This window comes from Colossoma macropomum, unplaced genomic scaffold, assembly GCF_904425465.1.
Source record: "Colossoma macropomum unplaced genomic scaffold, Colossoma_macropomum, whole genome shotgun sequence".
In the NCBI taxonomy this organism is placed as follows: Eukaryota; Metazoa; Chordata; class Actinopteri; order Characiformes; family Serrasalmidae; genus Colossoma; species Colossoma macropomum.
Genome location: NW_023494789.1, coordinates 14808287 through 15058692, shown reverse-complemented (window position 1 = coordinate 15058692; position 250406 = coordinate 14808287). Strand labels below are relative to the sequence as shown.

General features: G+C 38.5%; 4 protein-coding genes across 9 annotated transcripts; 2 read left to right on the top strand and 2 right to left on the bottom strand.

The window, feature by feature from the left end:
• The first annotated feature begins 1539 nt into the window (after nt 1-1539).
• On the top strand, nt 1540-5221 carry LOC118807978. 3 transcript variants are annotated; one of them, XM_036570236.1, is made up of 3 exons: nt 1540-2050; nt 2710-2906; nt 5116-5221. In XM_036570236.1, the coding sequence occupies exons 1-3, from the start codon at nt 1561-1563 to the stop codon at nt 5140-5142; spliced, it is 714 nt and encodes a 237-aa protein (XP_036426129.1). In that variant the 5' UTR covers nt 1540-1560; the 3' UTR covers nt 5143-5221. The 3 variants fall into 3 exon arrangements, with proteins under 3 accessions (XP_036426129.1, XP_036426132.1, XP_036426128.1); XM_036570239.1 differs by lacking the exon at nt 5116-5221 and adding an exon at nt 3776-4265; XM_036570235.1 differs by lacking the exon at nt 5116-5221 and having other exon boundaries at nt 2710-3411.
• A 156-nt stretch (nt 5222-5377) lies between these two features.
• On the top strand, nt 5378-65105 carry jak1 (Janus kinase 1). 3 transcript variants are annotated; one of them, XM_036570232.1, is made up of 24 exons: nt 5378-5489; nt 12581-12786; nt 20712-20835; nt 23893-24046; nt 27141-27304; nt 34100-34448; nt 35900-36082; nt 36255-36412; nt 36598-36712; nt 37636-37834; nt 43163-43272; nt 46059-46208; nt 46589-46676; nt 48923-49050; nt 51000-51135; nt 53227-53378; nt 53524-53674; nt 56610-56698; nt 57088-57280; nt 57718-57842; nt 58012-58184; nt 61520-61637; nt 63151-63261; nt 63440-65105. In XM_036570232.1, the coding sequence occupies exons 2-24, from the start codon at nt 12588-12590 to the stop codon at nt 63542-63544; spliced, it is 3474 nt and encodes a 1157-aa protein (XP_036426125.1). In that variant the 5' UTR covers nt 5378-5489; nt 12581-12587; the 3' UTR covers nt 63545-65105. The 3 variants fall into 3 exon arrangements, with proteins under 3 accessions (XP_036426125.1, XP_036426124.1, XP_036426126.1); XM_036570231.1 differs by lacking the exon at nt 5378-5489 and adding an exon at nt 6827-7100; XM_036570233.1 differs by lacking the exon at nt 5378-5489 and adding an exon at nt 7147-7392.
• Nucleotides 65106-72146: 7041 nt separating this feature from the next.
• On the bottom strand, nt 72147-161625 carry raver2 (ribonucleoprotein, PTB-binding 2). The gene is made up of 15 exons (XM_036570234.1): nt 161359-161625; nt 145902-145968; nt 126473-126945; nt 106744-106935; nt 98674-98794; nt 97999-98078; nt 96729-96827; nt 92172-92283; nt 90982-91295; nt 87187-87298; nt 85777-85934; nt 79954-80055; nt 79600-79722; nt 77366-77557; nt 72147-72766 (listed from the first exon to the last, which is right to left on the bottom strand). The coding sequence occupies exons 1-15, from the start codon at nt 161605-161607 to the stop codon at nt 72629-72631; spliced, it is 2532 nt and encodes an 843-aa protein (XP_036426127.1). The 5' UTR covers nt 161608-161625; the 3' UTR covers nt 72147-72628.
• An 8179-nt stretch (nt 161626-169804) lies between these two features.
• Nucleotides 169805-245557, bottom strand: cachd1 (cache domain containing 1). Of its 2 annotated transcripts, none has more exons than XM_036570229.1 (27): nt 244908-245557; nt 220102-220164; nt 213444-213592; nt 203692-203798; nt 198550-198676; nt 197101-197245; nt 196235-196451; nt 195973-196122; nt 194224-194457; nt 193574-193723; nt 192355-192478; nt 192065-192182; nt 190229-190397; nt 189860-190002; nt 188176-188357; nt 187648-187758; nt 187045-187167; nt 185848-185947; nt 185511-185627; nt 184780-184940; nt 184446-184532; nt 183760-183876; nt 183249-183400; nt 181353-181517; nt 178575-178652; nt 177203-177304; nt 169805-172991 (listed from the first exon to the last, which is right to left on the bottom strand). In XM_036570229.1, exons 1-27 carry the CDS (start codon nt 245160-245162, stop codon nt 172744-172746), a joined length of 3894 nt encoding a protein of 1297 aa, XP_036426122.1. In that variant the 5' UTR covers nt 245163-245557; the 3' UTR covers nt 169805-172743. The 2 variants fall into 2 exon arrangements, with proteins under 2 accessions (XP_036426122.1, XP_036426123.1); XM_036570230.1 differs by having other exon boundaries at nt 172744-172991; nt 181353-181514; nt 244908-245162.
• Between the last annotated feature and the right edge of the window lie 4849 nt (nt 245558-250406).

Below are 250406 nucleotides of genomic sequence, written 5' to 3'. Positions count from 1 at the left end.
AATTCTACCATTTTTTCAAAATTTCTGAAAAATTCAACCGTTTAGATGTAAACAAAGTCATTCAGAGTGGTTTGATAAGAAATGCTCCATTCTGGAGAAACTTACTGGCACAAAATATTTCACAATGGTGGTGATTGGAACCGAAAGTCCAGAGTGTTTAATGCCTCTAAAAGCTCCTCTTACAGACAATTATTACATGAATTATTGTTACAAACACTTTGCCTTATGCTTGAGACATTAAACACTTAAAAAGTTTGGTTCCTGTTGCCACCATTGTGAAACATTTTTTGTCTGTAAGTTTGTCTTACAAACACAAAATTTTTCACAACGGTAGTGACAGGAACCGGATGTCTGAAGTGTTTATTGCCTCTAAAAACTCTCTTACAGACAATTATTACACGAAGCCATTACAAATACGTTGCCTGGTGCCTGAGACATTGTTTTATGTTTGTTTCGAGATAAGATTATGGCCTAAAATACCATTTTTAAAATCCATTAATAGTTCTGATTCAAAACAGTCCCCCCCTCACAAAGAAACATACTTTTTTTAGATTTACAACTATTTTACCATCATCAACATTACACTAAAAACTTAGAAGACACATATAGGTTCACTGCTAGGTTTGTATAGTAAATAAAATGGCTACATTTGAGTTGCAGATGTCACGGCTCCTGGTTCCTTTCAGGCCTACCATGACTGTAAAGAAAATTGGTAACTTTTTCTGGAACGGAGCTTTTCACATCAAACCAGTCATGTTTACATCTTAAAGATTTAATTATGCAGAAATTTTTAAAAATCGGTGGAATTTCCCTTTAAATAGGCTGGTACCCACTTCTGAAATAAAAAGCAATATATAAGCAATAGCAAATGAAACTGTTTAAGATGAACATGTGAAATGTGCACTAAAATGTAAATACCAGGTAAACTGTTATAATGACTCTTGAAAATTGAAAATAATTTTTTTATAGTTTACTTGAATTTACAGTTTTATTATGCAGTATATGACTATAGGTGAGAAGGCACATACGGATCAGAAAGTATCTATTTGGTCACCTGTACAAAGTAAAAATCTAATATATTCCTACATTTCTGGCTATTTATTAAGTGATACCACTTTTACTTCTCAAGTAGGAGAATGGAAGTAGAGACTTTTTTGGTAAGTGGTTGTTTATTGTTTTGTGCGATTTAGGTCTGTTCTGTGGGGTCATCTTCTGGACTGCTTTGCTGCTGCTTACAGCTTTCTCTCAGAGCTTTAACATTTAGACTGAAGGTTTCACAAAAAGAGAGAAAAACTCCTAAAAAAAACCCTACGTTCTTAGGCTCACAGAGTCTGATGGACTAAAAAGTTCTGCTGCACTTTTTTTAAACTGTTGCACAAATTGTTTTGGTACTTATTTCCAAAGCTATTATTTGACTGAAGTAACAAGACTTTTATGACTTTTATTTACTCCAGTGTGTTTTCAGGCCACCCTGCCGACCTGCGAGTGAGAGAGAAAGTTGTCAAATGGTGAGAGAGTTTATTGGGAATGTCTCGTCAGGTGACAAGTCGTCATTTCTCCATGGACCTGCAGGTGACCGTATTTCTGACTGCAGACGAGGCGCACTCACTTGTTGACAGAGCAGTCCGGACACAAAACAGTCTTCCAGATAGCTTTGAGCTTCCAGTGCCTCCACGTTTTCTTTCTGTTCGAGTGACACAGCACACACGTCGAGCACGCCGCTCATTTGCCATGCGAGTAAATGGACTTCTCAGGAGCCTTACGGTGGCGTCAGAGCCTAATGGATGGGGCTCCTGCTCACAACATTTATCAGGTGATGATTTTTTCCCCGCTTTGTTACAAGACAACGAGTTATTCTTCTTCACCAACGCCGCTGGGATGCACTTTTTCAGCGCGAGGAGCCGGAAGCGTGTTATTTTATTTTTGTCACATGGTTTGAAGATTTCAATAACAACACAAAAATGGCGACAGTCACGTTGCTCGCTGTGGGCTTGCTGCGTCATTAAAATATATTCACGTAAACACGAGCTGGAAAGGTGGAAAAACGCAGGTGAGTGAGTCTGCATTTTGGAAAATATAAGGTCTATCCAGCCGGAAGGCTGATATGGTGTGTTAAACGTTTGTTCTATAGATACGTGGTGTGTTTGTTTTGGACGTGAGAGGGGTGTGTGTGCTGCTGCTGGGCGTTAGCACACATTGCACTGTACGAAATGGGAGCGCTCACCTCACAACATGCAGGAAAGAGAGCGCCTTTATTTTTCCAGCACTTTTTTTTATTGCAAGTTGTATTTCTTTTTAGTTTGCTTTGCATCGCACTGGAAATGTGCTGCCTGCTTCATGCAAATACCAAAAAATAACATTTAAAAGTGCATGCGTGTATTATTTATAATTTATTACAGTCCTCTGAGCTGCCAGTGCTTGGCATACCAGCATGCTTGTAGACTAACGTAGCTGTGGAGTCGCGTAACGGGCTAAAGGTTATAACAGCTACCAATATTAATTTTCGCAACGTCGCTATCACTTTATCATTGTCACCTGTTGGTGTGAGATTTCTGTGTCATTGCGTCGTTCAGTATTAAGACTCTATACTTTAATGAGACACATGAACGAAATGCATGATGTGCAGTAAGTATGTGTGATATAAGCTCTGGGGAAGCATGTTTTGTTCTTTTTTCTCTGTCTTTCTTCCATTGTTTGACCGTTGCGCAGATGTTATGTTAGCTCGTTTTGGCAGGCGCTCGCGCCGTCCAGCCATGGCCAAACACGACGGAGCTGATCGAGTTGTTTACAAGAAGAGATTTGCGGGGAGGACGGGGCGGAGCCTCACTGAATGGAACACGCCATTGGACACCCGGAGAAGTGTCGCACACAGCGGGCGGAGTCTGGGGGATAATAACAAGTCTGACGTAAGGAGGATGGTTTGTATTAATTATTGAGAGGCCTGTTGGGGGATTCGGGTGTTTGAGTGTTAAGGAATTAGCCTGGGTGTGGAGTAGGCTAAAGGAGTGGCTGAAAGGAGGTGCAAGGAGGTACAGAAACCAATCAATAAAAAACATTATTATCACATGTATTGATATATATATATATATACACACATATACACACACACACACACACACGTATATATAGCCTGTATAGGCTATACGATCTATATTATATGTAAGTAATGAAGTCATCAGAGTGTTTGGTATTTTCTGTGGTTACATTAATTCCATATGATCATTATGCTGCTGTCAGGCCAAAAACTTATCTGGAGAAGGAAAATAGACGTTTAATATTTAATGTAAGTTAATCTAGCAAAATTTAATTTTATTTTCTTGGTCCATTCATCAATGTCATCAATGAAGATACATTGTCCTGAAAGCAACAATATAAATAATGAAATAATACCTAACTTGTTGTTATATATATATATATCAGTTATTAATCACATTTTAAGTGGTGACTGTCATTAGGCATGTATGATATTATGGCTTATAGATGATTGCCAACATAAGCTTATACAGGTTACAATTCTAGTTATGTAGTTATGGCAGCTTGTTGACGTAGCAGATTAAATTGCTATTTTTTCTGACTATACTGTAGTGTGGCAGTGTTTTTACTTGACAACATTTTCTTTTTGAGTATTTAAATATTCTACTTTCTACTTTAAATTAGTGCAGTAAGTCTAGAGTCCTAACATTACGTTGTTGCTTTTTCCTTTTCTTTCTTTTTTTGACATGCTATAAATAGTTGCTATAAATATTTCACAAGTTAAATTATTCTTCTCCTCAAGATTGATTTCTCCTGACGTTTACAACTCGTCTGAAGGTAAGCAATCTGAAAGAGTGGACGGACGGGAAGTCCAGTGTCTTGGCTCTGCTTGATGTGACAGGCTGCCCTGGTTCAGTTATCACAGTGCTGATGCTGTCCATCTTAAAGGTACAGTACTGTGATAACTGAAGGATGGCAGCCATCTTGACATCATGTTCTAATGAAGAAACTACCGATATCAGCACATATTATGCTTGTAGAGTTATAGTTTTATTTGTAGAATTTGCTTTTCTAGTCAGGCTTTTTTCCTTAACACATTAAAATGTTGTTTGAGCTTTTCTGAGTTGCTTTCTTGTGTAAAGTTAAAATTTTTCATACTAAATTAGAAATTACAGTTTGGTTACTTCTAAGAGATGTAAATGGTTTCTTTAAATTTACGTTAAATATATTTTGTTAACTTCTTGCTGTGTTCTAGTTGTCTTTTTATAATAAAACATATGGTTGATAACGTTTATCACTTGTCTCCTATTCATATTTTATATGTTTTATTTACATTAACATTTGCATAGGAATAATGGACATAGTGCATATGTATTTCTATCAAATGCTGTTATGCAAACTGTGTTGTCGCGTATCAAAACTGCCAATCCATGTTTCGTGCCTTTGTGGGTGGAAATCCCCAATGCTGATAGTAATGTAAACACTCAGGTCGTAGTATTCTTTTCTGCTACTTTCACCACCATTCTCAGATATCCCCTAAACTGACTCATCTGTACATTCCAGCTTCACTGCTCTTTCCTATCCAGTTAGCAAACACGTTCTCTTGTTCATAGACTTAATAGTATCTTGTACAATACTATGGAAGAATTTAATTTGAACACTTGGTAAACAAAGTTATCCAAGATTCACTTCCTCTTTCCCCTTGTTCTTTTTCCTGTTCTCATTTCCACTTATTTTGTGGTCTTCCTGTTGACGTTCACACATTTTTTTTAGGATCGAGAGGCTCATTTACCACTGCTGTGTTTTTTTAAGTTCCTAAATCCATGTGTGAAAGTCAAACGATATTGTTTTCGACAGAGCTTCATGGCGTTGCTCCACACTCTCACTGCCTATATTTAGCCTGTGACTCATCTAACGTTAGGAGTTTCCATTTGGACTTCAGCTTTGTTATTATTGTGTCACTGCACATTATTGTATTACATTACATGTATACTGCTGCATTTATGTGACATAGAACATCCATTACATGCTCACATAAACTTTGCAATCAATGAGGAATATCTAAACACAGTAATGCTGAAACATGATTATATAACATGAACTAATATGAGACAGCAGTTACAGTCATGTTTTTTTTCTCAGGCTATCCACAATGTTTCTGAGTGCTGATGTCGGACTGCTTTTGATGGGAATAGCTACAGTCTCTACATGTTCAAATCAATACATTATTGATCTGCGCCACAGTCCCTAAGTGCTCTGCCACACCAGCCTTCTTGTGAAACTGCAGCCCACGGTTTCTGGCAACTCGTCTGATTGTGAGGACGGGAAGTCCCTCCCTTTCAGGGGAGGCTAAACCTCTTGGTCTTAAAGACCTTCGACGTTGTGCTGGTCCGTCACAGTGGGACGTGAGATGCCTTGCTTTGCAGTGGCTTGGTTGGGACGTGCTGGAGCATTAAATCGGCGGATGAAAATGCTTTTTGGTTTGCTCCAGTTAGCCTACAATCATTTTGATGTTGGTAATGCATGACAATAATTCTCACTTAATTACAGGACTACATTTGGTTGAGTGCTGTTTGTTCTTTACTAAGTTGAATGTTTTATTATCTGATAGACAAAAATATAAGGAAGGAGAACTTGGACCTAAAATACACCTGAAATGTAATACACAGCCTGTCTAGATGAATTACAGCAAAATATATTAACTAAAGTAATATTTTAAATTGGTACTAGTTCATGTAGACAGAAACTAAATAAATAACAACAAACTAAATAAGTGACACTTTAAGTACCTGTTCATTCTGCTAACTTCACTTTTAAAAAAGATGGTTCTTTAATAAAGGGACTGGTTCTATTTAGAACCATTAGTTCTATATAGAACCATTACATGCTTAAATGGTTCTTTACCAAGTGAAATAGTTTTTCAGATTGATGGAGAATATGTTGTATGTGGTTCTTTATAGCAATAAAAAGTGTTATTGTTACAGGCTTGACATCAGAACCCTTTTGGTGCTACACAGAACCATTTTCAGTAAGGTTCTGTATGGAACTATATCTCATTAATGTTTTGCTCACCCATTTGGTAGAGAACATTTTGAGTCACTATATATGTTTTGATTTTGCCACAAAGTGTCATCTTGACAGTTTGGTAGACAAATATTTTAAAAACTGTGGGGTCAAAAAATGAAAAAAACAAACAATAAAAAAATCCAAAAAAAAAAAAGAAAAATCCATTGCTTGGTGAGGACATTAAAGGGATATACAACGTATTCTTCATCCATTTAAGCATGGAACGGTTCTAAACAGAACCATTCCCTTTACTAAAGAACCATCTTTCAAGACTGTTACAAAGACCAAGGTCTAACAGGTTAAACATTATATGAGACTAAACGGCTAGTAATAGGTAAAATCAACGCCATTGTCATTACATTCTTATGAGACAAAACGGTGACTAATAATAGGTAAAAAAGAATCAACTACATCGTCATTATATTGTTATAAAGCTAAAACCATGATTAACTTATCTTAAGCCTTTGGTCGACCAGTTATAACAGAATTATATTTGAAACAAGCCTTTCCTTGAGCTATACTGGCCGTGTCACTTGTCAACAGATTGATCGGATTAAAATAGAGGCGATTAGACCAGTTTATTGCCCTTCCCGATTTGAAAACAGAAAATAGAAGCTACGACTACCATCCATTCGTGACCACGCAGAACGCTTCTTTTCGCTATCAAGGCTCTTTAAAACGAGCGAGACTACAGCTCTGCGGTCCCCGCCTGAGGGTTGACACGATTGGCGCCACAGTTGATTGACAGGCCGAGCAGCCATTAGGCGCCGGGCCTCTAGAGCCCCCTATTTTCGGGAATCTTTAGACGCTTGACAGGAAGGTTAGCTATAGCTAGATTATGAACTTCGAGCCTGTAGCTAACGTTATGTCTCTGTAAGGCGAGCTCGGATATGAAAACATTCACATTGGAAAACATACAGACATATTAGGTAACTACAAACGCTGCTTTGGAGCGAAATTAACATCGTGTTGATACAAAGTAAAGCGCTCGGAGGAGTTTTTTACTCCAAACGTCTGTGATGATCGAAAACCAACGGAAGTAACTCAGCTTGCCTTGCGAGGTAAGAAGAAGAAACGCTTTCGCTCTCTTTCTTTCGCCCCGCTTGACTAAGATAGATCGGGACTCTGGCTGTAAATCTGTTGTTGTGAAGGCGGATGCTTTATCAGTCGTGAGGATGGCAGATTTGATCTTGTTTGGCCACCCAGCAGAATTTCTGACTTTCAAGCTGTTGGGCAGACTTAAAGCTCGCTAGCTAACCTAACGTTAGCCTGATGACAAATCCAGTGGTAGCCAGTTTAACCTAGCTTAGCTAACCTAGTTGACTGGTTTTCGGTCCTCCACTGCAGCTGAAGGTTTGTAAATACATTATATTTTTTTCTTTTTCGACTGAGTGTCGAGTATTACGAATTACGAGATATCTTAGCCACGTTGTTTTAACTCACTTTCGTATGGGCTTCTTGCTGCTTACTTTTAGCCTGCTAGCTGGGTTACTTTTTGTTTTGAAATGAATTCGCACCGAGTTTTGCTGGTAACTTGGAGTTGGAAAGCCCTTCAGCTTGTCCTAAAAAATACAGATTGATTTGTTTTACCATGTCACTAAACTCAGGGCTCTAACAAATGGCTATTAATTGCTTTAATTAAGTAATTGTTTTAATAAAGAGTTAACGTTTTTTTCACTTCTGCGCTTTAATGTTATGAATGAGGCGGAATAAAGTGAGGAAAATCCACTGGTCATCACCAGTCAGTTAATATGGACTGTTTTGTTTTGAGAGCAGCTTTATGCTGTGTTAGAGCTTTAAAAAGACTTTTTATTGCCAAACTGGACCATTCTTTAATGAGAACATGCTGAGGAGCAGAGAATGTGAACACAGTGTTCCTCTGACCTCTGAAAACACCACACAGATGTATGGGGGAGAAACCATTTTTTCCTTTGTGTTAAAATGTTTGAGCTCATTAAAACGCGTTAAATGGCTTTAATTGTTGACTTTGGTTGACACTGGATTTCAAATGACAGTCTGTTTATCCCTGTCAGTGGACTTTAGCTAGCAGACACTGTTCTTCCTTTTCCGACATAGACTGACGTATGTCATCATTTTTTTTTTGTGTTAGATTCACTTAGAAGTATTTAATTGTTTATATGAATGGCACACCTTCATTTTAGGTATCTAAGTGTTTTGTCCTCATGCCCAATTTATTAGCTAATAATATTACATAAAAAATAATAATAATTTCCAAAAGTAAAGTGTTGAAGTGAAATACATGTTTAAAAATTGAGGTTTTCACTGCAAACAAAATAATCAGATGATCAGACATTATACTTTTCTTTTTGAATTTTTCACCTTGATTACAGAGAAATAGATGATGGAGAAGGTTTAAGAAAGGACCTGAAGAGGTCCGCTCTAAGGCAGCAGAGGGTGGCACGCTTCTAAGCGCTTAGTCATTTCAGAAAGCTAACATGGTAACTGTATTCTGGCAGGAGAGTAAATATTACCCTTTCAACTAGGTTCATTGATTATCAGCCTGCTTGATAAAAAATTGTTTTAGAAAGATTGTAGCCAGTGTGTACACTGAAAATTGGTGTATCAAAGGCAGTGTTCAAACTAAGCCTGTTCTCATCCTTTAGAATAGGTAATATTTTTAATACTGTTATTTATTTAAAAGAAAGTCTTATTATATTGTAATAACCTGATAAGATAAGCTCTCACCCTCTGGATTGGGTCTTTTGGCTATTTGGATTATATAGTGTGTCATGTACGTGCGTTTGGTCAGGTCTTCCATGCAAAAAAGGCAGTAACCCTTCATAAGAAATTAAACAAACAAACCAGTAAGTGATGAGTGACATCATTTAACAGCTCTGGATATGATGAATTGCTTTCAGGGCCATGAACCACTGCAAAATCTGAAAAATGAATCAATATTTGAAGGAGTTTAATCATCATTATTAAGACCTTGCAAACAGGATGACCTTTAAGTTTGCTTGACGTACATGCAGACGTGTGAATCACTCGGGTACCACTTGTCAACCAAAAGAACAGTTAGAGGTTGAGAACACTGAAAAGATGATCGCGGCGGGGCTGTGTTTCGACACAGACAGGAAATGAGGCTTTGTAGAACAATGGTGACATAAATGGTACTCAAGAAGACTGTGGACTCCAGCGGAATATCATGCCCATAGTTGTCAGGAAAAGGAGTAAAGAACGTTTTGTTTCTTTTTGCAGATGTAGCCAAAGACTGTCAGTGTGTCATTAACATAACTTTCAGTGACATAAATGTTTTGTGTAATTACATAGTTACATACTCCTTTACATAATTAGTTACCTGATTGATTATATGTAGAGTCTGTAGTTTGTACTTTTTTCCGTTTGTCACAGTGTTAAAATTGCAAAAATGTAAAAGATGCTTTTGTTTCTGTGGAACACAACTGTATATACAACAACAACTTCAATCAAATTCAACCCAAAATAAAATATCTGCTCTTCTACACTTAAATCAAGTGTTTTGAATTAATGTGACTTGGTTGAAAATGAATAAAATGAAGAAAGAAATTGTGTTGATTTTTTTGTGTTCAAAATCTTGACTCAGTAAACTCATGAACCATTTTTTTTTACTGTACTTACAAACTTAAATATATTGATTGAAAGTTTAGAATCTGCACTTTCAAAACAATTTCTTAGCTTGTTTGAGCTGCAAGTGAGGAAAAAAAATCATTAAAAAGTCTACCGTTTTTTATTGTCAAAAACATGTTATAACTGCAGATTCTAAGGGTTAAAATGTGCAACACTGAACAAGAGGGCTTGTAGAGTATGAGAATGGCAGTTGTGGTACCCAGTATGTCTAAGTAATCTATAAGGCATAAAGGTTTCAAAACGTTCCATAAAAAAGCAGAATTAATGTCAACAAGTACATGTAGGCTGATTTTTTCTGTGAGTTGGTGAACTTGCGCATATTAAGACTGCGTGATACAGGCAAAACATTATGATAACGTTTGAGAATGTCTGAGATTAATCAGGATATTCACACTGTATATAAATGTAATTTGTCAGATTGCTTATTTGCATATTACAACCTTCTGTGTATGAGTATTAAAAATGCTAATATTGATAACGCTTATCAAACATTGGATTGTACAATTTTACCACAAACAAATTTGATGTAGAAAGAGTCTAGTGAGTGTTCTTGATTCATGTATGTTTGGAGGTTTTCCCACACCTTCTTGAGTTTTATTACATGTCCATTGTCATACACAGAACTGCAGATCATGTCTTTTTTGTGTTTATTATCTGTTTTCTATGTTATGATGCTTCTCATATGGTCATTTTGCCACTTTCTTATGTTCTTGATGCTGCTGCTGCTGCTGCTGCTGGTGATGATGATGATGGTGATGATGAACTTTTGTTGCATATTCTAATTTCCAGTGACTTATATTATCTAGAGTTGCAATACAAGTAACATTATTTGTAATGATGCCCTTTCAGACATAAGGAGCCTATGGGGATTACGCTGCATACATAAAGCATTTATCGAGGCATACATAATCAGTCCCTCACTTGTCAGCAGTCTCTTGTGTGTCATGACTGTTCACTGTTAACCTGCTGTTGAAGGCTACATGAATAGAGAATCACTGGTCATGCAAAGAACAAATGCAAATGTGTTTGCAAAGTGAGGTGTGTTTTTCCACCATCAGTTTTAATTTGGAACAGTAAGTGCATTTCAAAGGACACTTTTAAAGGACATGGCTTATTGGCTGCAATTAGAGATGGCTCTGATCTCGTACTAGGTGGTATAATTGGTATCAGGTTAGTGTCAGCAGAAAATGCTGTATTGGTAATTGAAGGGGGAAAATAAAAGAATGAGTCCAATCCTGTAACAAATCTATCCTGAAATAGTACACAGTCACGTTGTGTGATATGATGTTGTTAGCTGTGTAGTTCGTCCTAGGTGTAGAATGTTTGAGTAGTTTGAGAATGATATCCTTCCTTTAGATGTTCATCTTAAGTAAAGTGCTTTAATTAAATAAAAAGGCTCATTTTGAACCTTAAAGAAGAATTCTTGGATCGTTTCAATAAGGTTTTAAAGCACTCGGCTGCAGAGGCTGTGTTTGCCTCATGTTTACAGAAATTGACAAATTATGTGATTTGGCCAGAGTGCCTAAACTTTTGCATACAGCTGTATGTCACGCTATATGTTTCTTGAGGCATATTTAGAACATATACGTTTGTGTGTGTGTTTTTTTTTAATAATTTTCCTTTCTAAATGCACATCATATATTTCAATGTCTTCTGTGACAAATAATGTACATTTGCATGCATTTAAGCCTGCAATGCAGTTAATTCATTTCAGCTGCTTTGGGTTTCTAACATAAATTGCACCTCTCAGTTTTTGGCTGTTTTATTAAATAAATAACCAGATAAACGTCTGTATCAGACAACTCCAGTCAACATCACATTATTTATAGCTGAATGTTTGTATTCCCACTTTCAACAAAACAACATATGCAGTAACGGCAACTTCCAAGTTTTAAAACACTGTTGAATAAGAAGGAAGTTTAAAGACTAGATTAACATAGTTGCAGATGTAAGCTAGCAGTTCGCAGCAGTTGCAAAATATTTTTTATGTAAACACAATATTTTGCTGTGTTTTGCTGCCATTGGTGTGCAGAGAAGTGCTCTTTGTTTTTTTTTTTAGACTATCATATAAACAAGGTGCACTGATGATGAATTTTTATGGCATATTCTAATTTCCAGTGAATTTTATTATGGAGAGTTGAAATATAAATAACAGCATTTGCTCTTCAGCAGGCCAATCTTGCTTACATTGATTATGTAATAGAACTACAGCATAGATCAGCCAAAATAAAAATTATAAATTGACTGATTGCAAGTTTTAGAGCTAAAATTGGTTGATTCTGATCTCAGCCGACTCCAATCGTATACCTCTAAAACAAATCAGCTGCTTTTGTAGTGCTTTTCATTGTATGCTTAGTTTTTAGAAACCTGTAGATGCATCATTTGATGAATTTAGCCAACAATAGCAATGAGCCCTAATTGCCAGTTTACTGACTGGTTTGTGCTGTTTTCAGGTTTTTCCTCTGTTGCTAGTCTGTAACTGGCATGTGGGTATGTCTACCATCCCTGAGAAAAAATGCCAACTGGCTATGCTCCAAATTGTTGTACAAGATTATTTAGCACAGTGCTATTAATGATGGTACAATCAATTCATGTTTTAAAGACAATTAATATTGATCCCATTATTTGGGCCTATAAATCCCTAAGAACACATTCTTTCTTTTCCTTAGAAACCTTTAAACATGTCACATGCGTTATATACATTGTGGAAAAGGCCGTTATTTATTGCTTAAAGAAAGTGGATCAAATAGCTCTCATAATTTAAGCCTTATTAAATATACATTATCATCACTCATGGGCCTGTAAGGCCTCAGGCCTCTAGCATCATCAGCTCCAGGCCTCATGACTCATGGATGCATCTGTAAAATGCTGTGCTCACTCTCACTCTCTCTCTCTCTCTCTCTCTTTGTTGCAGTGTCTGGATGCCAAAGCTAGGAGTCATGGAGCTGGGCAGGCAACTGTGTGGGAAGATGAAGAAGCAGAAGAAGGCTGAGCCGACAGTGCCCGCTGTCATGAGAGGCCTGGAGATTCACTTTTACCTGCCCGACACCAACCAGCTCGAGTATTTTAAAGATTGCCACACAGCTGAGGACCTTTGTGTAGAAGCTGCCAAGAGATGTCGTATGTACACACTTATACAGACTGAGCGACACACATGCACATCAGCCTTATCTGAATGTGTACAGGATAAGTAGATGTCAAACAAATCCATAATGCACTCAGAGAAAACACTCACAAACTCTTAGAAGCTCTGCCAGTGACAAGTGTAAGACTGGCTCTGTATATGGGCCCCCGTTTTTGAGCTGTGAATCTCTTAGCACCTCATGATTAAATTTCATTACAATGTAGGTTGCCCAGATGTGATGATAAAACAATTCTATATACATTTCGATTTGTTATTTCTGCAGCCAACACTATGAATTTTTGTCCATCTTCAGGACTAGCATTGCTCAATTTTGAATGTAGCCCACAGTTGTTACGCCTACAGGCTTACATCTTTGCCATTTTTAAGTTTAAACCAAAAAATGAACTACATTTCTGTTTTTTATTTTTGTTTTTTTTACTTTGCATCTGTGTGTGAAATATAGTGTGTGTGGTGTGCCTATAGTTTTTTATTTTTGAATCGCTGTTGACATTTTCCAGTAAAAACATTTTTATTTAGTAAGTAAAACAATGAGGCATAAACTTAAACGTCAGATTATGTTTCATGCCTCGATGCAGAATCTTTCTAGAGAGAATCAGAATCTAAGCATTGATTGTTTTTCACCACTCTTAATCCTGATAAGTAAAGAGATCCGTTCTCTGTTGCTGTCTTTTATTTGCATTTAGTGTGCCAGTGAAGACCTGTATTGTCAATATCTATAGCATTTATAGCAAAATATTTATCGTTAACATATCATTCTTAACACAGATGGACATGTTAAGGTTCTAAATTATTCATTGCATTTGGATAATTGTACACTACGTAGCAAAATTCTACATCATTCAGAGCACATTGGCCATTATTCATTAAAGCTGCGTGAAAAAGATCACAATTTTGACTGCCTTTAATGAATGTTAAAAACATTCTGCATCTGATTCACTGAAACTTTTTTACAATGTGGAAACAAATGAGATCTTAGTGCAAACAACCACTCAGCTTCAGTGCGTAAAATCAAGCTGCCTACCTTTGCATATAATTTACGTTAAACATGCCCTAATTCATGCAGATGTCTTGATAGGGAGCCAATAAAATGTCAGCATGTAGTGGCTCGTGAGCCAATGGCTGTGCTCAAAGACGGAGTTTGAGGTTGAGCAGTAAGTGCGCTGCTTCCCTACTTTCCAAACTTTATCGTGCTTAAATTACAGCGACTGGAAAGAATAAATTGTGGATTAAACAAAATATCTTTTAGGTATGTTAGATTAAATTTTTGTGTTTTGTTTTGTATTTATTATTTTTTGGGCAGTGTCAGTAGTATCAAACAAAAGCACAGTGTAATACACTATATGAGCAAAAGTTTGTGGACACCTGACCACATGACCTTGTTTGATGTACTTTTTTCAAAACCATGGACATTAGTATGAAATTGGTCCCCTCTTTGCAGCTGTAACATTCTCCACTGCTCTGGTAAGGCTTACCACAAGACTTTGGATGGTCTCTATTGGAGTCAGTTCAATTAAAATAAAGCATTTGTGAGGTCAGGAACTCATCTCAGGTGGATGAGATGGCCTGGCTCACAATTGAAGTTCCAGTTCATCCTCACTTTGCACGCACGGGCACAGCAATGCACAAAGTTCGATGCGTATAATTGTCTAAAATGTCATTGTATGCTGTAACATTAACATTACCCTTCACTGAAACTAATGGGCCCATCCCAAAACCTGAAAAACAGCCCCGGACTCTTATCTCTTCTCCACCAAACTTTATACATTCCGGTAAGTAATGTTGTCCTGGCATCTGCCAAACCTATATTTGTCCACCAGACTGCCCGATAGTGAAGCATGACTCATCACCTCAGAGGACACGTTTCCACTGCTCCGTAGTCCAGTAGCAGAGTGCTTTACACCAACCCGGATGATGCTTGTCGTTGAGCGTAGTGATCTTAGGCTTATGTGCAGCTGCTTGCCATGGAAACCCATTTCATGAGGCTCCCAATGCACAGTTCTTGTGCTGATATTGCTCCTGGAGTTTGTAACTCTGTAGTGCGTGAACAGAGGACAGGCAGCTTTTACATGCTACATGCTTCAGCACTTGGTAGCCCCACTCAGTGTCTGCCATTTCACGATAACAGCACTTACAGTTGACCAGGGCAGTCTAGCAGGGAAGAAATTTCACTAACTGGCTTGTGACAAAGGTGGCATCCTTTGAAAATGCCACATTTAAAGTCACTGAACTCTACAGTTCAACTCATTCTGCTATCAGTATTGGTGGAGATTACATGGCTACATGCTTGATTTTATACACTTGCTAGCAAAGGGTGTCACTGAAACATACTTTTGGACATATAGTGTGTCTTTAAATGGAATGTGGTATATTTGTTTATATCAATGTACATATAAATTACAGCCATTTACATCCAAATTTTACTGGATTGCTCTGTGCAAAAATTATAAGTGTAATTGTTATTTTCTATTCTTATTCTTATTGTTGGTATTACAGATAATGTTGATAATAGTTTTGGTAAGGCATTTGCATTTGACTCAGAAAGCTGTTGGTGGAATTTGGGTGTGCTCATTTTACAATCAGAATTGATTTTATGCAACTTAGATGGATAAGAGCAATGGTGTTTTTTAGTCCCCAAAACCAAGCATGCATTTTCTGACCCAGGAACATTCAACAGTTTTAAAGACAGTTAGCTCAAATCAAAATAATGGTAATGAAATAACTTCTTTCACATCCATACAAACATTTCAGACAGCACCTACGACCACTTTTAGAGGCAGATTTAATAAAATAGGCTTTAATTATTCACAGTCTACTCTGCTGGTGCAGTTGGCGGGCTTAGCAGGTTATCTACAAAAAACTTCCATGCAAATGAACACAGGCACAACTTCATTATTAACATATAAACTGCACAATATAAACCCCTGTTTGGCTCATGTGCTTTTTGTGTGAAAGCTTGTAGCAGGTTTTTTTCATTTTTTCGGATTCCAGTTGTAACCCATTAGTTCAAAATAATGACTTAATCCTTGAGTTTGGTAAATAAGTCCTAAAAACAAGTTATTGTTCTTTGAGAAAGTATGCAATTATTTTGACATAAGAAGTCATTATTTTGAGAAAACAAGACATTATTTTGATGTAATATATCAGAAAAGTGAGAAATTAATTTGGCTTTCTGTTTCAAAACATGTTTATTTTCAACTGGAGGGATAAACTGAACTTGAGTTCCATGCTGAGTGTGTTTGGTGCAATACTATAAAATCTCTGTTTAATTTCACTGAGCATATCATTGTTCGGGAAATGTATGATTCTGAACTGGTGACCATGGTAACCTCTTAGCTACATGTAGTGCATCAAAGACTGCAACAATTCTGCAACAGAAGCCACAATGTTCACGAAGTAAGAACGTAACCAGTAGCTTTAGTAATGCAGCGATTGCACAGCCAAAGGTTTCAGTACATGCTTTTATCAATAATTTGGAAAAGAAACCTGTCGCACCATTATTTAGGCAGAACATACTTTTAAGACACTGTGATAAATGTTGTTAAATATACCCAAAGTATTAAGGAATAGCAGTTTAAAAAATGTGACATGATAATGTGACACGGCAGGCCTTCACAAATATTTTTTTTTTTATCCAAAACAAATAAAAGACTCTCTCTTTTCTCCCTGAGGACAAACAGTGGCAGCTATGTTAGTGCCAAAAGTAAGACAAGCTAAGACATGCGTTAACCAGCACACAGTCACTATTTACTGTCAGCCTTGGTAAATCAGAATAGGTGGTTCATTACCATCACAGTGTTTTGTGCTTTGAAAGGGAAACTTTAAATTCATATCATCACGTAAATGCATATCATTGCATCTTCAAAATGGCAGCTTTACAGGAGAAGGCAAAATGTTCTGAGATAAGTGAATGTAAAGAGATGTTATTCTAAGCAGTTTTGCAGCAATACTATTGATCTATTCATCATGAAATGTTCACACAATGTTAAGGGTACCTGCTGTGCTCAAATTATGAAGAAAAATAAACGTTAAAAAAATTGAGATACTTGTTTTTTTGGACAGTGATGATATGTAGTGATCTCTTAAAACTTATTGTGGATGCTAAAGGGCCTTTGCACATATTTTAGTAAATCGCTGCAGCCACTTTTTAACACCAAAGTAGGGTTTGAATCATCACAAAACGTTAGCAAATCTACCTCTTAATCTTTTAATATAGATAAATAATGATATGAAATGACCCATATTCTACTCTTTTCAAACTGTAGCCTGATGATATTTTGATATTTTGAACTTGCATTACGTAACTGGCAGGTGTTTATTCAATGCTCTGAATCAGTGATCGTCTGTCACAATATAGCTTTCTCTGAGTGCAGTGGGTTTGTCTGATATATGTGCTACGTTCTTTCATTTTAGACACCCATTTCCTCTGTAATTGTGCTGAATGGCTTCACTGATTTTGTGCCAAGCTTGAAAGAATGAAAGAAAAGGACTTAACTTTCAAATAACTTTAAATCTAATTTCTTGGTAGAGTGAGTGTTTTTCCAGCTGCAGCCAAAATCGTGGAGCAGATTGATTCTGTTTGTACCTGTAGAATTGTTTGATTTGCGGAAGCTTTTTTAGTGAAGTTCTTTATTTGTGTTTTTTTTACGCCTCTCCGTTTAAATATTTCAGGCCACTGGCTGGTTTTAGAAACTTTTGAGTTTAGGAAAATAGGGATGTATAATAATGCTAAAGGCTGCACGGTGTACTATCCCACAAGAAAGTCTGAAAATCTAAGCAGTAGATGAAAGTGCCGCATAACCGAGTTTAGTATCAAACTTAGTATTAACATTAGCAACTTCAGGAGGGTTTATATTAGAATGTTTCTTCTAGGAAAAATGGTCATGATCTTTTGATAGAAAAATGTAGATGTTACTGTGCCTGATTTTGTTCAGGTAACTTTGCAAACAAAAACATTACCAAAATTAGTGAGAGGATAGGTAAAAATATTCAAAGAGCAGTATGTCTTGGGTTTACAGGCATTATTTATGTAGAATCCTATAGCGAGTTTTTCCTACACTGGCTCGAAAGCAGAGTTATGCTAATACCATTGGTGCCACTGTTCTGATGTGGCCTCTGCAGGACTGCTCCGTTTGTTTCAGAACTATTAAGTGCACATATATTTGATTTTTGCTAAATGTAATTTTTTTTAGAAGTTTGTGTAGTATGCCTGGTTTGAGTGTTTTGCTTTTGTGCTGTCACAGAGAACCCAAATTTTTTAACATGTATCCACCTCTTCAGCCTGCTCCAGTTTACTCCCGACCATTCACACTGAAGTTATAAGAACTGGGTCTGCTTTTCAAATGAGGCACGATATAGGACAGCCATTCAGAACAGAGCTCATTTACATATATCAGTCTTAAAGGCACAGTAACAAAAAAAGCATGTTTAATTCTAATCAATAAAGAGAGGTCATAAAATGATCATGTAAAAATAAATTATAACTGATTTTGGTACCTAAAACGCGATGAGTGAATCTCTGCAGGGAAAATAAAATACAAGAACAATGTAGGGTATGGGCGCTTTAAAACATTAAGCCACAATAGGCCCTCACCCACATGTAAGGGGTGTTCTTGGGCATGTGAAGCAGAGTAATACTCAGCCTCAAATGCTTATTGCTATAAAATATGATAAAATACACACATTTTCAATAAAATATTTAAGTTGCAATTAATAATAATCACAATAAACAAGTTTTCCACTAAGAAATGTAGTTAGTTTAGAGTATACTGTGGTTGCCAGCAGCTGGCCTGCTAAAAGAAGACAAGAACTTCCAGTTGGTCATCATTGTATACTGCAGTCACTTCATGATCTTTTTAAATTTTCTGGCATCTAATAAGGAAAATATCATAATATAGCAGTTTAAATGCAGACAGCTTCACTTTCTAAGTAGTTTTTGCTCGTTACCACAGCAAAGATGCTTATTTGCACTTGTGCCTTAAAGTGATTTTGTGTGTTGTGTTAGCATCAAGCTATCGGTGCCACACAGTCGTTTTACCACATTGGGTTTAGTACTACTTAAGGCAAATGACCAGAAACACAGGCATTTTATATGTTCAAGTAACATTCAAGTAACATATTTTTTACTTTTAATTTTGCAGTTTTACAGTAAGTCAGTCAGTAAACACTTGGGTTTACTAATGCTATTTATGTTGTGTATTATATTTAATATAGAATCTTGGAGGAGCAGTTTAGCTTGCTAGCTGCATTTTAGCATAGTTGTTAAAATACGTTGTCAGTCCTTCAGTTTAAACAGAACTGGTGGTTCATGTCAGCAACACAACAGTCGTTTCACTGCACAATGGTTTTAGTGACTTTGCACATTAATACAGAACTCAGTTGTTGTGAGGCAGTCATAAGTGTGCATATATGGAGTATTTTACAGTGACTTTGAACACGGCTCAGCCAAGTAGGGTGTTAGAGCTTATTAGTACCTTGCATCATACTCTCAAACGAGTAAGGGAGAACTAATTATCTCTGCTCTTTAGACATTAACAGGCCTGCTGTTTAGGCACTGTTTATATGGTTAAATCTCGCTTGCCAGAGATCTATTTTCATTACGAGTACTTTTTTTCTGCACTGACTTAGCCTTGTCTTTTATTGAGTGTTTGTCTAACAGGACAACAGGCTACACTGTCTTAGAGCAGAAGCAGTTTTGCATAGGGAAATGGCACAATGCAAATTGCGATCTAGAAACCATACAATGAACTGTAGTCATACTAGTTATGTGAGAACAAAATAATTGCATACAAAGTAGAGAGTGGAAAAGAGGTTAAAGTATATTATTGTTCCTGTTTGCTGTTTGGCATGTAAAACTGCACAGTGCCCAACCCTCCCTTTCCCTTCCCCCATCCCTTAGTCTCCAACTGCAAAGGAATGTTTGTGCTTTTGGCTCCCAATCAATTCTTAGACACAAAATGGCTGCCGTGTTGTGAAGTCAGGCCCAGAGTTTCCTCTGAGCTGTGTTGTGGCCAAGACCACGAGTTTGCCTGGGCAGTGAGAGAGGAAAGGGAAGTTTATGCAAGACTAGAATTCAGAAAAATGCTTTCGATGGATGGGAGGCCGTCTGCCACTTCTTATTAGATACAGCCATACTCTCTAGAGAATACAGTACTAAATTAGCAAAAGGTCATTAGAGAGAGATCTCATGTGAGCACTCTGAAGTCTTTACTCATCCAGCAGTCATCACTGCACTCATGTATTATAAATGGGGCCCTTACTGTTGTTAATATGCGGATGTTGCATGAACATTTATCTCAGTATACCATACACCTGACACAGACAAATTAAATGTTGATTTTTATAGGCAAAATACCACTGGGTTCTTTGGGTTATTCTCTAGTTATTTAGAGAGTTTTGGCCTTGTTTTTGTGTTTTGATCCTGTTAATATAAACAAAATCTATAGTTCAACATAATTCAACTTGCCATTAATAAAAGGGTGTAAATGGCAAGTTGGATTATGTTGAATTATAGAGGAGAAATTGAAGCAACGTTCAGATAAATCAGTATTTATTTTGTCCTAACTGTCATGTTTTTAAATGAACAGTACAGTTTACTGATAATTTGATAATACCCCACAATCTGTTCTTCCTCATGACCTCTGACTTCACGTCCAGCTGTAGATTGTTGCTGAACAACATAAACTAGCATGTTCATCATGACAGGGACCGCTTAATTTAAGAGTTTAATAAAAACACCATGCCTTTAAATCTTGGATTTTTTCTATAATGCTATGTTAACACAATGTAAATTTTGACTGTGGTATTTTGTTGGAGCTTCTTTATTACATTAGAGATGCCCATGTGTATATAAATTAGGGAAATTGGTATCTCTTCCTCATTGTCATGTATGTCACTTTTTCAGGCATTTCACCCCTGTGCCACAATTTGTTTGCTCTGTATGAAGAGAGTCAGAACCTCTGGTATGCACCAAATCATGTTTTCAACATCACTGAAGACACCAGTATTAAGCTTCACTACCGCATGAGGTAAGAAACTACATAGTTAATAACAAAAACTTAACAAACCAACAGATTTTACCCTTCTCAGACAAATGTCTTTGCTGGAAAATATATTCATGTTGGCATTCCAAGATGGTTTATGATCATTGCAGTTTTTATGACTGTAAGAGCTTATGAGCTTTGGATCAGTTCTATATGATTATGAGGAAGGAAGAATTATTAGGTTTTGGCTTAGCCTGTAGCTTTCACCTTCCTTATCTTTGACATGTAGAAGCATTTAGACTTCTCCTCATAACACTGCAAGTTATACATAGTACTGTCTCTCCTTTCTGCCTTAGCTTCTCAGTCTCATCACCATACATGTTCACTCAAGTTCTTTAGCAAGTTCTTTTTGCCTTGTGGCCCCCAGACCAGACTTTCCTGTATGTGTGTATTATTATTGTATTTACAGTTTGCCCACATTACCACTTGAAACCAGCTAACCTCAGAGGAATGTTCTCAGGCATTTTATAATGTAACACATTTCCACTAGAGCTGATATTTGTGGTACTGAAGTGCTTACCCTTTAAGGTAAAAAACTGCTGTTTCTGCAATTTAATGTGCTCTATGGTATTAATAATGTGATGTCTCAAAGCTTCCATTGCATTTATTTTGTTTTGTTATTTCGTTATTTTAAGTCTCTGAGTGTATAGCCGATGAGTTGTTAGGCTTTATAGCCTTAATGGGAAATGTTACAAGCACTCTTTTAATTTTAAGATGACATTGTCTGCTTTGTAAGTAGTCATTGATGGATTTTGTCTTGAACTATTCAAGCTGGACTAGCTTTACCTGATTGATCTATACATCAGCCATAATGACACTCAACGACAGTAACAACGCACTGCATGGACGCGTCTGTCAGCAGATTTTGCTATAATTAGAGAGCAGGACTGCTAATACTGAGTGAGTTCTAGGTTTAGCATATTATAGAGGGTCACTGATAACTACAGATGTTACAGATTTATACTGGATTAAAATCACTTCAGTGACTTAAAATACAGCACGGCCTCAAGTAAAGCTAATCTAGTTTGAATAGGGCTTTATTTAGTTTGTTAATAATTTCAATGATAAGCATTTAAAGGAACCACATGAATAGAAACCTCATGCGTAAAATGTTAAGATCTTCCATTCCTGCAGAAATTACACAGTATGGGTTCTAAGTGTTCCTAGTCATAATGGCTACAGAGCATAAAGGATACCTACTGCTTGTGACATAACTGAAGTGCCGATCAAACGGGAGCAAACATGCCTGAGAGCCTTTTGCAACACAGTGCACAGCAATGAGAGCCAGTACCCTTTTCAGTAAAAGAATGTAAACATGGTCATGAAATGTTTGCTTACTGTTACCTCTGCTCTCTTCATGCAAAAACTCATCATCTCCATTTTAGTTCTGCTGAGTGAAATGCATCTGGCTTGAGTGGGTGTAGCTGTAAAAGAAGGTGTACTATTGTGGGACCTTTTTGCGCTTAATGCACCTCTTTGTGAGATGTGTGAGCAGAAAAATGACTTTAGATTAAATGTATGAGCACCAATTTTTATCTTTTAAATATATTAATATGTTATTCCCTATAATGACTTACAAATAGCTTTTTAATCGGAACATAAGTAGGTTAGATTACAAACAAGTCATTCTGCATTTTAATGTACACTTAATATCATTCTTCAATGCACACTTCATATACACAGTTAATATTCTCATGTAAGTAGGAGAAAAAAGACCCCTTTTCTTAAGTACATTGCAGCTTTGATTATGTCTCCTGCTTCATCGAAAGAAATAAAAATACCAAAAAAGGCAATAGCAGCTTTCCTTTCATCATAGGAGCTGTTATTTGGGAGTCATTTATATTCAGAGGTAATATTCAAAAACAACCTGTGTAACTGTGACCTAAGAGCAGTGGAGAAAGATAACATTTGGTTAGTAATTCTCTTTTGAGAAAATTAAATGAAGCTTTGACCTTTATGGCCTGTTGCCAGCTGTTTAGAGTGAGTCTTTTTTTATTTGAATATTGTCCCAGGTTTCCTTTTGAAAATGTAAATAAAGCATGTATAAATGCACTTCAAGATAAACGGAAGCTGCTTTTTATACAAAAGGAAAGCCAAATGCTTAGTACTGGTGTATTCATACAGTTTATATAAGTAGGTATTTGTTGATATTTGTTTGCAGGCTTCTAGTGGAAATTCTACTTTGGGACATGAATTTATCTGACATGTTTTCTGCCCACTGCCTTCCTGCCTTTTCATCAGAGCTTTCCCATTGTGTGCAGAACAAAGACTTTGCCTGCACTCAATTATTTTATTTTTCTTCTTGGACCAAAGAAGAACTGCTCATGTTCCCTAAAAAATATTTGCTGGAAACTAAAAGGAGAACTGTTCAAGGCAGATTATCATGCTCACTGAGATTATAGATATTACAAGAGAAACCTCCTGCAGCATGAAGAAAGTAAAAGCATTGCATGCAAGCAGAAACACTTCAAATCCTCCCCTTAAGTTCCCCTTTTACTACTGAAACTTAGATAAGAGTCAGCTGGAGAATTCAGAATTAGTATTGGGTTTGGAACCATGTAGTATACCTGTTGTGCACACAAACAGGTTATGGTCAACCTTTGCACTCACTCTCTTCCGCTGTGGTACACACTACACAGCTCTTTTTTTTTTACCTGTTTTACTTCCTGTTTACGATGATTCTCTGCTCATGTGGCACCTCTCTGCTGCACGCACCCTGATTATTTACATACAATACAAAAGAAGTCCCACTGTTTACGTACGGCAGCCAAATCCACTGTACAAACATATGTGTTTAAAGCAGTTGTTTGTTAGTATTAGTTTTTATTTTTACCACAGGGTTTGTGAATACGTAACTCATGTCACCTCTCGTCATAATATGTTTCTATTTCTGTCATGGTTTTGAGTAGTACGTGCTGACGTTATATGTGCAACTATACTGAGCTTACTTTTCTCTCTATTTACTTCTTTTTTGCATACAAGTGCACACATGCACTACTAAAGCCTACCAAAGCCTACTACTAAAGCTCCTTCTTCCCACAGGTTCTATTTCACAAACTGGCATGGCACGTCTGAAAGTGAGTCTCCAGTGTGGCGGCATTCTTTGAGCAAACAGAAGGGGGGTTTAAGCCCTCTGAAAGGCCCCGACGGGACGCCCCTGCTGGACGCTGCCTCACTCGACTACCTGTTTGCCCAGGTGGGTGCATGGGAAAAACCCACAGAGTCACCTGTCTGGGAGTAGAAGAAAGCGTTAATGTAAACGAGACTTTGATATCTTATATAGAGCCAATGAAAGAATTGTGGCCGGGTGGTTATTCAAATCACCTGTCATCTGCTTGTTTCCATATCAGTAGTTGGGTTATCTAGCATATATTTGTTTATTTTATGTACAATGCTGTGCAAAATTCAGAAACCATCCTTCTTTTATTTAATTTCTACTCAAAATGACCCAAGTTATTATTTTTTCGGTGTCAGAAAAAAAAGGCAGAAAACATAAATGTTTTAACAGGAAATTACACAGAAGCAGAGACGGCTAAATGTAACATCAAAATTTTTAGTGTTCAGTATGTCCACTCTTTGCTTTTGGTACAGCTTGCACTCTTTTCAGGAGATTTGCTCTCAGCTTTTCAAAGAAATCAGCAGGGATATTTTTCCGCATCTCCAAAGTTCAGTTTTATAAGTTAGTTGCATTTTCTGCTTCTCACAATACAAGAAATCTCAATTACGAATTTAGACTCATCAGTCCATAAAATCTTAATCCGCATTTCAGATGTCCAGTTTTAGCGTTCTGGTGCAAATTGCCTTTTTCCTTTTCTCAGTAACAACTTCTTGACGGCTACACATCCTTAAAGACTCATAGTGTTGAGTTGTCTTCTCACAGTGGAAGGATGAACAGAAACACCTGTGGGGTTTTCAGATCTAAAGCAAAAGTGAAGCTTGATTTTCTCCCAGAAATGAAAGCTTTAAGTGCTGTTTATCTGATGGTGACAGTTTTGGTGGTCTGCCAGGTCTTGCACAGTTTTTGAAGTCCCATTTTCCTTAGTTTTATAATATATAACTTTTTTTCATGTAATTTTTTAACTCCTCTTTTTTCCTTAATTTGCTTTGACTTTCCCCTTCCTTATGATAGTGGATTGCCTTATGTACCACCTCTCCAGAAATATCCCCTGAAAGTTGAATTGCTTGTACTTATTGGCCATTTGGACTGGAAGATAAATAAAGTTGGTCTCTAACTTTTGCATCATACCGTATCTCTTATTTCACTATGTGTGATTTGTGTTTAATTGTGAATTATCTGTGTTTAAAAGAATAGTTTGGTAAAAAAAAAATAATAAAATGTCCACAGGTTCCCCATTACTTCTATGTAATTGATTAAACCAAGACATGTTTGGTGTTTAATGTTTACTTGGTTTCCACCAGTTAGCACTGTTCCATGAAAGGACAATGGACAGATAAACTTCAGGCTTTAACATGTCTGCTTCTACTCTTTTTAGCTATGCAGTGCACTTTTGTTTATTTTTAGATGTTTGAGGCAGTTTGAGGCAAGTGTATGAAGCTTCTGTCATATGTTAGCTACATTAGCTTTTTAGCTTCAGTACAAAACTAAAGGAGCAAACTTCAGACACCATGCATCTTTTGGCTGGCTGATTAAATCTGGAGTACTGGGAACATTGTGTACACAAGTAAACACAAAACGCAGTTTATAAATGAAGATCTTTATTATTAAGGGAAAAAGAAATCCAAACCTACAGGGCCCGTGTGAAAAAGTGATTGCCCCCCCCCCCTTTAAAACATAAATTAACTGTGGTTCATCACATCTTTGGAAAGCTCAGTTCAATTTCCCTAGGCACACCCAGGCCTGATTACTGCCACACCTGTTCTCAATCAAGTAATCACTTAAATAGGACCTGCCTGACAAAGTTAAGTAGACCAAAAGATCTAGACATCAATAAAAACTAGACATCATGCTGCGATCCAAAGAAATTCAGGAACAAATAAGAAACAAAGTACTTGAGATCTATCAGTCTGGAAAAGGTTATAAAGCCATTTCTAAAGCTTTGGGACTCCAGCGAACCACAGTGAGAGCCATTATCCACAAATGGCGAAAACATGGAACAGTGGTGAACCTTCCCAGGAGTGGCTGGCCGACCAAAATTACCCCAAAAGCGCAGCGACGACTCATCCAAGAGGTCACAAAAGACCCCACAACAACATCCAAAGAACTGCAGGCCTCACTTGTCTCAGTTAAGGTCAGTGTTCATGACTCCACCATAAGAAAGACACTGGGCAAAAATGGCCTGCATGGCAGAGTTCCAAGAAGAAAACCACTGCTGAGCAAAAAGAACATAAAGGCTCGTCTCAGTTTTGCCAGAAAACATCTTGATGATCCCCAAGACTTTTGGGAGAATACTCTGTGGACTGACGAGACAAAAGTTTAACTTTTTGGAAGGTGTATGTCCCATTACATCTGGCGTAGAAGTAAGCATTTCAGAAAAGGAACATCATACCAACAGTAAAATATGGTGGTGGTAGTGTGATGGTCTGGGGCTGTTGCTGCTTCAGGACCTGGAGGACTTGCTGTGGTAAATGGAACCATGAATTCTGCTGTCTGCCAAAAAATCCTGAAGGAGAATGTCCGGCCATCTGTTCGTGACCTCAAGCTGAAACGCACTTGGGTTCTGCAGCAGGATAATGATCCAAAACACACCAGCAAGTCCACCTCTGAATGGCTTAAGAAAAACAAAATTAAGACTTTGGAGTGGCCTAGTCAAAGTCCTGACCTGAATCCGATTGAGATGCTGTGGCACGACCTTAAAAAGGCGGTTTATGCTTGGGAACCCCTTCAGTGTGGCTGAATTACAACAATTCTGCAAAGATGAGTGGGCCAAAATTCCTCCACAGTGCTGTAAAAGGCTCATTGCCAGATACCGCAAATGCTTGATTGCAGTTGTTGCTGCTAAGGGTGGCCCAACCAGTTATTAGGCTTAGGGGGCAATCACTTTTTCACACAGGGCCCTGTAGGTTTGGATTTTTTTTTTCCTTAATAATGAAGATCTTCATTTATAAACTGCATTTTGTGTTTACTTGTGTTATCTTTGTCTAATATTTAAATTTGTTTGGTGATCTGAAACATTGAAGTGTGACAAACATGCAAAAGAATAAGAAATCGGGGCAAACACAAACACACTCACACCACTGTATTCCTTTAAACATAGGTTAAAGTGGAAACATTATTAAGTATAAATACCTACCAGTAAGACTGAATAGACTTTTGTGTTTGTGTGCTGTAGGGCCAGTATGACTTCCTGAGGGGGCTGGCACCAGTGCGTAGTCCCCAAAGTGAGGCAGAGCTGCATGAGATAGAGAATGAGTGTCTGGGAATGGCTGTCTTGGCCATCACTCACCACGCCAAGAGCAACAACCTGCCCCTTTCTGGAGCCAGTGCTGAGACCAGGTGAGCTCTCATGCAACCTACTCAGACAGTAGAGATTAAAATAGAGATGGCATATTGGTATAGATGGGTATCAGTATTGCGCCAATATCAGCAGAAAATGCTGGATCAGATACTGGAGGAAAAAAGATGCAATGCAATCCTTTAAGAAATCTAGCCTGTAATAGCACTCACTCACATTGTGTGTTGTTTGAGCATGATATTGTACTTTTAGATGTTCACCTTTAGTGAAGTGCATAAATTAAAAAGTAGTTAAAACTAAAGCTTAGTAGTTTATAAATAAAAATATTGGAACAGTATCGGCTGACACTCAAGATTTCAATATTGGTATTGGTATCATAAAGGAAAAAGTGGTATTCTGCCATCTGTAAGTGCCACCTGTAAATCATCTCAGAGGAGCACATTCCACACATACTTATAAAGCCTTAATATGCGGACACATCTGACTGGTGAAAAGCATATACTTATTTTAATTTGTTCTGTCACTTTGCTTTTGACATCATTTTGCGAGTACTGTATCTATTGGGAAGAGGCACAAGATCGAGCAATTTAGCAGCATTTTCTCCACACATACCCAATTACAGAAAAATTGGCACAGTAAGTAAGTAAGATGCAAATAAATAATGTACTGGGCCAGAACAGTTCAAAGACAAGATATGTAATGTTTTATCATATCAGCATCACTGTTTTTTGTAAATATATATGCATTCTGAAATTGATGCTTGCAATACGCTCCAAAAAAGTTTGGACAGGGGCGATTTAAGACTAGGAACATTGAAATGTTCAAAAACATCTTAAACAGGTGATGCAGTCATGTTTGGGTATAAAAGGAGCATCCAGGAAAGGCAGAATCCTTTATATGCAAGGGTGGGTCAAGGCTCACCACTTTGCCAAAAATGCCAAAAATCCAACAGCTTAAAAATGATATTCCTCAGCCAGGGATTGCAAGGAGTTTAGGTATTTCACTCTCTACAGTGCATAATATCATCAGTGCATAATGACAAACCATTGCCAACAAAAAATGTCCATTGCCGCATCCACAAATGCAAGTTAAGACTGCACTATGCTCAGTGGAAGTCATATGTCAACAACGTCCAGAAATGCTGCCAACTTCTCTGGGCTTGGCTTTGGCTGGCCATCTGAAATGGACTGATGCACAGTGGAAACTGGTTTTGGGTCTGACAAGTCAACCTTTCAGATTGTTAGTGGAAATAATGGACGTCATGCTCCCTGGACTGAAGAAATAAAGAACCGTCCAGATTGATACCAGCATGAAGTTCCAAAACCTGTCTGTTATGTTATTAATGGCTAACCTGCACGTGTGGAAGCACCATTAACGCTGAACACAACAACAAAAAGGGAGCAACATTTGCTGCCTTTTAGACATTGTGTTTGTCTAAGACACCCATGCTTATTTCAACATGACAGCGCCAAGCCACATTCTGCACATTACAACAGCATGGCTGCGTAATCAGAGTGCAGGTGGTAGACTGTCCTATCTGCATCTCATTAAAAACCTGTGTCTTATTAAGCTCAAAACATGACAACACAGGCTGTGTATGGTTGCAAAGCTAAAAACTTGTAAAAAATCCACTTTCAAAACTGGATCAATTTGTTTCTACAGTCCCCAAGCGTTTATTCAGTGTTGTTAAAAAGAAAGGTGATGTAACACAGTGGTAAACATGCTCCTCTCACAGCTTTTTTGGAATGTTTTGCAGGCATTGTATTTAGAATAACCATATATTTACAAAAAAAAAACAATGAAGTTCATAAGGTAAATTATAAAATATTGTGGTTTTGTACCATTTTCAATTTAACACAAATCAAACAGAATTTATTAATCATGGTTTTCTGTTTTTTATTAACATTTCGCATACTATCTCAACTGTTTTTTGTAATATCGTTGGTAATCCGTGTCGTGGACCAGGATTAAACGAAACTCTTGACTAATTCTGTGGGGCTTACCTGCTTTTGCAGTCCGCAAGCTAGCACGTTAGTTTCTTTTGAAAAAAAATCTAAAGGTTTATTCTTCAGATGTGCATGTTTAAGTGCCACCTCAGATGTGCTGGATTCATGCCACAGCTCGTCCCAGTATAGGTAAACTTTGAAATAAGATAACTTGCTTTGTACCATCTTGTAGCCGCATTTCGATGTTTCCTACGCTAACGTTGCTGCCTGTGTCAGAATTAGCATCAGCCGTTGCATGGGCGGCCCATGTATCATCCATGTCTTACTAACCAGGTATCTCTGATTTATCAGAACTGGCATTGTTTCTCCTGGCATCCATTTCCTTCACCCATGAAATAATACTCATTCTTAGTGAGGTGTTCATTTTTTTTTTGGTTTGGGCAAAAATAGTAGGCTTACTAATAGCGTATTTCCAATGGGCAGTATAGCAGTACAGCATGGTGCAATCATAAATCCAAACCGAGAACTGTCCATACCCTGGTCAAGTACCTGTGTCTGTTTGCAGTCGTAAACAGGACCATGAATGCAGTTTTAAAAACGGTCATCTGGTTGTAGTGATAGATTGATGATTCTGTGACAACTGCATTTCAAACAGATCAGTGGTTTGCACCATTACTAGCTCCGCTCATAAGTTCTGGCTTGACACGGTAGAGAATGGTTACAAAATTCAGCATGAGTATTTAGGTAAGGTGCAGTTCACTCAGAAATCATGACAAAATGTGATGTGTGGTAATGTCGATTGAACTTTGTGGGTGAATTTGATGATTGCGAACACATTGAAAGAGTATTGAAAGAGAACTTAGTCAAAACATGGTGAATGCGGTGTCTTCCGAAGTGAATTCCGAAGGTGAATTATCTACTATTATCATTATATCTTCATCAGTATGTTGGTTTTGCATTTGAGACATAAACATCGACCCCGGACCTTTTTGAGCCTGTGTCTGTGGCATCAATATGCAAAGACATGTGATGCACAGACACCACATTGTAGCATGTCTCCTGAGCTGTTACTTCTTTTTATTTTAACAAAAATCTCACATAGTGGTGCCTTATCTTTAATCATTTTTTAAGATATGTTTAAGAATTGTTTATGCAATTGTTTACCAAAAATTTTCTTTGTTGCATTTTTGCCAAACAGTAGTCATACTAGTTTTTCTGTGTCTGATATTGACATTTCTTTGATGTAGCATGTCCCTTTTGGCACCCACACATTGACTATTGGTCATTAATATGTGTTACCTCATTAACATGTCAAATTTGATTGGCCTTTACCAAGGGCATATGAAAATGTATATTTTATTATTAAGATTTTATTTATCAAGCACTAAACACAGAAATGACACCTTTATCAGGCTTCTGAAATGAGTTTTGTAAATTACAGATAATAACTTTTTATAGATTTCACTTGTTACTTTTTTAAGTGCTCATTTTCCAGAGTCATCTAGTATACCACCTTGGGTGCCTTAGGTACGACCAGTTTGAGAACCACTGCCATAATAAAACACCTTTGGCTTTTGAAAGAACCTTTCAGTTTTGGGTATTAAGATGCATGAGTGCCATGAACCTTTTTAATTTCTAAAGAATCCTCCACAAAGTGCAAAGGTTCTACACCAATGAAAGGTTCATTACAGAAGGACAGTACAGTAGAGATGTTTAGGAACCTTTATTTTTAAGAGTGTATGATTTTAGAATGCTAGTAAACTCATACTTCTATATTTTGTTGAATGAGTTGTGAATGACTTCTAATATCAATGTCTTGCCTGATAATATTTGCCAAGTCTTTCTGTTCCTGCCATTTCCAGTTCTTACTTACGATGAGAGGTTCATAGTTCCTTTCATTTTCACTTCCCTTTGTGCTGTCGAGATACATGTTTGTTTGGATATGAATCAGAAGACAGACAGACTTTGATGAACTTTTGATTGCTTTGGCTTTGTGTTTGGGTCATTGTCTTTTCTGAATAGAGATGCACTGCTCTTTTCTGAAGTCACTGTACTGTTGTTCTATTTAAAGACACAATAAAGAAAGAGGAATGAGTCAATTCTAGGTTATGTAATGCATTCCTAAATCACTATATACTATCTTATTATCTTACAAAATACTGTCTTACTTTGCTTCAGTGGTGAGGAAGTGTTGAGTTGTGTGTGAAAGTTTTGGACACTCTTACAAATTATGTTTTCCTGTTTTTTTAAGTAAAAAGAAGTTAACACCTGCATAGAGCAAACCTAAATATGACGCATTTCTACAATTTTAATTCACAAATACCATGCGTATGTTTGGCCCGTTGGTCCACTAACATTAAAATGTTTAAAGTCTCAGAACATTAGATGCTAATCCAAGGTGTAGACAGTTTCAGAGTGTAAACCTCTCACGGTGTCATGGTAACACTCAACAGCCATGGGTATCTAAGCAGTTGACTGAGGATCTGAAACTAAAGATAATTGACAGTTACATTGCAAGACTATGAAAGATACCTAAATATTTTCTGCTTGTAATGATCACTCCCTTAAATGTCATTAAGAAATGTAAGTTAAGAAGAACTGCTGAGGTCAAAACACAATCTGGAAGACCAAGAAAAGTGCTTTTAGGCTGACCTGGTATGCAAAGCAAAACCCCCACGTCACTACCAGGGACTGACAGGAAAATTTGGCTGGCATGGGAATAGTGATGCATAAAATATTATCTTAACCCATGATTTCATCACAAAAGTCAATGTCTGAATTATGCAACAGAACACTTAGATAAACTAGATGCATTTTGAAATCAAGTGCTGTGATCTGATGAAACAAAGACTTCAACAGGAAATGTCGTGAGAAAGGATTGATGGAAGAATGAAAAAACGGATTCCACTAAATATTACCAAATCTTGGTTTCCCACAGTCAGGGAAGAATCTGCAGAAGAAAATACTTTGGCTATTACAAGAAGACAATGATCCAAAACATACATGAAAATCTACCTTTGAACTACTTGGCCTTCACTGTCCCCAGGCTTGGAAATCTGTTGGTGGATCTCAAACATGGTGTGCACACAAGACAGCCAAGGAAAAATGAAATCCTAAAAAATAAAAAATCAAGAATGTGAAGACTGTTAGCTGGCTTTAAGAAGCACTTGGAGTCTGTGATATCAGCCAAAGAGGGAGTACTGGCTGAAAGGGTGCCCATGCCATTTTATGTTTTGTTGTTCCAATATGTTAAATTCAGCAAATAAATGATGAATGTGCAGTAAAAGGTGCAGAGAAATAGCATATTTAATTTTTTTTCTTGCAGAGGTGATGTTAATGTTTTTTGAAAATCAGCAGAATTTGTAATTTGACCAGGGGTGGCCAAACTTTGGCATACAACTGTACTTAGATTGTTTCAAACTTTTTTGTCATCTCTCTGTAAAAAACTGAGAACAATGCAGGCTCTGTAGCATATTGTAATGTGACCTGATAGTTTTGGAAGGATGTTTTTTTGATGTTACGATTGCCGTTCTTTCAGTGATATCAGTCAGTAGGTCCTTTGTGCACAGTGGAGTTGTTGTTGATTTTAGTGACAGCTTTTCTTCTCTGTTTGCCACCTTCTTTTTCGGTGTGCATCTGCACTTGTAAACAACTACTGTCTGCTATATCGCTATTTTAATTTTTCAAAATACTTAAACTTACTGATGTTGCTATACTCCATTTTTGGGCAGAGTTATGCAGCAAATTATGCATGTACAATCGTACACATATACAATGCAACAGCAATTGTTAGAGTACCTGATGAGGAAGGTGACTTGATTAAGATTGAACATTAAAAAAAGAAATTCTGTAAGCAATACAAATGAAAGAGCACACTGTTAAAGCCGTAACTCATGGGAAGGCTACACCAATGCTCTGTGAATAATTTAAACACTTAAGAAATATAATTATTAAATAAATAAACACTTAAAATAATCACTCATTCATTCTTTTATAATCTAAGCTGCTTGCCCTCCTGCGTCTGGAGCCTATCCCAGTGCTCACTGGGTGGAAAGTAGGAAACACCCTGGACAGGTCCCCAGTCCATCACAGGGCTAAAATAATTATAATAAACAATTATTTGGCCAAACAGTGTAGTTCGATAACAGTAGCCTTTGGTGGCCAATCTATGTAACAGTCAAATATTATTTCATGAGCAGCACAATGCTGTTTAATAACATGGTGCATAAATACAGAATTCAAATGATTAGCGCAGTCATATATATGTAGTTTTCTACAACATTTTTGAATGTGGCGGTTTTTTACCAAATATTTAGAATTTAGAGTTTAGAATTGCTATTGCATTTGTTGACCAAACGTATATTTCCATTGTTACATTTTTACTGAACAGTGCTTCCTTTTTTGGAGTTCATAGCTCTGATTCTGAGATTTTAAGATTTTCTTTGATATAGTATGTCCGTTTCAGCATCCACACTGAGCATTGGTAGTTTATATGTATTACCTTCATTACCATGCCACACATTGTGTGGTGTAGTACAGTTACCATATAGTTTTGTGAATCTGGTGCATCATATTGAAGTATAGTACTAATGTGTTTTAATAAGATCTTTATACAAAACATTTTAAACGTTTTACATTAGTATGATAAATCAAAAAGTGAATTTATATTGAGCTGTCTGTATGTTTCATTCTTTTCCTGTTTTGCCCTTCAAAAAATTCTGGTGCTCACCTTTGACACCTGTACTTGAAAATTACGTTCAAAGTTTTACAATCCAATCAATGTTTAAATTGAAATTGTTCCATTCAGAATTGACATCTCACTTGCCTCTTTTCTGTTTTCCTTTTTATCTTATTTGTGCCCTTCATCCTGTTCTTCTTATTCACTCGCAGCTACAAGCGCTTCATCCCTGAGAGCCTCAACCGCACCATCAAGCAGCGCAACTTCCTGACCCGCATGCGCATCAGCAATGTTTTTAAGAACTTCCTCAATGAGTTCAACAGCAAGACCATCAAGGACAGCAACATTACCCTGTACGACCTGAAGGTGAAATACCTTTCCACCCTGGAGACTCTGACGTGGGGTCTGGGCCGAGAGGTGGTGGAGACCAGAAGCCTGCATGTGTCCGGGGAGGGGGAGGGCTCACCAGCCCACACATCCAGTATGGGAGAGGAGGGAGTAATCCATGAGGTGCGGGTGTCTGGTACAATTGGGATATCCTGGAGGAAGAAGCCTCAGCAGGTGAATGAGCATTTCAGATTAATAGAGGGCTGAAACGCAACACTGATATAGTAGACATGATTTAATGACATAATTATTTAAAAAAATAAATCTGTTAGTTTATATGACATAGTGTTATCATTTTTCTAGTTAACAGTATGTCATATAAACCTCTGTCTTAGCGGGTTAACTACAAGTGGGGTATGTGGGAAATATAGCAAATTAGATTTTTTGACAAACTGTTGCTTTAATAAGACTAATGCAACATACTATTGTATGTATTTTATTTTCATGCTGTGTGTTTTTATTGTCATGATTATTTTCCTCTATTCTTTTTCAGTTTAGTCATGGCTAGTTTCTTGAGATGTAGTATAGCAGTACTACTATGAGTGGGTGAACATCCACATATGTTTCCTCCAGTACTGTGATTACAGTCTTGCCAACATAATTGGCTGTAGTGTCATTGATAATTTTAACAAGCGTGAAGTGTTAATAATATACATTCACTGATCACTTTTTTGGGTACATCTACCTTGTATCTACACTCATTATCTGTTTTATCAGGTCCACTTACTTCTTATAGGTGCACTTTCTAGTTTACAATCACAGTTTGTAGTCCATCTGTTCCCTGCATCATCTGTTAGCCTATTTTTATCTCGTTCATCAATGGTCAGAAACCCCTCAGGAGCACCCCTCGAGTTGCAAGGAACACTGTGTCCAGTTACTATCCACTCTATTAGACATACCTACCTACCGTTGTGTAGATGTAAAAATAGAGATGAAAGCTCGTCTGTTGCTGCACAGTTTGTGTTAGTCATCCTGAAGTCCTTCATCAGTGGTCAGTTTCTGGCCACAGCACACTGCTGACTGGATATTTTTGGTTGGTGGACTCTTCTCAGTCTAGTAGTGACACTGAGCTGTTCAGTAACACTTGATGAATGAGGTAAAGTGGGCTGTCAAAGTAAGTGGAGAAACAGATGGACTATAATCTGTAATCGTAGAACTACAACTTGCACCTATAAGGCAGGTGGACCTGATAAAATGGTAGAGTAAGTGCAGATACAAGGTAGATGTGCCTAATAAAGTGACTGGTGATTGTAGATGCCCAGTTTGCTTGTTCTATGGCAGTGGGAGAGAGAAGGAATCTGCTTTTTGCCTCCTGCTGAGGACATGGCCAGCTATGTTCAACAAAGCAAATTATATTAAAACTGCAATCCCACCTACAGGACACAGGTATCTTGAATTAGATCAAGTCAGGTGGTAGTAGAGTCAGTTACATGAGTCAGATCTGATCTGTAATATTGTATACTGTAATAAGTTTTAATTTAATCAAATTTTAATTTTACTTGTGTGTTTGCTTTATTTTCAGGATTAATTGCTCTATATTTTTCTTTTGCCTGATGTGCACTATCATTTTGCCTTTACTTTTGTCCTTTTAGCATTCCTTTCTTTTTCTGTTTCTTCCTGAGCAGAATGTCCTGGCGATCAAAGAAAGAAGTAAATCGCGGAAGAACAAGACAGACAGCAAACTGAAAAATGACAAAAAGAAAGATGCCAGCAGTGGATGGATACTCTTTTCAGATTTTCATGAAATTACCCACATTGTCACAAAAGAGTCCGGTGTCACCATCTACAGACAAGACAACAAGACCATGGTACGTCCACCCTGCCTACTTTAATGGTGGTCTTTTAGGACTTTTAGTGTTTTAGTTGTAGTGTTTAAAAATGCTAAATGTTTTTTTTATTTACCGGCTGTCAGTAATTTTATAGTGAATTGATTAAATGATTGTCTGTAAGGAAAACATCCAACTGTCTGTTTTGGTGCAGGAGCTGGAGTTGGCATATCGTGGAGAGGCTCTGGCCTTTGCTGCTCTGGTGGATGGATATTTCAGATTGACCGTAGATGCCCATCACTACCTCTGCACTGAGGTAGCTCCCTCTTCTGTAGTCCAGAATCTGCAGAATGGCTGCCACGGACCCATCTGGTACAGTAAAACTTATTCTCCTAACACTCTCTTCTTCTTGTCTGTAAGTGCTTCAATAAATATATCTGTAAATGTCTCTAATGCATCGTCAGTGTCAGCGTGTGTCTCTAATTCATTGTCAGTGTCAGCAGTGTCAGCATGAGCGTCTTTCAATAGTTTTCGCCTCCTGTGTGTTCTGTCCACAGCACAGAGTATGCAATTCACAAACTCCGGCAAGAGGGCAATGAAGAGGGCTCCTATGTCCTGCGCTGGAGCTGTACAGACTATGACTATATTATCATGACTGTTGTCTGCATGGAGGTACTACACACAGTCTGTATCTGTGCATCATTTGTGAATTTTTGTGGTTGATTCTGATTGCTTTACAGCCCAATTCAAAGATTTTGTTGTCCTATGAACGTGTTTTAGTCTCCCACCAGAGGTGTTACAGCACTTCTAAAAAAACATGTACCAGCATGTCGAAACTGAGCTACCATGTTTTCTACCACTATATGAAAGATGCACAACACAATTTTTTCAGACAGAGTGCGAAAGCACATTTGAGTGCTGTTTGATTTGTTTAGAGTACTGATAAAACACGTGATTTATATTCTTGTTAATGTGTTTGCTTGTTCAAAAAGGTAGTTTGTGACAAACTAAATAATAATCTACGAATTAGTTGCTTTAGTTAGATCACATTTTTTACATATCCAATAAATGCAGTAACGGCATTCAGAAGCTGCGTTATTAACAGAGACTTAGAAATAGGCACTTTTCAACAGACACCTTTTTGTTAGCTTCAAAGGGTTAATGAAATGAAAATGAAACCAAATAAAGTGCCACATCGAAAGTAAGCGGCACTTTTGGTATCAGTATAGCACCCCTAATAATTATACATCTTAATCCCTTTAATTTTATGTTGGTCCATGCTTCAGTTCCTCACTTCACCTCACAACTTAGTTTTATGGTAATTACTAAATGCAACAGTGTTACATAGTGTGTGTGGGAAAATGTGTTTTGAGGTTTATGTGTTTGAGATTTAGTACAACAATAAAGTGATCCTAAAGTAATGTTTGTTGAGTCATGCCAGTCAGAACTGATTTTCAGCAGGTTCCTGTACAAGCTGTACAGGCACAGCCCAAGAGTCTGGAACCTGTATACCTGCCGTAGGGCAAAGGTCTAACATTCTGTCAGGTATACCCTTAGGTGTGTTTGCTTAGAATCTGTTTTTCTCTCTTTTCCAGTTGGACCTGTGCGAGTCCAGATCTGTCCCTCAATACAAGAACTTCCAGATCGAAGTATGCACACAGGGCTACAGGCTGGTTGGGACGGAGACGTTCAGACCAAGTCTAAAGGAGTTGCTGGATCACTTGCAGGGCCAGAGCCTGCGGACAGAGAACCTGCGCTTCCAGCTGCGCCGCTGCTGCCCACCGCAGCCCAGAGGTAGGGTCAGCATGCATCTGATCCACTCTGCAGTAACTCTGATCGGCCAGAAACATTTAAAAAACAGCATCCTTAATCAAAACACACACTGACACTTGTTTATCCTGGAGGATTATACAGCATAGTTGCAGCATTGCTTAATGTTTAAAGTCACACGAGAATGGTCTGTTGCTTTTGTTACAACAGTAAGATAAGGATCGTATGGTGAAACATGTCTTAGTGGTGCCTTCAACAGAAGCCTTACGTTTCACAACGTTATTCACCCACACACAGAACTTGTCCCTGACAAGTTCACATACTCTGAAATGTCACTCAGAACTCTTATTGTAGGGCCTTTTTTCCCTTAAGTCAGCATTTTCATCACTGATGACAAAAGCTCTCAGATTGTGTTCTTACTGTAAAGCTACTAAACTCTATTAGAAAGCTGTTACATACCCACTGAAACATTTCTGTATCTGTATCCTTCTTTCATTTACATGTTCAGATCTCAAGCCACTGACACACTAGCTGGCTAGCTGACTGCTGACACTGAAAGAGCTTTATCCTTCTTTAGGCTCACTGGGGGATCATCTCACAAAGTGTTGTTGTTGAATGAGGAACTTAAGTGCTTGTAAAAAGCCAGTTCCTTTTGAGGTTTTTGTGTCTCTTAATGTCACATTGCTCACATACACACTTTCTTTCACTCACACAAACTTGCATGTTGACACAAATAGTGCAGCTTGACCTTAAGCAGCTGCAGTGGCCGTTCAGTGTTGGCGCAAGTTCAGATTTCATGAGCTAGCGTCCTTGTCTAAGGTCCAAACCTCATGAGGGACTGAAGTCAACCAGACAAATTGTTCCTACCCAAGATGGGCAAGCCTCCATGTACTGAAGGCAAACTGATACTGCTGCAGTAGTCTTTAAAGGTACACTCAGTTTTTATAGGTGAAGTCTTGACCAACCTTTCAGATATAGATTTCTTGTTGTTAGTTGAGGTGTATTAAAGTCAACCTGAAATCAAAATGGTGATTTCTGTCCATCTCTAAATGTCGTCTGACGTTCAGTTGCGTAACCATGTGCCAGTGGCTAGAAAAAACAAGAATATCTTAGCATGTTTTCCCTCCTCGCACCTCACCCTGACCAGTCATCAACATTATCATCCGTCATCATCTCGGCTGCACATGCATGTATGTTGGTAGACAGCCTCCTTTCTTCTCCTCACTTTATTCTCTCAGTTTCAGTTTTTAGACTGGTTGTAAAATAATTGCTTGTGAGTTATTTCTTCTTGTTCATACTGAAAACTTGTGTTCTTGTTAACAAGAGTGAGGTATTTCATATATCTGGTAGCATTTGGCCAGTTTTCTGCTGCGCTGCAAGGCTGAGAGGCTATGAGGGGGTTTACCTGATGATGGAGCAATGTGCAGATGCACAGACACATACACGTAGTTCATGTCTTGCTCAAACATTAGGTGATTACACTTGTACGCAGATTTATTTAGCGTGACTTTTTTTACTGAAGTCTTTTTTTCTTGTTTTTTTTTTTGCTGTGAAAGTGTAAGAAAAGCGAGAGCAGTGCAGAAGCTGACAGGCTCACATGCCAACTGGCACTTTGCCTCATCTATGTCTTAAAAAGTAAAAAAAAAGAAATAAAACATTAAAATCATTTCGATTAATGTATCGTGCTTCAGAGACTACAGAAAATATAGATCAGAATATTGTAGTACTTCATTTTTTATGAATATATCAAATCCTGAAGAAAAATATCATGTCCCACCCACAGTTATTTCCTGCCTGAGTTGCACTACATCATGTTAAGGAGTAAACATACATTCTAATTTCCATGATGTATTTTTTTCATCAAAGATTAGAACAATGATTTTCTCTTTTAAATGATTCTAATTAATTTGGGGGTTTAACATGCATGACAATGGCAAAATATCAGTGCTGACTAACATTAAAAAGAAACTGTAGAAAAAAACAGATGGTGAAACAAATGTAATTACTTTTATGCATCTTAAAGCCATGGACAGACTGTTTGTGGACATTTAAATCATCCAACTTGATTGACCATTGGGATAGACGGAAACATTAGCAACTGGAGATACTATCGTCAATCGGCTCAGGCCTGCCCCGAGTAAAATGATAAGTTAGCCTGGTAAGTTTCTCCAGTAAGACTAGTGTTTAAATGCTGACCAACAGCATATTGGTGCTATTAATGCTGATTTGGTTCTGGCTTATGGAGGAAAACATGAAATCTTTGGCTTGTCTCGCTTTTCTTCCAAAATAACAACATAGCAACAGACATTTGATAATGTTGCTGAATATCAAATTTACATGTGATACAGTTCTGGCATGCCTAACACCAGTAAAAAATCCATTCTCATGACACGTGACCGACTGTAGAGTCTCATCTGCAGTCAGATGCCTCTTGTGTTTCTTCCACTTTGGGTCTTGAGTCTTTCTAAGTGTTAAGGCTTAAGTCCAAGTCAAAGTCGAGTCACAAGTCTTTCTCAGTCAAATTCATGACTCAAGTCAGACTCAAGTCCAAGTCATATGATTCGAGGCCACACCTCTGGAATATAGTCATAATACAAATAATAGCTGTCACAAAGAATGACAGTGATAATGACTGTAATATTATTGCAATCAGTATCATTAATGGTGATAAAAAGAAACAAGTATATGTTCTGTGACAGAATCAATGACTTTAGACCATAAATCATTAGTTTTGCCTATAGGTGCATGATCTGTCATGTATTGCAATGTACAAAAGATTGAACGTTTAAATATTAAATAAGGGAAGTAGGATTTTTTTTTAGTTTTTTGGCAGATGTGAGTGTGGCAGGGAAAAATCTCCAGTGTGGAAGTGAGAACCACACTAGTCATCATTTAAGAGAAACAGGGAGCCCTAATATCTAAACCCAGTGCATCAGATAAATCTGAGGCCACCTGAGACCAGAGCTTGGAGTTAGCAGGGCAGTCCCATAACATATGCAGTATTGTGCCAGCTACTTTGTTACTGCATCGATAACAGTATAGATTTTGAGTATGTTTCATTTGATAGTGCTTAACCATGCTTATTGTGGAAGCCTGTACTTTATGATTAGCTTTTGTTACTAACGCTGATTTCTGTTAGCCTGTCAATGGCTTTTCATATATTATGTTAGCATCAAGCTAACTGGTTTAATACTACACAGCTCAAGCCTACACACAGTCACACAGGGATATGAAGCTTGTAACAGGCATTCTGGTAACATACACATTGTATGGTGCAGTTTACAGTGAACTATTCTTCATACGTTTTAACCTAAATCGTTAAAATCAGTAAAGTAAGTTTGCATTTTAGCCTGTTAGCAGTCCTCTAAGTAGTTTAACAAAACTATTTAATGTTTGCTATGGTTTCAGGTCTTTTACCTTGTGAATAAACAGAATTTGCCAGGTGTCTATATGCCACACCACCAGATTATAACCTATATAGGGGAAACACTGAACGTGTTTGACTAAACTGCAGTAATGGTATTTTAGTTTCTGATTCTGTTACCCACGTTACCATACCTGTCCTACTATGTATATATACACATATACAGTCAGTCAGAACTGCCATAAAGTATAAGTTATTAATTTTTCAGTGTCAGGAAAAAAGAAAAATCTATTTAACAAAACAACACACAGAAGCCTCAACAACTAAATATAAATTCACTATTTATAGTATTTAGTGTGTCTGCTCTTTGCCTTTATTACATTTGGTTGCATTTTCTGCTTCTGATGGTTGTAGACTTGTTTCGAAGAGTCTTCAGTTGCTTCAGGGGAATACATACTGCCATCTGTTTCTTACACAGATCTCAGATTTAGACTTCTCAGTCCATGAAACCTTACTCCACATTTGAGATGTTCATTTTTGGTGTTCTTTCGCAGTTTGCAAGGCAGCTAAGTTGTGTTTGGGTAGTTTCTTGTTGGAAAGCTTTTGTTGAGAAGGCACAGCTGTAACTGGTTGGTTGTGAGTCTGTAAGGATGGAAGAGTTAAAAATGGCAGAAGCGTGCACAAATCTAAAGAGTGGGCAGATGATATATGGATAATGTTACTAATATCCTATATATATATATATATTGTCTGTGAAATGTATCGTCGCTGTCCAAAGAAAACCATGTATCTCCATTTTTGTCAATTTTTATTTTTCTACATCATTTTTAATACATCAGCTGTCCTTTATGTTGTTTGTAAATTTCATGATGAGTGGACCAATAGAAATGCTCTAAAATCACTTGAAATAAAAGCTCTATACATTAACTTACATTGAAAGGTAAGAGTGTTTTTGCCCTCTCCTGTAAAGTTACTATTAAAGAGATTTTGTTTTTCTTTGGACAGCGACGATATGTTTCCTCTTTTTCACTTGACAGTGAAAAATGAATAGCTTGTGCCTGACAGCCGTTTTGACAGGAAATAAATCAAGGGTGGTCTTTGACTTTTTTCACTGTACTGTATAGTGGACAAAATACAGAGATGTCTGTTGATTGTAAGATAAAAATGAAACTAGAGAAATAACAATTCTGGAGACAATTTGAGGAGCCTGGAAAACAAATGAAATGCACACACCCCCACGTAAATGGCAGCCACACTGTTTTGTTTACATCCACATGCTGTATGAGTACATGCTGAGGCATTGGTGTTAGGCAGGAAGTGTAGTAAATGTGGTTTTCCGTTGCTGTTCACTTTAAGATCTCAGATCTTGTTCGTTTCAAGCACTTCAAGATCTCAGCAGGTCATGTTGTGAAACACTTTTGTTTTGCCTTCAGGTACTAAACATGGGTGTGTGTAGGATGTGTTTTTAACAAGCTGTTAAGTAAATCAAGACAAAATCAAGATGATGTTGCAAGACACCTACAAGCAAAACACAAAACTGTCTAAGAAAGCTATCTTTCTGTCTCAGAACAACTTTACAGCATGTTTTTACCATGGTTTTCTGTGTGACACCGTGCAACTTCCTCCTTCCTCAGACAGCATCTGAAGAACACACACACACATAACAGCAGTGCAGAATTGAGACACCCACACATGCAGCAAGTTAACCACAAGCAGACACATTATATAAATACACTCACTTGTCTTGTTTACATGCATTTTTGACTTTTATACTTGATTAGGTATAACATAATGTAGTATACATTTAAATTAGGGCATTTATTTGTCTTATAATTTCTTCATATGCACATATACAATCTTGTAATTTGATCCAGGCTGTATTAGTTACGTTCTTTCCTAAGCAAAAGGACGACACAGAGACTGTGTCAGGTGCCCACCTGTGTCAGTGCTTCTCTTCTAATCAATGGCCATTCTCCTCTATCTTTCAGAGATTTCCAACCTTTTGGTGATGACCACAGACAGAGAGCCCGCCCCTCAGAAACAACCTCAAGTCAGCCAGCTAAGTTTCCACCGCATCCTTAAAGAGGAGATTGCCCAGGTAAAATCCAACACCACTTTCTGCCATACTGTATAAGTAACCTAACTAGTGTGAAATACTAATGCATAGTGGTGCGAACATTCTGGTTGTGCATAAATGTAGCCTGCTCTTGAGTTCAAAATTCGATCAATTTGGGGCTCCTGAGTGGGGCAACTGTCTAACATTGGCCCTATCATCAGGAGATCGCGAGTTCGATCCCTGGTGATGCTACAGCCATCTGTGGCCGGGAGTCCAAGAGAGCACAATCGGCCTCGCTCTCTGGGTGGATAGAATAGCCCCCCCCTCTCCTCCCATCATTCTGTGCTAGGCTTCACCCTCCTAGCGCTGCTAGTGTCATGTGACTGGGGGAGTCCTAACTAGAGGGTGGAATTGGGTGAAAATCCCCCCCAAAAAAAATCGATCAATTTCATTGATTTGACTGATTTCTGAGTAGGGGTGTAATGATTCTGAAATCGAGACCGAAAACACGATGCAAACGTCTACAGCCTCCCTACCCCCAACCCCAATCCACTGCCACTGCTGCTGGTGTAGCCTGTCGAGCTCTCATTGCGTTATTAATGTAACAAAACTAATTTTTCATTTCACAGTTAACACTATAACACATGAAAATCATCAAAGTGTTGTTCTATTTAAAGTTAGGGCAAGGTGTATACCATATTTTTTAGTTCTTATTCTTTTTAGTGTTCCAAATTGTTGCTGATTTAATAAGACCAAGAAATTTTTCCACATTTTTTCTCATTTGTCCCCCACCCACCATCCCCCCTTCCAAAAAAAAACAAAACAAAAAACTGAGATATGAACCAAAACGAATGTCTCAAAAATTGAGGTCTGAACTGAACCGTGGATTTGGAGAATCCTTTCATCCTTATAACTGAGCATTCTGTACTAGTGCCAAATTCGAATCCAGACCTGACATTTTTTATTGTCTCAGACTCAGTTTAGACTTGAGAGTAATTTTACTCAGACTTATCTTGGTTTCAGACGTCGGTTTTGACCAAGTCCGACTACGATTAAAAAAAAAAAATAGATTTTTTGTATGTTATTTTTTTTATCTTTCACCACCGCACACATGTACTCAAGAAACCCACAACCAGAGGTTAAACTGGGCCACAGTGTGATTGGCAGATAGAGCTGAACACTTGAAAAGTGGCGTTTTCTGGATAATCTGGCAAATGGTATTGTCTCTACCACAAGTCTGTATTGATGTGAGATGGGTGTCATCATTGTTTAAAACAGTTCAGTTTTCTAGTTTAAAGGCTTTAGTTTGACTTCTGTCTCTATCAAAAAAGAATCAGAAATGATCTTGATATAATTATGCAAAAACTGAATTAAATTAAATTAAAAATAATTACATTAAATTAAATGCCTTAAAAGTATATGAATTCGCTACACAAACAGATAGGCTATTAGTGTTAAACACATTTTCATGAATCAGGGCTCCCCCACCTCAGAATACACACACTGTAAACCTGCAAGTTAGCAGAACTCAAAATATTGAACACAGTCAGTCGCCTTATAATTTTATAATACAATCATGGAATCAAAAGTCAAATGTTGTAGAACTTATAGGTTTAATACCAGCTACACACATATATTTAAATAGGATAATACCTTAATTTGTTAGATAGGCAACACAAATATTGTCAGTTGATGCAACTCAAAATATTCATTTCCACCACTCAATGTAATTATGTTGATGTAATTAAAACTTTTAGTTTGTAGTTTCAGTAGTAATTATTACCCAGTATTTTATGGTAACTGATTGATTGCTTTACATCAATTGAGTTCCACTGAGTAACTTGAGTAACCCAAAAGATACATGTTATGAATAGACATGTAATGAAAATGAGTTCATTTGAGAAAAGTCTCCATTTTAGTGAATTTCTTTTTCATAAATCATGTTTTTTTAATTGTGCATTCCGGGTAATATCAATCAAATTGTATTGGGATTGCTTTGATTAAGTAAAAATGACTCAACAAAAGTAACTTCAAAACTAAATTTTATTGAAAAATTGTTCTGTTTTGTTTTTTTTTGTTTGTTTTTGTTTTTTTGGCAAAAAGAGGTAAAACTAATGGTCATTTCATGTTTCAGATTTAAACAAAGCCATGTAATGAATACAAGTTTCTTTTAAGTGCAGCATTTAACATTTTTTAACATAAACAAGCAGGTAAAGTGCTAAAAATTGCAACAAGAACAGCCCATTGGTTAAACATCTATAAGATCATACCTCTGAAAATCCTAAGGCTGATTCTCAGATAGTTCACTGCTTCCTATGTACACAAAAAAAATGAAATGAATGTAAAAAATGGCTTGTCACATCTACCTAAAAAAAATACTTCATGTAGTAACAAGTAAATTAACTAGTTTTATTCAACCTAAATAAATACTTTGAATGTGCGATTCTTTCAATCAAAGTAATGTTTTGAGTTGAATAAAACCAGTTCAATTGCTTGTTACTACATGAAGTAATTTTTTTAGGCAGATCTGACGAGCCATTTTTTACAGTGTAGTGCACTATGTGAGTTATGAATTTTTTTTTGTTGAGTATGCAGTTGTGCACACTTTGCTGAATCCAAAGTAGTTCTTTGTTAGACACACTGTACACTGGATAGAGTATTCATTGTTTTAAGACTTGCGTACTGCACTTTTTAGGGAAAAGAGAGTCATTTGAGATTCTGCCAGCTCTCCCAAATACTGTACGCTGATTCGCTGAAAGAATCTATCAGGTTCTGCTCCGCCCTGTTCTGTACAGAACTGATAGGATGTTTTTGCCATTGGTGTTCAGGGGGAGCACTTGGGCCGGGGTACCAGGACCAACATCTATGCAGGTGTGCTGAAGATGAAGAGCGAGGATGATGATGATTTTGGGGGCTCTTCTCAGGAGGTGAGGGTGGTGCTGAAAGTGCTGGGATCTGGACACAGGGATATATCTTTGGTGAGACCATCTCTCTTTCTTTCTCTCTCGATGCTTTAATTTCTCTGTTCCCATGAAACTAGAGATACTGGGCTACCTGGCAAGCCCCAGTTTGTCAGTGTGGACCATTTCCTTTTTTTACAAGAAGATATTTTTTGTATGAATAAAAAGTAATAAGCCAAGTTATAGGTTTATAGTGTATGATACAGTGTATGATAAATATATGTTACATTGTAAAGGTGTGCATTATCTTATACTAGTTTCTTCAGTGGCATATCTCGTTACTTGAGGTTGTGCTGTATATGGGGATGTATAATGCTTAATGTTATGGTCAGAAATTACCACATGGTCATGCAAAACACAAAGGATGACGAGTTTCTCTCTTACCCTTTTTTGCCTAGGCCTTCTTTGAGACAGCCAGCATGATGCGGCAGGTCTCACACAAACACATTGCCCTGCTGTATGGAGTATGTGTGCGTCACCAGGAAAGTAAGTGACATCCACATTTTTACCTGAAGTGCGTGTGGTGAGGAAGAGTGGCATGAAAAATCAGTTAATTTAAAAGATGTCGCAATATTATTGTTATTTTTTATTCTTGTCAGCTATTTTAATCATACACACATTAAAGGATGGTAAAGGTGCTGGTTTATGTCCGTAACTGACAGCTGAACTTTTTTTTTTTTTTGGTAAGTGTATAGTGACAGATATATGTATTGTTACCTTTAACTTAGGCCAGTGGAAACACACCTGTTTACATTAACCCTCTGGTGGAATATAATCAATCAACATGGTGATCTGAAAAACAAGCAGGCAGTAGACAAAACAAGTCTGTGTGCATGCATACATGCATATATGAGTGAGCAGTGGAAAGCTTGTTTGCGCTTTTGTTCAGTTGAGATTAACCCTTGAACCCTTTGAGGACTAAGCCTAGAAGCGGCTACCTGGGCATATCTCATTATTTTTAACTGTAAAGTAGTGATACAACAGATTCATCCAATTTCAAAATGATCTATTTCACTTGTAAATCATTTCAGAACAATGAAGTCAATTATAAATGGTTTAAGTGAGCATAAAGTTTATGTAATTTTACAAGTGCTCAATATGACGTCCTCCAGCTGACAACATCAACATGATAGTCAAATTCATCCCATACTCGATTGAGCGTATCAGGTGTCACTGTACTCAAGGCTCTTTCAATGCGATTTCGGAGGTCATCCAGTGTTGTGGAATCAACAACGAATGCTCTGAGCTGTTGGAGGTTCACTGCTCATTAAAATCACGTTGCCCAGTTATGACTGATTCACTCTTATTGAAGTGGAGAACGCAAAATGCTTTCTGCTCAGAAGTTGCCATCTCCTCGCAGACTGAAAGGAGCCATCTTTCAGTGACAGTCAGTGAAACTCTATGACCCCCTCTTTCAACTGGTATGTGATTGGTTCCTATGTGCCTCACAGTTGTAAAAATATGGCGCTTTGAAATCGGATGAATTTTTTCGAATCACCCTTTATTTCCATCATCTGATTCAGCACAAACTCAGGTTTTCTGCAATAGCAGTTATTGTATGCAAAAATGTGTTGCTGATGAAAATAGGCAAACTTTAGTAAGGCATTCGTTAGTTCACTTCATATTTTTTGTTGTGGTTGTAACGTTATACATTGTCTTATATTTTTCTGTGTTACCATGATTGTATTTTGCATTGAGATTCACTGGGTCAGTCTTTATGGCTGCCATGTAGTTAAACTGCGAGTGCTTTATACTGAGCAGCTCAGTGGCACAAGTGTGTAAGATTTTGCATTATTATTGGGAGTTTGTGAGTTCAAATCCGGCCAGCGCTACGTCTGAAAATGATCAAAAATGTGCTAATTATCACATAATATTGCTAACACAGGCCGAAATTTCAGTTAGATCCTGATTTTTACTGAAACAAACAACAAAAATATACAGAACTAAACTATTTGAACGAATAATCTGAACAGTGAACATGTTTATCAACTTAAAAAGATCACTTGCAGATCTGTGGTCTTACTGGTGATGTGTATTGCTACATTCCTGATATTTCTCAAGCATCTTCAGCCTCCTCATCACTGCCATTGACAAGCATTTGTAGGTTACACCCATCTCGAAGAAAATCTTGTTTTTTGAAAGTCTGAAGTCAAATGTTTTCAAGCTCCTTAGAAGTTGCACTAATTCTATGTCAGCAGTTACATTTTAAAACACAACATGGGTGGGTCTTAAAAGCTGGAGCTCTGCTTTACTTAAATCTGCTGGACGGTGTATTTTATTTTCACATTGGCTACCAAGCAATGACTAAACAAAAACATGTAGAAAAAATGGCCAATGTTGATTGATCTATATGCACTGATGCAATGGAGTGGCAATACAGTTGGCTGTATATGTAGTTATATCTGTCCTGTTGTTTCACAGGGAATTATGACACATAGTGCACACATGACATATTGTCGGAAAACTCTAGTACTCTTGTTTGAGTTAGAATTCATTAAAATCTTGAATGATTGTAAAGTTATTTAAGCTTATATACAAGGACATGCTGTTAAACCACAGGCTGATTAAGATTAAGGCTGCTTATTGTTCAATAACTGCTGTAACATTTTTTGGTAATATCTACAACACTATTGTGTAAGTTCTGCAGTTATGAGAGTGAGGGATTAAAATGTAGGTCCACATACAAACCAAGGCAGACTGTATGAATGTTATTCTGTCTGCTTTGTTTGTAGATATCATGGTGGAGGAGTTTGTGCAGTTTGGTCCGCTGGATCTGTTCATGCGCAGACAGACGACTCCTCTCAGCACTTCATGGAAGTTCCAGGTGGCCAAACAGCTGGCAAGCGCCCTCAGTTATCTGGTAAATACATACACACTACATACACTGAATTATTTGTTTACCATATGTGTCTAAAATATGCAAAGCAAACACGGTCTACCATAAGTTGGTCAGTGTTGTCATGGTTATGGCAGTAGTTGCTAAGTGGACTGTGGAAGAAAACCAGAAGAAGGAGACTCCTTGGCTTCCGAACCGAACCTTAACTGTTGGTAAAATTTGAATGAATTTGTATTGTGTGCGGAAACGAAACCACAAGAAAACCAGGTGTTAGGACCTGGTGTTAGGTAAAAAAAGAGATACAGAGATAGAGCATTACAGAAACAGAAACACTGACCTATATATCAACATGTGCCTCATAAAGAGAATGGCCCATCTTTGCTCTTGGAAGAGCTTGGGAGTCCTGTTCTGTGGTTTGTGCACCATCTTTTTTTGCTTTTGGTCTTTATTCTGCCTATCCAGTATGTATTTTCCTGCTGCTTCTTGATTTAAAGAGTTTCAATGTAGTCTCTCCTTTAAGCAAATACCAATTTACAAAATTACTATTCATTATTCGGCAATAAATATAATAAAATACTTACAGCAGCACAAATGCAGGCATATTTTTTTTATTTTAAGGCTTTTAGAAAAACAGTCCGCATTCCCTAAATAGCGTTTTCTGTGTAGTCCTACTGAAATGCAAAACAAATCTAAAAAGCTGCCTACAAGACTTATGACTTGTGTGTCAAAAATAAATAAGCTTTCAGGCCAGAAACCTCATTTTTTGTCAGAACGTAAGTTTTTATAAATTCATGTTACTTTAGCATGTGTAGTAACCTTAAGGCTACGGATATTGTAGCTATATGTTGTCTCTGTTGTTTTTAATAACTGATGTACTCACAACGTAGAAAGTCCCTGTTGATGATTTGTGAGGAAATGCTTTTAGTTTGTGGAATGCTGCTGCATGGCTTTGTAAGTTTAACTAGCACAACCATGGGTTTTTAAAAACCCTACAGAATGTTCTGAAGCCATATATACATATCACGACTGGTTTAAGACATGGACTGAAAGAAAACTTGTTTATCACAGGACAAAAATCTTAAAGCAGTGCATGGCTTGTTGCGCATTGCTTAACACATTTGAGACATTTGAGAACTTATTTCAATTAACCCCTTCACTCATGGACATACATTTTTGCCTGTTTTATGAAAGTGTCTTATTGGTGTTTAAGTGCTTTTTGTTTCTGGTGGCAGTTCGTTGGCTGTCCACTTATCTCAGCACAGCCATCTTTGTGGAGAGGTGTGGATTGTTTTTACAGAAAGGGGTCCTCATCTCTCCTCTTTCATCCCTCATTGCTTGCTAGCAACTGAACACAGCCACAACAATGCACACACACACACAGAGCCAAAAGTGTCCCAGTTAATCTGATAGTAGGATTACAAGGAAAATATTAATTTACTTATTTATTGAATAAAATTTGTTTAATTATATTAATTGAAAAATATCCAAGCCAGTGGAAGGATCACTAAGGGTCCTGCAGAAAGGGGCTACAGTGCATAAGAATGGCATAGTTGTTTAGCTGCGTATTTGTTACTGCATTGTAAGAAGCAGTGTAGGAGTGGACAAGACCATTCCTTTGCAATGTCTTTATCACAGAAACTCATATTGCAATCACAATAGATGTATCAAGAAATCATGCAGCCCTATTGGCCTTATATGTATCCAGTTACTGTACACCAATATTACCATTTATTACAGCTGTTTGAAGCTCATAGATGCTAATCAAATTCTGTGGTAAGTTTGGAGGTGATTTTTTGTGGTTGACCTAACTATCTTTTGAGCTTATCTTTGTTTTCGCAGTACATCTGTGTTTGGCATGTGATTTTTGAAATGTTTCAGTCTGGACTGCTGTCACTTACCTAATTCTCTATAACTCTGTGTCTGTGTTCTCTGTGTTAGTTCAGTAATCATCTGTTCGTGTGTGTGTCCTGTAGGAGGATAAGAAGCTTGTACATGGATATGTGTGTGCTAAGAACATTCTCTTGGCTCGGGATGGTTTGGAAAGCGAGAGTGGTCCCTTTATCAAGCTGAGTGACCCTGGCATCCCCATCACCGTCCTCACCAGAGAGGGTAAGAGCCTTACTCTGCTAATATGAGCATTACACTGGCAGTTGTCTAGAGCCTGTACCCAGAAGACTGCTTAAGTCAATGTAAATCAGAAATCAGAACACATACCCTACATTTTTCTTGTACTTTAACCTTTTCTCTGAGGTTCTTTTATGATGTGTGTGGATTTAAATACCATTAACAGCCATGTGACACTTCTTCACACTTTTTTACCCTTTAGAATGAAACGAGTTGTTTTTGTTACTGTGTCTTTAAGACTGAGATATGTAATTGAGCTCTGTTCTCATTGGCTGCTGTGTATTGTGCCTCATTCAAAAAGCAGTTAGGGCTGAAACACTTCTTATAACTTTAATGTGCAAGGACAGAGCTAAACTGATATAGGCTGAAAAAGTAGATGTTAATATCTTATATGAAACAACCTAATCACGGTCAGTGCGAAGATTAAGACTGTAGGGATGTTCACTGCTGCAGTATGGAGTAATAGCATCAGATGACTTGTTTATTTATCTGTTTCATGTAACAGCCATCAGCCATTGCAGGCAGAGAGTGCAATTTCTCAGTGTTTTGTTCTTTCTGAGAAGTAACTAGGCCTGTCACAATTATTACATAATTGCCTGATTCCAGTTATTTAAGTTGACCACAATTATTTTCCATAGTTGTTACTGTTCACAATGATTTGTTTACGTTTCAGCGAACAGAAGGTGAATTAGGTGATTTTCTACAGTTGGGTTGAGACAAATACATGTAAATAAAGGAAAGCAGAAGATGCACTTATTAAGGCACGTCATGCGTCTAACTAAACACGAGAAAAGTTCTAAATTCTGACTGGTGCTATACCACCTTTAGAGGGCAGCAAAGAGTAAGGTTTGTTTATCTGAGCTTCAGCTGTTTTTGCCATCAACTTAGTCAACAGCTAAGAAGAAAACTGGCGACTTTATTAGTGATCAGCAATTAGTGATCAGCCTACATTTCAAAATCGTGACAGGCCTAGAAGTATCATTAAGAAAGGATGGCAAGTGCATGCTGTTCTTTCAAAGCCTTCATTCAGGCGTTATAATCTAAATGCTGGTTAATGTAATACTTTTACTCCTTTAAATTCACAGCAGTAAAACACAAACATAATGCCAGCTTGTGTTTTGAAAAATTCTGAAGGAGGCTCATGTGCGATGCTTCCTGTAGTGTGTAAGACAAAGTTGTGGTGCTGTGGAATGAGATTAGATGATGGGTAGAACTTTACTGTAGGGTACTGTTCGTAAGGCTACATGACACCTGCATAAGCTTGTCATTAAAACTGAAATAACCCTACATAAATGTTTATAAATGCTTATTCCAATAGGCGTCATCTTTTGGCACACTTTAGCTAACTTTGATCGAAATTGGCAAATGTAACCTTTAAAGTGAATGACGCCTGTTGGAATAAGCATTTATGAACATTTATGTAGGGTTACGTCAGTTGTCATGACAAGCTTATGTAGGTGCCATGTATCATTATGAACAGTACCCTACAGTAAAGTGTTAACAGATAATGTAACCAACAGGAATTCTGCTGACCCTCATCCGGCTCTACTGTACTGTTTAACTTTGGGAAGACCTACAGTGCCCAGGATGACTTTTTTATTTACTGTGTATCAGGGCTCTGAATGGAAAGACTGGTTTTGTGTGTGTGCTTACATGTGTGTATGTAAGAGGTGGGTGCAGCGAAACAAAAAAAGGCGCAGTGCTTTGGGATGTATCCAGGAGATCATATTACATATTTAACAGCATAACTTTCACCCTAAACAGGAGTAGAACCAGCTCTCATATTTCCCGAACACTATCTTCGGGAAATGGCAGTGGTGCAGGATTTACAGCTTGGCTTCCACACTCATTTCTGTTCTGCTTGAGTGAACCTGCTGGGGACTGAACCTGATGGTTTTTAAAGTGAAATGTTTTTGAACTTACGTTCAAGATTATAAGTATAGATGGATAAATGATGTAAATTTGTCTTTTTTACAAACTACTGCTTCAGCTCAGCTTTGGAAGACCTAAATGTACAATTGTGAATATAACAATGTCTATGTCTAACAATGTATTTGTACGGTTATTTTCACACAGAATGTGTGGACCGGATTCCATGGATTGCACCTGAGTGTGTGCAGGACACAGCTAACCTGAGCGTAGCAGCAGATAAGTGGGGCTTTGGCACAACTCTGTGGGAGATATGCTATAACGGAGAGATCCCGCTCAAAGACAAGAAACTCACAGAGGTAAACAAATACACTACACACATTGTCTCATACTGAACAAAATCCCCAAAACTGGCCAAAGGTCAGTAAACTTGGGGAATGGGAATATCACTTTTCCATTTCTATTCCTGTTGTACTTTCTCTCTATCGCTCTCTCTCTGAGCAGAAGGAGAGGTTTTATGCAGCTCAGTGTCAGTTGGCCACACCGGATTGTCAGGAGCTAGCCAAGCTCATGACCCACTGCATGACGTATGATCCTCATCAGAGACCATTCTTCAGAGCCATCGTCCGAGACATCGACATGGTGGAAAAACAGAGTAAGGAAAATCTAAAGAGATGGTACAAAGCAAAACACACTAAGCAACGACTTAAGAAATGAGAACACTCTTAGCTCACATAGTTTTCTTAACTCTTTGAACCTCAGGCTTATGATTCAGTTGATAAAAATATAGCACTGTTCAGACAGGATTAGTTGTACATGATGAAGTAGGGTAATGCAATTTTTACTGGCATTTCAATGTGATTTTGGTCCCGTCTGAATGTTAGTTATTTTTGCCGACTGTGTATTCCTGCATAAGCAAAGATTCCAGCACCTTTTACCTTCTATTAAACTACAGAAATAACACGAGATCTGGTGCGAATCGAAATGTTGGCTGTCGTATCTTGGAGAGAAGGTGTTTCTTAAGTATGGAGGCACTTGAAGAAGTGTACTTGTGTTCTCTGTGGCTAACATCAAGCCAATATGTACTGTCCTCATCAAGGCAATTAAATTTAATTGAATTACAGGAAAAACTTTGACTTTATGTGGTGATGTTGACAGTTGGCTGTGAATTTTTCATGCTAACGAAAATGCTAATGACACAGTGAATTCACTTAAGACAGCAAGACAGATGGTTAAGGTAAATGAAAAAAAGGTAATGGTTTAATGTTTTCTACTCTTCTGGAGTTAAGACTCTGTCATTTATACCGAAATTTCTTACCCTGTGCAATCTGGTCATAAACGTCACAGACATCCTGTGGTAAACTGGCACAGTGGCTACCCCACCTCCTCATGGAAAACTAATCCCGTCTGGATATTACTTAAGATTATTATTCAGTAGTTACTGTGATGGTTCTTTAGGGTTGAGGGATTGAACGCTGAATCCTGTTGTAAGCTGAATCCTCTCAAGTTTCAGTTTTGAAAGGACTCAAAATTGAGTAGTTCCCTTAGGCACTAAGTACAGGATGGGGAATGTTTTGAAAATTCCTGTAAACGACATCAGTCTCCCTGACGAAGCCCCACATTAGTCTATTGCAGTCCTAAAAATAACGACCCCTTGTGGCTTGATCTAAGAATTGCAGAGAAGTTGTGTAGTTTCTGTCAGCGTTGATGTTGAAACCTCTTTTTTTTTTTTGTTATGTAAGTCTGTTTTGTAAAATTCATTAAGTTAGTGTTTGACAAATTTTATGTGGTTTAGGTGGGGCTTTAAAAAGCAGCACAGAAAAACAACAAAAACACAAAGTCTGGTACTTTCTCACGTGTCATGTTGGGTCATTTATCAGTGTAGAGTAATGAGTAATGGCTTTTTACCAGCTTATCTGTGAAAAAAACATTTGCAGTAGCATTAGATTTAGCCTAAGTAATTTACTGTAAGTGAGGGTCATGGCTTAAAATACTATCATATTTTCATGAAGTAAAATTAGCTTGGGTATGCTGGACTGTCAGTTTTGTTCTTCCAGCTAATGATTGTTGCTAGCCAGTTTACTTAGCTACCTAACTGTCTGTTATTTTACTATGCTGCTGATAGCTTAGCTGATGCTACTCTTTCCTTGGCTGAATCACCCCTTACAATAATTATGTTATAGTGAACAGAGGCTGTTAGCCCAGAACATTAAAGATACTGAGGACTTATAAAGTAAATTCAACATTAGCATTTTGACCAAACTATTCATTCGTAAACTCTAGTTCTTTTTTATAAAACTTGTGTGTTGAGACATGAATAAAAGCATTAAGCTCCATGATTTGTAATACTTCCTGTCTTCATCACACTGTGTAAAAGGCAAATTATATTATTATATTATATCATATTAAATTAACTCTAGTATAACATTACAGAAGCAAACTTTGGGCACCAAACATCTGTTTGCTGATTGACCATATTTGGGGCCAGGGAGAAAATCATGACAATATGTTGGTCTTCAGCTCTTGTGATGCCTATGCTGATACAGTATTCACACAGAAGCTGTATATGTGGCGGTATGTTATGGCTGACAACAAAGAAAATTCAGCGCTCATAGACAGCTTAGTGATTGTGTATGTGTAAGTGTCTCTTATATCTTGAGTTTGAAGCCATAGATCACGCTGAGCCATTACTGACTGCATAGATGCATCATAGACAACTTGTCGGCAGTATGCCTGCAGAGTGCTTGGTAGGATTGACTGGGCTAAAGTGCCCTGCCATGGTGAGGGCCTGCCTGACTGCAGAATGTTGTTACAAACCTGACCAATATTATGGCAAATGCCTAACTTTAGGAATCCTGCCAGTGAAGAATTTGATCCAGACAGGAATTTCTAGACCACATGAACACTCTAATCAGCTCTCTTTCTTGTCAAGCATGGCCTTTTAATTAGTGGAACAGGCCCTTTGATGCAGATTTGGACCACATACATGTAAACATAGCAACCTTAAAGGGTACTATTTTGAACTATTTTGACTTCATACCTGTAATCATATGGGTAAAGAAAACAGTGACAGGGCAAAACAGAGACCTCTCTTAGTTCACTTAGCTAACTTAACCCCTTGAACCTCAGGCTTATTATTCAGTTATCAAAATTAAAACTTATTATTTAGTAATTACTATGAAAGTAAGTGAAATGAAATATATGTATAGATATGAGAGTGAGGAACTGAAAAGTCTGCCCACGTATGAGTCTTTAGGGTTAAGGTGTTAAGTCATGTTAGTTTCAGTTTTGAAAGCACAGTACAAGAGGGGGAGTGTTCTGAAAATTCATGTAAACGACAGAGGAGTTCCTGGTGTTCCTGGCTGAGCCCCTCATAACTCTGTAGCAGTGCTCAAAACACTGACCCTTTGTGGCTTGAACTAGGACATGCAGGCTAGGGAAGTAGTTTCCAGACAGAACAGTTCTGCAGGTCTAATAGGGTTAATGTTAAAGCACCATTCTTTTTCTTTTGTTATGTATGTTATATTGTGTAAAATACAAGATGAGTCCTATGTGATTCAGAGGATTAATGCAGTGTGTTTCCACTGCAGACCCCTCCATTAAGCCTGTGCCCACTCTAGAAGTGGACCCCACAGTGTTTGAAAAGAGATTCCTCAAGAAGATCAGAGACCTGGGAGAGGTAATTTCTCATCTTTATCTCTTTTTCTGTGATACAGGATTTTTTTACACATAGGATAGGAATAGATAGATATATGCTGAAAATGTGCCTTACACCATAAGTTAATGTTTCCATGTTCTGTTTATTAGAGTATTGCACATTATAAAAGTACACTATTTGGAAGAAAAGTTGTGCTTTATACTGTCCTAATCTACTGCTGTAGCTTCAAGTTAATGTGCTAGTCACAATACAACAGTACAATACTTGCATTCCTACAGAAACCATAGAATGTTATAGGCAAACCACCATAACCTGCCCTGTTGATTGATATTGATTGATTGTTAACACCAGGCAATTGCTTCTGCCAGGTAAAAACATTGTGAGTTATTGTATGTGTGTGTATGTGACAGGGACATTTCGGAAAGGTGGAGCTGTGTCGATATGACCCTCGTGGGGACCGGACAGGGGAGCTGGTGGCGGTGAAGTCCCTGAAACCGGAGAGCAGAGAGGAGCAGAGCAGTAACCTGTGGTGTGAAATCGACATCCTGAGAGAGCTTTACCATGAGAATATTGTCAAATACAAGGGCATCTGCCAGGAGGAGGGTAATAAATACAAACCACATGTACACACACCTCTTGCATAAACTTAAACATAAACAGAGAACACATTAATTTGACTTAATCATATGTGACATTTGGAAAAGAAAGGAGGTTGTGTGAAAATGAAGTTGCTATTTTGGAAAAAATAGGGTGTGTCCTATGATTTGATGTTCATTTTATTCATAATGTAGATAAAATATACTGTTGTCGGTACATTTCTTAATGATAAACATAATGATTATTCTTCTATAACATTATGAACTCTGTGTAGTTCACTGTGTTCCTAGGCTATAATTCCCTTTGGCTGGAATCCTGCGATTTCGTATCAGCTATGTAAAAATGCCCTCCACAAGAGTAACCTTCGGTTAAAATTAGCCTAACAAATTGACATTTGGCTAACGTAAAGACTTCAATGGATTCTCTCTTTATCTTTGTTTCAGGTGGCAGATCCATCAAACTCATCATGGAGTATTTGCCTGCAGGCAGCCTGAAGGAATATCTCCCCAGAAACAAAGCCCAGATGGATCTAAAGACATTGCTCACCTATGCTGTACAGATCTGCCAGGTAAGCCTCTACATATGTCTTATGGAAATTTCCAGTGTCAATATGTTTTACCACAATAGTCAGTTATATTGGAGACCAAGTAGGTAGTACTATAGATTGTATTTCGTTCTAATAGTATAACGTAACAGCTTTTTAATTTGTTTCTTTTGTTTTGCTCTTTCTGCTGCAGGGCATGGATTACTTGGGCTCTCGGAATTACATCCACCGAGACCTTGCTGCCAGGAATGTTCTGGTGGAGAACGAGAACACAGTGAAGATTGGAGACTTCGGCTTGACTAAAAGCATTAAAGATAACAAAGGTTACTATACAGTAAAGGATGACCTGGACAGCCCTGTTTTCTGGTGGGTTCCTCTGATTTTAAGGAGAAGGCATGGAGACATGCAGAAACACACTCTAGGCAAGGGTTAAATTAGGCCAGAGCACACGAGAGCGTCGCTCTGGCACCTGTGGTTTATGTGAAGGGCCGGCAGAGCTAGGCTCCAGTCATATAACATTATGATGATAACTAATTTCTTATCTAATCTTTGTGCAGTCAATTTAAATATGTGGTGTGATAAACTGTGCAATATAAACCCCTAGACACTACACGCCATCTGCCCCTCCAATCTAACGTTACATCTGAAGTCGTTCCAAAGCATTCTATCGCATAGGTAGTTAGATGAATTTGCATAACCTTGTAAAATTGTCTCACCACTGAGACAGCTAATCTTCATACACTAGACCTTTTTTATGAGAATGGATTTTATATTAAACTTATTAGCAACTAAATAGTGTAATTAATATGTTTACTATTTTGCCAACTGGCTGTTGCCAAATGCACTCATAAGACTAGCTAGATATAGATATAAATATAGACATATATAAATATAAATGTAGACATTGGCTAGATATATTGAAATATTGTTCTCACTGCCACATGAACATACATACTGGAATTCTTATTCAGACTGAGTTAAAGGGCAGGAACTCGTGCCTCAGTCAAACTGAAGTATTTATTTAGTGGCACTTATGGCATGTAGGAATTGTCAGCTCGCTTGTGTTACCAAAGAAAGTAAAACTGAATTAAAAAAGCAAACTTAATAAATTACGCTGTCTGAAAAATAAAATGTATTGATTGAGAGATTAAATCTAATTCAATATAAATAGAAAGGCAGGGAGGCAGACAGACAAAGGCAGATAGGTTCTTTTATTGCTGTGCAAGTTTTTCATCACAAACTATATTATCAGCAAACAATTTTAGTGAAAAATAGAATTCTTGAAACATTAAATTCGGAATTTCTTAGTATTTAGTATGTCCCTGTTTTGCTTTAATGAACAGAGTGCACTTGAGCTGCCATAAACCCTGTAAGTTTGTGCAGAAACCTCTGATGAGTAGATCAGATTCACCTGAGAGTCATCTGAACAAGTTTCAGTGGAAGGAATAAGACTAAAAAAAATCAGACCTTTTGGTACAAAGGCCTTAACATGATCACCATCACAAATGTACTAAAAGTAGTGCTAGTTCTGAATATATATATTTTAGTTTACTTCTCATAACTTTTCTTTGTTTTAAATTTTTACCCAGATTTTTAATGTGGTCTCAGACTTTTGGACCTCATTCTACATTCACAAATCCATTCTTACAATAACTACTTAATTTAATGTTTAATGTAAGATAAAAACCTGCAAACCCAGACCAGTTATGGCAAACGTCTAAATTAGCATTTTATCAATATGAGGATTAAGAGTTGAACCTAATAGATGTGCACAGTATAAATGGAAGATTTCTGAAGTAAATTTCTGTGCACAAAATATAAACATAACAATCTCGCCTTGCAGTTTAGCCAGTACTTTGACCAAATGTATTACTAATCCGAAGCATTATTAATCCAAAAATAATTCAAGAAGAAAAATCTGAAAATGATGAAAAGGTATGATGGTGACAATGTTGAATTACAAAACATTAATTACAGCGTGCTTTTTGCACTTTTTTAGCAGTTTTAGTCATAGCAACAGTACAGGGTTCACCAGTGAAGGATCAGATGAGTGCAATTTACAGAATGCTTTGTGAACAAGAACATCGAATAACCTGATTCGAATGAAAGGACAGTAAGCTTGGGTGATCAGGGCAGCCACAGCTTTTGAAAGAACTTCCTCACGTATGAAAGAGCTCTTTGGGTGGGACACCGCATTTGCATTCAGGCTCACGTAGCACTGCTGTGCAATAATCTGTAAATTTACTGAACGAGTGTCTGTGTTCAAATCACTGTCATTGATTTCAAAACTGTGCTGCAAAATAGGAGCAATACACTGGAAATACATTGAAATAGAAAAATGTCAGATGATCTGTTAGACTCACTGTGATGAGAACTCATCAGTGATGCTGCAGACCAGTGCACCCCGGATATACACTTCTGCGTTCTCTCAGAAAGATGTGAGCATTTTGGTGACGCCCCAGTGGTTTCATAGTTGTAAACAGCAATGCTAAAATTTGATAGCAGTTTACACATAACAGTAGCCACTTTAATTCCTGTCCATTTACAAAGCTGTACTTTTAGGTTTTCATATAAAGCTAGTGAACTCGTTTTGATTCTGATTTCTTTAGGAAACGATCGCTGCATTACTGAAGTGTTCTATCGGTGCTGTTATCACAAACACCAGACTGTTTTTTTTTTCACAACAATTGTATCAGCTGTGCACCAGTTGCTGAGTAATGACTTGCTTCATGCCACAGATAACAGTTACTGTTTTTACAGCACACACAAAAAAAACCAAAATGGACACATTAGAACTTCTAGAACATAATATTTGACCTGTAGCCCATTTGGTCACATTTTGAAGAATAGAGCAGCTGGACTACATCAAATCCCAAACCTGTTGTTGCCCCTAAGCAAGCTTGTCATTTGGTGGCTGTGATGGCAGAACAAATAAAAACGAACTAAAATTAGCCAGAAACAAATAGAATACAGTTCACCAAACAAGATGAGCTGTGAAAGCTACAGACTGGCTGGAACAAAACAACATTCAGGTTAACCTGGCAAGTATTGAAAAAGCTGAGCTGAACCTGACATTTCGACAGTTTTATGGATCCATCTGTAAAGCAAAAGGCTACTAGTTTTTGACAGGAAGATTTGTCAGTATTAAAGCACATTGATGCAGTGCTCTTGGCTTCTTTGCTTTGCTTTTTTCTTTGTTTTGTAGAACTATTAAAAAAATAAAACAAAAATAAATAAAAAGATGTTTTAACTATAAAGCACTCGAGCTCATGTTTATTGCAGATAACGTCTCGGTTGTGATGACGCACCTTTGGCTCGTACCTGCAACTGTGATTCATGATAACGCACTCCCTTTGGAGTTCTCCTGCTTACATGATTGTTTTGGGACAATTCAAACTGTTGCAATTTTTACATTGAAAAATAGCTTGTAAAATAAGCACATACTTCACTGACCGTTACTAAAATCTACTATAGTATCCCAAAATTAGTGCAGTTGTTGTGACATCTTCATTGTGATTAATGCATTTATAATGTAATATAATTACATTAGTAAATATATGTAGAAAATAGTCCACAGTTTCTTTTTTTTACAATTCTATAGACATATCATTGATTAGATGACAGTTTGGCTCGTGCTGTGTGAGCCATTTGTTTGTGTTTCTCACTAATATGTTGTCCCTCTCTCTCTCTGCATGGCTTAGGTACGCTCCAGAATGCTTAGTCCACTGTAAGTTCTACAGGGCGTCGGACGTCTGGTCATTTGGAGTCACCATGTATGAGCTCCTGACCTACTGTGATGGCTCATGCAGCCCCATGTCGGTGAGTAGCCTATGAAACCCCACTTACCCCAGTATGTGCTGGCAGTACATTCTGAGTGAATCACCGCTGCCAGCATTCTGCTCCTTTTTCTTTTTATTCAAACGAACTGTCCTTAAATGACTGTATGAGCTAAAATTAAGCCTCATGCCAGTCATTTAAAACACAGGCCCTGGCACTTTGCCTTTGCTTAGCAGACTAGACAAGAGCTAAAGCTGACCCATGTTGGAGTTCCTCCCCTCAGTAGTTATGTGTTCAGTAAATGGTGTTTTCAGGCTTTGGTAGAATGGTAGGTGTAAGAGTTATATAGAGATTTGATTGAACTTGGCCTTTCATTGAGTAGAACAGTGCTGTACTCTGCTCGGCTAATGAAAGAGCTCTTTGTTCAGACAGGCTGTGATAGAGGCTCAGTCTCTCTCTGGCAGATGGTGTCAGTCTGTGCCCATGGTGGCAGATGCCTTGCCCAAAGGCTGTGGGCACTGGTGCCAGATCAGTATACACTAGTCCCACACTATCCTCTGTGCCCCGACTGGAGGGACTATTGAGGGTATTATGGGATTTCTCAAATGAATACGGAGTAGAACTGAAGAACTGAGGGAGTACACCTCAAACATTCTGTGTATACTTCGGATTAACTTTCTTAAAATGTGTGCCTCATTACCACATGAATAAAACATCTGGAATAGTTTGTCTTGTTGGTAGCATTACAGTACTTGCAATACAGGGCTAGGCAAACGTCAGAGACCACCCTTCATTTTTTTAATTTCCAGTCAAAATGGCAATTAAATATGAGTTATTGATTATTCTTGAGATTTCTGAGGAGGTTGTAAGATAATCCACTTGCATAAGGATGGGGAGGGGAAGGTCAAAAGAAAACCAGTGAAAAAACAAAACTGAAAGTTTCCAAAACTGAAGTTTAAAATACTATTAAAAGATACAGAGAAAATGGAATTAACAACCAATCAATACCTAATAGACCACCAAAACTGTTAGCATCAGATAAACAGTACTTTCATCTTTGAGAGAGAGCAGAAAATCAAGATTCCATTCTTTCTTCAAATCTGTTTCTGTCCATCCAACTGTGAGAAGACAACTTAGCACTATGAGTCTGAAAGGATGTGTAGCTTTCAAGAAGCTGTTGTTGAGAAAAGGAACTAGAGAAAAAAGAAGAAAAAGAAAACAAATTCAAAGCAAGGAGTTGCTGTCGTTCTCAGAACAATGAACTGGCCACTTATTCCAGTCCTGCTTTTTTCCTGAAGTGGAAAAATGAATACCTTGTACTTAATGACAGTTTTTGACTGGAATTTTAAAAAAAATAAAGGTCTCTGACTTTTCCACAGTACTGTATGTTTTATTTATGTGGGAACGATGTACACATTTAATTCGCCTTTTTCAGTGCAGCTTTGTATTAAATGTCTCTCTGTGTGAGGTAGAAAAGTGAAAGCAGTTTTGGTAGAGGCAGTAGCATAGAGGCCCTGTTTAGCAGACTGTTAAACTTCTGCTCCACCCCCACCAGGTGTTCCTTAAGATGATTGGCCCGACCCATGGCCAGATGACTGTCACCCGATTGGTCAGAGTTTTGGAGGAGGGAAAGAGGCTGCCCAGGCCAGAGGGCTGTCCAGAGAAGGTAAAACATTTAGCAAACACAGAACTGACATAACACCGTGCTGAAATGCAGAGTTGTTGAAATAGACACAAAAAAACCTCTCAGGTGATTGTAAATTGCCTCGAGGCTGGGATGCTAGTTCACTGTCTAGGGTGCCGTCTCCTTGAGCTGCGTGTGACCGCTCTGTCTGTCCTTTCAGGTGTACACTTTAATGAAGAAGTGCTGGGAGAGCACACCTGACAAAAGGATAGACTTCAAAGGCCTGATCACTGCCTTTCAGCAGATGCTTGGCGACAGCCTGTAACCATGGAAATCCACTGTGCTGCATACTCCACCTGCCTTACTAGAGACAATGCGAGAGGTCGGCGCAATGAACTTTTTATAAAGAGAAAAGGAAAAAAGAATTCATGAAACATTTTCCACCGCTTGGTTCAGCAGGAACGGTCACATGATGTCTTCTTATATTCTTGTATTCATCCACTGTATTTCACCTTATTACCACATAGAGAGACCTCACTCCTGATTCTGGTGAACAGACAGCCTGCAGCTGAATAGCTGAGTGGTTAAATAGTCACTGGACTGCACTGAAGGAGGCAGCAGAGAGTCTTCTTGCTCTCCAAGTATGCAAATGGAGAACTACCACTTCATTCATTAAATGTTCATTAATCTGTTTCTCTTGTAAGCCTGAATGTCCTCTGTAAACCTAAAAAGATGGTGACTGCTCTTGATGTGTTCTAATACCAACTCATTTTACCGCACAACTACTCAAAGAGAAAGTCTGTGGAGGCGTTTCTTTCAGTGAGCAGTTACAGAGCTATCACAAGGACATTATTTGTTTCAGTGGTGTAAGTTTGGGTGATTGGTCATTTCATCTGTAGTGTAATGCAGCAGATCAACTTCTGGAAATGTGTTGCCACTCAGAAGAGTGTGACTTCACAGCTGAAAAAAGTGAAGCGTTAAACTGAGCTGATTCAAATGCCTCCATCATTTCCACATGAATAAAATATATTACATCAGCACAAATATTGCCAAATGTACGTAACCTGAAAGACAAAAATGTGTTGATAAATTTTATTTGTGTGCAAATTATGCACAAACTTCAATCAGCTAAATTCAGTCCATCTTTTTACTCGCTTAAAGGGGATTTTTCAAAGTTTCTGCGCAGTTTAACAGTTGCGATGTAAACAGTCATTCAGAATGGTTCATTGTAGAGAAGTCGCTAAGTTTCTCCAGAACAGAGCATTTCACATCAAACTCTGAATGACTTTGTTTACATCTTAACTATTTAATTCCCCTTTAAGAAAAGACATTTGCCAGATGTACCAGGAGATGATGGAACCTTGAGCAGTTATGTGAGTGAATGGACGATGTGTCTGCACCGAGAGTATTGGGACAAGCTGTGTGTGTGTGTGTATGTGTGAGAACACTGATGGAAAGGGACACTGAGCTGACCAGGTGCCCCTTCACAGAACAGTCTGGAACACCGTGGACAACTGCAGATGTACTGAATTACAGACTTTAACGCCACTTTGAGGACAGAATTCTGCCTCGCTCATGACATCGCTGTGCCCTCAACTTGTTTTATTCCTCTTCCACCCATTGACCATGAAAGACTGAAATGGACATGTACTATGGGATGTGGAAGTGTGTGATATAGATATGCAATGTGAGAGACATTAAATGCCTACAATAGGCACTAGAGGACAGTAGAGATTATAAAATGAAAGCTGTTATATCTAATAAGACATGTATTCTTGCTCAAGTCTGGCATAAACCTGAAATACCATTAGAAGTGTGGGAATAGCTGAGCCTAAATATTTTATCATTTTTATCTTCAGAAATTAAAAGCAATGTATCACACTGGGGATGGTATGTACTGTTACAGGAATGCTTGTACTATGTATTATTATTGTTACTCAACTATTTTGTTCGTTTCTGGGTAAAATTTCAGGGTCCTGGGTTTCCAATCACTGAGTAAAACCACATCAACAGGCTAATTAGGGTTGTTCACTACACAATGGTGTATTAATATTCAGTCTGTTCACTAGAGGAACTGATTTAACAGTTGTATACAGAGTGATTAGAAGCAGTGAGGAGACACAGTGGGCAGCACAGCTCTTTTTCTTTATTGCGGAATGTAAAACCATTTCTTTCTGCTCAAAATGAAAACTCCAAACTATTTTTTTCCTCAGAAGAATAAGACAGAAATTGTATCCAATAAGGAAAAAATGTACATAAATAGACAAATAAATACAATTACTTCTTTTCTTTACTACAATTTAAAACTCAAAAAGCCTGGAGCTCTGAAACAAGACCTACCAAAGTGATTTTTTTTTTTTTTTTACACAAGGGTAAAGGCATGCTTAAATTCCACTGTACCTAAAATAGCTTATTCACAGAAAGCAATATCAATATAGTTTGGATATAAAATATTGCAAAATCTGAATTCCAGGTCAGAAAAAAATGTACAAACTTTAAAATTAAAAACAAGTAGCAAAAATGTCTACAGAGCAAAAAAAGCGTTGATTCCCCTGCACCTTCAGACAGGTGAACATGTGCTTTCTAAGTCATGAAGAAACACTTCAGTATTGCAAAGCATCGCGATACAAGCATTTACACACGTTATAACGGCATTCAGAGGTCAAGGCGGTCATCCTGTTCTTAACTCACTCTTCTCAATGATCTGTGCACTTACTGAATTAGGTATTTTCGTTTTCTCTGACTCAGTTTCAAAATGATGAGGGCAGGATAATGTTAACGATCAACAAAACATGTTACCATGATAGCAACAAAGAGAAGAGGCACAGCAGAACTGCCCTCGCCCACTAATCAACAAACTCAAATCACTCAACTGGAATAATTAAGATGGGAGACAAAACGTGAATCACTCAGCCTTGTGCTAATAATAGTGACCCATTATAAGTGCCGTTTATGGACGCACTGTTAGAGAACGGTAACAGCAACAGGTAAGTTGGCAAGGCTGGACAGAGGTAACTGTAACTGTGCTTTAGTAATCCCTGCCGAGGGGAGATCAGCAGTGTTAGTGTTGGAAACCTGTCTGACCACTGGAGACGTGGAGGAAAAACACTGAGCTGAACATGGGGAAGCAGAAGATGAGCAGCCAAAAGCCGTACAGTACATCAGGCTAGACTTCTTAACAGCAGAGCTGTACAACATACTGTTTGCTGATTGTTATTCCAATATCGGCCATTCCAGTACTGATATCACAGAAGCCTGCAATATACAAATGAGACTCTAACCCGTCTAATCTGTCTATTCAGAGAATCCTGACTCGCCTAATGTTCCAGATGAGTTTCAGTGGGTGTTTTGGATCAATTATGGCATTCAATACAAGCCAAGACTACTAATTTTGGTCAAAATAATGCAGACCAATCACAAAAACTGTTCCATTAACTTCAATTCAAAATTAAGAATGTTTTTTTCCTTCTGTGAAGTTACCATTTTGGAGATATGAGGTTTTATCACGACAGTGACGACATGCATTATATTGCAGTATCTAGCAATATAACTAATCATTCCATGCCAGCTCACCAAGAGGACATTTTTTATTGCTTAAATGCTGCTCTTTTATGGCTCAGGAGACTTAACAGATTCTCCTAAGGAGAAATAGACAAGAAGTAGACATGAGACACAGGAGAGATAAAGGTGAGATTAGAGCTGCAGATAAAGACGGGCGTTATCTTGGCAAATCTGAGCACAATGTGAGACTTTATTGTCTCTACTAAAACTGAAGAGGAGACTTGTGAGATTACGGAGGTCTTTTGTTCAGGAGAAATATCTGAGGCACAGCAGACTTCAGCAAGAGTCTCCTAGAAGAAACTACAGAGATGTTAGGGACATAAAGATCTCTATTTTGTTTTTCCTTTCCTACGGGACGTCAGGGTTTGTCTGGTGACATCACGGGTTTCCATGAAAAATATTCAAGCGAAAAGTTCAATTTAACTCATGAAACCATGAAAAAATTCAATGCTGTAATCCAACTCTTACTTTTTTAGTTATGATTTTTTAAGTTTACTCCATCACTGTAAATTACATCTCATGTTGAATTTCCACTGCTTACAGAATGACTAAATTGAAATATTAACTGGGTATGAATACAAGACTGAGAATAATAATTTCATTTTAAATCAACTGGTTTCCATAACAGGCTAATTTATTGGAAGAAGTACTTTTGTATTTCCGATTTTGCAGTATTTCATTTCTGAAGTTTTATATTTTTACATTTTTTGTAAAATTGAGGTTTTATGTGATATTTCCATATTTCTACTAAACATATGAATGATTTATTTCTGCATGTAGCTACATTGAGTTTAAAATGGCCTCACAATTAAAAATTGGCATTTTATTGGCAAGACAGGATGCAACAACAGGACTGCAAGAAACAAATATCTTACCTATCAGAAAAGGATTACAGATCTTCTGATTATGAAGGTTCATTTGGAAATTGAGTGTTTTCTATTTACAGTTTTACTAACTGTTTATGGTCAAATACATAATGCTCAAAAAGCAGGACCATCTGTATTTTTATATGTTAATCAGACATAACTGTTCTTACTTAGGAAAAAGTTAGAATAAAATAAGACTATGAATAGAATTAGTACCTTTTGTGAAAATAAAGAGCCAAAAAGGCCAATTCCAAAGATGAAATACTGCACATAAAAAGCACATCATCCAATAAATGAACCTGCTGAAATGTATTATTTAAAGTAAAATATTATTCTATGTGTTGTATTTGAAGTGTTCCATTCCAAAATCCTGTATATTGCAGCTGGTGTATAATAGAAAATTACGTTTGTATTACTCTAATAAAGATGGTATTAATTATAATATTGCATTAACATTTCTTGTATGTGTAAAGTTCACTCCCATAAAAAGAGAACATTTTCTAAGTGGTCTATAATGCATTTTGGAATGAAACCCTTCATGTATACCCAGTTATTATTTCACTTCAGTCATTCTATAAGCAGTTAAACTCGGTATTTCAGAGACAGTTCAGAGCCTGAACTTTAAAAAATCGTAACTAAGTAACCAAAAGGAGCACAGATTTAAAATCCTGTCTGGTTGCATGAGTTAAAAGTTACTGCTTGATTGTCATGGAAACCCGTGATGGTCCCTAAGTGAGCTGGCGTGGAGTGACACTCATGGTATTTTGTCATAAGGGTGTAAAGAGCTACATACTAATTCAGTATACCCCTATACACCCCTGAAAAGAAGTGATCCCTGGTTAGCTGTGACAGTCACTTTGACACACATTAGAAACACACACGTACACACACACTCTTCTTGGAGCTCTCCTAATGTCCATAATGAGTAGAGAGTGTGTGTGTAATCATCCCTGGCAGGCCTCAGCACTGCTATAATCCTTCAGCCTGGCTCGTAGAACTCGCAATGGTGCAAGATTACAGTGATCTGAACTGCACTGCTTCTCTCACACATACCAAAGAGAATGGCTTTCAGAGTGGGCAAAGGAAGCTGAGCTAGTCTGATACAATCACTGAGTAGAGTAGAAAGCAAAACGCACACACGTACATGCACACGCGCACACAGCCTTATTATTTATAAGTGGCTGAATAAAGCAAGAAACACAGCCTGTACACGCTGTACAATGACAAAAACGCGCTCCCGCCTCGGAAACAGAAACCACAGACGCTTCTGAGCGTCGCCTTCCGAAGACAATCTACTGGTCTACTGGTGGACTGTGTCCAGCCAGTAAGCTATACACACGAGAAGAGCTATGGCTTTGAGCCGTTCAAACACACGGTTAAATATCATTTACAAAAAAATACAAACAAAAAAACACTTTGATTAGAATGCTCCCACTAAAGAAGCAACTGTAAATATAATAAGCACTTAGTCCCATTCTGCGTATTATTAGTACAGTCATATGATACAGTAATGCCACACAAATACTGCCTTAAACAGACCATTAAGGGATTAGAGGGAGAGCAAGTAAAGTACACAATAACAGAGCACTAATAGCCATATAGCGGCATTGTGCTGAGATTATTACTGGCAGGGTGTTCAAATGAAAACTGCTTTCCAGCATTCCAGCTCCACAGATTACTGTTAATCTGCAGGGCCACACTGACCCATTACACACATTACATCCTTCCAGCAGCATTGCACTGTTATTAGAATTGACCGGTCAATGCTTTACCCACAAATGGCCCCCTTTCATAGCCACTGGTGCAAGAATGAGCTTTACACAATGCTGAAAAATCACATTCAATCCATCTTTGTTTAGAATGGATACTTAACACTGAGTTTAGAGTTTATCATGCTACGCTACCGAACTGGACAGTGTAGTAGCTAAAGGCATCTAGTTAGACTGGAAATTACATGATAAAAAAACAACATCCGGTCCATCCTAAGTGCAATCTTTCACAAGTCAAAAACCACCTTCAATTATTTCATTTCCAGTCAAAATGGACCTTAAGTACAAGTTTAAAAAGAAATTACACAGAAGCCTCAACAACTAAATATATTTTTTCAGTAATTAGTGCGTCCACTCTTTGCCTTCATTACAGACTCATTTCTTTTGAGGAGATTCAGCTTTCAGCAACATTTTCCACACCTCCGAAGTTCAGTCTTAGAAGATGGTTGCATTTTCTGCCTTTTACACTCCAAATATACCCAAACACATCCAGTGATGTTGAGATTCTGGACTCCGGGGTGGTCAGTATATTGTTCTGAAAACACCAGCAGTGTCTGATTTGCACATTTTTTTGTTTATTTCCTTTTTTTTTCAGTAAAGGCTTCTTGACAGCTGCACATTCTTCCAGACTTGTTAAGAAACACCTGTGGATGTTTTCAGATATGAAGCAAGAGTGGAGCTTGATGAACACTTTAAGTACTGTTTATCTATTGGTCAGTTTCAGTGGTCCACCAGGTCTTTGGTTAGGATTGTCATTTTCTCTACAAATTTAAATACTTTTTAACCACTGTTTTTCCCCTTATTTTCCTCTGCTTTCTCTATGCAAGTGGATTATCTTGTATCTAATCTCCTCAGACGTTTTGACTGGAAATGAGGTAAATGAAGGGTGTGGTCTCTGACTTTTGCACAGTGCTGTAAAAAATAACTACTGTTTGAAATCAATAACACTCTTTACATTTACAAATTTTGACAACATTTTAGTAAAATTTGTATATTTTGCTTCATTCACTCTCCACTACAACTCTACATTAGGTTGAATGGCATTTTTGCCAACATTCAGTAAATCTTGTTAACTGTTGCTATAAAAGAAGGTATTTGTGGGTGGTGCACAGGCTGGTCAATTGGTACAACGAGCAATATTACTATTGCTGAGTAAAAGAATGGCAGACGAGTTGCACTGAGTAAATCTTCCAAAAGATTTTCAGATTTCCACCTCAAAGAGATGAAAAATGTTATCTTCCCTAGAATAAGTTTTCAGAGAGACGAGTGGCGTACACACCCACTCGTGCCTGAAAAGAGTGACCACAGAGTGTGTCCATCAGCAGAGAGAAGACGACCCATTACACATTATTGCCTTTAGCCTTTGCTATGGCCAGTCTGAGTGGCTAAGTGCATTAGTTAACAGACTCATTCTGCCTTAAGGCTCCTGCAGTAGAATGGCTGATCTTTCCTACAGTTACAGCACTATGTACAGAGCTATAGATACACACTCACACACACATACATACAAAATGTACATTTACACATCTTTGTAAGTTAACAGGGCCTTGTGTATACATCTGTGTGTAAACAGGGTTGTCTATTTGGCCCTTGTGTTAAAGGAAGACTCCAGCATGTTTCAAGTTATCTGCTGCTCCTATAGCATACAGTCGACTACCACAGGCAGTCAATTTGATGTGTTTACCTGTGCTTAGTAAAAGAACAGAAAAGCAGCTGCCCACTGGCTTGTATTATAATTGTATTGAGTCAATACTTTTCTGTTCTTTTTCAAGCACAAGGAAAAGTGTTAAACTGGCTGGGTGGGGAGGGGGGTTTGTATGAACATTGAGTTTTTTGGCTTAATTTCCACAAAGGTTATTTTACATGCACAGCAATAAGAATATCAAAAACAACAGCATATAAAATATTACAGCTGACATAATAAGATAACACCTTTTCATCTGGTAATTTTGATTATAATTTAATGTGATCTTTGTGAAATAAATTAACATAAAAAGTGCACTTCAATAAAAGTTGTGGTTGTAGTATTTTTTCACTGTCGAAACAAAACCCATCACCATTTTTGTTGTGTTTCATTTTTTGATACAATTTGAGAACTCCAGCTGTCCTCTACATTGTGTGAAAATATCATCTTGAATGGGCCAATTGAAACACTCCAAAACTGCTTGGAATATAATCTCTTAACTTTAACTTACATTACAAGTTATGAATGTTTTTCATTTTAATTTGGTCACAAAACTTTTAATTTAGTAATCTAGTAATGAAGAACGGAATTACAAACATCTGTTTTGTCTGAAACCTGATGCTGTGGTGTGTGTTCCTAAAACACACAGGCAATGTTTGTACAGGCATGACATCAGGCTGCAGCACAGAGAGTGTTTAACCAGCGCAGCTCAACAGCTGTGTTTCTAGAACAATCTCATATTGTATAATACATGTGGCGTTAATGTAGGATATCACATCTCATTAAAAGATAAAAGAGTGGTAAATGAGTTTTTACTGTTATAGAAGGCTGTTACTGCGGTAACTTGGTTAACCGTCAATGGCCACAGGCAAAACTTTTGTCTGTGCTAGTCGACTGCATGACAGATACTGCAGACAGAGGTTAACTGAAACATGCTGGAAAATGTCTTTAATGAAACCACTCAGAGTGAAGTTTATGTATTTACAGAATATTTGTACACTACAGATTGTTACAGATTATTCTACACTAAACCAAATGTGTTAGTAAGGTCCAACTCTTTAAAGCAAAATCTATTTAAAAATGATTATAATTCTCTGAGTATAGTTCTGTTTTTTTTTTTTACAGCCCTTGACCACTTACAAAGAAAACACATACACACACACACACACACACACACATATTCCCCTGGAGTGGAAAAGTACCCTGCCTGGGAGAGAGAGAGCGAGAAGGACACAGAGGCAATCAGAAGTAATGGCAGGAGAGAAGAATGTCAAAAGCACAGTGCCTTCCATTACACAGCACAAAGTGTGCCACATTCAGAGAAACAGCCGGGCTTTAAAGCCAGGAATAAAGAGGCCTGAGCACATTCAGACCTTGCAGAGAGAACACAAACCTTCACACACTAAACATAATCAGTCTCAGCTATCGAGGGCAGAGTTTAGACTTAAGGCTTGGACATGACAACGACAATGTAGTCAAGAAAATTGTGTGCTTCCATGAGTGTGAGAGTGCGACTGTGTGTATATTCTCTAAATTCTTTTCTTTTTGAAGTAGTCGGCATACTGGCCACCAAGGCCCTGAGAATGCTGGCCAATGTACGGCCCCTCCGATGTCACCTCCTGTACGGGCAGTGCAGGGTATTCTCGCTTCTGTCCTCGCGCCTGACTCTGAGAGCAAGAAAAATGAGTGAGAGATACAGCGAGAGAGAGAGAAAGAAAGAAAGAGAGAAAAGGAGGGAAACGAAGTTTAATTCAAGTTTATACCAAAATGTGTCCTTATTTAAATAAAAATGACATGCTTTTATTACTGCCTGTAGGGATGTAAATGGTTAACCGTCTAACCGTTAACTGACAAACAACTGTTTTTAGGGACTTGGAGACCTCTCTGGTGGAAATGTGGAACTGCACATGATATGTGGAAGAACACTTCGTAATGTTGGCTGTGCTTCGGTTTCCTTTCCTGAGCAGATGAATCTGTTTATTGCGAGCACACTGAAAGAGTATTTAAAGCGAACTCTATCAAAACTTGGTAAGGGGCATGTGATGATTTTGCATTCAAGATATAAACATCAAGCTGGACCTTCTTTTTGAGTCTGTGCCTTTTATTTTAATACATAAAGTCGTATGACGTGGTCTGAAAAACTCCTGATCTGACACCTCTGACTTTTAAATTACTATTTCAGTCTTTACAGGATGACTCACAGCGATGCATAATTGTATTTTTAGCTATTTTTTTATTTTAACAAAATAGGTGCAAAATAGTGCAGCTTTAAAAAAAACATTTCATTTTCAATAAACCGCAGTTCCTATCTGAACAGGTATCTGGTGCGCTTATCAATTTGAGAAACATTTTTTAACTGTTCGCATGAGGGTGCAACAGGAAACTGCTAGACAGACCTACCAAAATATAAAACACACAGCTAAAAATAGTGGTGTTCAGGACCACTTTTCGAGAGGACAATAGCATGACAACAATGATGTAACACTGAAAGCAAAGTGACACACAACTATTTCGTCCGTGTTTTCTGAGAAAGTGTGATGCACGATAGTGTGAGGAAATCACATATGGGTGTGCAGAGTTACGTAGAAGGACGTGCCATTTACGCTTGTTTTAACTTGGGCTAGTAATGAGTCATAAATATAACTTTAGAACATAGAACTTCCAGTAGCCTATCATCATATATTCCAGTTATTTCATCAACTTTCTGTCATACAAATGATGAACACACTTTAAGCACTTTATTAGGAACACCTGTACAACTTCTCACTCATGCAATTATCTAATCTTCCAACTGTGCTGCAGCAGCACAGTGCATAAAATCATGGTTTGAGTATTTTTAGAAGTACTAGTCTCCTGGAACTTTTACACACACAATTTCTAGAGTTTACTCAGAAAGGTGCAATAAAAAAAACATTCAGTGAGCAGCAGTTTGTTCTGCGGACGGAAATGCCTTGTTGCTGAGAGAAATCATTTGAGAATGGCCAGGTTTGAGCCGACTGAAAGGCTTTGGTAATTCAGATAACTACTTTGAATGCACAACATGTCGAACCTTGAGGTGGATGGGCTACAACAGCAAAAGACCATGGCAGCTTCCAATACTGTAAGCCAAGAACAGAAAGCTGAGGCTGTAATGGGCATAGGCTCACCAAAACCGGACAGCTGAAATTGGAAAAACATAGCTTGGTCTGATGAATCTCAATTTCTGCTGAGACACACAGATGGTAAGGTCAGAATCTGGCATCAACAGCATGAATCTATGGACCCAACCTGCCTTGTGTCAACAGTCAAGGCTGGTAGAGGTGGTGTAATTGTGTGGGGAATGTTTTCTGCCACATTTTGGGTCTGTTAATACCAATTGATTATTGCTTGCCACAGCCTATTTAAGTATTACTGTTGACCACGTGCATTACTTCAAGGTCACAATTTACCAATCTTCAAATGGCTACTTCCAGTATGACAATGCACCATATCACAAAACAAAATTTGTGACGAACTGGTTTCAATGTTCTTCAGTGGCCATCCCAATCTCTGGATCTGAATCCAATAGAACATCTTTGAGATGGTGGTAGAACGGGAGATTCGCAGCAAGAGAGTGCACTTGAAACATCAGCAGAAATGCATGATGCGATCATGTCAACATGTACCAGAATCTTAAAGGAATGTTACAAACATCTTGTGGAATCCATGCCACGAAGAACTGAGGCTGTTTTGAGAGCAAAGGGTGGCCATACCCAGTATTACTATAATGGTTCTAATAAAGTGCTTGGTGAGTGTAGGTTCAGCCCCTCAAGTATCACTATTACTTGGTGCAGTAATACAGAATTCAGCCAATGTGGGCACGCCTAAGGGTGCATATATCACATATTTTACAATGGCTTTGAACATAGCTCACTCAATCTTATGTCAGAACCAGTTTTAGAATGTTTTAGAATTGATATTTTGACGAGTCCTTGATTTTTCAGCGTTTTTCAACAGTCCTTAATTTTTTAACGATTAATCAGCTAAGGGTGATTAATTTCTAGACAAAAAAATTGCCAAAAATTGCCAATTGGTGGTGATAGATGTGACACAGAAGTTAAATGATCAGTAAAAAGTCCATGTATTACACAGTGTGCGAGAGAATGCCACTCTCTTAGCCCACATACACACACACTCCCGGTTATCTCAGCACTCTCTGAAGCCTGAGCTGTCCTGGCTACATCAGCAGCACCACACAGACGTGCACATCTTAGTCTCTTTCTCTCTCTCTTTCTCCCTCTCACTGTCTTTTCTCTCGCTCCATCTGATAAACACACTTCACACTAACAAACGCCAGACTCCTACTGGGCTGCCTGCACACCAAACCCAAAGACAGGACAAAAACAAAAACATGGGCATACAGACACTCAACATTCCTCCCTTCCAGTCTGTAAGCTGACTGCAATACAATAACTGCACTTTAGATGACATACAAGATATATCTACCTCTGTTATAAGATCTATATGCTAATATTCAAAAGTTTGCAATCACTGTTTTCAAGAAAATAAAAAAACAACTTTGATGCAGGTTCATGTATAAAATAATTCTATTATGATGCTCCTTCTCTGAAGCTTCAGAAGTATCAACTCATTTGCAGAAAGCTGTAAAAAATGAAGAAATTTTAGATGATAAATAGTGCTTTAGATTATTCAATACTGATTGAGAAAACATTCTGGATGAGGTTATAATTAAATTAACACCCAGAATGCCTCATATTTGAAATGTGTTGTCAAATTTTAAGGCAGATAACTTACTGTGGACTTACTGCAGACAATTATCATATATTATTTATCACTTATATTTTAAATTTCCTCAATTTTTGTTTTGATGTTTAGTTTGATGTACTGTATAGACATTATTAATGTTTCCAAATGTACCATTCCCTTCATATATGCAATTCATATTTGGAAAATAAGCTGCAAAAACTTCTCATTTTGTAATCATTGTTTTTGTGACCCTTTCGTTTTTTACATATATTTGCCTACAGTAGTTTAGCTCCGCTACCTGCCAGTGAAGTTATAAGAACTGTTTCACTCTGAACTGCTTGTGAATGAGACACAAACCAGGGCAGCCAATGAGAACACACCTCATTTGCATAAATCAGTCTTAAGGGCACAGTAACAAAAACAGCCGATTTAATTCTAGGGGACAAAATCCTAGAAATTTTAATTAAAACATCTTAAAGTATCTCCTGGAGTCTAGCTTATAGCATTTTATCTACACTGTTATAGCATCTACACTGTTATAACTGAATAATCTAACAAAAAATATTAATATGACAATCTACGTTCTAGTCTCAGCCTTAGATGCTCCAGCCACACACAGATGGAACATCAGATATCTTTTGCATGTTAAGTTGGCCACAACTATCAGGATTTTGTCAGCTATCTGCATATCTGTGTGTCTTCCATACAATGTGTTGTCTCTGATGGGAAACACAACCGCAACAAACACAACCAGACCAGAGAGGAGGAAACAGTTCACTAGTTGAAAGGGGAAAGCTCATAATTCTCTACATGGCAAAGTCCTGCCCTTCAATAAGATGAACAATTCTAAGCCAAGAGGGAAAAGCTCCCCCCCTCATTCTGTTCTGTTCTATTATAATATCTATAATTGTTTGTATGTACACTACACTCGAAAGGTGTCCAGATACCCCTAATCATTAGTGAACTGAGCTGCTACTTTAAGATACACCCCTTGCAATCACAGGCGCAAAACTGCACAAACACAGCTTGTCTAATCTCCACAGAAAAGCACTGCTGATATTATGACATGCTCTAGAGAAGCCACACATGAACCTAAAGTCTCCAGGTGTTGGCTAGAGGAGTATAAAGCGCCCCCCCAGCTGTTAATGCAGCAAAGGGGTGAAAACTCCCTATAAATACCCTTGATTTCAGAAGAACCGTTGGCTGAGCCTTTTAGACATGTAGTGTATATAATTCTAACCAAATTTACATTTTTCTAATGACACCAAGGATTACCATGTTAAGTTAATCTGTGGTGCAACCTGTTTCTATGTGCATATGATAATAAAGAGCTAAATCTGAATCTAAATATCTAAATATACACACAGAATTATGAGAGTCCACCTCAACGCAAGAATTCAGTCACTTTCTCCCTGAAGCATGTTGACTCTCCACTATTTCTTCCTCTCTCTAATCCAACTGGACTGGCTTTATTGGCATGACAATTAATTATACACTTGTGTTGCCAAAGTGTGGTCCAGCACACGCATGCACAAACTTACATAGTAATACTGGTTCCAGTCTGTCGCTGTGTGTGCGCTGTGCGTGACAGGGCTGGGCGTGTGTGTGTGAGCATGTGTGGGGGTGATGAAGCCAGGCATGATTGGCAGGGCACTGTAGGCGGGCAGCATGGTTTGGGCAGTGCCATTCAGAGACAGAGGGGCAGCCAGGGGGGGCTTTACTACCTCCAGCTCCTAGAGAGAGAGACAGAGAGAATGAGGAAGAGAGGGAAAGCAACAGAAAGAGACAAGAAAGACAGGGAGAGAAAGAGAGGACGAAAGAGAGAGACAAATATATAGAGAGATTGACAGATAGATAGACATATGGGGAAGGAGATGGAGTGAGAGAGAGAGACAAAAAAAAAGATGTGTGAGAGGAGCGAGAGAAGGAAAGAGGAAGAGTGAGATAGAGAAGGAGAAAGACAGGTTGACAGAGGGAGAGAGAGAGAGAGAGAGAGAAGAAGAGAGAGGAGGAGGAGGGAGACATAGAGAAAGAAAATAAATGGAGGCAGCGAAAGAACGTGAGATGAGAGAGAGAGAGAGAGAGAGAGAGAGAGAGAGAGAGAGAGAGAGAGAGAGGATGGATTAAAGCACCAAACTTCCTTTTTAAGTCAAAACTCAAAATCTATTTTTACTCATTACAACACACAGACACTTTAGAGTGTGAACAGCCATTGGTCAAATAACCTTGATATGTAGTTTTAAAGCTGTAAAGCACTTTGGTTAAACATTGTTTGCTTTAAAAACGCTCTAGAAATATAAAAAAAAAGATTTAATTACTCACAACAGCGGTATTAAAATAAAGTTTACAGTGTACACATGCAAGTACACACATAAAGACGTTCCTGCCGGCAATCCTCCAGCACTCAGTTTAGGCAGCTACTGACTGAGAAATAATAAAGCTGTTCCTGTATGACATTATGTCATTAAACATGAGAGACACACAGGACCTGAGTGGGACCACCCTGTAGCCCTAAAGTCCCACAACACCAGCAACAGGACAGCTCTCAGCTATAGCCTGCCAGAGTCTCTTAAAGGAACATGCAGTTTCACTCATATATATATATAGAAAATAATCAGCTCCATGTCCTGCTGGTGGATATGCCATTTCTGATCAATTAAAATGTGAAACACTGTATTGAAAATCTTCAGCGCAAGCCAGTTCTGTCCATTTTTATCAACTTTGTACTGACGAGTATTAAAAACAGAGATTTATAATTCTTCAATCTGCTTGCTTCAATTTTGTTCAAAGAGAAGAAAAAATCACAAACCATAATTCAGCCACTGAATAGCCTAATTAACAGGCGCCCATAATAAACTTATGATAATGTAAATTTAGACAAATAAATAAAACAGCAGAATTATCTCAACAAACAACATAACAGTTTCAGTTACAAAGTACCCAAGTGTGAAGGTAACAGAGCCTTACCCTATAGCTTCCATTTTCATTGAATATAATTACCATTTTATTACCAACCAGGTCAGCTCCTAACTCTACTTTATAATAACTTATAATCATAACTGTATTCTGCACAGACGGCATATAACACTGTAACATCCAGTGGTTCTCCATGTTTGTTTTGGTTGGAAAACAAAACATTGCCAAACTGGCACGCTGGCACTTATTCTAGATAAGCTTTTCCTTTTTTCTTTCTACAGGAGTGTAGATCTCATATTATTTGAGAGTTTTAGCTTCATTTGCATGCCCCCTTACTTCTCTGTCAGACTGAGAATCTATGTTGTAATCCTTTCAAGTTACATTCAAAGTATGTATCTGAGTAATTGATTAGTCCAATCTTTCCTATACATTGTTTGACTAAATGTAGATTAGAATGATTGTACAGTGAATGGCTGGACAAAGCACTTGACACATGAAAGAGAATAAAAGACAATATCTGATAATATCAATTATCGGCCCAAGGCTTGACCATGATTGTATTGTTGTGGTGCTATTAAAACCATATAGGTCCATTTTGCCATGTAAAGATGACTGCTGGTCTTTACGTTGTATTAACATTTTATCGTGAACATACTAAATAAAACAAAATATTGTAACATTAAGTTTCAAGTTTCAGTCTCCTGAAAAGTTACCAGTCTAGAGATTTGTTTGGTTGCAACTGTGATGATATGATGTGTGGATGTTCAGTCTGAAAAAGTATTTAGGTTTAGTCAGTGATGGATACTGAAGTTGCAGCAGATGCAGGGAGTTGAGTGACTGTGTGTGAATTTGCGTGTACCTTGCTGAGGTCTCTCTGCTGGTAGGCTTGTGCAGCAGCCTGATTCATCTGAGTCTGAGAATAGTACTGACTGACAGCCTGCATATAGGTAGTGTAGTCTCCATATGAGGACGTTACTACAGCCTGGGAGAGGGAGAGAAAGAGAGAGAGCAAGACTTTCTGAGACTTTCCTTTCTTTTTCTCTCTAATGTGCTTTAAAAACAATGACTTGTCTGTTTAAGAAAAATTATTGGAGTCTGCTTATTTTTTGACCATGTGAAACATCATCATTATCGGTTATCACAATTTTTAGCTTGGCATCAGTAACAACGTTCATATCAGTTGAGGCCTAACTTGTAAGGGACATGTGCTCACCTGAGGTTGTTCCTTGCTGTATTCGCTGGCTGTAGCAGTCTCTTGGCCACTGTTGTTGTAGCTCTGTGTCTGGTATTGTTGGTACCACTGTTGCATGGCCTCCTACAACACACACATTAATAAGAGCTGTCATGCACATCACACACTCACAGCAGCAGCGTGCCGTCCCACCTGAGCTCATCAAAACGTGTGTGTGTGTGTGTTTGTGAAATCCTGCTGAGGTCTGCTTCACATATACTTTCCTACTCTCAGGTTAGTATTAGATGATATTTATAAAATGAAATATCATGATTTCTAAATATAATATGCATCAGATCATATCTAAAAAATTTTAATAAACATCATGAACCAATACAGCACTTCTTCTCTAGGCTAAAATGATGCTGACGTACTGTAGCTTCTTTTGACCAGATATTTATAAACTGTTCTGCTTTCTTAAAATTACACCAAAGGAAACCATACACAGCACTGTAACCATGAACTAGACAGAAACCATATTTCCAGAAAGGAAGCACATTACTTATTTAGTCTTTAACGTTTCTTCCAGAACAATTTCATGCACCTCGCAAATGATGTACACAGCAGTTAAATAAGTTTTGTTAACTATGAAAACCAGCAAAACTAAAAATTAGTGAGTGGGATGAACATTCTAGAACAGTATGAAATGGGGGGGAGTATATTCTAGAACAGTGTGAATGGAGAGAACATTCTAGAACAGTGTTAACAGAGAGAACAGTCTGGAACAATGTGAATGGGGAGAGCATTACAGAACAGTGTGAATGGGGAACATTCTAGAACAGAGAAAAATGCTGAGAACATAGAACAGCGTGAATGGAGAGAACAGTCTAGAACAATGTGAATGGGGAGGAGAGCATTCTAGAACGGTGTGAAGTAGTGGAACATTAAAGGACATCATTAAAGGAAGAAGAACATTCTAGAACGACACAAATGGAGAGAAGTGTAAAACAATGAATAGGAGAAGGCATTCAAGAACAGCATGAATGCTGGAACATTCTAGAGCAGTGATTATAGGGGAGAACATTTTAGAACAGTGTGGATGGAGGAGAACATTCTAGAACAGTGTGAATGGGGAACATTCTAGAACAGTGAGATATGCCGAGAACAGAACAATGTGAATGGGGAGGAACATTCTAGAACAGTGTGACATAGGGGAACATTAAAGAACAGTACGAATTGGAACACCATTCTAGATCAATATGAATGGAGAGAACAGTCTAGAACAAAGGCATTCAATAACAGCATGAATGTTGGAACAATCTAGAACAGTGATTATGGGGGAGAACATTTTAGAACAGTGTGAATGGAAGAGAACATTCTAGAACATTGTGAATTGCGGGGTATTCTAGAACTGTGTGAATGGGGAGAACATTCTCCAGCACCCCAACCAAATGTTTGTGTTTGCTGATGTTTGCTTGGCCAGTGAGCTCTGGCCTTCAGGCCTCTATATTTCAGCTCTTACTGCCTCTCTCTCTCTATTTTATTCATTCATCCACTCCTGTCTTTCTCTCCTCTCTCTATTATTCCATCAGCATACTTTATCTCTACATGCTTTCACCACTCTTTCTGTCATGCCCTGATTGCTGCTCTCTCTCACTCTCTCTCTATCTCTCATCCTCTCTCTCTCTTCCTATCTCTCACTCACTACACCCCAACCACCCCCCTCTCCAACCCGTCTTTATCCAGCGTGAAAGCTCGTTGTCTCATTTCTCTGGAGCTGTGGAGTGCGGGGGAGTGAGGGACCAGATGGGACAAAACTACTCCCAGCCAACCCCCTCCTCTTTTTCTCTCTCCCTCTCCTACATTCTCTCTCGCTTTCTCAGAGGTGCACTTGCAGTAATATGAAGGAGAGGAGACCCATATTCATGCCACTTACTCCCAGCAAATGTCTTCATCCTCCCAAACGAAAGCCAAGAGGGGAATGTGGGTGTGGATGTGTGTGTGATTGTTTTTGTACATTTCTGGAACAAACGTGTCCAGAGAAATACAAGGCTAACCAGCAGGACCCACAAATAATCCTGCTTTTACATAAGCTACATGTTTAATTACATTTTTTAACTGAAAAGGTATTTAGATACTTAAACAGTCAGAGACCACCTTTCTGTTTTCAAACTTCCAGTCAAAACGGCCAATAACCCCTGAAAATCAAAGGTTTATTACATACTAAGGTTTATTATTCAGTAACTACAAAGACTTCAATGCAAACTGGTTGGACTGTTCTTAGGTTATAGAAGTGTGTAATAGAACTTTGGTGCCCTGGTCATTTGAGGGTTAAGTACAATTTCAAGCATAAACATCAGGAAAAAAAGCAGAAAACATATTTAGAGAAATGTACCCAGAAGTCTCTACAACTAAGCACGGCATTTAGCGTCTCCACACTTTGCCTATATTCCTGCTTCTATTTTTTTAATTGCTTTCAGGTTTTAAAAGAAATCTGTAGTGATATTTTTCACACTTCCAAAGTTCAATCTTAGATGCAATTAATCCCAAATACACTCAGTGATGTTGAGGTCTGAATTCTGAGGTGGTCAGTCCACATTTCTGAGAACACCAGCAGCTTCTTTGCTTGTTTTGTAAATTTTCGTCTTTTTTGTCTATTTTCTCTTTCAGCAACAGCTTCTTGACAGCTACACATCCTTTCACACTCAGAGTGTTGAGTTATCTTCTCATAGTGAAAGGATGGACAAAACACCTGTGATTTTTTCCTCTCTCTCAAAGATCAAAGTTTAAAGTACTGTTTATCTGATGATGACAGTTTTTGGTGGTCTACCAGGTCTTGCATGGTTGTTAGGAGTCCCATTTTCTCTGCATCTTTTATTAATTTTTTTAAAAATTAATAAAACTGCTGGAAACTTTTATTTTTTCCCTTATTTTCATAAATTTTTTCCCTTCCTCACACACATGGATTATTATACAGTATATCTCATCTTATCACAAATATATCTAGAAAAATTAATAACTTGTACTTAATATCCATTTTGACTAGACATGAAACATATGAAAGGTAGTCTCTGACTTTTGCATGGTAGTGTATATGTAATACATATGGGACATATTATTATTATATATATATGGTAGTATATATAATATATTATGTATTATATACAATACCATATTGCTATTGCTGCTGTCAGAACATCTTATTAACATTTTAACATGTATGTATGTATATAACAGAAGAAGCATCAAACAGGCATAAATACAGAAATGACTATGTCTGTATACACTTGTGGTGTATATTTGGTTTTAAAGGTATGTAACTGATAATCTATTCCCTTTTAAAACACCTTTACTCCAATGCTGTGAAACTTTACAGTGGAATAAAATTTCCTCCTTACCCCAAATGTAGCTGATCAGTCCAGACAGTTTGGTATCAGAAGTTTGCTTCTTTAGTTTTGCACTGAAACTACGAGGCTCATGTAGGTAACAAGCAATGGAAGCTTAACACTGTGCAAACCGCATGGCCAAATCATCACATGCTCACCACAGACAACGTAAGCTTATTAAGTAATGTCAAACAGACCAACTTGTGTGGTTTCAGACACCGTTTGACATACTGTTATCTACAAAAATAGACAAAAGTACAGACAAAATTCAAGTGTGCAGTTTACATGATACTAATTATTGGGATATAAGCATCCATTACTTAATAGCTACATTAGCCTCATACTAAAGAGGCAAACTAAACATGTCTTGGCTGATTCACTACTGTTAGGGTAAGAGGAAATTGCGTACATTTGATTTTATTAACATTCCTTTAATATTACATTGCAGCTCTGGCAGTAGAAATAACTCTGTTCATTCCAATGAAGGTTTCCTGATTTAAATTTAAAAGGAAAAGAGAGAGACAGAGACAAACACAGAGAGAGAGCGCGAGAGAAATCTCCACTGTTCTGTCCATCCTCAACCTGCCTAAGGGAAGAGTTCAGTTCCTTTCTTCATTTTCCTCCCAAAGACCAATCATTGCTGCTCACTACTGCTCCAGCTCATCCCCATTCTGCCACAATCCCTCTGAATTTCTCAATTGAGTTTTCATCACTCCTTTATTCATTTTACTGTAGGCATCTGCCAACCCCCTGCAGCCCCTTCTGTCATGTTTGATACTGAACAGAAATATGTGTAGTGGAATCAGACAGAGATGGAGAGAAATGCCACTTAAATTAGGGAGAAAAGTGAATGTTATTACCAATATTTCAGCATCAGTGGTCTGTCTGCTGGGTCTGAAATGTCCCTTATATTCTGTACAGAGTGTGTGTGTGTGTTCTGACTATTTTAACAAGCAGTACTTTGGAAAACATCAAACCGGAGGAATCTACATGGCCCTTTGTCACATTTTCTCAGAGCTGGCAAATTCTCTGTAAGATTCTTTTCACCTATGAAGGCCAAAATGGACACTGCAAATGATCCAGTGACTCAGCTTAAACGTCACCCACTGAAAAACAACTCACTAGGCAGCAAAGAACAGAAAGCTATGATCAGTTTGCTTTTAATGACATATTTTTTGCTTTAATTACAGCACATACAGTACCAGTCATAAGTTTGGATACAGCTCTCCATAGCAGAATTTTCTCCATTTTTACTGTTTCCCACATTTTACAATAATAGTAAGGATCAAAATTAGAAAGTAATACACATGGAACTGTTATGATATTGGACTTCTACATCCACCTCACAACATGGCTGATTGGCTAAAATGTCCTAATGAGACCAGACATTCTACAAATTAATGTTCAATTTAACTAAGGTTCTAAATGAAAACTAGTTGTTTGGGGTCACTTAAAAATATGTATAGTTTTATATTTACATATATACATATTCTGTTACTAAATGCACTAAAAAGGCACACTTGCAGCTAGCTAACTGGATAAAAATATTGTTAGATAAGTATTGAAAACTAATCTTAATCACATTTCCATGACATCAGCTCTGAATACTTCATATTATTCCAGATTATTGAAATCTATGACAGAAGTAGGGCTCCCCCACCTACTAAAGCCCTAAAATCCATCTGATTAGAACTCACTAGTGTTCTGTTCCCTGTTCCCTCTCCATAAAAAACAGGAAAAAAAAAACAGGAACTGCTCGGCAATTCATGTTCTGTGTTGGTCTTGGTATTTAGCTGACGGTTTCTGGCCTTGGTGTTTAAGAAAATTATCAGCTTAAGAAAATACTACAGTAAACAGAACATATGTTACTATTCTCTATACAATTAAAGGCATACTGCAGAGATATCTCTGACAGATCCCTTGCATGGCCAGTTTTCTGGTGAATACTTTTGTGTCCAGAACAGAGTGTGGTCCAGTATTACAGTGTAATGAATGCACTACTGTGTACGTTTTGAAGTGTAAGCTTGCGAGCTTTAAATGGACTTGAACTTTTGATCCGAACCCGAATACACCCCACGACAATGAAAGCTGTTATCAGATCGTCAATGGCAAACAGCATTAAAAAAATATTAATCACTTATTAATCACTTACTCAATCAATTATCTGCTATCCATAATTACATTAAACTTCCACTTTATGAAATTTGTCAATTAATGGCTTCAAACAAGTTACTCCAGTGTGCCAAATTAAAAGAATAAAGAAGGGAGAAAAAACTAAAGACGGGTAAATGTAGAACGATTTTGATTAAAACTGGGAGACAGTCTATGAGTTCCCCGAGTGTAAGATCTGAACCCAACAAATAAAGAAATGAAGCCTGAAACTGATTGAACATGAAGGGACTTCTGTCAGGTTTGGACAAATACTGCAAATTCTAGTGTAAAGAGTATCTGTATGTGTAGATTTCAGTGTGTGGGTTACCTGTGAGTATTGCTGAGTGTACTGGTGTGTGTACTCTGATGTGTTGCTCTCAGTGCTGTACTGAGTGCTCGAGAGTGAAGCTGGAGGCAGGACTGAGCTGTAGGTTCCACTGACTGCCTGAACTGCCTGACCTTTACCACTGCTGCTGCTGCTGGGGGCTGCACAGTGAGAGAGAGACAGGAAGAAATGGAGAGAGAGAGAGAGAGAGAGAGAGAGAGAGAGAGAGAGAGAGAGAGAGAGGCAGAGAGAAATAAACCAAGGCCTATCCAACATTCCTGTCGCACACACCCACTCACACAAACACACACACACTTTGCCGCTTATGTCTGCCAGCTGTTGGCACCCTGGCGGTAAATGTAGCCTTGAGCGGGGAACAGTTGAGACAAGGCAGTTCTGAACTGTAAACACAAGAGAGTGAAAAACTGAGCTAGCACAGGGAGGCCACAGCAGCACCATCAGAGAATTCATCATATTCAAATTATGTGAGTGTGTATGTGTTTTACTATATGGAGACCAACTAAAATGGCCCCCATTATAACAGTGTAGGGACGTTTTTCTGGTAGCCATGAGGAAAAATGTGGTTTTAAAAATAATTATTAATTAATACATACATACTTACAAGCTGCATTGTGCAAAGGTCTTAGGCACATACTTAGATCCATTTATCTTGGTAGTAAGTGTGTTTTTGCTTGTATGTATAAATGGCATAAACACAAATAAACATATATACAATAAAAAAACACTTCTTTTTAAAAAAACATATATCTTGTCAGCCATGTTCTCCCCGTGTCTGTGTGGGTTTCCTCCAGGTGCTCCAGTTTCCTCCTACAGTCCAAAGACATGCGGTCATGCCAACTGGAGATGCTAAATTGCCCCTAGGTGTGAGTGTCTGTCTGTCTGCCCTGTGATGTATATGTCTGTCTGTCTGCCCTGCAACGGACTGGCGATCTGCCCACGGTGTTTCATGCCTTCCACCCAATGACCGCTGGGATAGGCTCCAGCTCTCCCCACGACTCAGTAGGATAAGTGGCTTAGAAAATGTGAGTGTGTGTATTTCCTGTAAGCTAGCACACCTGATTTAACATAAGTACTCATTAGCCAAACCAGAATTTGGATGATAACTACAAATAATGCTGGGCTGCCACAAGGACAAGTTTGCAAATAGTTAAATAAACACACTGTTGTATGTAAATTCTCTATTTGTTGCATTAAATACATACACTGTATAATGTATTGTAATTGTTGACAAAATATTATTTTAAACCCCAGTACAGTATTGTGCTACAGTTGAACGCACCTGAGAAAAATAAAATAAAAAAATGTTTATCTGGTTTAACACCAAAATTACAACACATACATTTTTAGCTATAACAATGCATTGTCATGCATACTGTGTGTGTGCACACATACCTTGCAGTACCACTCCAGGCAGTACACTGGCCAGGTTTAGGTAGGGATTGGAGGGAAGTTTCACCTCTTTGGGTGGTTCTCCCAGCAGCGACGTCTGACAGCTGGGTTGAGTCTGTACGGAGGGGGAAGAGGAGAATTTTCAGCCTGCTAAACGTGAGTGAGTGAGAGAAAGGGTTCGTTTGTACCAAGCAGGTCCATGCCTCTAGAGGTGTCACAAGATTGTAAATGTAAAAAAAAAAAACAAACTTGTAATGCATTTAATATTGGAATGTAGTACTTTTTGTTTACTTTTACATGTTTGTTTACTTTTATATAGGTACTGAACTTATTTTATATTCTTTTTTATTTATGTCTGCTAAGAAAATTATTTCCCATCAACAATTTATGATGGAAATCATAAAATAAATAAAAAAATAGCAAAAAATAAATAAAAATAAAAAAAAATAATTGAAGTTATGTTAGCACTCTCTTCTAATTCTAAACTGAAAACATATTGTTTGCGCAAAAAATTACACTATGTATCGTATCCTATTAGAACAAAGGTCTGTTTAATACAAGTGCTACAGTAGGAGTTTTTTTCTACTCTCTCACACAAACATCATCTATAATGCAAGGCCGAAGAGAGTCCATTAGTGCGTGTGTGTGTAGTCAGAGGCCAGGCCAAAGGCAGCATGAGGCTGCAAAAGTGGACGGAGAACAGTAAGAGCACAGTTAATACTCTTCAGCTCCACACACACACACACACACACACACATACAGATGAATGGAATATATGGACAGAAAGAAATCTGGGGAGGAAAATGTCAGAGAGAGTGTGCCTGTGTGTTTCACAGACAGAATGAGGTTGCTCTTTATGATTCAAATAATGACTAGCTGTACAAAGACACACATGAGAGTATGAGCATGCATGCGCGCACACAGAGCCTTAAAGGGGCTGTCAGTGTAGTGCCTTAATCCATTATTACTGTTAGCTACAGATTCCTGCATGACTTTAGTACTTAATGGTGAACATACAGAACAATATAGGACATTTCCAGGCCTGTGCCGATAACAGAGTCCACTTAGACAGGTGACTGAAAAAATAACCATGGTAAACGATTAAACAGAGTTGGGGGTTATTTTCTTTTTCCTTTGCTTTACAATTTTGTCCTGTAACTTTCCGACGGTCCCCCACACTGAAGCAGACGAGGGATAAAACACAGTGATAAACTGTAAGTTGAGTCTTAATCTTCGGTCTAATTTCAGAGGAGAAATTCTTGCATTTTTTTGTTTCTCTGTTGGACTCAAGGTGGGTGGGCCTATGCTGGGAGAAGCTGATATCAGTTTTTTTTCTCACCAATCAGAATTTCTGTCTGCTAACCCTGCCAGACCCCCACCTTACATAAACCGTAAACTCTTAATTTGAGCCTCAGCAATAACTAATGAGCAAGATAGCAGGCTAGTGTTTTAAAGATTTTATAGGTTTTAGTTTTATTTTAATTAGTTATTCTTTCCCTGTATTCTTTATTTGTTTTAATGCTTTGTCGCCTATGACAGACACCTAGCCACAATACTGTAACAGAGACATTATAAACAAAGAGGACATAATTAATTGGTTGAAAAAAGAACGGGATAGCTCATAATAGGGGTGCGGGAAAAAGTCGATTCTTAGATGCATCGCGATGCGGACGTGAACGATTCTGAACGTCAAAAATCGATTTTCTAAATACTTAATTTATAACGTAATGTTGACGGAACACAAAAGGCGGAACTTGGAAGTGGGTAAGCTCAGCGCCCGGACAGTCTGTGGCGGCACACAACAAAAACACAACTGGATGAGCGTGAAATCCGACCGGCACCCTCTGCATTAAAAGCCAGGTCAGGTCAGGAGTCACAGTCCAAATGATAAGAAGAGCCATTTTGTCCTTTCAACAAAAATCAAACCATCTTTGGGAGCCACAACATTTAATGTCCAGTATGTCTCAGTACGTGCAAATGTCCTAGTATAAATTAGGTTAAAAAATATAAACAAAAACGGAGACTTACTTTGCTCTGCTTTAAGCTTTAGCTATAGCCGCTTTTCTCCAATTTCCACCAGAAAACTTTTCTTCAGAAGTAGATCAGTTTCTTGTAAAATGTCTTCGTAAAACGTTCAACTGTTTTACGAGGTTGAAGTCGCTTCTCATTCTCCAGCTTCTTGTTTGAATTTTCCCGTTCCACCTTAAATTCTAAATGAGGCGCAGAATGTGAATGCGGCACCATTTAAGGTGGAATGGGAAAATTTGAAAGAGAAGCGACTTCAGCTTCGCAACTTTTTAGTGTTTGACAGTCTCTTGCTGCAGATTTAACGTAACAGGAAACCAACTACGCTGCTTATAAATGTGAATAATGAATCGTTGCTACGTGACCTGCAGTCTGCATGCCGGTTCTCAGTCATTGCGAAACAGGTCACGCTATGTTGCACGTCCCGTCTCGAAGATATTTTACTGACGCAGAGATCCCCCCTCCTCTCTACAATGAGACCAAAACCGAAGTTATGAAATCACTAAAGAAAACGAGTAGAATAGCTGTAACGTGCTGCATGGACACCCATTGCCACTGGATCTCTGGATCTTATGTCGCCGTAACTGCGTATTTCATCGCAAATGAGTGGCAACAGCGTCTCATGTGCTCCAAACAATAGCACTGAATGAAAGCCTTCTAGTTCACTTGCCACATCACTTCCATTTATTAATAATAGATATTGAAAGTAAATTCATTATGGATCACAGTCCTGACACAGTGAGAAAATAGAAATCCTGTATAGAAAAAAAAAGACGCATCCAGATGCATCGATAATCGTTTTATAATCGCATCGCAGCCCTCTGAATCGTAATCGAATCGAATCGTGAGGTGCCTAGAGATTCCCACCCCTAGCTCATAACATGAGTATATTACAGAAAGTCCCACCCTTCGATTAAAAGGCATAAGCAGGAACACATTTTTGCATTGTTTCAGCTAAACGCTACTATGCTATTTTAAATTATGTATGCTATTTTTGTCAGACTTAACCAGTGATTCAAATATGTTTTTAAATTTTAACATAGCTTTTAGTTCCAGGTTTCTCCTTATTTAAAGAGATAGGAGCCTGGTCTTGTACGACTGGAAACAACAGTCCGGAAGCATTGCCAAGATGGTCTCAGAGTGAACAGACTTACCTTTATTGACTGAAATTTAGCAAAAGGCAAATAAACTGCACTAGCCACTAACACTGGCCCATTTAATCGCAACTCTACCTCTATGATCTGTTATCGCACATAGCTTAAAAGCTCTTCTTCTGCCATAATACAGAGCTGCTGGCATGGGGTTGTTTATGTTGCCATAGCTCTGCCACTGTCCATCAGCATGTAATCTGAAATATTTACGCAGTTTCTACTTGAAATATGGTTAAGATCATTGGGCCTCATTCACCAATATCTTCCTAACTTTTTTCTCAAATTAGTTCTTGAGAAAGATCCTAAGAAAAGTCTACGTCTGCTCACCTTTGTGCTAGATCCTGTCCTTACCTTACAATAAATCTCAATTAACACTGGTGAATGTCAGAATCTTCATGAAACTGCATAAATGGGCTTTAAGAAGAAATTAGTTCTTAAGAATGGTTGGTGAATGAGGCCCATTAAAAACAAAAAAACTGTTCTTAACGATCATCAAATCACATTAAGTATCTTTAATATCACTGAGAAATTTTAAATACCTGCAATAAAATTTACAGCCCTTAAACACAAACAAAAGACAAACAGAAAATAGAGAAGCAAAAAGACTGAAGTACACACTCACTGTAACTGGAGCACTAGTCTCTGGTGTAGTACTGTGAGGGTTGAGCGGAGCTTTGTGAGCTGTGTTCCCCAATAAGGGCCCCAGGCCTGCTCTGGTTAACCCAGGAAGGAAGCTGTGTAGCTGAGCTTGAGCATTAGCAGAGGCCCCTGTGGTTCCTGGAGGTGCAGGCTGCTTGTCTGGGGCAGTGGAGGTGGCCGGGACGCCGTTCTGCTCAGTGCCCGAGCTGGTGTGAGAGCGGCCTGGGGTGTAACTCATCACCCCTGCTATGGAGCCTCCGGCCTGGGATGTAACAGGAGTGGACTCCTGACCCAACTCTGAGAACAGAAGAGAGGAGTGAGACTAAGGTAATTATTGTGCATTCAGTTCTCAGTTTAAAGCAACACTGGTTGAATTTTTGCCCAAATTAAAGCAACACTGGTTAAATTTCATGAAAAGCAAAGCTGTTTTTGAGTAGGAAAGCAGAATGACAGAATGAATCTTATTGGTATTTGCAGATAACTGCTGTAAAAAAGTCTTTAGAAAAGTTGTTGCATGAAATAGCTATAAATGTACTACCTGATGTCTGATACATCATGGTGATCATGTTTTTTTAAAAGGTTCTGGCCTAAAACATCTTTTTTACAATACATTAATGTCAGAGAGGTACATGCAGGGTGTTGTAGAGCAAATAGTCCCCAAAGAAAAGTATTTTTTTTAGATTTACGACTATTTTACTATTAGATAACACAATATTACATATAAAAACTCAAAATTAAAAATTAGCAGTAGAATTCCATTTTAACATACACTGATTTTAAGATTTTTCCTTCTCTTACAAAGTATCCATTTCAGACATGATGATTTACTAAAACATTACCACATCTTCTTTTGGTTCCTGTTGAGGACAACACTGCACTGACACTGAAATGGTAATGACCCTACACATGTACACACATTTCAAAGGTTTCACCTGCTTTAATATATCAGATAATAGCAAAGCACGCGCACACACACACTCGCATTGAATAACATCACAAAAGGAAAAAACACTGATTGAAGCAGCAGCCTCTAACTATTCATAATGGGTTTCTCAAACAGTGCAAAGATTTGCATTGCAAATGGACTTCTCTGAAGCAGCAGCACAGACCTCTGCACTCTGGGTGCAGGGAGGGGGCCTGGCTGCCTACGCAAGACCAGCGTACAAAACCCACCAGTGGGGGAATCTCCCAGCAGCCCCTTCGCCAAAGGCACCGGAGCCGGAGCACGCAGACCCAGAACTTTATGGAGAAGTAACCGGGAGGGGTCACCTAAAAGACTGGGAATCTGGAGAGGAGGGGGGTGGGCAATAAGGAGGGAGGAAAGAAAGAAAATGGTAAGTGGATAAGAATTCTGCCTGCATACTTTTTAAGGCTACACTCCACAAAATGGTTTCACACAATGCAGTCTGTAAGTAATTGGAACATGGTACAGTTTTTGTTGTTTTGGCTTAGTACTTCAGCACATTCAATTTCAAATTAAGATTAAAGTGCAGAATTTCAGCCTTCTGCTGTATCTGACACATTCGTACCAGTGCAAAAAACCTACCATACTACTACCATGTCAGCGTCACTGCAGTGCTTAGAATGGTCCATCACTCTAATTGGACGGTGTAGAGGGGGGGTAATAGTTATTCAGCTCATATGTGCATCTATTTGGTAAGTGGACCTAATAAAATTGTAAAATGAGTGTAGATACAAGGTAGATGTACTTAATGGTGGTTGGCAGCCTAGAGGTAGACAGAAGTGAGACAGCCACTGGAAGGCCATGTGTTCAAATCCCAAAACTGACTGGGTATTCCAGGTTGTGCCCTTGGGTGAGGCTCTTAAACTCCCACTAGCCCACTGCGCTGCTCCTAGACTGGGCATAGTATATGCGTTCAGCCCTATTAGAATTTTAGTCAAGACCTGGACACTTCTAGTCGAAGTCGAGATCAAAATTTGGTAGTGTTCGAGTCAAAACCAAGAGCGAAAGAGACCAAGTCCAAACCAAGACCAGAATAATAAAAAAAAATAAAAATTGTAGCTCATGTTACATTCTTTATACATGATACACAGCATAATGATGAAGTAAAATAATAAATAAACTTGTTTTTCTATTAGCTGTCTTACTTCAATCCTGATTTTTGGAAGCAAATAAAGGTAAGTTAAAAGACATTTCTCTGTCCTTTCTGCTTTTAATATTAGCCTGTATAAAATAACTGAAAGAGGAGAGCAATGACCTGTTTTTCCCATTAGCCTATATTCAGGCAGATTTTATGAATTACATATTTTATGTATTATGGATGTATTGACTGCAGGGCTGTTACGGTGGCAAATTTTCAACACAACATTTGCATACCAATGCGATATTAAAAAGAATTTTAAAATAAATAGGCCAATATCTTTGCTTTAGGCTAAATTAGTCAAAGTTTGACTACCTCATTGTGCAATGTTTCACTGAACGTCATATATTAACAGCACATATCAAACTATTGCAAGTATGAATTTCACCAGCCATGCAGTACAGCATTAAAGTTAAATGTTTCTGATTCAAACGTTTGTTTTGTAACATTTTGTAAATATTCTGAAATGTTGTAGGACTGTATTTTGTACCTGCTTCTGGAGGCAAGCGGCATGAAACAGACTTGAGGCTTAAAGCTGAAATTTATGTGTGCAGCACACAGCTGGTATAAATGGAAGGGTTTAAATGAGCTTCAGTTTACGCAGATGTGTGCTCAATAAATAAATAGATAAATAAAAATAAAAGAGGCCTTGCACTCAACTAGTCTCCAGAAAAAAAATAATAAAAAAGAGTCCTCCTTAACCTAAGACTGAGACAAGACCAAGTCAAAATGCTGCTGAGCCCTAGATAAGATTGTGACCACTAAATTGTAGTCTTGAGAGCAGGATTGGAGTCTATAACACTACATATTACCCCTATTTCATGATACCAAAAGTAACTGGTCATTTGTCTGCTTCTTGGCTAGCTGTGTGTCGTTGCATCATTAGTTTATCATTAGAGCTAACAAAAGATCTGGCATTCCAGGTGTGTTTGCATCTGGAGGTCTCTCATTATGAGGTCTAAAGAAGTCAGAATGCCAGTAAAAATTTGAGACAGAGCAAAAAGATTACTTGTTAAAATCAACTGTCCGTTACATAGTAAACAAGCAAAAATGAAAAAGCAAGCTTAGCAATAGCAAACAACCTAGCAGACCATGCAAAACCACAGCAGGGGATGACTGAAGAATCATTTCAATCAAGAAAAAAAACTCTTCAGGATGTAGGCAGATGTGTCAAAGATTACCATCAAGTGAAAAATATATCCACATGACATGAAAGTTCACTTCACGCCCCAAACAACTGGTACGTCTCCAGAGGAGAAAGGCCAAGTTACAGTTTGTTAAAAAGTGCATAAAAAGATGTCAGAGTTCTGGCCCAGAACAGATTAACAGTGATGGAATGAGGAAAGTATGGAGGAAAAAAGGAACTGCTCTTGATCCAAAGCGAAATACCTCATCTGCGAAACATGGGGGCATGGGCATGTATGGTTGCCAGTGGAACTGACTCGCTGATGTGTGACTACTGACAACAGCAGCAGGCAGAGTCCTGAAGCGTAGGGAAGCATTTTGTCTGCTCAGATCCAACCAAATGCTTCCTAAAAAGGAATGTTCTTGGCCAAGTCAATCACCCAAATTGAATCCCATTAAGCTGACAATTCACTTAGATAAGAATACAAGACTAAAAGCAGAAAACCCCCAAAACAAACTGAAACCTAAAATGACTGCATTATAGGACTGGCAGACCATCACCAGGGAGGATACCCCGTGCCTGCTGAGGTCTAGGGATCACTGACTTCAGACAGTCATCAACTGCAAGATATTTGCAACCATTTAGACACAATCACCAGATTCATAGCCAATAATAATCACTAGAACATGGCCAATAAGAGCACCAGATTGTAACCAGGAATAATATTTTGATGTGTCACTCGCTGCTAGAATTATCACTTTGTAAATTATACTCATGTTAATGTTATGTTAGCTAGTGATGAGATACTGATGTGAGGCTGAAGTCTAGCTAGCTAATGTTAGCCATTCCACAGCAATGCACGTAGGTTCGGGTTTCAAATTTAGCAGAACCAGTTAAGCTTTGCTGGTTTAGTTCTGAGAGTTGTGGGTACGGGTTGGGTTCCGTGTTCAATTTCATGCCTGTGCAGATCTTTAATTCCTATATGATTTACCTAACATAGGTGTAAATAGAGCCAACCTTATGCTGCCAGTCTGGACTTCAACTTCAGAGTTATTGGTTAATTGCAAATCTAATGTCTGAAGTTCAGGGTCAGAAATTGTGTCACTGTCTAATTGCTTATGGACTACAATGTATGTACATACTGTCGCTGTCAGAGCAAAACCCTGTATAAAGTTACTGTAATAACTTTCTTAACTTTGAACGGAAGTCAATGGAACTATTTTTTCCCCAAGTAATTTTGCTGCATTTTCATTGCTCCATTCATCATGAAATATTAACAGAATATAAAGGATATGGGAGGGCTAACATTTTGTGAGATACAAGCTTTTGTTCCAACAGCAACAATGTCTTAACAGATTACTACATCAGAAAGCACCTGTAAAAAGCATTCATTATTACTGCTCTATGAATCTGGGACAACTACTTGAATGCAGTATTATACTGTCACAATGTAACATTTGCAGCGAATACACACTTAGGCATGCATATTACCCTGTGTTGCCTGCTCACACACTCCTCAGAGGGAATTAATGAGAGATACGCAGAGGATGTACTACCAGCATTACAGCTGCATACATCATGTTTCTGCCTTCCCACATGCCTCCTCTGGGCTGAAGTGAACTGTTATTGTGTAATATCAAATAAAAGAATAATTTAGCCCGCAAGCTCTCTGAGTAGCATGCAAGCTAAACAAAAAATAATGTCTTCCTGAGTGAAAGTCACAGCTTTCATTATGTAAAAAAAAAGGAACAGAACAAAGCAATCATTTCTTCTCAGGAGAAGCGGCTGCTGAATAATATGCGTGGCTTTAGATGAATGCAACACATCCACTTTTCAAGTAGATGTAGAAATACAGACATATGCACACACAGACACACATTCATTACAGACACTGAGGGTGCTTTCACACCTACCTTTTTTGGTCTGGACTGTTGGTCTTTTCAGTTTGGTTTGATTCAAAATAGCAGGTGCCCCAGACCACAGTCTGGACCAAAGGACCAAAATGTGGTCCAACAAAAAGAGGTGATCTTGGTTCAAAATGAACCATGGTTCAGTTCATCTGTGAGACTTTTTGAATGGTTCAGAAAAAGAACTAGGAGAGAACTAAAAATGAGCCAGGGTGGCACACGGGGAGAAAAGGAGACAATAATTAACTGTAATTTGGTCCAATGAAAAAGTCAAAAATCAACTTGAAAAAAGGCATAAAAATGATGAAACTTATACCTTATTTTCTGAGAGGACGAGATAAAGAGAGGATATTCATTTTTCTCCAAGTGTAGGGAGACGCAGCCCACATAGGTGATGACGACAGGACGTGTAATGCTCAGTTCTTTAGTGCGCTCACTAAACTGAATGTGAAAGCAAAACTAACCGGATCCAATGTATACAATATAATAAAAACATGAACCCTGGTTCAGACCTCGGTCCGGACTTTTAGGTGTGAAAACACCCTGAGATACACACGTTATCACATTACACACACTCACAGACACACACCCTCACATTAGTGATGTGCTTGTCCTTAATGTGTAGAAGTTGCTGTTGGGCCATCTGCATGTGGAGAAGGTTCTGCAGAACCAGTCCGTTCCCCAGCATGGCATTCTGCAGGACAGAGAGAGAGGAGAAATGTCACAGTCAGTGCGTAAGAGTGTCTGTGTAAACTCATCAGGATCTAACTCCTGTTCCTGTGAATTCTGATTGTGCCACTTCCACTGCCTCCACATCCACAACACTCATGTTCCTGTGTGCCTTACCACAGAGAGAGAGAAAGAGAGAGAGAAAGAGAGGCAGAGACAAAAAGAAAAAAAAGACAAAGAGAGAGACAGGGAAAGAAAGAGAAAGGGAGAGAAAGAGGAAAGAATCAGGAGAGAAAAGGGAAGGGAACAAGAGCAAGAAAGAAATGTAGACAGAGACAAAAAAAGAGTGTGAGGAAAGAGCGAGAGAAAGAGTAAGAGAGACAGAAAAGGGAAAGGGAAAGGAGGAGAAAAAGAACATAAGAGAGAAAGGCAGAGAAAAATTGAGAGAAAGAAAGAGAACAAAGGAAGAGGACAGACATGATGAGAAAGGGACAAAGACTTAGTGAAAGAGAGAGACAAAAAGCAAAAGAAAGAAATAGATTGAGCAATACAGAGAAAAGAGAAAGAGGGAGGACAGCGGAAAATAAAGAGAGCGAAAGAGAACAAGAGTTGAGAGAGTTAAAAAGAGAGAAAGAAGAACAGAGGAAGACACAATAGGGATAGAAAAAAGAAAGACTGAAATAGAAAGACTGAGTAAAACAGAGTGAGAGGAAAGTGAAAGGAAGATGGAGAAATGAAGAGAGAGTAGAGAGAATGTGACAGTGAAAAAGTGACACAAAGAAGGCAACAGAGAGAGAGAGAAACAGGAAAAAGGAAACAGATAAAGACACAGAGAGAAAGAGGGAGGAGAGAGAGGATGACAGATAGGGAGAAAGGGAGAGAATGAGAGAGAAAAACAGAAAGAAGGTGGAGAGTGAGAGTATGACAGAGAGGGAGAGAGAAAGGGAGAGAGCGAGTAGAGTAGTAGAGACAGAGAACAGAGAAATAGATATATGGAGGAAAGAGAGAGGGAGAGAGGGAAAGAAAGAAAGACAGGAGGATAGTGTGTGAGAGAGTGAAACAGATATAGAGAAAAACAGAGGGAGAGAAAGAGGGAGGAGAGAGAGAGGAAAATGGAGAGAGAGAGAGAGAGAGAGAGGTAGAGAGAAAGCGACAGAGAGAGAGGAGAAAAGTGAGTGTGTTGGAGAGTGAAATACCTGCTGTGCTTTTCCGAGTTGAAGCAGCGCTGCTGTCAGTGGCGGCCGGAGAAAGGGAACAGCGTGAGGACGAAACTTCCCTGAAGACGAAAAAGAAAAAGATGGCAGTGTGGTGGAGACTCACCAGTGAGAAAGTAAAATAAGTGATTAAAAATAAAGACAAAAGGGGTTGGTGAAAGAACACAAAGAGCATGGGCAATGGCAGCGGTCTACTCTCTCCTCATATCCAATTCCAGCGTGAGCACTAATGGCAACTTGTTCCAGAATAGGTGGAGAAGTTTAAGATTTAATCATGGGCTATATTTGGTGGGCTAATTGTGTGTTCTCCTTAAGCTCCAGCTTGCAGGCTTTCCGGAGCTCATTTATCCTCCAGCCCAATGAAAAGTTCATTTTAATATATGATTAGGTTTTCATCAGGAGAGGGACCTGGTCTGGGCTGCTGAACTGAAGACCAGCTTTTGATAGTGTGACCACTCATGAACGGTGTGTTATTACGCTCTAGACTGAAATGCCTGCAATTGAGGCAAATTAAAAACTGACAACTGTTCTGTTTGCATAAATACTTTCCAAAAGTGCTGCTGAATATTCAGTAGATCATTTGCATAATGTGTTCAGAAACAACAAACAGGGTCAGTGTGTGTGTGTGTGTGTGTGTGTGTGTGTGTGTGTGTGTACCTCCTCGTTTGCCAGCGTGGTATGGTCTCATAAGCACCTGAAGGGCAGCTGGATTGGTCATGCTGTTGAGGAGCTGAGCCAGATTCGGCTCAGGCAGTAAACCCTTTTTATTGCTCAGCATCTATAAGACAAAATACACACTCATGTCAGGGCCAGAGACACATAATAGCTCTATTTTTATATTTTGTATTGAGATATTATCATCTAAGCTTTCATAAAATGTAGAAACAGAACTGCTCGCTGTTTCTGGGTTCTTTGTATTTTCAGCATGTACAGAAAAAGCTATGTACATAGCTTACATAGAGACCTTGAAAGATACTGCACTGCAAAAAAAGACACAAAAATCAAACAGATATTTGTCATCACACACAATGTTTGATAGTTTTATGTGCCTAGCTATGAGGAAGTGAATGCCAATACCACATTGGCCAATGTAGTCTATCAGTTAATTTTAGTCTATATTCCATCTCAATTGTATTATAGTCCAAGCAATATATCAGTATTGAGACCCCACAGATTTATCAATATCGCTAATAAAGCACCTATATTTATATATAACTACAATCACCACCTACTTATTTCTACCACATTAATACAGGTTGAATTGATAAACTTGAACACATCATACATAACACTAACCTTTATCATGGTTATAATGTGTTTTAACACAAAAAATCTTTCTATTAAAAGAACTTCGGAAAATAAACTAATAGAAACCAACAAAACCACTAAGAATTCTGTCCCTACACTATACAACCTATTTGTGAGTTCAGACCATGCCTTCAATATGGTGGTAGTATGAGGAAATACTGATTGAGAGAGGGGGGAGAACAAGGTAAGAGAGGATAGTGTAATGGTTGACAAGCAGTGACTGAAGGAGAAAATTAAGCGTATGTTTAGGACAGACATGGAGAGCATCAGGATTAACAATGTCTGTAACACAATGACAAACATTTTTCCTGCTGTGCACCTAGTAAATTTCCCACCTCTACTCGACGAGTCAAAATGGCTGTTTAGATTGTCTTGTTCGCAAGGGCTCCCAAGTGGCTTGGGACCCTGGGCACATGCCCATAAAACCCATTGGATAATCCAGGCCTGACGCTATGGGTCTAAAACAGTGTGTAGCTGTCAAGAAGCCTTCACTAAGAAAAGGAAATCGACAAAAAAAAGAAGCTACTGGTATTCTCAAGACAATGGACTGGCCACCCCAGTCCAGACATCAACATCACTGAATGTGTTTGGGATTACTTGGATTGTAAGAAGCAGAAAATACAACCCACTTCTAAGACTGAACTTTGGAGGTGTGGAAACATATCCCTGCAGATTTCTTAGAAACACTGAAAGCAGGTCTCCTTTCTACTTCTACTGCAAGGTGGTTTTGACTGGTAATTAAATAAATAAAGGGTGGTCTCTGACTTTTGCACAGTGCTGTATGTACACACACACACACACACACACACACACACACACACACATACAATTGCTAACAGCATCACAATGATTTGGTTGGTATTTTTAAAACCAACAATTAGCTGGCACAGGATTGTAGATGGTACTGAAATACAATACAACCTGTTTCAGAATTCATGCAGAAGCCTAAGTGTTAGGGGCTAGTGTGTGTGTTTGTGTGTGTGTGTGTGTGTGTGTGTGTGTATGCATGCTGGCATGAATGGTAGAAGCTCTGATCTCCTCATTAGATCTGAGATGTCTGCAAGTAGAATGGCTTTCCTCCCAATCACACCGAAACTCCATCTGCTGTATACTGTACCCCAGGAGGCCTGAACACACACACACACACACACACACACACACACCTACACACACACATACACACACACACACACACACACACACACACACACACACTAGCCCCTAAAACTCAGGCTTTTGAGTACTGCATGAATTCTGAAACAGGCTGTATTATATTTCAGTACCATCTACAATCCTTTGCCAGCTTATTGGCAAACATACTCACATACACACAAGTACACATTCACACACACTTAAGCACACACACACACATACTCACTTGCACACACACATGTACACAGTGGTATGCAAAACTTTGGGCACCTCTGCTCAAAACAGGAAACACTTCTGCACACTTTAATGCACTGTTATTGCATGTTACTGTAATTTGCTGAATATTGGGAAAAATAAAAAAACAAAATGTGATCTGTGTTAAAGTTATGGCACATTTTATATTTTGTTTAATTTTTTTCCAATATGTTAGACTTGGCAAATAAACAGAAAATTTACACTAACATTTTTGAAGACTTGAAAACGACTGTATACACACATACATACATGCTCAGACACTCATTCTTGCTGGGGTTTGCACAAAAGACATTTTTGGTAGTGGCTGTAATAGTATGAAACTTACATCCTAATATAGTTGGGAGAGATGAGCGAGGGAGGATGGCCCTACGGCTTATATGTATCTGACAGTGTGAAGATAGAGCAACAGACTGCGATTCGAAACAGTGGACCATGAGCCATACAGTATGACTCTTAGACATCCTAGCTGTTGCTCTAAACCCCCCTATAAATACCCTCATTACCAGCCACATCTGGAGACGAAAAATGGTGAAAAATTCTTGTCACAAATGGGCAGAAAGCACCAGCCTGTCTGAGTTCTACTAACTATAACCAGGAATTCCTAGGGATTCCCCAGTCCAGTCCAGTTTCTGCACCCAACCGTGATCTGGTCCTTCAAAACTTCTTATATACCAATACTGAGTTCAATTCAATTTTTGTTTTGTCTCAGATAATACAGCTGCACAAAGTAAACATACAGTACATTAAAGAGAGTAAAACTTTACATAACAATGTCAATTACTTTAAAATGATACAGTAAAATCACACAATGTAGGATGTGCATAGTGGAACACACTCTAAACTGATATGTTTTTTGAATTCACTAATAAGGGAATTGTGGGTCGATACCAATATCCGATACTTGTATATTTACTAAATGTAAAACATCTGGACCAAATACACCTGGATTAGCATTACAGAGAAATATAAATTTATTTTCTATAGGAATGCAGATACAATAAAATTAATAAAATTCTGTAAAATGAACAAAAATCCAGATATTTTAGCATAGTAGCCCAGCATTACCTAAATGCTCTGCTTTTCCACAAGAAAATAAATTGCATAATTAAATACCAGTTTGAAATATATGTCAGATCTAAACATCTGTCCAATACTGATTAAAAAAAAAACATTAAGCAATTATCTACCGATACCAACATGATTCTGAGGCCATTGTGCATATCTAGTTCATTTGAAACTACAATTAAAAAAAACAAAACAAAAACAACCAATGATTTCAAGTTCATGTAATATGAGAGAAGTACTCCTTCCTCTCAGCTCTGAATGTGCTGTTACACGTTTTGCTAAGTTTGTAATACCTACACACTTAAATGTTACCTGTGGCTATTTTAACTGTGTTTTGACAAAAGACAGTTATCTTAACTGCAGTCAAAACACTGCCAGTGCAGACATCATAATGTTTATTTTCCACTTTAAAACAGTCCCACACCGCATAAATTTAGTCTGCTTGTAAACTTGGATACTGGCTGTGGATAATGTCTGTTTATACCACCTATACAACAGGGGAACAAACAGAGTACAGTGGGGTAAAAGAGCCTTAACAAAAGATCAGAATTTGATTGGGCTTAATATCACTCAAAAGTCTTCACCAGCACCAAAGTCTTCCTTTTTTATTGTCTTTCTTTCACATCCATAAATAACCGCAGCAAAGACCACAGCCTGGACAATTCTGATCTTTGTTTGCAGAGACACGTTATTACATCTGAAGATCTTTTCAAGCCCCTTCATCTTTGTTCTGCCGATTGCCAATGTGTTTTGTATTTCTTCACTGATGGATGATTTGTTGTTAATAACTGATTCAAGTAAGCAAAAGCTGTCCACCATTTCTACATTTTCACTATCAATGTTAAAGTTAGGAGTCTTTCCCATTATCAAAACCTTGGTTTCCTTCATACTGAGATGAAGTCCCTATAAGGGCCTTTAGATCTTTGTCATTTTCCACTATGAGTCTCATCCCATCCGCATAGTGAAGGTTACTGATATTTCTTTCACCAGTCTTAATGCTCTCTTTAAACATTCAGCATAGAGGTTGAAGAAGTATAGCGATATTGGGCAGCCTGGTCTTACTCCTTGGCCAATGTGGAATCAATACATTCATTTAAAGTCATGATTTCAGGCCCATTCAAAAATCTTGAACACAAAAATGACCAAAAAACAGTTTAACAGCCAATTCACTACTACATAGTTAATGGTCTCTTCATGTCTTCAGCAATTATTTTCTATTTTCTTAGTTGTTTAGAAACAAACCTCTGAATTTACTTGGACTTTTGCACAGACCATTTCCAAACCTCTTCTTGTGGCAGCCCAGGACTAACTGTGCAATAGCTGGGGGCATCTGGGAGAACTTTGTTCTTCAAACTAGCTCCAAAAAGTATCAACTTTTTTGAAAGAAAATCTTGTTTCTTCCTAATTTTAATCAAATGTTATTTTTTTCAAGTAAAATACACTTATTGTGTTAATAAGTGTGTAAGATAAATGGCTTTAAATAATGTACTTAGATTACTTTTTCACAATAATGTATATCTGTCTATACAGCCTACAGCAGTTTAACTCCACCCATATAAAATAATGTTATAAGGAGTGTTTCATTCTGGACTGCTTCTTGAATGAAGTGTACTACCATTAAAGCATGGCTCCAGTGCCTGGATCGGGACATCTCTACCCACAGCTGAAGAGGACTACAGATGCTAAAGCAGCAGCGAAGTTCTCCTGCCCCTTTTATAGCTAATTGAATGTGATAGACATATCCAGTGGCCATGCATACGCTCTTCCTGTATCATAACAGCTCTCAGCCTGTGAGGAGTGAGCACAGCCAGTGGAGACACCTGCTAGTCCCCAGGCAGCTCCAATTTTGCTCTGCCACGAAAACACAGGGAAGTCAAACACTGGCAGGGGCTTTCGCATCAGCCCCAGGCTGAGGCTCCGCTACAGTGAGGCTTGCGCCCCCTCAGTCTGAGTATCTGCGAATCTGTGTGTGTGTGTGTGTGAGATTCAGTGAGATGCAGGCACATTTGTCATTTGAGCAGAGTGCTGCTCGTGGCTTGGAGGGGTAGGTCTGCAGAGAAATGTCAACTCGCATTCATCTTGCTAGGTTTGACGTGTTTCATGGAGAAGGGGAGATGGATGGCAGGGTTTACAGCAGGAAGAGAATGCAGCAGGCGAAAAAGAGATGGGCCGAGAGAGAAAAGATGAGGAAAAGATTGAGGGGAGGAGAGCGGAAGGGAGAACAGAGGAGGGGAGGAGGATGTATGTACTTTTTTTCTAAAGGAAAAATCGTTAAATTGAAAATGAAACAAGGCCCCTGAGATATTTACTTCCCTGCTTTGCGGCTCCTCCGTCGATGCTAAATCAACGCGGGCTCTCATGTAGCGACATCTAAAAAAACAGCACGACTGCCTACACAGCCATGTCCAAAGAAGAGGAAGACGGAATAAAGAAAGTTCGATAAACACAATTAAGCGCATTGATTCGAGAAGAAAGACGACCTATTTGGAACGGTGGGAAAATAAAATCCATGCCTGACACAAATCCGCCGAGACCACTATCTGAGAACATACAGAAACGTGCGAGCGTGTGGGCGTGTGTGAGTGGGCTCCTTTCTGTTCATTGGTCCCTTGAACAATGAAAGTAACACTTTTCTAAGGAAACGCTCCAAAAACATCATGCTGTGGCAGGTGGGAGTCCCGAGTGAGCGTGTGCATGTTTCGTAGAATGTTTAACACCATCAATGAGGCTGAGAACGGCTCCTGGTCTTGCTGCTTTGGCTGATGCTGTTGCAGATTAGCCTGGTGCATGGTTTCCACCATATCAGTCCCACATCTCTAAAATAGCAGCCTGCTTTATTTCCAGCCTGGGAAATGCAGCGGAGAGAACTATGTCTGCAACAGAACAGTGTGTGAATACTGTAATTAAAGTGCCACTGCCTCTGCCTCGCCTTCACATCTTTTGGGCTGTATGTGTGTGTGCGTAAGGGTCCTTTGTGTTTTTTTTTTCTGCTCCATCTTGAAAAGGCAAATTAATTTACTACAGGTTTTCTGTATTTGTTAGTCAGGGTATGTGAGAGTGCACAGTGCTCTGTGTGCTTTAATTGGGCAGTAAATGCATTTCTGCTCAAAAACACTATGTAAGATTACACTAAATAAAACAAACCCAAAAACAGACATTAATCTATTACAAAGTAATGTTAATCTAATAAAATGAACGTTCATTTTTTAGTAACGTTATTGACATTTCAAGAACTAGGTCCTCTTCTTCTCAGTGTCGCTCCATCGCATAGATTTGCATAAATTCCACCACTAGGACACATGATTTCAAATCCAACTTTCACAATTTTTTATTTGCCCCGATATAGTCAATGTAAGGTAAGCAGAGTAGATGTAGTGTAAGTGAAAAAATGTGTAAATTTTTTTTTTTTTTTTCAAGTATAACTTAATGAAGCACTGATTAGCCAAACCTGGTATTGGATGAAAACTGGCAGCCTCGAGGGGAGGCCTGAGAATAGTTATAGAGCTCATATAATTTTCATCACTTTTTAAAATCAAATGTTTGATGCAGCATGTGAACATTGTTTTTATCCTGCATGCACACCACCAGCAATTAAAGCACCAAGGCAGCCAGAAGTCATTAATGTTGAATGCAAGACAGTGATGCTCAGTGGTGAGCAGTGTAGCCACCACTGGCGTCACGATCAGGCTCAGCTATGCTCAACTTTATACAAATGAGCAGTGATGCGGGGTGGTGATAACCAATCACAAAAGATGTTCTCACGTCACACACTGCACTGACTTTGAAGATTTGTTCAGCTGCATTTATGTGGAAATGTAGTCTAAGTTGAGATGGCGGCGGCAGAGTTTACCGTGCTGTATGGAGCCTGTGTATATATACTGGAATCAGGCAAAAAAATGGGTACAGTAAAAGAAAGTGTCTACTGATTTTGTAACGATGACTATGACAATGAAACTTCAGTGAAGTGATAGCTTAGCATAGCCGATCACCGTGAAGACAGCTTGTGTTATAAGTTAACTCTTTTATTAAATGGATAATAAAATGCATGTAGAATATGCTAGGACAGTAAAGATCCTGAGTCCTAACAAGGTGAGTAAAACGGCTGAGCTCGCTAAACCTTTCTGGTCAAATGGAGCATAAATTGGATAAGAAATCATGTGAACTATTATGAATTTGTTTTGATATCCACATTCAAATATTTTTGTCTCAAGTGATGCTAGGTAATAAATATAGCCTAAACTGGCTAAGTGCTAGGTTATTCTAGCTCACATGCTTTTAACAATGTAGTCTGCATGACCACACAATCCAATCGAACTTGCTACCTGTGTGCTTTCTAAATGCCCACCAGCAATCAGTCGAAGCGCTCAAGTGCAATTTTGTCACCTGCAGTGTGCATACAGGGTAAATGCACTGTTTGCCATTCACTCCCCAATCCATAAGATCCATATACAGAAACTAACCTGCATAAACTGCCAGTTTTGAATTCACTGTTTCTATGATGTTAAGAAAATAAGCACATTTACATATATTTATATAGCACCACCTATTCACAATAAGGTTATACACTGTGTTTCAGCCTAGACTGCTTTTTGAACGAGGAACAATACAGGGCAGCCAATCAGAGGAGAGATAATTTACGTATAGAAGTCTTAAAAGTACATTAACAACAACAGCTTGTCTAATTTTAGGGGATAAAGAAAAGCTGGAAATTGTGACGTAAAAATAAATTATGACTATTTGATAAATAATATGGATATAGACCCATTAAGCTAACACAGTGACAAAATCACAGTTTATTATAATAATGCGTATTTGTATTTATCCTAATGTCAGTGGTTTTCCATCTATATAAATGCGTACTGCGTAGATTAACACCTTTATCTGTCATTCTGTCAGGTGGTCTTCTACTTTTGCACAGTACTCTGTGTGTGTGTCTATGTTACTCACCACTCCTTGAGCAGCAATGAGTGCAGCAAGTGTGCTCCGGCCGGCTGTTCCTGGGCTGCACAGAGAGAGGCGGATCTCATGGCCCTGGATGATGTGTCGGTCCATCTCCAGCAGCATGGCCTCTGCCTGCTCTGCTGTTTCGTACTCCACCACCGCAAAACCCCGCACCGGACTGCCCTCATCCTGCGCCAGCTACAACACACAAACACACAGGGACATGGTCACCATTTCACAATCAATACATTCACATAGTGGTCACAATTTCACATTCAGTACATTCACATAGTATCACATAGTACTTTTAACCCCCAGAAGCATGTTGTAGCTGTACAGGAATTATTTCTCTCTTGTAGATCACTGGAATAAACAGAGAATTGCTGTTGAAATAGAGGATGTGAAACATACAACACATTTGTAAGCAGAAAAGCAGGGATTTTATTATAATCTGAATTAATTGAAATAATCTGAAATTAACTGTTGTGTGTACAGTCTTGTTCCAAAGAAAGAAAAAAAGACTTGTTTTTGCCAGGTTTTGTTTGATGTCAAAACCAAGTGTAAACTGGAACCTGATGATAGAGAACATGATGTGAATGCAAATGTAATTTATTACGTAGCTACGCAATTAATTATGTTTAATGTCCTTTGCTTTACTTACTTTAAGTAACTTTAGTTACTTTGAGTATTTTTACTTACTTTAAGTAACTTTATTGCCAAACAGAGGTTTAGGTTCGACTGATGTTTAAAACCATCATTTTGATGATGTATTTATTGTACTCCAGAAGAGAAGACCATATAAGCAACACTTGTACATTATGCCAAAATGTCTGCTATTTACATCACTTTACTACATTTGAAACCCTATAGAAAACAATGTTACATTTCTCTATAATGTTCAACCAGGAAGATTTAGGCCCAGTTCAAAAATGTTTATGTAACATTACACAATATATACATGATACAAAACAATATAACGATTGCCCGAATGCCCGGGCCAAGTAAAACGCAACACTGGGACAGCAGCATGAAAAATCACTTGCCTAGTTGGGCAAGTTCATGTTGAGGTGGGGTGCACAATGCGTTAACAGAACAACTCAACTGAGGCCAAACTCACTTCAAATAATATTTAACCCCGCACCATACAAAAAAATCAAACAAAACACCATACAAAAAATCAGCTTACCCATTCGCACATCAAGTCAAAACAAACGAGTGGCAATATTTGTTGACAAATGACATCAGAGCGAGACGCTCAGGAAAATGTCAGCCAAGCACAAACACAAAGCGAAGAGAGTCAACAGCTTCATTCCTATATGGAAAACTCATGGGTCGATTTCGATCCCTCTGTACCTGATATGTATATCACACGGTTAGAAGAGGAAAAAAGTGGACTGGAACTCGGCAGTCAGTACTGTACCGACGTGGCTTGGAAGGTAAGGTAATATTCACTAACTTGTGCATGCAAATACTAAGAATAAGATGTTCTGTCAAGATCCTTTAAAGCATGCATGGCAGCCAATTCTTAACCACTGTTTTTGTTTTCCAATCTGGAATTCTGGTTTTTTGAAGAGCCAAGTATTAAGAATGACATGGCTTGCTGAAGGAAAGGTTATCATATTTGCTGACTCGTGCATGCAAACAGACAATAAGTGAAGGTATACTGTGCGAATGCACTCTTATTTCAAGAATAAATAACCGTAACTAAATATATTAGCTTACATTTGCTTATTTAAATTTGAATAATGCTTTGTACAAAATTTGGTTTGGGGCAGTGAACATTCAGGTTAAGTTGGGAAACAATTAACACTGAACCCTGTGTAAAAGTTTCAGCATTGGCATCTGATATCACAATTAGCCCAAAACTCCTGTATCAGTGCACAATACGTAATATACTTCACATACTATTAGGCACTTCTGTGAATGTGGCGGTTTAGCAAGCTAAGCTAATTTTCAACTTTAGTCCAGGGAATGTACAGACAAGCAATGATATAAAATTATATAAAACAGGAATCATGCATACAGTATGTAAAATATGTAATTACAGTAAAATAGTAATACAGTATAGCAAAACAACAAAACTCTAGACTTCTAAGGGTTAAGCTGTTCAAACTCTGAGGAACTCCCTGCTTAGAACAATTACAACTGTCATAACAAAAAACATGATTTCTGGGTTGTGTGCAGTAAACCGACTTAATTTATGGCTGTCATAAATGAAAGTGTATGAAACAGCACCATACTGACTAGGTAACACTATTTTCAGATGAGGAAGAAAAACACGATCTGAATATCATTTCTGGTCGGAAAAGCACCCTGAAGACTCTTCAGAAGGAACGTTACCCTGTCATTAGGATTTATGAGCCTGTCATTAGAATTTATAGTATCAAGTGAAACATCAGGTGCTGTTCTGTAGGTGACGGGCTATAAGTACACTGCTCTGCAGTGACGCTTCAGAAGCTTTAAAGCTTTATGCATGTCCTGCTACAGAGCAGCTGATTTTAAGCACTCCAGCTGGAGTGAACGGCTTTGCTGAGTCAGTGAAAACAGCCGCGGACGCTGACTTGACGTTGTCATTTCTACCCATGACTAGATCTAAAACTAGACTTCCACTCTGCCAGAGCATGCTGTGGTTCTAGGAAGCAAATCAACTCCTTGTTTATCACTCTTTCCATGGCTCCTGATAGGGTAGAGACTTGGCCTGTACTGATAGGGCTCAGATTTGGACAGTGAAGGATTAGCGTAACATGAAGCATAATAATCACTGATATTTGCATGATAACCACACCCACAGTGTGGACTAAAGTAGTGCTGGGTGATATACTGGTACGCAGGTTTTGGTGTCGCATAACAACACTGCTTTTTACTTGTAGTGATATTAAAAGATAGATTTTTTTTCTAATTGTTTTTAAAGAACAGTTCAAACTGTTTTTATGTATTTATGTATACAGTAAGAAATATTTCTTTCTGGTTAAGATTTACAATACTGTGTAAGGTATGTTTGCAATGTAATTTTAAAAAGTTCACCAAAATATCAACTTTACTCCATTTCCACAATTCACTCCTTGATTTTTGTCTAAAGTCTGCTTCAGTAATGATAAAACCATAGACTTCTAGGGGTTTGTTCTGAAGATAAGAGGCTAATGTAGCTAAAAATAAAGGAAGCATATGGACCATTTCCCCAGAACCAGATCAAGTCTATGCACAGACTAAAAAGAATTTACAACTGTGTTTTACCTTCGGCCTGGAGGTTTAGTCCTAGAATAAGACTGGGCTAAATCCACACTGGAGTAACTGGCCCTATGTCACCCAAATATCTGTGTGACACAAACAACTGTTCAAAAGTTTATCTTATTTACAGTATTTATTACATTACATACAGTAATAACTTACACAATGTGAATTTAAACATAATATATTATTAACTAAAAGGTATCTTTAGATGTTTCATTCAATATTTAAAGAATTCCGCAAACGAAAAGTGAATAAACTGGTAAATAATATATTTACTTATCTTTTTAAATTAAATTTTGTCAAGCTATCTGCATAATATTTAATCTCCACTTCTGGAATATGCTCACTTGTAGATATCCATTTTATTATAACTTTATTCTCAATGCTGTGCAGCTTTTCAGAATTTAGAGTCATTTCAGAATTCTCATCATTCTGGACGCTTCGTCAATTATTATTCTACAGCTTCTTAGTGTTCTACTTAAACAATAGAACACGAGAGGGAGTGTGTTATCACGGTTGTGGTTTGGTCGCCGTAGATCATCACAGCCATGATGTTATTCGTGATAACACACAACCTCGGGTTTTCTATTGTGAACGTGGCATTTAATATGTTTTAATGTTAGCAATTCCTTCTGTCAAATTATAGTTCCTTAACAAGCAGCTTGTTGCTACATCAGAGTAGCAAACTCCTCTCACTCGTTGCCCAGCCAGCAGTTCGTTCTCCAGCTCCTTACACTAAATTCCAAAACTGTCATTACCACTGAGTAAGCTTTTCAGTCGGCAGCTGTGACAGAACACCTTAAGAACCTAGAATAAGCCAGAAATGAACCAAATACCATTTGCCAAACGTGTAGTCTCATCTTCAGAGTCTGACCAAATCGGACTGAGCCATAAAACTGCCGCAATATCAAGTTCAGCTCAGTTTTTTACTAGTACTTTGCTAGATCAATATTAATGTTGTTTTGTTCCAGCCAGTCTGTAAAGCATCTTACAGCCCATTTTGTTTGGTGAATGGTATTTGGTTCATTTCTGGCTAATTCCAGGTTGTTTAGCTGTTCTTCTGTCACAGCTGCCGACTGAAAAGCTGCTCAGTGGTGATGACAGTTAGCGAATTTAATGTAGTCTCATCTTCAGAGTCTGACCAAATCGGCTGTCGGTCAAATGTGATCTTAAAAGTATCCATTTTCTGTTTGTGCACAAAGTAAGAAGAAAAACGTTCCAATGGCTTGAGCGTCTCCTACAGCTGTCAAAGTCATTGCTTAGTAACAGCGTCTCAGTGGAAGGATACCGAGTTTGTGAAAAAACTGTGCTGTTATGGCGAAATAACAGCACGGTTAGAGCGCTTCTCAACCAATCAGCTTGCGTGGCTGGAACTAACTGTTGTATAAATATAATTTGAATCACAGTTTTTGAATTACAATCATTTTTACATGTGTCTGTAACCAGATGGGTTAAATATTGTGCAAAGCTAAAGAAGCAAGCACTGCACTACAAAACATTTTTGGCCGATCAACTACATTCGAGGTAAAGAGAAAATTGTGTCAATTTGATTTAAATAGATTTGGTACCTTGATATATTTGGAATATATACTGATAATGAATTGTATCAATAGCACCAGTACAAGACTAAATGCTTCTAGAAGCTCACATTAACAGCTTGTTCTCGTCTTGTGCCAGCAGCAATAATAGGTGTGCTGAGTGGTAAATGAACTTACACAACAACAGACACACCCAAATACCTTAACCTGCACATACAATCTCAAACTCCCTTCATAATTACCAAGCAGTGCTTCTCAGTGCTACAGTCCTGCTGGAGCCCACACTGGGAATCGACAACATTTACAAGGTGAACTCCAATATTCACACATACACAAACACCAACACCCACACACACCATCCAGATGTGTCGGAGTGCTTTTGCCTTTCATCTGTGTGCGTCACGCCTTTGACGTTGCCACCAGGGAGTCCATTCGCACTCAGGAGAAGAAGAGGGAGAGAGAGGAGAGGGAGAGAGAAAGAGAGAGAGAGCGAGCTCTACTATCAAAGTCCCTTCAGCTACTTTCTCTTCCTCATGCCTCCTCAGGTTCATTTTAGCAGCTAATTACTTTCAGGCCTGCTCTCTGGACACCCACAGCCTTTAATTATTCTGCAAAGAATAAAACAAACCCTAAAATAGGGTTATTCAGAAGTGACCACAGCCATTATTGTGAATTACTACGAATTATCCTACTTGGATAAAACATTTGCTAATTAATTTATCAATGTATTATACACTGAAACTGGAATTAATGGTGACAATTACAGAAGAACCTTTACTAATATATATTTTTTGCCCTATCATATGCGCACTACACTTCTAATATGCTGTGTTTCTATCACACAGGCCATACTGTGGTAGTGTGCCAAAGTATACAGAAACCCGCCGAAGTATATTTTTACCACTTTAAAAACGTTTAAAAACATTTTTATTAATCCGCTTCAAAAACACAACGTGCTTTGAATTTGACTGCTACATGAACGTAGTTTGGGTCAGCGGAGGAGGAGAGCGAGGGAGAGTATGAAGGATTGAAGTTAACTAGCTGCTACACGTAACTAGCAAAGTTGTCCTTGCTGAATTTGCCTAATCTTAGTTTGAAAGAATGCCTAGCTGGAGTTACACTATTGATTTATCTACCTTTATTTAACAGACAAGTACTGAGAAATATTTAATAAGAAGCCTTTCAAGGATAAGGAAAGACTCATAGCGCAGGTATCTTGACATATGTGAATTCACAGAGAAGCGCTTTTCAGTCATTAAGCTATCTTAAACCTTACTGAAAAACAGTAAGAAGAAATAGCCATATCTTAGAGGAGTGAAGTTTGGTCATTTCAGGGGCAGATATTTGAGTAAAAGACATTATTTGTGTCTAACTCACACATTTGTTTATGCTTTAGAGTATGTGTCTCCTCCTCACCTCAATGCCAAAGTATATTTCAAATCTGTAGGAAATCCTGGTGTGGATTTTAGCATGAATTTGCTTAAAAATGCAAAAACAAAAAAAATCAAACCATTTTTACTATAGTCTTCTTTTAATGGGAAAATATTTAACTTTCGGACCAGAAATTCCATATCTGTGCATCTCTAGAAATGACTGAATAAATGATGGATTCCCTCAATTGTGTCATGAACTTGAATTTTCAGCTCTGGCAGCCACTGAACACTCATGGACAGAAGCACTCCTGCAACCCGGAGAGAAAAACAGACAGAGAGGCGTTTTAGCTGAAGGCAGAACGCTAGAGTTCAGATGGAGAGTCAGTTTCTTTCCCCCAGGAGAGCGAGGGAGTGAGGGAGGGGGGAGATGGAGGGGGGGAAAGCATTGATTGGCCATTGGCATTTGGTGCTATGGAAATGAAAGAGAAAGAGAAAGATAGATAGATAGAGAGAGGGAGAGAGAGAGAGAGAGAGAGAGACAAAGACAGACAGACAGAGGTTACAGCATTGACAGACTTGTCGGCAGGCCTATGAGGAAATGAACGGATGAGTGACGAGTGTGTGAGCCAGAGAAATGAAAAGTGTGTGCATATGTGTGCGTATGTCTGTGTACAAGCAGAGAGATGGAGGGAGGAAGAAAGACAGTGTTAGTGAGAAACTGTGAGAGAAATAATAGTGGGTAGGTAAGTAGAGTATGAGTGTCTGAGACATGTGTACATGGCAGAGAGAGAGAGAGAGAGAGAGAGAGAGAGAGAAAGAGAGAGCCTGAATGAAATGACAGAGAGAGCTAAAAGGAAGAAGGAAGTGAGGCAGAGCAGAAGCAGGAGCGTTTGGCAGAGATGGCATGATGTAACTTCTTTTCTGATGCTGATATTAAAACAATAGCGGCCGATACCAGATTTACTATGCTTTAAAATGAGCTCTGAAGTACTTCGCTTAAGATGAGCATCTAAAAGTAGGCTATCATACTGAAACTACTCAAACACTCTACTACCCCTACAGGAAGAACTACACAGCTAATAACATCACATCCCATAATGTGAGTGAGTGCTTTCTGAAGACAGATATGTTACAGGATCATATTCATTTCTGTTTTGCCTCTGATTCTTGCTCCAGCATTTTTTGCTGATATTGGCCTGATACTGATAGCTGGTATTAGATCAGTACCATCGCTAGTGTTAGGGGTGTCTGTGTAGAGAGTCCTTTGCAGTGTGTGTGGTGTGTGTGTGTATGTGCACATATAAGGGTGGGAAATCGAAAAAAAATATAACCTCACTACTACATCAAGACATTTTCACATTACATAATATGTGTCACTAGGGATTATGGTTGGGCGGTATGACAGTAATACGCTGATGTGGGAGCTCACAAGTAGGTGGCGCTAACAGAAAAAGGGGGCAAATCAGAGCCAGGAAAACCTCAGAAAAACTGAGTATGTTCAATTTCGGCTTTCACTCTAACAAAAGTCACTCGACTTCATACTATCATCTAAATGGGTGCGCTAACCTCTAAACAGTGCACTATCCTCTAAACGGGTGTCATTTTAGCACCAGTTAGCTACGACCTAGCCTGTGCTGTGGTGTGGCACGTTTGGCCTGCTAACTTTGCTCGCTCCCAAACACCACAGAGTAGGTTTGGTTTTGGTTTACTGTCACTTTAAATTTTACTCTCTCAAACACTTCTATCATCTACGTTTGTGTCAAAGAGCACCAATTTTCAGAATCAAGTCTGTACTGTGATGGCTGGCACTGTTTGGCACTCTATAGCCTGCTCACTAAGCTAATGTTAAGGTAGCCTATCAGGCTAAAGATCCAAACACCACAGAACAGGTTTAATTTTGCCTTTCTATCAACAGTTGCTACTTTTCAACAGTTGCTCAACTTCACTCTCTTGGATTTTAATCATTATTTACAATCATCTAACCTTTAGATTTGCTTTAGTTAGCCAAAATCAAACGTGCTGTGGTGGGCAGAGCGGTTAGCATGCTAGCAAAGCTAAGGCTAACCAGCTCCTCTCTCCTAGTTAGCAGCACTGTTTAACATTTATCAGTTGTTCGATAGATGGTTTGACATTCATGAAATGACGGCTTGAAAATTGTGCACTGCGCTAGACAAGCATTATAAAAGCATTATAAGTGCCCCCGTATACTGTATGATAATACTGTATACTGCTGTAATTTTGCAGACAGTTTGAATGTATCAAACAGGGATATAACTAGGGATGATATTTTTTCATTATCTTGATAAACTTTGTCACAACATGTTTTTCTAAGCATATAAATAGGTATCGTCAATACTTAAAGAACACTTAAAAACTGCACGATTCATTACAAAGAGCTGTATGATTGTATACAAATTATTGTATTCACACTTTTTAATACAATTTTAAAAACAAAATACTCAAATACAAGTATCGTATGTTTTTGCGTTTCACTGTATTTGATTTTTCTGTGGTTTGTGAACTATTTTAAACAGTCACAATGCAGAAAAAACAATAGTGACAAATTTAAAAGACTGAAAAACTATGCGTACAACGTGCTTAATACAACATTTAAATAAACTATTTATGAATGACCACAGGAATTAAATGGCAAAATGGGTTGCCATCCAATCAGCTACTTGTTACTGTGGCCCAGAAGCACTATCAATATCCATAATATACTCAGAAAATATTGGCATATAATTGATCATGATCAAGACAGCATATTTCCATATTGCCCACTCTTACTGTGAACTATAGAACAGCATTAACACAGCACCAGCTACAGATCCCTATAGAAATCAGCAAAGAGTCCCCAGGGGAACTTTACTGCTCAGCACCACAAACTGGATTCACACTCACACACACACACACACACACACACACACACACACACATGCAGATATCGGTGTGCTCTTGGCAGCAATGAGCAGTGTGTTACCTAAGGCTAGCGAGTGCCAGCTCTTTAACACAGACAGGGCACTGTATGAAATAGTCTATATATAGAGAAGGAAAGCATTTACATCTGTCATGTAGCAGACTGCCAAGCAGCTGTGTGTGTGTTTGTGTGTAACAGTAACCAATGAATACACAACGCTCCCAGAAGAGAAGTCCACCTTGTAAGGGACACACTCACACTGTCTCAGTTTCAGTTTTTCAACACTAGTCCATCTCCTTGTGCCTCCACTACACATACAAATTTGTCTTCATACCTTCTCAGGATGTGGGGTCATACATGTCCCAAATGTATATAACTGTGTAAAAGTCAGAAACTACCCTTCATTATTTAATTTTCAGTCAAAAAGTTATTAATTTTTCAGCATCAGGAAAAACACACAAACATATATTCATGGAAAACTATACAAAAGTCTCAACAACTAAACACAGCATCGATTTATTCAGTATTTAGTGTGTTCACTCTTTGACTTTATTACAGTTTCCACTTTTTTCAGATGTCTTGCTTTCAGTTTTCTGAAAAAATCTGCAGGGATATTTTTCCACACCTCCAAAAGCTGGTCTTAGAAGTTGGTTGCATTTTCTGTTTCTCACAATCCAAGAATCCCAAACACATTCAGTGATGGTGAGGTCTGGACTCTGGGGCGGCCAGTTCACTGTTCTGAAAACTTGCTTCATAAACGTTGCTTTACGCAGTTTAACTGTAGAAATAAATAAACATTGTTCACCATCTTCAAAGCTGATTTGCTCAAGCACTGGCATCAATAGCTCCCATTGCTCACTGCAGAGAAGCTCCGCCTCAGTAAAAATCACCTGCCACTTTTCACAACTATACCCAATTCCTGTCATACGAGGAGTCACAGACATGTTGGGTGAGTCACTGGTGGGTCAAGCAACCCGATTTTTTTTCAAGTGTGTACCCAAGTTAATAATAATAATAATAAATTTTATTTATATAGCACATTTTCATGACAACGTCAACTCAAGGTGTTTTACAGAAAAATAAAACTAAACTCATAAAACACATCTAAAGAGTCTTAAGATTCTATCTAAAAAGAATGTCTTAAAACAAAAACCATAAAACACATTTAAAAGAAAATTTCATAAAATGATATGTAAAAGATCCAGGGTTCGCAAACAAAGCAGAATTAATGAAAACAGGTCTAAAAAGAAAAAGTCCTAAAGTTCTTTAGTTCAGAATTACTTAAAACAAAACATTAACTATTTTATAAAAACACAACTAAAAAGAAAAGTCTTAAGATTATTTTTAGAAAGGTATAAAGAACCAGAATTTCTTAGAGAATCAGGAAGCTTATTCCATAACTGTGGACCCAATATACTAAAAGCACGGTCACCAGTGGAGCATAATTTTGAACGTGGCGCTAGGATCCAGACCGAAGCAGGACTGTGGCATGAGTCTGAGGAAGTAGTGGGGCTTGGACGTGTAAACATTTATAGACCAAAACTCAAATTTTGAAATTAATTCTGTCTCTAATGGGTAACCAGTGCAAATAGTCTAAAACTAGAGTGATGTAAGAAAATGTTCTAGTTTTGGTTAAAATATGTTTCTGAATTCTGAACATACTGTGGTCTCTTACTACACTCTTACTTGGAAGTCCAGCCAAGGGCATTACAGTAATCTAACCGTGAGGTCACACATGCATGAATCAACTTCTCAGCATCACCACAAGAGTTCCTGAGACTCGCAATAGTCCATAAGTGGTAAAAATAGGTCTTACAAACAGAGGTAATATGAGAATCAAATGACAATGTAGGGTCAAACATAACCCCAAGATTCCTCACACATGATGACAATGACAACAAATGACCACTTTTGTCAATTGTCAATTGTCAATTTCAGCCTCACAAATCTGACCAGCTCAAACATATACAGCTGAAAATGTGGTTATCAAATTTATACTGATCTTCCAAGTACACTCGCTCTGCCAAGTTACCTTACAGAGTGTCTGGCTGTTTAGGATTCCCCACCATTCAGACTAAAGTAAGTCATACTGTGTTCTAAACTACATTGACACATCTGCAAAAAAAAAATAAAAATCTGGATGCGCTTTGAGTGCGCTGAGAGACATTTTGGGGTGTGTTTTTATAGAGATAAGTCCAGTGTTTGTTAGCAACGTTAGCCTAGCATCTACTGTTTCAAACTAAAGAAGCACACATCAGATACCAAACATGTCTTGGCTTATCGACTCCATCTGCGGTAAGTGCTAAATCATGTTAATTTGATTTTTCAACAAACTATTCCGTTAATGTGGCAGTCTGTCTGACTCTGAATCTAAACCTAACCTCAGTAACAAAAACAGAAATGGTTTTGGCCAGTTAATACAGAAAATAAACATGCAGCTATCCTGCTGCAAACAAACAATAGCAAAACAACCTGTCTGAAAAGGAGCATAGGAAAGGACAATGAGAGAGAGAGAGAGAGAGAGAGAGAGAGAGAGAGAGAGAGCGAGAGAGAGAGAGAGAGAGAGAGAGAGAGAGAGAGAGAGAGAGATTAAATGTGCCTGCCCTCAGTTGAGACATGACAGACAGGTAGATGGACTGGTAGTGACACTTTCTTATGGACATTTCTTATTTGGGAGTTGCCTTTTCTAGTTTATGTTTTACTTGCCACACAAACACAGAGATTACACAAAATTGGAAAAGCAATCCTGTTCTGGGGCTCCAACTCAAATACCACTTTTGATTCTAGACTAAATTTGATTTTTAACTGTGAAATACCATTAACATGGCAGCTCAGCATAAAACTAGGCTTAACCCATGTCCATGAAACCAAACTAAAAGGTTTAATAAGGTGGACAGCATAGATAGCAGACATACACGGTATATGGGTTGATTCCAAATCCTAGGTGAAACGCCACTGCTACACAAGAGTCCTGATGAAGACTCCTAAAAAAGCCACATTAACCCACCATTCACCAACAAAGCACTGTGAGTTACTCTAGCTAAGAGGGTTCACTAAATATGTGAATATAAAAAAGTGAGGCAGGGTTCTGACAGGGATGCTGCTTCTCTTCTCTACTGTCTGCACCCCAGTGAGCTACAGGTCTCCACCAATAACCCCAATGACCTTAAAACAAGCAAATCAATACAGCTCCCACCTCCACTCGCTCTTTCTCACACATGCATGCTCCATACTGTGCGAGGACTTTCCCTCGGGTCATTGGTCTTCTGCTCCCTAGCCCAGTCTGCAGTAAACTGCTGACCTTTAGAGCGAAAACAGGAGGTTGGAGAGAGAGGGATTCTGGAAGAATGTGGGTTTTTGTACACCCTGGTTCCTTGTGAAAAGACAGCGCACATGTTTTTAAGATTAGATTTTCTGAAAGCACTCTCACGTCTGGGGAAAGGCTGGTTAAAATGTCGTTTTTCTTCCTTAATAGAACAAAAGACCCTATAAAGACATTTTTCCACCATTCAGCGCACTACGGCACAGTTACTAATTCAGAACCCAGGAACCCAGAACTATCCATACATCGAATACCTGTCTCCATTTCCCATCGCATAACAGAACTATCAATATAGGTGGGATTTTCTGGAGTTTGTATAGTGATCACACAATTTCTCATGTGATGCTAGCACACTACAAAATGGCAGAGGGCACATGTGAGTGAGTCCTCAATGAATGAGGTGAGCTAAACGGCTAAAAATTAAAAAGTAAACGTTTCTAGCCATTCATACAGGAACTCATTTTCTTTGGAAAGGTAGAAAAACATATACCATTTAAAAAAATCTATGAAAATACACCAGTATCTTTTTGTTTATTTTTTTTTATCAGCCAACAGGATTTGGCAATAGGACACAAACATTACTTCTACTGAGTGCTGATTGGTTCATGAGCTGATCAGCTTTTTGGCTGTAGCAGTTCATACTCGCTGATGTCATGAAGGCATGAATATAGTAAACTGCTGGGAAGTGCTATAACTGGAGTTGAAATCCATTAAAAAATATGGCAGGAAAGTTAAAATATTTGATGCTGTTCTGTGTTGAGAAAACAAGTATATTTGTTTATAAAATTTCATTAACCATTTACAAATTACAACTTTGCATAAAAGCTTCATAGGAACCTGTTCATTTTGGGCTCTCCTGAACACAAACAACAGTAGCAATAAAGGAGGAGCTTTAAGCTCTGATTTTGGTTTTATGGGAAGAATGACAGACAGTGATTCTGTCTGTTGCGGGGTTTTTTTCTCTTTTAACAGTGGTCAATTCTGTGACAATTCTGTGATGTTTGCAGTTGATGGCTTAGCACGCTTGATACCCCAACCAGAGAGGGTAATGAAATTCAACACAGGTACTTAGATACGGCATGGGTGATTGTCTCTGAAAATGAAGACAAAACGCTTGACCAATGTGTTTGTCACCATATCATGTCATACTTGTTAAGTCCAAAATTTTCGATTATTCAAACTGTCACAAAAAATTGTGACATTAGGATTTATTAGGATATATATTAGGATTTTTAATATGCAAACTAGCTTCTTTCTAAAGTTATTGGTTCTCATACTGAAGTGTCTTATGTTTTGTTTCTTAATTGTTCATAATAAGAAAAGGGCAGCACAGAAAGAACGTTAGCATTTGTTTATCTTACAGCTTTTAGCCTGAAAGCTTTCTTGGTGTAAATTTCAAGCCACATATTTTCCACTATGGATCTGTGGTCTGGGTTTACAAGAGTACCGCCATAGTTTGATGTCGAGTGGTCCATTTTTGTTGCATCCACCGAGCCGTAGCAAGTAGCCTTAACAGTATTTTTTTCTAATAAGGCCTTACAAATTTGAATATCAGAATAACCTGGTAGAAAAACCACCTTATAACACCTTGTAATTTCCTGACTGTGTTGTAGTACAGTAGTGTGGGTGAATACAACCATAGTGAAGATAACAAGAATTTCCCTTCCAAAACATATCTGCTCACATACACACAAACATACACAGTGTCCACTGTCCTCCGTACTGTCAATATGCAAATTCCTCTCCAACCGTTTGTGATACTGGTGCTGTGAAACCTCAGAAATGTACTCTGATTAACAATATGCTGTTGCAAAAGTCCCACACAGTCTCTCCTCTCAACTGAGGCTCCGAGAAGCCACAAAGCTAATCAGAGCGAAACAGTACCCCCGAGGAGTGTCATGATCAACAAACCAATCGAGGGGGAAATTAAAAATTGTCAATCCACATTTTTATGCAGTTTTCAAAATGTGAGCATATTAATTTTTAAAATGACCCAAAACGTGGTGATGAATAATTCAAAATTATAAAAAATAGAGGATCAGTATTAACATTTTCACATCATTAAACAATCATGATTATGCTCAGACATATTGTGTATTACTGAGCCCATTGCCCTCTTATCAGCATTTCTATTCTGGCAATTTTGAAGGTCCCATATTCTACATTTTTCTTGTATTTTATTTTTCCCTGATGTTCAATTACAACATTGGTGTTTTGTAGCACAAAACAAACATAATTTATTTTTGAATGACCATTTTCCAGCCTTTCTTTATCCCATAGAATTAAACAGGCTGTTTTTGTTCTTGTGCCATTAAGACTAATATATCGCTGTTGTCAGAAGAAAACCTCGTATCTCCATTTTTGTCATTTTTCAGTTTTTGACATATATTGAAAATGCCTGTTGCCCTTTACATTATGTGTAAATTTGAAAAAAAAAAAAAGTAAAACCAAAAGAAATGGCCCAAAATGAATTGGAAAAAAGTCTGGTTCCACTGACTTACATTAAAAGAAGTAGGTTTTTACCTTTTCCTGTAAAGTTATCATTTTGGAGATATGAGGTTTTCTTCCGACAACAGTGATATGTAACTGAGCTCTGTTCTGAATGGGTATCCTGTATTGTGCCACATTCAAAAACCAGTCCAGGCTGAAACACTCTTTATAACTTCAGCATAAATGGGTGGAGCTAAACTGCTGTAAGCTGAATAGGTGGGCCCTTTAAAAAGTTGCAACATGAAAAAATGTGCGTTTAAGTCTCTGTGTGTACATGCATCTGACAGTTTAAACGGACAAAGACAACCGCCTCTCAGACTGTGTGAAGAGGCCAGGCCAAAGGTCAAAAGGCTTAATGCTTGTCAAACTTCATGTCAAACTGACAGAACTGACAGAGAGAGAGAGAGACAGAGAGAAACACAGACACAGAAAGAGAGCGAGACAGAGGCAGACAGAAATAGACAGAGACAGACAAACAGAGAATAAGAGAGAGAGAAATAGAGACAGAGATACAGATAGAGAAAGGAAAAAAGAGAGACAGCGAGAGAGAGCGTGAGAGAGAGAATCCGATGCAGTTGGAGGTGTGTATGTGAATGTATGCGTCTTTGTGCCAAATTTAGATGTGTAAAAAGGGGAAGCAACCAACATAATCTCGAATATCAGCGTGAAACCACATGATGAACAGAAACTAGGAAGAAGTCACACGTAAGCAAATTATTGGCTAGTATCTCTCTGCATGTCTACATACGCGCACCCACTCAACACAACTGCTAGAATGCTCTGTGCCTCATACTTAGGTATTGCAACAGCCTGCATTTCTGGAACAGTCTACGTGTTCGTCTCTGACGCTGGCTGGGACACTTTTCTGAAGTATGATGGATGATCTCACTAATCCACTTCCCAAACAGAGGTCAGAACAATCCTAAGAACACTGACATTAAACATGTCAGACTCTCAGAAGCAAAAGCAGAGTAAGAGTGGGTGAGAGAAGAGAGAGAAAGATGAGTAAAATCACAAAATCAATACAGAATCTGCACAGCCTCGACTGCTCAGAGAAGTAACATTAAGTGTGTTTACATGCACACTAATGATATGATGATGATGATTCCAATGACCAAACTATTCAAGTGATCATGTAAACAACATACTTCACTACTTTACATTGGACTGAAGCTGCTTGTGGATTTCAAGGAATCTGGTTAAGACACTTTTCAGCACAATAACAGGGTTACACTGTTGATGCTTAAGCTTTTACACATCTGTAGAGAACAGAGATAGAGACAGAAAAGAGCTGCTCCAAAAACAGTAAACATCATACTTAATTCAGCACTATACCTGCACCATTGTGTTGAAAAAGAAAAAACAAAAAAAGAGAGAAAAAATCAATAATTACAAAAACCTTATTAGAATTTCTGCCTTTATATTAAATTTGACACTACACCTGCACCAACATGTCACATCCATCTTCTGGTGGGTTTATTGGCAAACTGCAAAGCAAATGTAGAGGTGCATACAGCATCTATTCAGAATGAAATCCAATTATTGACTGACTCATGTATATTGCTTAAGTGCATGCAGTTTATTTTGAACACGTAAACATGTTTTTCTATCCAAATGCTAGGTTTAGCACGTTGGGTCATTTTTTAGGTTGTTTCCCAAGTACTGGGTGCTTTCTGGGTAGTTTTAGCCACTGGGTTTGCGACTGTATCACAATAACATAACATACATTTTCACACCATAACAGCATGTGAGGAAGCTGATTACAACAGAGTTAGTTTAACAGCTTTTCATCAGGCAGCGGCACAGTTATGGGTGAAAACTGCTTTAAATGTTTCACCATTTACTCTCAAGAGACAATAATAAAGACAGCTGTTATATTTCAAGTAAAAACTATATTACAAGCTGTATTTTTATAGTTGTGATTTTGGGAGTCACAGCTTTACTGGTCACTGCTGAGGTTTAAAGCTGCATGTCAGGTACTAATTAAGTTGATAATTAACGTTATCTGTATAATAAACGTAACGTAGTTGGCTAAAATTAGCCAAGTTACATAGCTAACCTAGCTAGTTTATAAAACAATCTTTATTAGACTTGGTTATCACCACATTTCTTTTACTGTCTGGTACAGTACTTTGAATCAGATGTTGTTTTTCATGCAAAATGTTTGTTTTTTTGGGTGTCCAAAAAGATCTTTGTTTTTTGTTTTGATTTTTCTCATCATCTTTATTATTAATAAATGTTTTATTTTAATTCAACAGTAACAGTACCAAACAAAATAGGTAAAAACAACCCATTATTGGTGTCGGGTCAAAGTAATTATATAGTAGGGTAACTTTTATGACTCAGCCTTTTGGGTCATTTGCATAACCCAGCAGTGTTTGGTCATATTAACCCAGCATGTGTTCTGTGACTCATTGCTGGGTTTGGCAAATGACTTAAATTAGGTTTTTAGCCCAGCATTTTTTGACTACAATGTTAAATATGGTAAGGTTGCTCTTGAAGTTTGAGACCAGTCATCAGTTAACTAAGACCATTCCCAAAGGAAGATCCAATATTCAGTCGTATGAACTGGATTCTTGCATACTCACAGGACTCACTAAATAGTTCTCCCTTCAAATTTCACTATTTAACATCACATGAGTCAACGGCTGCTATCATTAGACCATGACAACCAGTGAACTAATGAATATTAATAAGATAATTATCCATTTAAGCCACCACACCTGCAAGTCACTTCTCATTTTCTGGCATCTTTCAAAGAGAAAATGAGATTGAGAGCACACTGGCTAACGTAAAGCAGGAGCCTAAAAGCCTAAAAGCTCATGATGACTAAGAGTAGAATGATGAACTGTGAGGTCAAAGCCTTGCGCTTCAACCACCTCCAACACTTCTGCATATGAGCACGGTGTGGGTGCAGCTCTACAGTCAAGCTTCATGTTGTGAGGGTGTGAGTATTGATTTCTGTGTTGGCTGGAGCCCCTCCTAATGGCAGGCCTAAGATCAGTTTTAGCCTTAGGCTTTAAATGGTTTTGATTAGGGTGGAGGCTGTAGAAACCTGATTCTGCGTCATGACTAAAACTGTTGCTGGGATGGGGTATTGATTTGCTGGGGTTGGCTGGCTAAGGAAAAAGCTGCCATATTAACACAAAAGAGAACTCAAGCTGCGGGTAGAGTTTCAGCAGCACCCTCGTCACTGTGTCTCAAAGTGATGTCTGACCTCTGAAACCACACTCAGAAGAGCTGCCACTTCTCTAATAGACTGTGATAACAGCGTGATGCACAAACACATGTACATAAAAGCACTCTCTAAATGAGAAGACAGACATATGCTTTCCTTAATGCATATATTTGTACGTATGTATATATACTCAATGTAAATAACTTTCAACTTCATTTCTTTGCAGGCAGGTGGAAAACACAGTGAGGGGAAACAAGTATTCAGATACTTTTGTATTTGTTATTTAATACAACAAATACAAATGTTACAGGCATATATCCATTTAATTCACAGTTTTTTTTTACTTTGTATTTAAAATTCTAATAAAAAAAAAACAAAGGTAGGTTTTAAAAATTGAAACTGATAGGCAGTCAATGCCATAAATGAATAACATTGGTAATTTGTTGCAAAGCAGTTGTTGGCAGTAACAGCTTTGAGATGTGTATGGTAAGAGGTAATCAGCTTTTTGCAGCATTGTGGATGAATTTTGGCCCATTAATCTTGGCAAACTGCAATTCCCCACAGTTACCGGCATTTTCTAATGGATTCACAATTTCAAAGTGGTCCATAAATTTTCAATGGGATTCAAGTAAGGAGGTGCAAGCACCTTCACCTTGAGGTATTTTGGCTGTATGTTTGAGGTCGTCTTGTTGAAACCTTCATCATTTCATATTTCTTGGCCGATGAAATTAAATTCCCCTCTAATATCTCCTAGTATATCACTCTATTCATACCTTTGATGATGTGTAACGCCCCAGTACCACTGTTCCAATATATCTAAATGCTCATGAGTAAATTTTAGACACACGTCTCTGTGTTTCTTTTTGCATAAGAAGACGGTGCTGTTCATTCCTTACAGTTCTCTGTGGAACTGTTGTTCCTGTTGCTTTCATGTCATCCTGTAACTCTTCTTAAGTGACTGCTGGCTTCTCTCTTACCTTCCTTATCTTTAGTCTGAGAGCTCTTTCTCTATCTAAGGATGCTTAGTTATACTTCCTTGAACTTTCCAATTGTGTATTATCAAACCAATTGTGCTGACAGGGAAGTTTAAGGTCTTTGGTAGGGCTCTGTAGCCTTTTCTATTGACATGTTGTTTAATAATTTTGTCCCTGAGAACTTTAAGAAACTTTTTCACCTTCACCATGATTGCTACTTATCGCATAAACTCTCAACCAATGGCAGCATCTTTTATAGTTACGTCTAGTGCAACTTGGATGAGAACATTTTTTATTTTTATTTTTCTTTAATATGTAGTACTTGATAATTTGTTCAACCTTTAGGTATACGCTCACTTTAACATAGTATCTTGATACTTTCTTGCCTGTCAAATTAACAAATAATAATAATTATTAGTATCTGAATTAATAGTATCTGAATACTTTTTTCCCCTTTCAGTTATTTAAATATATCTTTGTTTCCCCTTATGAATATATATTTTCTTTGTTCATATTTATGAGAACAAATATATAAGACAGTAAATTTAAAGTGTATATACGCATTGGAAATACATTAAGTAACAAAAATGAAGTGTCTGAATACCTGTTTAACCTCACTGTACACTTTTTCCTTAAACCTGTGTTCTTTTTTCAACCACGTCAGTCAAGCTTAAGTCCCTAAATGTGATCCACCCCTCCCTCTGGTGCTCACCTGGCAGAAGACAGGCTTGTAGCGTACAGAGAAGATGTGTGCCAGCTCTTCTGAGTCGTCAAAATCAGCAGGCAGCCGGTCCACACACAGGCACTTGGAGTGGAGGTGTTCGGCAGTGGTCAGCTGGTTGACGTCGGTCCACTGCACCATGAGCGTGCGGTCGCCCTGCACTTTGCCCAGCAGTTCTGAGCGAGCCCTAGAGGCCGAGTCCTTCTTCATGTACTCCACAAAGCCATAGCCTTTGGAGTGGCCCGTCAGCTCACTGTAGACCAGAAAGCAGCGCTCGATGTTCCCGTAGGACCGCACCAGCTCCTGGAACTGAGTGGCAGTGAAGGTGTGAGGCAGGTTGGTGACACACAGCAGCGAATCAGTGGGCTGCAGCTGGACGGTGATGTCACGGCCACGGACTGACGTTTGGTGCAGTGAACGGATGGCATCTTGCGCCTGGTCACCGTTTAGGAGTGTTACAAAGGCTGGTGGGACACACACACAGACACAGATAAACATTAATATACATAGAAAAGACCAGTAAATGAGTGCCAAATGTAAACACACTGAACAAGAGTAACTGCTGAATCACATAAGAGGGACTGTAAAGTACTAAAAACACCACACCACACACAACTGCCTCTCATGGGTTTAATCCACTATGAAAAGCATGAATGCATTAACTCATCAAGCATGAAATAAGATGCTAATTCATTAAAACTCATTAAAAAATTAAACGTCCAATGAAAAAAAACATTTGGTATCGCTTAAGTCAAGGCACTACTCTTATGGGGTTCCCCATGGTTCACCACTGGGGCCAGTCTAAATATTTAATTAAGCTGCTTTTCTCTCAGTTATCTCTGCTTACACCAAGGTAGAACTTGGCAACTCAGTTCATTTCTGCATTTACTCCATGCGTGATGCTGGAAGTTTTTCTATCAGCTGTCTTTGCAGCATGTTTACTTCGTTTTCCCTGTTCCTTTACAAAATACTGGAATATTCTCCTGAGTAAAACCAACTACAATTAACTGCTGGCAGCTGTTGTGAAGCACTAATGATTACTTTGGATGCTAAAGTAGTACTTGGTAAATGTTTCCGAGTGTCATCTTCTTTCCTCTTCCTTCCATGGCAAATTCATGAACAATGTTCAGTATATCCCAGAAATATTCTCCAATCCCCAATTAATTAGCATCTTGAAACTGATACTGAAATAGTAATGACTGTTTTAGAAGTATGTGGAGGGCCAATAATCCTTTTCTGTAAATATAGTAGCAAGCACTTTGAAATTGTTCTGTACCCACAAACCATTTAGAATACTTCCTTAAATATTTTCTAGAGCTACTTCACCCATTCCCCATGCCCTCCTTCTCTTTTTTCCTCACCTTCCTCCTTCTGAAGGCTCTTACTGTACAAAGATTTCCAACAATACGTTTAGAGACCTGTGAGTCAATGACAATAAATGTAGCTTAGCTGAGTTTTTTTTTTTTTTACGACAAAGAAAAAGGCCTGCACAAAGCTTCTTAAATAGCTTACACAATAATCTTATAATTCACAGGCAATTTGCTGGTGACAGGCTTGAGACGGCCATTTTTAAATCACAAAAAGGGACTTGATTATAGGCTTTGTCTAAAACCATGACAATTATTACTATTTTTTTTTCTTTTGCTACGGCAAGCAGGGGGAGGAAGCAACTTTATTGAAGCAGCTTAAAGCCTATAATTGTTCTGCCATGAGACATCTACAATAACTCATTAAAGTACAGTAGAATGAGTCTTTTTGTGGTGAGAATCTCAAGGGAAATATAGGGAAATGTCAAAAAGATGACTGCAGGTTGGTCAGGTCATGATGGTCAGCATGACAGCAGATGTCATGATGTTTAGCTTTAGTTCATTTAAATCTGTCTCTGGCAGGAAAAGCACAACATTCTAAGAATATGCGCTGTTTGATTTCTAATCCATTAGCATTCTTTATCCCATCATTAACAGTTTGCTGTCCTGTGCTTGTTATGCTTGTTAAAATTTCAGGAGTGCTTTGAGTTCATATCATGGCAGTATCAGCTCGCTCTCACCCACCTTTCAGTGACATACAAATGAGCTGTTCTGACACCGTTAACAATAGAGCTTGTTAGAGCTCATCAGGACTCATTAAGCCAGGGGGGTGAAAGATCACTGCATGTAAAACAAGAAAATCCTGCATTCCCTCTCCTTAATGGATCTAAGGAATAATGCAGATGCCTCTTCTTGTACTCAATAACAGGCTGTCAGACGTCATTACTGCTGACCGTGCCATGCAAAAATGCTGCTATTGAGTCATTTCAGCCAGCCGGGGTTGTGGCAAACTGCAGAAGACACAAGCTCTGCCCCGATACCGTGGCTCGTTATGGCTCGTTAGGCTTCGATAAGGCTGGGTGTCATTACCAGATGGCTCCACGTCTCAGCAAAGTGCCAAGTTTTGGTTCTTTAGGCCGGGATTTGACAGAGTGTCCTCCCCCTGCAGTTACTGTCGCTAGCAAAGCACAAACAAGCCTTCACCTGCTGCTTTACAGCATGTCAATTACCAGGGAACCCCTCTCCCACACGCACACTCACACAGATCCCAAGCAGACAGACATAACACACCTTTCAAACCATTAATTGCCAAGGCCGGTCAGTGTAAGCACACACAGCCTAGAAATTTTTACTAGCTGACCTCAACCATGTCTGTGACGGTCACACATACGCAAAATATACACAGGGATATACTCTTAATCCTCCACCTGCTGCCCCGTGGCATGGCAGTTAACACTACAACACATGAAGCAACATAAACATCTGTCAAACATGAGTGTTCAGCTGAACTTGAAAGAACAGGCATAGCCTTTCACCCTCAGACCTACATGCCAGTTACACACACACAATAAACAAAAAGACATTTGGAGAGTCAAAAAGATACTGTTTTGGCACAAAGCATGGTGGAACTGATGCTGCATTTATTTATTTATTTATATTTACATTACATTCAGTACCAGAGTACACTACAATAGCATAAACATTTGGAAAGAATAATGACTGACAAAACTAATAAAAAGGCAATGAAACCAAAAGATTCGTGAAAATCAGATTGTCATAATTCATCCCTTCCTTCAAATGTAGTCAATCACTTTACAAAACGGACAACATTAGAATCAGCCAGCAAAGTGGACAAAAGTACAGACCATACTGCTCAATTTGCCAAATCTCAGTTTCAAGATGGCTGCCACTACTGTTTTTGCTATGTAACATACCTTTTTCTTTTTATCCATTTTTAAGATTAGATTTCATACAGGGTGGAGGTACATTTTTGTTTTTTGCTTTACAGGAGCATTTTTCACATTTTTAGTTTTATTTTCTCCTTGAAGTCTACTTATAATGTTTGTGTGGATTTTGTGACAAAAATCATAACTTATTTTTACAAGACTCTTGTAAAAACTCTCTTTATTCTTTAGAACTAAAGAGGCTGTTTTAGTTACTGTGCCTTTAATACTGACATATGTAATTTAGCTCTGTTCTGCCTGGCTGCAGTCCACGCTGAAACGCTCAATGTAACTTCAGCGTGAATGGGCAGAGCTAAACTGTTGTCAGCTGACTAGGTGGATATTTGTAAATGGGTTTTCGCGACAACACAGAAGCAATCAATTAAAACTGGGCTTAGCTTGCATTTGGGACTGGAGAGTGAACAGTGTTTTTTGAAACTTTAACAATGTTAACATATTACATCAAAGTCTTTTATTTCAAAAAAGCCAGGGAAATTTTGTTTTCATGATATGGGCACTACATTTTTTGGCTACATAAAAGATGACAACTTATAACCACAAGTTTTATTGAACTGCAGTATTATATTATTTTACTTGACAAGGATTAAGAATAAGCTGTGGTTGTGTGTTCATTGACATTTTTTATTTTGCAGTAAAAATGTAATTAATCTAGTAATGAACAACAGAATTGTGAATCCCATAATGTAGTCTCTGCAGCTGCTTAGCTTGGCCTGATTGTACGAGACCTGCATCATGAAAGTGTTTTCCTACAAGCTGTTTTGTCTGATTTCTAAAACTTGACACTGCGGCCTGAGAATTTCCTAAAATGTACACTGCACATGAACTTTTCTGTCAGTATTCAAATACTAAAATCACCATTTGTGTATTTGTTACATTCCATCATTAAAGTCAGGGAGAAAATATATAGGCCTACAAGTCAAACACTGTGGATGACAAAATATCACGAGTAAGTCCATGAGTCATCACCATCTACTGCTGCACTGGTGAGCTCTAGTGTTAGCTAGTTAGATTATATCAATAGGCAGTGTACTCACACCTTATCTGACACTAAAGCTTAGTACTTGGACCCACAGTCACCAAAAGATTTCCAGAGGTTACTTCTGAATATTTTCAAATGTACAATTCACTAGCAGTAAATGTCAGCCAAACAATAACAGCATTTAATGGTAACTGAAGCCCTTTTTTCTGGTTAATAAAACGTGTTCATTAACTCTTAAGAATACTCAAATTTCAGAATCTGTCAAAATCTCTACTATAATTCCATGCTATCAAATGCACTGCTTAAGACCAAGAGATGCAACATTTAACATATTACACACAACCTCTGCAAACAAAAAATAAACATATAACATATACAGCTCCAAATCTGAATCAAATGACAAAAGTACAGAGGCTGACTCAAAATAACAGACACTCAATGACTAACAGCCACAATCGCACACACCAAAAATCTGTGATAATGGAGCTGTTACGTCACCGAACAATCTAGTCTGAACATTCAAATATACCGTGCTCTTTTACCAGACACAACTCACAGTAAGTACCCTGGCCTTTGTACTCCTGCCTGTGCGCGTATGTGAATGTGTGTTGCGTGTGTGTATTTGTGCGTATGCGTCCTCCCGGTACAGCCACCCACACTTGCCACTGCATCAATTAATGATGATCTCCTTCTGCTTTCCCAGCATCAGTCATCTGGCTCAAGTGGTTGCCGAGCCCGGCAGCGACTCCCACACACTCCCGTAAAAAGCTCCTCTCTCTGACTTCAAGTAGACAACGAGACCCCCACACCGCTAATGGATCCACCCCCCCCCCATTTCATTGATCTTCATCATCCTCATCATCCTCACGCAACGTTCATATGTAGACTGGGTCAAATGTTCTCACTAAGTGCCTGCACTGTCACAATATATCGTTTACTGCTCGTTATCGTGTTCCGATTATGCAAATTATTTTGGTCAAAATAAAGCAGGTCGATCTTCAACATTTTTAGTATATTGCAAGCCAATATACTGTTATTGTTATACGATGATTCCTCTAATGCTTCTTTAACTGTGAGTCTCTGGGAGTTATAGTGAGTCCACAGTTTTGTCCGTGTTGGAATTAAACTAAAGAACTATTGGAGCTGGGTTACTTTTATAAGAGGGGGTTCCGTAACGTAATTTGTAAAGGATTTGATTGGCTGGTTCCTATGGGATAAAGTATCTGTGTAATATCCCCAGATTCCCACAGATCGCCTAAACAGAAACATCATAGCCCAGATGTTCAGGTCAGAGTTAAAGGACAGGTGCGACACTCAATAACAACACGGCACTTGGCTCAATCTTGGGAGATTTTTTGTAACATTACTGTAAGCATGAACTGAACAGGCCTACTGCTGCATTTTCATTAAAGCAAAGCAAGATGACTTCTGTTTCGCCCCATTCATTTCTATGCAGACAGACAACAGTTGTGCAAGGGAGACTGTTTGAACAGCAGTTTTATAAAGTTGAGCTTTTCCCATTATTTTGCAAATGAGTAGCCAGTTTCGGCAGGCAGCAATCAGACTGTTAAAAAGTGCCGCGGTTCGTTACACCATGCATCACATCCACATGCAAATGACAGCCTAAAATCAGTGTCGATGGAAGTTGGAGGAGAAACTTTTATTTTTACATTAGTTCAAATTTAAAAAAGATTAGACATTTTCTTGCTTGTGTTTCACTGGTGCACAAAACTAGCCAAGAACTCTGAACAGCTAAACTTGCTTGCATTTTACCGACAACTGCCACGAAGCAACCAAAAATCAGCGACGTAAGTATTTTGCTTCGGTGCAATGTAAATGCAGTATAAGGCTTTATTCAGATGGTGGAGTGTATTGTGCTAAAAATACAAATTAAATACAAAATAAAATTATATCCTATGGTAGGACACGGGCTTGGCTTGTTCTGCTGCAGATTGTGTTTTTTCCCCCCACCGTTTGCATTATTTCCCACCACAGATCCTCACGGGACAAGCTGAAAAATCCCGTGCATAACACCGCTCATAAAGATTTGCTGCACTCCGTCTCCGCTTTGCAAAACTTGTCACAGGCGGATTCATTGCAGTTCAGACGTGTAATTTTTTTTTGCAGAATATGCTCCGCCATCTGTACAGAGCCTAATATTATCACTAGGGATGCACTGACCATGAATTTTTATGGCGAATACCAACTCCAATTTCTTTAGTTTTAGCCAAAGTTGAAATATACATAAAATGATCTACTCCTTGTGGCTTTTTGAATTCAGAAAATGAAATATCGTCCTATTTAAATAACATGAATCAAATAAAGTGCTGCATAGAAAGTAAGAGCCAAATGGCTCTCTAACAGTATAGTCAGTCACGCAAAATTATGCAATGACATTTCAGTACAGGTATAGCAGCAGATTTCAAATACAGTGCAAGCACACTTACATGCCTCACGTTATTTACATAATAAAATTGCAACACAGGTTGTTCAAAATATGCCAACTGCATGTGTGGAGCAAAAATCTGCCGATTCTGATCTTGACTGATTCCAATCGTGCATCTTTAACGTATCAAACTTGTAAAAACTATGGACACTGCAGATTTCTACTGGTTTAAAATCATGAATCTCATTGTCAGTTAACTAAATTATAATACTTCTCCAGGTAAGACTAATCCTGCTTGAATGGGGCTTAGGTGTCGAACCTTTCTACACATGAACCTCATCAGCAAACATACTGAAGCAGCAGTGGGCTGGCCTGAGTGTGGGCAGCCTGTGTGAGCTCCCGTATTGCCTGTGGTCGTCAGAACTCGGTAGTGGCAGCTCGTGCTACTATCTGCCACTGTACATTTCATGCTGATGAACTGTCCACAGGGAGCAGGCGAGTATGCTCGCACGCCAATTAATTTCCATCCTGTAAATCAGTCATGTAGAAATGGGGAACAGAAAACAACAGAGCACACAACAAGAGTTGAGGCATGAAATGACAGCATGTGGGCTTTTGATGGTGCACTCCACGTCCCTTTGGGATTCGCTGCGAGCCGTTATCTCTGTTCAGTCTCTCACTGAAGGATAAGCCACACTGCTAGAGGGAGCATTGTGAAGCGCTGTCAGGAACATGAGCTGAATTCTGAGATGGGAAGGTCTCGGCTTTCCTCTTTGTCCAGGTGCATGAACACTCGTGCTATGTCCAGAGGATCCAGATACCGAATGATGTGTGCCACAGAGGCTGGAGAAGGGACACACCTTTTTCATTATATGGTAGCAATTTTGTAATAATACACAAATCTTACAATACAATATGTACTGATTTATTTTTGATACAGATGTATAAAAGAAATGCCAGGGCTGGTTTTGCCTTTATTGTTTTGTCAAAATCCAGTCAAATCAAAACCGCAGTGTTTGGTGAAAGCATAAATGAATGCAAACAAGTCATGTCCTTAAAACTCAAATACATTTAAATACACAGTGTAAATAGCAGGTTCAGGTTGTAGCACAGGAGAATTTCTTTCTTCTGTGTTTATCTGTATCTTTACAAAATATATCAGTATGTCTGATATCACAAATATTTTTAAGAGACCTCAGGTGTAAGAAAGATGCTATATAAATTAAACTTATGATAATATTATTATTACTATTATTATTATTATTATATGATAAAATCTAAACAGATTTGATTCACCACATGCATTATATCACAGCCTTATCTTCAGTTTAAACTCCAATCAAAACAGCCATTAAGCACAAGTTATTCATTTTTCAGTGCACCTTGTAACAATCCCAAGCTCACAGGTGAGCAGACTGAGACAAACTTATCAAATAAAGAACCTGCTGGTGTTCTCAGAACAATGGACTGGCCACCCACGAGTCCAGACCTCATCATCACTGAGGCAAGGCAAGTTTATTTATAAAGCATACACAAAGGCAATTCAATGTGCTTTACATGAATAAAAGCGAAAAGAACATCAACACGATAAATAAAAGCAAAGTACTTAAGAATGAAAATAAAAAAAAAATCAAATAGGCAGTATTACTTGAATCTTTTCCAGCACCCTAAGTGAGGAAGATCACCACCTGTAAGGTGAACTCCAGGAGAGCTGATTAAAACTAGGATAACAGTTATACTGAAGTCTGTTCCAGTTACTGCCTTTCACTGGATGAACAGCAGCCATAACAAGATTATCCTTTTAAGTAATACAAAAAACCTCTAAGATATCAATCAATCTTTGAGATAACAGTGTTAGCATTTGACCTCAAAAAGAGTCGATTAAACCTGGATAACCAACGCACAGGTACTTCATACTTGTGCTTTTTCCAGCACCCCAAGTTTTATATTAAGCTATATATCAAGTTGTTCTTCAACGTACAAAACCTCTAAGATTTGAATCAGTCTTTGGGACAACAGTGCTAGCATTTAGTCTCTATGAGAGTTGATTAAACTTAATGGATAAACAATGTATAGATTGTTGGATTAACATTGAAAAATGTAAAGACAAGAGTGAAAGAAATGTAAATAACAAAGTGCTAAAAAGATACAAACTGCAACATCTTAATGAAATAAAACAAAAAATTAAAAGGAAGTACAATGTATATAAAAAGAAAATTAAAGCAGAAGCAGAAAATGCAACCCACATCTAAGACTGAACTTTGGAAGTGTAGAAGAATATCCCTACAGATATCTTTGGAAAACTGAAAACAATGGAACCTGTATACTGTCAGAAAAAAGGTACTGCGCATGTACATTTTTCATCTACCAATGTTCCAACAATATAAATGTACCCACAAAGGTACAACAATGGTTTTAAGGTCTAATTGTGTACCTTCAATATGTTTTTATGAGGGAAAAATATATATTTGTACCTTTTTCATAGCCTAATGTTTTAAAACAGAACAATAAAATAAAAATGATAGAGACAAAACAGGGTGTGTGGAGTCAATACAACTCAAAAAAATAATAATTGCATTAGTTTATGGTACAATTATGTTCCCTAACTAAAGGTAGTGAACACGGCGAGAGGTACCGCTCCAGTGACAGTTTAGCAGCTTTTTTTCTGAAAGTGTAATAAAGGCAAAGTGTTGACATACTAAATATATGTTATGTCTTGTTATACTGCATTGATCCTACAAGGGTAATTTGTCTTTTTGCGGCCTAACTATCCAGTCTGGGAGCAGCAACACCTGAAAATTGAGAAATTATATTTAGTTGTTGAAGCTTCTGTGTAATTTTCTATTCAATATATGTTTTCTACTTTTTTCTGATGCTGGAAAAACAAATAACCTGTACATATTGGCCCTTTTGAATAGAAAAGAAATAAAGGGTGTCTGACTTTTGCACAGTACTGTAAATATGCACACTGTGACACCCTATACTGCAGTAGTTTTCCCTGCTCTAAACAACCCTTGTCATCAAAAATGACAGACTTCAGGATTTTATATCACTTCTTTACAGTTATACAATGTTCATTTTCCTAATTTTTCCCGCATTTTGCATTTAATAACATTTTTCTTTCCCACTTCCTAACACATTACAGACTGAGCAGCTCAGCTAATTACCACAAGGTGCGAACACCATCCACAAATGTGCTCTTTTTCATCATCACAACTGGCTTGCCTTCACAATAGCACCTTCAAAACAACTGCGCAGCAACTTGCAATGAAACATGCAGGGGCTAATCACTCAATTAGCCACCCTGACACACACATACACTGCTAATTACTACTTCTCAGCATAGTACACCCTGGAAATATGTGACAGTGATCTGGTGCAGCTACTGCAATACAGCTTAGTACCTTAAGGTCACATCTACTGTAACGGCCCACAAAATGAGAGGATAAAGAGGCATATCAAAAATAAATAAGCATGAAACCGATACAACATAACCCCCTGGGTGCTAAGAGCTTCTGCATCATGCCAACATGCTTGGTGCTTGAGGACTTCACATTAGTGTATATAGTGACTAGCTTTAATTAGACCACAGAGAAGTTTGGTCATAGCCTCTGAGCTGCCATTACTCCACCACACCATTAAAAGAGACCCAAATTACAGAAATGATGTTTTAATTATGACTTAACAGCTGAGATGTTAGAATATCTGAAATAATTTTAAATGACTTTGGAGCTTTTCAACACAATAACCTCGTGCTATTCTTCCAGTCTATTTGCAGCAGTACAACAAACATGTTTCTGGGCTGTTAAATGCCAAGTACAGAGCATGTAGTGAAGCTGCCTCTCAGCGCCTTCATGAAAGAGTGTTCTGCAGTGTGTTCCCCATGATGGTCTGACAGCACACAGTAACCAGCTATTTAAAATCAGGAAGGCTCTTTATTGTAAGGGTCTTAGTTGTGGGATGCAGTCAGCTGTCAAAATGAGGATCGTCTCTTTAAAAATCTCAGAAATCACTCTTGATGTTCAAAAACAGAGAAAGCAGTTCTCTTTTCGTAGTTCTTTTTTTTAGTCTTGTCATTTAAGTTCCAGGTTGGTTCTGTTCAGCAAACTCTCTTTCTAAATAATTAGAAGCAAAGGCTACTGAAAGCTGCCAGATTACTATTCATCCTTGTGAATTACAAATATGTGCAGATTGCAGGGAAGAAAATCTTTGATGATTTCCAGTTATATATAAAGGATGGGTTTCTTCGTTTGGAAAGGAAACCACCATGTGTTTTGGGGTTGGCCTGGATAATTCACAGACTCAAGTATTCATTCTTTACATTGGTACTTATTTCTATATTTAGTCTTTAGAAGCTTCAAAGCCACAAGAATTGTACCCTAACATAAAGCAGTAGAGGCCTTTAGATAGAACAGTCATTGTTAATATATGGAAAATGTTAAAAATAAATGAATACATCACAAATTCATGCCAGGCATTCACATCACCTTGCCTCAGAGCACAACAAACTACACTGCCTTCCATGCAGCCACTGAAGCTAAAAAAGCAGAGACACCTTAGAAAGAAATCATGTATGTGGGAGCACTTTAAATTGAAGATATGAAAAATGCTTAGCGCAAAATTTGTGCTAAGAGGTCGGTAACACCATAAGTGTTGACAAATAATCTTAGACATATGTAGTGATACTTATCCAAGCATCCAGGCCACTCTGAGTCTTATCTGTCATGTAATGCTTCAGGTAGAAATATAATTAAACAGTTTCACAAGAATCACCATCAACTTGGTACAGCACAGGAGCTGCTCTGTAACTTCCAGACCACACCAAGACAGTAAATTATTAGTAGGCATGCATGATGATATTGGAATCACACCAGTATCAGCGGATATTTGCTTAAAAAAGAACAGCATTGGACACGTTTAGATTTGAACGATATTTCAAACTGATATCAAGAGATGAATGTTTAAGCGACGCTGGGCTACTGCACTGCACATTATTCATTTTACTGTTTTTGCAACCCTATACAGATAAGTATTACATTTCTCTGTAATGTTAATTACGTTAGGCAGATTTAATTCCAATTTCTAGACTTTGTGAGTATTTATGTATTGGCATCAGTATCTGCATCAACAGATATGCACATGTTGATATCTACATCGACCCACAATTCCCATATTGGGGCAGACCTAATTATTAAATCAAAAGAAACTGCTGTTAAGGATGACTTTGAGACTAAGTACAACCCCATTTTCATAAAAGTTGGGAAGCTGTGCAAAATATAAATAAAAACAAAATGCAATGATGGGCAAATCATTTAAAACCTACATTTAACTGAAAATAGTACAAAAAACAACATATCAAATGTTAAAAATAGGGTTGTAAGAAAATATCGACACACTTGAGTATCTCAATATTATGTTTTGTGATACTGTATCGATTCTCAAAAACACACTATCGATTTTTAATTAATTGTTTTCATACAAAGATTAGTGGCAGACTGTGGTTTATTTTGTGTTGTGTTTAAACCCTAAACCGCTAGATCTTCAGCCATTACACTCTTCCACTCCAATATAAACAAGAAATGTATCACTATAACTTAGGTCCGGTGTTCTAACAATCTGTCCTACCGATCAAGTGTGCATGCCTATATTACATTACATCACTTCCGAAAACCAGGATCTGCTTCCACAAATGCAGGTTAAACCTCTATCATGCAAAGTAGAATCCATTTATAAACAGGATCCAGAAACGCTGCCACCTTCCCTGGGCCCGAGCTCATTTGAGATGGACTGAGGGGAAGTGGAAAAGTGTCCTGTCATCCACAAATCAAAATTTGAAATTCTTTTTGGAAATCATGGATGCTTCGCCTCCAGGCTAAAGAGAAGAGGGACCATCCAGCTCATTGTCAGCACACAGTTCAAAAGCCAGCATCCGTGATGGTATGGTGGTACATTATTGTACATGGTATGCGTAACTTGCACATCTGTGAAGGCACCATTAATGCTGAATGATATATACAGGTTTTGGAGCAACATGTGCTGCTATCCAGATGACGTCTTTTTCAGGGAAAGCCTTGCCTATTTCAGCTTATTTCATTACATTTCGTATTCAAAACTACAGCAGTCGGTGTCCTCAGGTCCCAAACATTTACAGAGCGCTGTTAAATGAAGAGGTGATGCAACACAACGGTAAGCATGACCCCGTCCCAAATGTTTTGAAATGTGTTACTGCCATCAAATTCAATATGGACACATAATTGGCAAAAACAATACAATTTCTCAGTTTCAACATTTGATATGTTGTCTTAGTACTATTTTCAATAAATTGTAGATTTAAATGATTGGCACATCTTTGCATTCTGTTTTTATATACATTCTGCACCACATCCAGACTTTTTTGGAAACAAGGTTGTATTCTGGTACTCATTCAGAAACAAAAATACAGCCTATATATTGTTAGCACTATAAATAAGTAATATTTAGTAATAATTACTCCTATAAGCAAAATAAATAAAATATAAAATGTTAGTAATATAAAATAGATTTTGTTGAACATACATACAGCCTAATACAGCTCAAACAAATTATGTAATCAAGCATAAATATATAAGCCACTTCTCAGGGTTCTGAATTCTTTTACTTTTACTGTACAGTTTGAAAAATGGCTATTGACTATGCCAAGGTAATTACAGTGCTAGAACCCTCAGCCGTAAACACACAAACACCTCATTATATGCTTAGAGAGGACAAATCAATGAGCACCAATGCCAAAACCATTATGTGTCTTCAGTTTCTTAATATAATTTGCCATCTATTTAACGTGGAGCATAAAGCTAGCAAAGTTAGCTCTAAATCAGTGCAGGCCCTTTTGATCCCCATGTGTCTTCATTACCGGACGGCGCAGTCCAAACAAAAGTTCCACTGTTAAGCTCTAATTCCCATGCCCACCACTTCCATTGTCATTCCACTAGCAGGCCGGAATGCCACGCATACCTTCCACATTCCATCACGGATTCCCCCTAACTGACACAGGCAGATTTTTTAACTCTCTAACTCCAGTGAATAAGAACCTTGAGATACACTCTATCTGCAAAATGCAAGCATCAACAATTGTTTTCAGTGCGTGGTGCCAATTTGCTGGTTGTGCTGAGGTGAGCCCTAAGGGGTGCAGGATGAATATTCCTTATTACCTTTAAAAATGCAGCAACAGTCAGCTGCAAATACCTTCACGAATGCTGCTTTAACATACATACACACATATTCTATAATTCAGATTGCTCACTCCATCTCCATCCCCTTCACATCTGCAACAAACTGCTTATGCATAAGCTTTACATTATGACAAGAAGCATAAAATCACCTAGGCTGGTGATAAGCGAAAATCTTATGCCTAATAGCCTCTTTAGACACTGGCAATTCAATTAATAAAGCTCCGGTGCAGGCTCGGTGGCGTTGCATACTGTGCTTTACTCTTCCCCACAGCGATGAGTCAGAGTAGGCTGGACTCTGGGCGAGAGCACACTTTGAATGCATTCTTTAGTGTCTTTTCAAAAAGCAGCACTCACAGTTTCCCACAAGCAGAAATCTCCAAACGAGAAATTTCCGCAGTGCGAAGGCTCATTACAGATGAATATCAATGTTTTCAACAATTCCACAACTGCACTATAACAGTAGAAATGCCAAAAGCCCTTCTTCTGGTGCATTTATCTCCACAAATGAGGTTTTTTCCATCTTGCAAAACATTTCTGGGACACTTCAACAACACACTCAGACTATTTCCATTACACAATACTGCACATGTGATTCAGAACAGATTTAGTTCTTCTGGTGACAGCAATGCTCAAGGCTTGTAAGAGAATTTCCACGGTGTAAATGCCTTAAATAATAGAAACAAATGCATTTAACTTGTCTACTAGTCAGCAGTCAGCATTTCTCAAAATGTAAAGATTTTAAATAGAATTCCATTGTGTCAGACTTTAGAGTATCACTGATCAAAAATGCCATTTTAAATGGGCCATATCCAAAATTTTCTTGTTTTTTTATTGTAATCGTGTTGTTTTTTTATGACATCACAAAAACAATCAATTCAAAATTATCGCCTACACTTCCATCAAACTCTTATTTCTAACAGGAGGGAGGGAGGGAAGAAGTAAGTAAGAAAGAAAGGAAGGAAGGAAGGAATGAATTGTGTTTATTCCATGACATGGCATGACATGTCCTTTAAGGAAATACTAGCAATGGATTTTGGCTCATGGCTAGATGTTTTATCACTTCATTTGTCAAACTCTGAAGTAAAAATAAAATCTATGCCTTTAACTGTTGTACTACTTTACACACAGAATAGGCATTTTGAGTTATTTGGTTTTAAAAAAACAAAATTTTCCTCCCTTTTCTGAAACAGAGTTTGATGTAGCATATAAGAATTGTTTCAAAATGTACCATTCACTCCCCACTCCATACAGTCCATACATGGCTGTACTGAATGCACTGTTTTGTCACTAAAACCTGTACATTACATACAGTATATCTGCCTATGTCTGTCATAAGGAATGTTTCAGCCTGGACTGATTTTTGAATGAGGCACAACACGGGGCAGCTAATCAGAACTTAGTTAATTTACATATATCAGTCTTAAAGGTACAGTAACAAAAACAGTGTTTGATTCTAAGGGATAAAAAGAGGTTAGAATATGGTAACATAGAAAGAATTATGACTACTTTTGGTACATAAAACAACATAAATGTTACAGGTGGACTTCAGGAAGGGGATTCCATCTGAACACAAAACGTTATCAGGCCAAGATCATACAGACTCCATTCTAACATGCAGAGCTTATTCACTGCCTGAGACAAAATCTCCATAATCCATAATCAGCACAAAAACTGCAACATCAAGCAACTTTGAGTACAGCTCCAAGGGAAAAGAAGGGCTAAAGGTTCAGATATTGGATCAGAATATGCTTCTGTAAAAGATGATAATGTATTTATCAGTTCCAGCAGGAACACAAAATCATTTTCCTGTTGGTTAAAGATTAATAAACCCTGGCAAATGAGGGCCAGATGGAGATGCAGTACTTATGGCACTGCCAAGGCTGACAACTCAACCCAGCCACAACAGACATTAAGCAGAGTTAAGGTCAAGCTCAGTGTCCCCACATCTACACTGCCAACTCTGTGCACAGAACACAGCACTAGTCTAATTCTCTGCTAAAGCACAGCCAATGCCCACAGCCTTTCCAGGCAATCCAAACATTTCTAAAGCCGGAGGGCCAGCAGCTGCCAAGCAGAGAGAGCTATCCTCCAGCCTTGTTTGGTATTTAAGACGGTGGAACCAATTCCTACGCACACACGAGTGATTTCCCCCTCCTTCCTAAAGGGCTTTTGGAACGAAACCCTCTAAGCACTGAAGTGAAGGGGGTTAGGAAATCATGAGGGAGCAATACTTTAAAAAAAGGAGAAAACATTCAGTTTGTTATCTATAGCTTATCCCACGTATGCAGTCCATAGATCGAACTGGGTTCTGTGCTTGGCTGAATTTGATCTACCGCATTTGCGCTTTGCTGGAACAGAAAGTTTTCATGTTAAGTACTGTTTGGTCTAAACAGCACAAAACTAAATCTGACTTCAACGTTACACATGATGTTGCATCAACAACTCAACAATGCAAGTTTCTTAAATAGAATGTGCTTTTACAGCATGTGACCTAAATAAGTCATTACAAGCTGAAATAATAGTTTTGTATACCACTACTTCACTCCTTCAGACAGTTTAGGCCATCACAACAACGCAAGTGTGGACTTATGCTTGTGCCAGCAGTCTAGTATCAGTAACGCCACAAATACAATGATGGACAGCTAGCTCAGAGGTCAATCAGTATTCAGAGTTGGTTCGGAGAATGGAAACAGGAGCTTGCATTGTCACTATTTCTGATTTGAAAGACAACTCCTCATTGACAGGCCTTGAAAAGAGTCCGCACACTTTAGCCAAGGAGTATTCATGAAGCCGTGCACTATGACAATGTCACAGGAGGAGGAATTCCCACACCGCGGCCGTTCAGCTTAGGGAATATCGTGGTACACTTTGCCACTTCTGTCACAAGCAAGCACTGGCAAGGATTCTCTATGTCTCAGATGTTTATTTCTGTGCACCTCTCTGTCCTACAGGCTGCCACTGTTTCTCACTGTTAGCGCTCTTTCTCAAAAACATCTTTTCTTTTAGGGCCAGACTCATATATCAATTGACCAGGAATACAGAAGGATGCAGGGATTCCAGGGATGTACCAGCATTATCAGGAATCCTGCTAAAAAAATCAGATGTCTCTTAAATATATAAAATATAAAAAAAAAATTATTCACCGATGTGATGTTATCTTGAATAATTCTCAGTAACCTGTTTTATAGGGTACATTTTAATGCTGAATTATGTGCTTATTTATAAGTGGCTTGTTTTATATTTACATTTTACAGATTTTATGTGCGTTTAGGAAACTGGACAATTGAAAATGAACATGATATTTGACAAGTGACAAACATATCCAGGGCTCTATGTAACCTTTTTGAGCAGGTAGCACTGATGCTAGAAAAGTTCCAAGTGTTATAGCAAAAATTACAACATTGTATCCCGAACGCAAAGCACCACTTTCATGAAGTTAGGAGTCATACTTTGGTTTTTAACTGGTTGCAACTCTTGAGAAAACGCTGGTGCATTTTTGGAAGTGGACTGTTCTCAATATGGCCAATAAATACAGCCCTGATATTAGTCAGTAAAGAAATGTTTCTCTACAACTATAACACCGGCTAATATAAAATTCTTTATCTCCTCAAATTTGATACTAGTGACAAAACTGTCACATTGGTCAAGTCTTGTCCTCAAACATCAACGTTTCCAGTCCATTATCTTTCTTCCAATTCTTGTAGTGCTAGACTGAAATTGTTCTCATCTTCGCCTTTAATAGCTGTTCCAACCTTTTAACCCTACACAGGTCATAAACCAGTCTCAGGACCCTTTCAAAAAGGAAGAGGGATCAGCAGAGCTGTGCTGGACCTCAGACAGGCATGCGGCACTCTGATCCTCGACATCGGAGCCTCAGCTGTGGAGGGGGGAGAGGCGACAAGCCGGGAGAGGATGGAGAGTGAGATCATAGGGTTTCACCTTCATCCCCGAACATTACTAATTAGAGGGTGCAGGAATGCCCGCTACGCCACCGAGAGTTTTCAGGCCCAGTGATATTTCGGAGCTACAGAGCTCTGTGTCAGGGCAGGTTACCATGCAAGCTCTGATAATCATGCTTGGTGTTAGCACTGGCCTCGGGGAGATCTATATCTACTTTAGCTCTGGCTTTCCTATCATAACTGGAACTATAAGAGAATGGCTATGGCCTATGGCAGCAGTCCACATTATGTTTTCACAGAGGGCACAAACTCAGCCTCAACCTTCTCCTCATCTGGTGGGCAAGGGCCTTTTTGTCATTAATTGATATTGTGTTTAATAAAGGGCTGAACAATTTGGGGTGAATATGTAATTGTTATTTTTCTGACCAATACTGTGACTGTGATTTAAAGGCCTTTTTTTTGCCAAGAAGACCAGCATGTCCATTTCTTTAAAACGATTAATTGTTCAGCCCTAGTTTATTAGCCCATTATCTATTATTTAAACGTGCATTTTTAATGTGTCTGCTGCTTTGCCACTCATAAACGGCAGGTGTTTTCAGACATATTCCATTGCGTTTTTATGAGCGTACACTGCTAATGTATATAACCCCACACTGTCAATGTTTTTTATCTGATAAAAAGAAACAGTGCAAAAAACTTCTATATTATGGCTGGCCTAATGGTTCCTTTTACTTACTACTATCTACTATAGACTGAGGCTACTATAACTTGGCTAACTAATGTTACAGCTTCAGCCTCAAAGCTCAAGAACACTATACATACAAGAGCAAGTTTTGGTTCCACAATGTGTTTTAAAATTTGAAATATTAGTTGAATATGTGCATAAAAAAGGAATAATAATTCATTCTTAACCAGCTTCTGTGGACATGTGGCAGGCAGCAACATATCCATGTAGTTCTAGACCACTAGAACATGCCCTCTAGATTCAAATTAGGCCCTGACTGATATATTGCCTGGACAATAATATCACTGATATTTAGGTCTGAGTTTGCAGCATCACTGCAGAAAACCACAGAAAAGCTTAATATGGGTTTCTGTTGTTTATTTAAGTTTTGAATAACAACAAATAAGAATTGACAAATATTTCTGCCAGTAAAGCATTGTTTGCCTAAAACTATGACAGCATGAAATTTGAATAATAATGTAAATATAAAGTTATACTGGCCAACATTACCGGTTATCCCCCACTAAAATTGGTAAAATTTTCATATTAGTTCAGCCTTAATTCAAATGTATGCTTGTAAAATTATTCCTTTACCAAATGTTCCCTCAAAATCCGTCTTTAAAATAGGTGAAAATGAGCTAATGGGCAGGATAGAAGGGAAGGAGTCTCAAACGTTCTTCAGTAAAGCACATATTACGCAACAGTGAAACCTAAAGCTTCACAGACACTTCCACCGATTAAGGTACAACATAACTGTAAGATGAAGCAATTTCTCATTAAATAATCCTCCAGCACCCAGAGCTCTTAACCTCCAGGTGAGTGTGTGAAATCAGACAGTGTGGGCAGGCAGGTTTTTGTGGAGAGTGTTTTGACGTCTGAGATGGAACGATTTCAGAATATAGAGATCCATTAGAAACGTAAGAACTGGTGTATGACTGAAGGAGGGCAATTACCTGTTCCTTTGTTCCGGTCCACAAAGCAGTACTTGAGCTCATACTCCCGCAGAATTTCATGGACCTCCTGGGGGAATAGATGGGTGGGAGAGAGATAGAGAGAAAGAGAGAGAGAGACAGAGAGAGAGATGTGTTAAAGTAAATCTCTTGACACAGTACAACAGCAGGAACTGAGATATAAAAATATATCCCTCAAAATAGGTTCATGGAGAGTTTTCAAAAGACAAAATAAAAACTGGGTTATAATTTCACATACAACGTATCATGTAGCATACGCACAGCTGAATATTTATTTGGTTATCAGGGTGTGTATATATGGGTGATAACTGCTGAGGATTATACATAACATGAGTGTTAATTTTCTATGTGTTCTGTTATTACACAGACCTACGCACGGTCTATAGGCAATGGGGATTATAAAATGCTATTCCTATACTGCATATGTAACCTTTAGGTGATTATACTGGTAAGGATTAAAAGGGGACCTTCAATGTAATGAGGGGGTTTCCGGTACAGCATTAAAACAAACTTGACAAACCTTCTGCCTTAAATACACAAAACAGTGGGTTTATCTTTTAGAACTGTTGTAAATCTACACAGTGAAGTCCCTAATGTTTTGCCATTTAAAATGCAGACTCACAAAAGCATGAAACTTAAGTATGACACAGTATGAAAGACGACTCAGCTTTCACAGCAGCTGACGTGTCATGTTTAGTGCAAGTGTGTATATGTGTGTGCAAGTGTGTGTCTGCGTGTCTGGGTAGGGGGTGATGAGAGTTTGGCAAATATGTAAAGGGCATACTTAACCTTCGATGCTCTTTTAACATGCACTGAAATCATGGTGCAATAAAACCTTCAGTCGTAACTAGGAAGCAGTTGATCCAAGATTTTGGTCACTTTGCCAGTAGCTTGTATTGCTGTGCAATGAAAAAAACACCAGTGAGCGACCTGCTCATGGTTTCACACTCTTATACCACTCTTCAATAGGGCCCAAGTGGTATGAAAACACTGTGGTTGATATTGATTTTAAGAGGCTTCAACAGATAATTTAGGATTTACATTTTGGATTTTAATTTTGTACTCCAACAGTTTTAGACAAACAGCGCTTTACTGACAGATGTAATTGTCAATTCTTAATTTTCACACTTCTTCAACTGTAATAAACAGGAGAGATTCACTCAGACTCAGAAAACGCTATGAGGGCAGAGCTACCCAAAATTCTTTGCGGTTTTGGTTTCTGGTAATCACCTCTCATTTTTCATCAGTTCTCTTCAAGGAAAAAAAACTTTTAGTTAGAGGTGGTCGATATGACAGAAATATCACACCACAACACTCATTTTCACAATACATGACACGTATCACAATATTTCAACACACAGACACAACGTACTAGTAATGCCACATTTGAAAACTGCCATCAAAACCTCTGGGTAAAGTTTTCAATGATTTTGTTCAGGATTTCACTGTACTGCACTAAATCAATTTAAACAGGACTAATTACACTCGCTTTGCAGTGAAACACGCTGTTCGTCTGTGTTTTTTTAAGTACAGATATCCACAACATGCTCATGTTCATCACAATAACAAAATGTATTAGGAGAACGATAAAATACCATCATATATCTCTACTTTTAGTGTTATAACTTTCTGTTGCCATGGTATTAAAAGGTTTTGTCATTCCAACCACTTGTTTGACTTGTTTAGCCTGTATTGCTGTTATATAGTTAAACAGGGGGTGCCTCCTGTTGGGTTCAAATCCTGGTGTAGCCACAAGCAAAAAAGTTGGTAACTACCCATGCAATATCTGTGATATTTCTGTTAATATCAGTTGGGCTCTAGTCCTTTCAGAGAGAGAGAGACTAAACTGGTAAATCTGAACACAAAACAGCATCACGGTTAAAAGAACAAAAACATAAGGACTCAAAAAACCTTAATGAGAAGAGAAACTGATGAAAAATAAGAAAATTAAGAGCTAATTACCTGGAAAAAACAACAAAAAAACACTACTAAGAACTGACAATCATATCTGTCAACTGACAATCACAGCGGTCAGTCAATTTTCAGTCCCATATAAAATGCAGCGATTATAGGCTCATTTTTAGCTCCTTAAAATATGTATCAGTGACAAAATTCTCATATCAGTTGGGCCCTGCTTCACAGTGACAGTACTCACAGTTACTCTTCATCATGATAACTGCAGAATCATGAAGAAGTGATATTAAAAAAGAATACCTGTCATCACACCGTGTAAGTATGTAAATCAGGCCTCCTGCTGTAACCAAACTCCATCAAACACAGAGTCCACTGTGAGCTACTGATCTTTATCACTCATACACACGCAAGCCCTCACACACGCACACACAAATCTCTCCCTCCTGCCTTTTAAGCACACACACCAGGCACTGCTGTCACATATACTGTGTTGTTGTCTGTGTGAGAGATAAAACAGAGGAGCCTTGAACGAATCTGCAGATTGTAGTAGACCAGGAGCAACTATCCTGAGTATCAGCCTACTGGCTGTAAAAGTGCTCCTACCCAGTGACCAACTTCAATTTAACTTTTAACACGGTTATACATAATCAGGAGAGTTACAGTGGCTAGACGTTCTGCTGTTGAGTTTTGGTGGATTATCTATTGTGCACCGCAGGTTTTCATTCTGCAGGTAACTAATTTGATTTCAACACAATTTGTTTCGATACAGGTGCAGAAAATACATGAGATTCAGAGAACACAGAACAAACAGGACATATAACAGTCCAGTGCTTGAAAACATACAACACAGCAAAGTGCAAACAGAAGAAGAAAAACATTGGTAGGTGTCTGTTTAGTGTGACACCATAAAATGGAAAATGTAATGTTAGCAAAGGTGGCAAGTCATTGCGCTGCAAGTAAAAAGTAATTCTCAGGTCAAGACAGGCAAGTCTGAGTCAAATCTCTAGTCGAGACAAGCAATCCCAAAACAAGTCCCAAGTTAATACAGTCTAAAATCCTGACATTCAAGTCCTAAACAAGTCTAAATGCATTTTCACTGAAGTTAATGGTAGTACGAGTAATATATTAAATTGAAGTAAAACACTACACTGACGATAATACATAAAATTGACATGAATGCTAAATTTGTATTTATTACCCTATTATTTTTTCTTCTACTAATTTTCCTGTCCCTACTTAGCTGCAGAATTTTGCTGGTTGCTGGGTAATATGGATAAACAGAGCTGACTTGCAGCTTGGTTTGCTAGCATTACCCAGTGTTACCCATCCTGCCAAGCAATAAAAACCAAAGGTCAGTTATGTGATTTTATTTTAGTAGTTGAAAATATATCAGTATGCTGAAATTACTGCATGTTTTTGCATGAATCATGTTTCATATTCAATCTCATCTTACTCTGCTTACTTAATTATGGATTTCGATGAGGACTATGTTATAAAAATTAAATAAACAGAGCATTAGGTTATATGTCAAGCTTAAAAGGCCTTGTTTAAGCTATATATAAAAACATGGAGAGCATTAAACCCATTGTGGAAAATGTGAATGTACAGTACGGTTAGCTTGGCACTAACATAACATTGAAAATTCCTTATAAGCACTAGTAAATAATTATATGACAACAAAAAAATGAAAAAGCTAATGAACTTACTGACATATCCAACGCTTTATTTTATGCTGGTATAAGTAGAGCTAAGTTCTGGAGATGTCTTCCAAATTTTTTCTTCTGTGGGGTTTTGTGGGAGGTCTTAAGTCTTTTTTGAGTCAGAAGGTCATGAATGAGTCATTAGTATTAAACTCAATGTCGAGATGCAAGTATTTTTGATTTTATCAGCTGTGGACTTCAGTCATCAAAATCCAAAGATCAGTGAAGTCATGTGACTTAAGTCCCCACTTCTGGATGTTGTCGAATAAAATGACTAAACAATGAACTAGTTCAGGGGTTCTTAACCTGAGGATCGTGACCCCCTTTGGGGGTCCCAGCGTGGTTCCAGGGGTAAAATATTTTTAACCCTAAAAATGGGGCGCACTCTGAAAAAGGTTAAGAACCCACGAACTAGATCAATTGAATAACTTTAGCAAATTCCAGAATGAAGCTGCTGTTTTTCCATCCATACAACCAGAAGAACTATGCATCCTGTATGGACTGCTAACTTAGCTTTCTCTCTTATATACATCTACGAACACACTTCTACACAGATTAAGTGTGCAATGCATACAAATACCTAAACAAGACATCAGCTGCACAGAGAGAAAAACTCAAAAACAAACTTTTCCAAGGCAGCAGCAAAACTGGCTTTGGGGAAAAGTACAGCTTCAATTACAAATCCTCTCAGCTTAAAGAGATAGTTTGGGGGTGGGAGGAAATTTACCCATATTTTCCTCTGACCCCAAATGTAGCAGACCAGCCAGATATGCTTATGTGGTTTCTGGCACTGGATGATGGCCTGTCATCTAAGGACACAAGTATGGACAAAATTCAGTCTTCAAGATGACTGTTACTACTGTTTTTAGCAACGTGGTGTATGTTTGTTTAGTTTTATAGATAACAATATGTCATACAGTGTCAGAAACCACAGGAGCAAGTATATCTGTGATTACTTAACAACTCAACACAGTTTAAAGCAAACGTGTGGTGATTTATGCATGTAGCTTCCATGATGCCATCTGGAGGGGGTATTATCTTCCATTACTTTAGCTACATGAGATTCATAGCTCCAGTGCAAAGCTAAAGAAGAAAATTTCAGAGACCAAACATGTCTTGACTCATTCGATATATTTGGGGTAAGGGTAAAATTATATAAATTTGACATTCGTCAAACTATTCCTTGAAAAAACCACTGCACAATTTGATCTAGTCTTTGCTGACAACAAAATCCTTGGTCCTTTGTCACAAACACTTAGTAAAATCCACTGAGAACAGTTCTCTAATGTGTGGAGAGTCATGCAGTGCATTAGAACACATGCACACTCTCTTTCCACCAATCAAACACAGCCCATAAACATGTGAAACTCAATACTCAACTCTTAACCCTCAATCCAGCCGGTTAAATGCATAAATTCATTTTTGCCCCATCACATCCTGTCTGATGCTCAGTTAAATGGAGCCTAGTCTTTCGTAATTCACTTTTCTAAGCCCTCCCGGAGAGCATGGAGCTGTCTCTTTCAGTCTCTAATCAGAGCCACAGAGACTACCCAACACAATAAAGCTTGCTTCAGCTGCAGCATCCTCTAAAGCAACCTGCTTCACACACGCACACACACACACACATACTGTAATGGCCCTTAAATGGGCAACAGAGTCTGTCTGAGAGCATGTGGATGTGGATTAAGATGTCGGGAGCCAGGTTCTGCTCAGCATTGTGTCTGTGTCCTTACAGTATGCATAAGCTTCCATTAAAGTATAATCATGCTGCAATGATTGCAACATAACATCTGGGAGACCAAAGAGGAGGTGGAGGAGCTTTAATTCCACTGGCCCTGTACAGTGGCCCATGTACACACATACACACACTAAGCTTTAATCAAATGTTTCAGGCAGACAGTTTGCACTTACAGTGTTTTAGTAAAGGCCAAAGTTAAACTAGAGACACATTTTAAAAGCACCCAAAGAACACACATAAACAACTTCTGTAGGACTAAATATGAACAAAGCACTACAACTGCAATTCCATTGCTGCACAAAGTGAATGTCACACGCCTTACAATATATTAAAAACACAATGTGACATGGTAAACGTTAGCCTGCAGTACTTTGGCCAAAATCGTTTACTTTTGTTGGACTGCATGAATAATAGTCCTGGGTGATACTGTTCACAATCCTTTCCGAATATATCACATTACCAGGGTATCAGATGGTATCAGATAATGACCCCATGCTTGCCCCGTGCTGCTACTACAGGCTACAGAATGTCTTACTAACCTGCCATAGCTTGTCATGTTTGAACTATTTTGTTATGTTTTCTTCTCCTAAATTGACATCAAAGGGAACCTTCTATAGCATTATGAACATTATCCAAACAGAAACAAGACAGAAAAGACAACTTTTTTTTTTCTTTTTTAGATTAAAGTTTCTTTTAGATTATTTAAACCGTTCTTTCAAAACATTCTGAAGCCCCACCGACACCCTACAGTTAAGCTGGTAGTACACTTCACACAACAAAAGAACTCAAAAAACAAACTTTTGCTGAGCACACTTCGTAAGTATACTCTAAGAACTGTATGTTCCACGCAGTGGACCAATCACAGACAGCGGGAGGTCTCAGAACAAATGACATGGTGATTAGGACCAACCACAGTCAGGGAGGAGGTCACAGAACAGACATCACAGTGATTAAGGCTGCATTCATATACAAGGCTCAACACTCAATTCTGATTTTTTGCTCTAACTCAATGGTTCACATCCGCTAAGAGAAGTGACTCAAATCTGTGATAAATGTGAATGAACCTGTGTCCTGGAATGACCCGCATGCGCATATCCTAATCAACAACGCTGCATGAATGAACCACGTGCGTCATGAACAACAAACTAACCAGCAAAACAAGCCTTCCTCGCAAAGATATTTAGCTCAGAACAGCTGTCAACCGTTCATTATCAGAGCGAGATTGAGGTGAAAAGTCAGATGCTTCTGCAGCATTTACTGGCGTTTATATGGCTGTCTCGGTAACCCTGAATGATGGCACACAGTGAAAAAAATGAATTCCAATTGAAGCACCACGTAGATACATATTGACCTATGACCGCATATGAAAGTGGCTCAAATCTGATCTAGATCTAAACTTTGCTCTTCAAAGTAGCTCACAAGATATCAACTACTTTTACTGTATTTATGTTTGCATTCGTTCTAATTATACAAGGTGTTTTTACAAGCAAAATCATTCTTATAGCCAAGTTAAATGGCTTTAAATAATGTGTATAATATGCTACAAATAATGTGTTGAAGACTTTTGCACGGTACTGTATACTCGCTAAAACTTAAAGCAATATCACTGTGTGTCAAAATAACAGTATACTGGTATATACAATATATTGCCCAGCACTAGTGAATGCCTTGATTCTTCAAAATAACCACAGAAACCATGATTGATCAAGGTGCTCACAGAACACAGCAATGAGAACACTGTGATTGGTTGGAGGTTCATTTACATATCAGTATTGCAAAGACTAACAAATGATACATCGTGCAGTCTGACTGTAGTGTGTGCCATGCCGAGAGAAATTGTTTGCACAAACCAATTCCAAGATCATTAAAGCCTCCTATTATCATCACACTGCTAAACGGTCTTGCACTAGGCTGGGGCAGTCTAGTATCTGGTGTGGCTCTAACGAAAGCCCTGACTAATAACTCCACAGCAGTGGCTCATTGCTGCTTGCAGGCTTTTTCACACTGTGAATATAATATTGCTGAGGACCCACATATTCTTTATTCAGCATGGACTCATTTGTTCTGAAAGGGGACAAATTATTACAGGAACACTAATGGCAAATGTTGCTGTGGACACATTTTAGGCTTATTTTCATCGTGGTTACTTTGTAACCTTTAGGGATGTAACGATTCACAAAATGCATAATTCAGTCTGATACGATACAGTGGTCTCAATTCAGTAGGGGAGAGTGGGACACAACCTTACATGGGGGAAATGTAACATTTTTTAATGCAGTTAAACAGATAAGTTGACTGTGCTTTTGGTCTTCTTCTTACACTTCCATAGAAATTTCAAACAAATTTTGAATGCAGTTGTACAGACAATTACTCTAAAGGTAACTTTAGTGTTTTTCAGTTACAGAGTTGTGTGTATGACCCACAAAATTCACATCTACATTACTTTAATCACTCTTTTGGTGCCTGTAACATAACACTATTTTGAAGTTAATAACCAACACAAAGCAAATACTAATCAGGCTAAAGTACAACCTCCACATGAATTAATTGTGCCAGTCTCTGTCTGTTACAATCAGCCTCACTGAATGGTTAAGCTATAATACTTGCTTCACTTTCTAATCAGTTGTTCACAAATGGCAGGTGCAGAAAACAATGTTTACATTTTCATTCACACCAGACATGGAGACTGCTTGTATAAATATATTTTAATTTTGCTTAAATACTTTTAAAAATATTTAGCAAAAACAAAATGTTTTTTTACACACCAAAAATCAAGAGACATGAAGAGATCTGTTATTGTCTCAACAGTTTATCAGAGTACTCAACATTATAATAGTACAATACAACACAGGTTTAGCTGCTTAATTCAGACTGGTCTCTTAGCAGCATGTAAACACTAAAGAAAGCTGTATTTTTCAAGTCCAGCCCTGAGCTAACACACTAGCCACAAGCTAACACACTAACCGCAATAAAACGATATGTTGCATTATATTGTTACAACCCACCTAATGTCAGATGTCGCATCTAATGTACCTCTATTAAAATCGGAAATGATGAAGCAATAAGTGATGAAGAAGCCCTTATGCTGAGGGCTTCTACAGCTACACTGAGCCTGATATTTCCCTTAGGCAATGTTAGAACATCCCCTACGGCACTGCTTTTCAATGCCAGCCCCAGGAACCACGTGCACAGCACATTTTTGTGATCGTCCTGTTCTAACACATCTGACTCAGCTCATGAAAGACTCGTTAATTAGCTGGTGAATTGAATCAGGTGCACCTAAGCAGAGAAAACACAAAAACATGAGGCCCACAGAGTCCTCAAGACTGCGAGGCAGTTTGCATCGCAATCATAAAGAGCAGTTATGTAGCACTTTTGGAGCCATATGACTGAAGCGTTTTGTGCTTTTCAAGTAAAAGCAGACGGAGGAGCTCCAGAGAACGCTTCAGCACACATGCAGTGTGCATGTACGGTACAATAGGGTCCGACTAATATGAACATTTTGTCACAGATAATTTTATATCTTTAGAAATTAAAAAGAAATGAAATTGTATTAGTAAAATAGTGCAGACTGCTGACAGTCAAACAGGATATCAATTTTCAACTGTCAAATTTCTCAAAAAGCAGACATCATCACAGAGCATTAAATATATTTACAAAAAAACTACAAAAAAAATCTTTCATTTCTCGAAGTAGTTCAAGGTTGACTGTAATGTACATTTTGATCATTGTCAACTTTTTATCTGTAGTTTCTTCACTGACTGTGGGACATTTGCTTCCAAGATTTGTTGATACTTAGTAGAACCCTGATTTCCTACTATCCCCACTATACTTCTCATGCCACTGGCTGCCACCCAAACCCAAAGCATAACAGAGTCACCCTCTTTGTAATGAGATCACAGTGAGGACTGCCTTCTAATGACCAGATCCATGTAGATGATATTTGTCCAACAACACTGCACAGTGGGTCAATACATTGCTATTCCCATGTCAGGTCCTTGGCAGTGATGTGGGGGTTTTGCTCTGCATACCTGACCAGTATACATGCTGTTTTTCATCTGTTTAGTCTTCCAGATCTTGTCTTAACTTCAACAATTCTCCTGAACTTCTATTTCTTACTAACATTTTGGACAGTGAAAGCTATTAACAGCAAGTGTTTAAATCCTTTTCAAAGTTTTCTCTAGCTGGTAAGAGTCAATTATCTTTAGTTTCATATCCTCAGTCAGCTCCTTAAATAAGCCCATGGCTTTTGAATGTTAACATGACACACTGTGAGGTTTGAAGGGTCACATAATTTATTAAGCTCTGGAATTGTCTATACTTAACTTGGATTAAGGTCTAATCAACCAAATAACACTAGTGGGTCAAGTGAAAGGGCACTCAAACTTTTGCACAAGGCCACATTTTATTCATTTTTTCAATATATTTGCAAATGAATGGAAGTCACGCATTAAAATTTGTAAAATGTGACATATTTAAGATGCTATGCTGTTTGTTAGAATCAACAAAACATGTCATTTGACCAGGACTGTCATGTGAATGCTCACAATGTTAAACTTTCAAACAAGCCTTTCACAATCATGAAATTTTAGCAGAAGATTCACTGTCTTATAAATAATTGCAATTAGCAATATTTTTGTTGACTGTATTGAACTATTAATGTATAAGCCTTAAGTAGCAAAATTGCCTAATAAGCTATCTTTCCTCCTAGCAGTCGATACTTAAAAGCTCCCAACTGAAGACAGAAAGAGCTTAAGCTGAAATAAACATTTCTCCCCACTGCCACTCCCCACTGTCTTTGCAGTTAGAAATTAGAACCTCTGTTTTTGTCAGACATGAATCAATAAATGTGTTTTCTGCTTTCTTTCATTTACACGTATTCATGTTTCAACCCAACAGATAAAAATGCACCCAAATCTCGTTCTGTTTGTTGTGAAGTAAACATATAATTGTGAACACTTAACAACTGTGTAAAATAACTGCGATCAGCTCAAATAATTGCAATCAGATGATTATGTAATAAGTGTAACAGGCCGAGTCTCAAACAAGAGCTAATTTAAAGTACACCGTCTGTTCTACTCTACTCTGTTCTACCGTCTGTGTGTTCTAATCTCAGTCCAAAAGCACCTTACAAATGAACTGTGTTCACACTCAAAAAAACTGTTTGTTCTGATATTTTAATGTGATATAATGCAATATTTCCTTTCACGTATATTAGCGGTGTTTTTCTTGAAAAGATTTCTTATTTCATACTGATTTCATAGTGTGGTTTTTGTGATATTGATAGATAATAAGTATTATATCCATGAAACCTTTCCACCTTATTCCACAAAATAGCAATGTCTATATTGTCAAGCAGTTTTAGTTATTCTTTATTCTGTTTTGTGTGCTGACGGTTAATTACAATAAATGACCTTTTCTGGATGCTTTAGATTTTACCTAAAACAAAATAAATATTAAGCATCCTTTCTTAAAATGATTAATGTTCATAATACTATATAAGGCTCCTCTTGGTTTAATCTTAACAGAAGAACAAAACAAAATAGTCCCATCAAAACAAGTTTTGTCAGGTTTATAAGATATTCGTTTAGCATAGAGTATCAGTGCTCAGGACGCATGGGGTCATCAACTTAATTAATGCTAACTTAAATATCATCTGATATTAGATTCTGTGATATCATGATGAATCTGGAAAATATCTTAATCCTGAATTTTATCAACATCACAATTTTTGATTTTATCAGTAACACAATATCACAATAGCACTATATGAGACCAATGTATCACCCAAAGGATATACATGTCTATGTCTAGGGACACAGCCAGAGACCTCTCAAATAAAGAGCTCACAGGGTTGTGTGGTTGCGCAAGTCAACAGCCAAGTCCCAGACAAACATGGCAGCATTTCAGAGCCAGGACAGAGAGGAAGAGTGGTTCTTTCAGGAGAAGCTGAGGGATTCATGCTGTTTAATGGCTTCTTATTGTCTATAACTCACAAACTCCACAACAACTGACAATTTCAGAGTCAGCACGGGCTCAGTGAAATAATACAGATAAACCATCGACCCATACTGTGGAGATATCCGTGAGGTGACAGAGAAGATCAATGAGACAGAAAGTCTGAGAGCATGTGTGTGTGTGTGTGTGTGTGTGTCCAGTTTCTAATGTTTGACATCTGCTACTGACATAATGCAGGGTTGAATGAGCTGAACAGAGGGAGAAGGCTATTTGTCATTCGTCACATGACCAAGAGCCAATCAGTTAATTGTATTGAGCGTCTTTGCTAGCCCAACCTGTGCCCAGCATTGCCTGTTCCACTGGAGAGCTGAATAATTTAAAAGGGGGAGATCCATGATGTGCAGTGTCTGTGTGTGTGTGTGTGTGTGTGTGTGTGTGTGTACTTGTTTTTGCACAATTTTGGGACAAACATCCTGATGTTGAGAGAAACTTAGAGAAAAACAGTACTACCACACAGTACTGTGCAAAAGTCAAAAACCCTTCACTTATTTAATTTCCAGTCAAAACAGCCACTGAGTACAAATCATTCACTTTTTAAAAAACAGTAAACATATATTTTCACAGAAGCCTCAAGAACTAAACATAATATGATTGTTTCAGTATTTATTGTGTCCACTCTTTGCCTTTATTACAGCTTCCATTCTTTTCAGACAACATGCTTTCAGTTTTTCAAAGAAATCTGCAGGGATATTTTTCACACTTCTGAAGTTCAGTCTTAGAAGTTGGTTGCATTTTCTGTGTCTCTCGATCTAATTAATCTCAAACATTTTCAGTGATGTTGAGATCTGGACTCTGGGGTGGCCAGTCTATTGTTCTGAAAACGGCACGTTATTTGTTTGATTTGCAAATGTTATTCTTTTTGTCCATTTCCTTTTCTTAGTAACTGCTTCTTGACAGCTACACATCCTTTCAGCCCTACAGTGTTGAGTAAGGTTAGGTCTTCTCACAGTGGAAGGAAGGACAGGAACACCTGTGGATTTTCTCAGATCTGAAGTAAGAGTGGAGCTTGATGTTCTCCTCTCTCTCAAAGATGAAAGCTTTAAGTACTGTTTATCTGATGGTGACAGTTTATGTAGTCTATTAGGTCTTTCATGGTTGTTAAGAATTTTTTTTATATCTATTAATATGGTTTTTAACTCTCATTTTGAAAACTCATGTTTTTCACTTTCTTTCCTTTGACTTTCCCCTTCCTTATGAAAGTGGATTGTCTCATATCAGAAGTTCATCAGAAATATGTCCTGAAAAAATTAAGAACTTGGACATGATGGCTGTTTTGACTGGGAATTAAATCAATGGAGGGTGGTCCCACATTTTTGCGCATTACCGTACAGTGTCAGGTCCAACATATTTAACAAGCCATATGTAAAAAATTGAAAGGGCCAAACCATTTCTTTTTGGTTACTGAGGTTAAGGACAAGGTTAGATTCAGGGTTAGGATTAGAAAATTCTTACTGCATATAGATACATATCTATAATATATATGTGGTACATTATTATTACTATTAGGATATAGGTACCTACATGAACACACACACACATCTATATGGGACATATGTATGACCCCACGTCCTGATAAAGTATACAAACAAGCGAGTGCATTTGTATGTGTGTCTGTGTGTGTGTGTGTCTGCGTGTGTCTGAAATCGAGCGCACCCGAAGGAAAGAGAGATAGCAAGATGAGCAAGAGGTGCTTTGCCCGACATGTGTCCACACTGATAAGTCACCGCTGTGTGACCTAATCACTTCAGTGGTGTACATTTGACTCCTACACTGAAAAAACAGTGCACTGTATTTGATTACTTGATTCAAATATATACACTGATTTTAAATAAAAATATATAATACATTCACAGAGTTTTGCATTTAATCTTAATTTACTTTTTGCAATAACTGTGCTATTGCAATATATTTCATCAATGTGGAAATAATGTACACATCTGAATGAAGTGAAAGCACTATTTTTTAGTGTAACAGAAGCTCGCTGCTTCACTGCCGTATTATTTGAGAGTTGCTGTAAAGCAGCTGTGTGTTTACAAAAAGGGCTGCTGTATACGGTCACCTACTGGAAGACCCTGCCTGGTATTCTTCTCCAAGATGCAATCAATCATGGCATGAACTGTCTCCGGCAATTCGCCCAGATGCCACTGAACCTATTTCACTGGCACCAATGCAAAACATACGGCTAACTCCACCTCAACAGTACACACTGCCTGAAATGAAAAGTGCCCCCCTTCGCACACTGAGCTCAGACGTACACACAGCCAGCTCTAACATCTGTTTCCCTCACAGCCTTACCTGACTGTAAGAGACTGAAAACTAACCATGAGCCACCCTCGAACGACTGAGCTGTCTCCGGCTCTGAAAATATTACTCTTTGCTCAAGGTCCCCAGCATCCATCATGTTTACAGGCACTAATAATGTGCAAAGCTTCAGCTGGAAATGCCACAGCCAGTGCCTTCACACTACAACACCTACAATATATAACCACCTTCAGCCACTGCACATCCTCTACCATTCAGAAGTCTGGTTTAAAAAACATTTACCGTCGAGATTAACTCGCCTGAGCGACATTTACTCACAGAGCTGATGCCAAATGTCCAGCCAGCCTCTCTCTCTTGATGGTTAAAACATAGGAGCTCATTATCACTCACAATGAAAGCAAAAGATTTTCTTAAATAAGAAAAACACGATTTGCCTCGACGTCTTTTCAAGCCGCCATGGCCTTGAGTTTAAAATCAAAACCTGAGCGGTTTAAGAAGCTTTTTTCCGCTGTGATAGTCACCACATGCCGGTGAAAAGCTCTGTGTGACATTCCTCTGACCACAAGCCTGGCGAGGTTTAGAGAAAACTTTCAGATGCAGCATTAACGCTCACCGTTTTATAGCCGTTACTTTTACACTGAAAGATGTTTACTCGTTAGCTTAGCGTGACGACACCTATTAGTCCTGACAGCTTAGCGGCGCTGGCTAACTTTTTTTCAGAGAGGTTTGGTCGCCTTAAGGTACACATTTAACGCTGCGGAGTAAAACCTTTTAAGACTATTTTCCATTTCCATGAGTATTTTCATGCTTTCCGTGCTAAAACACCCATATTTCGCTGTGTTTTCAGAAGAGCGACCGCTAAGAAATTTAAGTCTAAAAGTGTAACGTTAGAAGAGAAACGTGTCTAAATTCATGGCGTTTCGTACAGTTAGAGATACCAAAAATCAGATAGTTTATTACTCTAATATCATTAGATATATGTTATTATTATTTATACAAAATAATTATCATATTTGGCGTGAGTGCTGAGCTGGACTGAGCTGTGAGTCCTACCGTTAATGTTACTCCTCAGTCTGTAATCAAACCCGTTCCGCCCTCCAGTGAGAGTGAATCAAACCGCTCCCTGAGGTGAGAGCGCTAACCGCCGCTAACAGAGACACCACTCGGTGTGAAGAGGTTACACTGCATAAAACCGGGCTTAATCAATAAAACAACATAAAAGTACTCATGAAACGTAAGACATATTCAGTATTAGCAATATCAACACCACAGTACACCTCACATTTAGGTTCAGCGGAGGCTAAACCTCTCACTCATCGTCTAACTGAACCGTTTGAAAAGGGTCGACAGCGCCGGACACACATCTAACCTTACACCGCCTTACCGTCTGACCCTGAAACTCTGAAACTAACGGACACCGACTGTCTCTCAAACTAAATGTCGCTTTAAACCTGTTTCCGTTTTCTGAAGCAGACTGTAAGCTGTAGAGTAATAAAGTGGACTTTATTCGTCGACTCATACTGTCTACACTGTCTAGAGTATCTCGACATATCTGCTATGTTGGTGAACGTTGTGGGAGCTGTTAATTCAGCGCTAATGAGCGTTAACGGCTCTGTGGTCTGTAACGTTCCTCCCGGGCATCTCCCTCCTTCACAGCGGCGGAGGATAAAGTAGCCCAGCAAGTCAAAGTGCCACAACTGAACACGTAAGTAAATGAGTCCCGTTTTAAAAACTTTCAGATACAAATAAACAGGAGAGAAAAGAAAGTCGGGAACTTTTTCTGACAGCATGGAAACGGCCGTGTTACCTGGCTGGTCGCGTCCTGTGGCAGGTTCTTGATGAGGATCTTCCTCCTGTTGCTCAGCTCCCGGCGAGTTTTCTCCAGCCTCTTCTCGATCTCCTCCGGCTCCAGGTCGGGCAGGTCCCGCAGGATGGTGCCCTCGGCCGCCGCGTCTTCCTCCTGGCGGCTCTCGGGGCTCTCGGAGCGGGGGCACGGCGAGCTGCGCTGGGTGAGGGCGAGCGGATCCGGCGGCTGGATGGAAGAAGCTGCCGCCATTTTGAGGCGCTCTGTGGAGAGTGAGCCGGAGCAGCAGCGCTAAGGTGGGCGAAACCCATCCACACACACACACAAACACACACACACAGAGAGAGAGAGAGAGAGAGAGAGAGAGAGAGAGAGACGTAAGGAGAGAGATTGAGTAAGTAAAGAAAGAGAAAGAGAAAAGAGATATTACACACACACACACACATATATATATATATATATATATATATATATATATATATATATATATATCGGTTCCTTGATCGTGGTAGTGATAATGATGGTAAAAATAATAATAATGATAATAATAATAACTATCATAATGTTTATTATAAGTATTATTGCTATTAGTGCTGGTACTCGTGTTACTGTTTTATTACTGTTATTATCGTCTCATTAATGTTGTCTCTTACTTGCTAATATTCCCATTAACTATCACTTCTAATGCTTTTGGGTGTTTTCTGATACAAAGGGTTGAACTGGTAGAACCTTCCTTTCCATTACTTTGGCAATAGCATAGTCATTTCCAAAAAAGCCATCTTGCATCAAGAGAGTGAAAGTCATTGAGTGACTGAGAGAGAGAGAGAGAGAGAGACCCTCCCAGGTCATTTCTGTGTAGTACAGCTGGCGACCTCCACTGATAGAAATCTGAACAGTGCAGTGGGTCAAAAAACTCTCTTAATAGCTTGTCTCTGCAGTCTGATCTTCCTCTAATAGACATTTATCTTCAAGCCGCTGTAACCTTTCACACACACACACACCAGCATTATGGAGGTACCAAATCTTCTGATCCTGTAAACGGGAACCAGGGCAAAAATTCCCCATCTGACACACCACTCTGTGTCCGCGTTGACATCACTCCTTGGAAGGTAATTCATCAGTTTTTCATCAGAGTATTCAAAGAGATAACTGAAGAGACAGCACACGCTGAAGTCCTCTCCAAATGGAGCCAGTAGAAAATCTTTCATTTGTTTAGCTGCATTTGATGTGGGAATGAATGACAGGGTGTCAGAGCGCCAGGCCGTCTCTCGTGGGTGTGCACAGACTAAGCGTTAAATGCCATCCTTTGGCACTCTCTCTCTCACAGCAGCCCTCAACATGCCCATGAATGAGCGCTTTTCATTTTCAACAGCACACTGCAAAGCACCTTAGCAATGTTTAGAAAAGGGTGCTCGCCTAAAAGGAGGAAAAAAATCAAGAGCATGCTGTATTATTTCTAGATTTTGTTTAGCCTAGCCAGGGAGAGTGCCTTTGTAATAAACAGGAAAGAAGGTGCTTTACATTTGTAATATCAGTTATAAACTGATGCACATTATGAGACCACCATGGTGACCTCAAAATACTACCTGAAAAAAAAAAACAGCCTACTAGTTTGAAGTGTGCCACTACAGTGCCATGAACAATGTGTATGTAATGTAATACATAACAATACTACTGGCCATTTCCAGTTATATCCATCACACAGTCATTTTCTGTTGCTATCTATTGTTGGGTATTTCCACTGACTTCTGTATTACTGATACTGTGAATAATCCGTGGCACCTACAAACAGCCCCATCCTTTACCTCAGCAACGCAAAGAAGTCCTATTTTTTCTGATTAAAAGACAAAATCACAAAATAAAAGCCTTTTTTGAGAAAAGAAAGCAACCAGGTATCCCCCGTCACCCATTTTTTTTTATCATCCAGCCACTTGGTACCTACAAAGAGCTAACTATACACACACAAACACACTCAGATCATCTGCGCTTGCGTAATGTTTGATTCATGGACTTACAGTTGCCAAATCCAGGAAACTGTGCACATTATGAGATCACCATGGTGACCTCAAAATGCTTCCTAAAGGAAAAGCAGCAGTTCCATGGCAGCAGCGCTCCACTCCACAGCACTACATACAAACCCTCAGAGCAAAGCTGCACAGCTAAACGTGTGTGTGATTCAGCGCATCACTGAGTGGGAGTAGAAGAGACGAGGATATTTCGAATGCAGGGAAAAGTGGCGTGTGGGCGCCGGCGAGCGCCGCAGCGGGCGAATGGAGCACCTGGGATGCGCGCGTTTATGTAAGGAGCTGATGTGATGAGGCCTTGAACTCTTCTCCAGCCGGGACCGCTGAGTGGAGCGCGGGGGCGGCACTGCTGCACCAGCCCCAAACCACCGGCCATTTATTCATGCACGCATCTCCTCCCTCACATTGTGCCAAAGCACATGTTTATGCATATTTACTGACAGGAATGTACTGTAAAACAAGAAAACAATAGACAGAACATTCACTGATTAGCCCCTCAAACACTAGACATAATATTCATTTATTAACATTAAGGCTTATTATTCTGTAACTACTACGAATTACTTAGTAACTACTGAGAAACTAATATGTAACAGGGTGTAGATATAAAGATAGGTAGATAGATCTGCAGATAAACAGATAAATTGTTTAACAATTTAACAATAGATTAATAGGTAAACAGACACAAAGATATATAAACAAACAGATCAATTGATTTAGACAGATTGATATGCTAGATTGATAAACAGAAACAGGTTGATTGTTTGATAGATTGATAATATCAATCAGTTTGATAATTACAGGCAGATCGTTTGATGAGATAAATTGAGAGATAAACTTTTTGGTAGATAGTCTTTTAGCTAAACAGATAGACTCATAGAAAGATAAAGAAATAGGTATATAGAAAGACAGACTAATTACTAATCTCAGAGACAATTTATGTCTTTTTTGTGACAGAACAGTAGTGAGGAAGGTCAGTCTGGACTTGTTGACCAGTCCTTAAGAGATGCAATTGGTTTAAAAGGTCTGCTTGCACATGCCTCACATTCAAATGCTCAAAGTATCAATTCAGATTGACTGCCTGGATGAAGGAAACACCTAAGTGCTCGAGTTCAGAACAGACTTCTGGCATGCAGAGAGGACTATATTGTGAACAGAACTGCTCCAATTTTCTGTATCACCCCCCCACCACACACAAAAGCCTCCCCTCCCGTAATTGAAGCAGCATATTTACACTGCTCCATCACATGAGCCTTAGGAACGTAAGCAAATACAGACTGTGATCTAAGATGAACTACAGTTTACACAGAGTGAAGAACTGCTGTAAAATCAAAAGAAAAAAAACAAGTTCAAATTCACATAAAACAAGGTGAATTTAAATAACATGAGATATGTTTACAAAGACCCCTACAACTCAAAGCTAAAAGCTGAAATTTTCAAAATAAAGATCTATAGCCCCAGTATCTTCAGCACCCTGGAGAGTTTAGAGAGAGGTTACTGGTAGAATTTTAATAAGCCGAATGCAAGAAACCAACAGCCAGTGATACAAAGAACAGCAAGGATACAAATGAATGATGTTGTTTACTGTTTGTAAACAATAGGAAAAAAAAATATATCTATGGATTTATGGGATATGACTTCTACTTGATAAATGAGCCCTCTTTGCACCCATTTGAAACAAAGTGACCTCAACCTCCACTCTCCAGTCCACAGGTGACATGGGGCAGTGCGATTTTTTTTTCGTCAGCTTTAGGTTTTAAATTTGCCCACTAAAGTGTCCTTGAGTAAAGAGTTATAGAACACACACTGTTGTGCAGCATCATGAATCAACTCCAAAACATAAGTTGAATGGAGCGGACAAAAAAATGCAGAATGCTTTTATCAATGATTCAATGTGAAGCCAAGCTGCTGTATGATCAGCCACCCATGGGCAAAAACTAAAATGTTGGACAATAATAATTAGACTATTAATATTAATATTAATAGGCCAATGATAAGCTGTTTTGGGTCACAGTTTACCTGAACATACAACCCTGTTTCATTTGGATGCTGTGCAAAATGTAAATACAAAACAGATTGCAATGATGTATAAATCACTTAAAACCAACATTTAATTGAAAGTAGTACAAAGACAACATATCAAATGTTGACATTTGTTTGTCATAGTTTTAGTTTCATAATGCGGCAAATGTTTTCAGTAGGTGAAAGGTCTGGACTGCAGACAGGCCAGTTAGGCACCTGGACTCCTAATACAAGCCATGCTGTTGTAATACGTACAGAATGTGGTTTGGCATTGTCTTGCTGAAATAAGCAAGGCGTTCCCTGAAGAAGACATCTGGAAGGGAGCATATGTTGCTACAAAACCTGCATATATCATTCAGCATTAATGGCACCTTCACAGATGTGCAAGTCACCCATGCTATGTGCACTAATGCACCCCCATACCATCACAGATGCTGGACTTTGAACTGTGCGCTGATAATGAGCTGAATGGTACCTCTCCTCTTTAGCCCGTAGGATGCGGCGTCCATGATTTCCAAAAAGAATTTCAAATTTTGAATTGTCAGTCCACAAGACACTTTTCCACTTCTTCTACCCTTTTCCAAGTCACACTCACTTAAATGAGGTCGGGCCCAGAGAAGGCGGTGGTGTTTCTGGATCCTGTTTATAAATGGTTTCTTCTTTGCATGGTAGAGTTTTAACTTTCATTTGTGGTTGCAGTGACAAACTCAGTTCACAGACAGCAGTTTTTCTGAGCCCGTGCAGTGATTTCCACTACAGAGTCATGTCTGTTTTTAATGCGGTGCTACCTGAGGACCAGAAGATTGCGGCCATCCAATGTTGGTTTTCTGTCTTGTCCATTGCATACAAAGATTTCTCCAGATTCTCTGAATCTTAATGACATTATGTACTGTAGATGATGACATCCCTAAGTTCTTTGTTATTTTACATTGAGAAACATTATTCTTGAATTGTTGCACTTCTTGCCAGTGCTGTCTTTCACAGAGTGGTGAACCCCTCACCATCTTTTGAAAGACTTAGCCTCTCTAAGATGCTCTTTTTATGCCCAATTATGTTACTGACCTGTTGCCAATTAATCTAATTAGTTGTAAGATGTTCCACCAGGGGTTTTTAGCAAACTTGTTGCTGGCATCAAATTTAAAATGGGCATACATTTTTCTAAAAACAATATATTTACTCAATTTCAACATTTGACGTGTTTGTACTATTTTTGATTAAATATAGGGTTTAAATTATTTGCACACCGTCGCATTCTGTTTTAAATTATATTTTGCAGTGTCCCAACTTTTTTGGAAATAGGGTTGTATATGTTTCTAGTTGATTGTTTCAAATAATATTAATAATTAGTTTATATAGTATCAGTTGCATATAATAATCAGTCCAGAAAAACATTTTACAAGTCATCTTTTTTGATGACACAACACATATACACAACATATATACAGTACTGTGCAAAAGTCAGAGACCCAGTTCATTCATTTTTCAGACAGATTAGCAATTAAGTACAAACTAATCATTTTAAAACACAAACTATGTTTAACAGGAAATTACACAGTAAATTACTCAATAACTAAATATAATGTTACATTGTTCTGTGTGCCCACACTTTACCTTTATTACAGCTTCCATTCTTTTCAGAAAATTACCTTTCAGTTTTTGAAAGAAATCTGTAGGGATATTTTTTCGTACCTCCAAAGTTCAGTCTTAGAAATTGCATTTTCTGTTTCTCATGATCCAGGTAATCCCAAACACATTCAGTGATGTGAAGGTCTGGACTTTGGGTTGGTGAGTCTACTGTTCTGAGAACACCAGCAGCTTCTTTGATTTGCATATGTTTTTCTATTTTCTTTTCTCAGCATCAGCTTCTTGACAGCTACACATCCTTTCAGGCTCATAGTGTTGCATTGTCTTCTCACAGTGGAAGGATGGACAGAAACACCTGTGAATTTTCAGATCTGAAAAAAGAGTGGAGCTTGATTTACTCCCGTCTCTCAAAGATGACAGCTGTATGTGCTGTTTTATCTGATGGTAACAGTTTTGGTGGTCTACCAGGTCTTACACAGCTGTTAGGAGTCAATAATTTTATGAACTTCAATTTACAAAACTGTTGCTTTTTCACTTATTCTCCTTTGACTTTTCCTTTGCTTATGCAAGTGGATTATCATCTATCTAATCCATATGTAATGAATATGTTGGACATAATGGCTGTTTTGACTGGAAAGTTAATAAATGAAGGGTGGTCTCCTTACACATACTGACAAAGCTAGTAGTGCATTTCAGTGTGTATGAAGTCCATCATCCTCTGCATATTATGTAATACACTGCGTGTGGCCTTTGTCATAAAATAAATAAACACAAATACCACCTTTGCAACCAGTTAGCAAACTTATGCATGAGAGTGAAACACTGCTTGTCTTCTTCCTGTGGCCTTAATGTTGTGCTGTCATTATCTGGCTCTGTATTTATGGGTCTCAGCAAGGTGTTAACAATGTAGGTCAGTAAGGGATTGATCATTTCACAATGAAACAGGATTGTGCTAGAAACCTCTGCTCCAGGAGTACAATGTTAATCCTGTCCTGTATATTTTACTGTTCGGCTGTGCCCTTTCACGCTAATCTCATATCAGTGTCACTCAAAAAATGGAAAATCTCATTATTCAACATTCAAAATGAGGCCAACCAGTGAAAGTGAGAAAATGTGTTTAGAACTGAAATGGTTTTAAATATCAGTCCATTTCCTAGAGGTCGATCCAGAATTATTGGCACCCTTATTGAAATTCACTGATCATTATTTTATGATCTATGATAAAAACACACTCTTTTTAAATATTTTCTTTACTATTTAGCCACACCATTTTCTTGAAATGGCAGGTGTCAATAAACAGCCCCCTAAAATGACCCTGGATGAGTAAATACCATTAAAACAAATGGAAGCGATGGTGTTCACCAACCTAAGAAACGAGTTATACCTTTTTACACCCCAACAGCCCAAAGGCAAATTCAGCCAAAACATTTTAGTTTTAGCATTAAAGGCTTTACAGCAAAAAATAAAGGGTTTTAGATACTGACGCGTTTCTGTAATACAGCCTCTATATATATATGGAGCCCTCGCAAAATTTTATAAAATCACTTGTAAGAGATACAGCTGATGTATTATCAATACCGAATGACATTATAAGTCATTAACACATTAAAATACAAAGAGTGCCTTGTTTTTTGGCACATATTTTGAAATGGTGGTACATTTCACCTGCTGTAAGGTTGTCTAATCATTGCTCCATTAGAAGCTGAGGAAATTAAATCACCAGTGAATTTTCAGTCAAACTCTATGGACCTTCAGCTTGCTATGTGAAATCAAATTCATGTGTATAACTAGCAAAAACTGAGCTTCTTTCAACATCTTAATGTAATTCAAATTCCATAAACAAGACCAAATCAGAACAGCTGGCACTGTCCATTTCTCTTGTTAATCGAATACTGTGGGTGTAGAAACACAGTTGAAATCACCATCCATATCCATTTTTCATGTGTCATTCTCTTTATATCCTCATTGATCACAGTCTGCAAAAGTCCAAGCATGTTTTGATACTTAATTAGAAAATTTCACATGACTTTTTTAAAGTTTGTTGGAAATAATTTATTGCTGATTTTATTTTGAGGCTGGACAGACAAATTGTATGCTAATCATTCCAGCCCCTCTAGTCCTGTATCATATAACAGTGAATTTGCAGCAATAACAAGGAAAAATGCTCTTGGCTCCTGTGAACAGATCTCTATGAATAAATAAATACAGACACAGAAAAACTCTTCTGACATAGTCTTGAGCAGTGTAGAGCCACAGGAAGTCTGCTTTATTTTCTAAAAAACTCTGTTTTTCCCACCCATTTTAGGTTTCCTCAGATTTACTGTCCTCTTCACTTGGATTTTTACTCATTACGTTTCTGCAAGAAAGTGTAAAAATACTACAATAGCACATACAACAGTGAAACGTGCTTTGCATTATTTTTATGTGAAATAAATACTGAAACATTTTACTGAAACAACATTCAGTAACAGCAAGAAAAGTCAAGGATATAATGAATGAATTCAGTTATGACTCATTCATGTTTAGCAGACTACAGATTCTCCACAAGGGTCGATAATAGCATCCAAATGGTTTTCGTGTGCCTCCTCTAAAGGAAGAAAACCGGCGTGGTGACCATGGTACTCCCCTCTGCCGACCTAATCCACCTGACATCAAACATCTGGTCTGTTGACTGAAATCACTCACTTTGTCACCTGTTTTGCTTACATGAGTGTCACTTATTTAACATTAACATTGTTAACAAGTTACAAAGTAATGTGTTACAGCAATGCAGTTACTTATTCCAGTAACAAAGCAACGTAATGCATTACAATTTAAATTCTTATTTCATTAGTTACTTAAGAATTTTGTCACCTGTATTACTCATATCTCTCTAAGACACCCTCTAACATACACTGTCTCTATACAGATTACTCATGACTGTCCTTGTACTTTTCACACTGGTGTGTTACGTGTAACCGCTGCCTGCATGACTTTGATTCTGAAAATGAGCAGCGCAGTGCAAGCAGCACTGTAAACAGCACTGTAAAGCTGGTGAACAAGCTGTCAAAGCCTCTAATCATACTAAAATTAAACTGATGGCTAAAGATCCCCATGTTGAAGAAACGAGAGCAGCAATCTCACCTAAACAAGCCAGACTCAGCTTTCAATTAGAACCATCCCTTTAGGTTTTAGGCCCTTTAAGGTTTTCAACAGCATTAGCTGTTCATAATTTTGATCAAGCATAAGTGTCTGTCTTCCTTAGAGCAAAGGCAGGTAGGGGTGGGCGATATGATCAACATATTACATCAAGATACCTATATTTTGTTTTTCTGAAGTCCAATCATTTGGAACAGACAATATAGAATCTGTAGTGACATATATTAAAAAATTAAAACAAAAAACAGAGTAACGATAAAAATGCCATATTGCCCATCTGTACAGGTAGGGATAGTAACATTCAAGTAATGTTTATTAAGATCGGCTCTGTCTGGGTTTTCCACATTTCCAGTCAATACAAATTTGTATAGGTTTTAGAGAGTAAAATAGAATAATGTTAGAGTAATGAGATTACATTTTCAGGATGTAATCAGTAATCCCATTACAGTTTGAAAGAAGCAGTTAGTAATTTGTAATGGATTCCTTGGTATAACTACTGCAACAGTAGTCACCATTAGTGGTGGGAGAGACGTGGCAAACGTTTCCTTACATTTTCATGATGATATCGGGGAACTTGACTACATTCTCATGGGAGTACTAGATCATTTCGTAGTCTATGAAACAAGGTCTAGAAACAAAACAAGGCATTATATAAGCTGCCATTACACTGGGAGGCTATCACCTCCTTTCAGTTAGCCTTCGAGTATTGTTATAAGTACCTAATGACATAACCTAGTCCAGATGATGTCAGATGATGGTTTGTCCGCACTGACATCATCTGGCCCGGTTTGTCCGCACTGACATAACCTAGTCCAGATGATGTCAGTGCGGACAAACCGGGCCAGAAGGACCAATACAATCAATACACCAGTATGAACCCACACCAGCAGGAGAGCTTATGAGGTAAAAAACCCCGAATGCATCCTTTGTGAGTAAAATGAAGCAGAGTATATTCAGTGCTGCTGCCCTTGAAGTACTGTTATGAGATATCCTGTTTAGGGATATGACAAATGTTCACCAAGAAAGGCAAAAAAGCACCAACGTTGTTTAGCGAGTTCTTGTTTTAATATCACTGGTTAATTTCCAGCGTCAACCAGTTAACCCAGTTCCAGTACCTTTAACGTCAAGCAGACGCTGGAAGCCGTGCACAGACTGATGTACAGAGAAGTGCGACAGGATTTCTGCAAAGAGTAGCGTCTCGCTAAAACAATAACACGTGAACATATTATTCGGATGGTATAAGGACAAATTACACAAAATGCTTAATATGTTCAAAAAATATTGTAATATCTCTTCCAAACTTCCAAAATTCTGCACATTTCCATTGTTGTGTCTCAATATGTGATTCCGTCTGTGTTCTCAGCATTGTGGACAGCTACTTTGTTAAAAACTCATATTTATACATGGTATATTTTTTTCTAATCTGTAAACAAAATTTTCCCTCATAATCATATAAGCATAAACACAGAACATTTGGAGTCGAGGGCCAAGTGCAGGTGTTCAGTAGAATTCTGATATTTCTGCCTTTCCAAAAGGGAAAATCTGACATGATACACTCAATACTGAATTACTCATTAAAAGCCAAATATATGATGCCATCCTCAGGGAAAAAGATCCATCTGTGCCCACACACAGAGCTCTCACAACAACAGTTAATCTCCATAACTCACTCACACAAATAACCAAATGAAATGGATGGGCAGAGCTAGACAGGGATGCTGGAATGAAAGCTTATACAATACAGTGGTACATCTAAGCGTTTTTTCTTGAGGTCACTGCTAAAACGTCTTAAACAGCTGGCAGAGTTGTGGTTGGGGGTAAAACACTTGGAGCACTAAGACCCTTGGCCACTTTTACACAGACTCCGGAGAATCACTTCCTCGTTCACACCGTCACAAATGACACATAACAGGCTTGGACCAGACCATCCAACGAATGAAAGCTTCTCTAAATGCAACACATTTCTGCCTCCACTCACAGATGGCTGGTGCTCTCTGTTTCTCGCATTCTCTCTCTTTCTCTCTTTGATGTGCAGCACAGTCAGTCGAGTCCGTCCTTATTTGAAATTCCTTTTTTGTGCTAAAGAACATTCTCACAGTAAAGTGTGTGACGCAAAATGTGCCACGCATCCCACTGTTCGCTGCTGCTTGGCAGTTCAGGAAAAAAATAGGGCCTGATACTAGAGTTCAAGGGCCATACTATCTGACCAATTCAGTCAGTTCATAAGAGTTTCTTCCATTCATTTATTTCCACCTCAGTTCCAGTTAAATAAATAGTAGAAAAATAATCCTTTCGTCTTCATTCTTTTTTCTTTAAAAATTTGAGATGCTTTGTGGCACTTAAAACAAGTGCAAATCTGCCCATCCACAACCTTGAAAAAGGCTCCGTGAGGGGCACTGTGATTTCAGAGGTTCTCGGTAAAGTCCAGGCTGGGCTGCTGGCCGTTCCTCATCAGAGAGGATGTCTGCAGGAGGGCTCGGCCCTGTCCTTTTCTCTCTGAGGGGGCGCAGCACCTGCCGCGAAGGCTGAAAGGGGGAGTGGAGGATGAAGGCAGGGCTCGAGTGAAGTGGCATCAAAGGTGGAACACCAGGGGAAGGGGAGTTCATGTGGGGGAGGGCCCTCAGCACTCTGCATCCACGCTGTGAACGGTGACAGCTGCTTGCAAGTGGTGTGTGTGGGGGTGCAGCGGATGGTGTGTGTGCGTGTGCCGGTAGGGGTAGAATTTGTGGCTCAGCAGGGCAGCGGTTTGTGGCGGTGTGTCCAGGTCCAGATCCTCGTCATGATTGCCCACGTCCACTCCCGCTGAGAGGGGGTCGTTGTTGCAGGGTGGGTTTTCACTGTCCTCCTGCGGGCTCATGGTGCTATAACCTAAAGATACAAACATACAGATTAGAAACAGCAACCTAAATATATTATTTTGTCAGTAAATGTGAAATTCAGCCTTGTACTGGTTATCTTTGAGAGGAAAAACAAAACAACATTCAAATACCGCAACTACCAAAAAGTAGTATGAATGCAGCTTACAATTGTTTCCATAATCAACTATTATTTGATTAAACACCTTCTGCATTTCCCTCTCACTTTGCCTTGTCACAGCAAAGCACAGAAGAAGCCATACTGCTCCCAACATTTGCTGTACTGTATTGCAATTTTTTCAAATGACTATCATTTTGGCATTACAGTGCACTTTCGATTTTAAGTAAAAGAGTAAACACATTAACATTTTTCATAATGAATATTTTTGACAACTAATCAGTCTTGTTGACTAATCATTGCAGAGTAGTCTACATCTATACTGAAGAAAAATGATTGCTGCATTAATAAAACAACATCTCAGGAAGAAGGAAAAATAACCTTCCAACAACTTCTGCAAGAGCATAGAAGTATCACAAAAATACTTAAGTACCAAGAACATATATATATTGAACAAGAACATGTATATACTGGTGTCTAAATTGAAGCACGTGATGAAATTCTATTTGTAAAACTCTTCGTCCACCTTAAATTAGTTTCGCCTTTTCTCTTACCAAGCATTCAAATCTCATTCTTGTATCTAAAGTCCTTCATTTGAAGTACAACCCATTTTAACAGCTAAATATTTTCATATTGAGAACTATTGCTTCTCAGGATTTCCACTGTTCCAGTCTATTCCAGGAATGGCCGTGCGCTTCAAGCTCCATCGCCATAATTAGGCACGAGTCGGGGAATCTTCTGCCCCTCATTAACTTAATCATTCTTCAAAACTTATCCCTCTCCTCCAGAGTATGTGTGTGGTGTTCCCACTATCAGACTGATGATGAAGGATGCATCCACACCACACAAGCTTCAACTTAAAAGCAACAATTTACCACACTAACCATCCCAAAAGCACACATTCTAAACTCGAGTTTGAAATAGTTTTAAAATGTGAAGGGACTTAAAAAAAAGCATAGCATGGAGGTGGATTTAAGCAGATAATTTAGAAGCTTCTATGAAATGCGTTCTCAATGTAGCTCAGCGGCTGCTGGTCTCTGAAGGATTAGAGACGACAGTGAGGGGAGACAGATCCTTGCATTGGGACTAAGCTGACTGGGATGCTCCCCAGGAGTAAAATCCAACTCTTGTGCAGGAAGATCTCTCTGAGGACGAGTTACAGAAAAATATTACAGCAATTTTCACACAAATAAAAGTAGTGATTAAATTCTAAAGACTTCTCATAGCACAAAATATTTGACTGATCATTTATTTCATACATATTGCAAAATGCTGCTATTACCATGCAGGTATTGTTACATTACGGCAAAGCAAATTTCAGCTGACCGAGTGTTAAGCCATATATGTGACAGTGATCCCTTAAACATTAAACTCTATATGTGGGACCACTTTTCGGTTCCTCACTCTCCTAATTTACATTTCTTTCTTTGTAGACTTTATGGATGTAAAAATTAACTGATCAACCAGTTAACTGACAAATCAGCAACTGTTCATGCAATGCTGTCAGGTAAAATGTTTATAGGTTAATTTATTTTAATTTATTTATATTTTATTATTTATCATTTTAATCAATCAACAACAGTTGCCATTTGAATAGGTGGGTTTATCATTCAATTTGAGAAATGTTTTTGAACTGTACACATGGGATCGCAATACGTTGGTTCCACTAGTAAAACCTAAAGTTAACCTAAAAATTAAGCAAGCAGCTAAAAATAGTGGTGTCCAGGATGGTAACACAGCTACAACAATGTGCCATATCAAACATCCACAAGCAATAAGACAGAGAACTATTTTGTCCATGTTCTCAGAGCAAAGGTGTGGTGCATGGTGGTGTAAGGAAACCACACATGGGTGTGTAAAATTATAGAGAAAAACATGGCGGACAGTCACGGCATTCGAGAGCTACTGAGGTAACCACGGTCATGGCATTTATGTTTGATTCAACTTTGGCTAGTTATGAGTGGTAAACATAACTTTAGAACTTTAAGTAGCTCATCTTTATCTATTAAGCATTTCATCAGCTTTTTAGTTTTTGGTCATGTAATCACGAACTCATAGTCTAAGTAAATCTGGATTCTTCCGTAGGATATGAGGGTATGTTTAATAAGGTTTTGGGCTGTTAATGATATAAATGCTTATGTCTGGCCTCACATATCAGGACTTGGACATTCTCAGTGCAATAATACAGAATTCAGTTGATGTGTGCACATCATGAGTGTGCACATATCAAATCTTTAAGAATGGCTTCCAATGCGGCTCAGCAAATCAGCAGATTTTATCATTATAGTTTAATCAGCTAAGCTTTAAAGCACTGCCATGCTTAAATGTTTTCTGACGCTGATTCTCAATCAGGTGTTTCAGGGCACCCCGTCCTTGGATAAACATTCAGATATCAAAGCAAGCTCACAGATACAAGGTATTTGGCAGAAGACTAATCTTTGGTCAGGAAGGTTCTTTCAAACTCTGAAACAAACAGTCAGCTACACAGCTGCAGGCGAATAGAACACATCGTGTGTTGGTGGTGCGGGAGTGAGTCAGAGCACGCTGAGAAAACCTCAAACACTGCGTTCCAACACACACATGTGTACACGCACACAAACAAAAGCCAAATCGATTCGCGTTTTAAAACGACCCCTTGAGCTGGATGAGTGAGTAGCTAGCTAGTGGGAGGTGACCTTTGGCTGAGCAGTATAAAAATACAGAAAACTTTCGCTCTTGCTCTTCACCGCCTCTTTCCGTTCTCTACACCTATAACATATCCACTCCTCCTTTTTTTTTTTAAACCCTGTTCCCGTCTTCCCCGCTCTGTGTGCAATAGAGTTTTTTTTTCTTCTGTTTGTTATACAATGAGTTTTATAAAGAGTCATCCCTATAAAGAAGCATATATCTCATGCACCCAAAAGCCTTTCACTGCCAAAGGAAACAGGAGCTAGTGCTGAACTCCCCCAAATTCAGACCTTGCTTTAATTCAGTAATGACTAAAAAGTGACTATAAATTATTGCTCATCTTACTCAACATCTCATCTGCAATAAAATTCAAAGACTTTGGCAATGTCTCACTTAACTCATTGAAATCAGCTGCCAGAACAATGCATGTCTAATCTGGCCACAGTAAAATAGACCATTTGTGGAAAGCTTTCTGTGTGCTAGCATATTTTCTATAACAATATAAAAGAAGCACAATACTGCCTGTATCGTTGGACGTTTTCTGAGTGAGTGTGCGCACACGGAACAGACTTTTTATCAGAATTTTTATTGAATTCTGATGTTGAGTAGACTGAAGTGTGAAGTATTTTCATATTCATGTTAGCTTCCTCAAAATTATTAGTTTATGGCAAAGACCTACGATGTTCTTTACATATCAGAATAAACAGGGACGCACCAATATGGTAACTGAAGGACAATGAAGACCTCTGTACATATCAACCGATACCAATACATAAAAAAATGATAAAATCTAGAGGGATATAATATCTGGAGGGCTACAAAAGCTGTAAATAAAAAAAAATGCTGAAATTTTAGAGCATTAGCCCAGTTTGAAATCAGTCAAATCTTAACATCTGTCTAATGTTGATCATTTTTTTTAAGCTACTACCTGCCGATACTATGATTCCAATATCATTGTGTATCCATAAAAATAACTGCAAGAACAGCAATGAGAAACCAATTTGTTGCAATGCAAAGCAAACAGTGCTACTCATGCACTGTCAGACGACAGTTAAACACACTTGGAAGAGGGTTCTAACGGCCCGATTCTGTATACGTGATCTAACAGACGCACAAGCTCAAGGACTACACCATCGTTGTCGCCCAATGACAGTAAGGCTAATGGTACTCTCTTGGCCTCCCAGTCACTCTGTAAATTAAGATTAACAAAACACCCCTGGATTAACAAAACTTGCTCTAAATTAACAAGGAGTAGAGAACTAAGCCATCCGTCTGATCCAATGACTTTACGGCCAAGAGTGCTTATTGGATTCCAAGTGATGAATGCAAGTTGGTTGAAAGGAAAAAATGTTCTTGTCATGCCTTTCCTTAAGGTTTGACTATTTAAGTGTTTATTAATATTTACTCAAGAAAAATAAGATTTCAAGACATACACTTACCATGGTCACTCTCTGTTCCTGATCTGCCCCAGTATCTCCGCCTGCGCTCAGGACTGTGTGTGTGTCTCTCAATGACAGCAGCAATGAAGCGTGTGTTACTGACTGTACAGAGACAGGAAAAACTTGGTGAAACTACAGAAAACTGTAGTTAAATATGTAAAATACATCACATCTATACAGGGACTAAGGCTACTTTCACACTGCAGATAAAAGTAAATCCAATCCAATAATTTTCTTTATATATGACTCAAATTAGTTTTTTGTTTGACAATGTGAACAGTATAAAAACTGAATTTTCAATTTCACCAGGTTCAATTTCAATTTGGGCCTCTTTCACACGTGGAACTGAAGTCTAATAAGTATCTGATACGCGACAATGTGGCTGCTGCCTGGACAGTCAGATCGGAATCAATTATACTTTTCTGTTGATCTAACTCAACCCTAAATCAACGTTTCGTGTGCCATGCAGGAACAGACACTATGAGGCGACATCACTGGAAGGCCTGTTACTATGGTTACACTTCATGTCTTTCGTTTTGGAGGTTGAACAAGAGAAGTGCAGGCAGTGTAATGAATAAGCATGGTGCATTCTAACTTTCTCTATTGCTTTCTGATGAGAGAAATCAAAGAGCTATTCAAAATCATGTATACATCAAAGAGGTTTTGAAAAGGAAAAGCAGGTCTTATGACAGGTAAGCAAAAGAAACTGAGCTTCCATGATCTGTTTGATCAGCTTCCACAAACACAGAAATTCACCATTTTTTACTCTTTTCTCAGTGTGGTCCTTCTAGTGCAGGGGTGCACAACTCCGGTAACTCCCTAACCCACCTGATTCAACTCATCTGATAATTGCCAAGTTTCGTGGGTGTGTTTGTGTAGGGCAACTGTGCTGGACACCAGCCCTCCAAGACTGTGTGCACCCCTGTTCTAGTGTTTGCTGTTTGTTGTTCAGGTTTAAAGTAGCAGACTGCACGGCACATTTTAGTGACACATGAAAGGTGCCTATTAATCTGAAGGAAAGGTAGAGAACAAGTATGTTTGTTGGATGAGCCTTTTGTGGGTCAGTACAGGAGAGTGATCTTTTAAGAGTGATGTCAGATTTCTTTCACATTAAAAAGATAACAGGATGACCAAACAATAAAAAAAAAATATATGGACAGTAAATCCATATGGGACACTTTTACGGACACTTTTATGGTCTGAACGTAGTCTAGTATAAGAAGGATCAGAATAACACATTGTGTAAAGGAATATAAAAGCACGTAACTCTTAGACATTAATTAGAAGGAATATCCTAAAAATCATTCACTACCAAAAACATGTAAGAATGACATCGCTGTGAAAGAGTGTACATTCATCAGGACGCCCTTACTTATTCCTCTGTCCTCATGACTGTCTTCATCTCTTTCATCCCGCTCATTGTCCAGGTTAGACATCCGCACTGACATCTCTGTGCAAGGAGATGGAGAGAGAGCCAGTGATTAGAGAGAGAGAGAAAGCATAAGAGCAAACACATTCGGCAGTCCTAAACACATTTCACATTATATTACAATTAGTCTCTGATTCTGTCCAACGTCCTCCTCGTGAGAATAGCAAACAGATAGGCAGTCTTTCAATCCATGGCTAGTGCAGTGGATAATCTAAATGGTGAAAGCTCAGGAGACACTTGGAGGCACTAATGAAAGTCTATTCTGAGAGGCACCATGGCATTTAAACTAATAGAAAAGCACAGCAGTGATTAAAGACAAAGGTAAACCCTCACAAGGCTGAGATTTTGGTTATTTTCACACATGAAGGACAGCCTTTTCCCCGACTGACTAATTAAATTAAGTGCATATAAAAGATCTCTGTAAGTGCTACAGAATCAAAATAAGAAATTAATCATTATACAGTAATAGCCTTAAGTGAACCGTTGGCTTTGATACAAGCATTGCATAGAGATTCAGTCGGGTTTTGCTCTCCAGACTAAATCCAAAGGAATTCTTCAGACATAGCAGCAAGCTTACAACCTGGGTAAAGAAAAAGTGGCTGTAACATTGGATGGAGGGCTACTATACGGAAAAGCAGGATTAGAGTAAGAAAATGACTTTCATTTATCTCTCTCTGAACTGCCTTGGTAATCTTTATCAACTCGTTAGCTGACAGGGTCACAGACTATAATTGGAAAAGGTCAGTTTGTTAAATACCAGCTTTAGTTAATTCAATCATTTTTAAGGCATGTTTTAAAACAAGCATGAATGAAGCATTACAGACGTATGTCACTCCACAGAGGTGTCAGACATCCTATAATAAACACCCTATGCCATCATAGATAACTTTCAAAACCAGAGAACTGTTAAGGCACAAGTTGGTGTATTAAAAATATTTATCTTTTGGTTATATACTGGTTTATAGAGCAGAGGAGCAGTACAGAGGCTGCAAAAGACTTCAATCTGCTATAGGCCAGCCATGTCATCTCATTATGAAAGATTCTATTCTAATCACTATGAGATTTACACAGCCTACAGCACATAACATTATTGTTTACTTTCACAGCAGCTTAATGGTGAACTGTTTTCAATCAGACTCTCTAACAAATTTTGGCTAGACAAAGTTCTGTTTTCACCCACAGCAACGTAATTAAAATTTCAAGTAAATGTTAAACGGTTTCATTCATGATCAGTGGGAGCCTTATCTAACAGAGTTAGGTAAGACTGTTAGAGTTAAAAAATGTGGTACTTTAGCTGTGAGTACCCTGTTAAGGCTTCAACATACTGCACACGAGAGCGTTGGTTTAACAGAAAAAGAACCTTTTCATATTCATCACAGTAGTTTTTAATAGCCTGCAAGTCGAAGCTGTCACATAGGAGACCTTACTATCATCACAACATGGACAGTGCCTGCGGGACTGCAACCCTGGCCTGCAGAGGACTTGACAGCAAAATTAAATCCATTAGCCTTTAACTTGTTACTATTCAAATAGTCATCATTACAATACACACTTTCTCTCCAAGCCCACACAGAGAGACCTCAGCGCTGCGGAGATGTGAAGAAACTGGTGTGATAACACTTCAGGGGTTTTAACAGACTTATTTAGTTGTGTGGTGATATATCTTATGGATGGCCTAAAAGGAAGATACAACTGTTGTTTACATGCTGTTGGGAATACCTACTTTGATTGTGTTCGGGCCCAAAGCCTTGTTGTATTTAATTTTTCCCCCCCAAGATCCATTTATGATATGTGTGTAATAATAAACAATAATTATTTTTAAATGACCATTTACCAGTCTGTCTTCATCTGATGGAAACAGCATGGAAACCATTAAACAGGCTTTTTTACTGCACCTTCAAGACTGATATATGTAAATGAGCTTTGTTCTGACTGGCTGCCCTATACACTGCCTCTTTCAAAAAAGCTTTCTACCCTGTTGTAGACTGGATAGGCTAATTTTTTTTCATGCTGTGACATCACAAAACAGGCTGAATTCAAAACATAGTTTCCATATATAGAACCTATTGGCTGTGGAGTGAACTTTTAACATTGCTTAACATTGAAATTTTAATATTGCTTACTTGCTACATCAAATTCTCATTTCAAAAAGAGAGAGAAAAACTTCAATCTTCCATGATACGGGCCTTTAAGCATCTCTTACTATAGCAATCAAGCACAGAGTTTCTCTAGATACCTTGTTTGAGTCTTATCTTGCATCATATCAGCTGAATGAGTAACAGTGTTGTTTCAGAGGACAGCCAAACTCAGCTGAATTTCACAAAACAGAGACCTCTACAAGCTGGGCAAAATATGAACTTTTGTTCATCAGAGAAACATGATATTTGGATTTTATCTTAAAACGTTTCATCTTTTTCTGTTTTCGTCTGTTTTGAGTCTTTTCTCAAAACATTTTGACTTTGACATTCATCTCAGTATTTTTATACTTTTATACCCTTTACTCTCGTAACTACATTCTTAAAATTTCTTCCTTCAGTTTGGTCAGATTTTGCCTTTTTCCTGGATTGTGAATATCATTCTGAACTTAAATGCCCCCAACAACATTTTTATTCTTTGCTTTTTATAATGGCCTTGAAAGCCCTGTCATAGGTTTTCAGCTGCAGCTGAGAGAGGCTTTTGTGTATTGCCCTTCATTCAGAGCTTGCTCCGGCTCTCACTCACCCTGCGCGGCTAGAGGGGACATGTGCTGATGACTCCGGCGGTGGATCTGGTGCCTGTAGGCATACACAGCCAAAACCAGCACCATGATGCATCCCATAATGCCTCCTGCTACTGGCCCCACCGGCGCGCTCTTTATCATGTTCAGAGACGCCACCTCTTCATCTGCTGGATGGCAGGAAGGATGACAGGGTTAATAGATTAAAAAAGGAGGAGAGAATGAAGTGTGTGTGTGTGTGTGTGTTTGTGTGTGTGTGTGTAATATACACAAAGACCTTTCAAGGTAGCACAGTTGAACTGTGCAATACAAAACATGTATTGATGGCCAAATGTAGGATCAATTTTCTAGATGCATGTCATTCTAAAGAAGTGTGTAAATGTCAGACACCTGAGGACATTATCTAAATATCTTGTATCTTGGTAGTGTGTTTTGCCATATCATTAGAACAGAAGCAAATGAAAGTAAGTATAGCAAAAAACTAAAATGACTTATTAGTAGCTGATATCTTGTGAACTACTTTGAAGAACAAAGTTTGGTTCCAGATGTCTCCTAAACGCCCTCAGCCATCATACAGATCTGTTAAATTTCATGACTAGCCCATTTGATTCAACTAGACACCAAAAACGCAAACCAGTGGTGTATTAATATTTTGAAGTATTTTGGAAACAAGAACGTCTACCAAAATGGGCAATTGTCCTTAAATAATAATAGGTAATTGCCTATTTCTGGTCATTTCTTGTCACAAAATTACCATGAGCAGCTATTTGGTCACCACTTTTTGAATATGGCATGCTGGATAGGAATTTTATTGTTCATAAAGTTCATTCTCAGTGCTAGAAAGCTTCTGAAATATCATGGAATCATCTATAGTGCGATTCATCAATGAAAATTTGTTAATTGTAACAGCTTCCTACAAATAGTTTGAAACCTATATTATAATTATATTAGAATTGTTTTATGCATGTATCTTGGTTTCACTGGTCTTACCGAAAAAAGTGATGGCAAACTTTAGAACAGTAGTGTATATAATAAAATATGTTAATATATCAAAATTGAAATGTAAAGAGGCATATATGGGCTGGCCGGGGCAAGCTTAAAGTTCATATGCGCAGTTTAAACAATCAACAAAGTCAGTAACTCTCAGCTTTTAAACTTTTTTGTTGTCTTGGGGCTAACAACAAAGGGTAACCGTTACCAAATACATCTGTAAGGTACAGCTTATAGGTACACTCAACAGAAACAACATAACCAAAGTCCGCTGCACTTCTGCGTTGTGCTATTGCTTGCAAATTAAATCGGAAATTAAATAAAGTTTTAACAGAAAGCATTAGTTGAATAATTACGCATTTGTTAGTTAACAGTTAATTGGTTAAACATTAACATCCCTAATAGAGAGGAAACAAGAAATGCATTACATACATATAAAGAGTTTCAAGTAAAAAGTCTTTTATATACTTAATTTGCATATAATTCATCTTTTAAATATAACAAGTATGAACAGCTAATATGACCATATCATTATAAAGATAAAATACACCACAATATGCTTTTCTGAACATATTGTGGATATTGGTCATAATTAAAGAACAGTGCACAACTGAATGTTTCATTACAGAGAGAGCATAATTAGTCTTGTTTAATTGGATTTAGTGTAGTGCAGAATGTAAAACACTGAATAAAAATCACTCATACTGATAGTGTTTGATGGTACTTTTTAAATGTGGCACTGCCAAGGCTTATTTGTCTGTTCCAACTTATGAAACTGAATATAGTGATGCATATTGTGTATTGTGAAATTGTCTTCAAGTATTGTGATTTTTTATTTTTGCCATATTCTCTGCCCCAGTAGGAAACCCATTATAACAGTTCTGCACTCCCTAAAGAGTGTATAAGCTCACCTAAAAGGCCCATACCATCCACATAAGGACTCTTGGCACCTACAATTCCTCCAAAACACTCCTTCTGAAGAGCACAGTAGGGTTTGTCCAGGTGGGTCTTTCCATCACTGTCCACCATACACCACTCACAGTCCAGCACACCAAAGCAATCACTGCACACAGACAGACACACACACCCAATTTAAAAATGAAAGAAGCCAATGTTTAGTGTATGAATTAGAAGGTCATTGTAAGGAAGATACTATGTACAATTCCAAAACAAACACAAAAACATTCTACTTAATATCGCAAAATACGAAATACATTAAACTACAACCTCTTACACTGTTAAACAGTCCTGATCCACCACAAGGGGTCAGTGTTCTCCACAGAAACCCAGCTAAACCTAACTCTGAGCAATGCTCTTTGGTGAATCACTTGAATGTTGTTGTTTATAGTACAAGTGTAATAATTCAGGATCACTAATTAAAAGTGCTGTAATGAAAGTTGCTTCACTCTACATCTGACTGACCTGCTGGTGAAGCGCTGGCTACAACGAGTGTTGATGCACTGTGGCAGAGTGTCCTGCAAACTGGGCTCAATCACTGTCAGAGACAAGGGCTCTTGATGTACCTCACAGCTTGGGTTTCTGAAGACATGCAGACAGTTTCATTAACAAAGTTTAAAAATTTTAGTTATTACAAATAACTTTAACACAGATATGACTCTCCAACAAAATACATTATACTATAGAGCTGCTTAAATCTGTTAATATTCTGTAGTGCAAATTATCATATGATGAGCCATCATGAAGTAGACAAACATCCAGAAGTGTTTTTATCTGCAGGGAATAGCAAACAGATTGCCTTTTGCCAAATGAATGCCTACAGGGGAATGCTCAACTGCTCCAAGATACAGATGGATGAGTATCTATTCATTGTGACAAACAAAAACAAGATGAAATCTAGAGAAGAGCTTTGTGCTTGCATGCATCCTTCCTCTGAACACTGCAGACATAAAGCCTCAATCTAAGTGATCTTCTGATCACAATACACAGAAACCTTCTAAAACTTTTAATATGGGCTGCATTCCTTGACATATTACATAGACAAACCCCAGAAGTATGATGAAAGATATGAACTCGTGTTCCTTTTGTTACCCCTAAAAATTACAAGTGAAAAGCTTGAGACGTCCAATAAGACTGTAGGAAAGAGTTACCTGTTTTCTGCATTAGTGAGATTGCCTGTACACTCATTCACCTCTAGAGGACACTCACAGGGACATTCACACTCATTCTGTTCCATTCTGAGGATAAAACAGAATAAAAAATTGAGTTGTTGTCTAAACTTTATCTAAACTGGTAGTGAGAATTCTGAGCATATTTATTACATTCAGAATAGCAGAATCCATGGATTGTTGATTTAAGCTTTTGGTAAAGCAATAAGCTTTACACTTTAAAATGCATAAATTAAACATATATCTAATTACATATACAAGCATCATTATTCTGCAAAAAAATAAAATAAAAAAATGTAAAAATTGACAAATCCACCTGTGGCAGTTCAGACAGAGGCGATCCACAGTGCTGCATGCACAGAAAGCCAGAGAATCACAAGTCTCATTCACAATACCCGCAAAGGCATTGGTCCCTGGAATACGGGTGAGCCGATACTTTGAACAGTGACTGCCGTGAACCAGATTGGTCAGATCACCCTGGAAATAACACAACAATCTTAAATCATCAAGCAAAACCAAAAACATCACACATCAGTTGGCACTTAAATAAAATATCTTAAATATTTATCTTAAGTTTAATGATACATTTAAAGCTGTACATTTAAATGTAAATTTTGGAACGGTCAACAACATAAGTGCCAAAACTTAAACTCCGGGTCTTCCACTTTCCACTAAAACCTTCTCTATTTAGCCAGTTGTCCAATGGTCACTTGGAAGTTTTGGCTCTTCAGTTTTTGACAGTTGCAAATAAGTTTTACCTTCAAATTTGCCATAAGATAAATCCTTAAGTTGTTGTATGCAAGTGGACACTTCACAAATAAAGTTTTATGTTGCACATTGGAAAAAAAAACAAAAAAACAAAAAAACATCTGCTGCCAATGCCATTACAGTCCTTTCCACCAGGTGGTGCTATGATGCTACTAGAAAGAGGAACTTCACTCAAATGTATAAGGGACTCAACCTGGCTGTGAGCGTTTGGGCCAATCTGATACAAGGAGAACAATCAAAAGCAGCAAGTAGAAAATGTTGCATCTCTGCTCCACTCACCACAATGCTAGTGTTAAACTTATAGAAGCGTTGCACTGTCCGGTCACTGAAGCTATTACACAAGTTCTTCTTCACAAAATTAGGGTGATTAAGGATGTCATTGGCCACCAGTGGCTCCTACAAAAATACAAATAAAGTTTTAAATTTTACTTTGTTTTGAATATAAATTTGTATGTATTAATCTTCGAATACAAAGGAACAAGAACAATAATATATAATTTCTAGAACAAATAAGACAAATAAGATATTTCTACCGCTTCCAGAAATCTATGTCAACTGGTAACTTTATTGAAGATCTCTGTGAGAATGTGGCAGAAAAAGAGGTCTGTTGCAGTACCTTATGGGTGATATGTTGCTGTTCTGCTGGAGCGTGGCCCTTAGGGTCAATCAGGGTGGGATGGGCCACCAGATAGCCTCTGTCCTCCATAATAAAGCATCTACACACACAGACAGTAAAGGTCAGCCATCCAATTGTCATCATCTCAAAAGTCATCCACATCTGACAGAGGACATATCTTTTTTTGACAAAGGTCAGTGCGTACAGGGATTGGTGACAACCTTTGAAAGGTTACTGGCTGAACTTCGGACCATAAAGCTGTGTGGGTGAGATGTAAACGATGAAAATAGCTTACAACAGCACATTTTTAACAGATGGGGCAATAATGGAATGTATTGTGAAAACATTAGGCTCATACACATACTTAAAGGAAGGAATGCAAGTGTCCAAAGGGCCTGGGTGCAGGGGGTGTGTTCTACTTTCTTTAGAAATCCTCAGATCCATGAGGCAGCTCAGAATAGCCCTCTTGTGCATAACACACTGGGCCATTCCACTCAACTAATCCTGTTTAATGGCCCTAGCATTCAAAACTCACAGAACACTGAGGCCTAACCCTTTCTGGAGCATGAGAGGGGAGAGAGAGAAAGAGAGAGAGAGAAAAATAGTGATAGGGATAGAGAAAGGGGGAGGGGATTGTAGGCATGGTTAGCAAGAAGAGAGGGTGATGGAAAAGAGTAAAAGATAGAAGAGAACAGAAGAAAGAAGAGGAGAGGGGTAAAGCGGAGAGAACTGGCACCTAACATAACAGGATGTGTCTGGAATGCGCTCCTAATCAGCTTATCTCCTTTTGTGTTTCACCAGTAATTCCCCAACTCTCTCGCTTTTTCTCCTTCCAAACATTGCTCCAGTGATTATTTTGTGAACCTTCTTCAGTCTTTTTTCTTATCAACTGTTCTTGGTCTTTCGCTCTCGTTCTTTCTTTTACCTCAACCCCTATGAACAATTACCCTGCTTTCTCTCCCAGCCCCCCTTTCTTTCCCTCCAAAGGGAGAAGAAGGAGGGCCCTATGAATGCTCCTTTTTAAACACAGGCAAATCTGATTAGTTTCATATAAAAGAGTTTTAGAGAGCCTCCGGGCATTTCTCTGGACACCTCAGCCGGAGAGAGCTGGATCTTGGCAGGCTAGGGAGAGGGGGAAGAGTGAAAGAGAAAACGAGCAAGGCAGGAGGTGAGAGGGGCAGGGTGGGGCAGGCTTACCGGATTTTGTTGCCCTTGTCCTGGTTGCAGATAGGCAGCAGATCCAGCAGGACCTTATAGAAGTAGCGCAGTGTAAAGTCGATGCCCATAACTGCTACTGCATAGCCTGGAGCCATCTGAGAACTAAACACAAGAGGAGAATGATTAAAGATACAAAATGGAGAAAGAGTAGAGGAGGATGCATCAGTGTCGAACCGACAGAGCATTCATCAAAGATCATCACACATTTGGGTTACGAGATCCTGCTACATTTACCGTTCATACTTCACGTCAAGGCTGAATAAAACAAAAAGGAGAAAAAAAATCTCTTCACAATCTTTATCATCACCAGCCTCTCTGGCATTCTGCCAGTTTCAAACAGTTTCGTCATACCTCTAAACATACCTTTGCACGCGCACATACACGCACACATACTCTACTAAACACAAAACAGACATGCCGATAAGACTGAGCCTCTAAAACACAATGTGTTGTGCTTTTTTTGGACCGCAAACAAAAAAGGATGAGTCAAACCTAGTAAATGATGCAATGACATGACCACCAAATTTAATATGATTAATTTAAACGAAGAGCTGAATAAATCCAGATGAACTACTGACTGACCTAGAGGCATGGATTGTGTGGCTGATGGTGACCACGTAGCCAGCTCCACCAACGTCCAGGTAAGGTCCAGTAAAAGTAATAAGACCAGGATTGGCCACAGCATGAAGGTACCTACAGGAGCAAATGATAAGTTGTCTTGTTAAACAACAAGAGCTACACTTTCGTAATCTAAAATGGCTTTTTTTCTTCTCCTTCTTTAACACTAAAATAAAAAAAACACTAAATCAATGTTTGGGTAGTTTTGGGCATCTCTTGGGATAGTGTTGGCTTACTTTTCACTAATTAAATCAAGGCCTTGAAGGTATCTTATGAAATCTCCTGGTTTAGACATGAACTTAAACAATAAAACAACCAAAAAGTATGACAACATCTTTCCATGCTTTCAGCTCTGTATTTGCCTGGAAAAACTAGTATTAGTTGTCCAACAAACTTAGTCTCTAGCCTGGGGCTCTGTTCAGCAACAGCTCCCAGGGAGTCTGGAAGGGTTTCAGAAGTGTGGAGACCTCCGCCCTCAGGCCCTAATCTCACCATTGTCTCCTAGTAGGGTCGAAGGCTTTGTCCATGAGTGAGCCAGGGTAAATCCGCAGCACCCCATTGGGCGTTGCTATGTAACGGCGCACAATGTAGCAGTTCAGGCTGCTCAGCTCCATGAGACTCATCCATTCGTCCGTCACATGACTGGTCGCCATCACATCGTTCCTGACAGACGACTGGAGCACAAAAGAGAGAGAGTTTGAGCATGCCAGGGTTCCAGTAAATCCGCTCTGAGAACATCTACAATCACTCAAAATTCTCCTTCTAATTCTGCCCAAAAAGAGAGTGAGCAAAAGCAAGAGAAGGAATGTACAAAGACTGACGCAAGAGTTTTTGTGCATGTGCATTTAGCCTTGGGTTAGGAACAAGGCTTCTACTGTTACCGAGTTATTATAACAAAGTTGCTCCTTGATACTGACATACAGCCAAGTCTGAGCTATGAGCTGTAAATTGTGAAAGAGGTAGTATGAGCTTTGAAGTATTTAGTATCGCTGAGGTGTTTGTAGTAGTGTAAGAGCCGAGATGGCTAAGAGGTATGCATTGCCAATGTCTGTATGTGTACACCTTTAGGCAAGGCTTGGTTATGAGGCATGTATTGCTGCACACGTAGACACTGATGTGCGTGTCCACAGATCTGATTACCTTCCGTGTCTGTGTCCCTCATGTCTGGGTTGGCTATGAGGCTATGCTGTCACTGAAGTAGGCCTCAGACTGTGTATGAGTTTGTTTACACTAGAAATGTATATTTAAACTATTTTTTATTTCTGAGTATCCGAAAGGGTTAATAAACTGAAACTTAGTTAATGATGGGGAAGGAAAAGAAACGACTTCAGCAGACATAAATGTAGGGATGTGGGCTTACAATTTTAGGTGAAAATAGTGGTGTTGCACAAAATTTTATCAGCATGCAGAGATATTTTACTTGACCACATTAAAAGGTAAGTAAAACAATCTAACATTCTGTGACCAGAATTACAGAAACATGTTCATCATACATACACTATGTTTACAATTAGCAAGCATGCTCAATTCCAAAAAACAGTCAAGTTACAAGTTCTCCACAACACATTTTTTTAATTATACCAGTCAAACCAGGAAATTATATAATGGAAGTAAAGCGGAAATGTGTGCTTTATACATAGGAAAGTAAAACCGGATCTCATCTGGTCACACTCTGGACACATTTTAGCAAATATCCGTATATGCATGTTAAAGCAAGGTCTAAACAAGCCCTATTCTTCTGCTTTCAGACCCGACTTGGCTATAAGGTATGTACTGTCACTCTGGTATGCAGTGGAGCATGTGTGTGTAAGTGTGCAATTTTGAAAACATTAAAACCTAGAAAAAAGTAAATACAAGGTCAGGACCTTGGGACAATACTGGAATCATATTGGTATCCTCAGATAATTTTTATTTATATTTATCTGTACTGCACCCATGTTTGAGTAATAATTCAAACCGATATCTGATGAGGCATTTATTGCATTCCACAAAAACAGAACGTTCAGGCAATGCTGGACTACTGTGCTGAATTGTCTGTATTTTATTCATTTGACTACATTTGTAACCCTGTAAATGAAAAAAATAAAGAAAGAAATAAATGGTATATATTTCTCCCAAATTACATATATAAAACTAGCCTGTTTGTGTGTGTGTGTGTGTGTGTGTTTGCAGGTACCTTCAGGCCTGGGTTGGCTATGAGGCGTGTGTTATCGCTGAGGTAGGCAGTGTAGTGCTCCACCATGCGCTTGGTTTCCGGTTGACTCAGGTGCTCATAAGGAGAGGAGAAACTACCGGCTGACAGCATCACAGTAGGGCTCTCTGTGGGTACACAGGGAAAGTGCGCTTGGTACATAAACACACTTTCTGCGTTCCTGTTATGCACACTGCTGTGTGACAATTATCGGTCTTCTTCAGTCTGCACATAAAACCTGGTCTGCTAAATCGGAAACTGGCTTTTTGTTATTGCGACTAAATACAAAAAAACGTTCTGATGAATTACACTAATTTGAAGATCTCAGGTCTATATGCTGTCTACACTGCTTACCAACAGTAGCAAGTTGTTTGAAGTGCAGGCAGGTGCTGGGTTGACCCAGAAGGTCCAGTCTGTGATACAGGAGCTTACTGCTGGGGGCTGTGTTAAGGTTCTTCAGGTGCTTCACAGGTATTTCTGGTTGAACATAGACTATGCACAGAATGAAGGAGGTGTCCTGGACCTACAGAGCACAAGGCAGAGTGGATGAGAGGTAAGGAGAGAGGGCCTTTGTGAGAGCAACATACATGAGGTGATCATTGCGCACACCAAATCTTGTATACAATCAATAATAAAACATCTATAGACATAGAATCTAATATTCAGTATTTAAGTGTTCAAAATAGTGTTTTCAATGTTCAAAATATTGATAAAGCAATATATTATGGACAACTTTGTGGTGATACAAGTATTAATACAGTGATGGTTGCATCAATATTTATAAATTTGCTTTTTACGTGATGCGTGCGTAGGTAAACAGAAACTACATTCAAGTCTGAGAGCACAGCACTTTACAGCATCCACTGCATTGTAAACAAGTCTCCTTTCTTAACTGTTGTTAAGACATGTATGACCCATTAGTTGTGTACTCAGTCCAGTTTGCAGTTGTAGTAAGTTATTAATTTGTAGCTGCTCTGTTAGCATTTCAGCCTATAGCACTATTAAAAACCTTAAGAGATGATAGTTCAGTTTGCTGTGACCTGTGGCACGGGTTAATGAACATTTTGTTATTCACTTTGTTTCACAGCCACAGACTCTCTAACACGTGCCTCTGTGATTAAAAGAGTAGGAAGTTCACTTCTCTGCCTCTCTGTCCTCTGAACAGCATCTCAGCGTGAACTACACCTAAATGCTCCACCAGCATTATTAATGTATTCATTATTCTTGTATTTTTTTTTTTACTTCTACTTAAAGTTAGGCAAACATTAATATAAAAACATCATTATAACTCTACCTAAACTCATTTATTTATCAAAACGAAATTTAAAGTAAATATTAAACAAAAATGTCTAATGTGTTTTGCCACTGAATCATATCACACTTGTATCATGATAAGTATCATTGCTGAAAATAAACAGCCCTAGTACTGGCTGCTGTAAGCAGCAATGGAGGAAGCAAAGTCAGGCCATCTTTAACAAATTACTGCATGTACATCGGAAAGTGCTAAAGAGCACATAAATACAATCAGACAGTTACAGAGAGCAGCACAGGCAGTGACGTCAAACACTGGTTACGAAGATGCCCTTACAGAGAGAGTGTTTACTGTCAAAACTTTAGAGAAAGCGCTCTGTAGTTCAGACTACAGTTCTGCCTCCTGAGAACTGTGCTTTGCTCCACTACAGCACCAAGACAGAAATGCTTTCAGTTTTAAAATAAAACATGTTAAAGGAGTTTATCAAGAAAAGCAGAGCCAATAATGTTCCAAAAAGCAGGTCAGTTGAAAGACATTTTACATTATAACTTATTTCACCACACTGCATTAGTTATAATAATGTGCCACTGACAATCTAAGTCTGTTTAATGCAGACAGCTGTTGTCATGTATGTGTAGGTCTGACCTTGGAAGCACACAACAAACCATAAAGTCTGTTGCTGTTGTAAAAGGCTAAAGTTCTGAGAGTACATAGATTTAGCAGTCTGAAAAAGTGCAACGCCAGGGGGCTGAGCCAAACTGTGTTTCAGCTCCACAGTTTTTCCCCTCATCTTGAGGTGACAGGACTGAGTTAGATGCCAGCAGGCATCTGTCTGTGCCATCTCAGAATAACCTAAATGTGAGCTAAACATTTGAAGAGTGGAGCTCTAGGTGAATGGAATATGACACGTCAAAGCCACTGTGGCAAAATTTGTGTACCAGTTTCCAGGCGTAGCTGACGTTATAGGCTTCTCGGCTGGGGTCACGCAAGCGATTCATGTGCCAGGACAGAGAGGAGTTGATGGGCACAGCGATGACCTGGCTCCCCAAAGGCAGACTGAAAAAGAACATTAATGAACGTTATTTTACATGCTAAACATACCAGCACAAAGCCAAAAGACCATGTGAGGCCTTAAAACTGAAAGTGCGGTCTTGCAACAGCTTCATAATTAGTCACTTAAAATGACGTCACTGACAGAGCTCAGAACTGGAGTACCCCTGTGCCTCACCTGAGGATGTTCTGGCGGACAGCGGCAAAGCCTGGGATGTTCTCATAGTGGATGATGTCAGTGTGCAGAGGGGCTTCAGTCATCAGGTAGGGGCGAGTCAGGGATGGGTGCATGAGGGTGTAACCTAACAAATTAGACCAACAAGAAAGAATAAGCAACAAATTACCAACAATGAACTACCAAACAAAGGTCTGTCTAATTTGATACTTCTGGTAGACATTAAACTGCAACAACACACTCTTTAGGGGCTTTTAGTCCCTCAGTTCCATGTCTGTGCTCATCGTTACTGAACAGCTGATGACAGCAGGTGCAGCATCCTCTTACCAGAGAGGGAAACTTCTATTTTTCCAAGAGAATGCATGGTTAGCCTCATTAATGGAAACGAAGCTGAACTCTAATAAAGGACCATTTTGGCCTATTTACTTACTGCCTCTCATAACATTATTTAATTTACAACTAGTCTGGTAATTACTCATGACTCTGTAATTCAATATTGATGGCAGAGTTACTCAAAGAGACTAAATGTATTCATTACATTGCAAACCCCATGCTGCAGAAAGAATGACTCACTTTTGCTGAATATTAAGGTCAAAAACACTTGAACAGGTCTCAACTTTCTATATGTACAAAATTATACAAAAATCTCTATGCAGACATCACTACCAAGCAGACCTTTAAGAGAATATCCATTACAACTCTAATTAGTTACATACACTGACCATGAGACCCTCCAATATGAACAGTTCTCCTGTTCCTGCTCCAAACAGCTGGCCTAAAGCAAGTCTTGTTGGCTCATAGCCTGTGAGCGTGCAACAGGTACTTTCCCCTAATGGACTATTAAATGGGGGTAATGGCCTTCAGTCCAGTGTCCTGAGTCATTGAGACTGGCAGTGTTGCTCAGAGTGGACCTCCAAGTGAGGCTTGCACAGAAGCAAGGGTTCTAAAGAGTCAAGCCCAATATAGGCTACAGCTAAAAGCACAAAACATGAAGCAGGAAGGATAGCTGTATTCCATACCAGCTGCTTCCAAATTAGTGCTATGTCACTGTTCAGAAAGAACCTGGCCCATAAGTCAAATAAGAAAAATACAGAGGTAATTAGAGTGTAATATGTAACAGAACGCGCTGCTTTATTTCAGCAACATATTCTTCAACTAAAACAACCAGACAATTAACAGCACTCAACATTAGTTACTTTGTTCATAATGCAATGGCAGTTACCTTTGTTATCTATGAGGAAGGTATAGGAGGCCAGCGAGTCTTGGTAATAAGTCACATCCTCGAGGATATAGGCCAGGTTCACATCCACGCCCACAACCCCCAGCAGCAGGTTTCCAAAGTAGCATGGCCGGCTAACTGTCATAATGAAGCCTAGAGAAAAAGAGAAGAAAACAGAAGAGATAAGAACTTTTAGGTTAAAAGCCCCATACCAAATATTGCAATACTATAGCTTTTAAGATGTTTTGAGCCATTTTGAAGAATTGGACGCTGAAATGCTGAACAGAGGGGAAATATACCTGTTTTTAAGTTTCTTGAACCAATAATTGCTTTGCAAATAACAGGTTCTTTACAGGTAGCTAAAGGGACTTCAAGCTCACTAAAAGAAGATTAAGGCTACCTGGATACTAATACGCAAGAACTTACCCCAAATTCACACTGGGCTAAATAAACGCACTGTTACAAAATACATGGGCTCTTAAAACACTCTTATGTGTCTTATGGGCCACTATTATGGTTCACGCAGTGGAAGTGACTAAGTGATTATGGTCAAGCATTCATAAGAAATGTTACCCTGCACTACACAGTATTTCTGGCGATTCTAAGGGGAGAGGAGGAAAGAAGTCGAGGTGCTGCCTCATGTTCTAACTTACCATCACCCATCTGGTCTGCATAGGGCAGGCTGAAAGAGGCCATGTCAATCATCCGGTTTGGCAGGTTGATGTAGAAGCGGCCCACACTGGTCTCCAGGTTACTGAGCTGGTTCAGTACCATCATGCTGCCCTTCACAACGGGGAGCTGGGAACGGTCCGAAACGCCGTACTTTGCCGAATTCTGTTCTGCCAAATCCCGCATGAACGCCAGCTCTTTCAGACCTGTCACACCCTCTGTGAAAGAAACAGGAGAGTAAGGGTTGACCAACTAGGCAACAAAAGTTCAGATATAGAAGAAGTGCTTTAGGAATGACTAGGCGCATAACACCTGAAAGAACAGTTCTCAGGCATTTATTTGACTGAATGTAAACAAATCAATCAATGTCAACACACAATGATGGCTACTGAACATGGAACTGAATCAACAGATCAACAAATCGTGGATCTGCCAGACTGACGGACCAAAAACTAATCAAAGACAAGACCATGTGCAGCCAGGGGTAGACAGATATAAAAATCAACAAGTCAATAATTACAAATTATACACAAAATTCACAAATTATAGAAACATGCTCATTATATATACACATCATATTTATAATTAACAAAAATGCTTCAGTACCAAAAAACAATCAGGTGATGCTTTGAAAAAGGAAATATTTATTGAAGTCTTTTCATTAATAAGATCATTATTGTTGTGGTTACTGTGATGGTTCCTCCCTGCCGAGCTGGTCCACCCTGACATTCGATCTAGATAATTAGGTACTATCTGACAACTGTAATGATAGCCTCGGTATAAAGTCAGCTTATTTATTTATTTCAATAAAGTCTTCACTTATCTGCTAAGGCTTTGTTGTATAGTGTGGTATTATCAATGCTTAGTGGTGGGGGCACAGTCACACAACTCTGATGAAGGCTTGTTAAAAGGGAAAAAAATATGCCAAAAAAAAAAATCTCCAAGGCAAGTGGCCAGGCTGTACATTTTTAATGACCAAATGTGCAATGTTGCGGCCAGGAGCACTGCGCAATAGGAATTGTCTATCCCTGAGTGTAGCTCTTGAATAAGCCTTTAACTTCAGAACAAAGAAAATGTAGCGACAAAATAAAAACATACTGTGATGTACAACATGGAGGTTAAAATGTAATTAGTGTGTCAATGTTCTTTGCCAGCATTATTACCATTTTTGTTAAGGTTTAACTCTGTAAATCAAATCATTCAGCAGACAAGTCAAAATATGACTGATATGAAAAGAAAGAGAGGAAGAAAGAAAGATATAAAAAATCGTGTGTGATTGTGCGTGGACACATTCAGCAGCCCACAATTGCCAGGTCCACAGCAGAAGCCTACTCCTTTACACCACCATGCTAATCAGCTTCAATCATATTTCTGTCATCTACACACAAAAGCCCCTTCCCCTCTTTCATGTCACCGAGTGCCCTTTGATGTGTTCTGTTGCTTTTCTCTTTCTTCTTTTAGATGTCCTGCATTTTAATGTTCCTGATGCTGAAGTAATGTATGTTAATAACAGACTAATGCATGCAGGTAGAGAACCAGGTGAGGAGTGGGACAATAGAAGGCCTTTCTTGTGAAGAACTCATACACATACACACACACACAAACACAAACACAGAGATTAAAAAGATGAGGAGGCACATGCGCACAGATACAGACACGAAACATCTAATAAACAGCTCTGGTTGCAAAGTAAGAGAGCTGTGATGAAGGAGCGTAAACTTATAAGGGGTTACCATTGATGAGAGCATAGGTGAGGATCATGACTGAGTTGTTGAGGTGGTGGTTCTCCTCCTTTATCACGCTCAGAGTGGCTCGCTTCTCATGCTCTGACGAGTCTCGAGAGGTGATGCCCGACGACAAGTAGATTATCACCATGTCAGTGTCTGAGGAATGGGGGGGGAGAGAGAAAGAGCGAGAGAGAGAGAAGACATATCACTAAAGGCTTCAGAGGTTCAGTCCTATAGATCTAAGACTGCCATCTGTCAGGTGTCTTACTGATCTGCTGTTTGCTGACGTTGCTGGTGTTCCTCAGAAGCTGGAAGGCCTTTTGGAAGCCCAGGGCATGCTGGGTGGGGCTGTCAGAGGCTTTAATGTTGTTGATGAAGGTGCTCATCTTCCGCTTGGTCTCACTGGTGGCTGGGGACAGAAAGCTCTTGTAGCATTGATCCAGGGAACAGGAACGAACAGCATCAGCTACCGTCAACACTGAGATCTGTGCGTGGGAACAGGAGCTATGGTCAGTACCTTTGGCTCAGAATAAATAAGTAAATAAAGAAACAAACAAACAAATAAATAAAGACTACACAACATGGACATAAAATACAATGAGCGCTAAAGCTGCTGGATACTGGATGATGAAATGTAAAGCAATAAATTATGATTACAATATACAATTTCACTGTGTGTATTGTAAAACTCAGCATTTCCTGAACACCTTTAACTAAGTGAAATTAGTTATCACATCCTTTACAGGGAACAGACATTTTTCTACACATTTTAGGGCACTATTTCTATTTATTTGCTTAATTTAACATACTGGAAAAAACAAAAGATAAAATATAAAACATGCTATAAAATATGGGCTGTGCAGAAATTGTTTAATTTTTATTTTCCAATGTTAAAACCAGCAAATAAACAGCAAATGCGTATTACAATGTGCAGAAGTACGTTCTCTGTAGAGGATATGTACATACTTTCACTTAGAGAACCAACAAAATTTAATTTAACCAGGGGTGCCCAAACGTTTGCATACAACTGTAGGCCTACGTTCTTTCTAATATAATTACGTCACAGTGTACTGTAATTTGATCTGTTTTGTTAGAGCAGCCCTTTGTGATGTGCTGGAGTATGCTTTTTCTCACTTTGTCGTGTTCATCAATGGAGTTGAGAATGACAAGGGCGGCATCGCGAGCGATCTGGAGCTGCGTCTCACTGACAGATGCGCCATGGTCTATGAGCACCACAACTTGCTTTGACTGGGGCCTCACCGCAGACACATACACAGGCCTGAAAAAACAGCAGATTAAATGCTTTTACATAAACAGTTCAGACTTACACAAACAGTGGCCCTCTGAATGGTCCTCTGAGTAACTATAAGCTGGGTATTTCATGGTATGCTTAAGGTTAGAAAGACAGACTGACAAAAAATAAGGGAAAGACTTTTGTCTGTTCAGTTTTGTCTTTGTAACCGGACTGTATAGAAAACCAATCTACTGCCCAGTCCCTCAGCTCTGTAGGTGGGCCTTAACTGGACTGTAGTATTCACATTCTGCCATCTTCACCTCCAGCTGTCCTCTCAATAGTGTTTGCACAACAGATTCAGTTCTCTGGCATGTTTCCTTTGGGGGTTCTCTGTATATCAGCCTGAGTGGCTGAACAGTTCAGGATTCTAAATGTGGAAAAGTAACTCCCTCTCTGTCATACATAAAGCAGAGGTCACTGTTCCATAATAAGCCTAAAATACAGATGCGGATAAGAGTTCACATGCATGTGTGAGTCTGTATATATACATGTATGTATGTGAAGAGAGGGATAAAAAATCAAGAGAGAAAACAACAAAAATGAGAGAATGAGGAAGCAACTGAGAGAATGAGACAGGGAGAGATAGGCTGGACTAGAAAAAAAAAAGAGAGACCATTTCTTGAGGCTGTAAAAATCCTCCCTTGCCTTCAACATGACGTGACTGATTCCACTGATTGTAACTCCAGCGCATAAATATTACAGCCTCTTAATAATCAAACTTATGCCCTGCCACAGTAGAGCAAAAGCTAGTAAGCTCTAAAACACAGACAGATCTGGGTGTTACCTCTCTCTTTTTTCTTATTTTTTATTTGATTAGACACAGTCATTGTGCATGTTTAAGCCTTTATTAAGAAATGGAAAAATACCTCAGGGTGGTTTTGATTTACACACTGACCTCTGCTCTTAAGCTGTGAAATTTAGCTGACAGACCAAGCAATTACTTTGGAAAAACTTCTATGAAGTGGGGGGAAAAAACTGGTGGGAAAGGGTGATGTTCTCCAAAAGTGATTTTTTTCCAGCATATGGAGAGCATTTGGCTGAAGTTTTCATCAGTTAAGTGGCCTAAATGCAAGGAAAATAAAGATTGTGTCTTTACATTTTCTGCAAAAGAAAGGCGAAGCAAGAATGATATAGTGCTCTACGCAATAAGAATTTTCTCACTGGCTGTGTTCCAGTGTGCTTGTTTTCCCTGAGCTCTGCTGATAGCCCTTTGACTACTTCTTTGAGTGTGTGAGCGTGAGTGTGTGTGTGTGTGTGTGTGTGTGTGTTGTGTGTGTGAGTTTCTGCACCTGCTCCTGTGCTCATAGGTGCCCTTGCAGTGGAACTTGTGAGCAGGAAACACAGTGAAGATGCCCTCCTCTGAGCTGAAGTACTGCCACTTGATGCCAGGGTTTGACTTCAGGTTGTCTGCCAGCACTACAAACATAGTAAGAGAGAGGGCGAGAGAGACAGAAAACAGAAGGGTTATTAGCTTTAGCCTTTTTCTGCAATTTCTATCTAAAGCACCACTTAAACAAAACCACAAAACAATAAAATATACCATGACAGAATGCTTTTCCTTTCTACCACTCACTTTTAAGCCTACTTCTTAACATAAACACGTCCTATAGGAGCCACAATACCCATCATGAAGCAAGTCACAGTGAGAATTCTGCAGAGCTGCAGCACTTTGGTCTTGGCACACGCAGTAATGCTGCAGTGGTAATGCAGTGTGACTAGGCAGCCTGAGTGCGTTTTACTTGGAGAGGCCTCAGGTTTGTGAGGACCTGAGCTGAGATTGAAACAGACAAACTCATTCTATCCAAACAGCACACAAACAGCCCCATCACAGCACTCACCATACCATAAGTGTTCATCTAATCTTCAGAAGTATGAACTCAAAGAGAAGGAAGAAGACACAAGGGGGGCGGAAGAGAGTCAAGAATGGAAAAATGAACCTCCTCAGAGTGCACCTCTTAAGGGAGCTACTTAGTAGTGCAGAGGTTCAGCCTACAGTTGGGACTCAGGTTGCACAGTGCATCAACCACTGAGTTTCAACTGTGATTCTCCCTGAGGATACAATTAGACAGAGTTCACACAAAACTAACCTCACACAAAAACTGATATTTCAGTGCCAAGTCTATGCCAAAACAGAAAAAAAAAAAAATTCTACTGTATCAGCTCCACTACATAAACACTGGTTCAACATTGCTGCAAACAAAAGAGAACTTCGGAAAGGCCACCGGAGCAAGAGAAAAACCAACGTGACAATGCCGTCTAAATTTGTTCTTTCTCACCCACATATGACTGCCAGTAAAACTACACTGAAAAATAACTATACATAAAATGCATACATACAGAACACAACATTGAATGAGTTACATAAACATCAAAGAAGGAAAAAAACTGGAGCATTAAAAAGGAGCTAATTAAAGAAAGAATGGGAAAAACGTTCCTTGAGCAACACACCAGGGGCAACAGTTTAACTGCTAACATGAAGCCACTTGTCTAGGCCCTCAGTTGTGAGCACACAAACAGATAGAGCAAGATTTCTGATTCTGAATGGCCTGGATGCCCTTAAATCAAACCACTAACAGGAGAGAGGAGCCCATTCTGGCCTGCTGCACATACGAAAGCCTCCACCGCCATCAATCTGGACTGATTGTATAAACAGGAACTTTGCAGCATGTTGACAGTTTGAAGAATCATATACATTTGCTGCCCTGCAACACTTAATCCTCCACCCAGTGTTTAGAGTAGCTGAGAACCGCAGTCAAGAGGTGAGGGCCCTCCATTTCCTCTATCCCTCCCTTCTCACTCTCTCTCCTTCTTTCCATTTCTTTACTCTGTTAGCAGTCCCATCGCTCTCGAAAGATTTTTTTTTCCATCGAACAAACTCAAGCAAGGTGGACGTGTAACAAATTTGAGTAAAGTGGAACACTTGTCTCCACTTTATTCCTCCCTTTAAACTTCTCTCTCACTCTAGTTCAGTTTGTATTATAAACTCTTGCTGCCTTGCAAAATACTTATACACTGTAATGCACATCTGTAATTGCCTCAGAGAATAAACTCCTGTCTTATTTGTATCAGTACATTTTTTCTTACTGGATTCAAATATTAAATTTTCTCACCACACTGTTTCCCCTCTTTCTTCTCCTTCCTAACTGATCAATTTCCACTCAACCTTTCTACATTCTGGCCTCCATAACCACCCCCCACTCTCTCTCACCCCTCTCCTCAGTCACACTCTGCTTAAGTGAGTGCTGTGCCTCAGCTCGGCTGAAATGTGACACTCACATACATGACAGCCAAGAGCACGCTAAAGCACTCTGAGAAATAAACAGATAGAGAGGTGAGGGGAAAAGAAGGAGGGAGCGAAAAAGGAAAGGGGAGAGGAGTGAAGTGTGGGGTGAGAGGAGACACTATTGAGTATGTCCAACTCATGAGAGAAACCACCACACACACCTTCACCCATTCATCATACAGATGGCTGCCTCTCTCCTGTTAGCCCTTCTGAAAGGCGGTTTGCATGTCTGCCTCTTTCTCCCTCTCCTCCCCTCCTGGGCCCTGTTTGGACTAACTGGAGACAAATGTGGCTGATGACTGTCTCTATGGTGTAAGGGTCAATGCTGGATGACAAATAGTGCGAGAGTGGTAACATGAACTCTTGATGACTGCTTTAGAAAAATAAGCTGCTGGATGAAGATGAATTGGGGTAATCTTTGCTGGAGTAAGCAGGGAATGCAAGCGAGGCTAAATGGGTGAGAAATGAGGTCACAACCAAGAAGGTCAACAGACGAGCACAGCCAAAGCAGGCTTTCATGGTGAAACTTCAATGAAGGTAGGTTGCAGGTTGCATTAAGCATAATAAACATAAGGCGCATGGGACACATGATTATGATTATTTCACTATAGTTAGCAAGATTAGGAGGCTTAGCTTGAGTTTTTCATATACTGAATCATTCTGTATTTAAAATAAATGTGGACATATAAAAGGAGGTACCTTGCCTACAATTGCATCTTTATATGATAAGACAGAAAAGAATAAACCAGCCAAGCAGATCACAACACAGCAGGCTAAAAGCTGTGGTTACACTACATGATTTTTACTCCAACTTTAGCTCTAACCAGCAGTTTTTGTGGTTGGGAGAGGAAATCGAGGGACACAGACTCTTCATTGAATTTCACAGCAGTCAGAGTACATCAAATGTTTGAAATGACCCAACATTTGAATTGATATGGTTGTTATTTACAGAGCCCAACTGAAATATCAGTGTAACACAGGGAGATTCACTCGAAAGAGGCCCCGAATATTCTGTTGTAACTCCCGTTAGCATGAAGCAATCTGAACCAAAAAAATACGCTACATACCTTCATGTATGTGTTATCAATGGCATTACATGCGATGCTGGAAGTGATCACCGTTTTCTGCCAGACACATGAAGGAATCTAACAAAGTCAAGTCACTGGATAACTCAAATTGTGGCACCTCTCTAAACACCATCATGGTAAGTAATATATATAAAATTAAAATATTAAAATATAAAATGCATTCCTTTACCTAACCTTTAGCATGAGAATAGCAACTTGACACAAAAAATAATGAAACTATGAATACTAACGAAAACCAAGAAAAACGAGAGGTGAATAATAGAAACCAAAAACGCAAAGCATTCTGGGTAGCTGTGCGCCCAGTGCTAGAATATATATGACTGTTCTCAAATAATATATTGTAGCACTGCTGTGTTTAGGATATATGTGACAACTGAGAACTGACCATCATATCGGTCATTAAATGCTGTTAAACTAAAGCTACTGAAATATAAAATTAAAACATAAAATTATTTTGGCCAAAAGTATTGGATAAAACCAGTATTGGCAATTTTCACACTGATCATGCTCTTGTAATTTGCATACTGGGAATACTGGTCAATCTGAATCTATCTAATCAACAGCCAATAAAAATTGAAAGTGTGAAAAAGTAAATACAGTATGGGAATAAAGAAAAATGAGGACATTCATGTGTGTAGTGGAGCTTTGTAATTAATTTGTTAAAAGCAGGAGCACAATTGAGTGGTGAATTGAGCAGTAAATTCCAAAAACTACCAAACACAAATCATGTCTCCCATCTATGACCTTGTGAAATGTGTTTCATCTGTTTCCTCTTTGTTGTGTCAGTAGAATCGGTGGAGAAAACAGGAGCATCAAGCTGCTACACTTCCATACCTGTGTATCCTAGTGACAGGAGAGTGTGATATACTCAAGTCTTTTCATAATCTGTTTTTCTGTGCATTGTAAAAGTTATGTAGTGTATTCTAGTCTTAAAGCATTAGAAACACTGGCACAAGCCAGATTCAAACAGCCATCATGTTAACCTCAGCTGGCTGGCTAAATAGCTACCAGTAAATAGTAACATTGCAATCTTCTGCTTTATTTTCATGTCCAAGAAATGTTGACTGAAATCACAGTTGAAACGATACGATCAAGTGGTGCATCACTGCTGTTTTGATTGATCGTTTCACAAACTTTGTTTCGCAAAGTTGAGACAACTGCTGCTGTTGCAGTCGAGTGCCAAACAAGTTTCAAGTGAAACATTATACAGTGTAATGTAATTTCACTATGTAAAACCAGGGTAACGGTTTCTACTAAATATTATAAATATTTGTTTTCACCATGTTTAAAGTTCAGAGCACTGCCTTCAGAGGAAGCTCTAGGCATAATTGTCACCCCTGGTGTTGCTGGAGAGTCACATTGTTTTAAAACACTACTGCACCCTGTGCATCACATTTTCTTAAGCCAGCATTGATATTCATATTCTTAGCCCACACAATATGCTTGGACACGTTTTCAAATTCTTCTGGCATCTCTATGAAAAAAAAGACTTGATAAAAACTCGATGAAATAAACATTTAAGGCACGAGTTTCATTTGGCACACTCAAAGGATTAGCGGAAAAACATTGCTTATTTGGGTTTGATTAACGATTAATAATTAACTAAGAAAATCCGTCATGGTTTGTATGCAAGATTGCACTGCATGAAGTGCCTATGACAGAGAGAGGAAGACTTATACAGCTCTAAACCTCAAATGACAAAAACACACATTTCCTGCCTGGAGACCAGAGCACTGATCAAGGGGATCAGGACAGACGACTTTTAAGTGTATGAAGGAGCATTCATTAAGACGGATGCAACAAGAGGGAATAAGAGACAGAGTAAAGGGAAGAGAATTGATGTGGGAGAAAAGGAAGACAGAATATAAAGCTCTTCTCATAACGTATTCAACAGCCATGTTCATTTCTCTCTCTAAAAGAGCAAAAAAAGAAAAAAAAACCTTATTACGATTTGACATCAGATAAGCAATATTATTCTTTGAAACTGTTGCCATGACAGCAGCTAGCCAAGTGAAAAAGAGCTCACTGGTTTTGGGGCGCGTATGTATTATAGTGCTCACCCGAATTGAGGTCTCGTCCTGGGTTGAACGCTCGGCTGTTGACGGTGGGGGATAACCGATCGCAGCTGATGGTTTTTGACACATTTGTGTTAAAATTTCCATCAAACCTGGAAAACAGAAAGAAATATATATATATATATATATACACACACTTTCCACATATACATAAATAAAGCATGACAGCATTGAAATGTTCACGCTAACAGCAAGTGAACACTGAAATGCGTTAACACATCGCACTGCAAAGCCTTGAGGATGTCTACACTGAAAACGTCTAGCGTGCAAGTCAAGTCAAAATGTAAACAAATGGACTTATCGTAAAATTGCTGCGACTTCAGCTAAAATAAATGAGTATCCAAGCTACGGTAAAGTCTTGTGCAGCTGGTCTCGTTCCTCCTAAATTCAGTCCTAACTGAAGCTGTTTGCATCTGTTAACTTGACTGCTAATTCTACTTAGCTAACTAGCTGTATCCTTATTATTCACTGAACCAAAAACAAATGGTATTCCTTTACCTCCAAATTCCAGCACTCTGGCCACTTCCCTCCAAATAGCTTCATTTCTGTTAACATATTTATAATATTTAATGGAAGGATTGTTTGGATAACCCTCTTTTCTCCACTTCATAGATAAGTTGCTCCTCATCTATTTTTAGATGAAATGGCAGATTGACATAACATGTCAAAATAGAAAAGGGGTGTCCATCAAAAACCGTGCTTTGTTGCTTGGTGTAGACAACTTCACTGGTTATAATGGGAACATTCTGACTTTGCTGTTGATGCTCATGTTGCTTCCTGTGCTAGGACACTGTGCCAGTCTTATTAAGTTCTTTTGACTGCAGTGCATGTTTTAGACCTCTCTTTATTAAATACACACACACACAAAGGTTTAACAGTCATCCCGTTTCAGTTTCCCATTAAGGTTTTCATCACTCTGCGTGTCATGTTGGTCCCCCTAATAAACTGCCACATATGTCATTGTCAACTTTGTCATTTTTCACATTTTCAACTTTTATGAACATTAATAATAATGCAGAGTGAGTTGAACAGAAAGTCTGGGAGTTTTAGAAAAAAAATCATTCACATTGTGAACACAATATGAATACATGCAACATGCTAGTGAACTTGTTAGGCCTGTCACAAATGCCTAAACACATTTTCTTTTCATTAGATCAGTAGAATAGCTAATGGTACAAACAGAACCTTACAAACAGAAGTTAGGGCACCACTGGGGTTTTCCTACATTTATGACAGCATTTAAGAAATTCTGTGTACATAGTGGTTCTGTAATACTCTTTTTCTGATCCGGAGTTAAGATTATAAGAGGATAAGATTATGATCTTATTGATTATGAACTGTTGTTCTGTAATAGCTATCATCCTAAAATTCAGTCCTGACTGAAGTTGTCATAGTGACCAAATGGATGTTACCTATACTATGAAAAATACTGAGAGTAAAATATCTTCAATAAAACATGAATCATGCATACTCATTTCTTTCAGGAACAGTACTTCAAGATCAAGTCTTTGAAAGCATGCTCTACACAAATATACATAAACCCCGCCGCGAAATGAGAAATAGTGAAGAACTGGATGTAGAACAAATGGGGTTTCTGGAAGCATTCTAGAACAATGATCACCTCAGAACAGCAGAGCAGGCATCACTTAGAACAATCTCTCTCTTACTCTCTCTCTCTTTCTCACAGATAAGATGATCTCCTTACACACTACTTTTGAGTTTTTGAGAAACTGAACGAAGAGAAGCAGATTTTAAATGGGGAGTCGGGTGTGTCAGGATTTTTTCAAATGTTATTATTAAAACAATTAGTTAAAAATAATGATTAAAATTCATGTTGGATACTCTTATCGTAACCAATATAAAAGACTTCATATTACATATTAAGCACTACATGATCGTGCCCCTTAGTACTTAACAGAATTATTCCACCCATTTATCCCTGCCCACACCTTTTATCGAAGCCTCAAATCCGGCCTGCTCATCGCCCCACAATTCAGACTACAGCTGGCAGTATACTTAAACTAAAAACCACATTTTGAAGTAAAACACCATCTTTTTGGCCAAAACTACAAAGTTGTTTGAGTCTGATCTGCTGAACAGATCCTGTGTGTTCTAAGAGCTCCTCTGACTGTTAGTGTTGTAACTCCCAAACTATAAAACTCTCTCTTTTGGACCTGCTACCTTACCAATTAGTATTTTTATGTGTTTAATGAGTTATGAGATTTATCTATTGCTGATCCTGTGTTTACACTGCTGTTCTGAAGCAACCTTAGGTTTGAGAAAGAGTGTCCAATTCTATTAGCAACTACAGAGATTACATAGTTGTATGCACAACTGAACACCTGTATTAGCCATGGGCACATCTTAAAGTAGCTGAATTCACTCATTTGAGGGACAGTCTGGATACTTTTGGACAGACAGTGTAGCTTAGCATATTGCTGCTCATCTATTATAGTCCCTTCATTAATATATTTCTAGCTCCATTAAGACCTGGATAAAATAAATCAGCCAGCAGCTTTCAGACAGACACAAACACATTAAAAGTGTAACATAAAACTGTACAGAAATCCAAACCTAAGGATCTATGACAGCCATGTATAAAAATGTTTATTCACAAAACAGTTTGCGTGTGTGCATGAAAGTGTGGGAGAGAATGAAAGAGTGCAATGGTTGTTCCTCAGCAGACCCCTACTGTGCTGTTATGTCTAGTCCCAGCTTGCTCTGATGAAGCACTGATGTAAAGCCTGTCTCAGGAGACTTCCCTGCACTGATTCCCTCACGCATGCGCACAGAACCTCTGAACTGCTTGCTCCATTCAACCTATCACATCTGCACACAAAACAGTTTTGTAATGACAGAGAAAGAGGAGTCAGAGAGGTTATCACTTATAGTTTTCTTTTTTCTCCACTCCTCCTCTCTCGCCATGCCCATACTGCACCCCTAAATATCCCCAAATTCCCCTTTGCCACCTTAAATGATCATACTTTCTCTTTTAAACCTTTCTAATCCTCAGTACCAATCTATTTCGCTCCCCTCTCATTCCCTCTACCTCTCTTCCGCCAGCATCCTCCCCCACTACCCCCCCTCGCTTCCCCTCCTCCACTAGCAAAGCAGGAGCCAGGCCGCCTCTTGATTGACAGCTGCTGTGATGTGCAGAGTGCTTTGAACTTCAGACATTTAATTCCCATCAGGCTCTAGTCATTAGAATTCTCCTTCAGCACACTTTACATGTGGGGGCTAGGCAAATGCGGCAGATAAAAAATACATTTGCAAGCTCTTTGAATTTAACATCAGAAAAACTGAGTGAAGGATAGAAAGAGAGCAAAAGAGAGAGTGAAACCGAGAGAGAACGAGACAGCAACAGAAAGCCAGAGAGAAATAGGGCTCTATTTTCTCCTACACCACTTATTTGGGCTCAACATGCAAATTAACGTCTCACAAAAACATCCAGGAAAGAAGGGATGAAAAAAGACAAAACAGATGAAAACAAAAAAAGCCCTAAGGTACTATTCAGTATGAAAGATATTCAGTAGCAGAATCATTATTAAAATAATGACCTAGCAGTAGTTGAACAGGGGAGGGGGAGGAGAGGTCTGCTCAATAGCATTAAATTACCTAAAGACATGTAGAAAAACAACACTACACTGATTTTAGAGCATTTCAGTCTGTATATATATATATATATATAAATATAACTCTATGAGTGGATATGTATGGAAATGTGTGACAATGCATTTATTACCTTCAATAATTCAACATGAACCTTAACATGAAACCTTGTGAATGCAGGATGAACATAAAAATAGGGTGAATGTAGTTTCTAATTACTGAGTCTACTGAGAACAACAGCGGCTGCACGTTTCACTGCAGCTCATCCGCAACTGTAGACCTCTCGCTCTCATACCACTATGTTACATTTTCAAAGGGATCTTTGTTATCACTATTTGTTTAATTATTCATAGTTTTTCCCATGAGAGCTGTCCAGCTTAGTCTGAAAAAAGTCTTCCAGTGCTACCGTTACTGATATTACAGATACCAACATCAGTGCTGTTTGGCTTGTAAATGAAACTTTGGACTCAATGTACTTCTGTAATAAATAAATGCACAGCAGCTAGAAATAACTGTTTTTATCAAGACAGCCATCAAGAGAACTTTCTATTTAAAAGCAGTATTTGAATGAGAAGGCTGCAGTGAGTCATAGCAACAGTGGCGAGCAGCTGGTATTCAGGTTGGAACTATGGATGCTTTAAAGGGTTAAACTAGGGAAACGCAATAACGGTGTGTACAAAAGAGTAAAAAAATTCCCATCAGTGTCAGCATTTACCTACATGACTACATGCAACATGTTACACAAAACAAAACGGAGCATATCACACTTCTATAAAGAGCTACATAACAGCACCCTAATCCTCAACTGCTTTTAAAGTGCCATCTCTCACAGTCTCGCTTCCACATTTAGAAGCATTTGATTTAGTGATAAGTTCAGGTCTCCTGAGAGACCACTCCAGCACTAATAAAGCTCAGGCGGCTCATTGCTCTGTCAGAGTCGTGGAGATAAGATCCATGCAGCTCTGTAGCATCCTCTCTGTCTGACTGTGTGTCCACTTCTGCTCTCATTCCTCATCTATCAGAATGCTGCTTCATTAGTGCAGAGGTTAAGAGGAGCCTCATGGCAGGATTTGGAGACCCTGCCATACATATGGACTAAGAAAGGCACGTGACTCGAGAGTGCTACAAAAGTCCAGGCCGATTCATTAACTCAATCTGAGCTAGCACAATCCAACAGTGACCAAAAGTCTCAGGATGAAAGAAAATTTGAGGAAAAGAAGGGGATGAGGAGAAGGGATAGCTAGTTTGTGTAGGTAGTATGGAGGGGCTTCACACAGAGTAATTTAACTATTTAGCTAAAGCTACCAGAGAAACAGCATGTCATCTGATAAACTACAGTTGTGAAGCTAGCACTGAGAAACTACAGCTGTAAAGCTAGCACTGAGATATTATAGATTTAAAGCAGTCGTTAGAAGATTATAATTGTGAAGCTAAGACTGAAAAACTAAAGTTTAAAGCTAGAATTAAGAAACTTAAAGTGTAAAGCTAACACTGAGAAACTACAGTATAAAGTTAGCATTAAAAAAAAAATGGTTAAAAGCAAACGTTAAGAAACTACAGCTGTATGCAAACGTTTGCGTGTCCTTGGTCAAATTACGCATTTTGTTGATTTTACACACCTCCAACAGAGAACACTGCACATTTTAAATGCATGACTGCTGTTTATTTACTGAATTCTACATATTGGGGAAAAATAAAATTTGGCCTGTGTAAAGTTAAAATTGAGAAGCTATCATTTAAAGCTAGAACTGATGATTTGTTGACAAACTATAGTTGTAAAGCAAGCACTAAGAAACTACATTTACATGGCAAACAATAAGAAACTAGTCCTAAAGTTAACAAAGAAACATGTAAAGCAAACACAGAGAAACTTTCTGAAGAGGACATACTTCAGAGTCTATTACAGTAAAGCTCCTGTTGTATTCAGAGCCACCATGGCCTGCCAAAACTCAATCTAGTATAAATGGAGTTGGACAAAGAAAAAAACAGTGTTTGAAACATTAGTAAACACAAGTCATGACACTTTTCAGCACAAATTCAACAAACACTCAAAAGCAACAGTGAGCAATAGGAAACCTTTTCCAGCAAAGAAAGAACAGAGAACAGACAGAGTAGAATAGAGAATAAAGAGAACATAACAGATTTTATACATGAGTCCATGAGGACTACATTAGGTTCATACAAGCTCACCCAATTTAAACAGACCAACAGTGATGACACCCTGTGATACCAGTGCTAAATATAACTTGAAGATAACTATGCCAACGGGTCTCTCATCTAAACTGTCAAATGCTCATCAGGGCCATTGAAAGCTGCTTATATTGACAACAGGACTGTACAGGCCCAAAATGGGAAGAGGTGAAAATTCATAGCTGAGAATGAGTGTAAAAAAAAAGGTTTATGAGGCTGAAGGCTGGGCTCATGCCTAAATCCCTTTAAGCAGTAGGAGATCACATGCTCCCAGAGAGAGAGAGAGAGAGAGGTGGGGAGGTTATTTTGAGATGGCTGCATCATTGGTTAAGTGAAGCAGGCGGCGAAGGGACGAGTATTGATTAAAGCATTCTTGGGTGGTCAGAGTCTACTGAAACACACTAACTAAATGGGTGATGGGCGCACGACATTGATACAGTGTGAAATACTTGATCTTTCGTCTGTGAGTGAGGGCAGAAATACCAGCTGTAAAAGGGTTAGATGAAGGAGCCTAACGCATTCTTTAAAATCTCATTCATAAACACATCACAGTTCACACCTTCACATGTATCTGAAGACATGCAACATTAGCAAACAGGACTGATAAAGTTTTCATAATGTAAGTCCCAAATAATAAAAAATATCACTAGAAATGTTCTCTACACCATTGTATTAAACGTAAACAGTGAATTTATTCAGGACACTGACAGCTGACGAAGCACTGAATTCATAAAAGCATGTTCTGTGTCACCTGTTAATCCACTGCACTTCAGCTCTTGTATGTTATCTAATCAGTCCAAGAAAAAAATGTCTCATGTTCTCACTTGAATGAAAACCTCTAGATGCAAAATAGATGGTAATTTTCAAACTCAGATTTACGCAATACTTTGTATCACTTCAGGACCAAACTAGTTCTGGATTACATTATCTAGGCTGCAGTGACATGTGGTGGCCTGCCCTCGTTTAATAATAGCAGTTTCATACTCAAAGAAAACCTCTATATAGAGAATCTCCCTTATCAAAGGTTCAGAAAAGCACTTCAACTGTAAATGCACAGTGAACATATAATATGGTAATATGGTCCAGACTGGCCTGATTTGAGAGAAACCAGTTATTAGTCATCCAATTAAGACACCAGTGACCAGTTACAGGGACAAATTTTGCATTTTAGAATGTGTTTTAAAGTTTGAACTATAAACACAACCAACACAATATCTGTGTGAAACCAGAAATTCTCTGAACTCTCTGAAAAACAGAATTATTTGCAGGTGGTAAACAGTTCTATCATAATATACAGCACAATTTCAGTTCATTCCAGTGACTCACTCAGTGATATTCCTGTTACTCTGTCCTCGGGGAGACTTTTTCAACTTTTCAAAACTGTCACTGTGAGAGCTGCACATTTCCACAAAGTGATCCAAAAGTCTGAGAGTGTTTATGAGAGCTCTTTGAAGTTTTAGTAGCAGTGTGCTATCAGACAGCTCAGTCTAACAAGTGAAGCAATCTCCTCTCACTCTCTTGCTCCTACACTCACACTTTCATCTTAATATTTTTTTGGTGAAGCTGATGCTTAATTTGTTTATCTCTAACAGTTCTATAGAACACAAATTTAAAAAAAAATAAATCAAAGAGTGTATGGCTAAGGTTTTCAGTGCTACCTGCATGTCCATGTATCTACAAACAGTACTGCACAGATGTCAGAGATAAGCTTTCATTTATTTAATTTTCTGTAAAAATGACCATTAAGTTAAAGCAAAAAATAGGAAACATACTTAACACAAAATGACACAGAAACCTCAACAACTAAACATATTTTTTTAGTTTAGGTTAGGTTAGTGTGTCCCTACTTCGCCTTAATTAGAGCTTTTCCATTCTTTTCAAGAGACTTGCTTTTAGTTTTTCAAAGAAATCTGAAATCTTTAAACACCTCTAAAATTTAGTCTTAGGAGTTTGTTGCATTTTTTTGCTTCTCACAATCCAAATAATCCCAAACATATTCAGTTATGCTGAGCTCTGGATGCTGTGGTGGCCAGTTTATTACTCTAAAAACACCAGCAGCTTCTTTGTCTGATTTGCAAATGTTTTTTTCTTTGTTTCTCTTTCTCAGAAACAGTATCTTGACAGATATAATCCCTTCAGATGCATTATTTTCAGTTTCTTCTCACGGTGGAAGAATGGGCAGAAATGTGGATTTTTTTTTCTTAGATCTGTAGCAAGAGAGGAGCTTGATTTTTATCTCTCAAAAACAAAAACTAAGCACTGTTTATCTGATGGTGACGGTTCTGGTGGTCTACCAGGTCTTGCACAGTTGTTAGGAGTCTATTTCTCTCTGCTCCAATTTTTTAAGTCCCAGGAAACAATGTAAAATGTAAAAATGTTTGTATAATAGTAAAAGTGAGTGTTACATCAAACATTCAGCAAAATTTGAATAAACAACAAAACATGCAATATCACTACCCAGAGAAGGTGGTGGCAAAAATACACAGGCCATTTAATGGACATTGGAAAGTTATTCACAAGACATACTTTGTACATGCATACTTCATGCCCAGAAGAGCAAGATTAACCTACTTAGAAAGAAAACATAGATTTAGGTTCTCAGTGGCTTTAGTAACTTTTTGAACAGTTTTAGAAACTTCTGCTTTTTCCACCCATTTTCCTTTGACTTTTACTTCCTTATGCAGGTGGATTTTTTATACCTAATAAATCATTTAAAATGAATGGCTGTTTAAATAAGTAAAAGTTGTTCTCTGACTTTCACACAGTACTGTATGCGTGTGTGCATGCATGCATGCATGCATGTTACTGTGTAATGGAGAAAATCTGTCACATGATCATCTACAATGAAGACTCAAACCATGTGTCTGATCTGGATATTACACTCGACTGTGTGCGTGTGTGTGTGTGTGTGTGTGTGTGTCACTGGTGCCACACAGTCCCAGTGACTAATCAACACTAATCTACACTACAGGCAGTGTGGAGCACTAACTAGATGGAGCATTAGTATCAAAGCAGGCTGTGATTCAAGTCCCACTCATGATGAACTCTATATATGTGCATGTGTGTGTTGGGAAAGAAAGGAAAGAAACATTATGCATATAAACATGAACAAAGTAAACTGGCAATTCACTAAAATCTTTACTGGCAGAAAGGTCCTCTAAATGTCACTACATTTGAAAGTACAGGATAGAGAGGTTAATCGAAAAATGAGATGTTTGATCAGGAGATGAAAGATAGTTGAGGGAGGGTGTACAGATGGGAAAGAGAATGTGAAGAACAAAGAGAGAAGATAAAGGTGGGTAGAGAGGGTGAAAACAAGAGAGAGAGAGAACACAAGCGGAGGGATGAGAGAGAGGAAGAGAGAGAGTGTGAGCAAAACAGAAAAGCAAGAGCACAAGAGCGAGATGAGAGATGTAAGAGATAGCACAACCCAAAAAATTGGTGTTAGAACTCTGCAAGCTGCTCCCATTGAGATTAAGCTTGAAAGAGCAGAGCAGCCCAACTCGATTTGAGAAGCGCTTTGGCCTTTGAGCTCCTTTTTTCCACCAAGATGGGAGATAGGATACTCCTGACATTTAAAAATTCCCCCTTCAAGTACAGCAATTCCAGCCCTAAAAGCTCTAAATCTGTATGGTCAATTAAGCCTTAAGCCATGCCCTGCTAAACCCATTCAATAAATGATTTCACACACTTACTGATAACCATTCCTAGAAAGGATGTAAACGCAGTCTGGCATGCTTAGAGATTAGTCAAAAACTGTCATGGATTTTGTGTTGGACTGGGTGGGTGGAAGGGTGGAAAAGAAAGGCTAGAGTCACTTTACGTTTTTACTGTTCAGTTAAAATAAGTAACCTATTAGTATTCTGAAAGCCTCCAGAAATCATGAGACAGCATGTGATCAATGGCTTCTTCCTGAGGAAGAAAAGAACATTACTCACTCCATCATGGAAGGAGGAATTGAGCAGCAGTCTTGAATGTCTGTGAGTGGAGAGGTTAGGTGGGCCGTGTATGAAGCCTCCACCACCTGCTTGTTCCGGTTCACCACGTCTAGGTAGCGGTTAAATTTCTCCCGGATCTTCTTTGCCAGCTGAAAGCAGAATACAAGGGAACAGACTGTTTCAGTTAATGCTGCACATATAAAAACTTGGTAGATACTGTATGAGGAATGCAAGCTTTTGCACTAACCAATACAAAACACAGCAGGATGATGAGGTAAAAATCTGAATGATGGCTCATGTCAAACTAGCGGTGGGCAATATGGCAAAAATATAAATGTTACTATACTTCATGAATTTTTCACAATACACAATGTCATGATAGTTATTATTTCGGATATCTGATCGGTTGTAACAGAGAAAAATGAACCAGTAGTGCTACATTTAAAAAAAATTCAAGATCAGTACACACAATGATTTTCATTCAATATTTAGCATACTGTGCTGCACTAAATCCAGTTAAATGGAATTAATTTTGCTCTCTTTTTAATGAAACATGCAGTTGATCAGTGTTCTACAAGTACCGACTGTATCCATGATATGTTTAGAAAAGCACATTGTATTATACTGTGACATAATTTATCATGATAACAATATATATTGTCATATTGCCCAGCCCTATGTCAAACCTTGCTTTGTTGTGGACATATTCTCAAACCTGGAATCCAAATAACTAGGTACTGCATGGCATCACACCAAAAACAGTGGTGGGAAGTATATCAGTATAAAGTGAAAACCAGTATGATGTCCCATGATATTTTCCAAATCATGGATGTTGATATTTCGGTGCAAGGGGTAGCTTAAGGCGGAAACACAATCAACTTTTTTCACTAACTGAAAACCTTGCATGTGTGGAAATATGAAGCTATGAGACTGCATGTAACAGTTAGCATTTTGTCAACAAAAAAAACAAAAAAAAAAAACAAAGCTTTTCAAATGTCACTGTTTGGTTTTATGAAGTAAAAAAAAAAAACTATCATTTATTAATTTTGAAGGGCTTAATTTGATTTACATGATTATTAGTATAAAAGGTATTTAGTTTTTTAGTTTGTTATTTTTATTCATCTATTTTGGCACATCATAATGTCGTTACTGTCAAGGCAGTTGACTGTATTGTGATAATTTTTGTTTATATTGCCCAAGTTGTTTGAAACAGTGGAAAAAGCCTGAAAATGATCCAATGTGGCCAAAATCCAAAGAATTTCAACAAGCTGCGATGACTAACAACACTCGTCATACACAGATTTATGAATATTCAGAAAGTGTTGAAAACTCATTTGTACACCGTAAATAATCCAATATCCTTAAGTGAAGCTGCACAATGCTGTTCATTCTGGAAGTCTCTTTTCATTAGAGCTGCAGGTGAAGTATGTGATTAATGCACTTTCCCAGACCTGGCCTTTATTCTACATCAAAGAGTGCCTGAGCCGACCTTGGAGACTAGAAATCGATCAGCATTAGACATGCACTGCCAGTTTCACCTACGCTACAGGCTATAGACAAATGACTGGGAGCTATAAAGGGAAGCTGAGTGTCCAGCGCAGTGTCGGTTGCTTAAGATCAGCAGGCTGTTTCAGCTCAGGGACTGCATGACTCTCGTGCAAGGGAATAATGGTGGAATAAGTGTGTTTCCATGAACTCTGGTTTATTTATTCAGTAAGGAGTTCCCTGAGGAAAATGAACAACTCTAGCAGCACCGGCTCAGCAATAAGAATTCCTCCAGGTGGGGTGCATAAATTACCGGAGCGCCAACATTTTTTTCCTCACCACTGGTTCATTTAGGAAAGTAGCAACCCACAATAACACTGTCAGGAGCCCAACCCATACGTAAACGCCATTAATACTCTCAACCACAATACAAATCATCCACACATACTCACATATTAAAAACTCCATGCCAAATACAGCCACACAGCTGACACACAAAAACACACGCCTAGCTGTAAAAGTTGTAGATTAAACCACCTAATTCATCCAAAGAGAAAGAAAAAAGTGCAATAAAGCATGAGGAGAACCGCAGCAAACAAACTTCTCCTTGAAATACTGCAATTAACAGTCTCTGCCAAAATGACTCCAGCCCAGGAATGAAGAAATGGACCATGACCCATTGACCATGTACACCTAATCAGCCACACGGTATGGCCATTACAGCTAAACTTGACTCTTCATGCAACCAAGAAAAACACACAGTGAAGGGAAGGCTCCTTGTAGCCGTCTGTGTAGAGCAACATGGGAACGATTTTCCACAGTAAAGTGGAATGCAGTAAATACAAATCTGTACAAAGTGCAATAAAATAATAGGACTGTGGTGGAGAGGTCAAGCCTAAAGGAAGAAAGTAAATGTAAAGACCAATAATAAAGTGACAGATACATAGTTCACCTGTCTGTTAGATGAAAAGGTGAGACGACAAAGATTCCTCTACAAATCACACTTACGTTACTACCGACGTACTTCACTGTACGGCTAAATGAAATTGCCTTTTGATAACTAGATAAATCTGAAATAAATGAATGAGAAACATACGATAAAATCAATCGTTCCTGTAATTATTAACAGAACACCTACAGATCCAGGGACAACAGGCTAGTAGCTACTACCATCTTCTTTTAAAACGTAATCCTCTGGCTGTTTTAGATTATTTTTACATGCAGGGTAATCATTACCACAATACATCTGTTTAGGAGTGATTCACACAGAATAAGAAAATCAGTATAAATCAGGACTGATTCACACAGAACAAAAATTGGTATAAATTACAGAGATTAGAAGTGACTACTCAGTTTATGCACTGCAATCATCAATCGATACATTTGTGGAAAATGTCCAAATATTCAATCTTGTAAACATAATTTCTTTCACTCTAGCCGTCAATCTAGCTGTGTTAAGTAAATGTAATGTGTTTTATAGCCAACAGTAAATGTTTCTGCATAAAACGTTTTTTTCTCTAATATTACATGTTTTAATGGTCAGAGTCAAACAGCTTAGGTAGGACAATACAGATTGGCTTGATCTAGGCCACTAAGAATCTTTAAATAGTAAAGTTACTAGTCACTAGTAAAGTCACTATTTCAAAGACAGGTGTTCTTCCTGCATAGTAGCTTGTCATTAGGAAGTCAGTCAAAGGAGAAAAGACAAGTGCAGCAGACAAGACCGATTTGACTGTCTTTACAAGATCATCCAAATCGCTGCAGTTTTGCAGCCAGGGTGCCATTTCAGCAGGAGTGTAATGCAACTAAAAACAATATGCCTTTTTTTCTGTAATTAGCATTTAAAATGAAGTTTAAAATTGTTATTACTTAGTAACACTACTTTACACCACTTTCAAATGTGCCGCAAGTGAGTGAACTGGCCTGCCACTGCAACATAAACTCTCCTAACCATTTCTATTTTTACCTCACAGGGATCCAAAGCACGTGCCAATCTAATGCAGTGGGCAGTGCTTTTAACATACCTTTCCTCACTGCATCTGCTTGAAAATTAATGTCTTTATCTTATTGTTTATAATAACACATCTGTTTAGCGTTCATTGTAACAACATTGGCATACACTTGGCTCTTAATGCTGACTTATTACCAGTGTTACTGAAATTGATTATCTGTCCTGTGTCAAGGGAAATTGATTTAGCTACTTTTACATACTACCAGTTCCTTCCCTCTTTAACCACTTAGTAAGTCACTGATTCACTCTGAAACAAATAAGAAATCTGAAACATTGCCTATTACGTGATGTCCCTGCCACAAAATGTCAAATTCTGGCCAATAAAAGTGAAGAGTCTGTGGCCCAAGTGGCCACCTGCCATGGGGATTATTTTGCATGTGTTTTCCCCTTTTAACAAAACACCAGGCTGTTTTTCACATATTCACAAAAATCAATCATCGATATCAAAACTACTACTTTTTGCCTCCCCACACAAGATCCAGTCAGACACGGAATGAAAAGCATCAGATGAAATTTTGTCAGAATTAGTCAGAACTGTCCACCATGGTAGCTATCATGACATGAATGGTTTTCAATTAATATTTCCTTTTTCAAATGATCAGAATGAAGATGTGCTAGCAAACACATTTGTTAATCGTTAATGCAATGTATATACGACAAACATATTTCTATAAATCTGGCAACACGGTCCTAATTTTGGCCACAAGATTCATTGGCTCCATGGAGACAAACTACAGAAGGTGAATGGACTCCCATAATCTGAGAGGAATGGGAACAGTTTACAACAATTAGTCAACCTCTTATGCTCGTAGGTATATTTCGGTTTTACCATCTGAATTTACATGCCCAAATCGTAAGGCAAATTATTCAGTAACTGCACGAAATAAAAGTTTTGTTTTTTTTTGTTTTTGTAAAAGCTCCCGTCAAATGAACAGAAAATGTGTTTTATGATCATACACATAATGCCATATGCTCACAATCTACTGCTGAAAGCCAAAAATCTTAGATGCTCTTTGTATTTTTTTATAAAAAAAAATTTTTTACAGTGCACTGAAGAGACACCATCTGAGATCCAGTTTACAGCTCAACTGTTCAACTTCTAGTAATGTAAAGTTTTAAAACTACATTACCCATCTATTCGACTGGAAAGAAGACAGTTACAGCTCTGATATAACACCCACCTTTTGAATGAAGCTTATGAAATATGAAAGTTATAAAGTAAAGTATATGAAGAAGTGCATTTTGGAACCACCGATGGTTCCACTGAGTTAAAAAGGTTAAGCAATGCACCACAAACCTCTTTGAGGAGCCAACAATATAAAATAGAACAAAATAGAGCAATTTCACTCAAAGGTCATTTTCTAAATACACTGTTTATTTGTTACATGGAATGAATCAGGTGTTTTACTCCTGTTTATATTATTAGACATTAGACATATTAGACAAACATTCAGTATAAGACCCACAATGGTAACAACAGATATTGTCTGTTTCACAAAATTCTGACAGGGGTGGAATTGCTGTAATATAAAAATCACTTTAAACACTATCCACACTCCATTATAGATCCCTAATTTAAATTTTGAAAAATGATATTACAATTTTGTGCTATAACACGCATCTGCAACTATTGCAGTCTGTTTGTGCAAATTCAGAATAAGGTCTTAGCTGAGATATGCATGTGTGCTGCACCCAGAAGACTGACTATTCCAACAAGCATCTAAAAATATTCACAACATGCCTGTCAAACAAGGAAAGAATGCAGGCAAACGTTCAGTGCATCTGCACAGTGAAATTAAATAGATAATTTACACAAAATACGTTGTTTCTATAATACTAGCCTGAAGGCAAGAGCTTGGTGGAAAGTAAGCATGTTTTGAAACTTAAGATGCCACAGTCATTTACTGTCACGTACAGACACACTTCAGTCATAGCATAGTTTACATTCCTGTACGACAAAATACTGTTCTCCTTATAGCTATGCATTCTCGAACACTGCTCCAAAACTACTGAAGCTGATCTGGAAAAGCCAGTGTGTATTTATTAACTACTACAAGCTTGAACTTGTGAGGGGGAAAGGGGGGGTTTGTTTATTATATTGATTACTGCCAGTATCACTGTTCCATGTTTAGTACATAACAGTGTAGCTGAATAAAACAGCTATTGTGCATCCTAGGCACAATTAGGGCTGGACTGCCTCAGCAGGCAAAACAGTTTAGCAGCATCTAGTCCCGAAACCCAGTACAGCAATTAGCAGCCGAGGTGTCACCAGACTTGCTGCCAACACGTGGCTTAATCTCTCACTAGCAGCCAGTAAATAGCTGCAGGTGAGATGGGGGATCATACAGGAATAATTCACTCACAAGGGTGTCTCTTGGCAAGGAAACCTGAGCAAAAACTAACAACCTGTCCATTCTTGCTCAAGGCTTTTGTGATTGCTGACAAAGTGTGTTGCAGAGAAAGCTCTCTCTCTCTCTCTCTCTCTCACACACACACACACACACACACACACACACACAGTGATTACATGTGCAGTTGCTGAGCTGCTGCCACTTACGATCCTTATGATTTGAGTCTCAACAGAATGGCGTGTATACTGCTGATGGAATGTTTTAATGTCTTCCAGGAATTACAGAAGCCTCTTGTTCGCATAAGGGAGGGGCTGAGGGTAGGTGTAAAAAGTGTAAAAAGCCCCTACAGGACAGAAGCCATCTCATTACCTCTAATAACAACTAACTGGCCATACTAACGTCAAAATACAAGCATGTAAAACATATTGGCAAAAATATTTAAAAAAAAAAAGACAAAGACAAAGCATGGCACCTTTATGTAACACGTCTACAGTGTAATTCTTACACATTATTATACAGTACATTAAATGGTTGAAGAGAATCAAGTCCTTTAGTTATGCCAAAAATAAACAGTGCACAGTAATTTACCCAAACAGTACTTGTTAGAGAGAGAAATTCTGTAATCAATAGTTTCAGCCTTGGAATTACTGTTTCAGCAGAGGGGAACACAAAGTAAGCTTCAAAGCCAACCAGACGGCGACTGCAGAATTTTAATTGCCATCCTTTACCCCTACAGACTAAACACACACGCACACGCACACGCGCACACACACACACACACACACACACACACACACACACATTTACTCACCTGCTGCACCTCTGTCTCGCCATTTGAAGTCTTCTCTGTGTACACAAAGGAGCTGAAAATTCTCTGTGAGGGAGAGAAAGAGAAACGAAGCATTGCTGAAATGTGCTAGCAAAAACTGAGAAACAGCAACATTCAAACGAATCAGAATGAAATGGTTAGAATCCCAGCTGATCTCTTTGTACAAATGCAAATAGCATGCCCTCTGCAACTGTGAAGAGAAAACCGAATATTTGGGGTCTGTATTTCATACTAAATAAGGTTATATAGAGTAAGAGTGCAGTATATCATCATATATCACCACAACATACACGAATATAATTCAAATTACATTATTATAAATATAATTCACTGCAAAACAAAACATTTCCTATGTAAAGTTTATCTGTTTTGAACAGCTTTATCAAACCATTAGAGGACAAAACAATGAGAGACTGCTTTCTGTAGTAAATTTAAAAAACAAAATTAAAAAGTAAATTTACAGAAATAGAACAATCATACTAAACATATGATGATGTCTAAGCAACATATCTTAAACATTTTAGACCAAATAACTTTGTATATGTGTGTGTTCTAACCAAGGCCTTGAATTAAATGTCATTTGAGTAAAGTGGATAATTGGATCCTCCTCGTAAGTGGAAACATTTCAAGAAAACGGTCAATTTCCTAGAATTATGCCTGTTTTTAATTTTTGCCAATTTTCCTTCAAAAGTAATACCTGTAATTGTAAACAGGCAGAAAAATAGAAAGACTAAGTCTTACTTAACATTTGCTTTGATGTTACAGGAAGTAAATGAATTTAAAAAAGGATATCTTTTAAAGCCAAACCTGATATGAAACTTTCAACAGCTTAAACCTATGGCATCTATGTTTATGCAGTCTTCGTACTTCACTGAAGCCAAAGCTATTAGCACCTGGGCTGTACTAGCCTCCAATCTGAAATATGGAGATGGTCACATGGGCATAGCCATCACCAATAAATCAGAGCCAACAGTGCCAGTTAGAATTACATAGTGGTCTGAAAAGAGTAAACATTTACTTAAAGCTGGCAGCAGGTGTTTCGCTCTAAGCCCTTGTGCTCTGACAGTATCTGGCTAAATGCACCACTGAGGGCCGTGTACTGGTTTGCTAGCTTCACACCTATTGTAAATGGGCAAACATTACTCAAAATGCTTAGCAGCTGCATGCAAACAAGGAATTTTGCCTGGACCCATAACATTACCATGGCAATCTACACACAGAAGGACACACAATGTCATAACAACATGTGATGGATCTGCACCACTTGCAAAAAACAAGAGGAAACTTGCCGTCACTAAGACTGGGTTCCAACCAGCCGCTGTGAACACATTAGTATCTTACATAAAGAAGACTCAAAGATTTTGTGTGACTTTCTAGTGTTTGTGAAGGGGTGACCTGAGGTCACAGCACTCCCTTTAAACCACGGACAAGTGTATGCAGACACACTGAAGGCATACTGTGACTTAGGCACAAGGTTTTATTAAAAGCAATGTAACAGACAAATGAAGGAGTTCTGGTCTTGTCATATGCTCAGGGACTCGCATACTTAATGAAGGGGAAAATACGAGTGAAAGCACACACTCCGACCTCTCCTGTAAAGTAACATGGGCATGAGCACAAGGAGCGGCTAGGCACTAGCTCTGCTCAGTCCCCAGTCAGGAGGGTTTGTTTTTTGACCTGGTCTGATGGCTTTCACAGCTATGGCTACGCTGGGGAGGAATTTCACAGCTTGAAACATGAGAGCCCTAACCAGAGATGGGGAAACTACTGTGAAGAAGGTCCTTGAACCTTTAGATAGGCACTTACTCAAAGTGGAATTCCAGAATGAAGACAGTATCATGTACCACATGTACAAAGTGCTGCATCACAGTTAATCAATTAAAAAAATACTTTACAGCTCAAAATAATTAGTTGGCAATATCTTTGACGAAAATGCAAATTGTAAAAATCTACTAGTATCTTTTAAAAATCATTTTAAAAATCTCCTGGTATCATATAACTTCAGTTTGACATTGGGATTTTAGTTTTTTACTATTTTTAGTGGTGTCCATTCCATGTTAACACAACAAACAGCACTAACTTTCATGCATTTTCAGTGTTTGACCATTTAAACCATGTGTGGTTCCAGTCTGAAGTTCTCTTGATAAAAGTTCCATTTACTGCCCTGCCGTGAATTTTCTTCATAAACAAAGTGAAATTACAAATTAGGGTCAAATTAGAGCAATTATTTAATAATTAATTGCTTTTCACTACAATAAGCTAGAGCGATTAACCGCACTTAACCACTGCAACAAAATTTTGGGCTGAACAGAACAACAAAAATGGTCGAAAATTAGTTGGGGAAAAAAAAAAAAAACTCATCCCATTACCTTAAATTAAAAGTATATATGTTTTTTCCTTCTCCTGTAAAGTTACAGTTTAGAGGTTTTGTTCAGCAACAGCAACACATTTTTTTGGTGCAATATCACATTTGCCTGTCCAGCAAATAAACAGAACACATACAGAATCACACATTACACTATAGGCTGCTATATCAACCTGTCAAAATCTTTAACCATCTCGAACAGGGATAGAAAGTGCTCATCCAAGTAATTCAATACTGCATGTCTATAATGCAGCATGTTAAAACAATACCAATATGATATTTTGCTTTCACCATGCAAGGTAACAGGAACCTGGCATAAATTATTCACATTGCTCTGATCATTACTGGGACATATCACTGATGGAATGAAGCACATTTGAAATCTAGAAGGTCTCATACCAATAAGCACGAACATCTGATACAAAGGAGGAAAGCTGTAAATTCACTGACAAAGCAAGCTAAACTTGGAAACCAAATCCACCCAGCCCAGTGGTGTTGACATTCAAAATGAATGACAAACCATAGCACTGTAAGGAATCCACTGGCTGAGGATTTGTAAAGGGGCTCTTCTTTCAGCTGCTTTGGCTCAGTATATGGTGTCTATGGTGGTTATTAATCTTATCAACCCCAGGGTTAATCTCAACTGCGGTTGAATGAATGTCTGAAATGGCTAAAGCTCAATCTGCCCTTGATCCAGGCTTGCTGAGGCTCTAACATTCCCTTCAATAGAGGCATGGTGAGGGAGATCCACTCAAACTAAGCCCTCTACAGGGTGGCTTATTGTGGCAAGACTACGATCACCCCAAACTCCAACCACTGCGCTCCACATAACACAGAACAGACACAACTATGCAAAATATCATTAATCTTTTAGAGCTATTCATATTTGGCAGACAACTAGCAAACAGGGCTTCAACATAGCAGCTCTAAGAGTACATGATTTTTTGTTTGCATAATTACGTTTATAACATAAGTTATTGTTTGCAAAAATTTCAAAACTTAAAAAATTCAATTGATAAAAGGCCTGATTAGCTGACATCCAAACAACTACTTGTTACTATGACGTTTATGCAGTTACTGTACAATGATTATTTATAGGCTCTTATGTTACATGTAGTGTTTTAGAAGTACTGCGAATACCCATCATATACTCAGAAAAGTGTGTTACGTAATTTGTTAAGATAATAACATATCATCAAATTGCCCACCTCTAGCTCTAAATTTCCCTACATATTGACTGCAGCTGCTCTTTATGACAATAAACCAGCTGAGATACACGGTCAAAGCATGCGACTTCATACTACTTATGCCACAGTGCTGATGCTTGTCCGTATTTCCATTGAAACGGCCCGATGGAGGGGGATAAACCTATTAGCAATTCAGCCATCTTCAAAGGCAAGAGGCCGTCCAGCTAATCCTCATTAATTTGGGATTGTACCGGCAAGTGAAAGGGTTTGCTCACACAATGCAATGAACAGGGAAGGTGCCCTAATCCACCCTTTAGTCCTACACGGTGGTCACTGGCCTGACCCCGTTTCAACTGTTTCCTGCACAGGGCTCTAGGTAAGAGCAAAGCGCAAACTTCAACACTTCTGCAACACCTACTATTCAGGCTCATATGGTAAATAAGGACTGGGAAAAATAATTGATCTTTATATGCATCGTGATCAGACTTTTTCCTTCACTGGTCAGATGAACAACAAACACTATAAACTACATTGTGTATAATGTAACATAAAAAGATTACAAAAACCCATAGCTTATTTTTTTTCCTGTTTATTAGTTTTCCGTTAGTGGTGGGCAACACGACAATATTTTACAGTTATCATGAAAAAAAAACGTTATTGTGACAAGTAGCATGCTTTGGTGAGCATATTATAGATACAGTCTACATTTAAAGAACACTGACTAAGTGCATGTTTTATTGAAATAAAAGAATAACTAGTCCTGTTTAACTGGTTTTAGTGAAGGACAGTATGGGAAATGTCGAATAAAAGTCACTTTTGTCACTAGCGCATTGTGTGTCTCTGTGTTTACTTATCAGGATACATATTTTGTATTGTGAAAATATCTAAGTATTGTGATGTGATATTTCTGCCAAATCACCCACCCCCATCTTCAGGTTAAACCTATTCAACTGTGAAAGGAAGACGTAGCGTGTCATGTGTAGGCTACATTCAAACTCAACTAATGTTACTTGTGAATATGGAAATATATGGACGGTGGATCATAATGTAGGCCAGAAAAATCAAAGGTTAAGATGCATAAATAATTAGTTTATAATCACATCTTAGTACATCAAATAAAAAAAAATCACACAGAATCATAGGTACTTTAGGATTCCCAACCTTAAAATCTATGGCAACTATATAATGATCAGTGAAAATACAGTTATAAGGAGAATTTACTTTGATGAAAAAAGGACACATTTAGTATTGAATTTTATCCATTTTGTTGATTTTTGCCCTATACAAAATGATGCTGTCCACACTTTTGGCTACTGTTCACAGATTGATGTGGCTGAGCAGCTATTCTGTGAGAGCACAGACACAGCAGAAAGCTGAAAGCAGAAAGCACAAGCTAACTATTTTTGCTATATTCTCCTATTTTAACTTAAGCTCTGTATCCCTTACTGTGTGGAACTGATTGGGATCAATCTTCTAAATACAAGGTACTGTGAGACTGTAACTACATACCATTTTTAACTGTACAGGAGAAAAAACAAAAATGCTTAGGCTGCATGAAAATAAATTGCATGACAAATCAGGCTACTGGATCAGCAGCGTAATTTGTACTGACCGCCACTACAAAACAGTATTGGGTTTGGATAAATCACACCTGACTGATACTGAACTTAAAGACACAGTGTATAAGTTTTGGGGATTTGGAGACCTCTCTGGTGGAAATGTGGAAATTGCAAACTACATGCAAAAGAACGTTTTGTAATGTCGCTTGTGCTTTGGAATCCTTCCCCATGCAGAAGAATCTGGTAATTGTGTGCACATTAAACGAGTATTCAAGGAGAGCTCAGTCAAAATTTGTGAGGATGTAAGTAAACTACCAACCACTGTCATCATATCTTCATCAGCATAATGCTGATTCTGAATTTGAGACCTAAACATCAAGCAGCACCGCTCTGAGCCTCCGTGTGTGATATTTATACATCAATATGACGTGGTCTGAAAAACTTCTCCAAATCCGAGCCAACACTTCTGACTTTTAAATTATTAATTCAGGTTTTACAGGGTGACTCACAGCAGCATATTTTAGCATGTTTTTTCCCTTCTTACTCAGAAATGCTTCTTCTTTCAATTTTACCCAAAAGTAAGTATTGGTGTCGATTGCAATCCAGTAGTCCCTGGATCAGTATGCTATTAGTATCAAACTACATGCTATGTGGTTGTATTTTCTAGAGCCCCATATTTCCTCCTTGGACAGCACCTAGCAGCTGTGGCAGGGACTGGGGTAACCGGGCACAAACAGAGAAGATGAAAGCACAGAGAACAGGAGGCAGGAGTAGAGGATGATGTGGAGGTTTCCTGCTGCAGGTAGCTTTTTCTCCCCATTCTTCCACTCCTCTTCCAGCTCACACTCACAGGAGCAGTGGGCTCATTGCACTACAAAGACTACTGGCCTAGAATGTGGCATCCTCACTTTTCCTCTGATGTGATTTTTCTATTTTTTTGCCACCCCTATACACAAACACGCACACACACTGTCTTTACCTGTTTCCAAGGACACAGCTGTATAAAATAAATAAATAAATACAAAATAAAAATAATATATTTTACATTATGCAATATGACTGCATTCATAAAATCATTATGAATTTTACTTTGTTTTTGCAAATAATTTCAATCTCCAACAGCCACAGTTTCATCATTGAATCATTGAAGCAGAGAGCAAACATATCCATCATGAAAAACAAGCCAGGTTTAAATGTTTGACCACACACACACACACACACACACACACACACACCACACACACACATATATATATATATATATATATATCAAAAACATATTTTTAATGGCACACTTTAATTAACTTGTTGCCAATCAAGCTGTGAACAGACTATTAATTAAAGAGTGTTCGATGCCGTGTGCCAGAGCTTGATCTAGTTTGAAGGCAGAGTATAAATTAGTTAATCTTGCATCTCACTAACAAATTTACTGAGCCTACAGTAAATCCACTTATGACACAGGCTGAACCCAAAACTCTTTGAAGTGTCAAGTTGTGGGGCTGAGATATGCATTGCCAACATCTCAGCTTGGTGAGAGTGTGTGTGTTCACACATGAGAGAAATTTAGTGAAATTTGTTTCACATGCAAGAAGCAAGAAAAGTGCAATTTTTAACTCAGACTGACTCAGCTATAATCTTAATGGACCATGAGCTTTTTAAATGCTTATGAAAAGAAAAAAAAAAATCCTCCCTTTCCATTGTGCCAAAAAAGGGGGAGTGCGACAAGGCAAGCCCTGCAGAAGCCTTGTAGAATAGTGACCGTTTCCAAGGTAACATACAAGCAGCAGAGACAAAACATTATGCTCATAAAATTTCAAGGCCTTGGACTCTTATGCACTTCAACATGACTGCATTTGATGATGTCTGGCTACGATATCTGAGAAAAAGGAGAAAGCAAAACTTTAGGCTAGAGGAATAATAAGGCAACACAGAACATGTGTGAGTAATTTAACTAAATGCAGGGAGGCATTCGACTAACTAAACACAGTAAGTCACCATCACCAAAGCAGGTTTGCTGTGTGCCTGTGCTCTCGGCCTGCTTTGCGCTGAATGCATTTTGACGGTGCTCCACACAGAGATCGAGCAAGTGTGAGTGGAGGGCCGACAGAGCTCAGGGTCCTGCAATAACAAAACCCCTTTGTAAAAACACTGCAGGGCCCGCTGAGGGACTGGGTCACAGAGCGGAATCTCGAGCAGATCTCCAGCTCACGGCAGCCCTGTTTTCTTTCAGTCCAGCAGACAGGATATAATGGTTTCCACATGTGAAGGGGGCCCAAATAACAATGACAACAGTTGAGAGGCCGGGTGTTTTATTACCTTCCCTTTCCACATGCAGCCATGGCTGCAGGGCTTCCAGTATATATGAGCCACGATTCCACCAAGAAAAGAAAGGATAGCACTTGTGAATATACTTGTGGTACGCAAGAGAAACAAAACTAGAAAATGAGTTTGTTGGTCTGCTTCTTTGCATAGAATATTCTGTAATGAAGGGATTTTTACAAGAGGAGAAAAATGACAATGAATCACACTGAAATTTATCAAATGACCGATTCATTTACAGCACTAGGATGAGAGAATACAGAGTATTTACATTGAACTCTACTGCTTCAGCTGCACTATTTGCATCATGCAAACAGAACCACAGTGGTATAACATTTAAAGAACAGACTTCCACAAGAAGAGAAAAGCAAAATCAAATTACATATTCAGTAACAATGTTCTTAGCCTGGGTCAAAGTAGTGCATTATATAATCAATTACATCACATGCATCTTTAGCATCATGTAAATTAGGGCTGCAGGATAAATCGCAATATGGGCTCCGTTAAGGGCTACAACGACAGAATAGCAGGAACATAGTGTTAAAAGCCCAACAAGTGCTTCTCTGCGCCGGACTTGAACCTTGCTGTCTTACGCAGAGTGAGTAACTGAATCTTTGGCTAAATGGCCAATTAAAAAACATATACATGAATAGCTCAAAATCTACTCTATCCTGAATTAGTACCCTATAAAAGGCTGCTGTCACAACAAATCTGCATCATCATGAGAAGCTTTTTACACACCTAAATAAGTCTACATGTGGCACATTCAGTCAAACGCACACTAATTTAATAATAACAATAACTAGTAACACTGATAACTAGTGTTGCACTGATACTGGCACTTAAATGCAGTACAGGTTTCGAAGGGGATACTGATACCTATGACCAACACCACAAAGCAATGTCTGACGCATACACTTGCTGACACGCACATGCACATCCAGAGAAACTGCTGTGTACTTACATGTACACACCACAGGTTTATCTATTTATTGTTCAGTTCTATTTTTAACTATTATGCACAAAACAAATTACCTTTACTTCAGTTTAACCATGGTTCTTATTACTAATTACATATATATATATATATATATATATATATATATATATATATATATATATATATAATACACACACATATACATATACATACATACATATATATACATACATATACATACATACACATATATATATATATATATATATATATATTATTTTGTGACAAAGAACAGATTTCACCAAAATAAAATATTTTAAAAATGTAATTGTAGAAATATCAGGACTCTTATAGGTCAGCCAGGTTAGATAGAATTAGCATTGGTATCGGTACTCTGTTTCGGCCTATATTTAAAGATTTGGTATAGGTACAGGTATCAGAAGGGAAAAAGTGTTATAAGTGCATCTCTAACCATAACATTCAGCAGCTTTATCGAAAATTGGATATTATGTCCATGTCATGCAGCCCTAATGTAAATGAGAAAACTACTACAAAACACTTTCACCACGCCAGGTTAGTGCCTCTCCCAGTGGATTCAAATTAACTTCAAAACCATCCAGATGGTTGATGTGCAATAGTGCAACACTACGAGCCCAAAGCAAAATGCCCTAGGAGACTGAAGTTGCAGAAGTAAATATGAGAGTAGGTCAGGCTCTCTGATCTCTCGTCTGGAGGTATGTTCAAATTTGGTAGGCGTCTATGTGCTAGTGGCAGAGTTAGAGCTTCAAAAGCAAAGTGCGTCTCACATCACATTGCAAAGCAAAGCAGGCCAGGGAGTGAAAGAGAAGAGCAAAAAAAAGGAAAGCAGAACCTGGAGCTCACAGCTCTGTTTGACATTCCAAGAGCTCATCTATCTAACCAGGGCAAGGGAACCACTGCCCCATTTCCTGCCCTACTGGCAAGATCTGCTATGGTCTAGCATTATCTAGCCACTCCCAATCAGACCAAATTTGGACTAGTGCTCAGAGATGTGGACGCTGCTCCAAATCACACAGCGAAAAGGGAAGCCAGGAAGCCAGCACTGGCTAGACAGATGCTGTAGAGACAATGAGTGATGATTAAGATATGCCAGTGAGCATTAATTTATGGTTCTAAAACTGCCAACAAATTGGAGTCAGTCTGGTAAGAAGACACAAAGCATATTTCAGAACAAGAGGTAAAGCAAACACAGTTAAACACGCTGTAGTTCATTTCTATGATGTTAATTATAAAATCTACATTTCTGGATTAACTACAAAGCAATGAACTAAGCTATGAAACTATCAGCATATATTCTGACATTCATGCTAATAAATAGACATATCTATTAAATCAAAATTAACATAAAATCCAAATAAAAATGTACTGCTGAGTTGAAAAAGGGTGATGTAAGACAACATACAGAGCAAATAAATCTACTTGAGCTTAGATGTCTAGACATAGTTATGGCATACTGTACTGTACAAGTCAGAGACCACTCTCATTTATTTAATTTCCAGTCAAAACAGCCATTAAGTACAAGTCATTCATCTTTCAGGAGATCTTTCTAGAGAGATACAAGAATCTCCAAAAGTGGAGTTCAAAAAAGTATTACAAGATATAGAGCATATAAAGACAACCACACAAGACCTGGTACATCACAAACGGTCACCATCAGATAAACAGAACTTAGAGCTTTCATCTTTGAGAGTGAGGAGAAAAAGACTGAATTTTGGAGGTAAGAAAAACCCTCCAGATTTCTGTGAAAAACTGAAAGCAAGTCTCCCAAAGAGAATAACACTAAATACTGAAAACACTGATATTTATTTATTGAGGCTTCTGTGTAAATTTCAGTTTAATATGTTTTATGCTTTGTTTGAAGGGCCATTTTGACTGGAAATTGAATGGATGAAGGGTAGTCTTTGATTTCTTCTCAGTACTTTATAACACGTAGATGTCTCAATGAATTACAGTTTATGGTTCTAGAGACCTGGACACAGTGTATTGGACAGCATTGTTTTTAAAGACCCTGGGAGCATTTCTGTATAACATTTAAATTGTTTATGATAAACATCTAACAAAGTTTAAAGGGAAAAAATAAAATTGAAGTAGGACAAAACACTCCTCAATAAACAACAAAATTCACTGATCAGACCTGTCTAAGAACACTTTGGGCATGTTTCTTTATATACCATACACTGTTTTGGACATTTTTATGCCGTAAAAACCCATGTCCCCATTAATTTACACATTTGGGGGGCCATTTAAATCTGCATAAATATACAAAAGTACAAAAACAGCAGGCTGATCACACATCACTTCCCTTGGTCATGCACAAACTTTTCTTTTTTTGTTTATGTTCCCATGGCAATGCACAGCTTTGAGACAGAGAAGTTGCGTTTTCTAGGTTTTACTTTGAATTGGTTTTATCAAGTCACAGATCTTAAGGATTATTGAGAGTTTTATATTTGTAATCATGTTTTCAACCCTACATAGATACTGAACACAATGGCACATGCACAGAGAATTGGGATCATACAACCGTGTTAGCCTTGCGATTGGTTAGGGAAATGTTAAACGAAAGCGTTACCCACTATGAAGACCACCCATTTAACATGAAAAGGGGAGAAATACTGACGAAATATAGCAGACATTTATTAGACTTTGGGAAGGTATTCATAGGAAATACTTTGTACATGTATGTTGTGTGTCCAGCAGAACTTAATTAGAAAGAAAACATAAGATTTAAGTTACCAGGGGCTTTAAGAATGCCAACAAAGAAAAACAAAGTCACAGGCCATTACATGCACATATTCACGTGGGGTATGATCAACAATCTGAATACACAGACAGGTGAGTTGTGGAAGCAAAAATGTGAAATTCTGTGCTGTGTGTGTTTTGAATTAACCACCGTTTGTAGAAGGTTCAGATTTTGCATGCCTTCATGGCCCATGTACTGGCTACCCGAGCGCTTTCCAATCCTCAAACTGCTCCAACCCACAACTCCCACAGATGGTGTGAGCTTTGCCAGGGAGCACTGCCCTTTTTGCCCAGTCTCCTTCATACCACCTAAGCCAACCCTGTCAAGCACATGCCAACAGACCTGACATCTGCAGCCAGAGTGGTACTCGTGATATGCTTTGTTCTGGGATTTTTAGGTGAATTACACTATATCTGAAAGCACAGGAAATGAAGAGAGGGCCAAGTTCACAGCTTGGAAATTGTAACAAATGTAGAATGAAAGATAAATGACAGTGTGGATATTGTGGCTTGGGGAACTTGGTGTACTTGAAAAAAGGGCCTATACTTTAAGGGACAAAACACTAGGTCTAATTTTCCACATAAAGTGTGCAACTCAAATCAAACATCACAAAAAGTGAGCCTGTTTGAACTTACTGGAAAAAAGGCAACAATCAATACTTGAAGCCTTGTTAAGAATGATATTTCAGATCTAGCCTGCCAAAAAATTCACACAGCACCAGTGACAAGCTGCCTTTCAAATCAGGGAGAATAATTTGTGTTATGCACCTTTTGCATTAATCCAGCCATGTCAGCTAGACGAACTGTGCTCCAATTAATATTGGTGAGTTGCGGGTCATCTCCTTTCGACAGTAAATGAAAAGCGAGATCACAAAAAAAAATGGATTTTGTCTGAAATGGTGAAAGCTTCTCTTCTCTGAGGTGTCCATCTAGTGGGTGACAGAACTAAGGGGAAATGTGTCCTTCCTCTGTCCTGATGACCCACAGTCATGGCTCAGGTGGTGGTGATGAGGCCAGCTGACAGGATGGCAGGGGTTCAGAGGGGGAGCTCTGCGGGGCTTTCACTGAGGAATGTAGCCATGTTTCAAGGGATACTGACCCAGGCCTGACCACCCAAAACTCAAGACTAGAGAGTAAACAGCATCTGTTATTCATGGAAATGTTGAGCATGGAAAAAAAATCTACCCAATGACTAAAATTTGAGTGAATGGCACATTTATGGCTTTAGGTACATGTCCAAAATCATTTCAGCAACAGACAGCGATGTAGATACTATATGCACATTTTTGACAAGTGGGAGAAAATAACAATAGGCATCAAGGATTGCTTGTCAAGTATAAACAAGACCCAGAATACACCAACAACAACTGTGTGCATTAAATGATACACTCAGCTTTTTTAACAGTTCAGAACATACTGGAATAGTGTTTCAATCATTTATAATATGTCACTGTCTGGACAAAACCTTGTATCTCCATTTTTTAAATTTTTTTTAAATCAATTTATAAAATAGCAGGTACCCTTCACATTGTGTAAAATCTCATGACTGACGGACCAAAAGAAATGGTCCAAAATTTGTTGGAATAAAATCTTGTTGCACTAACTTTCATTTAAAGTTAAGAATGTTTTTTCCTTCTCTTGTAAGTTACTATTTTGGAAATTTGTTCTGACAGCACTAAACCATCCCTAGCATGATAGCTCACTGCAATAGTTACAGTTAGCTCTTTTCCTTCATTGTACTCTCAGAAAAAAATGTCTGTCGCACATAAATTATTTATTTAAAGTACAAATTTGAAGAATTTGCATTATTGCACCACTAGGTGTATATAGCTTTCACCAGTTTGTTTCAGCAAGCAATAAAGATGTACTGGCCTACATACTATGCAACCTCAGAAGCTTTTGAAGGGAATCCAAAATGAAAACCAAGAGAGCCAAAAGAGGAACCACTTTTCAGTGATCAAGAAGAACCCATTCCGTTTAGGATCAGCGATTCTACACGGCCAGCTCCTGACCCATTCCTTGGATCCTGCTGCTAACTCCAGTTCAGAGGACAAAGCCTCTTTAGGCCGTCTGCCGGATGTGTACTCCCTGAACACTGTGAGCACGCTCAGATGGACACAGAGGCCTGGTTACAGACAGGCATCAGTGAGCTGGACGGAGATGGATGGGGAAAGGAGGGCCCCTAGAACCCATAGAGCTGCCAAAGTCCATTAGACTCACTCAAATAGGCCTGCTAAGGCTGCACACCAATCAGCTCCTCCTTGAGAAAAACCATGGAAAAATCTTCAGGAGTACATAAGTTACAGACTGTTGTTTACAAACTTCAAACAGTAGCTTTGGTTCTGCTGTGTTGACAGAAGGAGGACTGTAATGATGAGACTACAAAAGAAGCAAGAGGACTCATCTACCCTGGAGCTGCAAACATTAATTTTCTAAGCAAGGTCCTTAATCTCAGCAGTGATTTCTACTGCAGTACTGCAGGAAGTGCACACACCCCTCTTGGGTACATCTATGCAGTAGTTGGGTCTTCAAAGTGGTGAAAATTTCTTTTTATTTTGCATTTAGAGAACATTTCCGGAACGAAAAAACAGCAATGTTCCATGTAATAGCCTTGCAATATCAGGGCATCTTCACTGCCACTGCAATGAGACCTCCCTCACAAATTACACATCCAAGAAATAAACCCAGCGCTGGAGACCTCATGCAAAGTCTTAGCCTATTATTAGAAGGTCAACCCATATGCAAACACAGGCAGCATCAGGGAGCTCCAGACAATACTAGATATATTTTTTCCCTTTATTCTAAATAAACACAATTAATAATTCTTGGCACATTTAAATTGTGCCACTATGTCCCATAGACTTATTGCCAAATCAAATTACTGATGAATCTAAAATACATAGTTTTTTTTGCCTCTTTACCTGAAACCTAGAAAAATATAAATCCACTTGAGAACAAGAAGCCAATAAAACACTGATATTAAATGTTCATTTTTAAAAAAGTAAGTATGCACGTATACTTGGGAAAGACCATAAATAAATTCACACTCTCAAGATACATTATGTATATTATGTATCATTTCCACGTCTCAGAAAACTTGCAGCAAAAACATACACAGCATATCATCAGGTCGTATTTTAGTCTACGTTCCTCTGACTGCTAACTGAACAGTGACACTTCTACCCAGAAAACTGTTGGTGTTCACCCAAGCCTCTTACAAGAAAAAAAGGAAAAGATACTCCTTGTCTCCCATCCAGGGAAATACAGGAATGTGACGGTTGGTTTTGGCACCATCTTCCACCTTTTCTGAAGAGCAGGCATTCCAAACAAACAAGCACCATCACTTAGCATAGCTTTGTGAAGAACCCAAACAGAGATGACAATCGGGATGAAAGGCTAGGAGAAACCCTCAAACGCAGCTGAAATAGCCTCACTGCGGCTACAGCACGGTAAACTACACAGCCTAATACAAGCACACATTCAGACAGATACAACTGGAAGCTAAAATGAAGGGGAAAGAAGCCCTCCCAGAGCAGCGTGGTAAAATCCAGAAAAAGAGCAGTATGTGTAATGAGATAAGCTGAGCTGAGCCAAGTTAATATTTGCTGTTGAATAAACTAATCACATTATAATCACATAGGAGCTTCTCAAATATATCCCCATAAACCCACTATATATTCAAAAACACTAACATTTCTCAACAGTAATTGTCAGTTGCTAGGCAAAATTAAAATGCTTGGCACATGGAGGCTGGCACCAAGCTATCAATAATGTATAGTACTGATGTTCTAAAGACGGCACTTCAAACAGGACCGACTTAAAAATGCACATTTGCACACTACATGACTCACCTACAGAGGAGCAACAGCTATGAGACGAAGCAAAGCTGATTTTCATTTAGCTAATGCTGAAAAATCACTCATTTATCAGACTAATGCCACTTCCTTATTTAACATTTCAAAAAATGTTGTTGAAAATATGAAGGGAAAAAACATAAAACTCAACATTTAAAAGGCTTATCACACATTGTTCTTGTATGTTATTTTTTCCACTGAGGTCAACTTATGATGTTAGTGTGGATGCGTGTCAAAAAACTTCCCTTTTTTAATGATTCTTTTCCAACCTCTCTTTACACCTTAGAATTAAATAGGCTGTTGTCTTTTCTGTGCCTAATATATGTAAATAAAGACGCACCAACACAGAATGAACAAAAAAGAATGAGAAAAAATTCGAACGGTCAATCAGTGTCAGAGAAGTACGTAAACATGTGATGTGTGTGTATACATAACATGTCTGAAATACTCTCATTAGTGCACCCATATACAATCTGCAAGACACCTGAGGCCACCTGCATTCCCACAGTGCTCTGGTGCACCATCTCTCTGCAAACGTTCATTAGTCACAATCTTCCTTTCAGCAGCCGCCAGGGACCCAGCAAGCTGTCCCCAAGGCTCCTGTAAAAGACACGCTGGCACTGGACCAACTCTCTCTTTCACACACTCTCACACAGCACTGCAAGTGCCAAGCAGACTGCAGACAAGTACTATAAACACTTAGCACTTTCAAACGAATGCATGGTGTGCACATATTTAACTCTCTTTCCTACAGCCCCTCTCCTCACATACATATACTCACACATACATATATACAACAACAGCAACAACGACAGCACTTCCATCACAAGTAAACAAGACAGTAAATCAGTTTACACTGCTAATATGATCCCAACTTAAGGTCAGTGAGTTTATCTAAAGCCACCCTTCAACGTCTCGATCGTGCCTATGGGGGATATAAATAAATAAACATGAATAACTTTGGCAGTGCTCATCAATTTATACACACACACACACACACAGAAGGCCTGACCACACAGTCTAAGTACTTTCCAAAGCCACTTTCATGTTTACATACCAGCGAGGGGAAATGTACTGTCTCCTAACACCCAGCTTCTTTTGCTGTGCTAATGCAGGTGTTGCATTACCAGTGGGGCTGGGCAAATAAAATGACTGTCCTTGGCAGCCAGCAAAACTACGTTCAGACAGCGATAGCAAAACACAGCTGCTGCCTGTTGCTCCTGCAGTTTCTCTGCCTTTGCTATTGGATTTAAAGTCAGAGTGGGCCTTTCAGCCAAACAATTAGTGGCCTCAGAGCCACAGCTCTTTCATCTCTCCAACAGAGAGACGGGGTCAAAGTTCAGACATCATCTGAGGTCATTTCCTGTTTTATGTGAGGCACTGAAGGAGAGCACAGACTCATTAAAACAGAAAAGAAATTGAGAGAGAGAGAGAGAGAGAGAGAGAGAGAGAGAGAGAGAGAGAGAGAGAGAGAGTGAGAGTGTAACAGCTATCAGCGATACATCCTTTCAGACCCATAGCATAATAATAACAACATGTATTCGTTCGTGATTTTGTCTGAAAATGTAAAGAATGAAGGGCAGTCTCTGACTTTTGCACAGTACTGTACGTTTCAAAGTTTACATCTGACTTGTTGCTGTGACATTCTACGTTCTTCAAAAGGCCAGGGAGCTAATGAGACAGAAGTACAGGTTGTATAATGGCTCTTTGTTTAGTGGCTTCTTCCCAGGGAGAAAACAATGCTCCATATACAAAGAGGAATTCTCACCTTGCCATTCACTCTCATGGTATCAGATAAACTGCTTCTGAAGGAGGAGGTCAAACGACTCAGCCCTGAATATGAACACACTTCCTCACTTGTAAGCCCAGAGCGCAACAACCCAATGGTCATCAACGTTCTAATGGCCATTGTTTTAGAACGTTTAGAAAAAGAACTGAAACCAAACCAGAATGAATGGGAGAGAATATCTCTCTTATATTCTAGAACAGTGTGAATGGTGGAGAACGTTCTGAAGCCTCCCAACAATCCAACACAAACGTTTCACCCCAAACGTTTGGGTTTTGTTGGTATTTGCTGCATCAGTGTGTTTTGGCATTAAGAGAGAAATATTAAATCCTGCTTAACACAGGAACTTGTGAGGCTACTCTCATTTATCTTTACATAAGCTTTCTACTTGTTCATCTCATCATCCACATAAACCCAGCCATATCTTCGGCAGTCCTACTTGAGCTCTGTGAGCTTTCATATAAACAACCTAATCAATCAGCCACAAAACAAGGATATTCAAGACAGCTGGTGTATTAAAGGAGTAGAGTACGTTAAGATTGCAATCTCAGTTATTTGAAGGCTGCTGTTTTTCTATGAATGGCTGTAGGGAGCAGAGCTACAATAACAGAGATGCCCTCATGTCTGCTGCACAGAGAAAGCTTTCAAACAGAATTCAGGATTAATGAAGTGAGTTTATTTATTTATTCATGACAATAAAAGGGCCCGACCACAACGACAGGGAGCTCATTCTGTTGCTCGGCATTGTAGGAGCTTTTCAAACACCCTGTGCACAACTTCCCAGCCCCCACAATCATGCTTTCAATGCTCCAACTCAAACTGCCCCCACTGCCTGGTACAACGAGCTCCTACAGCTCAGTTTTGACACCACGCATACTCTCACGTTCACACATGCACAAAAGCCACAGCACATACCATAAAAAAGAAGTGGTCCTTCAAATTAAGGCCATCCACTTTCCAGAGTCAAGTTATCTACACTAAAATGATGAACTAAGGAGGGAGAGATGGGTGAAAGTAAATGTAAGCCTAGAAACCAGAATCAAACTAAGTCTTTAAAAAAATTCTACAAATTATACAAATCTAATCATTTAAAATTTACATTTTTAACAAAAACCGTACTTCTCTTCAACATACAGGAGGCACAAAATCTTACAGCCAGTGCATAAACAGGTGTGGGACTGAGCCACTGTGCTTTGGAGTGGGAACTGACAACTGAAGCAAAAGAAAGCGAGAAAAGAGAAGAAATGAGAAAAGCAGTCTGGTTTTGAAGCAGTGGGGACCCTGCTTATTCCTGCTTGTGAATGCAAGGCCTACTCCAGAAGAGGAAAAGGGGGGGAGGGGAGTTCAAAAACGCAAAGGCTCAAAAGGGGGTAAGCACAACCACCCCTCATACCCTACAGCAAGCAACCCAAACACACACACACACACACACAGTTTCTCACAGCATTTCTTCTTCTCCCCCACCCCATCCTGCTTTCTCTCATGGTAGTGCAGTGCAGGCCTTTCTGCTGACGCCTCTCTGATAAGGTCCTGTGTGCCATCCCAGGTCAGCTCTGCAGGAACTTATTGAGAAGGGCCGTCTGAAGGCCACACAAAAGCTAGTTCCCAGGAAGCTTCTATTCACCACTGTGTGTGTGTGTGTGTGTGTGTGTGTGTGTGTGTGTGTGAGAAAGAGAGAGCGCGTGTTAGCCTAACCTGATTGAAAAAGGCCAGTTAATTACAGCTCCTGTTTAATAAAAGACATTTGCTAAGCAGGCTCGGATTTGCCTCTGGGAGATTCTCAGTGAAATGCCCACTCTCAATAGTTCCTTCAGAACACGCTATCTAACTAGGTCGCTCTGTTATAGAGCCACATCGTAGCTGTGGGCACTGCAATGGGACAGCTCAGAGAGAGCTCAGTTAAATTCAAACACTGTGCAATGGCTAGCTTATGTTTCCTTCACTGCAGTGATAGGCTGTAAAAGGCCTACCAGGGTGGCCTTTACTGTAAGTGCAAGCTCAAGCAAAAGCACAACAAAAAAGTTTTGTAGCGGTTTTGCAAAAATATAACATCATGAAGAAACTTGAAGAAATTTTCCCGATACACAATATTTGCTCACAGACATTTTGCAACAACCATGCAAAATGCACCAGCATTAGTGTGTGTGTATATATATATATATATATATATATATATATATATATATATATATATATATATATATATATATATATATATATATATACACACACACACACACACCTATCAGGCATAACATCATGTCCATTTTATCAGCTCCACTTACTATATAGGTGCACTTTGTAGTTCTACAAATACAGACTGTAGTCCATCTGTTTCACATACATACATACACACACAAACACACACACATACATACGTACGTACGTATATGTACGTATGTATGTGTGTGTATGTATGTATATATTTTTTATATATATAATAAATAATACCAAAAAATGGTGTAAAAATGGTTTGAATAAACATCAGTGCCATGATTTTTGTTTTTTTGCAAAAATGAAACTATAAAAGAACAGCTAAAATAAATGAATGAAATAAGACAGCATAATGGATATCTAGCCAGATACTTTTTTCTATGCAGTTGACTATTTTGTGTTTTTTGTTTATAGCCTCTCTATAACTGTCCTAATCATTTTTTTATGATACAAGCAGTTGGTCGGTGTTACAAAAGTACTGACAATACACAATATATTCAGAAAGCCATACTGTGACAGTTTTTCACAATAACAATGACACATTGTCAGATTGCCCACCCCTACTCAAGCCTGGCAACCCAACAGGGGTAGATTTCAGTGTAATACTGCTGAGGCTTAGTGGCGCTAAAAAAAGACTGAACATAAAGGCAGAACATGCTGATCAATGGGAAAAACTCAGGACACAAAAACACAGGGTGACAATAGTGCAGGAAACATCAAACATTTAGGAGATCTGCAGCCAATCTGAGGGAATGAGAAATCATTTTCTGATCTATAGGGTAAAAGCTGTCTTTGGAACAACAAGGCTGTGAAAAACACACTCTTATCCTATATTAATTACTGAAAGCCACTACAACTTCATGCTCTTTCCTCATGAATAAGCAAAGACTGTATGGTACTTCTGTAAGCCTGCTGTGTGCAGATCTCTACACCAGCCTAACTTTGATGTGTGCTTGAAAGATCTGAGCATTCATCTCAGAGTTTTGTACTTTCAACAAAGGTTGCTGTCCCAAATCAACATAGCACAACTGCAGTTATATTGAGTGTCTCTTTCACCACTGAAGAAAAGTGCACCAAGAAGGACAATATTAAGGAGATCTGAAGGTACACGAAGCAATACTTTTTTGACTTTTAAACTCCAGCTGATCATGTTAAATCTAAATCATACCTATTCTGCTAAATAAATTTCATTTATTATTCAATCTACTGTGCACACCGTTTTTAATTTGTTAGAATTATGAAAATAATGCGTACTGCCTCATGAAATTACATTTCCCAAGCAACTCAAACACCATCCTGAATTCACCCAAACATCGTTCAAAGCACCTCAGATCGTGCCTAGCTGCTGTTCATAATGAAACACTCTACGCTGAGTGTTTATGGTGCCTGTAAGGCTTCATGCAGTGTGATAATTAGTCTGTATGCAAGCACAGTTGTAGGTGTCTCTTTCTATCGTTCAATCATGTCAAGGCACAGTTAACAGTTAACAATTCGCTGAGGTCTTTCAGTAAAAGATGAGACAAAAAAACAGCAACCACAACTACAAATCGAGTGTACTGTTCTCAACATGTCAGGTTTGTTTATATCTGCACTTATAAATACAAATAAATTACTTGCATAGTTACTAGCCAAAAAGCTAGTTTATTAAACAAATAATAAATTCAAACAATGAATATCATACATTGAATCATAGCCTATAGTGAGTTCAACATTTGCATGTTCAGATGCATTTTTCCTGTGTTGTAGCACAAACATATCAAAAAACTATTAAATCACTGACAGAAGAAGCATGAAATAGTACAAAATAGTCAAATATTAGCCTTAAAGACTACACTGATTCCTACCTGTTGTTAATCACTACTAATGTATGCTCCTGGGCAAAAAAATGGGCAATGCCAAAAATGGCAAAACATTAAGCTTTTAATGGTCTTAACAACATCATTAAACATACAGAACTTAGTATGACATATTTTTCTCTTTGATTTAAATGTTGAAGTCTTGTCAGTTAACTTGCAAACAAGAACAGATATTTTTCCACTCAACACTGACTGTTGAAACAGCTGAAAAACACTGCCAAGAAAGTTTGTGTTTAATATCAGACCAAATATTCTCTAAAGGGTTTAAATGTGGATTCTGACCAGCCCAAAACTATCAGTAAAAGCCATTCTATTTTTGGTTTTTGCCCATTTTTTCTGCCCAGGAGTGTAATGTGCAATTTTGAACAGGCATGTGATGTGTGTTTGAAAAATCTTCTCTCCTTCCTATCAAGAAGGCACTGTGCGCAGTAAAGAAAGAACAGTTCAGAAGGTCACAGTAGCAGAGTTAATGAACAGTCACCACAGATACTCCACAGCTATTTAATCAAAGCTTAACAAGCATTCGCCTCACAAGCCCCAAGTAATCTACCACTGGATACTCAGCCTATGTAACCAAGTTAATAATAAACTTGGCAGATATTAAACTGTGAGACTGCGAGAACACAGTAAGGAAAGAGGTGGCAGCCACCCAGGAAGAGCGGCTGTGGAGGAGCCCCAGCGGCAGTAAGTTGATGGATGGGCTGCCGTTAGCTGGATGGGTCATTTGCATTGGGGCTGTCTCAATGGGCCACTTCACCAGGGAGCAGCTCCCAAAGCAGGACTAATTTTCACCAGTGAGTGAGACAAATCCACCACAATGCATGTCCCTGGCCCTCTGGTGACTACAGAAGTAGGCTAAGGCTGACTCGGTTATCAGAGTTCACATTTTTTTTCCCTCAGTGTGTCTGTGAAGTTTTCTTAATTTAAGTTAAAAATATTTGTCAAGAAACTGAAATATGCAAAAATTGTATTCTCGATACTATTCCTCCTGAGTGGTGCAAGGGTGGGTGAGGAAAAGTACTAGATAGCATGGATAAAATGTACATTTCCCAAACAAAATCACAGCGTTTGATGATATCTACGTTTACAATGACCCATTAATTTAGATTTCTTTTGGTAAATCTGTCTAAGTCTGAAGAACTTTCAAATCAGTCATACCATTTGGCTAAAAATTGATTTTATCACTTTATTTATTACATTAAATCTTTTGGTGACATGAGGCTGATAATTATAAACAATACAATAGAAAATGCAACTCTAAATTGGGAACAAAAATATGAAAATGAAAAGTATTCAAATATATTCAAATATATACTGTTAGATGTTTATCCAGGGTAACATTACACAAACTTTAATCTTTTAGACCAATCAGAACACATTCTGCAGCTTTTGTCCACAACATACTAAATTTAATAGTTGGACATGAATGGGTTAATAAAGTTCCCAGACAGTATAACAGGCCAGCTATAGTGAACAATAACATATGCAAGGAGAGGACAGATGAGACTTAAGCTAAAAACAAAACACCATAAAGGTTTAGTAAGTCAGCACCAGAACTGTAGACCAGACACTGGCCCAGATGCTGGAATAAAGCACACACAGGATGAGGATCAAACAAAGCCCAGTCTCCAATTAATACAGGTGAAGAGGAGAATTCAAAATCACCACAATTACTGCATTACAATCAGCAGCAGCTCAAATTAGCCTCAGAGCAAACCACAGCTGCTCAGCTACACACCAGATTTCACAGAATGATATGAGTAAAACCTGAAAAGTGAGTGAATAGAGCAGTCACAGACGAGAGCAAATTTAGTTTAAGTGAAAAGCAAATTTACTCCAGCTCAAGATGAGTTATAGCACTTAACATGGCAAGGTAATTCCTTTTCATATTCTGTGAAGTGTAGTTTCGAGATGTGAATGCTACTAGAGTTCAAAATTCTGTTTGCATAAATCATCTCCAATTAGCTTCACATAAATCAAATATGCAATTTTGAGATTGATATCAGGAATACAAAATATTTACTTAACACTGACATTTATACGTACTAAATCCTATAATCAAATGCAATAAAAAGTCAGACTGGGAGAATTGCCATTCACTTCTAGCAGAGAACATTTCCAAACAGAGAGGGCAGATAGGCTAAAAAAGGTTATAAAACTCAGATCATGTCTCTGTGCATTACACTGGAAGAAATATTAGCATTAACAAACACTGCAGAGGGAATTTCTTCTACAACTCGTCCAGCCTCTTTATCCAAGACTGTAATTCAGGTGTAAAAGAGACTGGCAGTGCTACTCTGCTAGATTGTTTTCATGGGCACAGCAATATTTAAACTGGAAGCAGATAGGCCTGGTTTGCGGAGAATTGGTCTGACTAAATACACAGCTCAATTTAACACAACTGCTTGAAATGAATGTTAATTTTTTTCCTTTCGGAGAAAAAAAAAAATAAAAAAAAATCACCAACTTGTACTACAGCTGCAAAGCTGACCTCCAAACAGACATTAAAAGAACGGCTGCCAGAGTATTTGAAAATTTGCCTACATGAGCAAACCATTCATTTGATTTATTATCAATTATGAGACTAAAGGGAACAGAAGAGTGTGTGTGTGTGTGTGTGTGTACAGATGAGAGAGAAAGGGGAAAAAAATAGAGGAAAAAAAAACGAGCAAGAGAGATGCACAGAGAGAGAGAGAGAGAGAGAGATTATTAACATCTAAGTTTGACAAAGGAGTAGAGATGGGAGTGGCGCAGCTCCTCTGAGATGGTGATGCGTGTGATGTGTTCTACAGCTTTTCACAGAGATGAAAGGCCATTTGGGCTGGGCCCCCCACTGACCATCCCTCTGCCCATTCACTGTGAGGTGTACACTCCTCACACTCCACCACCATCACATCACACAGTCATAACAAAGTCTGCCATTTGTTTCAAAAGCACACTTTGGAAATGAGCACAGTGTCTCCAGCAAGAGCCGCCGCTCTTCGCGTTTAGGACACATTTTGTTCAAAACAAAATCGAGCAGAGCCTTTTTGGTTTTGATGCTGTCAATTAATCATGCGACATTTTAACAGCATTAATCACAAAGCCTCAATTCGAGCGTACTGCTCTGTGAAGCCAAACCTATGTCCCTAGTTCAGTGCTGCACAGCCATATAGGCTAGACTATATTATTTTACTACTTTTCTACCAGTACAGATTTCCATTCACTTCCAACCTTTATTTTACTCTAAGCATATGTTCAAGGCCGGATCCAGAAATAAGAATTTAACTGTATTGTATACAGTTGTGTGTATTTTATGCATGTGGTACGTTGCAAAATTAAACCCTTTAAATATCGTGTGCAATTATACGGTCTACTTGCAAAGACCTCACAAGTATGTTTAAGCTGACTCTGAATAATATGTTGTAAAAAACTCGCACATTTGAGGATCTGACTGTCAATGTATTGAAACTGTCTGGTGTGGAAAAAAAATGTCATAAAAATTTCCATCTTTTCAGGACATATGATTCGGATTGTTATGTACTCTGTGGTTATTAGGTTATTATATGCATTAAACTTCAAAGCAAACATCCTTCACATGACTACAACCAGTATACTGTTAAACCCAGTGTACCGTGGTGTACTTCGGGAGTACAAATACAAGAAGCAGAAACGTTTAACTGGAAAATATATAAACACATATAGCTACATACACACTTGACACTTTTACACTGCAGCCTCACGGCGGCTGCAACCAACACTACAGTGTAAGTTAGCTAAATTAGCTGTTAAAACCTTTAACGTTACAATCTGCAGCGTGTTTTAACGCCACCACTTCTCCACTCAGACAAAAATACAGGCTACTGACAAAGGTCCTCGTCATATGCCTGGAGCATCAAAATATAAAGAAAGAAAAAAGAAAGTAACGTGAGGAGCACTTTGTGAACTTACCTGCATGGTGAATACTCCCAGCTCCTGAGCGGACAGCTTCTTCATCTGCACGGCCAAAACTTGCGCTTCCTCCAGGATCGAAAACTCACTTTCGCCGCCGCAAAGTCCGCCGCAGAGGAGCGCCAGGAAGGCTAAGAGACAGCGGCTGAAAACCTTAACCCGGCTCGGAGAAAGTTGAGCAGGACTTTCCCACGAAGAGGCGCAAAGCCGAGTAGAAATCACGGATCCAGAGCCAGCCCGCCAGCGGCTCGCCATGATGGCTCGGTGTGCAGAACAGTGTTGACGCCGAGCAGCTCTGAGGAGGGAAAACTTCAGTGCTTAGCCTAAGTTTAACTTCTCAACTCTGTCGGCGAAGGGAGCTCCGCTGTCCTAACTCCGCGGGCATAACCGAGAGGCGGTAAGACATAGTTTCATAGGTAAATTTTATCAGGTAAAATCCACTAAAAGCGACGGCGTGTACTCCTTTTTCGTTACCTTGGCCGCGCTCGCGCTAACTCCGCGTGAAGTGCGCGAGCCGGAGCAGCATCACAATGGGAGCGAGTAGCAGGAGGCGCGCTAAAGCCCGGCATGGACTCTTGCTCTCTCTGCACGGATCAGGAGCGCGTCGTGGAAGGTAGGATCGGGTTCAGAGGCTAGTGACGGGTTCGGTTCGATTCAGTTTACCGAACCGATTCCTTCGAGCTGTCTGTTTAAAAACACTGAAAGCCATATTCGACGATTGATCGATTCACAAGACAACTCAGCTTTATTCTGAGGTCTAGGAGGAGTTTAGTAAAGGAGCCCGTTGGAAAACTAATATTTGGGCAAGGATCGCAGAGCTGTGTTAGTTCCAACGGCCCCTGTCCATTTGATGGGAAAAAAAGGGATTCTCTATTGCCATCGCAGCATTATTCTAAAACATAGAAACACACAATACAGTAGTCTTAGTATAGAATAATAGCTAAACTATAGTAAATTTACATAGCAGAGAAAAATATCTGACAACAGACATCACACCAGTCATAGATTCAGTGACACGGGTTGGCAACAATGTCTCAAATGTCAATTATTTTGATTTATATAGATCAATCTTATTACAATCATATATCATACAATCAAAAAGACCAGTGTTGGTTAGCTCTGTGAAAACATTGCTCATAGTATACAATATCACAGATATATGTGCTTAAAGGATGTTATGTGTTCATGTCATTCACAGTTTAAACCCTTAAATAGTCAGGGCCTGGCAGCATGGCAAAAATTTCATTGCATACACTCTTAAAAGAGGTGGTTCTTCAAGGGTTCTTTAGTAAAGACAATGGGTCTATATAGAACCATGAACACTCAAAGAACCATTTGCATGCTTGAATGGTTCTTTGCATGGAGAAATGGTTCTTCAGATTGATGGAGAATGTTTTATGTATGGCTCTATGTAAAATCTTTTTGAAAATGGTTCTATATAGCACCAAAAAGGGTTCTTCTATTGCTACAAGTGTGACATCATAACAGTAACAGAACTATTTTTGGTGCTGTATAGAACCACTTTCAAAAAGGTTTCATATAGAACCATATACAACACATTTTCCATCAATCTGAAGAACGATTTCACCATACAAAGAACCATTTAAGCATGCAAATGGTTCTTTGACTGTTGATGGTTCTATATATAACCACTATCTTTCCTAAAAAACCCTTTTTGAGAATGTACTTCTATAATCTTTCAAACCAGCTTCTAATCATCAGCCACTAGCAGACGACAAATTACAAAAATAGTTCTGAACTTTGAAAGAGTCCTCATTACTATGACTGTCACGGAATGCTTAGAGTATAAAGGACTGATTTTAAGATGGCTGTGCTATCCTTCCCACCTAGTAACCTGAACATTCCTGTGCAACGTGAAGTCTGACTGGTGAACATTTAACTACCCGAAAGAGTCACCATAGAACTGAAAGCAGTAACATAAGCTCAGCAGAGAATGTGGTTTGAAAGAGCATTACATAGAGGTGCACATATGCCAAACTGGTCTGACAAGCACTAGCCTAGTATGTTATAAACTATTGTATCGTATTGTATTATTTGTGGACATTACATAACATATATATATATATATATATATACGTTATATATATTATGTTACAACAAATCCTTCTCAATTTTTTCTTTTTTCATGAATTTGAAATTACTTGCCGTCATTTACTGGTCTATTAATGGCTCAGATATACTTGGAATAAAATCTCCTTACATTATTGTACATTAAAATTTAAGAATGTTTCTTCCTTCTCCTGTAAAATTACCATTTTGGAAAAGTTTTTTTCAGGCACTGACAATATTGAACATGGTATAATAGCTTTTGGTAAAAACTAGGGACGTTTTGGTCCAGGTTTGCCGAAAGCAGGCAACAGGTTCTTCTGACCACCAATCAACACAGTTAGTTCTCTCTACCAGGATATGATTGGATAATAATACACCAGGGCTAGAATCTGGCCAGACGGCAGTCTTGGATTTCACCCAAGGTGGAATAAAAACATGACTCCTGCTACAAGCTCCTGATGGTTCCTCCCACAATGATTCTGGATTGAATTTTTCTCCAGATTATTTGAGGAGAAGCAGTGAGTTATACTCTATTTAGAGAAGTGGTGTTTCACTCAAGAGCTGACGTGAGGGGATCAATAGGCTTAGAAGTCTGAGATAAAAACGTCTCAACTGCTTCCCAACATGACAGTACATGCAATAATTTAGGGAAATGGAATGGCTGAGGTAGAAGTTGTACAAAATCAGCAGATTTCTGGGAATTATAGGTTATTCCATGTATAGTATATGTGTGCCCATGGGTTCTTAAATCACTGACTTGTAGTGGAAAACCAGAGGGTGTTTTGGCCATAAGCTCCAAAGATCTAGACTGTGTTCTGCGGTCTGCTGTGTAAGGTGGAAAACATATGCATTTTTTTCTGAACCAGAAACACTACTTATGTGCAGTGTGGACTTGGTAATAAGCCAATTCTCAGGCCAGACATGGCACTTTAGGTGCAACTATGATGGATTGAAGAAGCATAAATAAGGCAATGAAGTGAAGTAAAAGTTAAGAAGCGTATAGATGGTCTACATCTACAACCACAGTGGAGGGAGCAGGGCTTTACAGTCACTCTGTGATTGTTGGAGATAGATTGGTGATGTTGAATGATGCATGAGTGACCTCAATAGTGACAATACACCATGGCATAACCATGCAGTGCCCTTATGTGGTTAGGAAGCACATATGGGGGCTAAACCCAAACCATTCTGTCTTTCTCTGCTGCAGTGTGGGTGGTAGTTCCTCTCAGTTGTGAACTTGACCTACATCCGGATGCTAACCTGCCATCTAGAAATGGCTAATACTGATGAGCCCTCCACATAGTCATGTAAATGTGTTGGAGATATTTCAGCAGTTTGAGCTTGCCTGAGCACAAATCTGGAGATTTTTTCCCCAAATTGATGAATCCATATGGCTAAAAAGTGAGCTTTTATTGCTAAAAGGGGAATTCCAGTGAAGTTTTCAACATGTCTGCATAATTAAATGCTTAAGAAAGACATTCAGAGTGGTTTGATGTGAAATGTGTCATGCTACAGAATTTTCCACATTGGTGGTGATAGGAACCTGACGTCCAAAGTGTTTAATGCCTGTAAAAGTGGTGTTGGTAATAGAAGGCAGAATAAGGCAAAATAAGTTCCCACTGTTTTATGATTTTATCAGCATTACATATAAAAAGTAGAACACATGTAGGGTCATTTTGTATAAGAAACAAAATGCTATATTTGTGTCATCGTCATGACTCTTGGTTCGTGCCACCACCACTGTAAAGAAATCTGAGTCAGTAAGTTTCTCTACAATGAACCATTTTGCATCAAACTGCTCTGAATGACTTTGTGGACATGTCAGTGGTTGAATTATGCTGAAATTTTGATAAATTGGTGGAATTCCCCTTTAATTTATCATATTAAATTTAGTTTTTTGGCTGATACAGATAAGGTTTATACACTCATTATAGATTATACACCCATAATCCACTAGTCAAATCAAGACTCGTCATCATGGGGACTTCAGGGTTTACTTCTGAATACCAGTTCTAATACTAATAGTCTGTCATTAGGTTTAAGCTACCTGCCTGTAATGGCTCACTTATTTCTCTGTTTTTGTTTGCCTGTCATAATGAATATGATTAGCTGAATGTGCTGCACATGTAACCTATGCTGATTAGCCAGATACACGGTCACTGACTGCGAAACTGCTTTATTACCAAAAATGAAAGATTGAAAAACATGGGAAAGGTATTATCCCAAACCCTAGAGGAGGCTTTCTGTTCCACAGCAGACACATTGTTATTTTTCCAGAAATCAGCGTAATTTGGGGTCTCATTTTGTCCTTTCTCATTGTTCTCTCACAGAACATTGTGCCTCAATGTCCTTTTTCTTTCTGAACAATGTGCTGATGGTGAAACATACAGACTTCTACAAGGTGCATTTCTGGGGCTGCATCAATGCTTCCTCCAGTCGCTGGCTGGGTGGAAGATGAAGGGAGAGGAGGAGAAGGAGAGGAAGAGGCGGAGGGGCGAGGGGGGGGAGATGTGAGGAGCTCCTGCAGCACACACTGCTTGATCCACAGCCAGAGGAGATGAAAGAAGCACGGGCTGTGTCTGCCGTTTCTCCTCCTGCTGCTGCCCAAGCCAGCAGAGTCCAGGAGCTGGATGAGCTCGAGCTGCTGCTGCTGCAGCACTCATCTATATCAACATTTCATGGTCAAATACAGTAATTCAGTTTGCTAGCAAATGTAAATGATTTTAAGTCATTGGAGCTGCATTTGCACTATTCAGCGATGGAATATAGATCATAATTAGATCAGAAAAATAATAAAGATTGCAAGTAATACAAAATGTCTAATCAGATTTCAGTCAATTAATAAACAGGATTGTTTTGATAGTTATATGGGTGACACACTCACCAGGCTGCTTTATTACATCATTCAAATACTGGTCAGGACACCCCTTTGCTTTCAGAACAGCCTGAATTCTTCATGTTACGGATTCACCAAGGTGCTGGAAACATTACCATCCATGTTGACATGATTGCATCATGCAGATTTGCCAGCTGCACTTTTATGTAGCAAATCTGCCATTCTTTCACGTTCTCTCACATCCCAAAGGTGCTCTATGGGATTTAGATCTGATTGTCTTGTTCATGGAACCAGTTTGAGATGACTTGTGCTGTGTGACAAGGTGCATCATCATAGTGGAAGTAGCCAATAGAATATGGATAATTTGTTACCACAAAGAGACACATGTTCACCAACAATACTTAAATTGGGGCATTCCAACGATGCCCAATTGGTATTAGGTGGCCCAATGTGTGCCAAGAAAACATTGCCCACCTCTTTACACCAGCACCAGCTGTTGACACAAGGCAGTTTGGGTCCATGGATATATGCTGTTCATGCCAAATTCTGACCCTACCATCTGCATTTTGCAGCAGAAATCAAGATTCATCAGA

Coding starts and splice junctions, on each gene's coding strand:
- LOC118807978 (XM_036570235.1), top strand. CDS start 1,561: ATGGACCTGCAGGTGACCGTATTTCTGACTGCAGACGAGGCGCACTCA. Junction 2,051..2,709: donor GGAAAGGTGGAAAAACGCAG/GTGAGTGAGTCT, acceptor ACCGTTGCGCAG/ATGTTATGTTAGCTCGTTTT.
- jak1 (XM_036570232.1), top strand. CDS start 12,588: ATGCCAAAGCTAGGAGTCATGGAGCTGGGCAGGCAACTGTGTGGGAAG. Junction 53,675..56,609: donor CGACATGGTGGAAAAACAGA/GTAAGGAAAATC, acceptor TTTCCACTGCAG/ACCCCTCCATTAAGCCTGTG. Junction 61,638..63,150: donor GCTCATGCAGCCCCATGTCG/GTGAGTAGCCTA, acceptor CACCCCCACCAG/GTGTTCCTTAAGATGATTGG.
- raver2 (XM_036570234.1), bottom strand. CDS start 161,607: ATGGCGGCAGCTTCTTCCATCCAGCCGCCGGATCCGCTCGCCCTCACC. Junction 145,969..161,358: donor CACAGGACGCGACCAGCCAG/GTAACACGGCCG, acceptor CTATTCCCCCAG/GAGGTCCATGAAATTCTGCG. Junction 85,935..87,186: donor GCCTGGAGTGGTACTGCAAG/GTATGTGTGCAC, acceptor CTCACTGTGCAG/CCCCCAGCAGCAGCAGCAGT.
- cachd1 (XM_036570229.1), bottom strand. CDS start 245,162: ATGGCGAGCCGCTGGCGGGCTGGCTCTGGATCCGTGATTTCTACTCGG. Junction 192,183..192,354: donor GTCCGCCAGAACATCCTCAG/GTGAGGCACAGG, acceptor GTTCTTTTTCAG/TCTGCCTTTGGGGAGCCAGG. Junction 188,358..189,859: donor TAGCCAACCCAGGCCTGAAG/GTACCTGCAAAC, acceptor TTTGTGCTCCAG/TCGTCTGTCAGGAACGATGT.